Genomic DNA, 288,358 nt, shown 5'->3' on the forward strand with positions numbered 1-288,358 from the left:
CAGTATCGCCAGCATTAGTCGCTAATAAAATGTCATTACAAATTTTCAGAAGTTGCAGTTTGCAGTTTCTGTGCTGTGAAGGGGTTTAAAACCAGACTGGAACATTTCAGAGATGCCTTGGGTGTCTAAGAAAGATTGTAGCTGAGCAAGTACAACTTTTTCCAAGACTTTGGAAAGGGATGGAAGTTTGGAAATGGGTCTGAAATTAGACAGGACAGTTGTGTCTAAATGTGGCTTTTTAATCAGAGGTTGTACTGTAGCATGTTTAAATATGGTTGGTACAACACCTGTCATAAGACTGCTATTAATGATATTTAGGATAAGAGGTCCAGTAGTATCAAAAATGTCTTTGAAAAGCTTGGGGGGGACAAAGTCTGATGGATAGGATGGAAATTTCATCTTATTAATTGTATCTTTGAGGAGAAAGAGAGAGACTGGTTCAAAATGACTAAGGGTAGCTGGGCAGTGAGGGGCAGTAGGAGGGTCATAGGAGGGTGCTGAGATAGAAGCTCTAATAGTGGTAATCTTGTCAACAAAGAAATGTAAGAATTTCTCACAAGTATCTGAGGAAATATCAAGGCTGTTAGAGTGAGGGGTGTTCAGAACAGAGTTAATAGTCCTGAAGAGCACACGTGGATTGTTGACATTTTTATCAATTATATCAGAAAAGAACTTTGTTTTTTCTTGTTTTACTGTTTTCTGGTAAGCAGATAGTTTGTTTTTTAGTATATCATAGGATATCTGAAGTCTTTCATTTTTCCACTTTCTTTCTGCTCTTCTACATTCTTGCCTGGCTGCGCGTGTAACGTCATTCAGCCATGGTTCAGTTTTTGACTTGGATCGTATGATTTTGAAAGGGGCGATGTTATCTAAGATCAATCTTGAAGTGGAATATAAGAGTGATGTTAGTTCTTCTGTGCTATTATGTGGTAAGCTTTGATGGGAATTAACAGCAAGTTTGAAAGCCGCTGAAAAATCAGTGGCAGTGGAGGGTTTTAGCGTGCGACAACAGTAAGTTGAAGTGCGCGGTTTGGTACATGGTAGAGAAAAATCAAACAAAATGGGCATATGATCAGAGAACAAAGCATGACGTATATCGACGTTACAGACAGGAATACCATATGACAGTACCAGATCTAGTGTATGGCCCTGTAAATGGGTAGGGCTCGTCACAGATTGTGTCAAATTAAACGAATGAATAACATTTAAAAAATCTTTCACCATCGGCTTAGTCTGACAGCAGACATGAATATTAAAGTCTCCGACAATGAGGACCCTGTCGTAGCCTATTTTGGCAATGTTTCAGCCAGGAAATTAGTGAAATCATTAATGAAGTCCTTGTTGTATTTAGGAGGTCTGTAGATTACTGCAAATAACACTGGATGAGCCCGGTTAAACACAAACATATTCAGTTCGAAACTGGAATAAAGTGTCGATAATTGCCTGCAGTTGAAACTATTTTTGAAAATTGTTGCTACTCCTCCTCCTCTTCCAGTTGTTCTCGGGGAGTTGAAGTAAGTACAGTTTGTTGGCAATAACTCAGAGAAAGGGCTGGACTCACCAACATTTAGCCAGGTCTCCGTAATACAGAGGAGATCTAGGTTGTGGGTGGTAAAAAAGTATTTTAGAATAAATGTCTTATTGGCTAGGGATCTGGCATTGACAAGAGCTACTTTGATGAGAGTCTTGGCTGTGTTGTCGACTTTGGTGGATGTTGAGTTGTCAGCCGGAGGAGTAACCAGCGCATGGATGCAGCTCTGATGTTCTTCTGTTCTGGTGGATGGCACCAAGACACTGTTGCGTTGCGGTGTGCAGGACCTAACCAGACACGATCCAGGAGGTCGTTGTAGATTCTCCACAGCGCTGCCCTCAAGAGCCCTCTGGGTGCGGGAGCGACCGGAGCCTCGATGGATGTAGCGTTTTCTGCGTGAAATCCCCGCTGCACGGCAGAGATGGAGAGTTTCGTCGCTGAGAGCGGCAGTTGCAGAGGTGATCTGCATAAGTTCAAATGCTGAGTACCGCAAGGCCCCCATGGCCAGTCAGTCACTCCGCTACACAACTTGGTGTACAGTCGTGAGACAGTGAAGTCGCGCAGGTACCAGCCAAGTAACATGCCTCAAAAAGGTTCAGCAGCAGCGTTGGCTTATCATCATGTTCAGACGCAAACAGGCCTGACCTGGCTAGCACAAAGCCTCAATCTCCGGACAATCAACTAGGGATGGCGAAAACCACAAATTTTCTTGACCGACCACCGAGGCTCATTAGCCGGTTGAAACCGGTTAACCGATTCGTTTAAAATAAATTGAAATAACAGCCACGCAATTTCCCAACTCTCATCTCTCTGTCCCACGCTCATACACACAGGCACAGCCCCGGCGCCACCCTTTCACTCACGTCACTTTTTAAAATCCTACAGCGCCAAACATGAGTCCTGCAAACCAACGAGCTTGTAAGGGGAGGACAAATGGTTCCTTTGCTTCGAAAATGGTTTGGGTACAAGGTGATCGCGTTGCAAATAAAGGCGTTTGTCTAGCGTTAGAAGCTCATTTGAAGCTGAAATGGCTGCCGCGGCTCACTTATGAAAATGACAGCTCCGAAGAGACGCAGCTTTAGTTTGAGGAAGTGCTAACAATAATAACGAAAGATGATCATTACCTTATCTGTTACCATTGATGACCCTTCCTGAAATGTAGATGTAATGTCTTTCCAAATCTAAGCCCATCTTATGCGGAAAGTTGCCTAGACTGCAACACAATAAAACCAATGGATGAAACAGCGCACTTCCAGATTGCAAAAGACGCACCGGTCACCGCTGTGACCTCGTGCCAAATGTTTTTATTGGTTTATTACGTAGCGTAGCCTACAAGCAGGCGTTATGAAAAATTGAGTGTGAGGGATAATTTGTTAACTTCACGCAAAAAAAGATCTTCTTGGAATGAGATAGGTGTCAATGTGTCTAGCTGATGAATCCAAAAACATTCCCTTCTAAGCAGTACATTCTCTCTGTCGCCGCCTCTTTTTGGCATTGTCACACTTTCCAACCCACAGAATTTCAAGTCGCTAACATCATGTTTAAATTCATAGAAATGACGCGCCACTGGTGACTTCTCATCTCTATTTCTTATTGAACATTTATGTTCACAGATTCTTGTTTTTAATTCTCTCTTGGTTTTCCCAACATAATATAAGTTGCAAGGACACTTCAATAAATACACAACGAAAGTTGTTCTGCATGTGATTCTGCCCTTCACTTTGAATGTACGCCCCGTCCTGGGATGAACAATAGACTTGAGTTTTTGCATGTTGTGACACTGTATGCAATTGTGACAAGGAAAATGGCCATTAGGTATAGAAGATAGAAAATGTGATGGTCGTGTCTTGGGTAGATCAGTTTTTACAAGAGAGTCTCTGAGATTCGATGATCTCCTATAGAAAAATCTCGGGTGTGTCTGAAACCCAGAGGAAACTTGTGGGTCGCTCTTAAGAATATGCCAATGCCTTTCAATAGCTTGTTTGACAGACGGGGATATTGGGCTATAAGTAGAGACCATGGCCACTCCTGTTGACATTGACTGCGTTTACATGCACTTTAGTATCCCGGTTACGATCGGGGTTTTGAAGTATCCCGGTTACGTATTTGCACATGTAAACATCATACCCCGATTTCGGAACCCCGGATAAGCCCTTATCCAGGTTACGAGTATTCCGGTTATGCTAGGTGGTGTACTCCTAGAGAAACCGGGATACTGTTCCATGTATACACCTTATGCCGGTTTCTCAGGCAAAACACGTGTTACATTAGTAACCGGGATACGGAGTGCTAATAGAACTTTAGCGTTGGTAACCGGAATACTATTATTCATCATGTAAACAGGGATATTAATGACCGGGTTTCTCTGTGTTCATGTAAACACCATATCCTGAATATGATCAAAATCGGGATAAGCTTCATAACCGGAATACTAAAGTGCATGTAAACGCAGTCATTGGCCTAGTGCTAGGCCTAAGCAATTGAGCCCTAGATACCTGGCAAACCTTGTCCTATTGTTGTTTTAACGTAGTTTCCTTATATCCTCTGGTTTTGAACCTTTCGCAAAGAGCCTAGGCGTGCGACTCAAAGGCGTCGTCTGTACTACAAATACGTTTAACCCGCAACAATTGGCTGTAAGGCAAAGATCGTTTTAATGCGGGCAAGTGATGACTATTGTATTGCAAGAAGGTGTTCCTATCTGTGTCTTTCCTATAAACTTGTGTATGTACGGTATTGAACAAACCATCCTTCTTAACAAGAACATCCAGAAATGCAATTTCATTCAAGTCATAACACATGGTAAATTTGATGGTTGGTAACCTTGTATTCATAAAATTGTGGAACTCCTTAAGTACAGCCTCTGTGCCGCTCGAAACAAAAAATACATCATCAATATACCTCCAATAATATTTAATAAACTTGTAGTAAGGATTATTAGCATACACAAAGTCCACTTCGAATTTGCCCATAAAGAGGTTGGCGTAGTTGGGCGCCACAGGGTGACCCATCGCTGAACCTCTCAGTTGCAGGTAATACTGATCTTGGAATTTGAAATAGTTTTTTGTGAGGACTAAATTAGTTAACGTAATCAGAAACTCTGTAGAAGGATTCAGTTCTTTTCGCATATCAAGATAATGTCTCATAGCCTCCAAGCCCTCCTGGTGGGGAATAGAGGGATACAAACTGGAGACGTCCATGGAACACAAAAAATCAGCGTCATTCAATTGACAGTCACTCAGCTTATTTAGAAAGTCTGTAGTGTCTTTGAGATGCGATGGTAGGTCATACACAAGATAGTGGGGTACGAATTGTCATGAAGTAATGGTCCCGTAGGATTTTTTTGCTAAAATTGATTTTTTTGTTTTATTTGCTTTATTTGGGGTCCTACTGTTGAAAAATGACGGGGTGCAAATTTTCTGACCCCGTTTTGCCCTTCCTCTGGGGGGCGCTTTCTCACCTTGGCCAGGATACTGACTGCAATCATACATCTACTAATAATGATCACATTTTCACAATCTTGGTGTCAATTTAGGGGTTATTGAGGATGCTGAGTCCATTTATGACAGTTTCATTGTGATCAGAAGTTGTTATGACTCATTTTTACATAACATTGCAGTAATAAAGGCAAATCCAATGGGGCAAAGTCGCCAAACAGTAAGTGAGCTCATATCTTGGGAACGCTTTGATGTATGTCAACGAAACTTGGTCACATGACAACTGACCCCCTCCCAAGGGTACACAACAAATTTGGTGTAATTTGGCCACTGGAGGGCGCTATAATTAGCGAACCTGCGTTTAGGGGTTACAGTATATCATGATGACGTTGGTTAGCAAAGAATTCCAATGGCTAGTCATACTCTTCATACTCATATTGATGATCATTGCAAATTTTACCCACTCATTATAAACAATTGCCCATTTTGGATTTTCCTGAAAGAGAAACTAGATCATCAGCAGTCACAACTTTGTTTGGCCCCCTCATTGCTGCTTACCAATTTTTGTCAAAGATAACTATTTCAACACAAGATATGTCTTTTAATTCTGTCTGATGACACAAAGCTGAGAATCACATTGCTAAGATACAGACAGAAGATACAAGAAGACAAAATTATCAAATGATGCCATTTGTAATGGATCCCTTTTAACCCTATGAGCCCTATTGACCAATTGTGTCAAAAAACACTCCCATTCTTCTCTGTTACATTGCTCTGCCATTATTAGTTGCAGCGAGATGAAGCCTTTATTGCACGAAAGAGCAGAACTGGGGCTTTCCAACGAGACTAAACACTTGTCATTAAATTAAATCAAAGTATATCATATTTATAGTCTATACTGCTCTCTGTGTTCACCCGCACATCCATTACTCTCGCTTTAATTACTCATGAACCCGGGATCGCACAGACATGCACGCATATCAGATGAAAGAGGAGAAACAGAGCTTTCCATTGATACCAAATACATCGATCCTTCTGTGTTATAAAAATAGACAAAGTGACAAACAAATAATAATGTCATATAGCTTAGGCTACCATTACTCTCGTTTGATTTACTCTTGAACCAAAGATCAGAAAGCTATGGCACACATGTCAGATGAAAGAGGAGACACAAAGCTATCCACAGACATACAACCTTCTAGGTCAGGGCTCTTCAATTAGCGGCCCGCGGGCCGGATCCGGCCCCCGAGATACTTTGTAGTGGCCCTTGAAGTGTTGGCTGATGTTATATAAGCAAATCCTTATATTCGGTAGAGACGTAAATAGCTGATGGAAAACACAATAATGGAGGTACAGCGATAGGCTAACCTGCGAGTAGCGCCTATAAATAATGTTCTGCCTGGTGCGTTGCCGTTGTAGGCTACTGTGTTACTGGGTAGCCTATTATGCAAAGACGTTACTTGTGCCTTGCTTCGTTTTTACGCAGCGTCACCAACATGTTGACGTGCGCCAAATCCAAGTTGTTTTCCTCAAAGCATGAAGCATTTTTGGTGCATGAAATCTCACCGGTAGTGTGCCTCTCCAGTCCAAGCATATCCTCGCGAAAACATTCGCCACTCGTAATGTAGCTATTGAGGCAAATAGGAGTCGGTTTAAAAGTTTAACTTTGGTGGCATCAGTTCTGTTTCATGCGCTGACTCGCTCGGAAGTCCTGCAGCCACTGCACCTCAGCCAAGTGCACGTAATGTTTAGAACGAGTTGAACATAAGTTCCATTTTAGCTCAGTTTCAAGGTAAATTGCCACTACGTTGGAGTATATAAGCTACTAACATTTTAACGGGTTTGACCACGCAAATAGTTTCAGTGTGAATCTGTGAAACTAATACCAAAGATCCTTAAGGCGTAGCAAGATACGTCGTCGTAGTTCATGTCTATGGGCGCAAAACGGGGATCACTTCCTCTGCGTAAAGAGGCGCGTCATTGCGTGTCAGACATATTCATGGGTTTTATCAGGTCCCTTTCCACAGGTGTACAAAATCAAGCACTCGATTATCAATGCTTGATGATGTTCCAAAATAATCTTGCTGCTCTTTCAAGCCCTCTACATTTATTAGTTCTAATATGGAAGTAACACACACAAAGCATACATTTCAAGGAATTGAATAAAAACATCAATGGAATAATGGAAATATGTCGCTGCTCTCATTAATACCCCAGCGCCATCTGATCGTCGTTAGCACAAATCAGGATTTGGTTCAGCTGGCTGGCTAATGTGTTGTCAAGGTAGAGCGTACGTAGCAACCGGCCAATAAGCAGAATAAACAAGAGGGGCACACCTGATATAAAGTCGATTTTCTCCAGACGGGAATGCTCAAAAATGCTAAAAAGGTACCTGAAGTGGTCAGAAGGGGTTGAGGGTCATGAAACCGTGCCCAAAATTCACATTCCTAACTCTAGAGAATGGAGATTTTAGCATATAGTTGAAATTCTGATCTATGTCCATAGACTTCAATGGAACAGTTGCTGCCTCTGCTCTGCATAAAGGGGGATTTTGACCCCCCCTGATGCGATTCGGGTTCCAGGAAGTGGCTTCTCATGAAGTATCTTGCTCCGCCCTTAATTATCTTTGCTAATACACATCCATGGCCTTGATGTCAAGTCCACTGTAAGTAACTTTGATTTGTGAACACGTTCATCCAATTTAAATGGTGGGAACGTTAAATGTACACATATGTTGAGAAGAGTTAAATATGCGACCGATTACGCACATTTATTTCTTTTGAGCACCGTTTGAAACCTGTTTGTACCTATTGGAAATTGTATGGACTTAGCAGTTACTGTGCAAAGCTCAGATTCCATTGCTGTTAATGTTAGCAGATTTCATATTAGCCATATTAGCAATGCAGATCCAGTCTCACCTTCCCAATGCCTACCACTGTAATAGTCTGGGCCTGTGGCAGAAATATTCCCAAAACACAAATACATCAAAATAACCACCAAAAAAACTAGATTACTATTTTACAAAATGCAACATATTAGCAATATAGATCCAGTGTCACCTTCCCAATGTTGACCTACCACTGTGGTAGTCTGGGCCTGTTGCAGAAATATTCCCAAAACACAAATAGAACAAATAACCACCAAAAACGTTATTATGCTTTTACAAAATGCAACATATTAGCAATATAGATCCAGTGTCACCTCCTCAATGTTGGCCAACCACTGTGGTAGGCTGGGCCTGTGGCAGAAATATTCCCAAAACACAAATAACCAACAAAAAAAAGATATTATGCATTTACAAAATACAACATTTGAACACCCATATTGGTGCTGTTGTAGTTTATTGTATCATTTGTACGTAATTACTCATATTTCAAGCGGTATTTCTCCGGCCCCTCAGTTGTGATACTTTTCATGAACTGGCCCCTATTACAAACTAATTGAATAGCCCTGTTCTAGGTCATGAAAGAGACGAAGTGACAGCAAAATAATAACTTAATTTAGCTCCACTTACCCCATGTTTTTGTGTGGTTTTTGTGGCATAATAGCTTATGTTCATAATCCGACATTGTCATGTGTTTCTCTATGGCAATGCACGTTCATAATCCAGTTTTGAGATCCTAGCAAATTCCTGTATGGTATCCAATTCAAGACTCATATTGCATCCACATTTGTTTGACAAATAAACACTTTTTTGCCTTTACTTTGTTCATTGCGATGCAGTAAAAAGTTATTGTAGAGAATCATCATGTGTGGCACGCAAACAAGTCAGGTTAGATCAGCTCGTGTCACAAATATGAAGCACAAAAAGTGTCAAAAAATCATTTCTCATCACTAAATCAAAATTGCCATTTATTTCTGTAAGGCACACACCACATATTTCTGTAAATTGCTCAGCTCCAAAGTATCCCTCCACCATGGTTCTTGTATTATGTAGCATGTGTGAATGGCACTTACAATGACCAGGATAAATGCTTCTAACTAAAGGTAGTGGAAATGCCCTTAAAACAGCCTAGGGCTCATAGGGTTTCTCCTATCCTTTGGATTTGAAAAAACAGCTTATTTAGAGAGCTAGAATTGTACATGTGATTTTTCCTCTCTCATCTCTCGGTTTAGATTTTCTTGCTCCAAATTTCAAATTGAAATCGAGACTTTCATATAACACACACTCTTCAGTTTACTGATAGTGAAACATTTCTGGGGTATTTTGTGTCATACTGCTTGTCACATTTAAGTTGTTTACAAGAAAAAGATAATTTTCTCATTTCGTCCGATATTGATTTTCATACATTTTTACATAACGATTTTGAGCCATCCATTACAAATGGCATCATTTGATAATTTTGTCTTCTTGTATCTTTTGTCTGTATCTTAGCAATGTGATTCTCAGCTTTGTGTCATTAGACAGAATTAAAAGACAAGATATCTTGTGTTGAAATAGTTATCTTTGACAAAAATTGGCAAGCAGCAATGAGGGGGCCAAACAAAGTTGTGACTGCTGATGATCTAGTTTCTCTTTCAGGAAAATCCAAAATGGGCAATTGTTTATAATGAGTGGGTAAAATTTGCAATGATCATCAATATGAGTATGAAGAGTATGACTAGCCATTGGATTTTTTTTGCTAACCCAACATCATCATGATATACAACCTCTAAACGCAGGTTCGCTAATTATAGCGCCCCCCAGTGGCCAAATTACACCAAATTTGTTGTGTACCCTTGGGAGGGGGTCAGTTGTCATGTGACCAAGTTTCGTTGACATACATCAAAGCGTTCCCAAGATATGAGCTCACTTACTGTTTGGCGACTTTTCCCCATTGGATTTGCCTTTATTACTGCAATGTTATGACAAAATGAGTCATAACAACTTCTGATCACAATGAAACTGTCATAAATGGACTCAGCATCCTCAATAGCCCCTAAAATGACACCAAGATTGTGAAAATGTGATCATTATTAGTAGATGTATGATTGCAGTCAGTATCCTGGCCAAGGTGAGAAAGCGCCCCCCAGAGGAAGGGCAAAACGGGGTCAGAAAATTTGCACCCCGTCATTTTTCAACAGTAGGACCCCAAATAAAGCAAATAAAACTTTACAAAATTAAATAAAATTACAATTCGTACCCCACTAAGATCTTTGATGTGCGCATCAACATACTGGGAGAGTGTTTCCGTGAGCGAGCCTATGCCCGCCACGATAGGTCTTCCTGGGGGATTTTTTGAATCCTTATGAATTTTAGGGAGGGTATATATCACCGGTCTTATGGGATTCTCAACCAACAGAAATTTTTATTCCCCTTCATTAAAGGGATAATCCGGAGTGAAATGCACTTTAGATCAATTTTTCGGACTATTGGGAGTACATACGTTGAGTTGACACCAAAATCATGTCATTCGGATGTATTTTGAGAAAGTTCGAGTTCACCGTTTTTAGCCAAAACTCGTTAGCCTGGAAGTGACCGGGGCAGGTCCTTTCGCCGCTACAAAACGCTATTTTTATACCTCTTCTACTGTTCCAAACAACACTACACTTACGTGGTAGTGAGTAGAGGGTTCCTAAAGCCAAACCGAAGTATCCTCACGTCTTTATGTGGTCGGATAGACAGTCCAGAATGAATTTAATCGAGTCAGTACCTTTCCGGAAATGTTAGTAAAGTGTTGTTGAAGCGTTGCGCAGCTGCCGCAGCGACATTTCCGGAAGATACTGACTCGATTAAATTCATTCTGGACTCTCTATCCGACCACATAAAGACGTGGGGATACTTCGGTTTGGCTTTAGGGACCCTCTACTCACTACCACGTAAGTGTAGTGTTGTTTGGAACAGTAGAAGAGGTATAAAAATAGCGTTTTGTAGTGGCGAAAGGACCTGCCCCGGTCACTTACAGGCTAACGAGTTTTGGCTAAAAACGGTGAACTCGAACTTTCTCAAAATACATCCGAATGACATGATTTTGGTGTCAACTCAACGTATGTACTCCCAATAGTCCGAAAAATTGATCTAAAGTGCATTTCACTCCGGATTATCCCTTTAATGTCACAATCATGTAAGGCCTTTTTCAACACGGACCTGTCAGTCCTGAAAGTCACAGTGGGGTCAGAATGTAGGGGGCAGTAGACCTCTTTATCACTTAATTGTCTTTCTAATTCAAGTATATAGGCTGACTTGTCCTGTACAACGACAGCTCCGCCCTTATCCGACTGGCGGATGACAATCTCCTCCTCTTTTTCTCAGACTCAAGCAAATTCGAGGGCAAAAATACTTCATTACTCTGGGCACAAACATCCATTACGTCTCTTTCTACAAGTCGGCAGAATGTCTCTACAGAAGAATTATTCACAAAAGGGGTGAAGATGCCCTCTGGTAGAATGCCTTGAGTCTAATTCCGCTAAAGAATTTAAATAGTTCCACTCTAGTTGTAAAAGCGTCAACTCTTTTGGTGGGAACAAATGAAAGGCCTTTTGATAATACACTGGCATGTGCATCACTTAACTGGTGACTGGATATGTTGATCACATTGGAGGTGTCTGGGACTGCGCGTTGATAGGGCCGTCTCCTGCCCCTCCGCGTTTTCCTCCTCCTCCTCTTTGCCGTCGTGGTGGTAGTGTGAGAGAGCGGGCTTGCGTTGACGTAAAAAATACTCCTGATGAGTTAATTCCCTGTCCGAGCTCTGGCCATCCGATGACGCACTGGTGGAGCTGACATTGGGTTGGCGCCGGGGTCTTCTCATCATTCCACTGAACAACCAAGGGTACACTCGGTCATCTCTGTAGTCCAGGCGTCCCTTCTGTACTTGACCATCTTTTTTTGTTCTAATTCCTTCTTGTACTTTTCAATCTTGTCGTTGCAGTCCGTCATGATTTCTTTCATTTTATCTGGAGATAGTTTTTCAATCATCTCCCGTTCTAAAGTCTCAATCTCTTTGCGTGTTTTAGACAGTTTCTCATTCTCGTTTTCAATCACTAAAACCATCAAGTCCAGTGAACACTTATTCAATAATAGCGCACCATTTCTTGCAGAATTCAGGATCCTCCCTAAATTTCCAAAATTGGGCGGAAATCTTGGGAGTTGTAGGCTACTAGAATCGCAGCGCGCTCCCGTCATCTCAATCGTTTAGTGTAAGGTGCCAATCTTAGCGGTTTTAAGTCCGTCGGAGGTAGTCTTTTTCTAGTTTTGCCATTACGACACTATCAAACACGTTTGATATTATCGGAAGTCTTTTCAGTCGTGGCTCATGCAAATAGTGATGTGAACATTAAAAACCAATAGTAACCTTGCGCGAACACGAAACAGGAAGGGGTGAAATAGGCGACAGCTGTAGCCTATATGATTATTTGTTATTTCATTTCTTATAATTTATTAGTCGGCTGTTCTACGTGACAGAACAACTCTATATCTGTTAGTGATGTCACACATCAAACAATGCTGCAGAAACGCGAAAAACTTACTTTGATATGAGTAGGCTGTCATGTGAGTTCCTGTTAATGATGACGTGTAGCCTATTGCACGATGGAAATAATTTGAAGGAATCTAGCAGCAGTCTTGTAAATAGTGACCCACAGTCTTTGCAAAATCCTAATCTGAGACTGGCCTGTGACTAGACTGTGACTAGAAACTCAATGAATTGTCTTTAGATGTGAGAGGGTCTGAGACATCAGTCTTTCAAAAATCTTTTCCAAATCTTTGCAAAGTCTGTCAATGTAAAGTAGGCTTTATTGAGCCTGTCCTCTAGCTAAAGGGAGCATAAGGAACAACAACAACACAAACAACAACAATAATAATATGCAGCAGGAAATGATAGGGTGGTGGGCCAGGGTGCCTCCCTTTAGTGAGTCCATCCTGTGGCTAAGGTAAGGGAAAGGGTGAGGTTTGATAAGGAAGACAAGGAGGAACAATATACATACAAGTACATACACATGGCCTATATAAGGCTATATAAATACAAATATACAATCAAATTATCTTAAAGAGGGTGGGGGTGTGGGCCAGGGTGCACAACTTCCAAGTTCAAGTTTTTTTTTTTTATTGTCACATATACTTTGCAGTGTAGTGAAATTCTTGTGCCACCGTTGCAATAAGGAGGGGTAAATAAACAGTAGGTAGTGTGTGGGGGGGGGGGGGGCATAAAGCATAAAGTATAAATAAGCCTCATGGGTATGGGACATGTCCATTCAATATTCTGACAGCTTGCGGAAAGAAATTATCTTTGATTTGTGTGGTATGATCTGGGGATACTTAGGCCACAGGTGCGCCATGCACTAGATCCGTTACAGTTTGCATACCAGGAGAAAGTGGGCGTCGACGATGCAATCTCCTACCTCCTACACAGGACACACTCTCACCTGGACAAGGGGAAAAGTGCTGTGAGAATCATGTTCTTTGACTTCTCTAGTGCTTTTAACACCATACAACCCCCCAGATTGAGTGACAAGCTCCTGCAGATGGGTGTGGATGCTCATCTAGTATCCTGGATTGCAGACTACCTGACAGAGCGGCCACAGTTTGTCAGACTGAAGGACTGCCTCTCCAACACTGTAATCAGCAGCACAGGTGCTCCACAGGGAACGGTGCTCTCTCCAGTCCTGTTCACCCTTTACACGTCTGACTTCTGCTACAACACGGAGTCATGTCACATGCAGAAGTTTTCAGACGATACTGCAATTGTGGGATGTATCAGGGATGGGCAGGAGGAGGAATACAGGAGCCTGGTGGAGGACTTTGTGCAATGGTGCAGACTCAACCACCTACAACTCAACACGACCAAGACCAAGGAGATGGTGGTAGATTTCAGGAGGTCTAAGCCTGCTCTGCTGCCAGTCACCATTGAGGAGGTCAATGTGGAGGTGGTGAACACATACAAGTACCTGGGCGTACATCTGGACGATAAACTGGACTGGTCAGTCAACACTGAAGCAATATACAAGAAAGGGCAGAGCAGGCTGTACTTCCTGAGGAGGCTGCGCTCCTTCAATGTCTGCAGCAAGCTCCTCTGGATGTTTTACCAGTCTGTTGTTGCCAGCGTCCTCTTCTATGCTGTGGCATGCTGGGGAGGAAGCACTAGGAAGAGGGATGCTGGGCGACTAGACAGGCTGGTAAGGAAGGCTGGCTCTGTTGTGGGAACTGATCTGGAGTGCATCACTTCAGTATCAGACAAAAGGACCCTGAACAAGCTACACAGCATCCTGGACAATGACTGTCATCCACTCTACAGCACTATCATACAGCAGAAGAGCTTGATCAGCTGGAGACTACGCTCCATGACATGCACAACAGGCAGACTGAGAAAGTCATTTGTACCCAGGGCCATACAACTGTACAATGCTTCACTGAAGGGAAAAGGAGAGTTGGACTTCTATGCATAGTATATCTGCACCTCCACCCTCTTATACACTTACATGGCATGGCTTACATGTCTACCCTCATGTCTAACTCTTATATTATTACTATGTTAAAGGTACATTATGTAGGATTTTAAGTGTTTTAGTACCTCAAGTCAACGTCTTCATTCATAAATAGACCCTCTTTGGTGTAAAATAACATATGCCAATGATCTGACTCGTCCTGCTGGCCGAAGAATTACTTCCCGGCATTTACATTGAAAGGGACGTTCACAGGAAGTCTTCCATGTCTTTCCGGTGTATAGAAAAATATGAACTGCCGAGAGGGACATAAAACACTACCGCTACCGCTAAACACTACCGCTAGGGAAAAACGCGTTTTTGCATTTCGCGTGCACAGAGAAGCAGCGTGAAGACGGTTAATACTTAACCTACAGACAAGCACTGCACTTAGTGACATAGTTCATGCCTTTAGAGCAATACAAGCATTAGCCTATACTGTCATGTCAAGTTGTTAGCTGCTGCTATGCTAATATTACGATAGTAAGCTAATGTAAAAACAATATAAGCATGACAACGTAAGTCACTATGTTGCTCGAGGAGTAATTACTCATACATGATCATACAAATTATTCAAAGAACTTTAGAATAGCTTACATCATCACTGGAAAGAAAACTCGATGAAGTGGTAGAAGACATCTTGAATGAATCTCGACCCATTCAACTTCCCGTAGTTCTAGCCATCTTGCAACGCACATTTAAAAATGCGTGGCGCTAGAGCGTGCATGCAAAATCAAATTTAACCACTAGATGGGAGCAAAAACTACATAGTGTACGTTTAAGTTTATTTTAATTGTCCATATATTTATATTAGTACTGTTATTATTATTACTATGCTTACATTTTGTACGGTACATATTTATTACTGGTCACTAGAATTTAATCTTGCACTGTTGCACTGTTGGACTTATTTGCACTACCAACTTGACACACACCTCAGACTGGATCACAGTACCAATCCTCAGTACATTCATGCATACCTTATCTATAGTATTCTACTGCTCCTTTAGCCATGTTGATTGTTGATTTGCTTTTTAATTTTCCTGTTTACATTGTTTACATTGTACTGTATGTTGTGTGTGGTGTCTTAAGCTGCTGGGACCTTGAATTTCCCCTTGGGGATCAATAAAGTATCTATCTATCTATCTATCTATCATGAGTGGTGATGCTCTGGTAGCCCTTGCCAGAGGGAATGAGCTGGATGGCTCCATTCCATTATATCTATACTTTTGTCCGGCACCTGGACTATTTCTGTGGATGTGCGCACCCCAACCAAACGGAATGAGCTGGATGGCTGACATCTATGATGATGGACGTAGCCCTCCTCTGACAGCGTGTGGAGTACATCGTTTGAAGCTGAGGGAGGTCAGCCCCAATGATCTTGGATGCAGTCCTGGCAGTCCTTGACAACACTTTCAGGTCATGAGCAGACAGGTTCAGTGTGCCTCTCCAGTGTCAGGAGAACCAGTGTCCAGATAACAGGATTTGCGGAACCCGGCGGCGTAGATGGTCATCCCTGAAGCCTCACAGTGGTCAAAGAAAACATTATAGGTTATAGTCTTCTTGAAGCTCAAACAAACATAAAGCAGTCTTTTGCCTCATCGTCCCCATTAGTTTCCTGCGCAACACCTGCTGTCTGTCTTCTTCATTCATGGACAAAACGGCTGGGCATGTTGACCTACACGGTCGGTTCCACTTACAGATGTAGTAATCTGTGAAACAGAAACATAACCACACATCAACAACTCTACTCTGCAGAATAGAAATAGAATATATACTTTTTTGATACCGTGAGGGAAATTCGTTTCTCTGCATTTAACCCATGGAGGTATTATAAGAACTGGAGAAAGTGAACAAGTCCCGCCCCCATTCATTTCAATGGGAATGCTAGGCTAGTGAAAAGTGCCAAAATTGAACGATTTTTTCAGGCTTCAACATGGCGTTTCAAGGGGCTTGTTTCCGGTGCCGTTTTACTTAGCCAATTAAGTGCCAGGTTACCGATTGACGTAAGATACAGAAGGAGAGCTCGTGCCCACACTAAGCTCGTGCATGAGCTGAGAGTGGAACAACCACCAATCAGCATGAGTAAAACGCAGGTAAAACGGCACCGGACATGATGTATTTCTGGAAAATGGCGACGAGGAAGTGCTTTGCTAATCGGCGAAGCTAATCAGTCAAATCCTGACCCCCTGATTTAACCCAATTTAACCGAATTAGTGAACACACACAGCACACACACACAGTGAGGTGAATCACACACTAACCCAGAGCAGTGAGCTGCCTGCCCAATATACTGGTGTAAAACAATGTTAAAGTGTTTAAAATCCTACCTCCATGACGTACAGCATGTTGCATGTGGTTATTGATATGGCCCTTGAATTTATATTCATGGCCTGTGGAAAATTTGCAGCACGGGCATCTGTAGATCCCCTCTGGATATTTCTCGTTGGCAGGACAGGAAATGTGTTGGTTGCTGAAAACATTGACACATCATAAATGTTATTTAACATGATAGTAAAGGGGCTTATGCATGGACCTCACCTACAAGTTTTACTGCGCATGCCATTTCTGTGCCACTGGCGTAATAAAAGTATTACTTTGAACATTAGCAGTATCTCTTGCAATGACTAAAACTATGCAGAGAGAATTATAGGCTAATTTATGAAAGTGAAATGATAAAAGTACTACAGTACTTAGCTAACGTTAACGTTATGTAGATAGTCCAACACTGGAAACTGAAGCTTTGCAAGTTGAACACTCGTGCACTCGACAGTCAAGCTCACACTAATCTTGCAAATGTTTTAAAAAGGGAAATTTACGTGTAGTTTTGTACAGCGGGACAAATACAGCATGAACTCAATTTTACGAGATACATCTTTGCGGTTGGAAAAAGCTATCGCCTGCTAAAGTTAATTTGACAAGATAACACCGCTTTTATCTACCGTATCTATCTAACTTACATTATACAACATGCAAGTAACATCAAATGTCATAGATATTTTAACCAGGTCAACGAAGTAATGTCGTTATGAGCATAAAAGTATGTATTTTTCACTCACCGCTGTAACATTAGTCTCCCGTCAGTATAAAAGCTGCTGTTCACGTTTGGGCATGTGACGTAAATCAACATGGCCGACTTGGATGTGGGCGGGGTTGGATATCCAACTTGCTTGTCCTGCAGTCTGCAGCGACAAGCTACTCCGTGATCATCCTCTTGCATAGCCCGAAGTATGGCAGTTTGGGAGGCAGTAGTTGGTGTCTCCGTTGCCACGGCACCTGCAGGCTGCGAGACTCCGCTCTCTCTCCCCCCCTCAATTCCCCAATACATGGGTGAAGCTTCGCCGTAAATCTCAATAATGAGCTTGGTTGTCCTCTTTAGTTTTGGAGCTGGTCCTCCACCCGTTGCTGGGTACTTCCTCTTGAATATTTATTTTTTTTCCCCTCCTGTACCATGTTTTTTAAATCTTTTTTCCACGTCTTGTAGCGATCTCGTTGCTGACGGATTAATAGCATTCATCCTTTCTGTGATTTTCTGCCAGGCTTGATGTTTCTTTTGGTTCCCATTGTAATCGCTAAATTTGGACATTAAAACTGATTTTACGCTATTGTATTCCTCAAGGAGGCAAATGTTTTCGACCAGAGAAAACTGGCTGGAGCGCGCCCGCTGTCGGCCATTTTCTTAAGTAAGTTCGCTTAACGTCTTATTTTACCCATAATGCAATGCGACTTAGAGTGACTAACCAAAGTGGTTCACGTGGTTCGTGGTAGTCTCAGTAGTTCCTTTGGTCCCTGGTTTACTACGGGACTGACAGCAGCGATCGCATTTCTACTCACGGTAAATACTCAATGAAAATTACTATAAACTGCATTGCCACTTACATATATTACTCACTGAAAATGCATTATTATGCACACGACAATAAGTCATGTAGAAAAGTCTTATGATAACACCTGAGATATTCCTTCATTCCCCCATTGAGAGGAACTACTGAACGACCATGACATACCGGATGTGCCGCCATTTTTTGTACAGGGGAGTGAATGGTTGTGTCGCAACTTTGAGATATCGATGGCTTTGGCTAGACTGTCTTACTGTTAGTCACTGTCTTAAGTCAGTGTCTATGTGCAACCGGCCGCAGATGGCAGAAACATTTGTTTTCTTTGCTACAGCAACCTGTCAGATCGGTTAGTAATGTGGCCCAGTCTGAACAGATAATTTGTATGGTAGGAGCAGGCTTCACTCAGTCTCTTGGTTTGTTTTTGAGCTTGAGCACACTGAGGAAGGCGCTAAGCCGAAACGCGTCTGTGCAATAATATAAAAAAAAACACGTTTAAATGCAAAGTGCGACCTTTTTTCCTTTTCCCAGTCTGAACAGAGCCATATCCGATTTGGACACTTGCTCTAAACAGCGTGGACAGTCAGCCTGTAGCTCCTGATAATGTAATAAATCCCCGATAATGTAATAACCCCGATAATGTAAAAAACAAGTGGCACTTGAGTTCATTGAAAATGTAATACAACCTGATAATGTAATAACTTCCCGATAATGTAATAAAGTGCATTTCCCAATAATGTAATTCAATTTTACCAATAATGTAATAACGTATTGCATTAACGGGAGGTTATTACATTATCAGGTTAGCCTTCTTTCGCAGGTCCTGATAATGTAATAACTCCCCAATATTGTAATAAATTAACAGCAGACCACCCATAACTGGGGCTCAAGTGGTGATACTGTGTAGGCAACTCTAGCTGGAGAGCTATAGCGCCACCAACAGGTCAAATTTGAACAGGCATGAATGTTTATTAACTTTTGACCTGTTCATCCATTTTAAACAAACAATGTATCACTGGAACCCTTGGGCCAAGCCGAATTCAATGTATATTTTATGTCTTTTTCAGCCATATTGGATTTTCTGCCATCTTTGATTTTATCAAAAACCTTTAAAAGGCTTCTCTTGACACAAATGTTGTCTAATCTTTCCAAAATGTTACCCAGATTATCTTTATACCATGACACACGAATGCATTCAACATCTTGAAATTCAAAGGCTTTTAACTGTGACGGCCTATAAAACTTGCCGTAGATGTCGCAAAACAGGAAGTAAGCCTATTTCTCAGCAACCCTTTAACATATCTCAACCAAATTTGGTATATAGACTCATGACATCATCCTGGGGACCTGTGACCACTAGGGGGCTACATATTCTGTCAAATCTTTATGCAACTTGGCATATGATCGCAGGCACACACTCACACACACACACACATGCTCGCGCACACACACACGCAGGCACACACTCGCACACACACACGCACATGCACACACACACACACACACACACACACACACTCAGGCACACATACAGATACACCCACAGAGAGAGAGAGAGAGAGAAAGAGAGAACACACACAGAATACACACAGATAAAACAGAACACACACACACACACACAGAGAAACAGAGAGAGATAGAAAGAAAGAGAACACACACAGAATACACACAGAACATGCACATACACACACGGTCACACAGAAACGCATCCACGCACACACACACACACACACACAGGCTATTGTATATATCACACACACACTCACTTCTCAGCTCCGGTGGTCTCACAAAGTGCTGCATCTCACAAAACGTACTCAAAGATGTGTGTGTGTGTGTGTGTGTGTGTGTGTGTGTATGTGCCTGTGCTTGTCTGTGTTTGTTTGTGTTTGTGTGTGTGTGTATGTGCCTGTGCTTGTCTGTGTTTGTTTGTGTGAGTGTGTGTGTGTGTGTGTGTGTGTGTGTGTGTGTGTGTGTGTGTGTTCCTGCATGTTTGTGTTTGTGTGTGTGTATGACCGTAGCATCCAGCACCCAGAGCAACCCTTCGCTTAATACCACCATCTATGGGCTGATGGGTATACAGTCCTGAATGTACACATAAATCCATTTATGTTATAGTCCCCCATGGATGAAGTTCCGCAAAACTTGGCATACTCCCAGAGGATGTCAGGTTAATCGTACACTTGAAATTTGGTGCAGTTCATAACATCTCATCTGAAGATAGGGGCAATTAAAGCAATATTACATTGCATTTTCAATTTTTACCATGGGGGTGCAAATCACAAATCACTTATGGTTATAAGCTAAGTTGATGCAGGCTCTTGAGACCAACATACCATAAACATTTTGTCATCCTCGGTGCCACGGTTCAGGTAGTTATGTATGCGCGGGGGTGGAGTGACCCTTGGGGACAAAACAAAATATTTCCGTAAAAGTCTACGGGGGCTACATGCCCACCAAGTTTCATGTGCCCCGGTGTTACGGTATCCCGGGAGTTGTTGACCAAAAATATGACGGGGGAAAAAAAAAAAAACTTTGACAACGACTATATGACCGCTTCGCTAGCTATGCTAGCGGCGGTCATAATAAACATGTTAAAGGGTTGCTGAGAAATTGGCTTACTTCCTGTTTCGTGATCTCTACGTCTTGTTTGATTGGCTGTCACGGCCAAACGCCCTTGAATTTCAAGATGTTGAATGCATTTGTGTGTTATGGTCTGAAGATCATCTGAACAATGTTTCGAGAAGATTACAAAATTGTGTGACAAGAGAAACCTTTTAAAGGTTATGGATCAAATCAAAGATGCAGAAAATTCAATATGACCCAAGGGTTCCAGTGATACATTGTTTGTTAAAAATGAATGGACAGGTCAAAAGTTAATGAACATTCATGCATGTCCAACTCAGACCTGTTGCCGGCGCTAGAGCTCTTGAGCTTGCGTTGCTTACACAGTATCACCACTTGAATCCGAGAAATGGGTGGTCTGCTGTTAAATTATTACAATATTGGGGGATTATTACATTATCAGGACCTGCGAAATGAAGGCTAACCTGATAATGTAATAACCTCCCGTTAATGCAATACGTTATTACATTATTGGTAAAAAGTGTATTACATTATTGGGAAATGCATGTGTATTACATTATCGGGAAGTTATTTCATTATCAGGGTAATTACATTATCGGGGATTTATTACATTATCAGGTTCTACAAGCCCTAAAAATGATATGAGAAGGAATCAGATTTGAATCAGATTCTTCTGCAATCTGAAGGCAGCCTACAGGGGGGTAGGCCTACACACATATTGTATAAATCTCCACCGATTTCTTATCTGTGAGAGAACCCACACATGACGAAAAAAATCTTTCTCGGCTGCCGCTCAGAACACCCCACACACTACAGGATTTTCAGTCGCAAATATTGAACATGTTTAATATTTACGATGATCAGCGCTGAACATTTTCCATCGCGTCATAAAGGCTATTGTCAGGAGAAGTTTGACTTTTAACACACCACACACAAGAGAATCTCACAAGATAATCTGAGCTGAAGATAATCGGCCGTTGTCTGTCTTCGGTCGGAAGGGGGGAAATCGGGGCAAAATCTTTATGTGTGAAGAGTAGACCCTGCTTTCATGACGTCAGGACTTTGCCCTAATTGGCTTTTACATCCCTGATGTGCAGATGCCTCTTCATATCCACAAGGGCCTGTGCCTCATGTTTCGTCATGTGGTCACGTCTAGACTACGGAAAGTAGAGAGTGTCCAACTTCATAGCAGCGTTTGTATCCGTGCCCCTGCCGTCATCGGCAGATCTCACTGCTGCAAGAGGTCAGTTGGGGTTGAACTGGAATGCGCCTATTGCTCGTGGCCAGAGTATCTTGCGGACACTAGGCGCATTCGACTTCATGAAGATCTGCACGGATCTGACTTGATGTGATGCATGCTGGGTTGAATATGATGTATACTGAGACAGACGAAATGCAAACAGGTTAGAAATGTTGTCCGACTTGTTGCAGACGGGGTAGAATTTACCACCGCGACAACATGTCACATGCAACTCCATCCAACTTTTGCTGTTGGTTTTTACTCGACTGCACGTGCTGAAACCCACCCCTGTGACCTCAGTTCAAAGACGTGATAGGGCCGTTTGGAAGGAATCTCCCCATGACGCGTATGATAGGTGTCTCATTCTGCCTCCTTACATTGGAATGTGCTAAAATGAACAGAAATCAAAGGGTTACCTTCTTATTTGTGAAATAAGCCTGGAAGAGCGGTAGGCTAGCCTACTGAAAACGTTTGGATATTCTGCTGTTATGCTGTTGGTTAAATAGGCCTTAGACACACATACGGAAAACACTTCATATTGAATTAATATGCTACAATGCAGGCCTGTTAACTGTATGACAACAGTGGTTCATTTAAACTACATCATATCAATTTATTCCGGCAGTTAGTCAACACACAATTTACATACTATTTTCTGCAGAGTACTACAATCTCTGACTGTGGAGTTCTCTACAGGTTGCCTGCTGATCTTTAGTGGAGAGTAACTGCAACTCTGCTGCCTCCTGTAATCCATTATCAGTTCAGTTCCTTGGTTTTGCTGATATTCAGTGTCAAACTGAATCAGGCCCATAACAACTTGTCATCTGCAAACTTGATAATAGAAGTGTGACTACTGTTGGTTTTGCAGTCATGCGTGTAGATGTTGTACAGCAAGGGGCTCAAAACGCAACCTTGATGGTTAATGTGTCCGATGTCAGACCACCCACTCTGACCACTTGTGAACGGTTAGTGTGAAAGTCAAATATCCAGTGACAAACCGAGGAGTTCAGCCCCAGGGCCTTCATCTTTGTGATTAAGGTGAGGAGTACTATGGTATTGAAAAAAGCTATGTTAAAAGTAAATGTGAATGACCTAAACCCAATAGCACGTCTGTAGTGTTGGAAATGCAATGTCTAAAACACCTACAAACAATTCTGAATGTCTACTTGACATTTTTCAGTGAAAGAAAGTCTTTTTGATTGATTTAGTCCAAGATTTAGTTAAAAGTCATTAGAGCACATACAGCATGTTCACATGAAACAGTGCACATGTTATAATAACACTGCATTGCAGCCCCACGGAAACAGGAAAATCACAGAAATTATGAGCATCATGTGCAATTTTATTGAACTTCAGAAAATCGAAACTGGCACTTCAGTATACTAACACTATGTCACTATCATAACCCTGGAGTGTTCAAGAAACATGGAATGCAGCTTGCTACATATATTTTCAGCTACTTTAAATCAATGTTTTAAATCAATGTAGTCACCTCTTATTTTCCTTATCAGTTTAAATGTACCTCCATCAGTTTTTAAAGCAGCCTTTAAATGCTGCTGACTTGCACCATTACAGATTGTTATGTGTTGCTCAGGAATTCTGAAAGTGGAAAGATGAAACAATGTAGAACACTGAAAACTGGTCCTGATACCAAGAAGATCACTGTATTATCTTTGTAATATTTTTGAGAATTGGGTAATAAGTAGGAGTGAAAGTGAGAATAAAATAGGAATCTCCAGTAAATAAAACTAAAGGCAGTATTACATAGATGTTTTTGGTCTCCACCTCCCTAGTCATTTGTACTCAGTGCTTGGCTTTATCAAAAAGGGGACGGAGCTGGTCCTGGGTGGTGGCTTCCCTCTGTTGAATCAGGTCAGTATGGCCCTGGGTAACACCCCAACTGTCTGGAGTTGACAAGGATGGGCATTTAGGTCTCCCGGAGGCAGGTTTAAGGTTTTCCCAGTAGTCACGACGGGCCCTGAAATAAATAGAGGCAACATGAACACTGACTGAAAATGTACTGAATTTTATGGTAGCTCTGTATATTATTTGAACTATTTCATGTAATTACTCAGCCAAAACTCTATGTGGAAGGGATAGATACTGTCCAGGGGTGCATTTCTACAAGTTAGCTGCATTGTTCCTAAACAACAGAACTTTCACTCCAACAACAACCTTGTAACACCTGTGACAAGAAAGCATTGTTTGGTCGAAAGTCCAGTGTTAATGATGTCAAGCTATAGTTGATGGTATTTATTTTTTTACTAGAGCTAGCATACATTAAAATTATTGAGAATGCATAACCAATTTAAAATGAAAATGTTTGTCAAGATGAATGAATGTAAATTTTTGAAACATCATGATAAGTGAAATACTCCATTGCAGGGTGTTCAGGTATTAACATAGAGGGTCAATATAGTCAAACTAATCCGATTGAAACCTTAACAATCGCAACATTATCATGAACATTGCTTCAGCGACTACTCTGGACCTGTTGATCCAGCCACCAAACGTTCTGTCCATGTTTACGATTGATCATTGGAACTATCCTTTCTAGAAACACCAAAACCAAGAAAGACGGTTCTAACTCCAAAGATTACAATGGAGGTTAGCCAAGGGCCCTTTCTAGAAACGCACCCCAGAGTAGCATTAAACTTACCTGGCTCTAACCCATGGCTTAGTGTGCATCTCTAAGCCACTAGCCCACATGCCATGTTTTTCAGAGGCAGCAGGTAGGACGCCCCTCTCGGGTGCCAGCTCCTCAGCCAAGGCACGAATGTGATATGGCTCAAATCCACAGCAGCCTCCAATGTACCGGATGCCTGCTTTGTAAGCCACCCTGGCATATTGCTGCATGTCCCACCGAGTCAGAATCCTCGGTTCTAGGGCTGAGAGAGATCAAAGTAGATCATGAGAAACAGGTGAAATAAGTGAAGGAAGGTATGAACGTATATAGTTGGTAATTAAACACATTTCATTACTCAGGATTCTTGCTTAAGTTAACACTTTGGGAAGTATTAGGGTGGGTAGTTCCAATCCTTGATTATGATTGGCTGAATTGTGCTATGGCATTGTAAAGCCCAGCATAACCCTAAATGTAAACCGCATTTCATTCTATATTACTGTGCCACCACAAATTGATACAAAAGTTATGGTCGCTGTGTCTTGACATTGATTGGCAACCATTCTGATGTAAGTAAGTATATGGAGGAATGATTATCTATGAATATAACATTACATTTCTCTATTTGCGTGTCTCCCCTTTGTTGTTCTAAAATCAGTGTAACCTACAACTTCTCAAGGTTTATTGCTTAATTATAACTACAGGTCATAAATTATTATGATCATTGTTATAGAGTCTCATGCTTGAGACACACAATGATTTCTAATAGCATTATATCAATATAATAGCAATGGCCTAATAGAAACTGTTGCCATGAACAGGAAACAGGACTACATGGTGACACTTATACTAAAATGTATTTATCACTCATTAGTATTTGTAAATAGTATATATATATTCTAATCTAATATCATTCTAATGTTGTAACATCTAATGTACAGTTATGAGGGCAAACATATAAGAACTATATGGCTAATAGGCAAACTCATCACTTAGCCATATCATTATAGCAAAATTGAACAATGTTATCATACATCACAGATTTTCCCCATATCATGTTAATTCTTACCAAAGGGAAATTCAGGCAAATCAATGAAGCCTTGACAGTTGCAGTCAGGGGTGTGGTAAGCCAATGGCTGCACCATGTAGTGACTCGTAAGCCCTGCCTTCTCAATGCCCTCCTTCATCATCTCCACTGTCTTCACGCAGGTCATGGGATCAAAGTGACAGTTGATTCCAATAATATCAGCACCTTCAAAAAAGTAAAAAAGTGAACTTTTTCAAGCAGAATAGATTATAATTGTCACTAATTTCTTTGTTTATGTTAGTTTTAATGAACAGAGGAAACACAAATCACCCAACAATTCAGAGAATGTCCATTTTTAATCTGTTTAACGGAAACGGAACGGATGGAAACACATGCAGATGTGCATATTCTTGAAGATTCTTTTCATGACTGTGCATTAGGGTGGTCCTTATATAAGTGCCTTAACCTCTTAAACTGTTCCTTTTAACTTCAGAATTAGAAATATGCAAAAGGTTTGACAAAAAAATTATATTCAGAGGTAGCTCAATCATGTGGAAGATTGCCTATGTTAAGCTATGCAGCGTTATTGTGATAAGCAATAATGTTAAACGTTTCTGCAAATTAATTACATTGTATTGATTGTATTGAACCGGCAACCCTTCAGTTACAAGCTCTAAGTCCTAACCAGTGGGCCACAGCTGCTTCACACATATTTGGACACATACAGTATGTGTGGCATATATTTGGGGTTCCGTGGATACAATTGTTTGAATGTTTTAATGAGGACCAGAAATGTGCTCTAAACCCACAATAACCAAGGTGATCATCAATAGAAATATGTATTGATTCCACCAGGAAAGGTAAAACTGCTAAACCGGGTCATGGATAGGTTAATTTGGATTTAGTTTCTACAATAAGTAAACTGAGATGTATCTAAAATATGTTTAAAGCTATTGAGCTACCAGTAACTACTGTATTATGCTACTGCCATAAAAATTGGCATGCTGTATTTTCTCATATAAAGGAACAACTTGAAGGTTTAAGACTTCTAAAAATAAGGACCACCGTACTGCGCACAGAATATGTGAATGGGCTTAATGCAGGGCTGTACACTGCGAGCAGGTCGTCGCAAATACGAGTAAAAATATATTAGTGCGAGTATAAAAATGTAAATGCTCGCACACATGCAAGTACTGATTTTAACCCTTGCATTCACATTTTGCTCCTAAAATGAATCCACACCAAGTGGATCAAAGTATAGTACAATTTTCGCGAGAGTTGACAACTCTTGAACACCTGGCTGGACACTCACGGTTTCAGCATCAACCTCACGCTCTCACACACGCAAGAAATGTCACTCCAAATCCATTCTTCTTTTTCTTCAATCTGTTCGTTGCAGTTGGTGACTATGTAACGATTACCGGTGAAACGGTAAACCATGATAAAAATGTTGACTGTAACATTTACCGTGTTCATTTCAAATATTATTATTATCACGGTTGATAGGCTAAACACGGTGTGGAACCCATGCGTCAAATTCCTCCCAGCTTCACCCTAGCCTGCATTTGACATAGGCCTGGTAGACTTCTATGAAACAAAAATGGTATCCTACCGATTCTGTTGTCTAAATGATGTATTTAACCACGATTCGGTGTAGGCTACATCTGCTTTAAAAAGGCGGAACATTTTCATCATATAGCCACTGCGTCTTTTTATGTAGGCTACGTTCACATTAAATCCATTCCACTAACGTTATCAGGAGAATACCGTAACGTTTTATTTTGAGCACTGGTTGTCACTCATTGGATATAACAGATATAGGCTGCCAAACTCCAAGACAAGTCATGGTAGAATAAGTTAAGCACCCAGCCAGTTAAACATGACCAAGGAAAAAGTGAACGGACAACTCACAATGCCATGCCACGGTAGGCTACCTAAATCATAGAAGTTAACATTGCTGGACACTCATCTTTTCTATTACACCGGAAATATTTGTCTTTACCGTTGTTAGTTTTTTTAAACATTAATGTTATTTAATGAAAACATGTATCCTTGAACTATGCGTGACTATTTTCCTGAAACCGAATGAAACCTAATTATGTTCATGTAGACTATGGTAGGCACTTCTTAAAGTGCGGTACTTCTTAAAGTGACAGGCACTCAATTAGACCTACACACCACCCCTGTATTATCATTAAAGTGTAGCCTAATCAATATGAAGATTTCAAATTACTTTGAATTTTAAGCTATAAGTAATTATGCAGATCCTATAATGCTATGAATTGTATTGAACAAAATGTATACAAATTGTGAATTCAAAATATGAAATAGAAACCAGACAAGCCATTTTCTGTGTGTGTGGAGGGTTTGAGCAGAGACTAGGATTGCCACTGCTGTGAATGAGCTGTATCCTGCTTAAGGCAATAAGGTTTTCAAGGAAATTTATAGTGCTCCTACATTTTTTTCTGTGCTCCTAATGTTTTTCATTTAGGAGCACCTATAGCCTGGCAAGCTAAACTACACAGAAATGTATAGTCTGGGGTCGGACCATTCACAGAGTTGAAGCCTGTGGGTGGGATGAACAGTTGTCTTTCAAACTGCCTCTGCACGTAATAGGCCAGCATTTGTGACCAATCGTAGCTGGTCGGCAAAACGGCAAATACATCCTTCTTTAAAACAAATGACTTAAGTGCTTCTTTCTGCTCAAACTTCAAAGAAAACCCCAAGTCTAACTCTTCCCAAGCCGATTCAAACGAGCGCGCTTCGTTAACCTCATCCATCTTTTGTTTTTGGCGACATTTGTTTTTGACTGTCACACTCAAAGTGTGAACTTATCAAGAAAGAGGCAAATAAATGTTACACAGCTCTGCAACAGGTATAGGACAATGATAGACTTAGCAACGTTAACGTTAACTTGGAAAATCAAGGAGAAACAGCGAATCAACAGTGAACAAAAACTAGCAGGTAGAACGTTTAAAATCTAATTGTCGGAGTCGGCGCTGTTGTTTTTGAAAGACAAGTTAGAGGCGCCAAGACCCGCCTTACGTTGCTTCTGATTTGTTTATATTGCGTGATGTCTTCTGGTTGGTGAGATTTAGGCACAAAGGACTGATGGATTGGTTATTGCTGTCAGTCAATCAGAGCTCGAACTACGGCAAGGCAATGACCAAAGTTTATCATCATGAAAAAAAGTATATATAGTGCACTGAATGGGGAAATATTTTGCGTGACAAATGACTTGGCAGCCCTGGTTGTGCGATACGGTCAAACCCAACTCGTCGAACGTCCAGCCCCCTGGCGTCTTATCAAGGTGAGCTAATAAGGCGGGCTCAAGGACTCTGTACACAGATAGAGCGTTCTGATTGGCTAGGCTGAACTCGAGCCTGGCGCAGGCTTGTCCTCAACGGTGCGACCCTAGACCATCCCACTAGGCAAAAATATTTTTGGCCGCTAGGGTGCGTCTAGATTTCTAGGCTAGAGCACCTATGCTCCTAGTGAAAAAGCTAAGCGTACAGCCCTGGCTTAATGGAAACCCTGACCAGTCTACTGGTCTTTAAATGCTTTACATTTATAGTCTGAATGTTCAAGTAGGCTCAAAGATGATAGTTTTTAGTGGTAGAAGTCAACGTCCAAGATCACTGTAACCATGAAAGGCCCATTTCTGTGAATGTTACATCTGGATGCATGATTGGATGCATGTTATGCATTAAGTACAGTATATTGTATTTTATATTATTTAGTTATTTTCATTAAGCTATTGATTGACTTGACATTGTTCTTTATTATTGCCATTCTCCTTAATGTAGTATTACCAAGTTTTAAATTGTTCACTGTTTTTTCATATTAAACTACGTTATTCCTTTAACTAAGACGAGTTGATACATACCTCTCACGTTTCAATGCTTGCACTCACTGGCATATGTGACCCTGTAAAGCGTAACCAGTCGTTTCGGTAAAATTAATTAAATTAAGTTATTGTGCTCACGTGAACGGCCATAAACTAAGCTTTCCAACGATATGTATATCGAGGGTATTACACAAACTATCGCTAAGATAACAGCATCCAAAGTTGACATGGTTCTCCTGTCACGATATGCCAGAAGAGGAGAAATCACCTTTTTAAGCAGCGCGTGCACAACTGGAATGACAGCAAATGTGTTGAATCTTCGCCGGGTTTAACAGTCAAAACGTATGTTTTTCCGTGAAATGCGTTCACGATATGAAACTGTAGACTGTATACAGTCGAATGAGGCGAAAACGTGAAATTCAACATTTTAACCCGGAAGTTTGTTATTGTTGATTTTCTCAAAATAACGTTGTGCGCAAAACGACTGATTTTGCTATGAATGGTCACATATATTTTAAAAATTATTTTCTACCATTTCCATAATGTGATCGACATATTTTTTGATATTTTATCCGTTAGAAACATAAACTCATTCTTTGTTTTTGTTGTGTGTTTTTCCCTTCTCCAGTTCTCCGTAATGTTAACATTGCTATTAACTCATTCAGACTATGGACTCAGTGGCTGGTTCAGTCAGTTGACTGCTAGCTGGGAGACTCATCAATCTAAACTTAAATGGCTGATGTAGCCGGTTGACTGTCAGCTAGCCTGACAACAATAGTGCAGGAGAAGGACAATGACGTGCTTGTGCATAACTGATGTTGAACTATGTTAAAGAGTTTGAACATGCCTTGCTGATGTCAGTCCTTCGATACACTGCCCTGCAACGTTGGCAGTTGTCCTCTATAGAACAGTGAAAATGTGCTCCACCTCTGCAAGGCGGTGGATATATTACAAGAAATGCTACATCCTTCGAGGATCCGGCTCCACTGTCATCAAGTGGACACAAACCACGCCTCTCGGTCCATTACCTGGATTTTCTTTTACTGTTTCTCAATTCTTCTGTCTGTGCTAGGTTTGGGTACGCTGGCGAGTCACGACACTCAACAAGACTTTTAACAAGATGTAAAGCTTGTCTTTATTTGAAACACACACACATTATGTAATTATGAATAATTACTCTATTATAGGCCTACATTCTATATACTGACATTTCTGATATTCATAACAGCAATCTTTATGCAGATTATGGCCTAGGCCTACTATTCATATTATAACTCCACCTCTTAAATTCAGCTGTCTGGTTGAAGCCTCAAAATATTGTAAACAAAGTAGCAGGCTAAGTTTATCATACTCTACTGGTTGGACTGTTCAGTTTCTGTTCAGGTAAGCTAATACTTTTTCTCCTTGGGACAGGCCCCTTTAAGTCTTGGAGTTGAAAAACATTGGTATTGAGATGGTCAGTCAACTTGAATGCAAGAGTTTTAATCAAATGTCTGCAGCATAGCCTACTAATGATGCTAAACGGATCTAACAGTAATTTAGCTAGTCGTCTTCTGTGCGTCATTGCGTTCACGATTGTGAATGTTTTATCTACATTAAATGTGCATGTCGGGCGGGTGTCCATTGAGCGCGCACGAGAGCGGCCCAAGGAGAGTTAGTTTACTTCTACTGTTTGGAAAAGTTGCACGCATAGTCTTCAAAGGTTGCGGAAGAACTTTATGCTTCACCCAAGCAGCGTCATGCTCATCAGTGCGACCACGCTTCCAGGGATGATATCGTTGGAGACAGATGCGGTGTGCACGGAAGGGAGGGGCTGTGTGTGTGCGTGTGTTTGTGTGTATGAGAGACAGATGCGTGATTGACAGAGAGGGAGAGCAGGGAAAGGAAATTCAGTTTAACGAATGCTGCGTGTTTTTCAATAGCGTTAAAAAAAATAAATAAATAAAAAAGAGGAACGAAACGCAATATGTGGCGGACGGTGCTGAATCTGTGGCGCACCGCCACAAATTAGTCTATGTGTGGCAAACACTGTTGTTTGTAAACTCAGGACATTGCTGTAAAAGGGCTTATTGCTCAGTCAATTTCCCCTAAATAAACAACGATTGATGATGATGATGAAGTCACTTCATCTTTGTAGTTTTAATTGTGTAAAGTGTCAATCTGAATCAACATTTGACCCATGCTTTTCAGCTGTGGTAAATAACTTCAGCATAAATTAATTTATTCATGAAAATGACGTACCTGCCCTAACCAGTTGGACAGCACATTCTGCTGGGCTGACTCCATGCATGTCTCCCTTTGGCCCAATGCACAGATTGGCAGCAACAGGTTTTCCAGTGGCTTTCAGTACCTGAACTGCCCACACAGCCTCCTCAACATGCTCAAAATACTATGGAAAGGTAAAAAAGAGAATGATAGAGCAATGCCTTTCTCAATGCAAAAACGAGTCAAAACCTTTGTCATACTCATTTAATGGCAATTTAAACTTACCTCTGCAATCAGGAAGTCCACATCTTTCTTGACGAAGACCTCAAGCTGCTTCTTGAAAATGGCCTTCACCTCATCCTCACTCTTGCAACTTAGGTATGAGGGAGTCTGAGACACACCACCTGCCACTAAAGCATCACCCTCATTGGCTACCTCTCTGGCCAAGTCACAGGCTGCTTCATTAATCTGCTGACCCTGAAATACATGAGATAAACATTTTAAATGCTGAAGTAGTCAGAGGTCTGTCAGTTACTTATGACAAGATCTACTGTGTGAAAATTGAAAGACAAAAAAACAAAAAAAAGACATTTGTCCAACTTCTTTGATCTAATCTTGCTGTAAGCAGCATTTTGAGCAGCATGCCACACCTTTGAGGTGGATGGATTATATGGGCAAAGGAGAAGTGCTCTTTAACACAGATTTAGACAGATTTGTGAACTAGAAAACGTCTTAGGTCTTTGAGTTCAGCTGATGATAAATGGGGGCAAAAACAAAAGCGATGGATTTATAATTTTATTCAGTGTGGATACCTTCAAGTAAAGTCTTACCATATAAATATATCTTGACTCTAGAGGGAGCTCTACAGTCGCCAAAAAGATCTAAACCTGCATAATGTACCTTTACTACTCAAGTTAAGTACATACTTGAAAATCATACTTAAGTACAGTAATCAAGTAAATTTACTCAGTTACTGTCTGGCTCTGAAAATAGGTAAAGTACTAACTGCACAAATAGTCAATCAGGAGCTGTCTGTAACAGAAGATGTAATAGAAAGTTCTAAGGGGGTGTCATTTAAAATTGAGGCAATCACAGTTGGTATACGTTCATGGCATGTCTGAGTCATGTGACCCGGTGTGTATAGTTTCAATAGGAGCAGTCTGTGGGTAGATAGGATTTGAATGCTCTAATGTTCTTCAGAATGGTATCAAAGTGCCGGTGACACTGTCAGGGCCTCTATGGTGAGATCTAGATGGTCATTGTATACTCCACTGTACTAGGGACATAGGGCCCCCACATAAGTAATCCCTTTAAGTCCTGCATAGGACTGATTTTGATGCTTCTGATTTTGATGCTCCATTTGATGCTTCATAATTCTTGTATATGGTGTTTACTCTGCTCTCACCAGTTTTGGAATCAGAAACAATTCTACCAATGTCTCATTTCAAGTTGTCCTGATCCAAAACAACAGATACATGCTTTTGTCTTTTCATTTCTGGAAAAGACTTAGCCTATTTGAATTTCTTTAAATGAATACGACAAGAGGCACAGATAGTAGAAGTCCACTCAATTAAGTACTTTAATTTGCACATTTTCTTTACTATGACTTTATTAAGCTGCATTTGCCTAGAGTGTGTATATTCATAATTGAATAGGCATATCAACAAAACTATATATCAGGCTGAATTTATGATAGTCTATGTTAGCCTACAACATAAGGATCCACAGGATGCATGCATCTCAAACTCCTGCACTTCAAAGGAATAAAAAAAAGTTTGTAAAAAAAAAAAAAGCAATATAATGTAATAGAATGAAGTTATCATGACCTCTGCTGCTGCCTCTGTTGTGACATCATATTGTTCAAAGACAATGACTGGTATTGAACAGACACATTTTTATGGGATGTGTATCTTAAAAAGAATTCAGCTGTCCAGGTTATCTCAGCTTTTATAATTTCTGATGAATGTCACAACACTATGCCAAAGTATTTTGAAGATAGCCATGTCTTTTTGGTCATTGTCATTCCTCACCTCTAACTAACTGGTAATCCAGAGATGGACTATGCTTTCAGTTACCTCTTCAGTTATGAAAATGGCTGGAGAATAGTTCAGCAATACAATAAATTCATTTTAATTCACTTACTGTAAAGCTTAACTTGTTCCCCCTGTTCTCCAGTTTGTCATCACTAGCATAGAATGTAAATGTCTGCATGACATTTGATCCCGCCCTCAGGAATTCTCTGTGCAGCTGTCGCACTATAATGCGAGAAAAGTGTATGAGAATTCTTTGAAATTCAAAGACATATTACAAGTGCAACAGTTGTTTGACTTCGTTCACAGCAACCCTGTGTCTAGTATAGAAATGAAACAGTTATTTTAGTGAACGAATATAGTTTTCATGTACGTGCGGCCCATACCAGCTTCTGGATGCTCCGCAGCAGCTTCTGGAGTCCACGGCCCTGCCTTCACATAGCCTCTTTTCTCCAGGGCAAAGACGAAACCACCATCTCCAATTACGACCTCCCCTCCACTGAGTCGTTCCAGAATTCCCTTTAAAAAAAATGAACGTCCCTTTATTAAAATGCATGTGCCAAAAAAGAAAATATGGCCACATTGTGCACCAAAGCATCATCAATCATTTCTTGACATTTTGCGGTTCTCATCATTCTCGGTCATTGACAGAAAGTTTGACCTTCTATTTAATTTCATGATGTCATAGCCTACACAATAGCCTACCTTATCTTTACGTTTCAATCATTTAAGCGTAAGATCACATGGTTTAACCTACCTTTTTCTCGCCGACTGGTGCCATTTTCGATGAAGTTCTTTTTTGAAGCCTCTCAAATCTCGAGGTGGAGAGACCAGGCTAAGAAGATGCGTGGAGTTTTATACTCTGGTTTAGGGGTGTGGTGTAGTATTCCTGATGTCACTGCACTCCGATATCATGGTTAGTCCTCTCAAGACTGATTATGGTCTTCCTTGAATTGCTTGAGGCTATTTTCTTAAGTAGCAATACACATTGACTCACAAAATAAAGTATGGAACATGCATGTAATTAAATTTGCAAACACTAACGTTGATGCTTGTGGCTCATTGTGAATCGTCTCGACCGTAATTTGTCATAAAGGCCTTAGGTTATAGCTACTCTGCAAATGCCAGAATGTAGCCTAATGGTTTGAAAGAACTGTGTTAGGCCCATGTCACCGTTTAAATGGCTTTAGGTCTATGAAATGAGATCTTCCCTACAGTTGAACCGCATGCAAGACCATGCAACCACGCATGCAAGACCAAACCATTATTAATTGTCTCTTTCTTGCATGCATGTTCCGATCTGGAGATTTGTCTTGCACATTCGTCTTTTGTCCATCCTGCAAGTTATTCTACATGACAACATACTCTTCATTTTAATTGCAAGCCTACAGTAGGCCTATAAATGAGGTATAACCTATTGTGGCCTATTCTTCTAGGCTATTTATTTTGTTGTGGTAAAAGTCCATCTGCTGAATAAAAAATAAAAACTTCAGCAATCGGTGACAAAGATCTACATCGAGGCAGGCGAATAGGCGATGTAGGTCAGTATCTTTAAATAGTTAACTGCAGAGTTTGCAACGAGGAGACTTTCATCGTGACGTTAGGCTACCTTTAGTTCATCAGGGTTACAAGAGGGCGTGCCTCCACATCTGGTGGAGCTCAACAGTTTATTTATTAGGATACTGCGCTTTTGCAAACTGTTGCCTGTGCAGGCTGAATTTCTAAAAGTAGATTTTACCTCCGATTTTGCGCCCCTTGAATAGGCTAGGCGGATACAGTATTTCAGTATGTACAGAATTCTTAGACGAACAGATTTGACAAAATTTCCATTTCTATGCCAACTTCAGCTGCGGACTATCAGCAGAACACCGAAAACATATGGAGAAGATGGGTGAGTTTATAAAGTATAGTTGTATGTAAAATAACTTCGCCTGATAGGCTACTTTTTTTCTGTCGTATCAAGTAGCTCATTGGTGGGTGTGTGAAACAAGATATATTTCTGTGAACTGTTTAATAAAAACTGGCTTAACCTTACAACTTGCTGTAATTTATGAAACGAGCCTATTTAAGATAGGCTACTATTATAACATGAGTTCCAGATCAGAGCTTATTAGGCTATTAGTGAGCAGCTTACAGAGCTGCAATTTAATGTTGCGTGTTTTTTTTAACGCCTAATATGACATCGCTATCGTCTTAAAAAGGAAAAATCAGGGCTGTCCAATTTATCAAACCTAGGGCAGAAAACAGTATAGTTTTGAACAAAACAACCTTTTTGTGTTCAAATAGGCTAGTCCTTCAGTTTTGTATTTGAATCACTTAAGGTAAGCGTGTGCCTAAAGGCCTGCCTACTGGGGGGAAACTTTGTCACAGTTAGCCTATTAAACCACGAAACATGATATTAAACAAACAATGTATTTATTTATTTTACTTTATTTAGCAAACTTTGAATTTATCTAAAATTAACTCAATTAGCTCCATTTGATCAAATAATTTCAATGAAATTGATGAAGTTAAGTTTGATGAAGTAGCTTAGCCTATTTATGTAATTTCAATGTCACTGTAGGCTACAGGTGGCAAGGAAAGTAAGCTGGGAATTCAGATGTAGGCTAGTAGCCTAGCCTATTTAATCAGGTCCCTTTCCACAGGTGGGGTTAATCAAGCTCCATGCAGTCTGCATTATAGGATGCTTGATTTTCTACCTGTGGAAAGGGACCTGGTGAAACCATGAATAGACCCCTTCACGGTTCATGTCGCAGGAAAATGTGTGTGCATGTTGGGATCAGAAAACTTTCCATCCCATTGAATTGTGTGTGTGTGTGTGTGTGTGTGTGTGTGTGTGTGTGTATCGACTGAAACGTCAAGGAAATGTCAAGAAAAATGCCTAGCCTATCTATAGGCTACCATTTTTTTGTGTGTTAACACTGGGCTTGTCAACCAGATAGCCATGTTGTGCTAATGAATCTCTGGCACTTGCTAACATGTCTAACCATTCTGCTATCAGCTCAGGATCAACCAAACAATTGCCATTAGGTAGGCTACATGGGCCTACCTTGACAGTTCAACATGCAGGTATATTAGCTGCTTCATTTTTCTGACCCCAGGTCATGCACACACCCTACCTATGCTCTGAAAGTTTACAAATATTGAAGGGGTCTATTGCAACAGTGTTAAAGGACAACTTTGAATAAGTTATGCCAGTACTGATTAGTACTGGCATAACCACTGATATTTTGTGTTGCTAAGTGACACATCTGGCATCACATTTTTGTTTGTTTTATGTAATGTTATGTAATGTTATGTTATTTTTTTGTGTTTGTCTAGTTAAATGTATTCACTCTTTATTTACATTCATTTTGATATAGTTTTGTGTTATTCTTAGTCTCGTTTCCTGCTTACAAGTCGGCTGATGCTGTGCCGTTAAGTTAGCGTTTATTTAAGTCCATTGCGAGACCTTGTCAAGGCTAGCTTTTGGCCTCTGACATCCCTTATCAAAAAGTCCTATTGGATTCCAAACAGATTGGTCAGAAAAGGAAAAAGGCCACACATTGCATATAAACGCGTTTTGGCTTAGCGCCTTCCTCAATGTGCTCAAAGATTCCAATCAGATTTTGGAACCAATAGGATCCTATAGGATTGGGATCCTATAGGTTTGACAATCCTACAGGATTTTAGTTCCAAAATCTGATTGGAATCCTATAGGACCTTTTGATTCTCCTCCGTCAACTGCGCTGCACTTCACCGTCTGGTCTGGTAAGGACAGCAGTGGACCCAACTGCTACTGACCTGGGAGCTGCCATGCTCTGCTGCCTGGAGTCTGGATTGAGTAATGTCGGAAACAAACAACAAACTGTCACTGTCAAAGTCCACCGAGTTGCTGATCTGCAGGATCATCCATGACTTCAGACTGTGATCCTAGTGCTCTCCAGACGACCAGGTTAACTTTAAATCCTCCGGGTTGGTCTGATGTAGACACAGCTGTGTGCCGTCATCATTGCCCTGGGACTGTCTTACTGGTTCAGTACGTAGGTGTTTCACATTGATCTAACATGATTCTGAAACACCCCCCCCCCCCATATACGCTTACCTTACTTGATTCAATCAACAAAAAACATTGATTACTCAATCGGAATGGCTACTTAAACACAATAAGGACAATAAGGATGTTTCAATCAGAACTAGACCGTTTCATGCAATTGTAACGTAACATATTTTGTTACCAACAGTATTGGCAAAAGTTTTTACATGAGTTTTCTTAAAGAGGATTATGTTTAGAGACCAGTAGAATGCTGAGTTGTATCTTAGGCCTATGTTATGCTTGAGATTAATGTTTTGTTTCCAACAAGAATAGGTATTGAGCATGAACAAAGTGTCAGTGGTTCCATAGCACAGGATTCTAACTGTGACACAACATATTCCTTTAAGTTATTTAAGCAATAAGCCCCGAGAGGCTGTGGGTTATACTGTATAATCGAACAGCTAAGGGGCGTTGTTAGGCACGATGGTTTAATGCTCAATGGATGCATATCTTGGATCTATGGAATAAGTGGCCTTTAAAAATAACCTGCCTCTACAGGAATTTAACATAGGGGTGCAAATACTTATGACCCCTTTATTTTAAGGAAGAACATTTATTTATTTACAATATCCTCATTTTTTTACTTAATACATTAAGATCAATCTGAAAGATGATTTTATATTACTTTTTTTAAGTCAACTTAGCATGGGTCCAAATACTTATGAACCTCACTGTATGTTGGGCAGAGGGTTGAAATAAGCATGGTACGGTATGCTTATAGTGGACACTATTGTACACACAAAGATGCACCTCCATTCACATCCCTGTCTGTAGACTATCGATCATAATCTCCTTCGCAATCAGAATAGGTGAATAACAGATCCAAGACTTCATCATAATCATGATCCATCAAAGTTAACTTTTTTTTCCAACATTTGGTGTATTTCTGTTTTCTGTTGTGCAAACTATGGCCTGCATCGCTTCCACGGCATTACAAACAAATGCACATCTTCCTTGTGTTTCTCGCGCGTAGGCCTGATACAAGTAGAACTAGGCTACTTCGTGAAGACTTTGTGCTGCAAATGTGGGCTTGAATTGAAGCTCTGGATGTCTGGCAACTAGTACAAATGAGATTTGGCCGTACTTAGATCTATCGTCTGTTTTTTAGTGTTGATGTTTGTCGTAAATGCATGTAAAGCACAGCTGAAGATGAACTACAGCACCCTCCAAATTATTGGCACCTCTGCTAGTTGACTAAAAACCAGTTTAACAAATATTCTGTTGGTGATTTATTGTAATTTTTCAATTAAACAAAATGAGAAAAATCCAACATCGAAAGGAAGCATACAAGGATACAAAGCAAGGGATTTAAGACCGTCCAACTTTACAAATCCTCCCCAGGGCCCATATTCACAAAGATTTTTATCTTAGCACTAAGACTAAAAGTTATTCACAAAGCCTTTCAGACCTATTTTTAGTAAGGAGAAACGACAACTCCTAAACTAATAGTGAGTCTTCGTTGCTATGGTTGACGTCATAGACCTCTGAAGTTCGCCTACAAAAAGGAAAGCTACAAAGCTGCCATCTTTGCCCATATAAGGAGATCCGGGAGTTAATTGAAGCTAACTGCCTATGGCAAATTGCATTGTAAGTTAGCTCTGGGGTAGCAAAGATGAAAGTGTGCCATCTTCACCTACCGAAGATCACATTATCCACTAGACAGCAGTGGACAAAACTGTGCATTTCCAATGTCATCATCCCCGCGAGAGTTTAACAGGATTGAATTGAAAATAATTTAAATAATTGAATTGAATAATTGAAAATCCCCATGTTATTTTCCCATTGAAAAAAACTCAAGATACCGGATCACCTTACTTGGGCAAAGATGGTAGCTTTTTTGTAGGCGAACTTCAGAGGTATATTACTCATGCACGAGCTTGATTAAAGTGACCACCTTGATTGGCTGATGATGTAACACGGGAATGATGGCAAAAACCTCCCCTACGATGACGAGTTGAGTGACAGGTGTTAGGTCTTAGCTGGTGAGAATGCGTGCGCTATGTTTTGAAAAAGGTGTTAGGTCTTAGCTGGTGAGAATGTGTGCGCTATGTTTTGAAAACATTGTTTAATTGAAAAGTGTATCAATTGACCCGCAATTGACTGCAATAAGGATTTTGTTCTTTCTCCTAACCTTATTTGCAGGAACAAAGATGGCAGTGTTTTGCGAAAAAGGTTGAAGGAGACTGCTGACACAGTCATCATAGGAGGAGGTTGTGTGGGGGTTAGCCTGGCCTATCACTTGGCCAAAGCGGGTCAGAAAGACGTGGTGCTTCTTGAGAAGACGGAGCTAACCGCTGGGTCAACCTGGCATGCTGTAGGTCATAATGGGTGTCCAGACATCCAATTTAATTGGAATTTAATCAAACTGTTTGTTTATCCATTGCAGTGTATAGTAATGATAAAACATAATAAGAATAAAAGCAGATAATCCTATAGGGCTGTGTTTAGCATTAATAGACATATCAGGACCTCTTTTGTTAATGAATGATCATGACCTAGAGCCAAGTTGTCAAGAAGACTGGAACCTGAGCCGGAACAAAGTTAGAAGTGGGGGTTGCATGTCAAACAGATGTTCACATTCTGAGTGCCTGCTGACCCATCCCTTTTTCAACTCCTCACTTGGTTCTTGTCATTGTGTAATAAGAATTCATACATGCATAGTAAACTAAGGTTGGACCCTCACAAAATATAATGTGATGTTTTATTCAATTCAGTTTTGCATATATTGTGTCACAAACAACTGAAATAGTCTCAACATGCTTTACGTATAGAGCCCAGATCCTGGGGTATTGGACTTTTATCAAAATTTTCAATCAGAATAGTTCAATCAGAATGACAAAAACAACTGTCCATGTAAACATGGCTATTGGTTGCAAAATCTGATCGGAATATAATTGGAATCTTATAAGAGTTTTTGATAGGGTAAAATAAATTAAAATATTTGAATATGGCGGAGAATGTGTACATTTTTAGAGCAGTGAAGTGAAGCAAAGATCAAAAAACAAAGATCTGAGATTATGACAAAAAGAACATGGAAGAGATGTCAGATGTTGTGACACTATTCTCTCTTGAAACCCCAAGACAAATGTATCATACTATCCTAGTACTGCAGTTAAGGCTGTCATGACCTTTTGAATCTACATAGGAGATGCTATGATGAAACGTCTACCTAGCAGATACCCCTGAATAAATTAAATACAACTATATAAATATAATGTAGAACTTCAAATGATTGTTCTACAGGCTGGACTGACCACGTACTATCATCCAGGCATTAATCTGAAGAAAGTACATTATGACAGCATAAAGCTGTATGAAAAGCTGGAGGCAGAGACTGGGCAGGTAGGTGGGCACTGTGCTCTCGGAACTTCCATGGGTTTGTGATTTAAATAACTTTCTGCAACACTTATTTCATTCGCCTGCCTTCATCTAAAGTAGCAGTAGAGTAAAGCGACCATTTGTCAGGTTGTGATACTACTGCTGCACCATCACAATGCCCGTATTTATCTCATACCACAACATCAAAAACCCAATAAGTCTGAGTGCCTTCAAAAATAAAAATCTGTGCATGATATACTGTACATTTAAATATGAGTATATTTGAGCTTTTGTCTCCTGTCATTTTGGGGTCTGTAGGCTGTGGGGTTCCATCAGCCAGGCAGCATCAGGATTGCTTCCAGTCCAGTGCGGGTGGATGAGATAAGATACCAAATGACCCGCACACACTGGCACCCCACTCCACAGTACCTTATTGGACCTGAGAAGATCCAAGAACTTTTCCCTTTGCTCAATATGGACAAGGTTAGAGAGAGAGAGCCGATATTTAATTTTGTGCATGAGAGTATATGTAATGTGACGGAACTCGATAAGATAAAGAATTTTGCTGATCCTAAGAATGATCATGTACACCACACACATTACCATACAAACAATTGCCCAAATTATCACATAAGACAAAGGAATAAATACAATCATTTTAAACTGTGGATAAAACATGTCTGAATGATATCTCATAGTCTCCTTTTTAAAGAATCTAGATATGTAATTTTCAGTCGCTAACAACTGACTTCCAATAGTTTACTCAATGTGCAAAATATTTGATATTTTCACTCAGAACATGTTAAACTACCTAAAAAACTAAACTAAGGTATAACAATGGATATGCAGTATGTAGTTTGTAATACCTTGAATCCCATACATTTATCTCCCAGGTATTGGCAGGGCTGTACACCACTGGGGATGGACACATTGATCCTTACTCTCTGACAATGGCCCTTGCTGCTGGTGCCCGTATGTATGGTGCCCAAATCTACAATCCAGCCCCTGTTACTGGCCTCACTCCTTTGGACGATGGGAAGTGGGATGTCAAGACCCCTCATGGAACCATAAGGGCTAACCGAATTGTCAATGCCTCAGGTTTGTGCAAAACACCATTTTGTTCAAAGATCTAATAACTAGATATAATTAATAAATAATATAATCACAATACAATCAAATTATGGTTATGCTTCAAGGCATTTCGCATAATAGGCCTACACAGCCCCGACCGTCGGGAAAACCCACCAGCATGCAGTAACTCAACACAACTGTGTGCATCTAGGGTAACATACGTTGCAGAATCCTGAATTAAGTCAGATAGTCAGTCATAAGCACTAGCCTCTAACCTAGCTTCTTAAGGCTGGGACACACCAACACAATTATCAGCAGTTGGACGTCATCTAACAGTCAGGCGAGGTCGGGGACTCGAGTCTGTTTGATGTGTCCCGTGCCGGCCTCAGTCAGAGGAGCCACCGGTGTTCCTTTTTTCGCCAATTTGACATGTTGAATCAGCCATCGGCCTCAATGACCAATCTGATTAGTGGAGTGCTAGCCCTGCTAAACATCTCAGGGTTGCGTTGCCCAAAAGCACAGTTGCTAACCTGTTAGGAACTTAGTTGGTTGGCAATGGGAAATTGCATTGCAACTAACAAAGTTGCTAACTTAGTTAACGGTTATGGTTTTGGGAAACGCGCCCCAGATTAGTATGACCATTGCTAGGTAGCTACCCTGGAGTTCTCATGAGAGCACAATATGAATTGTGTCCGCAAGATACTCTGGCCACGAGCAATGATGCAAGTTATGTTTACCGCAACCATTTGTGGTAACCAATCAAATCGACATATCTGAAATAGGCGGGCCTGGGTCGAGCTAAACTGACGACAGCGATACAACTTTCGTTTTTGGTCGTACGTGTTATCCAATTGCGTCAAAGTCCAGAATCAGTCAGATTGGTTGTGTTATCCAATTGCGTGCCGTGATATTTTCAAATGCATGCTTGGTGTCCTACATTTAGTGATGTAAGTTATGAACACATTTTGATAAACTATCCTAACATATTTACATATATCCATACATACATATATACATCCACACAGTTGCTGAACATACGTTATTTCAGGTTAGTTTGCGACAATATACAAGTTTACCCAAAATCCTTGCTACCTAGCTAGCGAACATCACTAATAGTTCCTATTCACTTTTTGTTTACTGTACTAACGTTAGCTAGCGAGCTAGCTCGGTTTATGGGCAAAAATGAATTATTTATTCCGTGCCAGAGAGAGTGTTTCATTGACATCACACATAAGCAATGACAATAAAATAGTATGCAATATACAATATACATGATAAATAAGTCCGTAACTGATGCCATTTTGTTCCACTGGCGAATCCTTCTATGATTAATCTTGGAAACCAGACTCGGCTCTTAAAGGGATAGTTCGGGTTTTAAGACACAAAGTTATATGGGTTCCCTGTCAGCAATGTTGTGCATCAGCACTGACTTACCCCCCGACGGCGTCCTGTGAGCCGAGATCCAGCCGGTTTTTGATCGTTTTTGATGCTGAAGAAAGTAGTCCGGCAAGTTGCTGGGGTCACGAAAGTAAAGTGTTTTTCTTCTCAAAACCATATGCATTCAAAAGAGTGATATATTTGCACCACAAAAACGTTGTCCAGGAAAAATTCAAACCTCGTTATCACTTGGCACTATTTTTCTCGATTCCTATCACTGCGCGCTACTGACAGCTGGACAACGTTTTTGTGGTGCAAATATATCACTCTTTTGAAAGCATATGGTTTTGAGAAGAAAAACACTTTACTTTCGTGACCCCAGCAACTTGCCGGACTACTTTCTTCAGCATCAAAAACGATCAAAAACCGGCTGGATCTCGGCTCACAGGACGCTGTCGGGGGGTAAGTCAGTGCTGATGCACAACGTTGCTGACAGGGAACCCATATAACTTTGTGTCTTAAAACCCGAACTATCCCTTTAAGCCTGCTGTTATCACATCTCATGCACACACTGAACATCGTCACTTTGGTGTGTTCAGAGGCACTTTTTTGACCAACCCGGGGAGATGGGAGAGCTGACTGATCAGTCCGACTGCTTTTCTGCCGACGGTTGGCCATCAGCTTGGTGTTTCCTGACCTTTAAACTTTCTCTATATGCATAAAAGGCCCATTTCTCTCAAATATTGTTCACAAATCTGTCTAAATCTGTGTTAGTGAGCACTTCTCCTTTGCCGATATAATCCATCCACCTCACAGGTGAAGCATATCTGCTGTGTGTGTATGTGGGTATTGGGGGGGGGTCTGAAAATCAGTTTGGCCACCATTTGCCTCAAGCAGTGCAACACATCTCCTTCGCATAGAGTTGATCAGGTTGGTGATTGTGACCTGTGGAATGTTGGTCCACTCTTCTTCAATGGCAAAGTTGCTGGATATTAGCAGGACCTGGAACACGCCTGACCTGGACATATATGCCGATCCAGAGCATCCCAAACATGCTCAATGGGTGACATGTCCAGTCTGGAGTATGCTGGCCATGCAAGAACTGGGATGTTTGGGGCTTCCAGGAATTGTGCACAGATCCTTGCAATATGGGCTGTGTATTATCATGCTGCAACATGAGGTGATGGTCCTGGATGAATGGCACAACAAAGTGCCTCAGGATCTGGTCACGGTATCTCTGTGCATTCAAAATCCATCAATAAAATGCACCTGTGTTTGTTGTCCATAACACATTCCGGCCCATACTATAACCCTACCGCCACCATGGGCCAATCGATCCACAACATTGACATCAGAAAACTGCTCACCCACACAACACCATACACGCTGGGGCATCTGCCCTTTACAGTGAAAACTGGGATTCATCCATTAAGAGGCCACCTCTGCAAAGTGCCAGACCCCATGGAATATGAGCATTTGTCCACTCAAGTTGGTTATGACGACGACCTGCAGTCAGGTCGAAACCCTGATGAGCATGCAGATGAAATTCTTTGGTTATGCAAAGCAAGATACGTCGTCGTAGTTCATGTCTATGGGCGGAAAACGGGGATCACTTCCTCTGCATAAAGGGGGTGTGTCATGCGTGTCATGTCCATAGACTTCAATGGAACAGCTCTGCATAAAGGGGGATTTTGCCCCCCCTCCCTCTTGCGATTCGGGTTCCAGGAGGTGGCTTCTCATGAAGTATCTTGTTCCGCCCTTAATGATCTTTGTGCAAACTGATTGTTGCAGCAGCTGTCCAGGTGGCCGGTAATCAGGCGATCTTGGAGGTGAAGATGCTGGATGTGGAGGTCCTGGGCTGGTGTGGTCACATGTGGTATGCAGTTGTAAGGCCGGTTTGGATGTACTGCCAAATTCTCTGAAACGCCTTTGGAGACAGCTTATGGGAGAGAAATGAACATTCAATTCACACAGCTCTGGTAGACATTCCTGCAGTCAGCATGCCAATTGCACACTCCTTCGATACTTGCAACATCTGGCATTCTGCTGTGTGATGGAACAGCACATTTTAGAGTGGCCTTTCATTGTGACCAGCCTAAGGCACATCTGTGCAATCACAATATAGCTGCAAGCAGCAATGTGGGGGCCAAGCAAAGATGTGGAAGAGTGGGCATGTGGGCGTATGCATGTGTATGTGTGTGAGTGTGTTGCTTTGACAATGCAAAAGTAAGGTTGCCACCTGTCCCGGTTTCACCTGATTGTCCCGTTTTTTAACTCATTCACTGCCATTGACGTCTTTAAACGTCAATTTAAACACTTACGTTGACTGCCATTGAATTGCATTTTTCTAAAGGGGAGGGCTCATGGGTGGGCTTGGGAACGATCTGGCAGAGTTTCAGGCTTGTAAACAGATTGTGCTCGCGATCCGAACCGCTAGATGGCAGCAGTGCCATTTGGATGATTAGTATCTGCCTGTAGAACCACATGCAGAGACATACAACAAACACTACCAGCGCGGCAGCGGCAGCTATTGTTAGGCTATGTATTATGCTTATATGTATATGCTTAACAAAGTTTTGTGCGTTATATATATATATATATATAGATTCCTGCATGCTGCATTACCGTGACCCTTAGCCTACCTTGTGGATGATTTTTTCTCATTGGAATACAGCAGGACAGGATGCCTTTTATCTAACAAACGCAAAAGCTGAGATTGTTGGAAGGACTAGGCTACTCAACAAATCGTTATCGTTTTGGATTGTCGGATTTTTATACTGATTGTTTGGACTTATGGACAATGAACTTTGAGGGGTGGTTGTTAGTGCTTTACAAAGCTTTGTGTTGATAAGTGTCGGTCCTCCTGTCCTTCAGCTCACTGCGCGATGCAGTTGCGCATAGTGGCCACGAACTCATGAACTGTTTACGACACAATACAGTGTGATATTTGTGTTTTTCGTTTCTTAGATTTAATGCATGTTTGACATGTAAACAGGCCTTCTGTCCGTTAACTTAAGGCCTTCTTTTGCATGGGTTGCTCGCATCCGCCCGTAACCTTATAGGCTATTATGTGCGTAGTGCTCTTGATTATAATAAGAGGCAAATTGTTACAGGACAACTTAAACTGACTTCCCCAATGCTTCCCCGCAGCACATTACATTTTAAAAGCATATAATATAGGATGAACAAAGTCTATGGACTTGCTATATTAAATCCAGTAGCCTAATAATTAGGCTATGTGCCACGTCCGATTTCGCAAGTGATGTAGTAGGCTACATTTAAAAATCGACAGCCGTCTGTGAGACTATCCATTTCATGAAGAGCAATTGTCTTGTGCGATCATTCCCCCTCCCCCACACTCGTCTAACCAGTTCACTAGACATTATAGCCTACCTATATGCGGCATTGAGGACGACTGCCTCCCTCCCCCCTCTCTCTCGACAGACAGACACTTGAGCCTGACACTAGGGCTCGGGATCATGACATCAAAACTTCGCTTCAGCTTCACTCCATAGTTTACTATGGATTACTATGGATTTACTCCCGCCTATTAGTGTGTTCCTGTTACTTAGTTTTTGCCTTCTTGGTCGTATGTTGCTGTGTAGTGGGGTGTAACAGTGCAACCAACGATCGCAAGAGGAAAAGAATAAATCACTACTATATTTCTGCTTCTTGTCTTGTGCATCTGAATGAATGGATATTATGTTCGGTGCGCTACCAAATGGCGGCGATATTCCTAGAATGCAAGACGTGTGCCCGAGCCCTATTATGTAAATGTAAATGTTTGTGTGTGTGCGCTGAACCACGAATTCACATATTAACTTTTCTTTTCAGCAGACATCACAAACATAAAAAAAATCACAAAACGTTCGCGAATCTTTCATTTTTTTAATAAAACAATGCCTTTCGTTTTGATGGGTTCCAGAGAGGTTCGTGGAATGGTTCAGAGATAGGCACAGACTACCATAGGCTGCTGGGCGTCAAGCTACACTACCGTTCAAAAGTTTGGGGTCACCCAGAAAATGTTGTGTTTTCCATGAAAAGTCACACTTATTTACCACCATGAGTTGTAAAATGAATAGAAAATATAGTCAAGACATTGACAAGGTTAGAAATAATGATTTTTATTTGAAATAATATTTTTTTTCCTTCAAACTTTGCTTTCGTCAAAGAATCCTCCATTTGCAGCAATTACAGCATTGCAGACCTTGGGCATTCTAGCTGTTCATTTGTTGAGGTAATCAGGAGAAATTTCACCCCATGCTTCTAGAAGCCCCTCCCACAAGTTGGATTGGCTGGATGGACACTTCTTGCGTACCATACGGTCAAGCTGCTCCCACAACAGCTCAATGGGGTTTAGATCTGGTGACTGCGCTGGCCACTCCATTACAGATAGAATACCAGCTGCCTGCTTCTTCTCTAAATAGTTCTTGCACAACTTGGAGGTGTGCTTTGGGTCATTGTCCTGTTGTAGGATGAAATTGGCTCCAATCAAGCGCTGTCCACAGGGTATGGCATGGCGTTGCAAAATGGAGTGATAGCCTTCCTTATTCAGAATCCCTTTAACCCTGAACAAATCTCCCACCTTACCAGCACCAAAGCAACCCCAGACCATCACGTTACCCCCACCATGCTTGACAGATGGCGTCAGGCACTCTTCCAGCATCTTTTCAGTTGTTCTGCGTCTCACAAATGTTCTTCTGTGTGATCCAAACACCTCAAACTTCGATTCGTCCGTCCATAACACTTTTTTCCAATCTTCCTCTGTCCAATGTCTGTGTTCTTTTGCCCATATTAATCTTTTTCTTTTATTGGCCAGTCTTAGATATGGCTTTTTCTTTGCCACTCTGCCCTGAAGGCCAGCATCCCGGAGTCGCCTCTTCACTGTAGATGTTGACACTGGCGTTTTGCGGGTACTATTTAATGAAGCTGCCAGTTGAGGACCTGTGAGGCGTCTATTTCTCAAACTAGAGACTCTAATGTACTTATCTTCTTGCCGAGTTGTGCAGCGGGGCCTCCCACTTCTCTTTCTACTCTGGTTAGAGCCTGTTTGTGCTGTTCTCTGAAGGGAGTAGTACACACCGTTGTAGGAAATCTTCAGTTTCTTGGCAATTTCTCGCATGGAATAGCCTTCATTTCTAAGAACAAGAATAGACTGCCGAGTTTCACATGAAAGTTCTCTTTTTCTGGCCATTTTGAGCGTTTAATCATCCCCACAAATGTGATGCTCCATACTCAACTAGCTCAAAGGAAGGTCAGTTTTATAGCTTCTCTAACCAACTAAACTGTTTTCAGCTGTGCTAACATAATTGCACAAGGGTTTTCTAATCATCCATTAGCCTTCTGACCCAATGAGCAAACACATTGTACCATTAGAACACTGGAGTGATAGTTGCTGGAAATGGGCCTCTATACACCTATACATCTATATGTAGATATTGCACCAAAAAACAGACATTTGCAGCTAGAATAGTCATTTACATTAGCAATGTATAGATTAGTTTAAACTTAGATTAGTTTAAAGCACTGTTTAAAAAAAACAGTGTTTTTCTTTCAAAAATAAGGAAATTTCTGGGTGACCCCAAACTTTTGAGCGGTAGTGTATATGACAGCATTTTATCATGTGGTGAATTAATAACTAACGTCAGTGTAACATGTCAGAACTTTTGATTGGCGTTTCAAGTGGATGGAGCGAATAAAGCATGGTGGTAATTACATTCGGACTGTGGTGCATCTGGTTGAAGCATGTGTATCGTACGCCAGCGACCGGGGTTCGAAACTTACTCGAAGAACCTCTCCGGAACCTATCAAGATAAATTCATAGTTTTATTAAAAGCAATGAAAGATTTTCTGTTTTGCGATTCTTTTTATGTTTGCGATGTCTGCTGAAAAGAAAAGTTAATATGTGAATTCGTGGTTCAGCGCACACTCACACACATTTTTACATTGACATAGCGTCGGGCTCAAGTGTCGTCCTCAGTGCCGCAGGTAGGCTATAGCCTAATGTAGTGAACTGGTTAGACGAGTGTGGGGGAGGGGGAATGATCGCACAAGACAATTGCTCTTCATGAAATGGATCTCACAGACGGCTGTCGATTTTTAAATGTAGCCTACTACACCACTTGCGAAATCGGACATGACACATAGCCTAATTATTAGGCTACTGGATTTAATATAGCAAATCCATAGACTTTGTTCATCCTATATATACAATAAGTATATAAAATCCGACAATCCAAAACGATAACGAGATCTCCCAGAAACGAAAAACAAGTTTGTTGAGTAGCCTAGTCCTTCCAACAACCTCAGCTTTTGCGTTGGATAGATAAAAGGCATCCTGTCCTGTTGTATTCCAATGAGAAAAAAACATCCACAAGGGTCACGGTAATGCAGCATGCATGAATCTCTCCCACCCCCCCCCCCCTTCTCTCTCTCTCTCTCTCACTCTCTCTTTCTATATATATATAGAGCTGGCTTAACAAAGTTTTGTGCGTTATATATAACGCACAAAACTTTGTTAAGCCAGCTCCACACATAACAATAGCTCCCGCGCGCTCTCCCCGGTCTCCATTTAAACTAAGGGCAAACCCATTCATTCGTGCCCAAAAAATATTGTCAGTAAGGATAGGTCATATTACCAAATGGCGAACCTCGAAAATTATTTTGGATATAGAGCCGTGTCCATTACGCACTACAGTTATTTTTTAGGCTATTGTTTTATTTGAGTGTTTTTGTCTACCATGGCAAACATAGTTGAAACGTTCGCTCTAAACTTATGTATTTCCAATCGGCTTTCACAATCAGCTACAGCTGCGCTGATGATCACCATGAAAACTTGCAATGTCTATACAGGACTGCTTTCACTTCCCCGAGTCGCGAACGCAACATGCACAACAATATACCGATATTTAGCAAACACATGTATTTCCAGCTCTCAAAACCGATGAGGTCCAGATCTCAGTGGCCTCATAGCTGCCTACAGCCATGCATAGTAAGCCTAATAATAGCCTTGCCAAATAAGTCATCAGTCACACACCCCTAATCGCGGGGTTGACCTATTCCTTTCACACTGAGCCCCGATGAAAACAACCTCCTTGGCGGAGATAATAATTAGGCCTATCAAATTAAAAACACACTACGACAGGTATACTTGTGTGATCACGCAACACAAGAGAGCATTTAGCGATGGGACAGTTGTGAATGAGTGCTTAACACCCTGGAGTCTGTTAATCAACTCGTTTTCAAATATATAGCCTATCCTATATGTTTTAAGAGAATATGGCAATGATAATGGCACTTTCTAAAAACAATAAATTCTTAGGATTTGTCCTCTCACCTGCAGCAGGCCCATTCAAAAGCCCATCCACCTAATTTGCATTTGAAAGAGCCAATCACTAAAGTGACACATTTAGTCTGGAAAAAGTAGCAGGCTAGCCTACTTTATGAGTTTTTTTGACCCCTCTAATAAATTGCCTATAGGCCTACTACGATAATGGAGGAAGGGCTGCCTCACTGTTCCCCCTAAGAGTTTTTTCATAAGATAAAATGTTTACTCTATTTAAGTTTAGGATTTGGTAGACAAGACAACCTCGGAAAAGTTCTTCAGATAAACAATGTTTTATTGAATTAAAGGAAAGAAAATGTATCGCCGGGGTTTCGGGGCTTGCGAAGGCATTCGTTGATCTTATCGATGCAGTCCTTGCGGCCACTTCTCCCATAGGAAACTTTCTGTTTAGTGTTGACAACACAAAGGCCTTCACGTTGTGTGGCAGTGCTTGCTTGCCCTTCGATCCATCCCAGTTGGTGGTTTTGCACCAGGCTCTGTAGTGCTCCTTTGGGGTGATGGCTCTGAAGAGCAGGCATCCGTATCTACCAACTTTGCCGCGACTCTGTTGGTGAATCCGACAATGTTGTTCTGGGCCAACAGCTCACGTCTTCGGACCTAATTTCACTCCATGTCTTGCGGACCAGCAGCAGTCTCCACGTTTCGCGGCCCATAGTTTGAGAAACGCTGCATTAAAGTGTCATTAGGTTGTAGGCTATATGTTTAGTGTTTTCTTTGTGTGTTTTTCATTGTAGTGTGTGTGCATTGAGTAGTTCCTTAAAATACGGAACAAAGAGCGTCCCGTAGGCTATCTGTTCAATACGGAAGAAGACTTCCAATACGGAAAAACTATTACTTATATATTTCTTATAACGAAACGCGAAGAAAAAATACAAGGACTGACCATCTCGTTTCTCCGCGTTTCCCCCAATACCATGGCGACAAAGATAAATAAATATGATTTGACATTTAAATGTTTGTAGCGCGCCAGTTTACCCAGTGTGTGTGCATTGAGTAGTTCCTTAAAATACGGAACAAAGAGCGTCCCGTAGGCTATCTGTTCAATACGGAAGAAGACTTTATCTATTACTTAGGCTATATATTTCTTATAATGAAACGCGAAGAAAAAATACAAGGACTGACCATCTCGTTTCTCCGCGTTTCCTCCAATACCATGGCGACAAAGAGAAATAAATATGATTTGACATTTAAATGTTTGTAGCGCGCTAGTTTACCCATCCCCTACATCAAAACAGCTTAGAATCAATCAAAGAATCAGCTGTGTCGGCGTTAGGCTGTAGGCGATTTTCTATAAACATTTTCATTCATTTCAACAATGGTTCATTGAAGCGTCGTTTGAATAATTTTGCCAGTCATCACTTTCATTTTAATGATTAAATGAGATTAAGGAGTCGACTATTGACGGATATGCGGTCTTCATCATTAAATGCAGTTGAAACTTTCTGCCACCTGGTGGTTGTTTGGGTACATTGCCTTAGCCTCGAAAAAAATCGGCTTGACGGCCTGCGGGATCTCTTCGGGAGTCCCGCGGGAGAAGGTGCATTCTCAACCCGTACCCACTGTATTAAAGAGATTTCTGTTAAATACATTTTATTTTCAGTTGTCAAATGTGCTGGTGGGGACAAAATCTGTGATAACAAGTGCTGGGTTCATGTAGCCTACCCAGCGTCGCCGGTTAAAATGAACATGCCTCTGTTTTAAAATAGCGTACACATTTCTAAGTAAAGTATTCCTAGCATATAAATGTAGCCTAAATGTCCATCTTGTCCATCTCTTTCGTTCGCTGAGCTTCACACAAGGATCTGGGACTTCTGGATAAGAGATTTATTTCTGAAGGCGGGGCCTTGTAAAAAAAAATCCTTGCATGTGATTTGATAAACCACTTGACTGTTATCTTGAATGACGTGCTAGGCTACTTCAAGCTCTTGCCAAACCCGGTCGGAAGAAGAGTGAAAACATCCTTGCCACCAATAAATGCCTTCAAAACCATTCTCTGTTCATCGTTTAAAGGATGAATACTCGATAGATCCGACAAAACGGTTGAAATAGCAGAATCAATGGCAGCACAAGACTCCTCGCTGCATGCCGCTATTGTTGTTTGAATCAGACAGTCACTTCGGCGCTACGTCATATCTATGAAATCCCCGCCGGCAATCCAGATTTTTTGCTCCCTTGAAGGAGTTTGCATTGCCCTCGAGCCCACACCCTTGTGTGGAGCTCAGCGATACGCCTCTGGTGGAGCATGGCGTAACTACAAGGGTCTGGCGAGAGTCAGGCTATGGGTTCGCTTCCAGATATAGGCTCACTTCCTGTGTGGCTGCTTCGCCGCCAATTTCAATTGGCTGTTACAGGCAAATACTTCTGCCAATTGTTCCTAAAAGCAATGTGATGATAAGTCATGGTCTGAAGATGGTCTGTGCAAATGTTGGTGAGTATCAGATGAAATTTGTGACCTGTGAAACTTTTTGAAAGTTTTGATCTTGTCCTGTTGGTGGCGCTACAGCGTGAATGGTAAAGTCTTGGACATTGGTGGGTTGGGCTATATCTGTTGACATAATCCACTGAGCAAGTTTCAACTTGAAAATAGCAACAACATCAGCAAATCACTTCCTCTGTTTCATTTCAAATGTATTTGTAATGCAAAAAAAAAGGGTTGGCACCATTATTTTGCAGCTGCTACTCTGAATGCATCCATGATCACCATAGCCAAATGAAAACACAGATGCAAGTACTGCCACATACTGTGACATTGGCTGCCTAGAAGGTGTGTAGATTGCCTAAAACTCTGTTTTTCTTTGTTTTCCTCAGTTCACATTCATACACAAAACGAGTTTTCCTAAATCTCCACTTTTGCCAGAGTTTTTAGAAAGAATCGGATTCAGTGGCAAAATTGCCGTTTCCGTATAAACGAAAGGCACAAACGAAGGGGAAAACCTCTAGGCCAGATAGATTGCGAACGTAACATTCTTAGTGCCATGGGCTATGTCCAGAAGTCAAGCGTGCACGCTGGATAGTACCCTCTTCCCAGTAGCGTCTTAGTTAGCTCGCTCCTCAGTATGCGTCCCTACCTACATTTGGACAGCACTAACTAGTTGGCGTCACCTGACTCGGGGAGAGGGGTGTGTTGACGATTTACATGACGTGTGGAGCTTGACCTGCGCTGCGCAATGGATTATGGGATATCTGAGGCCAAAAAAGATGCATCGATGCACACTTGGAAATCACGCCAAACGAAGTACCCACTAGTGAGAGCGCTTGACTTTCGGACAGTCTATTCTGACGTAACTTCCGGAAAATGCACACTGCCCAGCGTGCACGCTTGACTTCTGGACACAGCCATGGCCAACCCGCAGAAAGCACATGCTGTGATACTTAAATGTACGTCCTATTTACCAATCCTGAAACTCGTTGGGTAATCTGCGCCTTTCTCCGCCCCCTAACACAATTAACGAAGGTGAGCAACTGAACGACACTTCACGACACTTCACCCGGGAGCGCAGTTGAATGAAGTTAACTGATGACCACATTAAAATGAATCGTTTAGCAATCATGAAATAATACAATGCATAGTGTCAACAAGCAGGAAGATACTGAAGAGCAGTAGTTCTACTCAAACTAGGCTACTTGTGCACGAAGGCTATGGAAGATTGATCAAATCTAGCAAGTAGGGAAGTTTAAGCGGATGGCGTGAAAGTGAAAGTAAGATGTTCGAATGGCCAGCGAAAGTTAAGGTTGCTTTTGATATAGTACAAAGACACAAAACTGGTCGACTAATTAGCAATTATGTTGTCTTTGAAAGGTTCTCTTTTTTTGCATTTAACAGCATTTAACAGCTGCTTTTAAAAGGCGGAAATATTTAGGTGCAAAATAGACGTGCGCTTTCATGGGCAGTTTTAGTACAGGAGAATACATAATTAGGCGCATTTTACACCTCTCCCATCTTTTTACACAATACTCCCACTCTCACCTGATATGCATGAGACGGAAAAGCGCAATTTTACATTCTCAGCTCCTACAGCAGGCAGTCTGCGTCTTTACCTCTTTGCGGCCTGATTGTACATACCACGCTATCTTTTTAAACGCACATTGCGAAACAAATGTGCCTGAAGTGGGCGCAAAGTGTTAGTACATCTGCCCGCGTGTATGTGTGAACAGGGCCTAACATATATTTTAAACAGATTTGTGTGCTCATTTTTTTTTAGTTCCAAGGACCCCTTTAGGGGGAGAAAAAATTCTGAGGACCCCCAATTAAGCAAAATCCAAGAAAACACAGGATAGTGGCCCCCAATTAAGCAAAATCTCAGAAAACACGGGATAGTGGTGTGGCTATGGTCCTTGTACTTGTCTAATGCACAAATTTGAAACACAATGGGATGAATTGAACAATATAGGAGATCTCCTCCACTCACCTCTTTCGGTGAACTTTTTCCTCGTTTTAGCTCTTTTTTTTTTTATGTTTTTGGACTTATGGTTGTTCATCTAATGGACAAATGGCGAAAATACAAAACAAAAAACTGAAGAGGTTTTTGTCCTTATTCATGGAATGTGAAAATCTACGCCTCTGTTTTTAGTGCCAAGGGGAAGTAGTGATAAAGACAGAGGTCAAAATAAGAGAAGTGATCGGGTTTTAAAGGTGCATTCAGCGATTAGGCAGGAAGTCATATTTGTTTATGTTTATGTTTGTATTTTAATTTATTAGCAACCGAAAAAGTAAAAAATCACCGCTCATCCGTGTGAGGTGCAGGATTAAGAGTGGCTGGATATTTTAAAGAAGAATCCGCACACTTCAAGTCTGTGCAAAAATAGCTTTACTGTTTGCTAGCTTTCGGTCATTAGACCTTCATCAGGCAAATTGATTAGCAACCAAAACAGCCATACATTATATGATACGACCAATTGAAGGACTAGTTTTTTTTTTTTAATTTTGCACACATACAGAATATCAAATACCCAAATTGAAAATAAATGTTTTCATGAGAGACAGCCACTGTCCAGTCCCTCGTAAAGAAACCTGGCCTTGATCCTTCCAATTTGAAACACTTTCGTCTAATATCTTAATTGCCCTTTATCTCCAAAATTCTGGAAAAGGCGATCTTGATTCAACTTTCTGAAGCGTTAAAGGGCAATAGCATCCTGGAGAAATTTCAGTCAGGTTTTCGTCATATGCAGACTATTGAAACTGCTGTTATCAGGGTATCTGATGATCTATTTTGGTGTTGCTGGATCTTACCACTGCTTTTGGTACAATTGATCATACTATTTTAATCAGCAGACCAAGAGAATGGGTTGACATTTTTTGTTTTATTTCCTCTTCCTCATCTATTACTTGCGGTGTTCCCCAAGGTTCAACTTTAGGACCAATATTGTTTTACAGTACCTGTATTACCTCTAGAGATTATTATTATTATTGGGGGCCAAGCAGCGAAGCTGCGAGGCAACCCCTAGTGATTGTACGTATTCTTATTATTATTATTATTACACATTGCCCATTTCCCAGCCAACCATACACTCCAGAGTTCTGAAATTTGGCACACTCATTCAACTTCAAATTTGCCCGAATCTATTAAATTTACAGACAACAAACCCCAAAACTCCAGCGCCACCAACAGGTCAGGCTGAATTTTTCTAAAAGTTACCCAGGTCTCAAATTTTGTCCATTTCTTACCAAACTTGTCACACATGACCTTCACACAAGGCCACTCAAGACTTATCAGTTTGTTAATTAATATTCAAAAGCGTTTGCCTGTCACAGCCAATCAAAGTTGGCAACGCACCAAAAAACAGCATGTGAACCTATACTCTATGTAACCAAAGAACCATACAGTAAAAAGTTGGGATTTTTTGGTACACTTATTCTCCCTAAGCCAATGACCACATACCTCAATTTTCAGACCCCAGAGCCCAAAACTCCAGCGCCACCAACAGGTCAAAATTCATCAATTTTTCAACAACATTAATGCAAATAACTCTAAAATGCGTAGACCTATCAAGCTGAAACTTGCTCAGTACATTAACGCAATAGGTATAGCCCCACCCACCAATTAACAAGACTTTTCCACAAACGCTGTAGCGCCAAATAGACCAAGGTCAAAACTTTCAAAAAGTTTCACAGGTCAGAGATTTCATCCGATTCTCACCAAACTTGTCACACATGACCTTCAGACAAGGCCACTCAAGACTTATCACTTTGTTAATAAATATTCATAAGCGTTTGCCTGTCACAGCCAATCAAAGTTGGTGACGCACCAAAAAACAGCATGTGAACCTATTCTCTATGTAACCAAAGAACCATACAGTAAAAAGTTGGGATATTTGGTACACTTATTCTCCCTAAGCCAATGACCACATACCTCAATTTTCAGACCCCAGAGCCCAAAACTCCAGCGCCACCAACAGGTCAAAATTCATCAATTTTTCAACAACATTAATGCAAATAACTCTAAAATGCTTAGACCTATCAAGCTGAAACTTGCTCAGTGTATTAACGCAAAAGGTATAGCCCCACCCACCAATTAACAAGACTTTTCAACAAACGCTGTAGCGCCACCAACAGACCAAGATCAGAACTTTCAAAAAGTTTCACAGGTCACAAATTTCATCCGATTCTCACCAAAATTTGCACACACCATCTTCAGACCATGCCTTCTTATTGCATTGCTTTTTGGAACAATTGACAGAAGTGCTCGCCTCTAACAATCCAAATTGGCGGTGAAGCCGCCACACAGTAAGTGAACCTACATCTCAGCAAGGCTTTCACGTATCAAGACTTGGGAACACATCCCAAGGACACACACACACACAAAAAAAAAAAATAGAAACTAATTTGGGCTATTTTCTTAACATCTACTCTCTCTCTGTCCCAAACCCAGACAAAAGCACACACACTCTCCTCTATGGTGGTTGTGGGGGGCGGGGGTTCCATTTGCACACGCCCACTCTTCCATTTCATGTGTTTTGACCACTAGGGGGGCATTATATTCACAGTAACTCAGCTCATTTTTCATTAATGCTTTCATAGGAAGTTAGCTCATTTGTCATTAATGCTTTCATCTCACACTCTGAAACCCAGACACAAGCACATACACCTTCCTCTATGGTGGTCATGGGGGGGGGGGTTAGCTTTCCCACATTTTCCCATGGACTTCCTGGATGACCACTACGTCTGTCCACCTACTGGGTGGTAAGACACCTGGGATTTTCCGCTGCTGTGCCTCAGCCAGAGGCCATGTGAATCTTAGCAATGCCACAGCCTCGAAAGGGATAGAGGGACTTACTCACTGTTAAACATCCTGCTGGTTCATTCTCTATATATAGCCCACTCTCGCCACAGTTTTCTCTGCGACGGTGGGTGAAAATTTGGACGATTTGGAGCTGAGCATTGTGGGTAAATCCCTCCCAAAGAGTTTATTGGGAGCCAAGCAACAACATTAATGCAAATATCTCTGCTATGCTTGAACCTATCAAGCTGAAACTTGCTCAGTGTATTAAGGCAAAAGTCAAGGCCCCACCCACCAATTAACAAGACTTTTCCATGATTGCTGTAGCGCCACCAACAGACCAAGGTCAAAACTTCCAAAAAGTTTCACAGGTCTCAAATTTCATCCGATTCTCACCAAAATTTGCACACATCATCTTCAGACCATGCTTTCTTATTGCCTTGCTTTGTGGAACAATTGACGGAAGTGCTGGCCTCTAACAGCCAATCCAAATTGGCGGCGAAGCCGCCACACAGGAAGTGAACCTATATCTCAGCAAGGCTTTCATGTACCAAGACCAAACTTAGAACATGGGCTCAGAACCCTATTAAGAGAGGCCTCAATAACTTTGGTGCCCTTTGACAACTGTGGGGGCGCTATAGTAACAGGAAGTAGGCTCATATCTCAGCAACGGTTTCAAGTATCAAAACCAAACTTGGTATATGGACTTGGGACCCCACCCTGAGGACGCACAATACATTTGGAGTACTCTGACCACTAGGGGCGCTATAATTAGCAAAACTTTCTCGGATCAACACCAAACTTGGCACGTGGACTTGTGGGCACATCCTGAGGACCTACACTAAATTTGGTGACGTTTGAACACTAGGGGCGCTATAATTAGCAAAACTTTCTCGTATCAACACCAAATTTGGTATGTGGACTTGTGAGCACATCCTGAGGACCTACACTAAATTTGGTGACGTTTGAACACTAGGGGCGCTATAATAAACAACACTTTCACCTATCGAAACAAAACTTGGTAAGTGGACTTAGGAACACATCCCAAGGACACACACACACAAAAAAAAAATTGAAATTAATTTTGGCTATTTTCTTCACATCTACTCTCTCTCTGTCTCAAACCCAGACACAAGCACACACACCCTCCTCTATGGTGGTCGTGGGGGGGTTCCATTTGCACATGCCCACTCTCCCATGTCATGTCTTTTGACCACTAGGGGGGCGCTATAATCACAGGAAGTCAGCTCATTTTTCATTCATGCTTTCATCTCTCTCTCTCTCTAACCCAGACACAAGCACACACAACCTCCTCTATGGTGGTCGTAGGGTGGGGGGTTCCATTTGCACATGCCCACTCTCCCATTTCATGTCTTTTGACCACTAGGGGGGCGCTATAATCACAGGAAGTCAGCTCATTTTTCATTAATGCTTTCATCTCTCTCGCTCTCTAACCCAGACACAAGCACACACACCCTCCTCTATGGTGGTCGTGGGGGGGGGGGGGGGGCGTTCCATTTGCACACGCCCACTCTCCCATGTCATGTCTTTTGACCACTAGGGGGGTGCTATAATCACAGGAAGTCAGCTCATTTTTCAGTAACGCTTTCATCTCTCTCTCTCTCTCAAGCCCAGACAAAAGCACACAAATACTCCTCTATGGTGGTCACAGGGGGAGGGGCAGAGGGGAGTTTGTCTTTCCAAATTTCCAAAGCTTGGCCCCCACATTGCTGCTCGCAGCTTTAATTATTATTACATTGCATGTCAATGCAATGTACTGTTATCCCTGTTCTTCTTATTATCGGGATTATTCTTCTTCCGACCAAAATCAATGATTTATAACACTAAAACCACTGAACCGTTTGACGTCATTCAAACCCTCCTACAAAGGTCTTGTAACAGAGATTTCTCCAATGTATTTTTCAAATTTGTGAACTTTATACTTTTAGAGATATTTACGATAACATTTTTTAAAACTCTCATCGAGTTAACGCTGAGACGCTTTGGCGGTAGAGTTTAGTTGTTATGTCAGTGCTCATTAAGCTGTAACAGCTGTGAAAACATTCTACCATGCCACAGCTGCTGTATCGTCTTGTCTCCTGCCGTAGCCTAGACCTTAGGATTTGCTTATCGTTACAGTAGCCGGTTAGCTCTAGCGTTATCAATAGCTAAAGACAATACAACTGAATGTTAACGTAAGCACTGTATTTAGTTAACGACAATCAACATGCCAGTTGCACCATTTAAGCTGCCTTCTCACCGTCGTTTCTACAAACAGCCACAGCCGTGCAATCATTTAAAGCTTTCGGTATCATTCACAAATTAAAAACCTTTGCTAACAGCTTAGGCTATTGTGCATTCCTATTAGGATAATCATACACTTGGAAACACTTCGAGAACATAGATACTAGCTCATCCTGTATGTTTGTGTAGCCTGTAATATCCTACCATAAGCTTAACGTTACATTTGCTAGATAGTCTACCTGTTGCTGCATCATTGTTGATTGGCATTGTTTGAGATTGTATTCCGTATTCCAGTGGGGTCTAAGCCGATGTATAATTTTTACCTGCATTTATGTAAGCTATCCTACTAGTAGTTTCACTGTAGGTGAACTTCAGTAGCCTACTAAACAAAGTGTTAGTGCTTGCAACTCGTTTGAAGTTGGCAACGTCATTTCAGTCTTTTATTCTAATAAATGAAGAGTTATTTTCCAAAATAGCCTAGGCAAACTATCCACAATTTTAATGCATTTTCATAAATCACTTTTTAAACGTGGGTTTCCAAGTAATTTCAGCGGAACTGTGATTGGGTTGTTATTTATCTATTCTGTGTCATAGGCTGTTGTCTTATTCTTTAACTAATACAATGTTTTTACACAGCAACCTTTTTGCATTTACATGCAATGTTAATTCCTTCCATGGAATTACTTTTTCTAGTTATTATTATTGTTTGGCTTCTTGTTTGTTTGTAAAGCACTTTGTGCTCTGTGCTTGAAAAGGGATAATACTAATTATAATAATAACAATAATAAAAATATAATAATAAATATAACAACAACAACATATACATACATTCACACATAATATATATATATATATATATATGTTATTATTATTATTATTATTATTATTATTACTGGGAGACAGTATGGTAAGTTGTGGAATGCCTAATTAGCAATAATTGTATAAGTTTTTGTTAGTTTTTCTGAGGTGTTTTTTTAGGCCCTGTCTATGTTGACTTCTTTTGTTGATGTTGACATTTTATGAATAGCCCACTGTAGCATTTTTAGTCTATATCAAAAGCGGTTGTTCACTTTGTGTGAATGAGGCTATTTTCTGCATCTTTTTTTATTCCAACTGTGAGCTCTTTGAGGGAGAAACGAAAATGCACACATATCCTGAATTACTTGCACCTGGCTTGTCCTAGTTGCTCCTGCTCCTGACATTAGTGAAATGAGTTGATCTAGGATGACCAGACAACGCTATGTCAAGCCTTGCTTTTTCTCTTATCATGGATTTCTTAATTGTGCCTTTATGAAATACCCCTCTGATCAGCCTGCGTCATCTATCAATGTGATGACAGGCTTATTGTATTCCTCAGCTCAGGTCCACTCTCATCTGTCATCCTTATTGTGCAGTTTACACAGGGGAACATTGATGAAATGGTCAAGTCACAGTCACAGTTCAAACGCAGAGCGCTTGAGCTGGGTTATACTAGATATGGTGGGTTTGTGTTGGCAAACACTATTGCTCCTTCCCCCATGTTTGTTTTAGCTAAGTTAAGCAAGAGCACTGCTTTAAACCACCCTTTGCCTCCCCACTTCTCTCTGTATCAACATTTTGTGGAAAAAAAAGTAGATTTCTAATAGGTGTTTGTGTGTGTGTGTGTGTGTGCGTGCATGTGTGTGTGGTGTGTGTGTGTGTGTGTGTGTGTGTGTGTGTGGAGGGGGGCGGGGGGGCTGAGTGGTTGGCACAAATAAGCCATGTTTTTGTTTTGCATTCACTTTCTAATTTAATACATTTAGTTTGTTTATTTCCATTATAAATACAACATGGTATGTGACATTTTAAATATTTTATTATATGAGTTTTATATATGTTCTTTGATGTTTAACAAAAGTATTTGGTAAATTCCTCATTAACTTTAATGACGATTTAATGATTTAACTCAGATTTCACAATTTTTGTGCAAAACTGATTATCCTTGCTATTAAAGAGCTTTGTGTAATGCCACAAAGTACTTGCCAACATAAAAGGAGACTTTTGAGGAAAGTGCATGATAGTTCGCACTCCTTGGTCTTGGTGTTTTTAGAGTTTACATTCTAATACAGTACATTCTCATAACATTCCCATACAAAGTTGTTAGGTGTTTTTAGGGTTTACATTCTCAAGGCAAACCAGATGGTAAAGTATATTTCTGAACAATGGAGTGGAGAGGAAGTAGTACAGTAGATTCAGTGCAAGTGTCCCACAGAGTAAGAAAAAATCTCCTTTGTTGACGGAGTAGTACTCTAACACTTCTGCTGATCTGGCAAAGTCCATGTGATTGTTTCTGTCATTTCTGTTTCTAAGTGAACAAAGTTTGATATTGATCTTGTAATAGTGTGGTCACTTTCTGACTACTTGATAGCTGAAGTACACTGTTACAGAGTTCCATGGACATTTTCTGTCAGCTATGATTTGACATGGAGAAAGCATAACTTTGCATGAAATAATACCAATGTAAGGCACTATTCTAAAAAGGTCAACAATGGCTGCAACAAGCTTGAACAAACTTCGAATGAGCAGAGAAAGTCCACATCATGAATGCATCCTTCAATGAAAGGCACAATACTCAAGATATCTGACATTTATAAACAAACATGGAACATATTTAAATAGTTGATTGCTGACCATAGGGCAAAATCTAAAAAGTTGTATTACATTCTAGCTTCTGGACCCTATGCTATACAGTAGGTGATTAAGGGTGAAGGAGCTGTAGTGAGAAGTATTCAGAAACAAAATGTTCAGTCATCAAATATATCAGACATTCCATTCCACAGTATAACAGCCTCTTTCTGCAGCTGCTTGCTGTTCCACTCAGTTACTCTAATGGCTCTCTGGGGGAGATGTCCATAGCTTTGCACAACCCTTGGATATTGGGTAAGATTTTGGCTTTCTTCCCCAGATGTGCTTTTAGCCAATCCCAAGGTTCCAACTCTGCAGAATCTAGCCAATGACAGACAAGCAGCCTACATACGCCTCCTGGTCAGACTAGTTAAACGTGTATAAGCCAAATCTATTTCTATGTTTCCCCTTCAAATTGGGAGTAAACAATGTGTTTTTCTGATAGGCACAACACAAGCACATGAGATTTTTCATATAGGGATTTTTACTTGTTTTTGCTTTTGTGTTCAACAGTTATGTTAACACAGATAATACAGTACATGACCTTTTTCCATACATTGTCTGATTACCTCCCATGCCAGTGTCTGTTGTGATGACCAATGCTTTCTCCAAATATTCGTTCTCTGGCCTTAGTTCTCATAACAAGCAGATGTGATTTGGATTTGGCCTTACAGATGTGTTGTTGAAATGTAGAGGGCTGGACTGGTCTGATTTAGGAGTGACAGCAAGTGCTTTCCCTTCTGTGTGGGTCACTTTTACTTGCTGCTTGTTTTGGTCACTTGCAAATGCTCCAAGTTAGAAACTGTGTATCCTGATCTGTGTTTCTTATTCTCTGGTGTAACAGTGAAACACATTCAGAAACATAGCTCTCACAATAAGGGCTTTCATGTAGATATGGTAATGTTAATGGGTCACTCCCTTAGTGATCAGTGAATTACTGCTGACGGATCACTAGGTTTCTGAAATAACACAGATGTGTAAGAAGATCCCCTCCTCTCCCTGCTACATTCTATACAGACCTTCTCTTGGCATGCTATGCTCCTCCTAAAACATCCCTTACATACTATAATTCATTATCTCATTCTCCTTCCTCTCTTGCTGTCTCTCTTAGCACTCTGTTTTTGATTCTAGTCTATGCTATTAGGGTCAACCTCACTTCTTACAGATCTGTTCTTCCCCTCTAGACTTGTGTATCTATCTTCTCCTCTCCAAAAAGCCCATTCTCCCTTTCTCTCTCCCCTTCTTCATCTACACATAGCTCAACGTGTTACTATTTACTCAACTCAGTAGCATAGGCCACAACATCCAGTCTGTAAAAGTGCACACTGCTACACATTATTGCCCCTCAGAGAGTCTTGCATAAGGTCTAAGGTCAGGATTTTGGAATGTGGGTGAAGTCTTCTGTGGGATCCTGTTTACCTTCAAATCTTGCACCCTGATTAGATTCCACATCTGAACCCACGTCACCCTCCTCAAATTTCTCACTGGGCCAACCCTTGCTTTTATTTTCCATTGAATGAATTGAGTTGGGTTCATCTCATCTTTGAGTATGAGATTGTGTACAGAGCATTGACCTAAGTGCCTTAAGGGGGAGGCAACAGACCACGAGCAAAATTACATAACTCTCAGTGATGATAAACCCCATGTAACTTCCAGAAATATACAGATACATTTGGAGACTAGCAGGAGGTGGTTACAACATCAATAATAATAATGAAAAGAATCTGCAAAAGCTTTCCCCTGAATCAACAGTGTATAAATGCGTCCTAAATATGTTTACAAGGGAGACTGGTAAGGTCTGGTAGCTGTTATTCAAAGGCACATTTTGGGTACTTAAGACTGTCTGTAGGACTTGGTCCCTACTGAGTGCACCCACCCCTTGTTTTTTAACCAATCAAAAATGAGCACCATACCTACATGTTAATGGCATGATCAAAACTCAAAAACAAGTTCTTTTTTTATATGTTCAATGGAAGGCAGTAAAAAAGTAATGCACACTCTCTCTCTCTCTCTCCACACACACACACACACACACACACACACACACACACACACACACACACACACACACACACACACACACACACACACACACACACACCATACACACTGACAACACAGCATAACATGGTTCCAAACAGGAGCAGGTGCTGTTGGGATAGATGTGTCTGGTTATGGCAGGTTGTGGCCAGTTGTCCTCAGCATAGAGCAGCTGTGTGCTCTCATAACAGTTTCTGCCCCACTCTTCCCACCAATAGTGCCCTCCACTATTTTGGACCCCCTGGTAAAGTTGTAAAAATAGATAATTAAAAGAGAAATAATAGCCTATTTTGGTGATTTAGAATAGAATATACTTTTTTTTTATCCCGGGAAATTCAGTCTCTGCATTTAACCCAATTTAACCGAATTAGTGAACACACACAGCACACAGTGAAAACACAGTGAGGTGAATCACACACTAACCCAGAGCAGTGAGCTGCCTGCCCAACCAGCGGCGCTCGGGGAGCAGTGAGGGGTTAGGTGCCTTGCTCAAGGACGCTTCAACCTGCCCCACTTATCCCCATCTATCTTAAAACCCATCTAACAAAACATGTGCCATAAGTATTGGCACCCCTGTATTTAATTATTTGTAAAGCATCCATTTGTCAATTAATTCATCTTCTCTTATATGTTATAAGATAATTCTAAGGTAAAAAGGAGCAGTGGTAGCATGCAGTAGCCTGAAACGTTGTGTGCTCAGTTCCCGTCCTTGACCATTGTGCCCTTGGATAAAAGCATCTGCTCAATGAATTAATAGAAATAGAATCTCTCCACATCATCCAGATTCCAAAGTCCTCTCTTCTGCCTTCTCTTCTGCTCACCCAGTAGTTTTCTATAAAGATCAGATCGGGGGACTGAGATGACATTTTTATTATTATTAATCTGGACATCAGGCTTGGGCACAATTCCAAATTTTAGAATTTGCCTCTATTCAATTCATGAGTTGGAATTTGAATTGAATTGGCCCCACCCCACAGGAAGTTGAATTTGAATTTGAATTGGAATGACAGGAAGTGGAATTCAATTCATGGCAATTCAAAACCATTCCACAGTCACATAACAGGAAGAATGTGTTGAATCTCACATACATTCAGTTCAGGGAAAATTATATTTGGAAATGTAATTGATTAGCCTACTGTTTTCAATTATAAGTTGTGTGTTTGTTGAGATCATATCTGACATCTTTTGTGAAACTTAATTGTTAAACACTGCAAAAGTAAAAGGTACTCAAAACAGTGAAATTATCTGTCCATGCAGCAGGATAATTTCATTTGACAAGATGTTGTGAATTAAGATAAATAAAACATCTAGAAATAAGCATGTCTACAGAGGTATTTGGAAACTTAACATAAACTGAAATAGCTGGTTTTAAGATCAGATTACTTATAAATATACTTTTTACATCCCCAAAATAAGTAAAATATGCTTAAAGGGACACTTCACCGATTAGCATTAAGCTTTGTATCTTTAAAAAAAAACAGTCATGTTTTTGAATGGTCGCGCATCATTCCCTCAGTTTGCCTTGAGATGGGAGAAATACGGATGTTAACGTTGGACTTCCTGCTTTCAATGAGGTAAAAATCATCATTTCTCCCATCTCAAGGCAAACTGAGGGAATGGTGCACGACCATGACCTCAGGTGGGATTTGAACCGGGTCCCCGTGAGTACTTGGATGAGTATATGGTTCTAATATGGTAACCTGTTGCACCACAGTGCCACAGTTCATGACAAGTCTAGATTACATACAGTATATTTAAAGTTGTTACAGCCTCAGAATAAGTTGAATATAAATATATTAAGCATAAACTGCTCTTTTTAAGACGATATCTTCAATCTTAAATGTCATCTTAAATTAAGGCAAATTTTCTTGTCACTGAATCTCAAAACAAGCTTTATTTTGATGAGAATTTGAGGGAGAGATGTAAAAGATCTCATTTTAACAGTACTTACCTCATTTTAAGATTCCATGTCTATTTGAGACAAAAAAAAGATATGGCTGTGCTTGATTTAAAGAGGACATACAATGGATGAATTGAGTATTGCACTGTGTTCTCTGATGTTAAAATAGTATATATTCAACTTTGATTTAAAAAAAATAAACTCAATTGCAATTTTACAAGACTAATTATATATATTTAGGCTGGGTATTGAAATGGTCTGTTTGACTAAATGGCGCCCTCTTTGGCAACCCCAATTGAACTTCAATGGCTTTGCGATGTCTGACATCACAAGCAGGCCCTTTTCTAATTTGCCCATTTTTTTTGTGTCTATTTCTAAGTTCAAGATTTTCATATGAAGGAGGGCACAACCATGCCTCACATTCATGATAGCTCTTTGTTTATGCACAACCTCTCATAATTCATGAAAATCCCTTAACTAAGACGAGTTGATGCATACATTTCACGTTTCAATGCATGCATTGATGCGTGCTGGCTCTGGCACGCGACACAACTTTGATAGCACTTAGCTAGCCCAGTTCATTCATCAGGATCCAAACAGAGATGAAGTTAGAGGAGACCAAACACCTCCATGTTTTCCCTATTAAAATACAGTTACATGAGTAGTCACACGACCAAGTATGGTGAGACAAAATAAAACGTGTTGCATTTCTAAGCAGGTAAGAGGGATAACTATATTGTGTGGCGCAGTAATATCCTCACTCTTGCACTTTCAGTTTCACTTTGGAGGGAGGATATTGCGCAGAGTCTAAGTGCTCCCAATGTTATTAATGAAGTGTTTGGTCACTTCTAACTTCATCTCTGTTTGGATCCTAATGAACCGATTGGGCTAGCTAAGTGCTATCGAAGTTGCGCCGCGGGCCAGAGCCAGTGAGAACACGCATTGAAATGTGAGAGGTATGTATCAACTCGACTTAATTAAGCGAATAACATAGTTTAATATGAAAGAGTGTGTTCCTTTAAAACAATATAAATGATCTAACACTAATCTATTTTCTTTTTATCTTGATAAGAATCAAATAATTTGCAGTGTGCTCTTAAATTATGTATATTAATTTATTTGAATTTCCTTGAATTTCAATTCTACTTCCCTTAATTCAAATTGTAATTCTGTATCCTGTTTTTGACCTCAATTCAAATTCAATTCAAACTCAAGAGTGTCTTGGCGGAGGCAGCCAGACATTGATTAAAAATGTCCAGGCATAGTGCCCTCCACATATTGCCACCACTGGTGATGTTGACTAAAAGAGTTATAAAAAATCATCTTTTGGTGATATATTGTACACTCACCATCGAAAAAATTAGGAACAATCCAACTTTGAAGGGAAGCAAATTAATTTTGAGAAACACAAATATCTCATAGAGAAGTACTTTTACTTATTATATATAGCCTATATATTATTGCCATTATAAGTGCCACAATTATTGTCACTGCTGCATGTAATACCTTATAATAATAGTAATAGTAATAATAACTAGAAAATGTAATTCCATGGAAGGAATTACCATTGCATGTAAATGTAAAAAGGTTGCTGTGTAAAACATTGTATTAGTTAAAAAGACAACATACAGTGGGTACGGGTTGAGAATGCACCTTCTCCCGCGGGACTCCCGAAGAGATCCCGCAGTGCGTCAAGCCGATTTTTTTCGAGGCTAAGGCAATGTACCCAAACAACCACCAGGTGGCAGAAAGTTTCAACTGCATTTAATGATGAAGACCGCATATCCGTCAATAGTCGACTCCTTAATCTCACTGAATCATTAAAATGAAGGTGATGACTGGCGAAATTATTCAAACGACACTTCAATGAACCATTGTTGAAATGAATGAAAATGGTTATAGAAATCGCCTACAGCCAGCGTTATAAGAAATATATAAGTAATAGTTAAAGTCTTCTTCCGTATTAAACAGATAGCCTACGGGACGCTCTTTGTTCCGTAGGCTATTTTAAGGAACTACTCAATGCACACACACTGGGTAAACTGGCGCGCTACAAACATTAAAATGTCAAATCATATTTATTTCTCTTTGTCGCCATATTGGGGGAAACGCGGAGAGGCGAGATGGTCAGTCCTCGTATTTGTTCTTCGCGTTTCGTTATAAGAAATATATAAGTAATAGTTAAAGTCTTCTTCTGTATTAAACAGATAGCCTACGGGACGCTCTTTGTTCCGTATTTTAAGGAACTGCTCAATTCACACACACTGGGTAAACTGGCGCGCTACAAACATTAAAATGTCAAATCATATTTATTTCTCTTTGTCGCCATGATATTGGGGGAAACGCGGAGAGGCGAGATGGTCAGTCCTCGTATTTTTTCTTCGCGTTTCGTTATAAGAAATATATAAGTAATAGTTAAAGTCTTCTTCTGTATTAAACAGATAGCCTACGGGACGCTCTTTGTTCCGTATTTTAAGGAACTGCTCAATTCACACACACTGGGTAAACTGGCGCGCTACAAACATTAAAATGTCAAATCATATTTATTTCTTTGTCGCCATGGTAGGCCTATTGGGGGAAACGCAGAGAGGCGAGATGGTCAGTCCTCGTATTTGTTCTTCGCGTTTCGTTATAAGAAATATATAAGTAATAGTTAAAGTCTTCTTCTGTATTGAACAGATAGCCTACGGGACGCTCTTTGTTCCGTATTTTAAGGAACTACTCAATGCACACACACTGGGTAAACTGGCGCGCTACAAACATTAAAATGTCAAATCATATGTATTTCTCTTTGTCGCCATGATATTGGGGGAAACGCGGAGAGGCGAGATGGTCAGTCCTCGTATTTTTTCTTCGCGTTTCGTTATGAGAAATATATAAGTAATAGTTAAAGTCTTCTTCTGTATTGAACAGATAGCCTACGGGACGCTCTTTGTTCCGTATTTTAAGGAACTACTCAATGCACACACACTGGGTAAACTGGCGCGCTACAAACATTAAAATGTCAAATCATATTTATTTCTTTGTCGCCATGGTAGGCCTATTGGGGGAAACGCGGAGAGGCGAGATGGTCAGTCCTCGTATTTTTTCTTCGCGTTTCGTCATAAGAATATATAAGTAATAGTTAAAGTCTTCTTCTGTATTCTCTGCCACATTCGACAACAGCATTCAAGTTCCTTCTCAGCACGATGACGTGACTTTGCTTGCTGTTGGCCCAGATTAGAACAACATGCTCGAATTCACCAACAGAGTCGCGGCAACGTTGGTAGATACCAGTGATGCGCGGGTACGTGTCTGAACGCCCCGCCCCGCCCCGCCGTTTACAACTAACCCGACCGCAACTCGGACCGCAAAAAAAAAATATTGAAATACAGGACCCGACCCGCTTCCCGACCCTCTTATTGTAAAAAGTAGCCTAGTCTAACTTAGTCGTAGCGTCATTGAGCTATGCAAAATTGGTATCTCATATGCATGTAAAACAATAATATAGCCTATATTGCCTAATTATATATAGCCTATAATTGCTCAGAATTTGGGAAACATGCATTTAGTCTACCTTTTTTTTGTTCCGTGTCAGCATTCATCCAAAAATGTGGCTGTTTGACTCAACATTGAACATAATTAGCCTAGGATTTTCCTATACAAATTCTGTTTCAGCCGTTCCTCACATGAATGCCTTGAAGCTCTCCCAAGCATGAAATGCAGGCATAGAATATTATTAAGAAACTCTTTATTAACGTCTTCATCAATGGACCAAAAGTCCATTGCTCCGCGATTATAAATTGCAGCGATATGAAACCTTTATTGCACGACGTGGGGAAGAGCAGACGTGGGGCTTTCCAACGAGCCACTAGGCCTATAAGTTGCGCAAGGACGCACATATTGCATGCTCATACCAATTGTAGGCTATATGCCTTGATGACATTAAATTAAGAAATATTTCCTGATTTGGGAAACTTTTAGTTTATTTTTCTTTCCATAATACCATTCGATCTTGCTGGAAATTATCAGACTTGAGAAACACGCATTGCATCGGCAACTTCGCTGCTCAGTAGACGATTCTGCCACTTTCTGTAGAGGCCAGCAGTTCGAGATAAAAGCTGCAGATCATAGACAGAGAAAGCATATGCTCTGAGAACAGAACACAACTGCATGTCAAGTGTAGCCGAGGGTCTGTCTACGCAGAAACAACAAGTGCATTTCTACATGTTCGTGACAAAATGTGGGGGATAGAATCGCGTTTCAGTGTGAATGCTGCAACTTATGTCTTTTTCTTCTAAAGACAATTATGTACGATATAAATGACAATTTATTTTTTTTTACCGACCCGACCAAACATGACCCGCATATCATTAAAAATATTTTTTCTTGACCCATAACCGCGGGTGACCGCGGGTGACCGCGGTCGCCCGCTCGATTTGGATCAGCCCGCGCATCACTGGTAGATACGGATGCCTGCTCTTCAGAGCCATCACCACAAAGGAGCACTAGAGCCTGGTGCAAAACCACCAACTGGGATGGATCGAAGGGCAAGCAAGCACTGCCACACAACGTCAAGACCTTTGTCAACACTAAGCAGAAAGTTTCCTACGATGGGGAGAAGTGGCCGCAAGGACTGCATCGATAAGATCAACGAATGCCTTCGCAAGCCCCGAAACCCTGGCGATACATTTTCTTTCCTTTAATTCAATAAAACATTGTTTATCTGAAGAACTTTTCCGAGGTTGTCTTGTCTACCAAATCCTAAACTTAAATAGAGTAAACATTTTATCTTATGAAAAAACTCTTAGGGGGAACAGTTAGGCAGCCCTTCCTCCATTATCGTAGTAGGACTATAGGCAATTTATTAGAGGGGTCAAAAAAAACTAATAAAGTAGGCTAGACTAAATGTGTCACTTTAGTGATTGGCTCTTTCAAATGCAAATTAGGTGGATGGGCTTTTGAATGGGCCTGCTGCAGGTGAGAGGACAAATCCTACGAATTTATTGTTTTTAGAAAGTGCCATTATCATTGCCATATTCTCTTAAAACATAGGCTATATATTTGAAAACGAGTTGATTAAAGGCTTCTAATGGTGTCTCTATAATATGATAAAAGCAGAGATTGAGATGTGTGTTTGGAACAGTTTTTCAAATCCCCCGGGGGTATTTAGACTCCAGGGTGTTAAGCACTCATTCACAACTGTCCCATCGCTAAATGCTCTCTTGTGTTGCGTGATCACACAAGTATACCTGTCGTAGTGTGCTTTTAATTTGATATGCCTAATTATTATCTCCGCCAAGGATATAGGATGAACAAAGTCTATGGATTTGCTATCCAGTAGCCTAATAATTAGGCTATGTGCCACGTCCGATTTCGCAAGTGGTGTAGTAGGCTACATTTAAAAACAGACAGCCGCCTGTGAGATCCATTTCATGAAGAGCATTATTGTCTTGTGCGATCATTCCCCCTCCCCCACACTCGTCTAACCAGTTCACTACATTATAGCCTATAGCCTATGCGGCACTGAGGACGACACTTGAGCCCGACACTATGTCAATGTAAAAATGTGTGTGAGTGCGCGCTGAACCACGAATTAACATATTAACTTTTCTTTTCAGCAGACATCGCAAACATAAAAAGAATCTCAAAACAGGAAATCTTTCATTTCTTTTAGTAAATCGATTCATTTTGTTTTGACGGGTTCCGGAGAGGTTCTTCGACTGGGTTTCGAACCCCGGTCGCTGGCGTACGATACCTATGCTTCAACCACATGCGCCACAACTGGATGTGAATTTCGAGAGGCTTTATTCGGCATATGTACTTGAACGTCGCCGTAGCCTACTTGAACGTCGCCGGTTAAAATGAACAAGCCTCCGTTTTAAAATAGCTTAGGCCTACACATTTCTAAGTATTCCTAGCATGTAAATGTTGCCAAAATGTCCATCTTGTCCATCTCTTTCGTCTTCGCCTTGACGTTGACAATAATAGCCTATTCACGGAAATGCGGTCTTGTAACCGTAGCCTAATGAATTCATGAATTGATCTAAGGTTGCCTTTCGAGTAGCCTATTTCAGGTTGAATTGAAGGCTATTTCCTTCTGATAGGCCTATAGGTTTCTAAAACCATTTTCATTCATTTCAACAATGGTTTATTGAAACGTCGTTTGATTAATTTCGCCAGTCATCACTTTCATTTTAAGGATATAGGATGAACAAAGTCTATGGATTTGCTATCCAGTAGCCTAATAATTAGGCTATGTGCCACGTCCGATTTCGCAAGTGGTGTAGTAGGCTACATTTAAAAACAGACAGCCGCCTGTGAGATCCATTTCATGAAGAGCATTATTGTCTTGTGCGATCATTCCCCCTCCCCCACACTCGTCTAACCAGGTCACTACATTATAGCCTATATGCGGCACTGAGGACGACACGACACTTGAGCCCGACACTATGTCAATGTAAAAATGTGTGTGAGTGCGCGCTGAACCACGAATTAACATATTAACTTTTCTTTTCAGCAGACATCGCAAACATAAAAAGAATCTCAAAACAGGAAGTCTTTCGTTTCTTTTAATAAATCGATGCATTTTCTTTTGATGGGTTCCGGAGAGGTTCTTCGACATGGTTTCGAACCCCGGTCGCTGGCATACGATACCTATGCATCAACCACTTGCGCCACAGCTGGATGTGAACTTCAATAGGCTTTATTCGGGAAATGTACTTGAAACGTCGCCGGTTAAAATGAACAAGCCTCCGTTTTAAAATAGCTTACACATTTCTAAGTATTCCTAGCATGTAAATGTTGCCAAAATGTCCATCTTGTCCATCTCTTTCGTCTTCGCCTTGACGTTGACAATAATAGCCTATTCACGGAAATGCGGTCTTGTAACCGTAATGAATTCATGAATTAATCTAAGGTTGCCTTTCGAGTAGCCTATTTCAGGTTGAATTGAAGGAAATAGTCCTTCTGATAGGCCTATAGGTTTCTAAAACCATTTTCATTCATTTCAACAATGGTTTATTGAAACGTCGTTTGATTAATTTCGCCAATCACTTTCATTTTAATGATTAAATGAGACGGATATGCGGAGCATTTCTCTCCCTCTCCGTTGACCAAAACGTTGCTCTGGCATCTCTGCTGGACTGACTGAGTTATAGGCTACGTCGAGTGAGAGAGCTGTGAGGTAGGCTGTAAACATTCGAAAACTCGGGCGGTCTATGTTGCCCCCTTGCGGTTGCAGTTTTCCCGATGCTTCGGGAGTCCCGATGTGCGGGAATGAAAGGAGCATTCTCAACCCGTACCATCTGTATGACGCAATAAGAATAGATGAATAACAATAACCCAATTACAGTTCCACTGAAATTAGCCTACTTGGAAACCCACATTTAAAAAGTGATTCATGAAAATGCATTAAAATTGTGGATAGTATTTTGGAAAATAAATCTTCATTCATTAAAATAATAGACTGAAATAAAGTTGCCAACTTCAAACGAGTTGCAAGCGCTGACACTTTGTTTAGTAGGCCTACTGAAGTTCACCAACGTATGATGTATGCAGCAACAGGCTGAGGAAATGATATAGCAAAAATACTGTTAGCTAGCTTGCTAACAACAAACATGATGGCAGTGATGAGAATGATAACAATGTAGCTTGTAGCCTACTGTACAAACGACTAGGGATGCACCGATCCGATATTTGGATCGGATATCGGCCCCGATATGAACAAAATAGCTGGATCGGGGATCGGAAAAAATGGGCCGATCCATGGCCCGATCTGAATTTAATATAGGGAGGGAAAGTAATCTCATCGCCATCTGGTGGTTGCGTTCCTAGAGGCTAGCGGGAGTGGAAGGGATTTTCTTTCAGAAAAAATATATCTCGGTCCACGATGGGAAGTTAGTTAAATGCCTTCAATATGCTATGCATTTAGGTCAGCTCTATTGCTTCTAGTGGTCATACTTTATTTTTTAGGATCAGTTTAATTGTTTTGAGTTTGTTTGTAACATGGTGATAACGAACTACAGTAGCTAGCTACAGTAGCATTTGACGTCACCAGTTTGGGCACTTCATCTCCAACTGATCAAAACGGCAATTTGCTTACTGGCTTATCATATTTTTGTAATAACAGAGAGCGATGTAAACCGCGTGGTAATTACCTTTATGTTGGGATAACTTGTGTTGTGCTCCTACTCACACAAGAGCTGGCAGTAGTGTAATTGTCTACTAACTAACCAACTAGCTAACAGGCTAATAAACAAACCATGCTAGGTGAGGAACGTCGTTGAAGGGTGTCACGTCACTTGAAGTTGTAGTCCATTTATGAAATGAAACGAGCAATTACGTTTTTTTTTAATAAGGCGAAATAGGGTCTGATATTTTCACAGTTAGTAGATTATTACAGTATGCTGACTGAAAAATATTTTTGGTGGATAAGATCGCTGGTATAGCTGCGTAGTATTTTTTTGAAAAGTCGGTCTATGGGACTTAACATTGGAGCTGCTCTTCGATAGGAACACAACCGCTTGGGGCGCTGGTTTTCACTTTCCCTCCCTATCCACCTCTTTCCTTAACCCGGAAATATGTATCGTTGCGATGGTTACGATACTGTTTTCAACTTCCGTTCATTCTGTTAACATGTGCGTTCTCCATAGCAAACTAGGTTATGCCTCAACTTAGATTTCGTTCGAAATGTTGACAATTCTGCCCTCAGCATGTATATACTGCATCACATATAACCGATATAAAATAGAAAAGTTGACTTTTATATGCGTTATGATATGTTAAGCACCGTAAACCGTCACGTTAAAACAGATACAATGCAGCTTCGCCGGAAATAGAAAACCGTCTCGGTGTCATGGCGACCCCCATTGTTGGCTGCGGAATATCGTGGATAGTCTCAAAAAAAGGCTGAGCCATGACGCGCAACCAGCCATTTAGCGCCACTGTAGCAGCAGCTCACTGCTGTGGGTTAGAGTGTGCCTCACCTCACTGTGTGCTCTGAGTGTCTAAATTCATGGATGGGATAAATACAGATATCAAATTTATGTCATAGGATCAAAAGAATATCTATACTAACCACCATTTGTCATAGATTAATTACGATCATGCGTCTTGTTGCATTTAGGCAACACGTTTAATGTGTAACAGTCAACACAAAATAGGCTACTCAAACTAAACACATTGTCATTTTCATCTCATCTGTATAAACTGTTCTTGGTATAAAGACATGCAAATGTTAAAATTGGCTGTTAAAAACTTCTCATTTATTAGATAAAACGTACAACTTCTACCGTTGCGTTTACCACCATTCAAACTCCGTCTGAACTAATTAGTTTTATCGTGGGGAAACTGGGGACCGTACCACTATGAGTAAATAGAGGGGTTTCGCGGGTGACACGATTTTGGCAGGGGTGTTTCAATAGCTGTGTTTCCATTACAAATATGCGCAAATACTTTGTCGATATTGTCTTAATGTCGAATATCACAATTTTCGCAATTGCGGTGTTTCCATTACATTCGGCTAACTATATTAAAATCTCGTATATTCTCGCGTGCTGTAAGTCATTAGGAGACATGGTGGTTATCAACATTACCCAGATTTAGACATAGAGATTTAGCCTACACTAAATGCATTCAAATTGCCACCACGGCACGCTGATTATCAGTCATTAGGCTATAAGCCATCAGCGGAGGAGGCCTACGTTTTGGTGGGGCAGAAACATAAAATTAAAAATTACATATTTCACAGGAGTTTGTTGTAGTAGGCCTATGCTTAAATCATGTCACAGCCATGTCAGTGGAATATTTCGTAGATCAGCCCAGTTGATTAGTTTCTAAAACTAGAATCTAGATTTCTTTCAGCACCGTTCTCATCACGTTAAACCAGCAAAGCATAGCAACATTGTTGCTATGGGTAAACAAAACTAGTTGAGCGGTTGCGTAGCCTATGCAGCGTTTTTGAGAAAGTGTTGTCGGCAAGTTCACAGCTGTGGATTCAACATTTTAGAATGACACGAGCCACTTTTAATGAAAAAAATATTATTTTTTTACATTATTCTCCCGGTGCCACTTCCTGTAGGCAGTCTTCTTCGTCGGTTTCGTTCCTCCTAACATCCGGTTGTTGGATCACGTGACTCGTCAGATGCGAAAAAAGTGTTTCCATTGCAGTTTTGCGAAATATACAAATTTCGATACGCTCGAAATACCACCTCACCCGAGCGCAAAAACTTTTTATCGAAACATGTGAGTTTTTTCGAAATGTGTGTGTTTCCATTAAGCACATTTCTTTTCGCAACTCTTAATTTGCGCAATTTAATGGTCAATGGAAACGCAGCTAATGTATGTCACTAATATGGGATTTTTATCTGCAAAATAGTTTTTTGCTAGATTTTTTATTTAGTCTTAACTGTGAACTTGAATTTGAATGCTGTTCCAAGTTGATGCTGGTGTAAAACTGTTTATTTTTAATACTAGTAATATAATCAATAATGATAATAATAATAATAATAATAATAATAATAATAATAATAATAATAATACACTGCATTTATATCTAAGTGTTATTTTGTTAGATTTTTTTTAGGAAAGTAATGTTTAGTTAGGGAAAGAATGTTTAAGTGAAGCCTGATGCCTTTAGTCTTTTCCACATGGTGAGGTATACAGTTTATTAATTAACAATGGTATCGGATCGGTATCGGATATCGACCGATACGATGGTATCGGTATCGGTATCGGAACTGAAAAAGTCGGATCGGTGCATCCCTACAAACGACTGTGAGAAGAAGGCTTAAACCTAATGGTAGCCTACAACTGGCATGTCTATCAGGTTGGACGCTGAGTTAAGACTGGCGTGGCTAGAAGCTAACATTACATTTGTTAAGTTAGCTAATAGTGCTTACGTTAGGGTTTGATTGTCTAACTATGGTCCCAATATAGTATAAATAGGTTACACACACATTTCTTAAGTGGTCTGAAGATTTGATCATTTAAATACAGTTGATGAGCATTGTCAATCTACTAGTCCACAATTAGGCTACAACAATCAGGTATCGAATTAATAATAGGCAGCCCTAAGATCTAGACCTAAGGTCTTTCACATAAGATATGATATAGCTAGCTAGCCTATAGCTAACTGGGTAACACTGGCTATCCAATACTAACCTGAGGTAATTTTTTTTTAAATATTGAGTTCATATATTATGTCTTAATCACTTAACCAAGGGGTGAGTTACTAGCCTGACGACGTAATACTCAATTCTTATCAGAATATGAGTCTGAAACTGCTCCATTCAGCTGCGATTATGGGGCGTGATTCAACTGATACAGGGCGGGGGGGATAGCTCTGCACTCATTGGATAGCCCAAACCAAACATAACAAGTTACTGGCTGTCAGTATCTGCAAAATCTAAGACAACAAAATATGTAGCAGGGTAGGCTATATGGAAAACATCCTCCTTCGTTTTTAAAAATAATTCCTTCAAACTGTATGCAATGAACAGCTGGGGAAGTGTGTCGTTACGTTAACCCAACGAGCATACAGGCATTTTTAAACAAACGGGAACAACATCACCCAAACATGCTGTTTTAACTGAAAGTGAAAGTGAAACTGAAGTTTTCCCACATATCCACGTTGGTCTAAGTGTTCAGAAATAGTTGTGTGAATCCGTGATAAAACCTCCGTTTCAATAGCTAAGATAAACGAAAGGCCAAACTGCATGAACAAATTATGCATTCATAGCCATAGCGTTTCTGTTGCAATCAAAATCAACCTAAGCCAACACGGTCTCACACCCAACTCGTCGAACGAGGACGCATGCAGCCGTGAACCTCACTGCTGTTCATCTGTCAATCATCACGTAAAGCCCGCCCTGACAATGTGATTGGTCCGAACAGCTTTGTATCTCGAATAGTAGCAGCTGAACGGAGCAGTGCCAGACCGAAGTTCCCTGCAGAAAAACAATGTAGGCGGGGCTAAACTTCGGTCTGGCATCCGGGCTAGTGAGTTACGGGCTATTACTGTTAAATTGTGTTTTAAAAATAAGTCCTTCAAACACTGTTTTCTGCGAGGATCTGATTTTTTACTGCCCAATCTATTCATCATTATTCTAGTGTTCAGCGACTTGAAACCAGATTGTTTTATAATGAAAACTGAAAAGCACTTACCATGAATTTTGTTGATCTTGAATTCTCAATATGTTATCGCATGGTTTTTATTTCAGTTAGCCTATTAGCTGGTTTGATGAATGCCGACAGGGTATAGTAAATCTACTGACAAATGTTGCTAAATGCTAAATCAGAGGTCTTGTCACAGGCAAGTGAAATTTAGTAAGTTAATCATTTTTTATTCTATTGCTGCTTAGGTTTCTGGGCACGTGAGTTGGGTGAGATGATTGGTTTTGAACACCCTACCATACCTGTCCATCACCAGTATGTAGTCACAGCAACAGTGCCTGAGGTTAAGGCTCTGAAAACAGAATTACCAGTTATCCGAGACTTGGAAGGGTCATACTACCTGCGCCAAGAGAGGGATGGGCTACTTTTTGGCCCTTATGAGCAAGAGGAAAAGATGAAGTTACAAGACTCCTGGGTGAGGGATGGAGTACCACCAGGTAAGTCTATTTTAGTTAACTTTCTTTGAACTCAGTGCTCCTGAAGATTTTTATTGCAGAATTTCATAATTTCCACTATTTGATTGAAAATTGAATAATATGATTGTTACTATTACCTACTATCATTTCACACTACATTTTTTTTTTTATCTTTTACAATTAAGAACCACCTCTCAGGGGGTGCACCTCACTGGCTCCTAAATATTTGTCATAAATATTGTGGGTCATCTGCTTGAAAAACAAAAAAACTGTAGCATCAATGCTGTGGTCATAATGAGGTGGGTAAAACTGTTGACACAGGTTCGTACCAGTAATGCTAACTGTATTATTGGTGACTACAGGTTTTGGCAAGGAGCTGTTTGAGTCAGACCTGGACAGAATCATGGAGCATGTCGAGATGGCCATGGAGATGGTCCCAGTCCTTAAGAATGCTGACATCATAAATATTGTGTCTGGTCCCATCACGTACACACCAGACCTATCGCCCATGGTTGGACCACACCAAGGCGTTCGCAACTATTGGGCAGCTATTGGATTTGGGTAAGTCTACATTTAAAGGAATAGTTCGGAATTTTGGACATAGGACCTCATTTCCAACTTTACCGAGGTGATATAGGTCGGTGGAGACCGTTTTTATCGTGTTTAACCCCTTCCTTCAGTTGCAGCGTCCCCCTTTGCTAACGCTGTTTCTTAGCTAAAGCATTTCTACGGTAACATCAGTCTGACATCAACAACAGTCTTACTCACTCCACCGCACACCCGAGACAAGTCAATTAAAACGTCAGACTATCGATATAGGTGTCCCTGTTGATAGAATAATTTTAGAAATAAAACTAACCTTGCAACTCAATGATTTATTACATTTTGAGGGACTAGTTTCTCAAAATCAATCCGCCACTGCCATACAGGGAACAAAGTAGGCTATTGCAATGCGATGCAAGGTTAGTTTTATTTCTAACATTGTTCTATCAACACAGGCATGTGCATTGATAGTCTGACGTTTTCGTTTATTTGTTTCGGGTGTTCTGTGGAGTGTTTTCAGTGGCAGGCTAGATGTTACCGTTGACTTGCGTTATCTCGGCACCTAGGTTAGCACGAGATGAACGCTGCAACTCAAGGAAGGGCAGAAATTCACTGAAAATGGTCTTCACCGACCTATATCACCCCGACTAAGTTGGAAATAAGGTCCTATGTCCAAAATTCCGAACTATTCCTTTAAGTTGAAATACAGTAGATGCAATAATTTAAGGTGCTCTAAGCGATGTCACATGTTTTTTAGGCTAAAACATTTTTGTCACATACATCTCCTTACTATCTGCTAGCTGTCTCTCCCCTAAGCACACTGTTAAAACAAGGTCTCACAGGCAAGATAGCACAGGCTCCACAAACGGCAACAAAACAAACTGGTGCAACCTACACTACAAAACACAAGTGTTCCAGCCAATAACCAATGATATGTGCATTTAGGAGAGTTTCAATTGCACAGGAGGGATTCGTGACCTAGCTCTCTGTTTTGCTTAAATGTCAATGTGACGTTGCCCAACATCATTTAGAGCACCTTTCATTTATACTCCTGGAATTAGAGACATATTCTGTAAATTAACCAAATAAATGAACAGCATAGGCATACAGTTATTCGACCAATACATACTTTTCTTACTGGAACTAATATAAAAAGCTAATTTGAAATTAATTAATGAATGTTTTGTCAGATATGGAGTCATTCATGCAGGAGGAATTGGGAAGTTCCTGAGTGATTGGATTGTGGCTGGAGAACCTCCATATGACCTTATTGAGTGTGATCCTAACCGCTATGGAAAATGGACTACTGTGTCATATTTGTGTGACAAAGCCCGGGAATCCTATGGCTTCAACAACGTAGGTGAGTTCTGAGCAATGCTACTGCCATTGTATCCTGGACACAGTATCATGAGTAATAGCGCACGATTGGAAATTGTGCCACAATTTCAGAGGCCCCGAGTATGGCAGTGATGTCATAAAGGCTTTTCTCCCACTCAGCTGTATTATATGTCTGAATCCCAAAGTGAGCCCTGAGGACTAGGGACTAAAGACTCACAGACTTAATTGATCTCTCGTGCTAAGTGGGTGAGTGTGTGAGGCCACATGGGGTCAGATAGGTATAAATGGGATTTAGACGGCACTTCTCGAGATTAGATGTACCTTGCCGATGTTTAATAACAAAGATGTTGTTGACACTTGCACCATGCACATGTGTCGTGCTGTTGTTTACCTTTGTAATTTATGGATTTCCATATGGTCTCCGCAGTAACTTTGAACTGTGGGTAATTCATGTTTTTTCTCTCTCTATCTTTGTCTGATGCACAGCGCAGTAAGAGTAGTCTGCTTTCAGTTGTTCACTGTTCTCTCTACTAGCCAACGTGTCACAGAAATGACACCAAAGTAACTCAGAATAAAATATTATGTGACAAAATGTTTGCTTGAGAGGCTTTTGAGATTATGACAGAATGAAACTAGGAGGAGGAACATCTGAACTATCTAGGAGATGCACAGAGAATCTGATAAATTAATGATTAGATACAGGTAATGGATAAACCATTGAGACAAGAAAGCCTGTCTCACCTCCTCTATAAGACAAACGACTACCTTTGTCTTCCCTCTTTCGTCTGTGTCTTTCTACATGTAGGGAATTATGGGTAACACTTTACATTACAGATCGGTAATAAGTGGGTAATGTTATGGTAATATGTATGCAATTTAGTGGTAATAATATTTTTAAACCACATATTACAAATAATTAATGTGTAATTTCTAGACAATTACTGTGCAATTACCATACAACAACAATGCAAATAACTTGGGTTTAAGGGTAAAATAAAATGGTAATAACTGCTGTAAATATGTACTTACTGAAGCAATAAATATTTAGGATTTACTTATTGTGACATAATATGTGACCTGTTATCTGTTGTTATGATGAAATAAATTAGGTAATTTCACAATAACTATATGGTCAGGGCTGTAAAATACTGTTTTGTCTTTTCGAAAGGTTTTCTGTACGGTGGGGAGTTGTTGAAATCCTTTCGAAAAGACAATACAGTATTTTACAGCCCTGATACCATATAGTTATTGTGAAATTACCTTATTTATTTCATCATAATAACAGATAACAGGTCACATTTTACTATCAAACTAACTACCACAAAAACCTTGACCATTGTGTAATTGTGCCATAACACTTAAAAGTTACTATGTAATTTAGTCCTTCATAGCGCCATCATGTTGGTATAATTACAGAAATATTATGTCACAATAAATAAATCCTAAATATTTATTGCTTTGGTAAATATTTACAGCAGTTATTACTATTTTATTTTACCCAAGTTATTTGCATTGTTGTTGTATGCTAATTACACAGTAATGATCTAGAAATGACACATTCATTATTTGTAATATGTGGTTTACAAATATTATTACCATGAAATTGCATATATATTACCATAACATTACCCACTTATTACTGATCTGTAATGTAAAGTGTTACCGAATTATGTTACTTGATACATGTTTTTACTTGATTGCATTGACTTTATATATTAAAAACAGGTATGTACAGCATTGACATGTTTTTGTCAACCATTGCCATCCCCCTCTCTCTCTCTCAGTGGGTTACCCTAAAGAAGAGCGTTTTGCTGGTCGACCAACAGAGAGAGTGAGTGGAGTTTATGACTTGTTGAAGGACCAGGCCTCCATGGGATTTCATGCTGGTTGGGAACAGCCCCACTATTTCTACAAACCTGGAGACCAAAAAGGATACCAGTGAGTAAAACACACCATACCTATTGTGAAGCATGGTGGGGACAACATTATGTTGCGGTGATGTTTCTCTTCAGTGGGGACTGGCCAATTGGTCAGGATAGAAGTACACCCAAATTCTTGAGGAAAACCTGCGTCCCTCTGCTAGACAGCTGAAGATGGGCAGGTCATTCACTTTCCAAAAAGACAATGGCCCTCATTTATCAACCGAGCGTAGAAACCAGCTTACATCTGAGCGCAGAAATCATCTTACGACAGGGCTCACGTGTGATTCATCAAACTTTCGTATCACTCCAATTCCAGTGTAAGAATAAACGTGTGTTGATAAATGTGGCGGCTGGAAACAAGCGTGATTTAAATATCAGTATATGCTCGTTTTAATGGCCTCACCCCTAGAATTTACGACATGAAGGTGCATTATACATCCAAAAGAGATCATTAGTGATCTCGAGCCACAGTGACGTCCAGCTGAACCTTGTTAGTTTTGACAGCTAGAAGCTGTCATCAAGGAAGGCGGGAAACTATGTCATTTAAGCTCAACATACTATGAATACATTCATTACAAAACCATAAGACAATTTGCCCTTTGAAAATAATTTAAGATAGAGTGTATAATTAATGAATGTTGCGTTTGGAAAAGAGAAATTAATCATCTCCCATATGACTATCCTAAGACATCAAATGTGTCAATATAATATGCTACATTAAAGGTATACTATGCAATGTTTTTCAGTTAATCAATTCGTTCCATACTGTTATATATGATTAAATGAGTCATTACCGGTCGAACAGTGTTTTTTTCGGCCGCCCCAGTGGTCTGTAGCGGTAGAACCACGCTTGCAACTTCAGGAGACCTCGGGCACGCACCCATGCTCTACTCCAGGAAGTGTCATGTAAAGTCTCATGAAAAGGCACGACAGACTGACGGATTGAGGAGTTTTGTAAAATATACATGCTAAAGCTGTAGGGGAAGCTCTGCATAGAAATATGCAAGCATAAAACGAGCGAAAACAAAAAGTGAAAGCGAAACCGGCGATGAAATTGCCAATCCTGCATAGTATACCTTTAAAGCAAATAGGCTGCACATGTACAGGAAAGGTGTTATGTCCAAGATAGTCCATGAATTCAACTCTTTCTAATCCACTGCGGATATACTGCTGCACGGTGCTATGCCACTTGAAAAACTTGTGTACGCGAGTTCAGACTAGACGTGAGATTTGAGCATATAGCACTGATCACGTTCACATTGATATGCCATACTTTGCGTGGAAACAAGCGTACGCCTGTTGTACGTCTGTTTTTGGTTGTACGCACGTTTCATAAAGGGCCAATGATCCTAAACAAACTGCAAAAAGAACAAAGCAGTGGCTTATTTTAAATGGGTTTTGGGACAAAAAAGTAACTATTTCAGAGGGGTATGTATGATGACTTTCTATAGGCACTGTATCTCTTTCTTTCTCTCTCCTCAAAAATATGTATGCATAATAAGGCAAGAACATAGAAGAAGCATACGTCAAAATTACCAAAAAAACCCAGTAGCTGTGCATTTTAACACTTTTAAACATAACTTGTCGTCTCTCAAATACATTGCCATTGAGCACGTATCTCCACCCCCAGACGTGGAGGCGACATTGATAACCTTCTCCTTAGAAGGGAAGCATTCTACATATATATGCTTAATACTCTGTTTCTCAAAGGTCTTAACATGAATTTTGATTTGAGGCCTCTACTATAACTTCTCACATCATGGTTGATTTTGTATTTGATGTGGTTTTCATTTAAATATTTCTGATTGACCATTATTATTATTTTGTTGATGACCATTATTATTATTTTGCTGATGACCATTATTATTATTATTATTGTTATTATTATTACTATTATTATATTTTTTGATTGATTTTTCTTTTGACCATGTTGTCCCTTTCATTACCTGATGTGATTACTGTGGTCTTCTTCACCTTGCATGCCAGCGCGTCTAGACGCATGCTATGCCACTTGTCACCTTACGGGTGCGCCCAACTTTTCCAACCAGGTAGCCTACCTGTAGGTCATGTGATAAATGTCATCTAGACCATTGTTCTCATTGCCTGAGGAAGATCCCACTGGAGGATCAAAACGTTGCCTTTTATGTATTAAAATAAAAAGTGTATTTTGGAGCTTATACCCAGTGTGCGGACCAATCAATCACATTGTCTACCACTTTTGTCCGGCACCTGGATTATTGTTTCTGTGGATGTGTGCACCCCAACCAAACGCATAATGTAAATGGCAAACTTTTAATTTTTTTGCCAAATCTTGAGAATGTTCTTTAAGGAGAGAGTGGAACTCCATTTTCACAAATGTTGAATCAGAGCATATAATACAACAAAATTGTGTTTTTATCTCATGGTTTACAGCCCCAGTTTCCGCAGAACCAAATGGTTTGGGCCAGTGGGACGTGAGTGTAAGCTGGTGATGGAGAAGGTCGGAGTGATTGATCTGTCACCTTTTGCGAAGTTCATAGTGAAAGGAAAGGATTCATTGAAACTACTTGATTATCTTTTTGCCAACACCATGCCCAAGGTAAAAAAAAACGTTGTCTTGGCGATCTGAAATGTAGTCAGAGGCATGTCTAGTCAATATTCTAATTATATGACCAGCACCTGTGTGTGTATAAACACACACATTTATGATTCACAGTGATTTCATGCTTACTTATTTCAGGTGGGCATGACAAATATTAGCCACATGCTGACTCCTCGGGGGAGAGTCTATGCTGAGGTCACTATTACTCAACTGTCACCAGGGGAATTTCTTCTGCTCACTGGATCAGGGTCTGAGCTGCATGACCTAAGGTAGGCGGTAGAGGATAATGGTTGAATAACCTTTCCTTTTTACGGTTCATTCATTTCCAAGTACCTGTAGTGCTGTAGCTGTACCTGAATTTTTTAGTAACTATATAGTAGTCACAAGCAGGTTGAGATTTTTTATGACCGCACTTACTGTACCTGTTAGTAGAGCCAATCTGCATGGTCTGTCTGACCTTTCAAAATATGCTTGAAACACCTATTTGACACAGAAAATGCATGTTTTAATTATAACGTGGTTGCCTATGGAGATGCCATGTTCCCTGGTCATTCAACAGATTATGTAGTAATGCAGCAGTTGTGGGGGGACATCAGGGGCATATTTTCTTTTCTTCACATTCTACATGGCAACATGTGGCCATATAATCCTCTACTCAACATGTCATAATTTTAGTCCCAAGGAGTAAACATTGATGGAAATGTGCATCTGTACTGCAAGTTGTGTTGCATTGAAGCATCTGATAAAGAATAGATAGCATAAATAGATAGTGCTTTTTCTTGATGTTGAGCCAGTGTTTGATGTGCATGCAATGGTAAAGCTGCTAAGCATATCTAGGCTATCTAAAGCATATCTTAGTAACACTATGTTAGCTGTCAACTTAACAAAACACTAGAGATGAAAGTATACTGTAGTCAATTGCTGAACACAATAGATGCTAGCATATGCCAGCCGTGGTCAAGATACCAAGCCCAATCAAAGCTCACCAATTACTCTCAACCAACAGCGTTATCATACTATTTGGGTCATTCCGTGTGAAATTTGGCAGGTCATCCTCTCTGAAAAAATCTGAAAACAATTCACAGGTGTTTGTAGATGTTCTAAATGGAACGTGATACAAAGCTATTCAGATCTTTTCCAGGTGTCTTCAAGACTTATGTGTGCTGACAGGCTTTAGAGCCTGTATGGACGCTAAAATGTCCAGGTTTACACCAACCACCATCAAAGTGTGGTGTTATATAGCCTGACCATTAGGCTAACTAAACCCATGTAGAAAGACTATACCCTAATGTGTCCGGCGTATCGTATGACTTTGATAATGTATGTGTGTGTGCACGCACATGTTTCAGTCAATCGTAACAGTCTGCATAATCTTTTCGGCCAACATTATGGTGTATGAAAATATTGTTGCAATACCTTGTCATATCTGCCTCATTTTAATGATTAGGACAATGTTGAGGAGAAAGTCATCAGTCTCATTAACCTATGGCTATGAGTTTTATTTTCAAATGTTTTCATGCATGTCTGGATAAGGGATGAATAATGTTTAGGGGACAGACTATGCACGTGTGCTTTAGGTATAGTGCAAGCCCTAATCTCTGACTGAAAGTGCACAGAAGTTGTGCATTTACATAACAATATTCGGCTGTAGATGGTAATATTAACTCCTTGGTTCAGGTTTTGTAAAAATATAAGATGAATTTCCACAGTAGTGGACAATAAAGACTTCTAATCTAATCTAATCTAATCTAAGTCGCACCCGACTATAAGTCGCCATCCAAACTATGAAAAAAGTGTGACTTAAAGTCCGGAAAATACGGTATATTTTATTTAACAATGAATGACTTCCCATTGGTTAACATGTTATGTTCTTCTTCAGATGACTGAGGTAATATTCATTACCATAAATTCTCTAACTTTCTATCTAGGTGGATTGAAGAAAAGGTAGCAGATGGTGGTTATGATGTGGACATCTCTAACGTAACAGACAGTGTGGGGGTCCTAGGAGTGGCAGGACCCTGTGCCAGAAAAGTCCTTCAAAAGCTAACCGATGAAGACATGAGCGATGCTGGTTTTAAGTTTTTACACTGCAAATCAATGCAGCTTGCTGGGACTACCCTCAGAGCCATTCGGATATCCTACACAGGTAGGGTAGGAGTGATGGATATTCACACATCCACATCCCCCTGAACACTCACATTTGAATTTAGTGGTTCATCTACTTTCGTTCTGGTAATAGTTATTATCTGGAAATAATTTCATGCCAACAAAATGTCAGATTGGCTTTACATAAAATGAAAAAAATCTATTTACTCTTAAGACATAATAGCTCATAAATTACACATCAAGCAAAGCCATCCACATCCATCTTCACCGGAAGAATCGCTAGAATTGCTTATATGCTACAAACTTCCTGGAAGGCTTTTCAGGCAGCACAAACTTTTCTGGTTGACCATCGCCTGTGTTGTTTTAGTGTACCTGTGAACACGGACTTGGTTGGGTGATACACCTACACTGCAAAAACTGCTTATCTACTCAAATTTAAACTTGTTAGATGATCTTTACACAAGTCAAAATGATCTTTCGAGAGAACACTAGGTAAGTCTCTTCATATTTAAAATAATACCAAATAGATTTTTCATTCTAAATATGATTAATAACACTTGGTTAAATTTTAATTATTGCAGTGTAGTGAATTAGCATGTTAAAAGGCTGAAGGATTTACAAGTGTGTGTCCAAGTTGAATACAAAGTTGCACTGTTGGACACTGTTTAGTTTCGGAGTGAACACAAAAGGAACAGAGTATAACAGAAGATGCCATTGCTGATGTTCCACTGGAACGTGCTGGCTGAAATAGCCTTCTGTGGCATATAGTCCATGGTAGCTAAATATTTGTGAATTTTGATGAAGCTAAATATTTGTGAAGGACACCTAAACTTAGGGTGCTGGACCAAATCAAAATTCACAGCAATAACAACAAAGAGTGGCGACTGGTCGCATGTCAGTCATCATTATGTAAAGCAAGCCCGCCCACCGACTCTATAAACGATGTGGTTGGTTCGGTGATTGCTGCCAAATCCCAGCTCCCAAGTCAAACGGAGAGTTGCTAGACTACTCCTGCAGCAAATTAGATTTGCTGTTGCTTGGGGCGTCTAGGTTTCTAAGCTAGGAGAAAGCTAGATTTATCAGAATTAAACAAATGAAGTAGGGATACACTGATCCGACTTTTTCAGTCTCGATACTGATACCGATGCCTGGGCTCTGTGTATCGGACGATATCCAATACCGATCCAATACCATCGTTGAATTAATAAACTGTATACCTCACCATGTGGAAAAGACATCTTATTGTGTATTATTGAACTACAGAAACGCTACCCGATCTGGTAAAGTTTCATAGTGCAGTTATAGCCGATAGAGGGCCGCAAAGTGAAAGCAGAAGTGCCATTCACCCTGTTATGAAATGATAAGGTACAAAAAACTCTTTAGTGTTGCTTTAAAAGAGTCGGGGGACTCACAATTGGAAAACGTTTCCAACACTAGCATGGTGATGGGCATAGACTTTGAAATCATTGGTTAGGCTGAACCAATCACAGGGATTTCTAACGCTACTTACTACTTCGCCTAAACTTTACAAACTGACAATAAACCGCATCTTAATTTCACCTCAATTTAATTTAAATTTAATTTCACTTACAGAGCACCAAAACATTACACGTCTCACTAGGGTCAGTTATAGTACAGTAAGGTCTTACACATGCTATTTCCATTTACCACAGCCACTATTATTTTGAGACTATAGTGTCATTCCCTCTCGTCTTGATTGGCCTGCCCTTTCTGGTGTCTGATGGAATTGTTACTGTGCGTTCAGACCATGGAGGTATTTTATATATAACTGGAGAGAGTGACTAAGTCCCGCCCTCCATTCAAATGGATGGCGGAGGCTAGACTAGTAAATCCGGCCAATTTATAGTCAACGCCATATTGAACACTGGAGCTCTGATCCAGCGCCAGTCGGCTCTGACCATGCGCAAAGTTCCAAAGCTGGAAATGACGCATGGACCTACATTGATTCCTATTGGACATTCTGTAAAAAGAGAGTCATCCTCCAGTTCAGAGGGTGGCGATAATGCACATACAGTACCTTGCTTGCCACGTAACAACAAGCAGAAAAAGTTGCTCGGAAACGCACAGCTGAGTCCAGTGGAGTGTCGCAAGGAGTAATGATTGGTCGCCGGAAGTAATTGACTTTGAATGGGGATGAGCGACTACAGCGACCAAAACGACCACAGCGACCAGCGCGACCGGAGCGACCAAAAAGTTAAAAACAGTTTAACTTTATGCAAATTAGCTATGATTCGCTTCGGCTGCAAAACGCTGACAACCAATCGGAATGCAGGCATGCTTAGCTTGTGTGGATGTCATAAACGAAATTGAACGTTCGAATCTATCATGTCATGAGCGACTTGGGCGACAGAATTTTTTAGCAGCTGCATTTTACCGGCTTCAAAAGCGACTTTGGGCCCCAGCCGTGGCGCAACTGGCTGGGGCACCTGCACCGCACGCCGGCGACCCGGGTTCGATTCCCGCCCCGATGTCCTTTCCGGATCCCACCCCGACTTTCTCACCCATTCGCTTCCTGTCTCTCTCTACTGTCCTGTCAAAATTAAAGGCACAAAAGCCCAAAAAATATACTTAAAAAAAAAAAAAAAGCGACTTTGCAGCTTTGGTCGTTCTTGGTCTGAACGCAGTTAGTGAATTATGGTGCTCCAGACTAGTATCTCCCTGAAAGGAGATCTTGGTGGGCGTGGCCAGGCTAAAGATCAATGGGCATGCAGTACACATGTTAAGTGGTCTAGTCAAGACATCCTTTCCATCCTCCCATCCTATGCAGTTTGGACAGGCAGAAGTAGTTTACAGATCATGATTTATTACAGTTTACAACAGATTTATTGAGTTGTTTACAGATACTAACGTTCAAGTGAGTAGCAATGTAGTTACTGATACAATATTGATTTATTTGACATTTACTGAGATGCACTCACGTCTGTTGTATTTTGCAGTTTATACAGTGTGTTCATGTTTGTTCCAGGGGAGCTTGGTTGGGAGCTATACATAGATATGCAGAACATGGCATCTGTTTACAAAGCCATCATGGATGCTGGAAAAGAAGATGGCATTGACAATTTTGGGACCTATGCCATGAACTCCCTCAGGCTGGAGAAGGGCTTCAGAGGCTGGGGAGCTGAGGTTAGTATTGGAAAAACTACAGATCATATTTAATACCTCTCACCCCTTAAATCTATGAAGTTCTACATGTGAACACACACATGAAATAGAAATTTAAAAACAGTCTTGTATGTGTAACTAATATATATGTGTATTTTGCATTATATTTTCTGTTTTATATATTTGTATATTATATTGTATTGATTTTTCATAATTGTCTTTTATCTTTATCTTTTTTATGTTCTTCACTTTTTAAACTATTCTTTGACTATTTTATGCTTTTATTTACTGTTTGCTTTTGTTTATGTAGAGTGACCTCTGTGTATGAAATGCACTATATAAATAAACTTGACCTGACTTCATTTGACATTTGCTTCACTGAAAATGAAGACTACCCACAATGAATTTCTGAGAATAAAAAGGTTGAATGAATGAATGACATGACATGACCAACTCTTATTTTCTGTTTTAATATTTTGGTTTTATACAGATGAACTGTGACACCAATCCATTTGATGCTGGTTTGGATTACTTCATCAAGCTCAACAAGGTATTCACACTTCAGTACCCTCCAGAATTATTGGCACGGTGCACCTTTGCTAAAGTTGACTAAAGACCGGTATAAAACAATATACGAGTAATATATATATATATTTTAAATTGTTAAAAGTATTTCTTTCTTTCTTTTTTTTTTTTGCTTTTTCTCAAAATAAGTTTGCTTTCCTTCAAGGTTGGGTTTTACCTATATTTTTCATTGTGAGATTAAATCACCAACAGATTATTTTTTATACCGGTTTTTAGTCAGTTTAAGCAGAGTTGCCAATTATTCTGGAGGGTACTGTAACTACACACTATATGAGTTAAGGGCCGTTCACATCATGGACAATTAACTGTAAAGATATCTACTATAACAATAAAAACATCCACAATGACCAACGATAAAAAAAACCTCTCTCCCAGTGTTGATGAAATGATGGATTTTGACTGGCTGTAAGCTGACATGAACACACTCAAACATACACATTATGCTCTTTATCTTCCAGTCTGCAGATTTCATTGGCAAGCAGGCCCTTCAGACAATCAAGGCCCAGGGCCTCCAAAGAAAATTAGCTTATCTTACTGTGGACACAGACGACATTGACCCAGAGGGCAATGAAACCATTTGGCACAATGGAAAGGTGAGTAATATGTGAATATTTCAGCCCTTACAACATTACATACATTGTACATTTATACATCACAATAAAATTAGACGTCACTTAGTTATTAAAAGTAGCCTCGCTCCATTGAGAAGTCTCTATGCCCGACCCAGGGGTTTTAGGCCATTTTCAGATGTCACCTTAGTGCACTTTTGTTAACAACCAAAAGGCTGTCACTGGAGAAGTAAGATGTTAGATTTCTGTTTGTACAAGATATTGACAGCAAACTTTTAAAAGATTGAAGAGAAACTATGCGGGTTTGGGGATTTCTTTGCTGTTTTCTCGTTTTACGCTCACATGTTTCTCTGCAGAGCTTCCCCATAAGCTTTACCGTGTACATTTTACAACACTCCCCAACCGGTCAGTCTGCCTTTTCATGAGCATGATCGTGAGGCTGTGAGACTTTCTGTTTGTCAGTGCACTGGCCCGCCGGCCCAAAGTTACAAGGGTGGCATTTCTGCTCTCAGACACTAGGTGTAAGCGATACGTCCACCATTCAACCCGAAAAAAGACATAAAACCATTCCAATGATGCCTAAGCTGTTCAGTTAAAGGAATTATCCAGGGTAAAATTTGAGGGGGAAATGAGATTTTTGTTAAGTATTTAAGTATTTTAAATACTCTAAATACAACCCCTCAAAGTATTTTGTTACAAAGTACATTTGATTTTTTCCAATCTTGCAAAATACAAATTACAAAATACACTAAAGTAATTAAATACGTATTTAAAATACATATGATTGAAATACTGCCCATGTCTGGTCAACACTATACCCTTAACATACTAAGAGTAAAGGATGTTTTATGTCAGTTATTAGCTGTTAGCTAATTAGCTGGTTTCATTCTCATTGAGCTCAATGCAATTCAAACCAGCTAATTAGCCAACAGCTAATAACTGACATAAAGCATGCTTTACTCTCAGTATGTTAAGGGTATAGTGTTGACATGGGGTTATTTGAATTCCAAAGGCCAAGGGGACTTTGTCAGGGTGCATAGTGTCCTGGATCCATGAAATAACTGGTCTTTAAAAATAAAAATAAAAATCCCCTATGGGAATTTAACATGGGCGTTCCAATACTTATGACCCCCTGTATTTTAAGGAATACATTTATTTATTTACAATACATTATTCATTCACAAAGAAAATGAATGTCCTTAAAGGTTGAATAGTTACTCATTGTTTCATTTAAGGCATTAAGATAAATTTCCAAAAGATGATTTTATATTTAACTAAGCATGTGTTCCAATACTTTTGGAGGGCACTGTATGTACTACCAATCATCCGTAAATTGATCTAAAGTGCATTTTACTCCGGATAATTTGTTGACAAGAAGGATGTTTTTGTCGTTCTCCCTAAAGAATTCACAAATTTCATTGATCTGATTGGTTACAGTAGATTTAGGTCTCTATTTTGTGTGCAGGGGCATTTTCGGTTGAAACACGCCCCATAATCAATAGAATATTTTGTTGTTCTAAGTTGTGTTTTGGTCTGGTGCAGGTTGTTGGGAACACAACATCTGGCTGCTACAGCTACACTGCCCAGCAAAGCCTTGCTTTTGGGTATCTACCTATTGCCCTGGCAAATGTGGGACAGAAGGTGGAGGTTGAATTGCTGAACAGGAAGTACCCAGCTATGGTTATACAGGAGCCCCTGGTTCTGACAGAACCCACCAGAACTCGCCTGCAGAAGAAAACCAAAAGCAGAGTGTAGGACCACCCTTGACCCCTCAAAGCCATAATTATGTTAATCTTCATGTGTTCTGTATGGATAAACTGCAAATTAATGACAATGGTATGTCAAATATGTTGGCATGGTGTCTTTATTTTGTGAGAATAAAGCTGCTATATTGCATAAATAAAAAATACAAAAAATCTCAGAAATGGACACTGCTGATAGCTTTGCTCTTCATATTTTACAAAAAAAGTAGTTGTTGTATACTTCTGCACTAAGTAACTAAATTACCGGCGGGCAATACATTGTCCCGCTTATTATACGGCTACTTGGCAAAACGAGGAAAGAAACTTGCCACAATGGGCCTTTAAAATGTTTTTGCTACTGTTTTGTGGCTTCTGCTGACCGGGTTATTCACTGTCTCCCCTAGAGTTAGATAAGTGAGTAAAAACATTTTTGTCTCCTTGCATGCATTGTCGTAGTCCAACAGCGCCCCTGTTAGGTTAGCTAGGCCTTGCCTGGGCTTCACCCTCAATATAGTCCCAAATCAATACCTGCCAAGGAAATCACCATAGTCTTAAAGGGATATTCCACCATTTGGGGAATTGCACTCATTTTCCACCTCCCCTCGAGTTAAACAATTGATTTTTTTTTACCTTGCTCTGGCTCATCCAGCCGTTCTCTGAGTCTGGCGATACCACTTTTAGCTCCAGCCTAGCATAGATCATTGAATCTGATTAGACCATTTGCCTTTCGCCTGCTATCCCCCAAATGGTGGAATATCCCTTTAAGCTGCATTGCCATTTGTACTTGTTGTGAAGATGGAGGCCACACAAAGTAAGTATATATATTGTTTTATTTGTTGGCTCACTTTTACTCACAACATGCTATCCGGCAACAAAGGATTCCATACACTATGCTGCGCTAACCTAGCGGGGGATTTCTCGAATGGAATCACTATTTGAACATAACAGTATTGTGTTTAATTTAAAACCAGATTGTTTTATGTAATTGCAATGTAATATGGTTTATAAATCAGCCAGCCCTGACATTTTTTTACAGTGTAGGTAGTAAGCATGCAATTGCTGTGTACAATAATTTCATGATAATCTCTAGTTAAGAGATATGTGTTCTTGTATGTTAATGAAATTATTTGTTAATTGTACACTTTGTTATCTTATATACATTAAATAACATATCATATTAGTAGAACACCCATGTTTTGAATGTTCAGGTGGACAAACTTTAACTGTGACAATGCTCCATCCTGCAAAGCTGATCTGTCAACTGCTATTCAACAAAGTTGGAATCTGATTGATGAAGAATATCTACGTAAGTGAAGTCTTTGCGTCAGATGTCATAAAAGTCAGAGGAGGCACACAATAAAGTACTAATTATTGATGTTTTAGGTTTGTGATTCCACAATGTTTTTCCTCAAGATTGAATGATTCCATATCTGGAAAAATATAGAATGAAAAATAAAATAACTGAATTAACATCTAAGAGTCGTGATTCAATTTTGCAAGAGGTTGTATATGAAAGAGATAAATAAGAAGGAACCTTACTCTAAATCCCCATCCAAGAACAATACCTGCGTGTTATTCAAACATTTTTTAAAACATTGTTATTCGTTTGTGCTACGCTTGTGCCGGTTTGTGCCATAAAAATTATCGTTTGTGCTGTTAAGGGTTTTAGGTCATTCAACTTTACATTTTCTGGCCAGTGACGTAACTCGGCCCCCCATACCTGTCCAAATTTCCCCAAAATAGTTCTAGAATTGACATTGTTCTGATTTCCGCCATTGCTTTGCATTATGTTAAAGACCTTATACATAAACCTTCTCCCTTGTCAGACCATAAACTTGTTAAATTGATATTGGAGGATGCCAAAGTATCTAATCAAAGAGGCTACTGGAAATGTAACAATACTCTCCTGAGAGATAGGCCTACACTGTTTAATTCTCAAATTTGTTAGTTAGTTGGAGATCTGTTGGATGATTCTTCTTACACAGTCATTAAATGTCAGTGGGAATTCTTTAAATACAAAGTCAGACTTGCTGCTATAAAAAGGAGTAAAGACTTAAAGAAAAACAAAGCTCAAACTGAGTTGAACCTCATCGTAACCAGCCATTTAGCGCTGCTGTAGCAGCAGCTCACTGCTGCGGGTTAGAGTGTGCCTCACCTCACTGTGTGCTCTGAGTGTTTAAATTCACGGATGGGATAAATACAGATACCAAATTTATGTCATAGGATCAAAAGAATAGCTATACTAACCACCATTTGTCATAGGTCAATTACGATCTTCATGTGTTTTCTTTTAACACATTTTATTGATTTTGTCAATACAAACACAGTTCTGAACCACAAGTTCAAATCGAATCCTGATTGTACAACAGTGTATGATAAGTGATATAATCATAAGTATAGCATTAGTCTAACCACCCACCCCCCTAACCTCCCACCCCACCCTCAACCAACCCACTCATCCCACCCTCAACCCTATCCAGTCACACCCTACAGTTTTACCAAAGTAATAGACATGTCAAATGTTGTAATAAAGTATGTTACTATACAATGTACAGTAGTAAGTACACAAAAATGACAAACAAACACAGTACAAAACAAAACAAAGACAAAAACAAAACAATAAAAATAAAAAAAAATTTAAAAAAAAAAAAAAAAAGGGGGGGGGGGTGTCATCATCTAGTCTGTTTCCTGTAAGGGGATCTGTAAGCCCTCATAGTACGCCAAAAAAGATCTCCAAGTTCTCTCAAAACTCTGTATGGAGCCCCTCAGTGTGTATCTAATTTTCTCTAGTTTCAGGAAAAACATAATGTCTCTTATCCACCTAGTAAATGTGGGTGGTGTTTGTTCCTTCCACTTAAGTAAAATCAGACGTCTAGCAAGTAGAGAAGTGAATGCTATGACAGCATAGGCCCTGCCTTTAAGAGATTTTGTTTCTTCTGTAAAGCCAAATATGGCACATATTGGGTTTGGGGGGATGTCTATACCAAACATTCTGGAATAGGCCTGAAATATGTCTGTCCAGAATGTCCTGAGATGTGGGCAGGACCAGAACATATGTATGTGGTCTGCAGGCAGACCTTTACAGCGGGGACATGCAGGATCAACATTAGGGAAAATCTTAGCCAGTTTAGCCTTGGTCCAGTGTACTCTTAGGAGGATTTTGAGTTGAATTAGGCTGTGTTTGGCGCAAGGAGAGGAGGTGTGTACTAAGTCAAGTGCAGCTTCCCATTGATCCTCTCTCATTGCTTCCCCAAAGTCATCCTCCCAAAGTTGTTTTATTCCTTGCAGTGAAGGGGGAGAGATGTTACAAATATCATTGTAAAGAATTGAAATTAAACCTTTCTGGTGTGGAGAAAAAGAAAGAAAATGATCTACTGTATTATCTGTTGGGAGATTTGGGAAGGAGGCAATGTTTTTCTGTACAAAATGTCTTATTTGGAGATACCTAAAGAAGTGATATTTGGGCAGGTCAAACTTCTCAGAAAGTTGAATAAATGATCCAAAGCTGCCCTCAATAAAGAGATTGAGGATAGATGTAATCAGGGCTGTACGCTAAGCTTTTTCACTAGGAGCACAGGTGCTCCTAAATGAAAAAGTTTAGGAGCACAGAAAAAAATTTAGGAGCACTATGAAATTTCCTTGAAAACCTTCTTGCCTTAAGCAGGATACAGATCATTCACAGCAGTGGCAATCATAGTCTCTGCTCAAACCCTACACACACATAAAATGGCTTGTCTTGTTTCTATTTCATATTTTGAATTCAGAATTTGTATACATGTTGTTATCAATTTATAGCATTTTAGGATCTGCATAATTACTTATAGCTTAAAATATTCAGTAAACTGAATACTTCATATTGATTACACTGTAATGATATTACAGGGGTGGTGTGTAGGTCTAATTGAGTGCCTGTCACTTTAAGATGTACGTGAACATAATTAGGTTTCATTCGGTTTTAGGAAAAGAGTCAAGCATAGTTCAAGGATACATCATGTTTTCATTAAATAACTTAAATGTTCAAAAAACGAACAAAGGTAAAGACAAATATTTCTGGTGTAATAGAAAAGATGAGTGTCCACTGTCAGTAACGTTAACTTCTATGATTTAGGTAGCCTACCATGGCATGGCATCGTGAGTTGTCACTTTTTCCTTGGTCATGTTTAATTGGCTGGGTGCTTAACTTACTCTACCATGACTCGTCTTGGAGTTTGGTAGGCTATATCTGTTATATCCAATGAGTGACAACCAGAGCTCAAAATAAACGTTACGGTATTCTCCTGATAACGTTAGTGGAATGGAATTAATGTGAATGTAACCTCCATACAAAGACGCAGAGTGGCTGATGCGCACATTTGCAATGAAAATGTTCCGCCTTTTTAAAGCAGGTGTAGCCTACACCAAATCGTGTTTAATCCATCATTTAGACAACAGAATCAGTCGGATTTCTCTCATAGAAGTCAACCAGGCCTATGTCAAATGCAGGCTGGGGTGAAGCTAACACGGTTTCCACACCGTGTTTATCAACCGTGATAATAATAATATTTGAAATGAACACGGTAATTGTAGGCTATATAGTTAACATTCTTATCATGGTTTGCCGTTTCAACGGTAGGCTAATCGCTACAAAGTCTCCAACTGATAACAAACAGATTGAAGAAAAAGAAGAATGGTTTTGGAGTGACATTTCTTGCGTGTGTGAGAGACAGCGAGGTTGATGCTGAAAGCGTGAGTTTCCAGCCAGGAGCGTTAGAGTTGTCAACTATGACATTTGTACTACAATTTGTACAATTGTACTAGCCTATACTTTGATCCACTTGGTGTGGATTTTTAGGAGCAAAATGCGAATAAAAGGGTTGAATTCAGTACTCGCACCTGTGCTCCCATTTCATATTTTCAATTAGCACTAATATATATTTCCTCGCATTTGCGACGAGGTGCTCGCAGTGTACAGCCCTGGATGTAATGCCTTTTTCCCGCCATATTCTAAAGGCTGAGTCTAGGGTAGATGGTGGAAAGTTATAATTGTTCATGATAGGGGAATGTATTGACATTTTTGACAAGTTAAAGTGTCTTTTAAACTGTGACCAAATTCTAATTGAATGAAGAACAATGGGATTTGGGGAGAATTGGCTTTGTGGAGTGGGAGGGGAAGGGTCACATAATAAAGAGCCTAAGTGAACCGCGCTGTGTGTGCACTCCAGGTGTACCCAGGGTTCACTCCTGTCAGGATGGTATTCCTCTGTCCAAAACAACATTTTCTGAATATTACAAGCCCAGTAATAATAAATAAAGTTGGGAAGTGCCAGGCCAGCAAGCCCTTTGGGTCTTTCAAGAGATTGCCTTTTGATCCTTTGTGGTTTACCATTCCAAATAAAAGATGTTATGCTTTGGTCCAAAGTTCTGAAAAACTTTTTCCTTATTAAAATGGGAATGTTTTGGAAAAAATAAAGACATTTTGGTAATACAATCATTTTAATAAGATTAACACGACCAATTATGGTGAGAGGTAAATTTGACCATCTCCCCATATCCTGTTTACATCTATCAAAAAGAACACCAAAGTTCTTAACAAACAGAGAAGAAAAGATGGGTGTGATCTCCACTCCAAGGTATTTAAATCCTTTTTTAACTATTTTGAATGGGAAATGAGTTGGGGGAATTTGTGCAGCAGCCTGATTGAGGGGAAACATCTCACTTTTCTGGAGGTTAATTTTGTAACCAGACAGCTTCCCAAACTGATTTAAAATATCAACAATATGGGGGACTGAAGCTACAGGGTTGGTTGTATAGAGAAGTAAATCATCGGCATAGAGGGATAATTTATGGGTAAGTCCATGTCGCACTATGCCCGAAAACTCCTCAGATTGTCTAAGGGCGATGGCTAGTGGTTCTATGGCAATTGCAAAAAGGAGAGGGGATAGGGGGCAACCCTGACGGGTACCTCTGCCAAGGGGGAAGTATTCAGACTGCTGGCCATTGGTGACCACCGCAGCCAAAGGCTGAACATACAGAAGTCGGATCCAAGATACAAACGCATCATCAAATCCAAATTGTTTCAGCACAGAGAAAAGATAGTGCCACTCGGTCAAAAGCTTTTTCAGCATCAAGTGAAATCACCATTTCAGGGACAGAAGTTGAAGGGGAATACACAATGTTCATGATTGCTGCTAGAATGTCTAATCTTCATGCGTTTTGTTGCATTTAGGCAACACGTTTAATGTGTCAGTTTACACAAAATAGGCTACTCAAACTAAAACCATTGTCATTTTCATCTGTATAAACTGTTCTTGGTATCAAGACATGCAAATGTTCAAATTGGCTGTTAAAAACGTCTCATTTATTAGATAAAATGTACAACTTCAAGTGCCGTTTCCTACCATTCAAACTCCGTGCAAATTAATTAGTTTATCGTGTGGAAACTGCGGAACCGTACCACTATGAGTAAATAGGGGTTTCGCGGGTGACAGCATTTTGGCAGGGGTGTTTCAATGTATGTCACTAATATGGGATTTTTACCTGCAAAATTGTTTTGATGGGAGAAAATTATGCATTTGTTGAGTTTCATGTCAGCTAGATAGATTTGTTATTTAGTAATAACTGTGAACTTGAATTTGAATGCTGTTCCAAGTTGCTGCTGGTGCACAACTGTTTATTTTTAATACTAGTAAAATAATCAATAAGGATTATGATGATGATGATGATGATGATGATGATGATGATAATAATAATACAATACCTTTATATCTAAGTGTTATTTTGTTAGATTTTTTCTTGGGAAAATAATGTTTAGTTAGGGAAAAAATGTTTAAGTCAAGCCTGCCTTTAGTCTTTTCCACATGGTGAGGTATACAGTTTATTAATTAACAATGATATCGGATCGGTATCGGATATCGACCGATACGCAGAGCCCAGGCATCGGTATCAGTATCAAGACTAAAAAAGTCGGATCGGTGCATCCCTACTCGAGGGCTATCCAAACTCGTTCCAGTGATCAAAAAATTATAAACCAATCAGGAGCACCGAAGCGAGGGTTTGATTCAAACAACAATGGCGGCACGCAGCGAGGAGTCTTGTGCTGACATTGATTCTGCTATTTCAATCGTTTTGTTGAATCTATCTGTTATATCTCTACTTTACTTATGAATTAAGGAGATATTACAGAATTTAATCTTAATAATATTGACCACACGTAGACACCGTTGTTACCAGAGACACTTATATATGAGCTTTAAAAAGACTTTGTTGTTACTCACTGAGCGCGAATCTTTAATGAACTTCCTTCCTCTGCTCTACCCATAATACCTTGAACGTTCTACAGGGTGCGTTACACATGGACATGACATCCCCCCTTTTCTTAGAATTAAACTCTTTCAGTTACAGAAAATAAAACTCAAGATTATAATTTCACATTTCAGAAATTCTTAAATCATACTTTCTGAGCATCAAGATCTGTATCATAACATCTCCACAAATGAACATGTGTTAGGTTATCAAAATCACTTCATAGCTTAGTGAACATAGTATTGCTCTCATTTAAGAAACCTTCAATATCATGAACTGTAATATTTTATCATTTAAGAAACCTTCAATATCATGAACTGTAATATTTTATCATTTAAGAAACCTTCAATATCATGAACTGTAATATTTTTTTTTCTGTTGTTAGAAATCAAACACATTCTGTTTCTTGCATATTGTAACACAGGTTATACATCATGAACAATGTGACAACTCTCTCTCTTTTTTTTTTTTTTGTTTTTTACATCATTTGAGAATAAAATCAGACAACCCCTTGGGCATGTGTTTGATCCTTTGCGGCCTGGATGACATGTGTGTTTGTATCTGTGTGTCAACATCCTTTTTGGTTTGTGGACTCTGTGTGTCTGTGTCAGTGGTGTGTGTGTATTCCTCTAACGCCTCGCTGGTTCCGGCGTCCTCGGCTTCCTGTATCTCCCCCTTTTCTTGAAATGTCCCTTGTTTAAGTCCATTCCCTTCATACTTCTTGACAAAAGTGGTATTTCTTGCATACCTTGCTCCTGCTGGTGATTCCACAACCACCTTGTTTCCTGTCTTGCTGATGATTTTGTGTGGTGTTGCATTGAGGTGCTGTGTGCTCTCCATGTGGTGGAGAATTTGTCAGTTTTGTCTTGTCTCAGTAGCACTGTGTCACCAACACTGACCTCGGATAGCTGTGCACCTCTGCGAGTGTCTGCATACAGCTTGCTCTTAGTCTTTTGCTCTGTGTCACGATCACATACTTCCTGATCAGTATGCACTTCAATCAGTTCAGGCAGCTTACCTCTTACTTTCCGATTGAAAAGCAGTTCAGCAGGGCTTTTACCTGTTGTTGGATGGATGATGCTCCTGTAGACTGTCACATACTTTCTCAGCTCTTTCTTCCAGTCCAGTCCGTCTGATTGTGCGATCCTGATCCTTTTCATGAGTGACGCGTTCTGACGCTCAACCTCTCCATTGGCCTGTGCATATCTTGGAGTGGTTTTCAAGTGTGTTATGCCATTTTCTTCACAGAACAGTCTGAATTGTTCGGATCTGAACTGTGGACCATTGTCTGACTTACATGTGACTGGCAATCCGTGTCTGCTGAAGATTGACTCCAGACTGTCGATAACTTTCTCTGCTGTGGTGGTGGTCATAACATCATACTCATAATATCGACTAAAGTAGTCTACTACCACCAGAATTGAATGATTGGACGGGAGAGGTCCCAGTAGGTCAACTGCGACGTCCCGCCAGGGTCCATCAGGTAGCGGCGTAGACCTCAGTGGTTCAGGTGGGTCAGGTCTAGCAACTATTTGGCATCCGTGGCAGGCTTTGCAATGTCTTTCAGCTGCTCTGTCCACACCCGGCCACCACACTTTAGGGCTAGTGCAAGAGCACGTGTTCGCAAGGCTTGGGGTAGCACTATACGCGTGCCTCTCAGAACAAGATATCCTACTTTGCAAAGCTCATTTGCAACAACAGCATATGGCTTGCATTTCTCAAAATGTCCAGTGTCTATGGCATTGCGCACCTCTTGGAGCTCTAGATCAGTGGCAGATGCTTCCTCAACTTCTCGAGTCGTGAGTGCCTTTGGAGTTGCGTTCACTGCCACAAATCCCACATACTCCTCAGCGCCGTGCGCATGTTTTATCTGTTCCCCTGTGTTTGGTAGGAGCCTTGATAGTGAGTCAGCGATATTGCTTTTTCCTGCTATGTGTATTACTTTGAACTGGTACGGCTGTAAGCGAAGAACCCACCGCTCTATTCGTGCGCATGGCTTTGAGCGGGGACCGTATATTACTTCCAGTGGCTTATGATCTGTGACTAGGTCAAACTGGCGCCCGTACAGGTATGGATGTAGTCTCTCACAGGCCCATACTAGACCTAGTGCCTCTCTCTCTGTCTGAGAGTATCTCCGTTCACAATCAGTTAGACTACGGCTTACATAGCACACAGGGACCTTAATTCCCTTCTGGTTCTGCACTAAGACTGCGCCTAGCCCAACAGGGCTTGCATCGGCTATTACCTGGGTTGGTGCTTCTTTGTCGAAGTAAGCAAGGGTGGTTGCTTTTGCAAGTGCTGCTTTGAGGGCGCTGAAAGCTTGCTTTTGCTCTGGTCCAAAGTCGAACGACATGTCTTTTCTGGTCAGACGCCTCAGTGGCTCTGACAAGGTTGCAAACTGTGGGATAAACCGGCTGCTGTATCCAACGAGCCCAAGGAAGCTACGCACCTCTGTGGCGGTCTCCGGCTCCCGTGCTTCGGTCACAGCTCGCACCCTCTCTTCTGTTGGACCAATGCCCTTTTCCGATAGCAGAATGCCCATGAAAATCAGTCTATCCATGTTGAATTGGCACTTTTGCTGATTCAGTGTTAATCCTGTGTCCCTGAGTCTTTCCATGACTGCATGCAGCCTTCTGTTGTGAGTCTCTTGGTCAGGTGCATGTATGATCACGTCATCAGATATGTTCTCTACTCCTTCAATACCAGCTAATGCATTGGCTATCTCGTGCTGATATTGTTCGCTAGCTGATGACACACCAAACAAGAGTCTTTTATACCTGTACACTCCGTTGTGCACGGCAAATGTAGTGATGTCACGTGAATCAGGAGTTAGTTCAAGTTGATGGTAGCCCCATTTCAAATCTAACTTGCTGAATACAATTGAGCCGTTCATGCCTTGAAGTAGCTCGTCCACTGTGGGGATTGGAAAGCGTTCCCTCACTATGGCTTCATTGGCCCGCCTCATATCCAAACAAAGTCGTACATCATTCCCTGGTTTTGGGACAATCACAACCGGATTCACCCACGGAGTGGGTCCGTCCACTGGCTCGATGATGTTCAAGTCCACCAATTCTTTGATTCTGGACTCTACCGCCCCCCTAAGGTGGAATGGAATGCGCCTGAGCGGCTGGGCTACTGGTTTCACATCTGGATTAATGTGTAGACTGACCTGTCTTGTTTTCAGTTTTCCGACTCCACTGAACACTTCGGGGTACTGCTGCTGTAGTGTTTGTTTAATGTCTGTAATAGCAGCAATGTTGGCACCTATTCTTAGGACCCCCAGTTTCATTGCTGTCTCTTTCCCCAGAAGCGGTTCACCACTTCCCCTGATTACAATGAACTCTGCTTGTTCTTTCTTTTCCCCTATGGACACCTCACAGGTGAATGCCCCCTTGACTGTTAATGGCTGACTAGAAGAGTATGAGAAAAGTTTCCTCTCCGTCTTAGGAACATAGGAGTGGCACTTAATATTTTCTGTTTTCAAGTTCTCCCATGCATTCTCTCCCATAACACTACTTGTTGCCCCAGAGTCTATCAACATTTTAATATTCACTCCCCCGACACAAAAGTTAAGTCTCTCTGGCATGTGGCTGTTTTCAATGGCAAATGCAAAGTCCTCACGAACATCAACATTGTTCACGTTTTGTTTCGGTTTCCCGCTTTTAGTGCGGCATACTTTTGCGAAGTGATCTTTCCCTTGGCACTTGTGACACGTTTGTCCTCGTGCAGGGCATTTTGGATCACGGCCCATATGATCAGTATTCCCACATCTATAGCATTTTCCATCATTTTTATTGTCTCTGTTCGGTTTACCTTTTGCGTTTCCATATCCATGCTTTCCCCTTTTTTCTTTAAATGCAATCCGGTTAACAGTGTCAGTGGAATGTTTAGCTGACGCACCCGCCATGTCCGCCATTTGTTCGTCGATGCACTCACAACGGGCAGCTATTTCCAGTGTAGATGCTAGCGTCAATCCACGACCCTCTTCTAAAAGTTTCCTTCTCACATAGTCTGACGTTCCTTTGCTCAATATTGCATCCCTTATCTGATTGTCAGAATCACCCCCGTAACCACAGTCTCTCACAGCTTGTCTCAGACGTGTAGCAAATTGCTGCACTTTCTCACCTGGCTTCTGGTGCAGTTTTTGAAATGCGTGTCTTGCCAGCGCTGTGTTGACCTTGGGTACGAAGTATGCGTTCAAAGCATCCACCGCCTTGTCATATTGGGTCGCCTCACCCGTGTCCGGAAGAGTTGAGAAAATGTCCTGTACGTCTGGTCCAGCTAGATGAAGTAGCAGTGCACGTCTCCTTTGCTTCGTAGCATCAGTTGAATCCTCGGTTATAATGAGCCCCTTGCCGTCAGCATATAGCTCGAACGACGTTAGCCATCGCTTCCATCTGGAGCCTAGCGTGGCTGGCTCGGTGTAGCATGCAAAATGCTGAATTCCGGATTTCTCCATACTAACTAGCTAAACTGTAGTTTTAACTAACTAACGGAAATTAATCCTCGTCGCCAATGTTATATCTCTACTTTACTTATGAATTAAGGAGATATTACAGAACTTAATCTTAATAATATTGACCACACGTAGACACCGTTGTTACCAGAGACACTTATATATGAGCTTTAAAAAGACTTTGTTGTTACTCACTGAGCGCGAATCTTTAATGAACTTCCTTCCTCTGCTCTACCCATAATACCTTGAACGTTCTACAGGGTGCGTTACACATGGACATGACACTATCGAGTATTCATTCTTTAAAACAGGGGTGTCAAACTCATTTTCACCGAGGGCCACATCAGCACAATGGTTGCCCTCAAAGGGCCAGATATAACTATAAGATTTGTAGCACCAGCCACAAAATCTTTAGCATCGGTATAAAACTTCCCTAAAATCGAGAAGAGCAAAAGGTACCCAGCTAACAATTTCTGGTTAGGAGAACGTTTTTAGAACGTTTTTTTCCTGGTTAGGAAAACGTTGCCTGAAAGTTGCGAAAGTTGCCACAAGGTTCCCCAGGAAAGTTTTCTTGACGAAAATACAACGTTTTTTTCTGGTTGTTTATTTTGGTTAGCAGAACGTTCTCCAACCCTTTAGGGAACTTTACTATATTTGGTTGCATTAACGTTCCCCTAACCTCCCAGCAACAAAGTGTAAAGGGGGGAAAAAATATGTAGAATTATCGTGACATCGAGGCATGGCTCCGCTGCACACTTGCCGTCTGCGGCGACAGCCTATCTGCAACTTGGGAGAGCGAACGTCTCTGATGACCAAGGCAATGACAATATACCACACGCATATTAATTCACTTACCATTAGCTGCTTGCTGAACTGCGACGAATACGGTTCGTTACCATTACATGTGTCAGCTAAGTACTTAAATGCGGTTAGGTCTAATACTTTCTTGTCTACGGTGTCTTTTCCTATAATAAACGATTAGTCAGATCAAAACATAAGCAGAGCAGGCGCTAGCCTAACACACTGTTTCAACATTCAAAACTGGCTGTTTTTATTGCATCGTATGCCATTAAAAGTCCTCGGTTCAGAATTATGATGGATTTTGGTTTATTTTGTTTTGAATTGGGACTGGGAATTGTGGGATAGGCTGAGTGAACAGCACAGTAACAGGCTATAACTTGGACTACGTGTTAATATAAAACAATTCTCCCCCGGGAACATTGTGCTGTTTAAGATGCAGTCTCAACGTTTGAGAAAGAATTCATTGGAGTCCTCATCATCATATTTTCATAACAAATAAAGCTTTAAAAACATGAATGCATTTAAGGTGCCACTCTAATCGATTATGGATTAATCCAACACTATTCGTCAGATTAGTTAGCATGAAATCGCTGTGTGCCTGCCTGGGACTATGGCTAGCTAGCTCTTCCACCCGGTTTACCCTGTACAGTGTTTTTTAAAAGCCTGTTGGAACAAGTGCATGGAGAACGATGTGAAGAATGTGATCGATACCATACAGCCAGTAGCCTACGTGAGTAACTTTATCTCTGTGTTATCCAAATGTCTTAAAGTTAGCGAGGTTGAGTCTGCTAAAACACCAACACCCCAGAACTCACGGACCCGAGATGGAAGTTTCTCAACCTAGCTTCATCTCGCGCTGGCCCCTTTAGCTGACGGGCTGGCTCTGGTCGGCCGAATATCAATCCAACAGAGGGGGGAAGAATAGAATAGGGCTATCGATTTTGCAACAAATTATTCCGACTTTGCAGTGTGGCTGCTGGCCGTGTTCAATTGGAAACTCATAGAAACTCGGGGCGATTTTCATCAACAATAATCAACCCCACGCACATAACCAGAGAATACCGATATGGTTATACAAATAAGATACCAAAAAACAACTAAGTAGCAACTTTGTGTGAAAAGAGAAATGCAACCAGAATATAACGTTTTTTTCTTTAGTTGTAATAACGTTCGGGAAACTTTGATAACCTGGAGCTAACGTTCTCTCCAGGGTATTAGAAGGTTACTGATAAACTAACCACAGGAGAACCAGCGGCTAACGTTATTTGCTTGCTGGGATTCAACCAGAATATAACGTTTTTTTCTTTAGTTGTAAAAACGTTAGGGGAACGTTATTTGTTTTGACAACCTGGAGATAACGTTCTCTAAACGTTATTAGTAGGTTGCTGAAAAACGAACCATAGGGGAACCAAAAGCTAACGTTAGTGAAAGTTAGCAGAACGTTTGTTTGCTGGGTATCAGCATGACGTGTTCTTTTTATTATTGTTATGTTTTGTAAAAACAAAACAAAAACCTCTGTCAGTTCCATACAGTTTGACTTTTCAATGAGGGTCACTGGTCAGTCAGGAAGAGGTCATGCCATGGATTTTTTTTTTTTAGATTTGAGTATATTCAACTTAACTGTCATTGCACAAGCGAAATACCAGTAACGAAATGCAGTTTTACATCTAGCCAGTGATGCAAACAAACTGACATGTCAAAAAGTGCATCCGAATGAAATGCGTCACTACACCGTTCTATACACGTAGGCCTACAGTAGAAGCGAACGGTCCCGCTGGACTTTTTCTTTGAAGTTGAAAGGTGTTGTGTGGATTCTACGTTGCTCGTTTTGAACGGAAATGAAAATGCAAAGGAACAGGGCGATTACAACAAACTTCTAGCCTACCTATGTGTGACGGGTAGATCAAATGCACTACATGTCCCAAGATCCTTGTCCATGCTCCGCCTTCACCTGAAAGAAAATGGCGTAAATACAAACTTCAGATCCACTATGACATCCATAAAGACATGCTCCGCACATATAACTTTGAAATGTGCAAAGCAAGACAGTCTTTCTTTTCTAACATCATCAGTAGGAGTTCAAATAACACTCGTGTTTTATTTTCCACTGTCGAAAAGTTAACAAATCCTCCCTCACAATTAGTGCCCGAACTTCTCTCAACTAATAAATGCAATGAGTTTTCATGTTTTTTTAAAGGTAAAATTGACAAAATCAGACTCAATATATCTGCTAAATTACTCATTCAACACCCGGAACTTCCAGCTACAAATAGAGGGAAACTTAACTTGATGTCAGAGTTCAATTTGATAGACTACGAAACACTTGAAAAAACAGTACAGATTCTCAGCTCCTCCACGTGTGTCTTAGACACCCTGCCTACACATTTCTTCAAAACTGTTTTTCACCTTATAGCCTCAGATGTCCTTCACATTGTAAATACATCACTGCTGTCTGGCACTTTTCCTAAGTCACTAAAAACAGCTGTTGTAAAGCCACTGCTCAAGAAGAATAACCTGGATGCCTCCATTTTAAACAATTACAGGCCCATATCCAATCTACCTTTTATTGGCAAAATTATTGAAAAAGTAGTCTTTAATCAACTAACCACCTTCCTAACATCAAATGGGTATTTTGATTACTTTCAGTCTGGTTTTCGGGCAAATCACAGCACTGAAACAGCTCTCATTAAGGTTTTCAATGACATACATCTCAACACAGATTCTGGTAAAACATCAGTCCTAGTGCTACTGGACCTTAGCGCAGCATTTGACACTGTTGATCACAATATTTTACTACACAGACTAGAACACTGGGTTGGATTTACAGGCATAGTTCTAAACTGGCTCAAATCATATCTACAAGAAAGGAGCTTCTTTGTTGCCATCGGCAACTGTACCTCAACACCAACATCCCTGACCTGTGGTGTTCCCCAGGGGTCGATCTTGGGGCCACTATTATTCAACCTCTATATGCTCCCACTTGGACAAATCATCCAAAATAATTTGATTTCATATCATAGCTATGCAGATGACACACAAATTTACTTAGCTCTGTCACCAAAAGACTATGGTCCCCTTGAATCTCTATGTCAGTGTATAGAACAAATCAACACTTGGATGGCTCAAAATTTTCTTCAGCTGAACAAAGAAAAAACTGAAGCAATTATATTTGGTAAAAAGGAGGAAAGGATTAAGGTTGCCACTCTCCTTGAAACAAAAGGATTGAAAGCAAAGGATACTGTTAAAAATCTCGGTGTATTAATCGACAGTGATCTAAATTTTAACAGTCACATGAAAATGATAACTAAATCAGCTTTTTATCACCTCAAAAATATTGCCAAACTGAGAGGGCTAATGTCAAAACATGACTTAGAAAAACTCATTCATGCATTTATCTCTAGCAGGGTTGATTACTGCAATGGGCTTTTCACAGGCCTTCCTAAAAAGACTATCAAACAGCTTCAGATGATTCAAAATGCAGCAGCTAGGGTTCTCACAAAAACAAAAAGAACTGAGCACATTACTCCAATTCTTAAATCTCTGCACTGGCTTCCAGTATGTCACAGAGTTGACTTTAAAACACTACTAATTGTTTATAAATCAGTAAATGGAGCAGGACCTAAATACCTATCAGACATGTTTCAGCAGTACACACCTTCTCGTCCTCTGAGGTCTCAGGAGAAAAACCTCTTAGTAAAGCCTGCTGTTAGAACTAAACATGGCGAAGCAGCTTTTAGCTGCTATGCGGCTCAGCTTTGGAACCAACTTTCTGATGACATTAAAAAGGCCCCAACTGCAGCCTGTTTTAAATCTAGACTTAAGACCAAATTGTTCTCAGATGCTTTCTGCTAACTGTCTCTTAATTACTCCATCTGGAGTCTTTTATGTTAATTATTCCTTATTGATTTGATCTTGATTTATGCTTTGTTTTTATTTTCTATTATGATCTTTTTATTATTATTATTATTATTATTTTTATTACTATTACTCTTTGCCCATCTATGCTTTTATCTGCTATAATTACTGTTTGGTTTTTGTTTATGTAAAGCACATTGAATGACCTCTGTGTATGAAATGTGCTATATAAATAAACTTGACTTGACTTGAAACTTGACTTCACCTGGCTGCGAGGCTGACCGGACATAGTGCGCTTGGGGTTGTTTTAAATTAATGAACCCGCGAAGACCACCTGTGCTGCCGTGTTGTCATGTCTGTGGAATTGTTTGGTGGCGCGGCTTCCTCGTGGCTGTCTCTTTGAGAGCTCCTGCTGTGCTGTTCGTTAGGTTACAGCGAACAAGTCATTGGTATGTGTTATTTCTATCAGAGCGCTCAATATTTGCTCTTTATAGCATTCTGTTCATTATTAGTATTTAGGAATTTGTTGTCGCTTATCTCTGAGGCTACCGATTTAGCAGTGTAGCACCTTATTCCACTTTGTATTGTGTTTACAGCTCAACCGGGCATTGTGCGTGGGTTTTTCAGTAGCGCGCTTCATTGTGGTTTTGCCGGTAGCGCACCTCATCATTGCAGCCTGTCTTATGGTGGGGATCGCTAATTTCCTGAACCTGGTAGGCATTCACTTTGAATGTGTTTCTGTGAATGTATTTCTTTGCCTAAGTCACATAAGATGTTCATTGTAATTATTGAATGGTTTTATGGCCTGTGCTTGACTTGGGTTTATTCTGATTTTGGGGTTATCATGCCGTTTTCTATATAAAATGCACTTCTCTTACTGGTGGCATAAGAGATTTTTAGAAGATGCTTCTTGCACAGGCTCTTAGTGGAAATGTGTTTAATCTATGTATGTTCATGTAGTGCTTTGCTGGTTTATTTCAGGAGAGTTGCTGTTTCTCGCCCTCGTATACCAGCATAGAGTGGTTAATCACTGTTTTCCCCTCGCAATTAAAGTACATTCGTAACAGGTGCCCACAATTTGTTATTTTGTTTAGTTTGAAATTTGTATGTTTTGTTTGTTATTTTCTTGGTATAGCTCTATGGTAGCCGCGCTGCTCCCTCTGTTGCGGGCTGAGTTACTTGCCCGTGACACCCAGACCTGAACCCCTTAGCAACTTCCCCCAGCCCTTAGGCTAATCATAGTGTGTGAGTGTGCAATTGTCAGTTGTCCATTTCGGGGTGTATTGCACTATTGATTGTATTGAAGAGTTTATGAATGCCCATGTTGGGGTGTATCACACTATGTTGGTTTTTGTGTGTATTTAAAAGGTTGGGTTGTGTGTGAATTGCTTTGATATATGCCCTCCCCTCCCCCCTGGTGCTCAGTCTGGGTGTTACGCCCTTGTGTATGGCCTAATACTCGCAACCATTTCTTAGTAGCCATCTAGAGAGCTTTCCCCCCTCCCCCTTCTCCCCTTTTGGGTGGTGTTCCTCTAGCCTGCCACTAGGGTGGGAAATGCCCTTTTGTTATTTCGTTTGGACTAGAATGTTTATGGTGGGTGCCTGTTGCCATGTAACTTGCCATGTAATAAAAGAGAAAAAAAACCTGGAACCTTGAAACCACAGTGTTGGTAAATAAAATCTATTTGTGTATTTTTGTAAACTCAGCCTCTGTCTAGTCATTACGTTGTCTACCTTATGCGGGATATTATTCACAAATTGACTACAAGGTTACATATGCTTGCCTGATCTGAATGCACCTTTTCTCGGTCGGAATAGGCTTACTTTCGCTTTTGGCCAATATCATTTGAAGCTGGATTTTTTTGGATAGGACTACACACAATTATGTATGCTTTTTAAACGTAGACGTAAACGTATCACGTAGTTTACAACTACCAATTGAAATCAAAGTAACTTAGGCCTACATCGATTCCACTCTCAAAGAACCGCACGCACTTCAAAGAATCATGCGTTTCACAGGCAGGCTAAACCGAGCGCGTAATTTAGGCGCTCCGTTCGCTAAAATATAGAATACTGGTCTATTTAGTTTTCACACGTTCGCGTTGCTATCACATCTGATGTAGCCAGTTACACTGATCATAGATAGAGGAAGGTGGTTGATGTTGCCTCCCTGTCAGTCTCACGTGCGTGCATTGTATTGCAGTGTATTGCTGTATCAAACCTTTAAAGCTCTCGCGGGCCACATACTGTATCAGACCTTGTAAGCTCTCGCGGGCCATAAGAAATGACGTAGCGGGCCGCATTTGGCCCGCAGGCCTTGAGTTTGACACCTGTGCTTGAAAACATGGAGTTTTGTAGGCCTACTGTTCTCACTCACTTTGGGCTTGTTATAGGCTGTCTGGCACAATCAGTAGGGAAATTCTTGCCGCTTCACAAATCGGCTTCCTGACTGATCCGCAAGACGGTTGGTCACAGACACCATGCACTTAGGCTATGGATAAACTGTGTCGTGCAGGCCAGGTTCAACAATATTAAACGTAGGCTACACTACTATGAAACTATAGGCAATTGTAAAACGACATAAGTTTAATTTAGAATGGTTTATGGACGGCATGCTATTTAAAGGTGAATAAACGCATCAGAGATGCGTAAACGCTATTCTGCACTTCAGCTGGTGAAAGCGTTAGCGTCTTGCCCCCACTACGTCTGGTTAGAATATACTGGAGGGAAATATCGAAAACAACTGCCGCTATGCAACCACTCACCAACGTCAGCTGTTCACATGATTACCCATCTCCTCATTGGTTGATGAATACGGATGTAAACTTCAACAAAATGCGGAAAGTCTACGCGTGAAGTAACTTCATAACGACGGCAAAGATTGATTTTGTGTTCAGATAACAAGAGCTACCCTTAACTGAAACGTATGAGGACTGTACCGTTAAGTAGGCTACTAAGTAGACCAGTTGCTAGTCAGCGTTTTGGTGTTACGATACTAAAATGGGAATAGCCTTCACCGTATTGGGCATTTTTACCTTGTTTTACTTGCAGGTTTTAGATGCTAAACCACCACATATAGTCTTCATTTTAGCCGATGATTTAGGGTGGAATGATGTAGGTTTTCATGGATCCGAAATCAAAACTCCGAACTTGGATAGACTGTCAAAAAGTGGAGTCCAATTGGAGAACTATTACGTTCAACCGATATGCACACCTTCCAGGAACCAGCTGATGACCGGGAAATACCAGGTAGGCTACACAGATGCTGCGTCGTGTAACGTAGGCTATTTGTGAGGATGCTGACCGGTGTTTTTGATGTGCGTAATACGTTTTTGAAGTGATTTGTTATAGGTGTGTCTGATTAGCTCCATATAGGTGAACTATTCTGCATTGGTTTGGAGTCATAGGTCACATGGCGTGTGTGTGTGTGTGTGTGTGTGTGTGTGTGTGTGTGTGTGTGTGTGTGTTTCAAACACTCATACAAAGGTCTTGTAACAGAGATTTGTCCAATGTAAGGACAAGGTGTAGCAGACTGCCTCAACTAGTCTGAAAGGCCCCCGGACCTCCGAGTGTTAGTGATATCGCTATCTTGATATTGTACTCTAGATCCACACTGGTATGCAGCACCAGATCATATGGCCTTGCCAACCCTACTGTGTGCCATTGGAGGAAAAACTTCTACCTGAGGTTCTGAAGGAAGCAGGCTATGCTACACATATGGTGGGGAAGTGGCACCTTGGCATGTACCGCAGAGAATGCACGCCCACTCATCGTGGGTTTGATTCCTATTTTGGTAGGTTTTTTTTGGTGAGTTAAATGAATGATTGAATAATGCACATTTATAAAATTGTTACACTGAAGTATTTGTTTTTTTTTTATGACTGCTGCATAATTACAGTGGATGCAAAACAAGGCACTGTGTTGTTATTCTGTGGTTTCCTGTTACAGTGCATGCAAAGCAATGTGCAATGGTAGCTGTTTATTATTAGAGTGTGTTGAATGTAATATCACATATGTTTTGCTAAAAATGTGCTCTGGCTTAAATAACAGCCTGGTCGGAAGCAGTGATGGGCAGTAACGCGTTACTGTAATCCGATTACTTTTTTCAAGTAACGAGTAAAGTATGGGATTACAATCGCAAAATCAGTAATTGGATTACCTTTACTTGCCTGCAAGCAGGCTGCGTTACTGCGTTACTAAACTGTGATTTTAATTGCTGTGAGACTGTCTGGTGAGTGGTGACAAATCAGTATAGCCTAACGTGCAACGCATTGCGAGAGATAACAACAGCCGAGACAGTGCGGGAGAGAGCATATGACCATGCTGCATTTCATAGCCTACATGAGTTGGGGTTTTCCTAAATGTTTCCCATAGTTCGGGACTTGGACTTCTTTTGCTTATCATTACTTCACTTTTATTCTTCTTTTTACTTTCATTTAATTCGATGACTTATGCTTTCCCCTATAGCTTTCCCTCTGGACTGATGCTTCAACTCAAATGTCTTTTCAAATTCGAAATTGAGGTCGTTTACGTTCGAACTTGTTTTTGGTGGACATAGGCTAAGGGTTAAGTTTGTAGGCTACGTCGGAGTCTTTGCGAGACAATGAGTAAAATGTCCGTAAATATTAGGTAGAGCCTGTATCATGTTCTCTGTAGGCTAGCTGCTCTCAGACATAACCCCTGCAGTAGCCTATGTGGTTTGCCAAACGGAGGTCCGACCCTCGGTTAATTTTACAGAATCCATGTGTGTTTGAGTGAGGGGCTGCGCAGAATGCGGCCGCTGTCACAGGGCTCTCTGTTTCTGTTTTACCACGGACAGTGCGCCCGTTCCGAATATTGTTGCAACAATGCAGCATGTTTTCTGTCAGGTTTGGAGTTTGACATGCAGGTTAAAACTGCGCAACATTTAATTGGAATCAGCAGTGACGCACGTTGTTCATTTCACATAATCTGAACGAATTCACGTTCTTTATTTGCAAATGTGTTGCGTGCAGTAGTTCATAGTTCACAGAACTTGTTTATGCACAAGCACAACACTGCATTTAATTCTATTTTATATGATGGAATATGCAGAAAGAATAGAATTAGGCTGAAAGGTGTAGGCCTATTGCTTTATAGCATATTCAGGTTGTGTAGCCAGCTAGTGTGTTTTTGAAAAGTAACTAAGTAAAGTAATTAGTAAAGTAACTAATTACTTTTTGAAAAAGTAAACAGTAACTAATTACTTTTCCCAAGTAACTTGACCAACACTGGTCGGAAGTGATATTTGAAATGAGTCTAAAAAGTTATACCATGTTTTTTGTGAATTGAATTGCTTGAAGAACAGAAGAAAGGCTGATCCTATTCTTTTGAAAAAGTATGCAGATCAGATGAGATTGTTGGAAGTTTTGCTTTCGGGGTCACCCTACAGCTGGGAAACACTATTGTTTTCTACTACTGTTGTAAAATCTGGCACGGTTGCACAGAGTTAGACATAATAGGCTATATATAGTCGGCAGGCCAAGACCCTGAAAAAAACCTTTGATGGCATTTTTTGTTAAAAGTTGGCAACCATGCTAGAAGTTATTAGAGGGCTCTGAGGTTCCAGAATTCAGTGGTTGCCAAAGTCATATTCATAATTTAAGGTCAAATTTGAAGGTCAAAAACAATAGATTTTATGGTTCGTCGTTTTGGGGGACTCTATTTTCATGGCATTCTTTATAAAAAGTTGGCAACCATGCTAGAAGTTATTAGTAGAGTCTGAGGTTCCAGAATCCAGCGGTTGACAAAATCATATTTATAATTTAAGGTCAAATTTTAAGGTCAAAAGGTCAAAAACAATAGATTTCATGGTTTGTCTTTTTGGGGGGCTCTATTTTCTTGGCATTCTTTTTAAAAAGATGGCAAACATGCTAGAAGTTATTAATGGGGTCTGAGGTTTCAGAATCCTGTTCCAAGAAGTTATCTGATAACGTGTGTTTGTAGAACCAAGTCTGCAGTTGTGATGCTGATAGATGTCTTAACAATGCAGGGATGGAACATGATCTGGACGACACAGCCTATTTGTAATACAGCAACAATACGTGCAAGATGGCAAACATTACAAAAAAATTCAGACAGTCTGCAATGACATTTGATTTTTTTGCCTTGAAATAAAGGAGCAATCTCTTGACATACATCCTTGTTATTCATTAGCAATATACTCTAGAAAACATGTTGTGTTTTTTGTACCGTAAAGGAGTGATGGCCATATATATTCTAAATGTCCAAATTAGTTATAGATATTTGAAATTTCCATCCTTCATGTACCAAATATCTAATATTCATTTTATATTTTATGAACGTACATGTAGAGAAAACCTGAAATTTGACCTCGATTGACCTTTTGACCTCAATATTTGACCTTTAAGGTCAAGTTCCATGTTGGCAACTGAGTAATTCTCAAACCTTAATCCATGCTGATAACCTCTGGCATAGCTGCCAACTTTGAATAAAAAATGCCACAAAAAGTTTTTTTAGGGTCTTGGCCTACTGATATTCATGACCGATAGCGTAATCTAGGGTGGTCATTTTTAGTGTCTAGCCTATGATAAAAAAATGATGGTCATCAGATATCGTAGGCTATGATATGCATGTCCATGCACAAGCAAAATGTTTGAAGAGCCTACATAGCCTGTAACTTCGCTGCTCCGGGGACTAGCAATCTCATCGGAGAGGTGGCAAGCATATGCCCAGTGAACAGAACACGTTTACATGTCTAGCATCATGGGTCTGGTGAATATATCGAATGCAGATGGATACAAGCTAATGCTTTTTCTGGTCTAGACTAGAAGCATGTTTCAAAGATTTAGCCTAATGTAAAAATCTCAAAAATGTTGTGTGCACCCAACTAATGTGTGGTAACTTGGTAAATAACAAGGACCACAAAGCTGGTGTATAAGTGGTAGCTTTTATATTCAAAGTAATAGAAACGAACAGCAGTGTTACAGGGTTCAGGAAGACCACATTCTACTGGCAAGGAAGGTACAGGTGGTACGGGTTGAGAATGCTCTTTTCTTTGCTGCACATCAGGAATCTCGAAGGTTCAGCATTTGTAATTAAAACTGCAACCGCAGGGGGGGGCAACATAAGACCGCCCTAATAACATGCAGGTTCGGCTCATGCCGGAAAAACACGATAAAACCCGAACACACCGCGCTGGTGACAAGCGGAGAAAAGAGACATGACGCTCAGCATCTCAGATGGCAGTTGCAGAGTTTTCGAATGTTTCATTCCGACATATCCCCACTCGGCAGTATTTAACTTTGTTTTCAAACAATGTGCCATTCCGACATGAGGTCATTAATAGGCTATTAATGTCATAACTAACATATCCCCACTCGGCAGTATTTAACTTTGTTTTCAAACAACGTGCCATTCCGACATGAGGTCATTAATAGGCTATTAATGTCATAACTATTAGGCTGCAGAGAGAGGCGTGCTCAAACTCCAAGATATCTCCTTCTTCGGGTGCGAGTTAAATATCGTATTCCAATGTGCAAAAGAACCGCACTCACTAGTTTGTTATCTTTTTATTCTTTATTGTAGCACCATGCCTAAAAAACAAACACGTTTCGGCGTCAAGCCGTCCTTAGTGTGAGTACTAGGCATGGCTGTAGGCAGCTATGAGGCCACTGAGATCTGGACCTCATCAGTTTTGAGAGCTGGAAATACATGTGTTTACTAAATATCGGTAGCCTATTGTTGTGTATGTTGCGTACACGACTCGGGGAAGTGAAAGCAGTTCTGTATAGACATTGCAAGTTTTCATGGTGATCATCGGCGCAGCTGTAGCTGATTGTGAAAGCCGATTGAAAATACATAAGTTTAGAGCGAACGTTTCAACTATGTTTGCCATGGTGGACAAAAACACTAAAATAAAACAATAGCCTAAATAACTGTAGTGCATAATGGACACGGCTCTATCCTAAATAATTTTCGAGGTTCGCCATTTGGTAATATGACCTATCCTTACTGACAATAATTTAGATTGAGCACAACTAAAGTTGCACGAAGGCAAAATACAGTCCTAAGCCTATTATATATAGCCTGGCCAATTAATAGCCTATATTGTAGATGGGTCATTCCGTGTCAAATCAGACAAAATCCAGGAAAATGGTTGCAGCACCGACTCGGATTTTCTTCAAAGTTTGTCTACACAATGTTTAGGTTCCATAACTAAAATCTGTAAAATATTTTTGTTCAATTCTATTGTTTTCATTGTCTTTTTGCCCTTGACTTTTTACACTCTCTAAATGACCTTATCTTGGAGGCCATGTTAAGGTACTCATATCTTAAAAAGTATCATTCCTAGCCTGACTAAACTTTATAGAAAGGGAAGACAAGCATGTTCTCAGTAAGATTCAATGTAAGATTCAATGATTAAATGTTTGTACCACAGTCTCATTGGTTGTACAGAAGTCCATAGTTTCTGAAAAAACATGCAAAAAAAGTGATATTGAGGGTCTCAAAACTTTTTTATTGGGACACACCTGCCATCAATGAGTCTTTTCTATAGAAATATAATCCTTTGTTAAAGTTGTCCCAAAATGTGAAGTCTCCAAATCAAATGAATTTGACAATAATAAGGATAAAACAAGGTATGTTTGTATTTTTGTGTCATTTTCATGCAGCTGAAAAGCTATGTGGGGTAGGTAGTAGGATCATGAAAATCTATGTGGAAATAGAAAAGTATATGGACATGTAGTGTATAAAGTTGTAATATTGCATCTAAGCCCCGTTCACAGAATAAATGCATGTAGTTACAGGTGTTTTGGTAACACCAGAATAAACATTTACAATAAAAAAAGTGAAGTTTGGCACCCCCCTCTGGCGAAACAGTAGCATTTTGCTACTTTTGCAAGGCATTAAAGGGATAATCCGGAGTGAAATGCACTTTAGATCAATTTTTCGGACTATTGGGAGTACATACGTTGAGTTGACACCAAAATCATGTAATTCGGATGTATTTTGAGAAAGTTCGAGTTCACCGTTTTTAGCCAAAACTCGTTAGCCTGGAAGTGACCGTGGCAAGTCCTTTTGCCGCTACAAAACGCTATTTTTATACCTCTTCTTGGTATTAAATATTTCCTCCATATGAATGGTTGCCATGCAACATCGAGACGCAGCCACTTTAACTTTTGTGCAAGTTGTGGTAGTGCATTAACGAAATGCGGTCAAGGTGTATGTTTGTGTTGGATTTTATAACAGCATCGAACGCGATTCAGCCAATCATCATCAAGGACCGGAACTATCCGTGTTAGAAAATAATATTCACACATCATGTACATTATTTTCACAATTTCCCAGCATAAAAGTTGGGAAGGCTTAGCCTTCCCAAGCCTCCATTACGCGCCCATGCCTCACGCACGAGCAAGTCGGTCTCTTCTGGATTAGACGCCCAGGTAACTCCGCCATGATAATACCAACAGACCATTGAACAATGCGCCAGGCTTTTAAAGGGAATGAGAGTGTGAAATCTAATTGGTTTATTGCACGCTACGCCCAAAAGACACCCACGACTAATTAACTCAATTAAGACAACCCCTTTTCACTTTGCGCCGAGCGCAATGTTCACTTTTCACGCAGTCATTATAGCCTTTTGCGCTAGGGCCCCCAAAGAAACTTGCGCGAGTGACTTGCGACAATGCCCATTTGATCCTGATAATAGAGCCCATTGGTTCTATCTGTGCTCTTAACACAGGTGATATCACTAATTAGCTGCTCTGCCTGGCTGAAGAGTTGTACTAATTAGAATCAGCTGGTTGGTTGGACTTTTCCACCTCTGCACACACTGCCCCTTAAAGGGATAATCCGGAGTGAAATGCACTTTAGATAAATTTTTCGGACTATTGGGAGTACATACGTTGAGTTGACACCAAAATCATCATTCGGATGTATTTTGAGAAAGTTCGAGCTCACCGTTTTTAGCCAAAACTCGTTAGCCTGGAAATTTATTCGGATAGAGAGTCCAGAATAAATTTAATCGAGTCAGTACCTTTCCGGAAATGTCGCTGCTGCAGCTGGCAACGTTTGTTCAACACTTTATTAACATTTCCGGAAAGGTACGGACTCGATTAAATTCATTCTGGACTCTCTATCCGACCACATAAAGACGTGGGGATACTTCGGTTTGGCTTTAGGGATCCTCTACTCACTACCACGTAAGTGTAGTGTTGTTTGGAACAGTAGTATAAAAATAGAGTTTTGTAGCGGCGAAAGGACATGCCCGCGTCACTTCCAGGCTAACGAGTTTTGGCTAAAAACGGTGAGCTCGAACTTTCTCAAAATACATCCGAATGACATGATATTGGTGTCAACTCAACGTATGTACCCCCAATAGTCCGAAAAATTGATCTAAAGTGCATTTCACTCCGGATTATCCCTTTAAGCCACATACATACAACACACTGCCTTGTCCTGTCCTGTTCACCTTCCTCTGTCCACAGCTGTTGTAAATTAACTCTGTCCACAACTGTAAATTAAAGTTTGTTTCACATTTTATCTTATGTCTTGCTTTTGCATGCACTGGTAATTTCCTCGAAATTACGTTTTCTAGTTACCATTAGAATCAACTTATCTTGGCTGTTAGCCTGGTCAGGAGCAGGCTAGCTCCACAAAATAAATCACCATGGTAACTGTCTAGACTACCAAGCTCAGAGTAGCCATGACATGAAGGGAGACCACACCGTTTGAACAGTTAAATCAAATAATTTATTAAAGCATAAAATGATACGATTAAAGCATGATCTAAATCAAGACAAATGTCAAGTCAGTAAATGAGAAGCAACAAAAGGTAACTCAAATGTGTTTTGGAGATTAGTGAAGTAGACTATGTGTTAAGCAAAAGGCAAAAGGAGTATAATGGTGCTGCCACCATCACCAGAGCCAAGCAAAGCAGAGCAATGCAGCGCAGAGCAAAGCAGAGACAGACCAGTAGGTCAGAGATGTTTTTGAACAGTCCCGCCAATCAGCTGTTGTCTAGCCCAGGTAGACCAACAAACAGACAGCTCCCCCTTCAGACCTAGGGGAGAGAGACTGCCCAAACTTACACTGTCATAAGGTGGAGTGAGCGCACCCAGCACGGCAAAGCCGGGCATGACATAACTTATACCATAACATATCCTGCTTCCCCCTATCCCGCTTTTGTGCAACTGGATCACGGATAAATTGAGCCAGGATAACCAAGATATCCCGGGTTAATCCCTTATCCTAGTTTTGTGCAATAGGCCCCTGGACAGGCTCTATGACGCCCAGTGCCTGTAACACTCCAGCTCTTCCTCTTTTGCTTTTCATGGCATAGGGTACCACTCTGGGCTTAAAGAAACGTGGTGTTGCGTCTGGATCAACATGGAGCTTCACAGTCACTCCTTTAAGTGTGCCCAGTTCTTCTCTGAACACGTCACTGTATTTCTGCAAAATGTCCTCTGTCGTGTGAGCATACTTGATTTCATGCCAATTCAGCTTAATTTTTCGAAGCCAGTCGCCACCCAACAGACTGGGCCCACCACCCTTGGCTATAACAAGTCTGTCTTCAGCCTTTTTGACTTCCTGCTGAAATGTTCACATGTAACACTCCCAAATGAGGTATGGCCTGCCCTGTGTATGTCCTTAATCTGAGAGTCGAAGGCTTAATAGGAGGTGGCTTGTGTCCCCACGTCCTCCTGTAGGTCTCCTCACTGATGACCGATGCCGTAGCCCCAGAATCAATTTCAAACTTAATGTCCATTCCTTCAACAGTCACTGTTGCATAATAGGGCATAGGCGGTTCCTCGTTTGTGTCCACAGCAAACATGTTAAAAGCACAGGCTACATCTCCTTCATCTTCTTCGACGTGATGTGTGGGCGCTTGAGCCTGCTGGGCTTTCCCTTTTTCATTCTTAGCACTCCTGCACATTTTCGCTAAGTTTCCTTTTTTTATTGCAGGCATGACAGACAGTGTCTTTAAATTTGCAGTCGTTTGCATAGTGCGCCCCTCCACACCTAAAACACTCCACTTTCTTTGCTGGTTTGACCGAATCTCTCTTTACGTGGTGCACCGCCATCGGCTGCGATCCTGCCTGACCCTTTTGAATGTCTTTGGCATTATTTGCAGCCATCTCGATCCCTTGTGAAATTTCTAGGGCTTTCTTAAAAGTCAGTGGTGGAGTTTCCCCTAGCAAGCGGCGCTGAATAGCATCATTTTTAATTCCTCATACTAATCTGTCACGGAGCATGTCATCCAGGACTGGCCCAAAATCACAATGTTCAGACAGCTACCGCAATTCTGCAACAAAGTTAGCTACAGACTGGCCTGACTGTGAAATTTGAAGCGTTGGACTATTACCGATGGCTTTGGGTTGTGGTGGTTCCCGACAAGCTGGACCAAGTCATCGTATGGAATTTCCCCCGGTTTCCTCGGTGTGGCCAAATTCCTTATCATCTTATAAGTCTTTGCCCCACACACACTCAGGAGAATGGAGCGCTTTCTAGCCTCCTCTGTAATTCCATTAGCAGCGAAAAAGTGTCCCAACCTTTCCTCATACTCTGTCCAGTCCTCGTCTCCTTCCACAAATTCACTGATAGTCCCAAACGTATGCGAATGCGAGGCTCTTCTCCTTGCCCTTGCCGCCGACCGTCAGCCACTCTGCGTCTCTCCTCCACACGATCCTCTTCACTGCTTCCACTCATGAAACTAGCCGCCTAATGTTGATTAGCTAGCACTGTAATTTAGCTAACACTAAAGAGAAAACGAATGTAAACAACACTTCCAGCTCACCTCGTCGCCAAAAATATGTGGTAACTTGGTAAATAACAAGGACCACAAAGATGGAAAAATAAACAACAATATATATTCCTGCGTATATATATATATATATATATATATATGTGTTCTGTCTTTGCCCGGTGCGCTAATGAGGTTGTATTTAGTTTAATTTATTGACCATCTGACTCCATTATGGTATAAGCATTAGCTTCGCTGCCGATGACTGAAATATCAGTCTACAATAAGTACCAAGTATTTCTAAACTTATCTCTCTACAAGGCCGATTTGTTTAATATATCTACAGTTCATTGACTATTGGCACCTCTGTGTTTTCTCTACCAGTTCAGTGACCACTATTCGTTTGGCTAATCAGGCCGGCCGGCATTAGCATGCAGAGGCCCACAAAGCTTGGTGCAAAACTGAATTAGCGCAGTGACTCCTAATAGTATAACTGGCCCCCACAAGATACGCAGTTTAACTGAGAATTCACTTGCTAAGATATCTGATTAAACAAATGCCTTGATTAGGACTCTAATCTCAAGAAAATAATATTACCGATTACCAATTAACATCACATTTATTTGTAATCTTTCTAATACAATCAACCAAGGTATAAAGGTAATCAATAAAGGTATAAAAGTACAGACAATAATAAAGTAATAAAGAGTTAAAACAATCAACCTAAAGTAAAGTTCAAGATATCATACCTGATGTAGAAATGACTAAAGAAGTGGAGCCCTATCTAATCAGAGAGATTCCGATTCTAAATCCAACTTGGAGGGCTGCTAACCAGGCTCTCCTAGCTTGGGCTACACACTGGTGGAGTTCTTGGTAAGCAAGATCTGAAGGGTCACCTTTGTTCTTTCTTAAATATCCATCTAGACCCAGGAGGCATGTCAGCGTGGTTCCACCTTAGAAATTAACATATAGACTGTGTGGCTACAGAAAACCTTGGCCCTCCACGTGGTATATCTTTATCATTACAAAAGGAGAATGGGAGGTTTCCCATCCAAACACTGGCAATTTTCGCAATCATCAGAAAACATATTTACACTTATTTTACAATTGTACCACTGAGACCCTCTTACTTCTCGCATTGAGACATTAAAAATGATACCAAACATAGATACATTATCATTTGTCATGAAACAGATACATTTCAGTATTTTTACCCTATTCACCTGTAGTATACATTGGATAAAGCCAGTTTCAATTTTTTTTCTTTTCATTTTGTTGACATAATGAAAAGTATTTTAGAGAGGGAATTATTTTCGCCATGTTTTTTGGAATAAAATGTCATGTAAATCAGGCTAAGAATAATATATCAACAAACCCCTCTGCAAAAATCTTCTAAACATGGTTAGGTATAAGACTGAAAAGTTTGGTGTATGTAGATGCTTGTGAAGTGGAGATTTTGTTCTCGGAGTGAGAGAGGAAACTCATCCATATCCGCCTTATATTCAACAGAAGAGCTGGTTTAAAATTCAAGTAAAGGCTGGCTTACATTGCACGATTTTGGTCTGTTTTAACAGTCGGCGACTAAATTTCCAAAATCGGAAATCTTGGGAGTTGTACTGAAATCGCAGCGCGCTCACGTCATCTAAATCGTTTAGTGTAAGGTGCCAATCTTAGCGGTTTTAAGTCCGTCGGAGGCAGTCTTTTTCTAGTTTTGCCGTTACGACAATATCAAACATGTTTGATATTATCGGAAGTCTTTTCAGTCGTGGCTCATGCAAATAGTGACGTGAACATTAAAAACCAATAGTAACCTTGCTCGAACATGAAACAGGAAGGGGCAAAATAGGCGACAGCTGTAGCCTTTATGATTATTTGTTATTTCATTTCTCATAATTTATTAGTCGGCTGTTCTACGTGACAGAACAACTCTATATCTGTTAGTGATGTCACACATCAAACAATGCTGCAGAAACGCGAAAAAAAAATACTTTGATATGAGTAGACTATCATGTGATTTCCTGTGAATGATGACGTGTAGCCTATTGCACCATGGAAATAATTTGAGGGAATCTAGCAGCAGTCTTGTAAATAGTGACCCACAGTCTTTGCAAAATCCTAATCTGAGACTGGCCTGTGACTAAAAACTCAATGAATTGTCTTTAGATGTGAGAGGGTCTGAGACTGTAGTTTTTCAAAAATATTTTCCAAATCTTTGCAAAGTCTGGCAATGTAAGGTAGGCTTAACATGCGCTATTTAACCCCTCGAGACCGACTGTATTGCAGTCTGCTGACACAGCTAGGCGACGCTCCCAACCCATTCATTCGTTTTGGGCACGAATGAATGGGTTTGCCCTTAGTTTAAATGGAGACGCGGGGAGAGCGCGTGGCAGCTATTGCTATGTATGGAGCTGGGTTAACAAAGTTGTCTAGGCTACTGTATTCACCCACAATAGGCTATCCACTTTTTCGAAAAGAATGAAAGAAGACCGTAGACTAAAGATATGGACTGCGAGAGTAGCCTAGCCTACAGCAGCTTTCAGACACTCAAGGTGAGGAGGTGCTCCATATCAGTGTGCTGCATTATTGTGACGGGCTTTGTTTCAGGAAACATTCTTCAACACTCTGTGAAAGACCTCCGATGCGCACTGATAGCTATAGTTATGGCGCCGTAACTCAGGAGGATATAATTGAGCCTAAGAAATAGAATGTCCCGCATAGGGCATATACCCTCGTCAGCAACTTGCTCTAGGTGTCTACGCATAAAACGAAGCACCAATCAGTCTGCCTATTTGCATGGCTAAGCCGATGCCCGAGGCACCCCCATTGAAAACCTGTTGGTAGCATCGGCTAACTAGCGGCAGATTTCTGAGTGCAGGGGGCAGGTCGAGATCAGCTCTGAGACAAACGCTCACACTCGGCATCATATTTCAACACACATGTTCAATATGCACTTAGTTTATTAGTGCATCTTATGATTATGGTTTGTACTATATAGTGTTGTTTTGTTTTCATTAGGCCATTGATTAAATGTATCTTTTTTTTTTATATTGCTTAAAATGCCAGTTATATTCTGCTTGGCCCCCAATATAGTAAAGCTGGTAACTCGATGGGTGCCTTCACAGCTTTGCTGCTTGGTTCCCAATAAGAAGCCAATGAATAACAGTGCAGTGCATTGCTATTGTAATTCTATATAAAATGGAGCTTCCCGCCTCTGATGTACCCATTAAACACAATTCATTTCTACTCATTTAATTGAATATGTAGGATCACATGATCACATGTATTGCTACATACATGAACAAAATGACAGCCTGGTCAAAAGGATGTGATATGAAGGATATTTAAAGCAGGTCTGAAAATCTATAAGCAAAAAAAAATTCAGACATTCAGGTTATTGTAGGCCTTCACATTCCATTTAAAGGTATTGCTCAACACACAACACATCCTTTTAACCATTGACTTCGAAGTTGGTTTAGATAAACGTTAGCCAAATAAATAGATACAAATAAAAAAGAATAATAAAAAGTCTTGCTCTGCCTGTGACTTTTACAAAGGTGTGCTGCCAGTGTAGCCTGTAAAAAGACAATAGGCTTCTCTTCTCCACAAACGTTGTGCTATAAGTAATAGCTGGTGACTAGCTGATGATTACTTTAACTTGTTAAAACATTTCCCACAGGTTACCTAACAGGCGGAGAAAACTACTTTACTCATCAACGCTGCTACCCTATTTCGAAGTTGAATTTGACACGCTGTGCCCTGGACCTGCGTGAAGGCGAGGAGGTTGCTGCAGAGTACAATGGGACTTATTCTACTGAGCTTTTCACACATAAAGCCTCTGATCTTATTGGCAGACATGATCAAAACAAGGTATTGAACAGATGTCAACTTTGTTTTACTACTGTCTTTGAATGTACATTTCACAATATCATAACTAAAGCTCTTGCATCAGCACAGATTGCTGAATGGCACAGCCACTGTTTTAGACATTGGCCACGTTTCCCAGATTCGTTAAAGCTGGGCATGTGCGATTTTTTCAATCGCGGTATTCAGCTGCTGCTCATACTGTACGAGTGAAGGGGCAGCTCGCAGGGGCAGCTCACGATTCCTGTTCTCACACTACACGATCCGATGTTCGGATGCAATCTGACTGCTCATACTGTACGTCCATATCCAACTCGTCGGACTCTGCCATGCGGCCCCGTGCTGTCTACTTGCTTTCAGTGTTGCCAGGTCACGTGAGGAGGAATAAGCATGCATGTTGTTTAATGCAACATGCATGCATGTTGCATAAATGTTTTAACAAGTTAAAGGGATAATCCGGAGTGAAATGCACTTTAGATCAATTTTTCGGACTATTGGGAGTACATACGTTGAGTTGACACCAAAATCATGTCATTCGGATGTATTTTGAGAAAGTTCGAGCTCACCGTTTTTAGCCAAAACTCGTTAGCCTGTAAGTGACCGGGGCAGGTCCTTTCGCCACTACAAAACGCTATTTTTATACCTCTTCTACTGTTCCAAACAACACTACACTTACGTGGTAGTGAGTAGAGGGTCCCTAAAGCCAAACCGAAGTATCCCCACGTCTTTATGTGGTCGGATAGAGAGTCTAGAATGAATTTAATCGAGTCAGTACCTTTCCGGAAATGTTAGTAAAGTGTTGTGGAAGCGTTGCGCAGCTGCCGCAGCGACATTTCCGGAAGGTACTGACTCGATTAAATTCATTCTGGACTCTCTATCCGACCACATAAAGACGTGGGGATACTTCGGTTTGGCTTTAGGGACCCTCTACTCACTACCACGTAAGTGTAGTGTTGTTTGGAACAGTAGAAGAGGTATAAAAATAGCGTTTTGTAGTGGCGAAAGGACCTGCCCCGGTCACTTACAGGCTAACGAGTTTTGGCTAAAAACGGTGAACTCGAACTTTCTCAAAATACATCCGAATGACATGATTTTGGTGTCAACTCAACGTATGTACTCCCAATAGTCCGAAAAATTGATCTAAAGTGCATTTCACTCCGGATTATCCCTTTAAAGTAATCATCAGCTAGTCACCAGCTATTACTTATAGCACAACGTTTGTGGAGAAGCCTATTGTCTTTTTACAGGTTACACTGGCAGCACACCTTTGTAAAAGTCACAGGCAGAGCAAGACTGAACTTTTTATATTTATTTATTTTCAATTTTTTTTTAATTTGTATTTATTTATTTGGCTAACGTTTATCTAAACCAACTTCGAAGTCAATGGTTAAAAGGATGTGTTGTGTTGTCTGAAAATAAGCCATAATAAAGACACGACCCCAAAAAGTTAGCATCCCCTCCCCGAACCCCTGTTACATTTCTGGGGTGGTCACAGAGGAGCCTACAGTTACAGTGTAGAGTTGACACAGCTGCATAGGTTCAAAATGCCCTCTGTGTAGGCTACGTGTAGGAGCTGTGTGCAACCAGCAACTTCACACAGCCAAAATTCGGCCCGATACCCAAAATAGTCGCACGACTCAAAAATCGTGGCAAAATGGGCCAAAAATCCCAGCTTAAGAAGCTCTGAGGTGCTAAGAACTTCTTAGGAGCATTCTTAGAACGTTCTTAGAACGCTCCTAAGAAGTTCTTTGCACTTAAGAGCTTCTTAACCTGAATCAGAGCCATATAAAGAGAGAGTTGCGACAACTCCATTGACGCTAATGTTCCATATTTTCTCAACAATAGTTCCCGGAAGTTAGGATCGAACACTCGTTAACAGACAGTAAAAGACGGTTATTTTAAGATTCTAACGAACAGTCAAAATCGCTTCCGGGAACTATTTGAATATGATTTGAACTACTTGAAGTTACACGAACCACGTCACAAACCGAATTTTCTGTACCCGGGTTGTCGCAACTCTCTCTTTATATGGCTCTGACCTGAATTATTTTCCAAGTTCCTTCTAGAATTCAATGCAAGCAATCTATAGTTTCAGTATTCTGTATACAGTCTGTAGGGGAAATCTCGTAGGGTAATTGTCTCATCATAATGCGGAACTCTCAGTTCACCGAACATTCTAATCACATATTTGTGACCGTACCCCTCAACAGGTTAAAGTGAACCCCGACTAGAACGACTAGTTGGCCTTATACGATTAACATGAGCGACAGCTATAAAAGGGTGGTACCAAAACAATCCAAATGTTTCGGGTTTTTGTTAAAAACGCAGAAAATCCGTTCACTAGTAGGTCGCCATTGTTATTGACATCTCATTGCATTCTGGGTAATGACGTGTTTTGGTTGTACCAGCTGTGCCCTACCGGCGTAGGCGTGAGCGCCCTGTAGGCTTAAATCAAGAGAATAATGCAGAAGATAGGCCTACGCAATCGTTACATGATGAAAATGAAGATGTGAGAGTTGACGAAGCAAGAGTGGGGCAAAATCTATGGTGTCTGTGCGGCAACTGCTTGCCAATGCCAAGCGAGAACGAGAGCGTTTGCTGTAAAGAGCTAGACTTTTTATCAACAGCTGTCCAGGGTAGGCTAATTATAGATCAGACATCATAGTATCGCTATTTCATAATAATAATAATTTAATACTCATATTGCCGCCGTTTGTTTTATGAGAATACAGTAAAACGCTATAACAACATGCTTTGTACAGATTTTTTTATTTTTACAGATACTCCATGTATCACAGATACTCCGTGTATCACGGCACATGAAAGCTTTAATGCAGTTTGCCTCAACCGAGATGTTTTATGGGCTGCCCTTGTCAGCCTCCATGACTGGCAGAGTGCTGGTCTACCAAATCGAAATCAGGTCACTAATAGGCAAGTCAAACGTGAGCTTGTTTACCTGAGTATGGTACATAACAGCTTACTTACGTGGAGGTAGCACACCCCTTGATGATCATAATGCTAGCCGCCAGTCTTGTCAACTTTGCTAACGTAGTCTATGTTAAACACTTGAAACATAATGTCTTCAAAAGTATGTTGAAGGTGGTTACATCCATTTCCCTTCCAATAACTTCACACATAACATTTCCGTTCGCACTTGCATGCTGCTTTTCTTCGTCTCATTTTTAATCTTTCCCTTCGCAAAGTTCGACTGCTTCCTTTCTTATCGAACTGATACGGCTCTGCTATTTCTTATCCTTAGGGGTATTCCACGAACGGAGGTTTAACAAACACAGAGTTAACGCTGAACTCTAGGTTGATTGACCCTGAGCCGACTAAAACAGAGTTGTCGGTTCCACCGCGCCGGTTATGAATTAGTTTAATCAACACGGGGTTGGTTAACACTGGGTTGTGCGCGTACACGCCAAACCTATAAAGACGTGATGTATGGAGCATGGAAATCCTGATCAAAAGGGCAAAACAGGCTAGCTGCCGCTAGGGGCGTCTAGATTTCTAGGCGAGAAACGGGCCGCATGTTTCTCAGAACTCGAACGCAGGCTGTAATAAATTAGAAGAAAAAGTTTTAAAAAGTAACACCAAACCAACTGCCATTCAGAGAAACCCTGGTAGCGGATCGCTGACTGCGTGAATGCATACAGAAGCACGTTCCTAAATATTTGAACTATGAATCTATTCATATCTCAGTTAAGTTTTCTTAGCATTCCTACCACCTGTTATTTTATAAAGATGTAGGCTAGCCTACTCCGATGGGCCCAAGCGATCATCTGATCAAGTAAAGATAAAATATTACGATTCATGGTAGTAATTATATTATTTTTCCACATACATTTCTACATCTCTTTGCGCGGAATGGCTATATTGTGTAGGACGGCGCATGCAACAATTACGCAAGCCCGTTCGGACACACTCCGTAGGCATTGCAATTTGGACTTCAATATCCCAAATGCGCTTTCAATCGCGGGTTCTGTTGTGTGCCAGGTTAAATGTTGCATGTGGTCCAGGAGCGGGATTAGGATACAGGGTGATGAGCGTCGGGAGGCATGGATACCCTCGATCCCCAAGGAGCTACCCATCGAATTGCGCTGCGACCAAATACAAACTTTGAGCTATCTTGCACAAACACATCAATTATATAAGGTCTATGATATGTTCATAATGCAACGCAGTCTGTTGAAATGTATAGCTCAAATTACAATTTTGCCTCCACATAAGTATAGGCTAATCATGTGCGAAGCATCATATCATCTAATGATAAAATCGACAATATCTTGAAGATATTGGAAATGGCCAATATAGGCTGCGTATACCTACCTAAACATTTATAGGCTACTGTGATATCCTTTCCTGTTCACATAATCGGCCTCATATATGGCTGGGGCACTTGGGCCATCAATGCACCCAATGACATAATATTGTAACCGAATGGTATCATCGTGATATGAAAAGTCAACAGCAAGGATAATTTCTGTGCCACTTGGGGACACTTAATGCATTAGTGACCTCACCTGTGAGACGAGTTGGTGTAACTCCATTTTAATGACCCTCGTGAGTTGTGGCCAGGAAAGAGGATGAAGTCGCGCACTAACCGCTCCAGCGCAAGACAGACTTTACGCACTGATTGGCAGACCGTAGCTTTCCCTATGCTCAGCATCTCAAATACTGTACAGAAAAAAAATACACTTCGCAAATAAATGGAGAGCTATGTAAATAGTTTGCAGTGAACTGAGGCAGGTTCACGATTGGTAACGTAGGGCTGGAGAAGGCTATTTAAATATATTAAAGTTTAACGTGAAAAACGATATCGCTTCAGCCAAAATTCATCAAAATGTCGAGCCGTGGTTTTATCAATCTCTCTCGGTGAATTGCACAAATTATTTGCGCTCCGATGTCAATAGGCCTCTCGGCATGCCATTGCGAACACGACAAAGCTGCGGAAACGCGGGTTTAAATAGGCTACCCTGAGCAAAACCGGGTTATCTTTCAAACTTAACCTGTGCAAAACCTGCTCCGACCAGGTTAGGTTCAGAGCATATGTTTCTATAGTAACTAACATACCGTGTTCATTTTGGAACGGAAAACCTAGAGTTACCGCAAACCCTGGGTTAACTTACCCGGTTTTGTGATAAAACCGGCTTTGTGGAATACCCCACTGGACTGCCACCTACTGGATAGAAAAGGCAACAACCTAGAAACTAGAAATTCAATTCCAAGGAATTACCAGTGCACTAAAATGCAAAAATATATAGAAAGATAATGTAGATATGGTTACCAAGGTGTAGCTAGGGTAAACATGGTGGTTGCATAGTTTAAAGCAAAGATCATAGAGCGCTATGTGCAAGATAGATCACTGGCCGGATAATACGTTGGATAAGTTGAAGTACGTTCTAACCATTGTTCTAGCTCCATGGGCGCCATTTTAGTAAGCTCAGGTGTCGTCACAGACGCTGGCCACAGGGGGAATCCTATGGCGCTGACCCTACAATATTAACAATATTTATTCTGTAAAGCTATTTGTTCAAATTACGAGAAACCTGTCAGACAACACCATGTCTAGACTCGTTAAATATATTGTATAAATACGATATATAATATTTCTGAGGGTATAAATTAGGCTAGGCTGCAACATCTGTCTACCATTCAGCATACGTTCAACTTGCAAACTACTGGCACTACTACTGCTTGTTGTCTATGGGGACTATTTTCAGATGCTGTGTACGATATCACTGCGCCTATGGTACGTTTGCAAGTTGCCTTGATTATTACGCCAGATGAGAGTGTAGTTCCATGTCAAATCAGCCTAGAAAAATGCCAGGTTTCATTTTCAGTTGGTCTTATTGCACTTTCTAACTTGAGAGGAGACACGTTTTAAATGGGAAAATTACCAGAAATCTTAGTCACTTTTAAACATGAAGCTAGCAGGCGAGAAGCTAATGGTCTAATCCGATTCAATGATCTATGCTAGGCTGAAGCTAAAAGTTGTATCGCCAGACTCACCGAATGGCTGGATGAACAGGAACAAGGTAATATCAATTGTTTTGCTCGAGGGGAGGTGGAAAATGAGCGTATTTCCAAAAATGGCGGAATATCCCTTTAAGCTATGGCTTCTTGCAAACGACCATGGCTACAGGCACCAAGCTAACAGTAGGTTACTTCACACTGCACAACAAGCTTTCACACTGGAGGCGGCGTGTTTAACGATATGAGCTGCTTCATGTTAATAAAGAAGATAGTCTGTAGCCTACCTGTCGTTGTTCAACTCTCCTGAGAATTTGGAGATTACTGGAAAGAAACAGCCTCACAGAATCCAAATCTCTGAAATCGCCATCTAGTGAAAGTAACGTTATGGAACAGCTGACAGCTTGGGTGAAGGAAACTAAACTGTTTATGGGCGAAAATTGTTTATGGGCGAAGCTGCGTCCATGGGGAAAAGAGCAGCAGCAAACAATCTGGACTTTCATAGCGTTTAGAATAAGGGTAGAAAAAAAGAGAAAAAAGATGATAATATGACGTTGCTAAGTTAGTTTGCCTGCTAGCTAGCTTAACAGTATCTCCCAATGGAAATTGATGTGATTTATTTACCACCGCAATAACTAGGCTAGATTATCGGACTAAATAAATGCCTAAATATATCCTTATTCATTGGAATGTTGAAAAATAATAAATCATGCCTTTCACACGGCCAGATCTTGAAGCTCATTACCGAGTAGGCTAAAAAAAAAAAAAAAAAAAACAGCTGGCAACGGCAAAAACAGCTGTTTAGGTGGATTATATGATTGGAACTGTGTCTGAAATGTTGCGCTGAGCCTACTATAATGGCACCCTGTCGAACTCGGAGCGTACTTCATTCGTTTGACGTAACTGATCCATCTTGCCCCGCTCTAGAATCTTTGGTTTAAAGAGAGTTGATGGTGTGAAGGTAGACAGTTTAAAGCTTAAACATTCCAGTTCTAACTTAACTAATGATTTCTAAAAGGTATGTTGAAATGTAAACTATAACCAGGTTGATTGGTTTACTTAGGTAATGATTTCTAACAGTTATGGTAAAAATGCTAACCATGCTAACAATGTTAACCAGGTTGATTAGCTAACCTAGCTAATGATTTCTATCAGTTATGTTAAAAATGCTAACTAGCTAACTTAGCTAATCATTTCTAGCAGTTATGTTAAAAATGCTAACTATGCTAACAATGCTAACCAGGTTGATTAGCTAACTTAGCTTATCATTTCTAGCAGTTATGTTAAAAATGCTAACCTTGCTAACAATGCTAACTACAGTCAACTCCAAAAGTATTGGAACACATGCTTAAAGTTTAATATAAAATCATCTTTTGAAAATTGATCTTAATGCCTTAAATGAAACAATGAGGAAATATTCAACCTTTAATGACATCAATTTTCTTTGTGAATGAATAATGTATTGTAAATGAATAAATGTTTAAAATTATTGAACAAATTGTTTTTAATCAAAATTCTGCATTTTTAACTTCAACTTGCTGCCTTGACTTTTATCAATCAGGTAAACGAATATCATAACACCGAAACAGCTCTTATAAAGGTAGTAAATCATATTCGGTTAAACACTGAAATCTCAGGGTTATCTTTGACAGTGATCTAACTTTCAAGAGCCATATGAAGTCAATTACAAAATCTGCATTTTATCATTTAAAAAATATTTATTTTATTTCACAAGGTGACCAAGAAAAACTCATTCACGCATTCATTTCTAGCAGTAGACTATTGCAATGGTCTTTTTACGGGTCTCCCCAAAAAAACAGTTAAGACTCAGGTCATTCAAAATGCAGCTGCAACGTTGTTGACTAGAACCAAGAAAATAGATCACATTACTCCAGTTTTAAAATCACTACACTGGCTTCCTGTGACCCAAAGAATTGATTTTAAAGCCCTTTTACTGGTTTTTAAATCACTTAAAGGAGAATTCCGGTGTGAAATTGAGCTGAACTGTACCGAAACATGTTAAGGTGTACTCACACGTGTTGTAAGACGCACTTTCGCTCACCCCCAGCATTCCGAACTCCTCCATTTTCAGCCTAGCTTGCAGTAGGCTTGAATCTATTAGATTGGGCAACACGTAGCCTATGCAGCTAAATCGCTAGTTGTAAACCATTAAAAAGGTTCAAAGTAACTCCACACTGCATTGGTAGACTTCTGAGGGTCCTGACATTCAAAACGAGATACTTAGAACTTTGGAAGTGCACAGGAAGTTTATTTAAAAAGACTGTTTATTCAAGCAGTACCTTTATAGAATCTCTCCGCTGGGCGCCATCTTGTGGTGAAGTCGCGATAAGTCGACTGACAAGCACAAACGAACAGGAAAGGCAGGGGGACATATTGCAAACATTTTGAGCTTTGTTACTCATCATGCTCATGTAGACAGTATAACTATATATTTCCTATGGAATTACTTCAGCAATATGTTCCCCTGTCCTTCCTGTTCGTTCGTGCTCGTCAGTCGGCTTATCGCGACTTGATTCCAGTGCGATCAAGTATGAAAATGGAAAAAAAAAACATGAAATCAAAGTAGATCATATCTGAGTTCACCCTCGCATCCATTACTCTCGCTTGAATCCTCGAGCTAAGCAGAGCTAAGCAGAGCTAAGGATGGAATCACACCGGATTTCTCCTTTAGCATGACACCGTATACATAGGGGTTAAAGAAACACTTCACCGTTTTTCCATATTAAACTATGTTTTTCCCTTAACTAAGTCGAGTTGATACATATTGCTCACGTTTCTATACGTGCACTCACTGGCTCTGGTGTGTGGCGCTACCTTGATAGCACATAGCTAGCCCAGTTCATTCATTAGGGTCCAAACAGAGATGAAGTTAGAAACGACCAAACACCTCCATGTTTTTACACGAATAGTCACACGACCAAGTATGGTGAGACAAAATAAAACGTGGTGCATCTCTAAGCAGGTAAGAGGGATAACTATATTGTGTGGCGCAGTAGCAGGGCGTTCACACTGTCTACGTCCGTCAACGGATCTCATTCACTTTGCATGGGGCGGACTCGAAAGGAATTGTGTGTCCGTCCGTTCCTTCAGCTCCGCAGCCTCCGTCAAAAAAGTTGAGAAATGTTCAACTTTTCAGGCAGCGACGGATCCGTCAGCCAATCAGATAGCGTGTATGCAAATATACATACGGCAGACAGGCATTCTGAGATCCGTAGACGGACGTAGACAGTGTGAACGCCCTGTAATGTCCTCACTCCAAAGTGAAACTGAAAGTGCAAGAGTGAGGATATTACTGCGCCGAGTCTAAGTGCTCCCAAGTGTTATTCCGCCACACAATATAGTTGTCACTCTTACCTGCTTAGAAATCCACCATGTTTTATTTTGTCTCACCATACTTGGTCGTGTGACCACTCTTGTAACTGTATTTTAATAGGGAAAACATGGAGGTGTTTGCTTCTAACTTCATCTCTGTTTGGATCCTAATGAATGAACTGGGCTAGCTAAGTGCTATCAAAGTAGCGCCGCGCGCCATGGCCAGTGAGTGCACGCATTGAAACGTGAGAGTCATGTATCAACTCGTCTTAATTAAGGGAATAACGTAGTTTAATATGAAAAAACGGTGAAGTGTTCCTTTATTAAGTGCCAAATGAATTGTGTAATAAATGTGAACAAAGACATATTCAGCATTACAAAGACTTAATTATGAGTTATTTGTACACTATTAGCACTTGTGGTTTAGTGTCTACTTCCATTTTAATAGACCATCCTTGATAAGTATTATTATGGGTGAAAAACTGTTCTTGTGGTACTACCACCTTACAAGTCCCATACTGAACGAAAGCATATTTAGGTAATTTGAGGGAGATAGGAATTGTTGCATTGGGTGTCCTGAAGATCCCGTCATACATTCCTGCTGTTATTCATAGACAATATCATGTTCATGGACAATAAATGGATATTTTTGTATTGAATTGCTGTCTCCAGCCACCTCCTTTCCTCGACACCACCTTAATCCAGTGACGAACCTCTCTCAACTAACTAACTAATCACATGAGGAGACACTCCCCCGATACTACTAGTCATAGGCCTACATGTTTATTTGTTACAGTGTCATTTTGACCACTGAACTACCTGGTTATCACTCGTATTAGTCACACATGATTTTGTTATAGTGTCATTTTGACTTCTGGACTACCTGCTTTCTGCAAAACGCAATCAAAGGAATTACAATGGTTGGCCATGAAGACCCTTGCTAAATTTGGAGACAGGCAGTCGTATAGTCTTTGATTTCTAGCCACTTGCAGTTTTAATCAAATACGAGGCTACTTACAGGAAACACAGAGCGACAAGCGTTCTAATGTGTTCTATTATGTTTACGAGTGCTAAAGCATGGCTGTCATTCTGTAATGAATTTTAGGACAAAGGAGGCCTAATTGAAGATGCTTGTATGATGCATGCATTTGTTGTTACCACTGGTATTTATAGTATTAATAAACACCTATTAAAAAGGACAAAACAGTGCTCCAAGAAGTGGGGGGATGGTGTTCCCCTGCGTCTAACACCCACACCTCTGATTATTTCTGTGGACAAAGTGGTTCCAGAGTACTCGCTCTGCCGTATGGCTCTTTAGGTGGCACAGGTTTTCCAGAGGTTTCCAAATGGCCAGTAAGGTTACAGTACCTGTTTGCTTGTGCGATGATACCATGTTGTGTGCTGTTCATCATCGCCCATAGACATTTCAGCTGATTAGATTTAACCAATTATATTTTGTAGCTAAAAATGTGTTGTAAAGATCTTCGATGCTCTGACCAATGTTTTTGGGATGGATCACTAATTACTGATCACTGAAATCAGAATTTGCTGATACCAGTTACCACAGATTACTCTTTGAACGTGAATTCTTAGAAAGTAAACTCTAGATTGTATAAACCCGTTTGCAAACCATGACTACAGGCATACAGATACAGTCATTTTTTTTGTACTATTATTTTTAATCCTGTATCTAGAGATAAAATAACCTTATATCATTTTATGAAATATCTACAGCCCCTCTTCCTATATTTAGCCCTCCAAGCAGTGCATAGCCCTCTGCAGGTCCCTGAGCGGTACACGGCCCCTTACAGTTTCATCAAGGACCCACAACGCAGGATGTATGCAGGGATGGTGTCAGCGATGGATGAAGCTGTAGGAAATGTGACCATGGCACTGATGGCTCATAACCTGTGGAATAACACTGTACTCATCTTCTCCTCAGGTACATTGTTGCCTAAACCTTGTCTTTGGAATGTAGACTATTTGCATAAATATGTATGTATGTATACAGAGTGGAGAACACGTGTTTGATACTATGCTAAAGTTGACTAAAAAGAGGAATATAAAATCATCATTTGACAATTGATCTTAATGCCTTAAAGGGGACATATTATACAAAACTCACTTTTTGCGGGCCTTTGTGTTCATATTTGGGCCTCTACTGTTCTTATACAGTAAACTCTCCAAGCGCGACAAAAACCCCATCCATCCGTTTTCAGTAGGTCAGTAGAAAGACTACGGTGTCAAGAATATTATGCTGCTGTGAGCCATTTGGATGGCTCCCTTATTCTCACGTCATACTAAGGGAATTTGCATAGACCAACCCTCGCACCTGTCGAGTCCCCACCCACTAAATTAGTTGAAGATCCGCCATCTTTTATTGAGCATCGAGCGCAATGGCTACGAAATCACACATGAAGTGTTGTGTGTTCCTCCAGCTGCTGCAGACGTCGTGTGACCAATTATTTATGATGTACGGTGAGTGCTATGCTAGTGTATCAGTGTGCTATGGCATAGGTGATATGGTAGGACAGTTGCTAGCATAAGTAATGAGTGCCATCATGGCACAGTTGGTAACTGCAGGGCTTAATAGATGCTACTGAATATTACCTGTGTAATTTCCTGGCAGCATACTCTCAGCCTCAGTTGGCATTGCCCCACAATTTCCACAAGTGCAACTATGATATTAAAGGGTAACTGCACCCTAAAATATGTTTTTTGAGCTGTTGATTGATTGAAAATACTCATAAGTGGTGAACTACAGATGGTACGGGTTGAGAATGCTCCTTTCTTTGCCGCACAATCCCGAAGGTTCGGGACTTTGTAATTAAAACTGCAACCGCAAGGGGGCAACATAAGACTGCCCTAATAACATGAAGGTTCGGCTCATGCCGGACAACACGGAAAAACCTGACGACACCGCGCTGGTGACAAGCGGAGAAAAGAGACATGACGCTCGGCATGTCAGATTGCAGTTGCAGAGTTTTCGAATGTTTTACAGCCTACCCCACAGCTCTCTCACGCGACGTAGCCTATAACTCAGTCAGTCCAGCAGAGATGCCAGAGCAACGTTTTGGTCAATGGAGAGGGTGAGAAATGCACCGCATATCCGTCTCTCATTTAATCATTAAAATTAGGGTGATGACTGGCGAAATTAATCAAACGACGTTTCAATAAACCATTATTGAAATTAATGAAAATGGTTTTAGAAAATCGCCTATAGGCCTATCAGAAGGAAATAGCCTTCAATTCAACCTGAGAGACTCGATAGGCAACATTAGATTAATTCATTAATTCATTACGGTTGCAAGACCGCATTTCCGTGAATAGGCTATTATTGTCAAGGCGAAGATGAAAGAGATGGACAAGATGGACATTTAGGCTACATTTACATGCTAGGAATACTTAGAAATGTGTATAGGCTATTTTAAAACGGAGGCATGTTCATTTTAACCGGCGACACTGGGTAGCCTACATGTACCCAGCACTTGTTATCACAGATTTTGTCCCCACCACTTTTGACAACTGAAAATAAAATGTATTTAACAGAAATCTCTTTAATACATGCCTATGCTTATCACTTTACTTATAACCGTAGGCTACATGCATGGAGAAGATCGCTCATTTTGTAACATTGTAACAATGGATGGTCAGATATGCGATAGGGCAGGGAGGGTGATTCATTGTAACCATTGACTAGTAGGCCTAGCTCCGCAAAATAAGTTTCTAGCAACTTATGTATCGAATGGATGTTCATGTTGATTCAGAGATAGGCATAGACTACCGTAGGCTGCTGTGCGTCAAGCTATATGACAGCATTTTATCATGTGGTGAATTAATAATTAACGTCAGTTTAACATGTCAGAACTTTTGATCGGCGTTTCAAGTGCATGCCGCGAATAAATAAACTCGACTGACTGAATCCCGTATATTTGTTGGCAAGTGTTAATATGTAGGCTAAGCAAAATGATGATCAGATTCGAGCTGTGGCGCAACTGGTTGAAGCATCTATACCATCTATACCGTATGCCAGCGACCGGGGTTCAAAACCCACTCTATGAACCTCTCCGGAACCCATCAAGACAAAAGGCATCGTTTTATTAAAAAATAAAAGATTTTCTCAGTTTTGCAATTTTTTTTATGTTTGCAATGTCTGCTGAAAAGAAAAGTTAAAATGGGAATTCGTGGTTCAGCGCACACTCACACACATTTTTACATTTACATAGTGTCAGGCTCAAGTGTGTCGAGAGAGAAGGGGGGAGGGAGGCAGTCGTCCTCAATGCCGCATATAGGTAGGCTATAATGTAGTGGACTGGTTAGACGAGTGTGGGGGAGGGGGAATGACCGCACAAGACAATTGCTCTTCATGAAATGGATAGTCTCACAGACGGCTGTCGATTTTTAAATGTAGCCTACTACACCACTTGCGAAATCGGACGTGGCACATATAATTATTAGGCTGGATTTAATATAGCAAGTCCATAGACTTTGTTCATCCTATATATACAATAAGTATAAAATCCTACACTTGAATTTTAAACCAGCTCTCTTACCAGTAGCCTATATCCTACAGCCATACTTTAATAATCAGATGTTATGCTCATTTTTGTAGGCTACACCCAGACATGGGCAGTATTTCAATTATATGTATTTTAAATACGTATTTAATTACTTTAGTGTATTTTGTAATTTGTATTTTGCAGGATTGAAAAAAATCAAATGTACTTTGTAACAAAATACTTTGAGGGGTTGTATTTAGAGTATTTAGAATACTTAAATACTTAACAAAAATCTCATAATTTCCCCCCTCAAATTAGCCAAAAATTCATTACACAGTTAAATATAGCCTCTTACCTAGTATAACCATGACAATATGCTATGCTTATCATAGTCTGGGAGCCAAAGGTCAGAATCTATAGGACATGAACCCCATGACATGAGGATGTAGGTAAGGTATCAACCAAGGTGTCCTGATCTGCAGAAATAATGGAGGAGACTGAGGCAAAAACCTCCCCAATGCAAAACAGTCTCGAGTTTTCACCTCCCAGTTAATTAATTCTGTATATTGAGACACCTTACAGGATGTTACTTTATTTGTCCCCCGTGTTGCCAGTCATGTATGAAGGCAAAAGGCATGCATTTATAGCACAAAAAGGGAAATGCATTTCAATTTAAAAAGGCTAACCTGTTCAATCTGTTGTACTACTTTCATTGAATGCTTTGTCAGAGTTGATTCCACTGTTGCAAAGCCTGCTTGTTGTCAGTTCAATCATCGTTTATATTGATATACTGTAGGATGCTGATTATTTTTTTTTTACTAGATCTACTTCATGGGTAGCCTGGCTCCGCCTTCCTACGTACTTCCAGACTATCCATTTCATGAAGAGCAATTGTCTTGTGCGATCATTCCCCCTCCCCCACACTCGTCTAACCAGTTCACTAGACATTATAGCCTACCTATATGCGGCATTGAGGACGACTGCCTCCCTCCCCCCTCTCTCTCGACAAACACTTGAGCCTGACACTAGGGCTAGGGATCATGACATCAAAACTTTGCGGGCACAGCCATATTGGCAGCTTCACTCCTTAGTTTACTATGGATTACTATGGATTTACTCCCGCCTAAGTGTGTTCCTGTTACTTAGTTTTTGCCTTCTTGGTCGTATGTTGCTGTGTAGTGGGGTGTAACAGTGCAACCCACGATCGCAAGAGGAAAAGAATAGATCGCTACTATATTTCTGCTTCTTGTCTTGTGCATCTGAATGAATGGATATTACGTTCGGTGCGCTACCAAATGGCAGCGATATTCCTAGAATGCAAGACGCGTGCTCGAGCCCTATTATGTAAATGTAAAAATGTGTGTGTGTGTGTGTGTGTGTGTGCGCTGAACTATGAATTCACATATTAACTTTTCTTTTCAGCAGACATCACAAACATAAAAAAAATCGCAAAACTTTCATTTTTTTAATAATACAATGCCTTCCGTCTTGATGGGTTCAGGAGAGGTTCGTGGAGTGGGTTTTGAACCCCGGTCGCTGGCATGCAGTACAGATGCATCAACCTGTTGCGCCACAGTTCAAACGCTGTTGCTATTGCACTTAGCATACATTTTAACACTTGCCAACAAATATAAGGGATTCAGTCAGTCGAGTTCATTTACTCGCGGCATGCAGTTGAAATGTCAATCATGTTTAAGTATCTGCAGCATCATACACACATGTGTAGCCTAAATGTGTTTTCATGAGGTTTCATTACATTATAATATTTATATTCAAGTTCATAGATTTGATATTTATAGTGTAAATGTAGTTCAAAACAGTCCTGTGAGAAATTCATAGTTAAGTTAAAATTGATGGAGAAGGTCAGACTATTTCATTCAGAGAGACCATTAGCTAGCTTATTAAAATACTGGGCCCTGTAACTCGAAAAATCAAACTTAACTTTACGTTACGCATGACTTACGAACTCGTAAATCATAACGATCCGGGTGTAACTGAAACTTGTCACAAGTCACACGTGAGATGCACGCAACTTAAACTGTAACTCGGAAGAGCAACCACTGTAAATGTTGTAGTAACGAGGGAATCAGTGTCCGTTTCCCCCCTGACAACTTGAAAATGCTGTTCGTCCAAGCTGCTCTTACAGCTGAGGAATGGAAGCTCTTACAGCTGCCTAATGAAATAACTGTCACTTTGGTAGAGGATTTAAAAAAACATTTTATTCTCAAGCTGACGAACACAAAGATACATTCTAGAAAGAAGATTCGGGACGTGAAAACAGAAACCGTAAACAGCTGGGTGAGGAGCACACAAGACGCGACTATAAATGGCAGGAAACGAATGCTCAATTGCTAAAATAAGAGGCGAAGAGAATGCAAGTGGGCAAGCATGAATGCAAGCGACAGTAGCCTTGGTTATCTTAGGTTGTTCAGACACTTACGACAGCGTTACGTGTGGTATGAAGCAGTCGTAACTTTTGTCTTAAGTTATGTTACACGTAGACTTGCGAATCATTTGAGTTACATGCATATCTTTTTACGATAGGCTTAAGATATGCGTAAGGTCTAAGAGCAGCTAACGTGTGCTTCGAGTTACAGGGCCCTGGTGTCCTAAACTTTTTGACCCTGCCTCTTAAAAGAATCGGAATCGAGAATCGGTAGGAACCGGAATCGAAACAACGAATCAGAATCGGAACCGGAATCGTTCAAATACAAACGATACCCAACCCTATGAATCAATAATTAGGCTAACAAACAAAACAAAGACTACAATATATTGAGAGTACCAGCAGAGAATAATTAAGACTTCATTTTACTTACACATATATCTTATTTGTCCAAAATAGCCCATACAGTATCCATAGACACCTGCTCTATTTCCCTACTCCTCAGATCCCGTGCAGATATGTCCTTTGGCAATCCATGATTTCACGTAGGGAATGGGATTGAACCGGGTAGCTTAAGCAGTGGGCCGACAAGGCCAATAAAGAGTTGTGAGGAGATGGTAGAGGGGAAAAGATATGCTCTATTTGCTGCGCAAATCAAGTTAATCTGTGAAAAACCCCGCTCACTCTGCACTTGAGATGGGGACAGTGTTGACCGCGGCCAAAAGGTCCGAATGAACTTTTATTTAATGAATGAATTAATTAATTATTGTTTGCTTAATTTCATTGTGATATGGTCATGGAGGTGGTGGATCAAATTTAATAGCTGCCGGATCCAATGTCGGAGGTTCCGGATCTCAAATTAAGCCTTGAATAGCTGCCGGATCCAACGTCAAAGGTTCCGGATCTTGTTCCGGCTTGTTCCGGCTCAAATTAAGCACTGAATGCAGTTGAAATGCGGGTTGATACTTTCTGCCACCTGGTGGTTGTTTGGGTACATTGCCTTAGCCTCGAAAAAAATCGGCTTGACGGCCTACGGGATCTCTTTGGGAGTCCCGCGGCAAAAGGTGCATTCTCAACCCGTACCCGTATGTATCAACTCGTCTTAAGCCTACCTTACATTGCCAGACTTTGCAAAGATTTGGAAAAGATTTTTGAAAGACTACAGTCTCAGACCCTCTCACATCTAAAGACAATTCATTGAGTTTTTAGTCACAGTCTAGTCACAGGCCAGTCTCAGATTAGGATTCTGCAAAGACTGTGGGTCACTATTTACAAGACTGCTGCAAGATTCCTTCAAATTATTTCCATCATGCACTAGGCTACACGTCATCATCAACAGGAACTCACATGATAGCCTACTCATATCAATTAATTTTTTCGCGTTTCTGCAGCATTGTTTGATGTGTGACATCACTAACAGATATAGAGTTGTTCTGTCACGTAGAATAGCCGACTAATAAATTATAAGAAATGAAATAACAAATAATCATATAGGCTACAGCTGTCGCCTATTTTGCCCCTTCCTGTTTCGTGTTCGAGGTCACTATTGGTTTTAAATGTTCACGTCACTATTTGCATGAGCCACGACTTCGACAACATGTTTGATATTGTCGTAACGGCAAAACTAGAAAAAGACTGACTCCGACGGACTTAAAACCGCTAAGATTGGCACCTTACACTAAACGATTTAGATGACGGGAGCGCACCGAGATTCTATCAGGCTACAACTCCCAAGATTTCCGCCCGATTTTGGAAGTTTAATCGCCGACTGTTAAAACAGACCAAAATCGTGCAATGTAAGCCAGCCTTTAGTTAATGGAATAACGTAGTTTGATATGAAAAAAACGGTGAAGTGTTCCTTTAGACTTAAGCTACTATTCAAACGAACATTTAAATTATATTGTTCTTAAACAACTAGTAGGAAAACTAGTAGGCTAACAGCTAGCGAGAGATTGAAATGAATGACGTACCTGTTGACACCTACCTCATTTAACACCACCGCTATGCATTCACCGAAGGCCGAGATTGCTCACGAAACTGAAACTCAGACCTCGCCCAGCAACAAAACGAAACTATTTCCTGATTGGTTGAGAAATCCTATTTTCTGACTGAACAGCAGCTTTCTGAGCTGAATGAGCACACAGACAGCAACGTTGTATGACACGTTTATAGCCCTTCGAAATTTCTGTGCGGGCAAGTTAATATTTCTCGAAGTGAGAATTATCGAAAAATAATGCACATTCCAAATAGCGCATCACAATAGGAAATTTGACCGAGCAGTGGCAGCATGTTTTATATTCATGTTTTTGATATTGATATTACCTTCCTAGCTATGAATATGTGTGCATTTTTTGACAGATAATGGAGGACAGACTTTGGCGGGAGGCAGCAACTGGCCTCTGCGTGGAAGAAAATGGTCTTTGTGGGAAGGGGGAGTGCGGGCTGTTGGCTTTGTTAGTAGTCCTTTGCTGGAGAAACCTGGCACCGTTAGCCGTGAGCTCATCCATATCTCTGATTGGTTGCCTACACTGGTGAACTTGGCTGGTGGATCGACGTATGGGATAAAAAGCCTAGATGGGTTTGATGTTTGGAAAACAATCAGGTGAGTAAGCATGTTCACATTCTACACCTACTAGAACTACAGTGGGGAGAACAAGTATGGGTCATTCCGTGTCAAATCAGACAAAATCCTGGAAAATGGTTGCAGCACCGACTCCGATTTTCTTCAAAGTTTGTCTACACAATGTTTAGGTTCCATAACTAAAACCTGTAAAATATTTTTGTTCAATTCTGTTGTTTACACAAGCTTTTTGCCCTTCATTTTTTACATTGTCTGAAAGGCCTTATCTTGGAGCCCATGTTTGGACATTTATATCTTAAAAAGTATTGTACCTAGCCTGACCAAACTTTTCAGAATGGAAGACAAGCATGTTCTCAGTAACATTCAATGATTGAAAGTTTGTATCACAGTCTAATTGATTGTATAGAAGAAACATGCAAAGAAAAGTGATATTGAGGGTCTCAAAACTTTTTTATTGGGACACACCTGCCATCAATGAGTCTTTCCTATAGAAATATAATCCTTTGTTAATGTTGTCCCAAAATGTGAAGTCTCCAAAACAAATGAATTTGACAATAATAAGGATAAAACAAGGCATGTTTGTATTTTTGCGTCATTTTCATGCAGCTGAAAAGCTCTGTGGGTAGGTAGTAGGATCATGAAAATCTGTGTGGAAATAGAAAAGTATATGGACATGTAGTGTGTAAAGTTCTAATATTGTACCAAGCCCCGTTCACAGAATAAATGCATGTAGTTACAGGTGTTTTTCAAGCTGTAAAAATTAAAGAATTTCAAGGTCTAAAAAGATATGAAGACAGATGATTTGCACAGAAATATTTCACAGGCCTTGGTTTTAGGACCCATTGATGATATACACAAAATTTCCCTGATGAAGGCGTAAGCCGAAACGTTGGAATAAAAATCTTGAAGCTCCGACAGTGTGTTCCAATGTCTGCACTCCTGCACTTGCACTTCTTTTCATACACTATGAACACGATTTTTTAACGAACTAGTGTAGTTCCAAACGGAACACTCTTCCTCGCACTTACCGGAAATGACGGCGGCACTGTCGAAAAATATCGATCGCCTGCCAAAATCGCGATTAGAAACAAAACAAAATGGACACCGGCATTTTCCTCCTGTTGGCTTTTATCAGCCCTTTCCTCCAGATGACATGGAAACTGCGCTGTCAACGTCGTCACCAACGATATGCCCTGCTGTTGGCTGAATGTGCCCCGGTATGTATATAATATATGTATAATGAACTGTTTAAATCTTTGTGTTTTGTCTGTGACCCATTGGCACCCCCTTTAGTCTGTAACCTAGCACAGTCTTGTTTAGCAGCATTACTTTACATTGAGTGAAATCTATCTAGATAAATATAAAGAAAAAAAGAACACAATATATAATGAATACTAGATTACTGTGATTACAAATACCATTAGCCTACTATGATTATAAATGCCATTTGATTGTAACTTGATGTAGGACAGGGGGTAGCCAAACTAAGGCCAGGGGCCAAATTCGGCCCTTTGCTCCATTTCCCACCATCAGGTCAAAAAACAAATTCACATGTGGAGTTTTATTACATTAATATAATATAATATGATATCAATCACACATCATAGTTTATAAATAGCATCAAACACTCTAGTGTTATACAGCATGCAGGTTTTCATATCTGAAATGCACTCCTTCACTTGAAACTGGTTATTGGCCCTTGGTACTTATGAATAATCACACACATTTTAGGACACTCCCCTCCTGTAGCTTCCCAATCCAAACCCTACACAGTACTGCCATCTTAATGTGACAGTGCAAGTGCTGGCACTGTATTTTGATGGTGTGACCAACATGAGGCCTGACTTTCGCCTTTCCAGAGCATCTTTCCATGCCCTGATGGGAGCCATAGGGAGGGACCAGGACCATGGATGGGGGGCCATCATCGAGGCCCTAGTTTTCCTCTTTTGGCTGGCGAGTGGCACCTCTTACCGGGTGGTGTCCAGGGCATTCAACATGCCCCGGACCTCAGTGCACCGGGCAGTCATCCGCACCAGTGGGAAGATCATGGCCCTCTTCTCCACCGTCATCCACCACCCAACAGCAGAAGAGCTTGTGGTCATCGGAGCAGGATTTGCTCGCCTGGCAGGGTCAGCAGTCTTCAGTCGGGTGGCTGGCAGCATCGACGGCTGCCACATCAGAGTGAAGCCCCCCTCCCAAGATGCAGCCTGTTACATCAACAGGAAGCTATTCTATTCTATACAGCTTCAGGCCGTTTGTGATCACACAGCAAAATACATAGACGTCTGTGTGGGGTTTACAGGCTCTGTGCATGATGCACGCGTGCTAAGAAACAGCCCGCTGTACTACGAGAGGCAATACCCTCCACCGGGATACTGCCTCATAGGGGATGGTGGCTACCCCTGTCTCACATAACCCATTGCCCTCATGACACCTTACAGACAACCCCTCCGCAAACCAAATGCAGGTGGCATTCAACAGCCGGCTGTCTAAGGCCAGGTCGTCATCGAGAGGAGTTTTGGCATTATGAAAACCAGGTGGAGGATCATCTCTTTGAAGGCCCTGGAGGTGGACATCCTCTTCGTCCCAGAGGTCATCACCTGCTGCACCATCCTCCATAACCTATGCCTCAGCAACGGCGACCTGCTGGAGCCAGAGGATGTGGATGGAGTGGCCGAGGACGAGGAAGAGGCAGCAGCAGGGGAGGAACCAGGGCCAAGAGGGGCAGCACCTCCAGGAGCCATCTGTGGTGCGGAGGAGGGGCAAAGAATGGCAACACAAATGTATGCGCCTGACCATGACTACGTGTGAATTAATTAAATTACAGTCACTATAACCACCTTTTGTGGAGTATTTTCTTTGGGCATTGGTTAATTATAACAATAGAAATAAATTGAAGAAATTACTTACCAACAACATTTAATGATTAATGATGATTTAATGATTCAATATGAAAGTATATAAAACATACTTAAAATAATATTTAAAACAATATTTATAAACAATATTTAAAATATTAGAAATGTATTAATATTAAAATATTAGAACTTAAACCATAGTAAAACAATGTTAAAACAATATTTACAGTTTATTTGTTAACCTCTCCAGGATGGCCAAGAACCTCTCCTCCCTGATGGCAGCCTCCTTCCATCCCTCTCCCTTAACTCGCGTGCCAACCTCTGCTCCCTCTCAACAGCCTCGCTATGGCGTCTCTCTTCCCTCTTAAACAACTCTTCGAAGCGTCTCTTCTCCCTTTCTTCTCTTTCAGCTGCTCTCCTCTGTGCCTCCTCTCTCCTGTCTTCCCTCTTTCTCGCTTCCGCTACTTCTCTCCGGCGTGCCTCCTCTCTCCTGTCTTCCCTCTCTCTCCTCCTCCTCCTGCATCCTCCTGAACTCCTCCTCGTCTCTGGCCTGCATCTCTCGTATAGTCTCCACAGCATCCACCCGCTTCCGTTTTTGGGGTGGATGATGTGGAGACAGTTCCTGCCTCCTGTTCTTGCTGGAGAGGTACGGAGAGGGGTGTGACCACCACCGCATCATGGGAGGATAAGGCAATGAGGACACGGGCCGTAACTGAGGGCCTGGCCCCCAGTGCCTCATCCATCGATGCGGCAGTGGCCTCACCCCCCTCCGTACTGACCCCAGTTGGGGGAGACTTCAGAAGCTGTGTACAAAGTATAGACAGGTAGTACAGACAAGAAGAAAACAGGGACAATGGGAAACCACTACAGCATCAGCAAAGCACTCAAGAGAGCAGACCTCTGCCAAAGTGATATGGGTCATTTACCCTATACACATTCCAGACAGTGTGACAGATCACACCAGATCACAACCAAAATGTAATCATTTGTTCCTTGTCCTAATTACCCATGTTGTCAGAAAGTTTAATCTATATCAGTGCAGTGCTTTTTGAGTTTTTGAGTTTGATGTTGCTAATGCTACCAAACAAACAAATACAAGAAAAACATAACCTACTTGACAGAAGTAATTGCTATCGACCATTCTATGTGATAATGGTGTTATAATAATAATAATAATGATAATAAAAATAATAATAATAATAATAATAAAACGAACCATCAAGATAGATGGGCACACTAAACCAACCTTGTATTTCTGTTTCAAATTCTCCCACTTTTTCTTGAGAAACAGGCCAGCCACCTTCCCCTGCAGCCCATTCTCTTCGATGAAGACTGCCAATGGAGAGGTCTTTTAAACATGTACAGGTTTGCCAAATTAATTTAAGTTAATTTGCAGCAACAATTTGTTTGATTCAACAGACAGGCTTACTCGTAACCAGTGACGGAGGAGTTTCGCCTCCCCGTGAAGAGGGCTTGATTTGCTGTCCGCCACAGGATCAGCTTCCTCGTATCCTCGTCTGTCACTAAAAAAAATAATCGACATTGAAACGATGGAAACACACACACCTGTGCGAGTACATTTCGGAGTACATTTCGGTGAAAAGATCGGGGTTTTTTTTCCGCAGGCTACCACTAACTAGTATCACTCGTAAACCGTGTAGGCTAACGTTAAGTTTAACATTTACCACAGCGGTTGTATGACTTACAACGTGATCAAATTACTCGATAAAAAACAACAGTCACCTGACTGATCAAACTTCAAAGCTTGGAAATATAATCACACACTTGCAAACCTATTAGTACAACTACATTCAGCGAAACGTTAACGTTACTTCATCACAGGTCACTAATATCATAGCTAACACTCGTTAGCCCTTTTCATTAGCGGTTGCATGTATCTTACAACACAGTCAGTCACATTAACGTCAAAGGTTAACAAACATGCATTAATCTACCTGCTTAGAGGACATGGTATGACAATGGGAAAATATCCAACAATTACTAGTAAATGTTTAATTAATCATCGCTGGTCGTTGTGCTAACCTATGCTGCTAACCGATACCATACACGGCAGTAGCAGTATCGGTCGTTGCACACAAATAAAAGTAACAATATGCCAGCTGTGATCCATATTGCATTACTGTGGTAATTGTGGTTTGCAAATAAACTAGAGCAAAAACTTACATCTGTACGGTGCAGAAATAGCAGAAATAGCCATCTCCATCTCTGCCGTTACACGGCTATCACTCGCCTCAGACGCCATTATCGATGTTTTTGAAAAGTGGTGGTGGCTCCTCCTCTTCCGTTATGTTGCAAAAAAGCGTCCACATTGTCCATGGAGTGCGAGAAGTGTCCATCACACCACACTTCAAATTTTGACTGTTAGAAGTGCACCATCCGGGTACTTGTGGCGCACTTCGTTTTGCTACTTTTGCTACTGGAACAGCACTACACCCTCAACCGAAGTGTTTGAAGTGCAGAAGTGCGGACATTGGAACACACTGCGAGTGTCTGAGACGGTGCAAAACAACCTTATCTGATTTGACACGGAATGACCCGTATTTGAACCCATGCTAAAGTTGACTAAAAAGAGGAATATAAAATCATCTTTTGGAAATTGATCTTAATGCCTTAATTATATTAAAGGTGACATAGAATGGAAATCATTCTTTTCTTGGTTTTCATGAATTATGAGAGGTTGTGCATACACAAAGAGCTATCATGAACATGAAGCATGTTTGTGCCCGCCTTCATATGAAAATCTTGAACTCAGAAATAGACACTAAAAAATGGGCGATTCAGGAAAACTGCTTGCTTGTGATGTCAGACATCGCAAAGCCATTGAAGTTCAATTGGGGTTGCCAAAGAGGGCGCCATTTAGTCAAACGGACCATTTCAATACCCAGCCTAAATACAGTGTGTAGCACTTAAGGGAAGAAAGTATTTAACACATAGGGTTAACATAGGGGCAGGCATATTTTTTATTTGTAAAGGCCAGCTATTTCATGGATCCAGGATATTATGCATCCTGATAAAGTTCCCTTGGCCTTTGGAATTAAAATAGCCCCACATCATCACATACCCTTCACCATAGCTAGAGATTGGCATGGTGCTTTTTCCAGTAGGCCTATTAGCCTGTTTGATTTGCATTGAGCTCAATCAGCATCAAACAGGCTAATAACAGGCATCAAACAGGCTAATTAGCATTTTTACCATAACTGTTAGAAATCATTAGCTAAGTAAACCAATCAACCTGGTCATCATTGTTTGCATAGTTAACATTTTAACATACCTGTTAGAAACTCCCTTTAAACTATGCAACCACCTTATTTACCCTAGCTACACCTTAGTAACCATATCTACATTATCTATCTATACATTTTTGCATTATCATGCACTGGTAATTCCTTGGAATTGCATTTCTAGTTTTTTCCGATCCCCGATCCAGCTATTTAGTTCATATCAGGGCCGATATCCGATCCAAATATCGGATCGGTGCATCCCTACTGGACACTCATCTTTTCTATTACACTAGAAATCATTATCTTTTTACCTTTTACCTTTGTTAGTTTTTTTTTTAACATTCATGTTATGAAACCTAATTATGTTCAAATACGGTACTTCTTAAAGTGACAGGCACTCAATTAGACCTACACATCACCCCTGTAATATCATTAAAGACAAGTGTAATCAATATGAAGTATTCAAATTACTGAATATTTTGAGCTATATAATTATGCAGATCCTAAAATGCTATACATTGTTAACAAAATGTATACAAATTCTGAATTCAAAATATGAAATAGGAACAAGACAAGCCATTTTCTGTGTGTGTGGAGGGTTTGAGCAGAGACTAGGATAGGCACTGCTGTGAATGATCTGTATCCTGCTTAAGGCAATAAGGTTTTCAAGGAAATTTCATAGTGCTCCTAAATTGTTTTCTGTGCTCCTACATTTTTTCATTTAGGAGCATCTGTGCACAGCTGTTATGTATGGGGCCGGCTCAACATAGTTTCAAGCGTTAAAAAATTCCTGCATGCTGCATTACCGTGACCCTTACCTTGTGGATGATTTTTTCTCATTGGAATACAGCAAGGACAGAATGCCTTTTTTCTAACAAACGCGAAAGCTGAGATTGTTGGAATGACTACTCACAAACTGTGAGATAAACATTGTTTTTCGTTTCTGGGAGATCTCGTTATCGTTTTGGACTGTCGGATTCTTATGCTTATTGTTTGGACTTATGGACACTGAACTTTGGGGGGTGGTTGTTAGTGCTTTACGAAGCTTTGTGTTAATAACTAATGCGCGGCCCCTCAGCTCACCGCGTGATGCAGTTGCGCACTAGGTGGCCACAAACTCATTAACTGTTTACGACACAATACAGTGTGGTATTTGTGTTTTTCGTTTGTTAGATTAATGCATGTTTGTATGTAAACAGGCCTTCTGCCCTTTAACTTGAGGCCTTATTTTTTTGTATGCGGTTGCTCACATCCGCCCTTAACCTTATATTTTGTGCGTAGTGGCAGTAGGCCTATACTCCTGATTATAAGAGGCAAATTACAGGACAACCGAAACGGACTTCCCCAATGCTTCCCTGCAGCACATTACATTTTAAAAGCATATAGGCCTAATATAGAATGAACAAAGTCTAAAGACCTGCTATATTAAATCCAGCCTAATATGGCTATGTGCCACGTCCGATTTCGCAAGTGATGTAGGCTACATTTAAAAATCGACAGCCGTCTGTACGACTAAGGCCAAAACGTATGTATAGCCTATTCATCCACAATAGGCTATCCACTTTTTCGAAAAGAATGAAAGAAGGCAGTAGACTAAAGACTGCAAGAGTAGCCAACAGCAGCTTCAGACACTCAAGGTGAGGAAGTGCTCCATATCAGTGTGCTGCATTATTGTGACTGGCTTCGTTTCAGGAAACATTCTTCAACACTCTGTGAAAGACCTCCGATGCGCACTGATAGCTATGGGCCGTAACTCAGGAGGATATAATTGAGCCTAAGAAATCAACAACGTCTGTACGTTTTTTTTTTTCGGGGGAGGGGCATTAGGCTACGTTTATCTCAAGGTGTTGTTGCCATTAAATTGAGTTGGGGAAAAAAATCGGATTTGTAGACTGTCGGAATGGGGGTACTAAAATGTGTCGGATTAGTAGCATGTCTAAATAGCAGCATGTCGAAATAGAGGCATGTCTAAATGGAAGCATGTCGTAGTGGTGGCATGTCTGAGTGGCATGTAACCTGCCCACTGACTTCAACACGTAGCCTATGCAGGCCAGGCCTATTCTCCTTTCGTAGCTCCTCTGAGTCGATGTCAAGTCATGTCTCATTGTCAACATGGTACATGGGTACATGAAACAGAACATAATGGGTCATTATGTCTAATGCTTTTGAAAACGTAAGTCTTTCTTCATCATAAAACGTGTCGGACGTCACATTTTTGTATACATTTGTATTCATTTACATAATTAGGACAGCGTCTTTCAATGATCTGAGCACTTCCGAATGCGTGTCTGTCCCCAGCACATTTCAAACCAAATTGACGCCCATGCCTACATGGTACCTGCGCAACAGCACCCCTCAGAGAGAATACTTCTTATATTTATGTGACCACCTAAGAGTCCTTTGGGTTTGCTACGTGAGTCCAAGATTAATCTAGAGTTGTTCTGTTATGTTTAAATAGATATAAGATCTACTTTCGTTTTATTGAGAGAACTACTTTTCTGTTCTGCGTATGACTACATTGATATAGTGCCATCAAGCACATTGATACTATTTTTATAGAGTAGTAGTATACACGCAACTGAATGTGATGTACAGAAGTGAAGTTCAACCAAGTAAAGAAGTATCGTTTCTTTACTCTGGTGTATTGATTGTTCGTTGTGAAGTGAAGAACACAACATGTTCACAGTTTTAAAAACGTTCCATTTACGATGCTTAATAAGGCTGTATAAGAGTGCACCAGGTGTTTTGAGATTTCTGTGGCAGTTAATGAAAGTAGTTTGGAAAAAGCAGTGTATTCCTAAGGCTTGGCGTAGGGCTGGGGGAATATTTATTCCTAAAGAAAAGGATGCAGTGGAGATTAATCAATTTAGACCAATTAGCTTACTGAATGTTGAAGGGAAGGTTTTCTTTAGTGTTGTGGCACGGAGGCTGACAAGTTATCTTGAAAGGAATAAGCTAATTGATACCTCGGTGCAAAAGGCTGGAATCCCTGGCTTCTCCGGGTGCTTAGAGCATACCAGCATGATTTGGCACCAAATTCAGTTAGCGAAGCGTGAGAGGAGAGACCTGCATGTTGTGTTCTTGGATTTGGCTAATGCTTTTGGATCAGTACCGCATAGTCTGTTGTGGGAGGCCTTTGACTACTTTAGAATTCCAGGTAGCATTAAAAGCCTAGTGAAAGCATACATTTGGATATTCAACTATGTTTTACTACTTCGGAGTACACCACAGGGTGGCAGCAGCTTGAGATGGGGATTATGGCGGGATGTACCATCTCCCCACTTGCTTTTACAATGGCAATGGAGGTCATTATTAGGGCATCAAAATGGGTAGTGGGTGGGGAGAGATTGCAGGGAGGGCTACGCCTCCCCCCAGTTAGAGCTTTCATGGACGACATGACAACTATGACGTCTACCGTCCCATGCACCAACAGGTTATTGGATAAGCTAAATAGCAATCTGCAGTGGGCTAGAATGAAGGTGAAGCCTAGTAAGTCTAGGAGTCTCTCAATTGTCAAAGGGAAGGTAGTAGATAAGAAGTTTGTTATTGATAAGGAGGTGATGCCCACAGTTATGGATAAGCCAGTGAAGAGTTTGGGAAGATGGTATGATGCAAGCCTTAATGATAAGGTACAGGTTGAAGAATTAAGACAGGTCACTAGGCAAGGTAGTACAAAAATTGACAAGTCAGGACTACCAGGTAAGCTTAAGTTGTGGTGTTTGCAGTTTGGGTTATTGCCCCGGCTAATGTGGCCATTGACAGTCTATGAAGTTCCTCTGTCAAAGGTTGAAAGGTTAGAAAAAATGATCAATTCCTTTGTGAGAAAATGGCTTGGAGTGCCTCGCTGCTTAAGCAGTGTAGCCTTGTACGGGAAGGGCATTGTAGAGTTGCCAATATCTAGTCTGACAGAAGAATTTTAAGTGTGCTAAGGCTAGATTGGAAATGACTCTTACTCAGTCTAAGGACCCAGTGGTGAGGAAAGCAGGGAGGAAGTGGAACCCAGAGCAGGCAGTTAAGCAAGCTCAATCAGCATTGAGGCATAGAGACATAATGGGTCATGTGCAGCATGGGCGGGGGGGTCTAGGTTTAGACATAAGTAAACCTTTGTGGAGCAAGGCTTCTGCAGGAGAAAGGAGGAAAATGGTTGTGGAGGAAATGCATAGGCAGGAGGAGACTGTTAGATGTACCAAGGCAGTATCACAGGCAAGACAAGGGCAGTGGGTAAACTGGGAAGGGGTGGAAAAAAAGCAGATTACATTTTTAGCTTAATTTGCTTAACTAATCAGCTTCGGAGTCATTGAAATGGTTATTTGACTTATTTTGGGTTGAATGACGGCTGTCTCGCTTTCCCCTAACGCCTCTGAGCGGAAAAACCACGCATGCAAATTTTGTGGCACTTATAAAGAGAAAGTCTCCAGCCTAGCGATCATGCTCATGAAAAGGCAGACTGACCGATTGAGGAGTGTTGTTAAAATACACACACTAAAGCTGTAGGGGAAGCGTAAAACGCGAAACCGGTGATGAAATTGCCAAACCTGCATTGTTTCCCTTTAGATAGCCAACTGCGAATAAAATGGAGCTCAGAAAAGTTTGGAAAGAAAAGAGGGAAGAGGTTTTACATTTCATCAAAGTGTGGCATGGCCACAACATTGCTACATTTGTGTTTCTTCGTTGCTGCAGTAACAAAGACATGGTTAGTGGCATTTTAAGCACTACGTATTGGTACATTTCCATTATATTATGGGGTAAAACCCTGGTGTTGGGGGGGAAAACCTCAGGCTTCTTGTTTCCATACTTGAGATTGGGCAGGGGAGTGGGAACGTTTTTGAATGGAATACAAGCAATTAAACCGGAGAATTTTTTTTAAAAAACTTGGGGGGTATGGATTTGGAGGGTTAAGATTTATTTGGGATGGTTATTTATTTAAATTATATTACGTAATTTGTATGTGTAAATATTATTCTACACAGTTAATTTCTTATTTTTTTGGCCTTTTCCCCATCCATTTTATAAATGATAATTGACCGACTTAACTTCTCTGAGTATGTACTGTAGCCTCAATTACAAAATCATGTCTCTCTATCCTTTACAACATTAGAAGATCAGACCTTATCTAACACAAGATTCCACACAGCTTCTTGTACAGGCCATGGTTATCTCCAAGCTGGACTATTGTAATTCACGGTTAGCTGGCCTACCTGCTTGTGTATTGTCAAGGACCGCTTGGCTCACAGCAGACCCGACATAAATGGGGAGACCACACCGTAGTGTTCAATGTATAAATGATATTTATTAACATAAGAAAAGTCAGTATATGATGTTTAAGCAAAAGTGTAATGCGATATGTTGTCTAGGGGTAACAATAAATATAACTAAACAAAAGCTAAGCGCAGTGAAGACGTAGGGAGTTCCCCGCAAAGGGCTATTCGGTCGGAGACAGCTTCCCCCATGTTCTCCCCAACGGACCACACCACCGAATGGCAAGCAGAGCAGAGAGCAGCAGCAAGCAGCAAGCAGAGAGAGAGAGCAGCCATCGAAACCCCGGCCTTATAGTCCAGGCCATTAAGTCCTAGGGCGCCACCCATGCACTCAGCACCCTGCAGGACAAAGAGATAGGCAACACGTAGAATAAAGGGGCGGAGCCCCAACAAGTCAGTTGTAACAGTCCTAAGACACAGGGTCTTAACAGTATTAAGATTGCTACAATTGATTCAGAATGCTGCAGCACACCTAATCACCTAAAGATGACACATGTATCTCTCTATTCTCATCTCTTGTTTTTTCCTGCGAACCGGAGTGGGCGTGTCATTGGGCCATTCAGAGAGGAGAAGGCTAAAAGCATGAGTTTTCCGTCCATATCAACTGTTGCCATGAGTAAACAAAGCAATCCAACTAGCATTGCACTAGGGATGTCACGATTAGAGATTTTGGTGGTACGATACCATGAGAAAATTAATGTTCTAATATTTCCAGTTTGTGCATTCTTACAACATTTGTTTTGGAGGTAGGCCTAGATAATGGAAACATGGAATAGGCTAGATAGGCTGCTCCCAACACACACACACACACACACACACACACACACACACACACACTATGACATTATGGCTAAATGTCATGGTTTTATTTCACACTAGATTATATATTTTCTTAATGATTTCTAGTATTTTATGACGTGCGTAATACTAGTAGGTAAGAATATTTAGTAATTTGAATACTTCATATTGACTTTTAATCTATTACACTTAGGCATATCATTAATGTGATGTGTAGGTCTAATTGAGTGCCTGTCACTTTAAGAAATACATGAAAGTCTAATCGTTTTAGGCTAGCGCGCATAGTAGGCTTACATAAGTGGATGCAATTCATTGTGTTTTCTGTGTCATCATTAGATAAAATAATTGTTCCAAAAAATAACAAAATCTTTCTGGGATCATAGAAGAGATAAGTGTCACGCAACCTTCCCTTATGATTTTGCTGCGCACTGTCTTTGTGAGCACTACTCAAATGACATGACGTGAGCTAGCGAGATACTGTAGTTAGCAAGTAACTCCAGACGTAAAAGTTTGCCAATTGGTTGTGTTGCCTATTTCTGAAATGTCATTCAATCAAAACAGTAGGCCTAAATGAACTAAATCTCAGATCCTAGTTAGGTTAAACTTGACAGTTAAGTGCGCAAATCAACTCAATGTTGGCCTACTAGTAATATTTGTTGCTGGTTAGCCTCAGCATCACATTAACTAGCATGTATCGCTGTTTTGGCATGTCAGCTGATTTGTGTGTGTGAGGAAAGACGCAGGCTAGTAGCCTGACGAGCCAGACACACATCAAGATGTAGGGTCTGGACACTCACCGTAGACAGGGCTTAATCGGAGGTGTGGGATAAACAGTTGTCTTTCAAATTCCCTCCCCGCAATAGGATAACGCTAAACGAATCATCTTCTTGTTTTCAAGTAGCAGGATGCATAACCTTCCCTCTCCACACAATAGAATGGGCTAAACGAATCATCTTCTTGTTCAAATAACAGGATGCGTTACCGTCGCAATTTCTGGTCGCATGTGTGTCACCATTATGTTAAGCCCACCCACCGACTCTATACACGCTGTGATTGGCCCGCTGGTTTTTGAGTTCTCAGCTCCCTGGCTCTATGGATCGTGCCTAGACTGCCCCGCCAGCCAAATTACATTTGCTGCCGCTAGGGGCGTCTAGATTTCTAGGCTAGCAGGCTAGGGGAGGCGAGGCACGCCTTGTTGCTAACACGCGCCTTACTGTGAAACAACAAGGTCATTCCTAAAAGTATCGATCATAAAATTAGTGATATAATAATAATAATAATAATAATAATACATTTTATTGATATAGCGCCTTTCAAGACACCCAAGGTCGCTTCACAAATGAATTGAAAACACAAAATAGCCAGGTGCCAGACAGAGCGGCGTATTCGCACAGCGTTCCTGTATAGACATCAGACATTAGACAATCACAAACATAGCGCATTTCACGTGCACAGAGACAGTGCCGAACGGAGTTGCGTAGTCGCCAGCGTACCCGTGGCAACAAAGAACAAACAAACAAATTTACAAAATAACAAGACACAAGACAAAAGATGCCGGTCGGAGCGGCGTAATCGCCTGCGCACCCGTGACACCAAAACATACAAAGACAGACACCAAACAACAATTAACATATAATAAAATAACATAGATTAACAAAAACACTTGTAACACTAGGCAAAACACAAATCAAATAAATAATAAAAGCAAACAAAATCAGAAAAGTCCACGCCAACTTATTAGTCCAATTGACTGCATCAGTAGACGGCCGATAAAAGTCCCAGGGCAATAGATGATGCACAGTCCCGTAGCTGATCAAACCAACCCGGCGGAATTCAGTCGCTAGGCAGGCCGTCTGGAGAGCACCAGAAGCAGAGGCACAAGCAGCAGAAGCACCGAGCAGCCTGAAGTCGAGAGCGAACCTGCAGGTTAGCAACATTTTGTCCCTGGCCTCCAACGTTAGCGCTGCTCGATTCAGACAGAGTGACTCAGTCCAGGCAGCAGCTCGGCAGTCGCGGCAACATCGCCCGCAGTTGGTATCGATGGTGTCGATATGTTTGATTGCAGGGTATTGTTGTGCACCGTTTTTTTGAGGAGGCTGACAGAAAGCATTGTTTACATCGTCTTGTTCTTGTTCTTCTGTCAAGACAAGCAGCACTCTGTTTAGAGCACCATTGGTGTAACTTTATTTTGGTTCCGTGCGGGTTGTGCTAATCTGTGTATGGTACCAGATGTACGTTTTTCTGAATGTTAACGTAAAGGCGGTTTGGGAGAGCCTTCACAATTTATTAACCGTGAAATTTCACACCGTGGTTAATAGTAAAACCGGTTTATCGTGACATCCCTACAGATGGTATGGGTTGAGAATGCTCCTTTCTTTCCCGCACATCGGGAGTCCCGAAGCATCGGGACTTTGTAATTAAAACTGCAACCGCAAGGGGGCAACATAGACCGCCCTAATAATATGAAGGTTCGGCTCATGGAAAAACCTGAGGACGCCGCGCTGGTGACAAGCGGAGAAAAGAGACATGACGCTCGGCATGTTAGATTGCAGTTGCAGAGTTGCGAATGTTTTACAGCCTACCTCACAGCTCTCTCACTCGACGTATAACTCAGTCAGTCCAGCAGAGATGCCAGAGCAACGTTTTGGTCAATGGAGAAGGAGAGAAATGCTCCGCATATCCGTCTCATTTAATCATTAAAATGAAAGTGATGACTGGAGAAATTAATCAAACGACGTTTCAATAAACCATTGTTGAAATGAATGAAAATGGTTTTAGAAAATCGCCTATAGACCTATCAGAAGGAAATAAAAATACTCGAAAGGCAACCTTAGATTAATTCATGAATTCATTACGGTTACAAGAACGCATTTCCGAGAATAGGCTATTATTGTTAATGTCAAGGCGAAGACGAAAGAGATGGACAAGATGGACATTTTGGCTACATTTACATGCTAGGAATACTTAGAAATGTGTATAGGCTATTTTAAAACGGAGGCATGTTCATTTTAACCGGCGACGCTGGGTAGCCTACATGTGCCCAGCACTTGTTATCACAGATTTTGTCCCCACCACTTTTGACGACTGAAAATAAAATGTATTTAACAGAAATCTCTTTAATACATGCCTATGCTTGTCACTTTACTTATAACCGTAGGCTACATGCATGGAGAAGATCGCGCATTTTGTAACATTGTAACAATGGATGGTCAGATATGCGATAGGGCAGTGAGGGTGATTCATTGTAACCATCGACTAGCAGGCCTAGCGCCGCAAAATAAGTTTCAAGCATCACGGTGATTACAGTCGAGCTGTGGCGCAACTGGTTGAAGCATATGCACCACACGCCAGCGATCGGGGTTCAAAGCCCACTCGAAGCACCTCTCCGGAACTCACCAAGAGAGAAGGCATCGTCTTATTGAAAAATTAAAGATTTTCTGTTTTGAGATTTTTTTTTATGTTTGCGATGTCTGCTGAAAAGAAAAGTTAACGTGTGAATTCGTGGTTCAGCGCACACTCACACACATTTTTACATTGACATAGTGTCGGGCACAAGTGTCTGTCGAGAGAGAAGAGGGGAGGCAGTCGTCATCAGTGCCGCATATAGGTAGGCTATAATGTAGTGAACTGGTTAGACGAGGGTGGGGGAGGGGGAATGATCGCACAAGACAATTGCTCTTCATGAAATGGATCTCACAGACGGCTGTCGATTTTTAAATGTAGCCTACTACACCACTTGCGAAATCGGACGTGGCTCATAGCTTAATTATTAGGCTACTGGATTTAATATAGCAAATCCATGGACTTTGTTCATTCTATATATACAATAAGTATAAAATCCGACAATCCAAAACGATAACGAGATCTCCCAGAGACGAAAAACACGTTTGTTGAGTAGCCAAGTCCTTCCAACGAATTCAGCTTTTGCGTTTGATAGATAAAAGGCATCCTGTCCTGCTGTATTCCAATGAGAATAGAGCAGGACTCTCTCTCTCTCTCTCTCTCTCTCTCTCTCTCTCTCTCTCTCTCTCTCTCTCTCTCTCTCTCTCTCTCTCTCTCTCTCTCTCTCTATCTATCTATCTATCTATCTATCTATCTATCTATATATATATATATACAGTACCCTCCAGAATTATTGGCACCCTTGGTAAAAGTTGACTAAAAATAGGTCTAAAAAATAATCTTTAGGTGATTTATTGTACTCCCACAATGAAAACAATGAGGAAAAATACACCCTGCAAGGGAAGCAAATTTATTCTGAGAAAAAGGAAAATCTCATAAAGAAATAAATGTTTTTAATAAAAACACGTCACTCACAATTATTGGCACCCCTACTTGTAATACCTTCTTAAACCTCCCTTTGTCAATAAAACAGCATGTAATATTCTTCTCTGACACCCCATAACGATTGAGAATACAAAGTAAGGGATTTAAGACCATTCATCTTTACAAAACCTCCCCAGATCGTCCAGATTGCTAGGTCCAAACTTGTGCATTCTTCTCGTTGACTCATCCCACTGTTTTTCTATGGAGTTTAGATCAGGGGACTGCTATGGCAATGTCTGAAGCTTGATTTTGTGTTCAGTAAACCATATTTGTTTTGATCTGTGCATTTGTTTTGGTTCATTGACCTGATGAATGATCCAATCATGACCAACTTTTAGGGCCTTGGCAGAGATTGTTTGATTTCCTTTGAAAATGTTCAGGTTTTTCTTGGTGTTCATGATGCCATGCACCTTAATTAGGTTCCCAAGGCCTTTGGGAATTAAAACAGCCCCACAATAGCACAGCCCCTCCACCATAATTCTGATTAGGCATGGGGTTCTTTTTAGTATAGTCATTCTTCTATGTATGCCAAAGACACCTTAAGTGTTTTTAGCAAAAGAGCATAATTTTATTTTCATCTGACAATAGACCACACTCCCAGACATGTCATGGTACCATTCAGTAATTCCTGCCATTTACATTGTTCATTAAATGACTCTACTGGCTTTAACCTGACATGCTGTATAAATAATCTATTAGCAGTGAGGTCACTTTTGAAGATTTTTGGGGGGGACTTGGTGACCCCAAGATGATAGCTTTGTCTGTAACTCTCAACAGTGGTTCTTATGGATTTTTTTGCCTATCATACCATCCTCCATACTGTGCGTGGGAGCAAAATAGCCATGGGTCTTTGTCCAAGCATGTTTGCCACATTTCCAGATGATTAGAACCTTTTATTCATCATTTTAACTGGAAATATAGGCATTTTCAACAAAATACCTAGTTTCCATAGACATTCTCTGACTTACAAATGTCAACACAATTTCTTTTTATTTCAATTTAGTGTATTCTCTTGTCTCTCCAATGTTGAAAAATGACTAGAGGATTTAGCCTCTGAGTGACTTCATTTTCATACCATAGTGAAAAAGAACGTCATGAACTACTTCTGAAAGTTGACAGACACTCTAATTTACTTTAAAACGTTGCATTTACATAGGAAAATGCTCCTGTTAAATGTTGTACGTAATATGTTTCAGGGGTGCCAATAATTGTGAGCAAGCTGTTTTTGTTAAAAATATTTATTTCTTTATGAGATTTTCCTTTTTCTCAGAATAAATTTGCTTGCCTTGCAGGGTATATTTTTCCACGTTGTTTTCATTGTGGGAGTACAATAAATCACCTAAAGATTATTTTTATACCTATTTTTAGTCAACTTTTACCAAGGGTGCCAATAATTCTGGAGGGTACTGTATCACGCACAAAACTTTGTTAAGCCAGCTCCATACATAACAATAGCTGCCGCGCGCTCTCCCCGGCCTCCTTTTAAACTAAGGGCAAACCCATTCATTCGTGCCCAAAAAATTATTGTCAGTAAGGATAGGTCATATTACCAAATGGCGAACCTCGAAAATTATTTAGGATATAGAGCCGTGTCCATTACGCACTACAGTTATTTTTTAGGCTATTGTTTTATTTGAGTGTTTTTGTCTACCATGGCAAACGTTCGCTCTAAACTTATGTATTTCCAATCGGCTTTCACAATCAGCTACAGCTGCGCTGATGATCACCATGAAAACTTGCAATGTCTATACAGAACTGCTTTCACTTCCCCGAGTCGCGAACGCAACATGCACAACAATAACGATATTTAGCAAACACATGTATTTCCAGCTCTCAAAACCGATGAGGTCCAGATTGGCCGAGCTGCCTACAGCCATGCATAGTAAGCCTAATGATAGCCTTGCCAAATAAGTCATCAGTCACACCCCCCTAATCGCGGGGTTGACCTGTTCCTTTCACACTGAGCCCCGATGAAAACAACCTCCTTGGAGGAGATAATAATTAGGCCTATCAAATTAAAAGCACACTACGACAGGTATACTTGTGTGATCACACAACACAAGAGAGCATTTAGCGATGGGACAGTTGTGAATGAGTGCTTAACCACCTGGAGTCTAAATACCCCCCGGGGGATTTGAAAAACTGTTCCAAACACACATCTCAATCTCTGCTTTTATCATATTGTAGACAGAGATGTATAGTAATGAAGTAGAACTACTTAAGTACTCTACTTAAGTACTGAAATGCAGTATCTGTACTTTACTGGAGTATTATTTTTTTCTCCTACTTCTACTTTTACTTCACTACATATTTTCGATGAGTATAGTACTTTTACTCCGATACATTTTTGATGTGCTCCATCGTTACTCGTTACTGGTGTGTCGGTCACGAACAAATCCGTTCCGGATTGCTCACGAAGTCCTAGTCACACTGATGCGTGTCACTTGTTGACAGCACGATCTTAGCTTTCCAATGGTATTAAATAGTTGCTGTAATTAAAGAGTCACTTCACCCCATAACTCCACCCACTTCACATTTCTGAAAACGGCTTTGAAAATGGGCGAGACGTTCTGAAATTTGGAGAGAGAGTGCAGCACTGCTGCAACCAATCAACCATGGTGATTTCGTGTCAATCTGGGAATGAGTGCTGCAGACATGGCTTATCACAGGTAGGCTAATCAGGGCAGCAGGTGTTGGGGCGTTTCAGTCCTAATTTGTAACGACCCGGTGACGTAGTGTCGGACTAGAAGTGCAGGACAACGTCAGCATTCCAATAGTATTTTGGACCAACATGCCATGGCATGTTTTCAAACGGTAGTATGCGCGAGAGAGCAATACGAAATGTTACTTTTGTCGAGAAACACGATTTTTGTCAATATTAACCCTGGTAATAGTACAGTTCACCACTTATAAGTATTTTCAATCAATCAACAGCTCAAAAAACCTATTTTAGGGTGCAGTGACCCTTTAAGGGTTCGCGAGAAAATTCAAGGTGAAGTTAGGCTACATGAGAAGCATTCATTTGTACAATAAGTCATTCTAGAGTAATCCCGTTTTGCAACATTTCTTCTTGGTCTCCGATCAGTCTGTGTAGCACCCCACAATAACTAGCCTACTTGAATATTGTGTTCTTCCACTTATTTGGTTTTAGAACATTTATTTAAACTACATAAATTACATAGAAAACATAAGCATGACCTCCGCATATTCCGATGCATTATACCTATTCTAGACTAGCCTGATAACCTACCACGACTGAGGCCTAATTACTCTCACGTTCTTTTAAAGTGACAGGCACTCAATTAGACAGTTGACATTAAAGATAAATTTAAGTCAATATGACAATCGTGTAAAATGTGAGTCAAAGTAAAAAATCAATACCAAATACTCAACATACTATGTATTTTAACTATTGTGCAGATCATAAATATGCCTAATGTAAACTTCATATGAATTTCAAAATGTTTGAAATACAAACATATAATATGAAGCCACCTTTACACTGGGGAAGTATGCCTTGTAATGGCTGGTCTCCACTGGTGTGGTGGGGCTCCCATATCAAATCAGTATCAAAATTCTTAACTTATGTTAAAACAATAGTGACACTATAGTCTTATCATGTATTTTTCATGCTATGGCTACTGACTGATGCATTAGATAGATAGATAGATAGATAGATAGATGACTACAGACGATCAATGATTCTGTGTATACCTAATATTGTACCAAAAGTGAGTTGTATCGGTCATAGCACCCCTACAAATGACATTGGGAAACCCATACAGTTATATTTATTCACCTTGATTAACTACTACCACATGTTTATAGCCTAGTCTAGGGCCTAGGCTATGGCCCCCGTATGTCTGCCAAGGGGCCTGCACTGAATGATTGTGCTGATACCTTTTGCACCCATCTCGTTCACAAATCAGCTAATTACACAATACTTCTACTTTTACTTTCAGTACTTGAGTAGTATTTTAAGAAATAAACTACTTGCAATACTTAAGTACAAAACATGTTTAATACTTTAGTACTTCCACTTAAGTACGTTTTTTAAAGAGCACTTCTACTTCTACTCAAGTCACTTTTTTGATAGAGCACTTCTACTTCTACTCAAGTCTGGATCTCTAGTACTTTATACATCACTGATTATAGAAACACCATTAGAAACCTTTATTCCACTGCTCGGTTGAGTTCCCCATTGTCCTGTGTTCTATAAGGGTGTGCATTAACTTTAGATATACACACGGCTATGAAGTAGTTCCATTGTTTTTGACCGTATCACACTTGAATATTAATTCGCCAAACTCGTTGTGAAGTTTAAATGCACTGTCACGTTACATAGAAGCTGTAAAATACAGACGTTCAGATCATAGTAACGTTTAGCATATAGGTGTCATTTAGCTAGTTAGGTGGCAGTAGGCTAAGAAAAATAGCAATCTTTCAAAGTTAACTTTCATCAGAATCCTGGGATGTGCCAGCTTGACAACGGGAGATTAGAACTAACGACTGGCTTTTGGCCATAGCAACCATCCATTTAGAACTAGTAACCGCAGTTTGAGAAATTAGTTGAAATGTGTCTGGGAAAAGTAGTTCTACAAACAATACCGTTCTAGCTATTAAAACAATTAAATTAGCACCGGAAACGAACACAACGCAAGTGGCAACAGTGGAATAAGCGGGATAATGGACTTCACGCCGTGCGGTTATTCAAAGTTAATGCACTTTTCTAGACGGAACGTCCCTGCGCTTCGCGTCGGGCCGTATCACAGTCTAGAACGTGCGTTAACTTTGAATAACCGCACGGCGTGTCGTCCATTATCCCGTACTTAATCAACTCGTTTTCAAATATATAGCCAATGTTTTAACTAAGAGAATATGGCAATGATAATGGAACTTTCTAAAAACAATAAATTCTGAGCTATGGACAAGCAGTTATGCTCGAAAATTATCATAATAACAGACACACCTAATTTTATGGCTCTATGTTTAAACACATCAAATTAGCAAGCATTTCCTCCCGATAGCAGCAACGTTTGCTTTCTTTTTTTGTCGGTCCGCGGTTGCTTGGTCAATTGCGCAGCAAATTATCAGATGAAGTACCGGACCTAATTTCACTCCATGTCTCGCGGACCAGCAGCAGTCTCCACGTTTCGTGGTCCATAGTTTGAGAAACGCTGCATTAAAGTGTCATTAGGTTGTAGGCTATATATTTAGTGTTTTCTTTGTGTGTTTTTTTTTCATTGTAGTGTGTGTGCATTGAGTAGTTCCTTAAAATACGGAACAAAGAGCGTCCCGTATCTGTTCAATACGGAAGAAGACTTTAACTATTACTTATATATTTCTTATAACGAAACGCGAAGAAAAAATACGAGGACTGACCATCTCGTTTCTCCGCGTTTCCCCCAATACCATGGCGACAAAGAGAAATAAATATGATTTGACATTTAAGCTGATTGTTGACAAATTTGCCACACAATTCGGGAGAAGCAGCGGACAGGAGCGCCACCACAAGCAAGCACTTATGGCCCAAATTAACATGGCAACGTTGCCTATGACTAAAGTGTCTATGTAGACTAGTCCTACTAATATTACATTTGATTGGTAGCATGTTTGTAGCGCGCCAGTTTACCCATCCCCTACATCAAAACAGCTTAGAATCAATCAAAGAATCAGCTGTGTCGGCGTAGGCTGTAGGCGATTTTCTATAACCATTTTCATTCATTTCAACAATGGTTCATTGAAACGTCGTTTGAATAATTTCGCCAGTCATCACCTTCATTGTAATGATTAAATGAGATTAAGGAGTCGACTATTGACGGATATGCGTTTTTTTATCATTCTCCCGTTTATGCATCTCATTAACTTTTGCTTTTGCATGCACCACCCATTGTTGATGACGCATCTTTTGTTCGGTTCAGAACTGGTGTAAATGCGGGCTGGTTTACATGATAGCACCACGGTTCAAAGAATTCTGAACGGCACCAGTTCAACACCAGGTTCGTTTTCGGTGGAAAAAGGCCTTTGGTGGTTGTCAATGAGTGCATTTACCGTAAATATTGTAATAGAGCGGCAAAAATTTAATTTCTCACCTCAAGAAACTCACGTTTTTAGACTAGGAAAGGTAAGTTTTTCGGCGAAGTAAGTAACATAAATTGCCATTTTTCTCAAACGCCTGTTGTGACAAGCGACTGGTTTTGCCGTGGAGAGTCACATATGCACATAACAGTACTATAGAAACTAACCTTTGCAAAACAATTAGGCTTACTGCCTCTTACAATGTAAGAACTTACATTACTCACTCACATGTCCGCTGTGTTCTCTTTATCATAGCAAAGAGATGGCTTCTCCCAGACTTGAGATACTTCATAACATGGATCCACTCTATGTAGACATTGCACCATGTAAGTATTGCACTTGGATTGCTTTAGCCTTCCTGTTTGCTTGTTTGTTTGTTTGTCTGTTTATTTGTGTGTTTGTTTGTTCGATTAGACTTTCCACAAGTGATCGTTGTATGTTTTATACATTTATGTTGTTTAGAACAAAAATAGCTTGACCCCTAATTAGGCCTGTTCGATTTTGCCCAAAAATAAAATCCCAATGTCCTCAAAATCCGATTATTACGATTATTTTGTGAAATGACAAAAGGCAAAGGAATTATTAATACTTAATATGCTGGTTTTTTATTGAACATTTTGCAAATAATTTTCCCATTGGGATTTAAGTGCAAAAAATGTAAGTACAAAAAATCCCTCAATGGACTAATATTTTAAAAATATATAGCCGCAAGCGATGGCGGGCCCGAGCACCTGCGGTGCGGACCTGTGACATTTCGGAATATAACAATGCAACATGTGCGTGTTGGTGGGCATGTGCATGAGCAACACATATGCCCACCAAATTTGGTTAATTTTCGTGAATGTATGCGTCAACCACAACAGACAACAAGTTAGGTGGAGCTATAGAGTCCCTAAGCCACACTCTAGGCCAGAGGTCTGTCTCTGACTAGCGATAGCAATAACACACAAGCGCACCAAATTTGGTTCATTTCCGTGAATGTATACGTAAACCACAACAGACAATGCACTGGGTGGCGCACTGGCACTGGGTGGAGCACTGGCCTGGCCACACCCTAGGCCAGTGCTCTGTCTCTGACTAGCGATAGCAATAACACACATGCCCATCAAATTCGGTTCATTTTTGTGAATGTATGTGTCAACCACAACAGACAATGTGCTAGGTGGCGCTATAGAGAATGGGAACGGAAGTCAGCGGCGCAATGCAAACTTACTTACGCCAAAATATTAGATTGGTATACCTAATACAACATGGTACCCCCCTTCTGATTTTTGGCACATTTGTGCCCTCATCTAAATCTGCAGCAAAGTTCAGATGTCATTCAATGCAAATCAAACAGGCTAATAGGCCAACTGGAAAAAGCACCATGCCAATCTCTAGCGATGGTGAAGGGTATGTGATGATGGGGCTATTTTAATTCCAAAGGCCAAGGGAACTTTATCAGGATGCATAATATCCTGGATCAATGAAATAGCTGGCCTTTAAAAATAAAAACAAATAAAAAATCCTTCTGCTCCTATGGGAATTTAACATAGGGGTCAAATACTTATGCCCCCTGTATTTAAGGAAGAACATTTATCTATTTATGATACATTCTTCAATCACAAAGAAAATAAGTGTCCTTAGCGGTTTGATTTTTACTCATTTTTTAAATTAAGGCATTACAATCAATTTTCAAAAGATGATTTTATATTCCTCTTTTTAGTCAACTTTAGCATGGATGTGAATACTTACTATACCCACTGTAAATGGAAAAAAAAATGTTTAAAAGTATAACACCGTGTCCTAACTACAAGCGACGCGACCGAATGCGTGCGACAAAATCAGTTCCATCCCTGTATTTTCAATTGGAATGTCCTGACTGAATGCGGTGCGACCGAACGCGACAAGTTGCTTTGCTACGCGACTTCTTCAACCCTGTTTTGTCGCGCTGTCCATTTCTATTTTAGTCGCGTTGCGTCGCCTTGACATTAACTTCTTCATGACGTAACAAAGGTACATTAAAGAATGTTAACGGATACAATGTGGACACAAACTATCCGACAGTCGCGCAGTCGCTTACAATTAGGACACGGTGTAAGACATAAACATCTGATACTTAGGAATAAGACAAGGATTATAAAATCATGAAATAATAGCCCAAAAAACAACGCTAATTGTTGTAATTTACCAATATTTTTAAAATATAATTTAAATAACTGTAGCCATAATACCATCTTGAAATTTCACAGTCTGAAAGCCCATTTCATACTCTTTCTGGAGATATGTTCAATTCATTGGTAGATTGAAACACAGCCAGTATCAACACATACGGCCTACGAATGAATGTGTGGAATCTATAGGTAGCAATCATTATTCACAGAAAATTTGAAGTCTTGAGGCAGGGAGCTGAGAACCCCCAGCACCAGCGGTCCAATCACAGCGTATAGATCGGTGGGTGGGCTTAACATAATGGTGACTGACATGCGACCAGAAGTTGCGACGGTAACGCATCCTGTTATTTGAAAACAAGAAGATGATTCGTTTAGCGTTATCCTATTGCGTGGAGAGGGAAGGTTACGCATCCTGCTACTTGAAAACAAGAAGATGATTCGTTTAGCGTTATCCTATTGCGGGGAGGGAATTTGAAAGACAACTGTTTATCCCACCCCTCCGATTGAGCCCTGTCTACGGTGAGTGTCCAGACCCTACATCTTGATGTGGGTCTGGCTCGTCAGGCTATGTATTAGGTATACCAATCTAATATTTTGGCTAAGTTAGTTTAAATGGTTGCTCTTTAGGTGGTACCATTTTGAAGAAAATCTGAGATGGTCAAGCAGAAGGCATTTGTTGAATTGAGGTGGAATGACCCAAATATGATTTTATATTCCTCTTTATAGTCAACTTTAGCATGTGTTTCAATACTGATGGAGGGCACTGTAGGAATCCTGAGATCATGATTCTATGTGGCTCATCTGAAAATGAATATTTCATGTGCATTTGTTCAGGTTCAAGTGATCCTGGGCTGACCTTACCTCCAGAAGTTGCTCCTAGGCCTGTGCCTATCATCTCCAGAATCAACCAGTCTGATGGTTTTGATGTTCGCATCCATGCTGCCATCCGCTATAAAGAGTGGAAGCTACTGACCGGTTACCCAGGTAAAATCACAAAAGCATATGGGTCCAAGACTCTGGTCTGGGACTAAATAGTTTCATTTTGGACCAATGTTTGAGTGAGAGGGAACATTTCATTTGGTGATATTTGATCATTTGGCTTTTTGGTGCCAAAATGGCATGTGCTGAAAGTAGAAGGCCTACTTTTTGTTCTTGTGTGGCTCCTGCTCTTTCCTTGCCTGTATTTTCATCATCAGCAATGTACACATGTACTGGTGTACTAAAGATGAATCAGTATACAGTGGGTACCACTTTCATTTGGCCGGTTTCACAAGTGATTCTCAGGTGACATCTCGCGTGAATCTGCAATGACCCAAATAACCACCAGGTGACACTTGTGAGCAGGGTTAGGAACGTCGGCATTTAGGCAACTGTATGAATTGTGAAAAGTGAATTAAATCCCAAAGCAAGCTGAAAATATTTTCTTCTTTTAACTCATTCACTGCCATTGACGTCTTTAAACGTCAATTTAGACACATACGTTCACTGCCATTAGACGTCAATTGCATTTTTCAATGGGGAGGGCTCATGGGTGAGCTTGGGAACGATCTGGCAGAGTTTCAGGATTGTAAACAGACTGTACTAGCGATCCAAACCGCTAGATGACAGCAGTGCCATTTGGATGATTATCTGCCTGCAGAGTGCACATGTAGACATACAACAAGCTAACGCATGTAGATTGACCACAGTGGATCTAGTTTGCACGCAGTGCAGGGAATAAATATGCTTACTTCTTACATCAAGGATGGAAAACATGTGAACGGTATGATCCATTTACATTGGATATTGCTGTATAGACTACCCAGCTAACAATTTCTGGTTAGGAGAACGTTTTTAGAACGTTTTTTTCCTGGTTAGGGGAACGTTGCCTGAAAGTTGCGAAAGTTGCCACAAGGTTCCCCAGGAAAGTTTTCTTGACGAAAATACAACGTTTTTTTCTGGTAATTTATTTTGGTTAGCAGAACGTTCTCCTATCCTTTAGGGAACGTTACAATAGTTGGTTGCATTAACGTTCCCCGAACCTCCCACCAACAAAGTGTAAAGGGGAAAAAAATATGTGGATTTATCGTAACATCCAGACACAGCTCCGCTGTAGGCTACACTCGCCGTCTGCGACGATAGACTATCTCTGACCTGGGAGAGCGAACGTCTCTGATGATTAAGGCAATGACAATTCACTACACGTATAGGCTATTTTTTCACTTACCGTTAGCTGCTTGCTGAACTGCGACGAATACGTCCCGTTAACTACTAATTGTGTCAGCTAAATATTTAAATGCGGTTAGGTCTAATACTTTCTTGTCTACGGTGTCTTTTTCTTATAATAAACGAGTCAGATCAAAACATCAGCAGAGCAGGCGCTAGCCTAACACATTGTTTCAAAATTCAAAACGGGCTGCTTTTATTGCATCGTATTCCATTAAAAGTCCTCGGTTCAGAATTATGATGGATTTTGGTTTAATTTGTTTTAAATTGGGACTGGGAATTGTGGGATAGGCTGAGTGAACAACACAGTAAACATAGGCTATAACTTGGACTATGTGTTAATATAAAACAATTCTCCCCCGGGAACATTGTGCTGTTTAAGATGCAGTCTCAACGTTTGAGAAAGAATTCGTTAGAGTCCTCGTCATCATATTTTCATAACAAATAAAGCTTTAAAAACATGAATGCATTTCAGGTGCCACTCTAATCGATAATGGATTAATCCAACACTATTCGTCAGATTTGCAGTTAGCATGAAATCGTTGTGCCTGCCTGGGACTATGGCTAGCTAGCTCTTCCACCCGGTTACTTAATGGAACAAGTGCATGGAGAACGATGTGAAGAATGTGATCGATACCATACAGCCAGTAGCCTACGTGAGTAACTTTATCTGTGTTATCCAAATGTCTCAAGGTTAGCGAGGTTGAGTCTGCTTACAAACCAACACGCAGCTGGCTGTTTTTTTCACGGACCCGAGATGATGGAAGTAGCCTAGGCTAGCTTTTCTCAACCTCTTCTCGCGCTGGCCCCTTCTTAGCTAGACGGGCTGGCTCTGTTCTGCCTATATCAATCCAACAGAGGGGGGAAGAATAGAATAGGTCTATATGTCGATTTTGCAACAAATTATTCCGACTAAGTTGCAGTGTGGCTGCTGGCCGTGTTCAATTGGAAACTCATAGAAACTCTGGGACGATTTTCATCAACAATAATCAACCCCACGCACATAACCAGAAAATACCGATATGGTTATACAAATAAGATACCAAAAAACAACTAAGTAGCAACGTTGTGTGAAAAGAGAAATGCAACCAGAATATAAGGTTTTATTTTTAGTTGTAATAACGCTTGGGGAAATTCTCTCCAGGGTATTAGAAGGTTACTGATAAACTAACCACAGGAGAACCAACGGCTAACGTTATTTGCTTGCTGGGGTTCAACCAAAATATAACGTTTCTTTTTTTAGTTGTAAAAACGTTAGGGGAACGTTATTTGTTTTGACAACCTGGAGATAACGTTCTCTAAACGTTATTAGTAGGTTGCTGAAAAACTAACCATAGGGGAACCAAAAGCTAACGTTACTTAAAGTTAGCGGAACGTCATTTGCTTGCTGGGTAACAACAACTTTGCTAGTGCTAGCTTGCTAAGTCTACCGTCCTGTTCAGAGTCTATAGCGACCATCAGAGTCCCTAGCAACCTTGACGAGACTGACGAGATAACAGTGCAATTGTGGTTGACATACTACTGAAACGCTAACGTTAAAAAGTTGATTTTCACAAAAAGATCGTTTTATCCATTTTTTGGTCAGAAACAGGTGTTTTTAGCCAAACTAACCCATGTTCTACTGACGATTACTAAAGAACGAAAAACGATAGAAACAAACCGTTTTTTCCTGATGAAAGAAGAGAGTCTACTCTTTCATTTGGTACCTTCAGTGTTTACATAGTCATAAAGCTCACCGTTCGGTAGATCTTGAAAAAACAGTCAAAATGCTGTAAAACGTCTGGCAGTATGGAGTAGAGTTCTCAACGGGCCTGAAAATTACAGCCTGACCCGACCCGGCCCGTGCTTTCAAAGCCCGAGCCCGATGTAACCCGACACATAAATATGAATTATCTATCCAAACCCCGCCCCTTGGCCCGACGCCGGCGGTCGAGTTTTCATCATCATTTAGGCATTTTGTAAATCCCATTGGTTTCTGTAGTAAGACTCATTGCTCGTTGATATTACTCCGCCACCGTCTAGTGGTCTGGAGTGTGTAATCTTCAGATTCAAATACAGAGCGGAAGTTTATACACGGTTGTAGGGTGATCTGAAAAAGTAGTTCCAGGATTTACAAAATGCCTAATATAACACAACAGAAGTTGAATTTCGCTGCGAAACTTGCTACAGAATATCGTTGAGGACCAGTAACCATTCGGTGAGTTGCACATTTTTTAAAACGAACGTTTAGGGGTGTTTTAAGGACAGAATAGTTTATGCACATAGGGAGCAATGTTAATGCCATGCAGAGAAGATTCTAAAGCTGCCAAATTGCAGACACAGGCTCAATCGTCGAAATGTTGGTGTCAAACAATCGTTTGCATGCTAGGCAATACAAAAAACGGGCTTAACACTAGAAGCGCCGCGCCGTTCTGACCCACTTATACCTAGAAGCGCCGCGCCCCGGTCATTTGACCGCTTTGACGACCTACTAGAAGCGCCGTGCTGTTGTGAACTACTTAAAGCGCGGCGAGGCGGTCAAATGACCGCTGAGTCCTTAGACTGGGAGGCTTTTACTTACACATAATGATCGCTAGATGGCGCTTCGTGCACGAATGAAATCGTTTGGTCATAAATTCAGTTTGCACTAAACCATGTGTCATTCGTGTCAGACCGTGTTGTTGATAATCTGTGGTTGTTTGTTTCATTATGACATACAGCACGTTTGAGTTATCTGTTCATGTATTTGTGTTGATTTGTGTTGTTCGAGGTAAAAACTTTGGAAGAGTTCTTGAACAAACCTTAAGCAAACTTGACTTTCAACTAAAATGCTCTAAAAGTGAATGTGGCTAGTTCTAATTCACTCCCCAAATTCACTTCTATTCATTTAATAGGTAGCCTATATGTTCGCGCCGCCGAAAATGATCGGACCTGGTCACCTGGAACAAATAGCCTAACAGTCTGGTTTCAATTACACAGTAGCCAGGACTTCATGCCGCATTTTACAGGCTACCGTGGCTACTTTCTAAAACAACTTTCATTCATTTAGGGAGAAGCATCTTATAGGGTCTAGGCTAGCTACCTCGGAGGGAGGGAGATAGAGACAGCTATGCTGAGCAGGCATAGGCGTGAGAAGTAGCATAATTTAAAATAATGAGTGAATGATATTCTCCGTTTTGCGAATGTGTAGGCTATGTTTGCGATGTCTGCTGAAAAAAAGCTATAGGCCTATTCTTTCTAAGCTAACTTCTATGTGAATTCGAGATTCAGCATTGAGGCACACATTTTCACGTACATGATAAGCAAGGCTGTAGCTCACTGGTTAGAGCTTCTGCCTGAGGTCTCAAGGGGTGTTGGTTCAATTCCCAACCTATTCATGACGGAAGTCTTTTTGAACAAGGCATCAATAATGTAGGCTATATTCTATTCTTTTCTATTCACATAACTACACGCACGCTGGCGAATTCGAACATTCTGAAACGCGCATATGCAATGAAACATTGCGCATTCTTCCACGAGTTGCCTAAACAGTCAGCCTACAGACTAGTAGGCTTATGCAGGGACAGATAGATGGGGTGGGGGTGGGGAAGCAGTTAATTGTCCTCATTAGCCTCGGTGATGTCTGTAGCCTAGCCTAGACGAGTGTATGGGGGAGGGGGGATGATCGGTTTCAAATAGTCTGCAATGGAGAGTGATATAGACCCCGAAGCCATTTGCTTTGAGAACGGCTGGCTGATGAAGTTGTTGGCTGGCTAGCTGGCTCAGCCAAAACCTTAATGCAGCCGCCACAGTTTTCATGACTGATAATGGCTTTAGTTGCCACTTCATGTCTACAGATGTGTATATTGTATTAGATATCAACACACAATGTTATTGTATTGTTTTGGACAACGTTCTGCACGTTTCACTTCAATGTAGACTGCATGCGTTCATTGCGTTGTGAACGCGCAGCAATCTCTGGAAAGGAAACGGTGGAAGTCGCAGCAGTAGCCTAATAGCCTATCACGTTCAATGCTGTAAATCCGTCTGTTCCAGAATATTTGGTTCATATCATCAATCTTTGGTTTTGGTGTTTGTGCAACCGGGCCCTGACGATTTAACAAAAGTCTGAGTAACGTAGGAATTAGGAACGTATGTAGGCCTAAGGTGAGATCAAAGTCAGGCTACTTTGTTTCCTTCTTTTCCCCATGTCATTTTCATTGGTCGTCAACTCACTTTGAGTCCTGTGTATCGTAGCAACGAGCACAATACTGATGTGGTGTGTCCAGTGGGAAAATCTCATGCAAGCCTAATTTCTAAGCTATCGTTTATTTTTTTCGGCAGAAAATGATTGGCTGGCGAAATTATTTTTCGTTAATGGTAGGCCTAAACATATTGTGATTCATCCGTTTATTTCAGATAGGTTGTTATTAAAAACCATTAACAAAAAATAATTGTTCATCGACGTTGAAAAACGGTCAGTAAATTGAATCGATATAAGATTCTGTGTTTCGCTCCTGCTAAGATGTGAACACGGGTCGCCGGCGTCGCAGACAGGAGTGTTAACGCTGCGCCACTTGACATTGTACGAAACTTGTGTTAAGATAGGTATTTGACTTGACGTAACTCAGTCAGTCCAGCAAATATGTAAGGAAATGCTTATACATTAGTCTGAGCTTTAAAAGATAGCCTACAAATAGAAGATAAGATATACAACTATGAATGTACGTAGGCATACGCGCCCTACGTATATAAATAGGCTACGACGAAAATATGTTTTACACCTGTAGGCCTGTCGCAACGTTTTCAAAACAAACTCGCATTTTACCACTGTTAATCGCCTCCATAGACTATGCCATGTAAATGAAAAATAGTTATTAAAATAAAGCACATATATAATACATATTGCACATATATAAACTATATGTTTTATGGTAAAATATTATTCTCATGCCCGACTGACAGGAAATCCTTGCGACATCTGCTGTGAGAAAAGAGAATAGCAGCCTGGACAAAAATGGCCGAACGCGAGACAACATAGTGTTGTCACATAAGTGAGCGCAAAATAGCTCTAAACTAGCTTGTACCGGTGTGCTTTTGATCATGTTAAAATTCTGGGTGACAAAACACGCGTATTTAGGAAAAGTCGTGAACGTAGGGTCCTGGAATTTAATCGAGTGAAAAGATGACCGCAGCCCGGCAGTTCTAGGTATATCTAGGTCAAACCCACACGGCGCTTCTAGGAATACGCGTCAGCGGTCAAATGACCGGCGCTTGGCGCTTCTAGTGTTAAAGTGTAAAATACCGAAATATTCCTTTAATGGTAAACAGTATTGTGATTCATCCGTTTATTTCAGATAGTTTGTTATTAAAAACCGTTAACAAAAAATAATTGTTCGTAGACGTTGAAAACCGGCCAATGAATCAGTCCATATGAACTACAAGTATCAGCGTCTCCGGGTTGTGAACTCGGATCTCCGGCGTAGCAGGCGAGGGTGTTACTGCTGCGCTACCCGACGTTTTGAACATGGGGAATTGGAAATAGGATAGGTTTTTGACGCGACATAACTCAGTCAGTCCAGCAAACATGTAAGAAAATGCTTATTAGTCTGAGCTTTAAGATAGCCTACAATTAGAAGATAAGATATACTACTATGAATGTGCGTAGGCATACGCGCCCTACGTACATAAATAGGCTACGATGAATTTCAGCTGAAAATATTTTTACACATAGACCAAACGTCGCAACGTTTTCAAAACAAACTTGCATTTTACCACTGTAAATCGCCTCCATAGACTATGCCATGTAAATGAAAAATAGTTATTAAAATAAATCACATGGATAATACATATTGCACATATAAACTATATGTTTTATGGTAAGATATTATTCTCATGCCCGACTGACAGGAAACCCTTGCGACATCTGCTGTGAGAAAAGAGAATAGCAGCCTGTACAAACATGGCCGAACACGAGACAATAGTGTTGTCACATAAGTGAGCGCAAAATAGCTCTAAACTAGCTTGTACCGGTGTGCTTTTGATCATGTAAAAATTCTGGGTTACAAAACACGCGTATTTAGGAAAAGTCGTGAACGTAGGGTCCTGGAATTTAATCGAGTGAAAAGGTTTTTTTTTTTGTAATCACTGCGGTCAAATGACTGCAGCCCGGCAGTTCTAGGTATATCTAGGTCAAACCTACACGGCGCTTCTAGTAATACACTAATCCAGCGCGAACTTTATGGGCGCTGCCATCTAGAATATCGCCATTACTGCGTGCCTGCGAGTGTGACGAGTGACACTTGCCTGTGCTTTTCAATGAAAGCATCCTGTCAAAGAATGTCTAACAAGAGATCCCGCTCATGAAAGAAAATGTCAGGTGAAAGGGAACATTGGATCAATGATGTCAGACTGTGCCAAAACTTACCAATGAAGGTAATTTATTAACAACATAAGGTATTAAGACGTGTATTAATGACAGCTAACCTCTGCAACAGCCGCCTATGAAACCAACCGGCTAATTTCTTAGCAGCCAGTCACGCAGTAATGGCGGTTTTGTGTTACTTCCGTGTTTCGCTGGATTAGTGTATACACGTCAGCGGTCAAATGACCGGCGCTTGGCGCTTCTAGTCTTAAGATAAGATCGGTTGCACAAACACCCTTAAGTATTTTCCTTAACATTTTCCCTTAAGTATTTAAGGTTTTCTACTTATCTTATAAGAAATCCCTTAAACCGTTGCACAAACAACCTTAGCAGCCTAAGTAAGGGGAAAAACCTAAGGGACCTCTGACCCTACCTTAAGCATATTATTATCTGAGTTAATGCTGATAATTTAAGTTAATTAACCACTTTTGATAATTGAAAATAAAACTTTCGCTAATATCATTACTCTTATATCAAATAGGCCGACCAGAATTCGTTATGTAGCCTAGTTTATTTAGGCCTAGCGATGGTAACTCAATTCGCCCTAACTGAAGCCTACGATGAGCTTTGGTTTGGTGCCCCAGTCAACACGTAGCTGCTAACAAAATTTTTTTTGTTTTGGTGCAGATGACAGCAAAAATCATAGCGCACACACAGCGCAGGATAATACCTAACTAGCTAGCTAGTGTTGTTCAGTTCATGTCTATCAGGATTTACTTGATGAATGGATAAATGTCACCGAAACATTAGGCTATTGTGTTTGGTGGATTGCTGGCTAATAGCATAACTTACTAGCAAGCTAGTTACAACAAGTGTGCTGAACCAGAGACACTTGGCTGAACTAGGCTACCTTATTTATTGCTAACGTTAGCTATGGATAGATAGGTAGATACATCGATAACTTCGTGAAAGTATAATGTCACTGCTCTAAGGTGCGCCGTGTTTGGCCGTCACCTGTCAAACTGGTCAAAGTTAGTTAAACTAGTTACACTTAGACTTGTAATGTGTTATTCGCTATCCCATTTTATAGACAAATGCACACAGCTTGATATTATTTTGGACAGTCCCGCATTTCACCCTCAGAAAAGCAAGCGCAAATTAGCAAACAAACAATCTCCGTGGAAACTGTAGAATTTTCGTGCCAGAAAACCGCTTTCAATGCAGTAAATCACTTAACGGAGTTCCTTACCTAGGGATACCTTTTAAGAAATGTTGTGCAACGGCCTTAAATAAATTCCTTACCTAAGGAGAAATTAAGCCTTAAGGTTGATACTTAAGGAACAAAACTTAAGATGCTTTGTGCAACCGGCCCCAGGCCTTCGGCGGAGGGTCCTGTGCGCCCGGTCATAAGTGGCTTCGCCTTCAGAGATAGCACTTCTTGTAGAAAGCTAGCGACAAAGTTGCGTGGGGTGGATGATGTCCTCACATTTACTGACTAATTTCTCCACCTCAGAATTCAACCGTGTCGGACTGGGATGAGGCTGATCTCTCTAGGTCTTTAATAGTTTTTTCGTGCAAGGTTGTGATCCCTTCAAGTGCTGTAATAGAAGTCTGAAGCTCTTTTTTGGTTGTAGCCAGCTCGCCTCTTAGTTCAGTGCAAACAGTTTGAATTCGCGCATCTATGGACGTGCATATATCACCCTTAATCTGGGCAATTTCACTTCGTAAGGTAGCAATAGTCATTCATATCATCGGTTGGCTGGGCTGTGTCACTCAAATCCGAGGGCTGAGCAGGGCCTAGTTCTTGTTCGTCGTTTTTCTTATTTCTTCCTTTTTTTGACATTGCTGTCTATGTCGGTCTCAGTGTTCCTCTTGTGTGTGTTTCTTTCCGTCGTTCCGAGGATCTTTAGAGCGGATTTACATAAGTTTTGTGTTGTAGTAAAGACAAATATGTCAGAGCTATCGCAATCACGTCTCACTCCTCCATTACTCAACCGGAAGTCCTCCACTTATCTAAATATGCTTACTTCTTACATCAAGGATGGAAAACACGTGAACGGTATGATCCATTTACATTGGATATTGCTACATAGACTAACAACAACTTTGCTAGTGCTAGCTTGCTAAGGGTGCGTTCGTAAATTGCACTCCGAGTGCTCCGAGCACACTCTGAAACTTTTTAACCGTTCGTAAATTCAGAGTGTGGATGGAATTATCGTTCGTTTATTCAGAGCGTCACACTCTCGGAGCGTCCTGAGTGTACTCCAGCTGAAAGGACGGAGTAGCAGAGCTTGACGTCACACCAGTCAGCTACCAACGAGAATAGTTACCTACGTAACGTTAACAGGTTAGCATTTTAGTGCTAGTGCTAGAAGAACGTTTCTAAGTTGACATTACAAGCGTTGCTTATCAAGATAATGTAGACGATTTAAATAACTGCTTCATCATACTTACTTCATCATCACTGTCAAGACAGCTCTTGCATCAGTGGAATTGAGTTTTGAATAATACATAAACCCTGTTTCAAAAGTGCCGTAGTGGCGTCCATATAGTAAACGTAAACACAAATAATCGTTCGTAAATTCACTGGGAGTTAGAATGCTCGCCTTTTTCGAACTTCAGAGTGTCAGATTGAATTTACGAACGCACCCTAAGTCTACCATACTGTTCAGAGTCTATAGCGACCATCAGAGTCCCTAGCAACCTTGAAGAGACTGACGAGATAACAGTGCAATCGTGGTTAGCATGTAGGCCAGTCAATCTAGCTCAAAAAAGGGCCAAAAATGAAACTAATTGCAATAGTAATGGTTCATACTTTCTATAGATCCGTAAACCTGCATCACACATTAAAAATCTACCCATTTATATTTAGTGGAACTTTTTTTTCAAGGTCAAAGGTAGCAATTTCCAATGCATTTTGCCATAGGGAACCTAAGTGACCGCCCCTTCCGGTCGGTCCACTGGACCTAAGATCGGAAAAAAAATTAATGAGAGTCTATCAAGGGTGCAGCGAACGTTCTGACAGTGTAGACAGTATGGCGGCCGCCATGCTAAGAAGAAGACCATGGCTAGCTGGCCATTCCATTGAATCCTATGGGGCGTAAGCGCCACTTTGACATCAAATTACGTTAGAGCTGAAGCGTTTTAAGCCTTTATATGAACATTTTCTATTGTCGGGGTACATACTACATTGTGAAATTGACATAATAATCTCGTAACTGTCTTATCGGCTGAGTAATTAACGTTTTTCCGAAGTCAATGCTAAAGTGTTAAAGGCGCATGTGTCCAGCGAGAGTAAAGCGTCGCCATAGGTCAGACTCGGTCAGACTACGTGCCTACGTCACATGTACGACACCTGAGCCTGCGCAGGAGACAAGAAGACCTAAAAAAACCTGTTGAGATTTGCTTCCACGGTTTCTGCTACCGTCTACGTGATAGCTCTGTCCATATCTTTTACTGTCTATGGAGTCTATGAGAAATATAAATCATTTTCTGGTCCTGATCGTCTTGTGCCATGAATTACACATATGATGTTTGTCAATTTTAAAGACAAATTTTCATGTAAAGACATTTGCAGTTCATTTCGTAACTAGTGAATTACAACATTGTGAAATATCTTAATTCCAACGACTACAACACATCAGTCGCGTTAGTGACGTTAACCCACTTCACAGGCAGTCAGCCACAGCCACCGGCACCAGCAACAGCAGTCTGAACTTCCCCCCTTGCCGGTGAAAATACCATGAGTGAGAGCATTAAACACTCCAAATAAGTTGTATTCGTCCATAGACTGTTCATAAACTACAGTAAAGTGCATTTGCAGAGTTCCAATAAAGACGACAAGCAGAAAAGGCTGACAGAACGGGTTATCGTGCTGCCCGCGATGACTAGGCCATACTTTACAAAGGTGTTCAAGAGTAGCCTACGAACTCCTCACAGGCAGCTTTCCCCACTTCCCACTGCCGTCCCATAATTTCACACTCAACCAAAAATAATAAATACAACCTACTACAGCAGTGAACAGAGAGCTTCTCACTGCACAGAGTTGCATGAAGAAAATATGACATTAATTCACGGAAATTTAAGTTTTTGGAATAGGCCATGGTGGCATCTGAACTCAGAGTTGGATGCTGTTCATCATAATATAATATAACCTATTATACTTTAACATAGGCTATGTATGCCACTGACAAAAGCATAATATCCAGGGTCGTAAGTTTGCCTCCCGTTGCCTGGTGCGTTAACCCTTATGTTGTCCTTGGGGTCAATTTGACCCCAAGCAGTGTTTAACATCATAAAATATATGGTTCACTTTTTTTGTTTTGCTTCAAGTTTCATGACTTTTCCTTATTTGAAGGGTACAACAGAGTAAACATGAAATTTGCACAAAAATATGTTTCCAATGTCCTGTAAAAAAAATAGTTACGTTGGTGGTATTGGGGTCAATTTGACCCCATTTTTATGAAACATGATGAAAATGAATATTTGACAAATTATGGATATTATTATTGTAATAGTATGAGAACATGTAGCTATTATCATTATTTCATATACAAGTACATATTACATATAAGTTATTTTGGCAGGTCTGAAAAAGTCCAAAAAGTCAGCCTTTGGGCTGTTGACACTGGATTGGCCATATTGCCAGTCAGGGTTCCAGGGTTCATAAAGGGGTGTGGGGGGGGGGGGGGGGGGGTGGGATTGTTTTGTAGGGCTTTTGATAGTGGTTATTACACTCTTGTTAAGTACCTACCACAAAAAAAAATTGGGTAAAAAAAATAATTTTAATCATTTTTGAGAGTTTTTTGTAGCTGGGGTCAAATTGACCCCAAGGACAACGAACGTCGTAAGATTTTAGGACAACATGAGGGTTAACTGAAGTAGGCTAGCCCAATGTGGAACTTTGTGAAAAAACTTTCTGTGACCTTATAAAGGTAAGATAATAACTGGTTGGCTATTAGGCTACAAGCCTAGTGTTTGCTGTTTGTTGATCATCGCCATGCAAGCTGCTCAAGTGCTCATAGCAGGAGTGCGATTTTATTCCATGCTCTACTACAGGCTGTAAGATGTTATGTCCTTCGTTTCACAACAGAGACGTAGCCCACTGTAGGCTACTGTAGCCGCATGCGTGTGAAATGGTTGCGTGCATGTACATGCTATAGCCGTTTTATAGCGTGCTGGCATTACATTTTGTCTGGCAACATTGTAAATGAGGCCTATAGCCTACCCAAGTTGCAGAGGAGGAAAGGTCCAACTTCAGAAAGTAAAACTGAACAATATCCTAGTTGCGCGCCTGCGTGCATAATCTCTCCTGCTCAAACAAAATACACGTGGATATAGCTCTGCATTAAGTTAGTTTTGATAACGTGTTGACTACAGTAACTTTACGTAATATAGCCTAGAACATTGTAAATAGCCTGGTGGCATGCAGCTAATGGGATACTGAGCATAGGCCAATTTGGTATGAATACACACACATATGGAACATTTTCTCTTGTTGATGATGAGTAGCCTCATGGTACGCACAGTCCAGATGTAGGCTACACCTACAGGTGTGTGTGTGAGTCTGTGTATGTTTGTGTGTGTGTGTGTGTGTGTGTGTGTGTGTGTGTGTCGTGTGTACTGATGAGCCCAACCAACGTTGTGGTCGACTGCACAATTACAATAGCACTACACAGATGGGAACGATGGCCGTATAAACTTTAATTTCCCCAGCACCTCTCAAGACAATGCACGTCCCATGAATTATCAAAGGCTATCAATCTGCTTCAAATCTTGATGATTTTACGAGTTCTCCATGCTTACTGAAATTCGCTGAGTGACGTGAGCACGAAATAGAATGCGAAATATTAAAATAATCGCATCGGACTCGGTGTGTACACTTTGAGTGCGAAAATTTTGCACACAAATTTTTCGCATTTTCGCACCGCAAATTCGTGTCGTATCTGGTCTGTACGGGCCTTTAAGCATACAGCCTCTCAGAAGACTACATATCCTGTTAAACTGTTTCCTCTGTCCACAACTGTTTCAAAATAAAAGTCCTCACTGCAATAATACACTATTAAATCATTTAACCATTGTAACTAATCAACTATGCCTCCAGTCAACTACATGAAACCTCCATGTACCTAGCAACCAACATAGCAACCATTAAAATTAAGCGTTTATGACCGTGTCCATAGCAACCAACATGATTATACTGCAGTAACTTCTTGTTTCCTGATATTGGCCACCATGGATACCCTAGCAACAAATGTTTCAAAATAAAAGTCCTCACTAGCAAGTTAGCATGATTAGCATAGTTAGCATTTTTAGCATAACTGCTAGAAATCATCAACTAAGTTAGCTAATCAACCTGGTTAGCATTGTTAGCAAATTTAGCATTGTTAACATAGTTAGCAATACTGTTAGAAATCATCAGCTAAGTTAGCTAATCAACCTGGTTAGCATTGTTAGTAAAGTTAGCATTGTTACCATAGTTAGCATTGTTAACATAGTTAGCATTTTTAGCATAACTGCTAGAAATCATTAGCTAAGTTAGCTAATCAACTTGGTTATCATTGTTAGCATAGTTAACATTTTTACCATAACTGCAAGAAATCAGTAGCTAAGTTAAACAATCAACCTGGTTATCATTGCTACCATTGTTAACATTTTAACATGAATAGAAATCATTAGTTAAGTTAGAACTGTAATGTTTCAGCTTTAAACTGTCTACCTTCACACTATCAACTTTCTTTAAACTATGCAATAACCATCTTTACCCTAGCTACACCTTAGTAGCCATATCTACATTATCTATACATGTTTGCATTTTCATGCACTGGTAATTCCTTGGAATTCCATTTCTAGTTACATTGCATGTAAATGCAATGTACTGTTATCCCTGTTCTTCTTATTATTATTATGGGGATTATTCTTCTTCCGACCAAAATCAACGGTTTTTGACGCTAAAACCACTTAACCGTTTGACGTCATTCAAGCACTCATACAAAGGTCTTGTAACGGAGATTTGACGAATGTATTTTTCACAGTTGTGAACTTAATACTTTTTAAGATATTTACGATAAAAGAATTAAAAACTCTCATAGAGTTAACATTGAGAAGCTTTGGCGGCAACGAAGCCTCTGTTACGTCAGTGCTCAGCTGTCCGTAATCAAGGATCCACCACTGCGCTAAACCAGGCTGAACCTGAATGTTATGTCTACTCATTAAGCTGTACTGTAACCCAGGACGTTGTCGTCTTGTCTCCTGTTAGGCTAGCTGCTACTCCTTACATTTGTTTATATCATTACAGTAACCGGTTTGCTCTCGGTAACGTTATCAACAGCTGAAGACAATCTAACCTAACGTCAACGTAAATTAACACTGTATTTAGCTAACGACAACCAAAGCTAGGTTTAACGTCGGGTAGGCTGCAAGGCCAACAGGGCTTACACAAGGGCTTTTAGCCATCTCACAGAGCAGCCTATACGACACCGATCTTCACCCAGCGTTTTAAGTGAAGTCCAACCTGATAGACATTTAGGTTCAAGCCTACTCACAGTCGTTTCTAGCACAAACTGCATTGCTATAACATGTTCACGTTTGTTTGTTAGCAAGCTAGCTGCTAGTCGTTTCAGCTATAGGGACTTGCCAGCCAGGCAATCATTTAAAGCTTTCGGTATCATTCACAAATTAAAAACCTTTGTTAACAGCTTATTGTGCATTCCTATTAGGACAATCACACACCTGGAGACACTTCGAAGAACATACTAGCTCGTCATCCTGTAATATAGCCTACATAACATATCCTACTGTAAGCTAACGTTACATTTGCTAGATATCCTACCTGTTGCTGCATCATCGTTGATTGGCGTTGTTTGAGATTGTAGGTATTCCAATTCCTATTCTGTATTCCAATGGTGTCTATAGCCTATGGCCTAGGCCTACTTTTAACCTGCATTAGTGTAGATATGAAGGCTATAGCTATCCTACCAGTCGTTTCAATGTAGGCTACTAAAGTGTCAGCTCTTGCAACTCGTTTGAAGTTGGGAACTTCATGTCAGTCTTTTAAATTCTAATAAATGAAGAGTTATTTTCCATAATAGCCTATCCACAATTTTGATGCATTTTCATATATCACTTTTTAAATGTGACTTTTCAGTGGAATTGTAATTGGGTTATAGTTATTTATCTATTCTTCTGTGTAGCCTAGTTGTCTTTTTAACTAGGCCTAATACAATGTTTTACACAGTCAGCAACCTTTTTGCATTACATGCAATGGTAATTCCTTCCATGGAATTACATTTTCTAGTTATGAGTTGATCTTCCACCCTAGAAAATTTGGGGAGGCTAGGGAACATATTTGTCAAGATATTAATGCCCAGACATGGCATGTGTTTTTCAAGCTGTAAAAATGAAAGAATTTCAAGGTCTAACAAAGATATGAAGACAGATGATTTGCACAGAAATATTTCACAGGCCTTGGTTTTAGGACCCATTGATGATATACACAAAGTTTGAACAAAATCTGAGACGGTGCAGCAACAATCTTATCTGATTTGACACGGAATGACCCATATGCAATAATTTGCATATATTTCTAGAATACTACATCTGAACAATAGGTACAGGCAGCTTCAAAATAATTGCTGCATTTTGCTTGTATATTGGATACCAAAAGCCTATGCAAAGGGAATATTAGATATCACTTCATATCACCTCAAAAATGAGGAAATCAAGTCAAGTCAAAATCAATGCGTTTCAATGGAAGTACATTATAGAACAAATGATTGTTAATGATATGGTATGATGGAAGTATCTCAATGCATGACAAGTCACATAAGGAAGATATTGACAACATATCAAGTGAGTTGGCATGCATTGAGATACTTCCATCATACCATATCATGACAATCAATCGTTTTTTCCTGGTGAAAGAAGAGATTCGACTCTTTCATTTGGTAGCTTGTGTGTTTACATAGAAACTCACTGTTCGGTGGATCTTAGAAAAACAGTCAAAATGCTGTAAAACGTTTGGCAGTATGCAGCGCTCTGCACTGAAAATGGCTGGCAGCCAATGAGTTAATATAGCCTACTGATACGCTGCTCCAAACGACGCGCAGTCTCACGATAAAACGTGTTATGTTTTTGAAGGTGTCTTTGTTATCTCATGAAGAGGCATCAGACTCTTTCGTTTAGTGTTTTGCTTTCATTAATGGTTTAGCTTATGAGGTCACGAGGCCAGTCAGTGGCTACCCCACTTTATGGGAAAAAAAAGTCTCATAAATGTCCCAGCGACCTTCCAAATTTCAGAACGTCTTGCCCAGGGGGTCAGGATATGACTGATTAGCTTCACCGATTAGCAAGGCACTTCCTCGTCGCCATTTTCCAGAAATTTACATCATGTCCGGTGCCGTTTTCCTCATGCTGATTGGTGGCTGTTCCACTCTCAGCTCATGCACAAGCTTACCCCGCGTTCACACTGTCTACGTCCGTCGACGGATCTCGGAGGTTGTGTCTGCCATATGTGTATTTGTATACACACAATCTGATTGGCTGACGGATCCGTCGCTGCCTGAAAAGTTGAACATTTCTCAACTTTCTTGACGGAGGCAACGGAGCTGAAGGAACGGACGGACCCACAATGCATTTCGAGTCCGCCCCATGCAAAGTGAATGAGATCCGTTGACGGACGTAGACAGTGTGAACGAACACAGGGTTAGTGTGGGCATGAGCTCTCCTTCTGTACCTTACGTCAATCAGTAACCTGGCACTTATTTGGCTAAGTAAAACGGCACCGGAAACAAGCCCCTTGAAACGCCATGTTGAAGCCTGAAAAAATCGTTCCATTTTGCCAATTTTCACTAGCCTAGCATTCCCATTGAGTGAATGGGGGCGGGACTTGTTCACTTTCTCCAGTTCTTATAATACCTCCATGGTCTCGCCCATTTTGAAAGCCTTTTTCAGAAATGTGAAGTGGGTGGAGTTATGGGGTGAAGTTACACTTTAATATGTTTGTAAGTCATCATCCAGGAACCATTTCTGCTTACTTTTCTAGAAGGCAAAGATGAATAACATATTTTAGTGGTGTCTGCATACATTTGAAACATGTACTCTACCAGCACAGAAATTGAAGTATGAGAAGCTCTAAATGAATGAAACTTTTGTGGTGTAGAAATCGCAATTAATGAAGTAGAGTGTGTGGCCCTTTCCGAAACGGATCCCTACTCACTTCGACTCGGTTAGCGAGTGAACTTCCTTTTCAAGTCCACTCGTGGGTGCGGAGAACACTCGCATTGAAGGGTTAAAACAGCGCTACATTTCGGATGCACTTGAAGGGAGAAGGAAATTGACGTCATATTAGTTTTCATAGAAATTATGAAGGCAATATATATTAAATCGCCAATTAAGATGTTCTGAATACCCCTGTGTATTAGGATATACATCCCTCTTCTCTCCTTTCATTACTATGAGTGAGGAGTTGCATTATGCTTTATTTAACATCAAATTATAAAAGTGCTGTAAATGCGATCTGCACATGTGTTTAAATATTACAGCCTACTTTTGTACGATCTTGCACATTTTACTGAGTATCAAACTATACATGAGTTGTTACAATGTAGCTTAAATCACGCGTTTGTCTGTAAATGCTGTCATACAGACCAAAAAACAACTGGCAGGGAGATACGCGAGCAACACTTGAAAACGGTTGCACCTGCGTTTCAAGACAGCATCCATGCTGACTTGCTCCTGGAGGTGTGGTAGCCCCTCTCCCTAGGCACTTCACTCGACTCAAAATTTGTTTCGGATGATACTTAATGTGGCGGACCCTCGCGTGAACGCGCAAACAAAGTGGAAGTGTGTAGGACTAGGGTTTAGGGGCAGGTTTCGGAAAGGGCCTGTATCTCGTTGAAACGGCGTGTCATTTATTCATTCCTACTAAAAAGTAACTGACTGAAACATGGCGCTGCACAAGGTCACAACAAACCAGCGACATGTCTTTAAAGAGACAGCGTCGCTAAAACATACTACAGTATGAAACACAGACGGCGTCCGTAAAACACAGAAAGAGATAACGTTATGATGAAACACAGTAACGGAAACAAGGCAACGGTATGGTGAATTGTGTCCATAGTGTCCACTACAGTGGTAAAATAGACATTATGATCAATTCTAGTTCAATCAAGATGTACTCTGTTTACTATTAATGCTAGTCATTAGCATATTCCTATGCTATGAGGCAAATTACACTTACAGTGGAGTAAAGGCACAGTTGCAAAACAACACAAAATAGCAGTATTTCTGCTTTATCCCACTCATGGCAGATTCCAGCAAGAGCCACATTGTTATTATGAATGCTTGATTCCTTTTTCCAAGATGAAAATATTTCTCTTCTCCTGCACCCATACATCATTTATATTTCTGCTTGTAACGTGTCCCTCTTGCAGGCTGTCCCCTTTGGTTTCCTAAACCAGGATCAGTGTCTAGTTCCCATGCCTCTCCTCGGTCCCCCTCCACCAAAGCAGGAGTGTGGTTATATAATGTGGAGCAAGACCCTGAGGAGCGGGATGAGGTGTCCATACTCAACCCTAAGGTGGTAGACTTCCTCCTCCGTCGACTTCAGCATCATCAGAGGAGTGCCAAACCTATTGTTTTTCCAGAGGATGATCCTAAATGTGACCCTGGACCTGAAGGCGCCTGGGGACCCTGGGCATAAGTGTGTCGCAACAAGGGCAATGTAAATTACCAATGTCATGACCTGTAGGCTATGTTAATATTGGAGGTGTCTGGGAGAGAGAGATTTTTAGCTGTTTGCCATTTTTATGTTGCATTGAACTTGATTTCTCAAATGTGTCAAATCTTTGCTAATCTCTGTGCTGAATAAAAGTTATAAAAGTCTATTTTGACATCTGTAGTATCTAGACTTGTGTAGCTAGAAATGTGTGAGCTTTGCCTGGTCTGATATTTCACCATATCTTCCTATATGTTGTGACCAGAGTGTATTTCACAAAAGCAGAATTAAGACATCCAAGATGAGCGATGAAGCAAGGTTTGACATAGTGTTATCTGATCATCCCTGCTCAATTCGTTTCACTAACGCCAATTCAGGATGAATAGGAGCGACTATGTCATGCCAGGTGAAAGTTAGTAATTCAGGATACGTGCGTGTTCTCGTTTCTCCCCCAAATAACTCACGGTCAGTGATGTATAAAGTACTAGAGATCCAGACTTGAGTAGAAGTAGAAGTGCTCTATCAAAAAAGTGACTTGAGTAGAAGTAGAAGTGCTCTTTAAAAAACGTACTTAAGTGGAAGTACTAAAGTATTAAACATGTTTTGTACTTAAGTATTGCAAGTAGTTTATTTCTTAAAATACTACTCAAGTACTGAAAGTAAAAGTAGAAGTATTGTGTAATTAGCTGATTTGTGAACGAGATGGGTGCAAAAGGTATCAGCACAATCATTCAGTGCAGGCCCCTTGGCAGACATACGGGGGCCATAGCCTAGGCCCTAGACTAGGCTATAAACATGTGGTAGTAGTTAATCAAGGTGAATAAATATAACTGTATGGGTTTCCCAATGTCATTTGTAGGGGTGCTATGACCGATACAACTCACTTTTGGTACAATATTAGGTATACACAGAATCATTGATCGTCTGTAGTCATCTATCTATCTATCTATCTATCTATCTAATGCATCAGTCAGTAGCCATAGCATGAAAAATACATGATAAGACTATAGTGTCACTATTGTTTTAACATAAGTTAAGAATTTTGATACTGATTTGATATGGGAGCCCCACCACACCAGTGGAGACCAGCCATTACAAGGCATACTTCCCCAGTGTAAAGGTGGCTTCATATTATATGTTTGTATTTCAAACATTTTGAAATTCATATGAAGTTTACATTAGGCATATTTATGATCTGCACAATAGTTAAAATACATAGTATGTTGAGTATTTGGTATTGATTTTTTACTTTGACTCACATTTTACACGATTGTCATATTGACTTAAATTTATCTTTAATGTCAACTGTCTAATTGAGTGCCTGTCACTTTAAAAGAACGTGAGAGTAATTAGGCCTCAGTCGTGGTAGGTTATCAGGCTAGTCTAGAATAGGTATAATGCATCGGAATATGCGGAGGTCATGCTTATGTTTTCTATGTAATTTATGTAGTTTAAATAAATGTTCTAAAACCAAATAAGTGGAAGAACACAATATTCAAGTAGGCTAGTTATTGTGGGGTGCTACACAGACTGATCGGAGACCAAGAAGAAATGTTGCAAAACGGGATTACTCTAGAATGACTTATTGTACAAATGAATGCTTCTCATGTAGCCTAACTTCACCTTGGATTTTCTCGCGAACCCTTAATTACAGCAACTATTTAATACCATTGGAAAGCTAAGATCGTGCTGTCAACAAGTGACACGCATCAGTGTGACTAGGACTTCGTGAGCAATCCGGAACGGATTTGTTCGTGACCGACACACCAGTAACGAGTAACGATGGAGCACATCAAAAATGTATCGGAGTAAAAGTACTATACTCATCGAAAATATGTAGTGAAGTAAAAGTAGAAGTAGGAGAAAAAAATAATACTCCAGTAAAGTACAGATACTGCATTTCAGTACTTAAGTAGAGTACTTAAGTAGTTCTACTTCGTTACTATACATCTCTGCTCACGGTAGGAATAGAAAAAATGCGGAAAATAGCGTCATTCACATAAAGTGAACAACCACTTCTAGGCCTGTATTCACAAAGAATTTTAGGGCTAAAAGTAGCTCCTAACTGGCGAATTTAGGAGAAACTCCTAAAAATAATGGGCGTGTCACTCCTAACTTTAGGACTCCTATTTTTTTTCACTAGAAGTTATTCACAAAGCATTTTAAGCCTAAAAGTAGCTCCTAAGTCTAGGACAGCTTAAAAGAACACGAGAGGACTCCTAACTCACTGAGACCTATTCACAAACCGCTTTTAGTGGCATTTCACGTTGCGATGTGTTGAAATGAACGTGCGGTTACAGGAGCTGACATGCAAGGGAATAATTGTGCGTTGCAACTAAGGATGCAAATGCAATAGTTTGCAGACAGAGGCACGCTCAAACTCCAAGATATCTCCTTACTTCTTCGGGTGCGAGTTAAATATTGTATTCCAATGTGCAAAAGAACTGCACTCACTAGTTCATTATCTTTTTATTCTTGTCATTGCAGTCATTGCACTTTTAAAAGGACTTCTTGTTCTCTTTCCTAACTTATGCTTGTCTGTCCAGCACCCAGTTTTTTATCGCTTTTTGGATGTGCGTGTGGTATTCTTTTGCATACTTTAATAAGGACAGTTTTATTGTAATTTCAGCCATATTCAACAGCAGTAGGCCAATTCAGTGAAACAAAAACTTCACCATGGGCTCAAGTGGTGCCACATTTAGATGGCACAGACAATAAGCATAAGAGTTTAAGGTGGGGAGTTTGCAAACTTGAAGAAGGCTGCAGTTTTGAAACAGGATTTGTTTTGTAAGCCCACACCCCATCCCCATGCACAACAATGCACAGGGAAAGGTTAAACGTTTGAAAAGCTATGGGAAAAAAATGTTGAAAAATGACTTCCGTTGTAAAACAATTTGTAAATACTTGTAGACATACCCAGAGTATACCAAAAACAACACTGACTGTTACTCTAGTCCCTTTCCCACAAGACTTCTAGAAGTTACCCGAACATATTTACCCGGGTAGAGGCACGACACGGAGGTTTCCCACATGAGCTTTATGTCCGAGTGAGATACGGGTAATTCTGTTCACACTAGACCCGAGTAGGAGCCGCGAGGGGTGGGGCAATGTCAGCACTTGCAGGGGGAGGGAGATGACGCTAAATAAATGCGTTGTTGTGCTGTGTTGCCTCGATGATGCGAACTTACATCAGATCCAAAACATCATGAAACAACAGAAGTAGTTAGCTCGCTAGTCAGCGGGAGCTAGCATAGAGGAAAAAATAGCTAACGCCAGGACCACAGGCTATAAACAAAGCTCTACTTCAACCCTCTCTGGTATAAACATCCAACATAACAAATGAATAGAAAATAATGACACACCTGGAAAATATAAACAGCACACAGAGGTCTGAGGCTCCTTCCCAACTCCTACAAAAAGCAACAATGCTAAATAACAGCGACGTTAACTATTAGCTGTTAATTGCTAACCACTAACAGCTAGTTGCAAGCTAATCGACAACACTTCAAGCTATTCACGTTTGCAAGGATAATCCTGCCTGTCCCGCATCAAACACAACAACGTGATTGCAGTTTAAATTTTTATTGTACGTACACAACAAAATGTCACTGTTTTCTGTACTCCGGTGTTCTCGTCTGTGTTCATACAGAGCCCGTCTACGGATTAGAACATGTCCACGGTGTTCCGTACACTCTGCCCCCTCGGGTTCGGCGTTTTGTTACATTTACCAGGTAAAACCTTCCCCGGTGCCATTTTGAGAAATCTTCGGTAGGAAGTGTATGTTGACATACTTATTTAGCTCTAGCGGTCGTTCTGCTGCTCAAAAAAAAACGTGGAATGACAAATGATACAAAGAAAACAACGCAAGGTTTCCAATGAGACTCACGTTTTTACTGACCTGGACATAGTTCATTATACCCGCTTTCAAAAAGGTTAACTGTACGGAACACTGTGGTGTACGTATTAGCGTTGTTTTCGAAATAGAACGCTGTACGGAACTCCGTGAACTACTAGACATTCTCTGGGTCATACCATACTCGTAGGGCAATGTTTATCGTTACCATGGCAATTTGTACTTTCTGCCTCGCGCTGCAAGCAGGCTGCAAGGGCGCATTTCTATACGTCATCGGTACGCCCCCCATCTCTACCCAGAACTGTGCCGGCTGCGTTCCCACCTGAGCGCACCCGGGTAACATCTAGAAGTACTACTAGGGGGCTAGTAGGGTGAGTTCCGGGTAAGAAAATACCCGAGTTTTGCGTTCCCACATACAGCCACCCGTTTGATATCCGTTTGACATCCGGATGTCTCGCTCATGTGGGAAAGGGACTTCTGTCCGGGACACAGCCCGTGTCACTGTAGCCTACTGTAAAAATGGTGGGTGTCACGCATGGTGTCACGCTTGTGGGATCATTGACAAAACATTTAGCATGACGATTTTATTATTGAAGAGAAGGAAAGTTCTTTGTAATGCAGGGATGCGAGGTTTATCCATAGACAGTAAAAGGGTTTATCTGGAGTATCAGGATAACGTCACAGTAGCCTAAAGAAAGATTCGACACCTGGCAACAGTTTGGGATCTACTGTAGCCTACTTAAAAGGAAGATCATAGGGGGCAGATTTGCATGGATAATAACGCTTTTCTGTGAAGTTAGCATGTATGACAAGCAGCTTATTTGATACAAAAAATGGATATTGAGAAGGCTGTGCAGAGAGGAACGGTTTCTGTCGACGGATGAAAGAGGTCAGTTTGTGTGTAACTAACATTAGCTGCAACAACTTGCCCCTGAATTCCCCACCCCTGAATTGCCAATAGATTAAAACTAGCGGCAGCTTGTGTGAAGTTTACACAGGTCAATACTTATTTTACAATGAGAAACAAACACCATCTCATCATCAAACGTCTATCAACAAAAGAAGCAAACAGCGAGTATGTTATTAATTATAAGGCTAATAACGAGGTAAAGTTTTACTTTTTTGGATGGGTAATGATTATTTCTGTTACATAGCGGGAGTAGGTGTAGCAGACCAACTGAATGCAAATATGTATGCACCCAAGTGTGAGAGCTTCCTTGTCTCGGCACGCAACTTCATTAAGAAAGCGCTTGCCACCGCAAAGATGCACAAAGTATGACTATATATATATCTTTATTAGTGTGCTTGCTGAAAGCAGCACACTATTGTTCTTCCTATTATTATCAAATTTATTTATCTTGCAGAACATTTTTGTCTCCCTATCTTGTCCTAGGGATTTGGAGCTAGAGACGCCGTTCCGCTTCTCACGCGTGCGTCCTGATGCGAGGATGGTGGCTTGTATAAAGCTTTTCGATACGCCTTGTCGTTCTCCCGTTATTCCAGTTTTTCCGGTCGATTTTTCCCCATAGGAATGAATGGAAAAGCGACTTTTGAGCGCTGATGCCCACACATTTTTCCACCTGTAGCCCAAACCGTAAGACATAAAGTCATGAAATTTGGTATGCTGATAGAGGAGACTACCCTGATTGACACCACCAGGTTTCATGCTCGCCACTCTCACGCTCTAGCGCCACCAACTGGTCAAAGATGGAAAACACGTTCATGCCCGTAACTTTTGATCCGTATGGCCGATTTTGATAAAACGTATACCATTGGAATCCTCTGACTCAGCCGATTCCAACGCACCATATGACGTCATTTTTCGCCATGATGGATTTTCCGCCATTTTGAATTTTGTCCAAAGTCAAAGTAAAGCTACCCTGGCCGCATAGTTGATCCGATCGTCATGAAACTTGGCACGCGTGATCTACAGACCAAGGCGGATCAACCGCCTTGATTTTGCCTTCATACGTCCAAGCGTTCGCCTGTGATAACCAATTAAATTCAGCGAGCGAAGCCGCCAAACAGGAAGTGGGCCTATCTTGGAAATGCTGTGACGTATGACAGCCATATTTGGTGGGATGACTTGAGACCCCATCCAAAGCACCCTCAATAAATTTGGTGTTATTTGGTCTGTCGATGGCTCTATAATTAGCAAAAACGTGTGTGTTGGTGAATGTATACTATTATTCGGAATAGCTCATCTTAAATTGCTTAGGTCATGCAGAAATGACATTTCAGAGTGATTTAAGATACAATGTTGATATTTAAAAAAAAAATCAAATCAAGGCCATTCTTGTAAAAGATTTTGGTGTAATTATCACAGTACTATGGAGTAATGACATGTTTTGTCATACTTTCCTTGTGGTATGACAGACGCCTACTGTTCAGTCTCTCATTGGATGACAGTGATTTTCCGCAACGGTACAATGTGGGTGTGGTGCTAAGATGGTCCGCATCGGGGTGTCTCATCCTGAGACTGGTTATATCTGAGCAATGCCGTGACCCCGAGGGGCAAGTACGGACTTATAAGCTGTTAATTACTGTCTGTGTTCATTTGGTATATATACTCGACAATCACACAATGTTTCATACTGACGGTGTGTTTTGGATGATTTGTATTGACCTGAGCATTCTGGGTAAACTTCACAGTCGGCGAAATACCGGAAGTAGAGCGTTCGCCCTGTCTGCAGTGTGCGTGAGGCAACGAGGATTTTAAGTTTCGTTTTCTGTTGTGATGATGAGCAGACGGCTGTGCACAAAAAAAAAGATAATTAATTTACCCTTAGACAATTCCTGCAGTTATCCTGAGTAATCCAGCCCTTGACATTCAGAGATGCGATCATTGACAAAAAGTAAGTTTGATGTTTACATCGTTAATTCACACTGGTATGCAAGAGGTTTGCTAATACACTTAAACTTGCTCTTGACATGATTTCCATGAAGTAATATACTGTAAGTGTTCTCTGAAATTATAATACTTCATGTGTTTAGCTTAAGAATCTACTGTTTAGCGTTTCTACTGTAAGGACGTATGCTGCATTCCAGACGTCATCCAAACGAGTGGGAGGTGGGACCTACCCTACCTGAAAGGTTCTACCTCCCACTTCAAAGCGTTCCAAGCATTTTGGAGTGGGAGGTTTAGAAAACATGGGTGACCGCCGTAACGTTAGCATACCGTCGTAATGTTAGCATATTCGGCTAGGCTAACTGTATAACGTTATAACGTTACTTTCACAATACGTTGTATTCTTTGTTGACACAATTTTAAGTCATAATATGAAGAACAAGTTAATTACTGTGTCTAAAACAACCCTACCCTGAAGTTTATAGCGTATTCCTTGAAGTTACCTCTCACGGGGCATGTCTCCATGGGCGCCGCCATAATCCTCCCACTTCATTTTTTTGAGGTCGGGGCAGGTTGAGCTCCTACAAGTAGGAGCTCCCACTTCGACAGGCGTTCCAGTGCATCTTTCGTAGTTGGAGGTAGGATAAATCCCACATCCCACTAGTTTAAATGCTGTCTGGAATGCACCAGTAGACTAGTCTTGCATCTCTGTACTCTTCTTTTGTTGAGGTGCTGTTGCCTAGTTACGCCCTCTCGTGCAGCCTCATGTTAGTTCATTAGAGACGTTAGATCTAGTAGTATTACACCACAGTGTTGGTGAAGTTCATGACGTTAGTTTTGAGTGAGTTTACTGCCAATTACCTTAAGTTGAAGTTGTGTGCGTGTATGACAACAAAAGTAAGTGAACGTAACCTTCGGTCATGTGTATTGGGAGTGGGATGCATCTTTCACGTTGATATGCAAGGACTTAGCATGCTAAGCGGAGCATTGGCATTGAATGAAGGAAGCCTGTGTTACTTGTGTGAGAAGTTGTGCTCATAGAATGAGAGATAGCGATAAAGTTTATTTAGTGACCATATTAATGACAGTTTATTTGGTTCTTTACAGACCACTATACATTATACGTTTATTCATGCTGTTGTATGGTGGAAGAAAACTCAATAAAGAAACTAAGGAGAAACTACTGCTTCACAACCAGTGTTCTAACCAAAGATTCTAGCGCTCTATGATCTTTGGTTCTAACTGACGCCACCCAAGCAACACAATCAATCAATCCATACAGTCCTTTAGCCCCATAGACAGTAAAAGATAGCCCTCATTAACAATCTCCGACTGGAGGAAGTTTGTACCTGTGCGAGTTAACCCTATTACACAGTACCGTTTACGCCGCTAGATGGCGTAATTGACCACATAATAACTGTAGTCACGAACAAAAAGGTTTCTTTTCTTTCTTGAAGGGGTTAGCGTTGCCGTTGCTGTATGTGTGTCCTGGCTTACAATTCAGTTTAATGAGCTTAGTATTCAATGCATTTCTGTATGCTGCAGATATATTATCTATATAAATAGCCATCTACCTATATTTCTCTGTATGTATGGAATCCTGAATGTCTCTGCTGGAACAATACAAAGTTAAACCCCATCTCTTCTCCGTCCTATATTCTAACCGATATACCATCCAGTATAGTGCCACTACCCTACCCGAATCAGTGCAAACCTATAACCTCCCCAATAATAATAGTAATAATAATTAGGTAAAAATAATAGTTTCTGCTTTAGGGAGAAATCTCAGAATTCCCCTCCAGCTAAGGAAAGTGGGAGCTATGTTTTTAGACTCAGTAGGCAAGCTTATGTGTGGAGACTTAAACTGTGAAGTTTGGCCCACTTATTGTATAGCAGTTAACAATTCTAGGTTCAATTAATTACATCCAACACAAAGTGTTATAGAAAGTATTACTGTGTGTTTCATTTAACTATTGTTCATGGTAAACATTTAATTAATTTAGGCTATGGGTGGTATAGGTGAAGTATTACCACACAGTTACTATTTAAAGCTACGTAATCCTTAATTGAGATTTCATTGAAAGTGATAGGTTGAACTTTTAAAAAGGGGTTTAAAAACTATTTTTGTACTTTCATTTTATTATGTCATACTGAACTGAATTCTAAGAGTTAAAAACAAAGGATACAATAAATGTTTTGTGATTGTTGCATTATGCATAGTATTTCATTTAGGATAAGCTATATCAAAGCAGGTAGAAGTAACTGTAGTCACTTGACATTTCTGAGGATTTACATATTTCCACCAGGGCAGTGGTAAAGACATTCTTCAGTGGAGGCACCACAGTTAATCACGCTATCAACATCTTCTTACCTTTTCTTCTGTTATTACTATTCTTTAACTTTATGGTAGACAGCGAGTCCAGCAAATTGAGAACCTAGGATCCTGTTTATGTTTATGAATGTGACTCCAGTATATGTTGAGACATACGGGTGGAAAAATAGGTTACATTTATATAATGCAAATGATTAAGTTAACAATATCATTGAATATGTTGTACAAACAAGAAGAGCGAAATGGTAAACTTTTAAGAAATCATTATCCACATCATAGTTTGACGCTGTGTGGGGTTATGGACTTGAGTTGACAGTTTTGCATGGAATTGCCCATACAGTATACATATATATATATATATATATATATATATATATATATATATATATATATATATATATATAAATATATTAAGATTTGACACATTGCAGTTTTTTAATGCAGGGATTATTTATAAATCAAAGAATTATGGGTAGATGTAGGTGAACTGTGCAACATGCAGTTTGTGGACAAGTGTGTGTGTGTGTGCCTTGTTGCCGGTGTACAGTATTTCTGAATATGAATGCTGTCTGGACAGGAAATGGCATAGCTTTTATCACATGCAACCAATCCAAAATCGATTTCATATTCAGAAACGTTAACCAGTAACAGCCTGGTTGCTTTGACATATCAACACCAAATTTCATCCTATTACACCATTTGAACAGGTGATTCGTCCTGTTTATTCTACCATCAATTTGAGGCTATAACACATTGCAACTTACTCAACAGTGAGTAAACAGCAGATGTTCCCGCAATACTCCTAACATTACTCGTATTTGTTCCAGAAACATGCCTAGTTCCTTAGGCTCCATCCTTCTTTCAGTGGTTACGTGTTTCATGCTGGCTACTCGTGAACAACTCATACATAATTCAACACAAGGTCTACAGACCTTAGAGGTGTACATTTCATTTCCATACATCAAAGCGTTCGCCCATGGCAGCCGATGAAATTCGATGGCGAAGCCTCCAAACAGGAAGTGAGGTCAAATCTCGGAAACGCTTTGAGGTGTCAAGACCATATTTGGTGGGATGATTTTGGACACCATCCAAAGTAACCTCAGTAGATTTGGTGCAATTTGGCCACTAGGGGGCGTCGCAATTAGCAAAAATGCATTTTGTCTCATACGGTATCTCTTTATGTCTTTGGGATGACATCCACATTTTTACATTGGAGGTGCTCTGGGACATACCACTGATGAACCTAGGGTCATTCCACCTCAATTCAACGGATTTTAGAGAAAATTTCTGCTTGACCATCTCAGATTTGCTTCAAACTTTTACCATCTAAAGAGTAACCATTTAAACTAACTCAGCCAAAATATTAGATCGGTATACCTAATACATCCAGAGAAAAACATTTTTGAACATGGTACCCCCCTTCTGATTTTTGGCACATTGGCGCCCTCATCTAAATCTGCAGCAAAGTTCAGATGTCATTATCTCAAAAAGTGTTCAAGCTAAAGACTTCAAATTTTCTGTGAATAATGATTGCTACCTATAGATTTCACATATTCATTCCTAAGTCGTATGTGTTGACTCTGACTGTGTTTCAATCTTGTGAAATCAGAAGAAAAATTGCAGATCTCTTTCACACCCCCACATTGGGTGCCCCATTACACAATTTGTAAGCAAAATGTTTGGCAAATGGTTATGTCTCTCTACAGAAGTGTTTAAGCTGTCTTTGAAAAAGTAATGAAGAGGTGTCTATGTTGCTTTTTTGTTGGAAGTATTGTAATACAAAACTGAAAAACAATCAATTTGGATAATATTGTATCTCCCCATTACAGAGGTATGACAAGCTATACCAATGAATTGAACACATCTCCAGAAAGAGTATGGAATGGGCTTTCAGACTGTGAAATTTCAAGATGGTATTATGGCTATGGTTATTGAAATGTTATTTTTGAAATATTGGTCTACTATAACAACACATTGCTGATATCCATGAACAGTGACATCTAGTGGCATTATATAGTGACAGCAGCAATTTATTTCGGAAATACAGGAAATATTTTATTAGTTCATCACTCAGCAAGTAAATGAAAATATAAATGTTTAACAGTATGAGACATAAACATCTGATACTTAGGAATAAGACAAGGATTATGAAATCATTAAATAATAGCACAAAAAAGCAACGCTAATTGTTGTAATAGACCAATATTTAAAAAAACGTTTTTTAATAACTGCAGCCATAATACCATCTTGAAATTTCACAGTCTGAAAGCCCATTCCATACTCTTTCTGGAGATGTGTTCAATTCATTGGTATAGCGTGTCATACCTCTGTAATGGGGAGATACAATATCATCCAAATTGATTATTTTTCAGTTTTGTGTTACAATACTTCCAACAAAAAAGCAATATAGACACCTCTTAATTACTTTTTCAAAGACAGCTTAAACACTTCTGTAGAGAGATATAACCATTTGTCAAACATTTTGTTTACAAATTGTGTAATGGAGCAAACAATGTGGGGGTTGAAAAAAAATTTGCCATTTTTCTTCAGATTTCACAAGATTGAAACACAGTCAGTATCAATACATACGGCCTACGAATGACTATGTGGAATCTATAGGTAGCAATCATTATTCACAGAAAATTTGAAGTCTTTAGCTTGAACACTTTTTGAGATATTGACATCTGAACGTTGCTGCAGATTTAGATGAGGGCGCCAATGTGCCAAAAATCAGAAGGGGGGTACCATGTTCAAAAACGTTTTTCTCTGGATGTATTCAATCTAATATTTTGGCTAAGTCAGTTTAAATGGTTACTCTTCAGGTGGTAAAATTTTGAAGCAAATCTGAGATGGTCAAGCAGAAGGCATTTGTTGAATTGAGGTGGAATGACCCCCTAGGCAACCCTTCACGTCAGTGTAAGAATTCGGCAATCGAGGGCAACGCCGCCAAACTCGAAGCAGCTTCGCGTCTTGGCCAAACTTTGGCGCTTTGACCTGAGGACGAGCGGTCGTGTCTCCTGCCGGGCGCTGTCGCGGCGCGTCTGAGCAAGCACACTTCGCACTTCCCACCGGGAAATGCATTCTAGTTTTGTCTTAAAACCGAATTAGTTAAAAACACCTTCGAAAAATGTCCCATCCACTTCCAATCAACTACTACAGTAGGCTTAGCTATTCATAAAACGTCTGTCAAAAAAAGAGAAGCAAACAACGTAATTATTAAGGCCACCATAATTTAAATTATGGCAGACATTCTGTTGTGTTTTGCGAGTAAGTGGAAGTAGCAAATAGTAAATGGAATACAGCTCTTAAAAAAACGCATGAAGGTCTGAATTGAATTACGGCTAGCTGAACCAATCAGATCATGAAATTACCATTAGAATTGACTTAGCTTGGCTGTTAGCCTGGTTGGGATAATAATTTAAATTCCCATGGTAACTTAAGTGCCATCTCTTTTGTGAAACCAAGTCAAGGGTAGATTCATCCAGGATAACCCAAAAATCATGGCTTAATCCCTTATCTAGGTTTTGTGAAATACCCCTCAGGACATGTTCCATTAGGCCATTTCATCCATCATGTCCGCAATGGATTCTGATAAGAATTGCATATTGAGCAACCAGCAACCATATTTTGATCAATCTTTTTAACAGTTTCTGGAACCAGAAATGTTCCCTGTCCTTGTGTACAGGTATAATTCATTCATTTATTTATTTATTCAGGGAAAATTGACTGAGCATGAAAACTCTTTTGCAGCAATGCCCTGAGTATAAAAGCAAGCAATAAAATAATAAAAAAACATAAAATAAGAACCATAAGCAAGTACAAATTAACCCCAAGAGGAACAGCCTTACTTACAAAATAAACATGAATAAATAAATAAATAAGTAATAAAACATATAAAAAAACATGTCAGTTAAAACAAGCACACTGCTGTACAGGACTCATATCATGTAATAAAACCTTGAAATTCTCTGTGGATACAAGTCTGTTGAGTCTCAACACCTCCTGCAAGTGGTTCCATTTGATTGGTGCAAAAGACTGAAAAGCTAATTTGCCAATCTCAGTTCTCACTCGAGGAGTTTCTAGTGTAATAAAACTTTGTGACCTTGTACTATGTCTGCCATGTCTAATTTTTAAAAGTGAAGTAAGGTAAGAAGGTAATTTACCTTGCAATGCCTTGTAAATAAATAGGAGGCAATGTCTTTCCCTCCTCTCATACAGAGAAGACCATCCTATATTCTCGTACAGTTTACAGTGATGAGTTTTAAAAGCATCACCTGTGACAAAACGTATAGCACTATGGTAAACTTTGTCAAGAGCTTTCAAGGTGGAAGGCGCTGTATGCATATAGAGAATATCGCCATAGTCTAGGACTGACAGAATGGTTGATTGAACAACAGTCTTTCTGCTCTCAAGGGAAAGGCAAGACCTAATCCTATATAGGGCACCTAGCTTAGCTTTAACCTTCTTGGTGAGCTCAAGCACATGTGTCTTAAAAGATAGCTTATTATCAAGCCAAAATCCAAGATATTTGTATTGGGCAACTTGTTCAATTTGTGTACCATTTAGGGAACATACAGTAAAAGCGTTAAGATCACATAGTTTTGATCTTGTAAAGAGCATAAATTTAGTTTTTGATTCGTTCAGAACCAGTCTAAGATTATTAAAACAGTTCTGAACATAGACAAAGGCAGACTGAAGGTAGGAAACAGCGCTTTCCATGGATTCTGCACATGCATAGAGAATAGTGTCATCAGCATAAAAATGAGTTTTACAATGTTCAAATGAACCACATATGTCATTTATATAGAGAGAAAACAACAAAGGGCCTAAAATTGAGCCTTGAGGAACACCATTTCTAAGACTTAATGCCTCAGAGGTCAAACCAGTTACATTTATACACTGTGATCTGTCGGAAAGATAATTATGGAACCAACTAGTGGATGCTTCATCCAGACCCAAAAGTGAAAGTTTTTCAAGAAGGCGGACATGATTGACAGTGTCAAATGCTTTTGATAGGTCAATAAACAAGGCTGCACAGTGCTTCTTGGAATCTATGGCTGTAGCTATATCATTCACAACCATAGTAGCAGCTGTAATGGTGCTGTGTCCAGTTCTGAACCCAGATTGAAAGGGACTTAAAATATCATTCGAAGAGAGAAAGGAACTAATCTGTTCATTTACAAAGGACTCTAACATCTTAGCTAAGCAAGGTAGCTTAGAGATGGGTCTATAGTTGTTTAAGTCATTGATATCTCCTCCTTTATGCAGAGGTGTCACTAATGCTGATTTCCAAACTTTTGGAATAGAGCCAGTGAGAAGTGATATATTAAAAATATGAGTTAAAGGTTCAGCAATGGAAGGGGCTGCTAGTTTTAAGAGATGAGGGTCTAACTGATCTGCACCCACTGAGCTCTTCATGCACTTGAAGCTGCACAATGCAGAGAAAACTTCAGCCTTACTTAATGGTCTAAAAGTAAAGGCAGAGTTGTTATTTAAAGGTGTAACACTCTCTTCTTGGACTAGGCCACACTGATCTTGTGATACAATCACACCACTAACCTGGTCAAACAGTGTGCCACACTTAATGAAGTGATTATTAAAAGCATTACATATCTCTTTTTTCTCCTGTATAATTTTCGAGTCCACTATAAGCTGCTGAGGGAAAGTAGGTGGAGCAACACCCTTGAGCGACTTCATCACTTTCCAGAACTTTGCTGGATTGCCACCACATTCAGACAGATTATTTAGATAATAGTTGGATTTGGCCCTCTTTATTAAGTAGGTACAAGTATTTCTTAAATGTCTAAAAGTCTGCCAATCTCCATCATTACCAGAGGATCTCGCAACTGCCCAAGCTTTATTTCTTTGAGAAACAATCACACTGATATCATGAGTGAACCAGGGGTTGCTTCTATTTTTTACCCTGAGTGTCTTAAAAGGTGCATGTTTATCTGCAAGTGTGTTAAGGATGGACTTGAAACGCTCAAATGCTAAGTCACCATCTGGTATATAGATAATTGAATTAAAATGACTATAATACAGGTCTTGTAAGAATGCCTGTTCATCAAATTTTCTAAAAGACCTCTTACAGATGTAAAGCGGCTCTGATCGTTTCAACTTGCCATTTCTAACACACCCCACTGGACAATGATCACTCCAATCCATAGGGAACACATAGATGTTTAAGTACAGATGCGGCCTATTAGTGAGAATGAGATCAAGTAGAGATGAGCGGCTGGGGAATTTCATGTTAGGACGCGTAGGTTCTGCGACCATTTGGGACAGATTTAATTCCGCACACATGTCTTTTAAATCAGCAGCCACCGGAGACAACCAGTCTAGGTTAAAGTCCCCTAGAATAATAGCTTCAGAATTTGAGCCTACCAGAGTTGATAACTGTTCTGATAGATTAAGTAAGGCATCAGGACTTGCAGAGGGGGGGCGATAAACACCCACCACGACTATGAAACAGCCACCTAATTGAACCCTGATGGCTAATAAGTCAAACTGACCTGGGACAGAAGTTGAGGTAATAAAAGAGCATTTTAAAGTGTTTCTAGTATAAATTGCTACACCACCACCACGCTTAACTCTGTCAACTCTAAAAATATTGTAACCATCAAGGTTGATGTCAGTATCAGAAACATTGTTATTTAACCATGACTCTGAGATAACAATAATATCAGGGTCAGAGTCTTTTGCCCATAGTCTTAGCACGTCCATCTTTGGAAGTAGACTCCTAGCGTTGATGTGCACAAAACCAGGCCCTTTACGATCCTTAAAACCACTTAAGTCCGATAAGACACAAGAATCCTCGGAGGACCTATTACCTGGATTCATTGTAGGAATAAGATTCATAGAGGTGTTTTGTCCAACAGCCGATTGAAAAGTGTCAGTCTGGTCCTCTGGATTGTGTGGGGTAGTGGGTGAGGGGACAAGGGGAGGGGCAGGCTGCCCAGAGAGTCAAAGTGGAGCAAAAGCAATGTAATTCAAAAGATTGAAAGTTAGCTGTCTAATTCCGTCCTTATTAGGGTGGATGCCATCTTTGTCATACAAGTCAAAGCGAGTCCAAAAATAGTCAAAGTTGCCAATAAAATTAAAACCAGCAGCTATACTGAAATTGTTGAGCCAACTGTGAAGACTGAACAGTCGACTAAAACATTCAGAGCCATATGCAGGAGAGGGTATGGGGCCAGATAAAATGCAACGCTTGCCAAGGGACTCAACTTTAAAACACAGATCTTCAAATTCCCTATGAAGTCTAGCAGACTGCCTCTCCATGACGTTATTGGCCCCAACGTGTATGATAATCATAGTGACAGAAGGATGGATTTCAAGAATTTTTGGCAACAAGGAGATGACGTCACTGATCTTACCATCATTTGCACAGTATGTAATACAGGCAGGAAGTTTTACCTGCCTGATTATGGAGTCACCAAACAGAAGAATTTGTGGAGCTGCAGTGTCATTGTATGTGTAAGCTGTAAGGTTTGAAGGGAGTTGGTAAGTGGCTGAGGAGGGATGTACCTCCACGGCACTAGGGGGTGCCTCAGGTGTGTCCTCTGAGGTGAACACGGAGTCTAGGAGTTGAGAAGAGGACCCCAGGTGGATGACGTCATCAGAGGTCGCGGAGGTGGATGGAGGAACAGCAAGCGCGTCGGGACGTTCTCGTGGTGGAATTTGGGCATCGGCTGTAGCAGGGGCTGATGCACAGCAGGCAGATGCACTGGACGGAGAAAGACAGCGACGCCGTTTTCCATGCAATTCAGAGGATGGAGGAGAGGTGCACCGTTTCCGAGACCTTTGACGAGTCGCCGGGTGAGACACTGAAGGGCCGGGCACCAGATTCCCAGGCGGAGATGTTATGGAGAGTTGACCAGCGGCCTCCCCAGGCGACCCTCCGGCAACGCAGATAGCCTGCACCGACGACCCGGGGCCTGCGTCCAGATCGGAAGGCACCGGCAGGCCACAGGATGTGTCTGCCCCTTGATGGAGGCGGTCAGAGGCCTCCGGTGCCGGCTCCGTAGCTAACGTTGATAGCCCTGGGGCTGCCGACTCAGTGTCTGAGAGCAGTTCGAGTGGCGTGAAGAAGTTGGACAACGGGATGGGAGAACCGTCACCAACAAACAGAGGGAGTGAACACCTCCGAGGGTCCTTCCTGCCCACTAGTTCCCAGGCAATGTGTGGGTCTGGTAACGAAGTAACGGTAGGAATGGAGGAGGTACAGAGAGCTGGATCAGTGACCTCGGGTTGGGCGCTTGGACGAAGGGAAGTGGATGGAGTGGAGTTCTGCCCTTAGGCTGGAGATGTTTGCATTTGAAGGAGGTGGTGAGGAGGCAGAGGGTAAGTGGTCTTCTGTAATCATGCTGATAGTTAGACCGAAAAACCTAGCTTACTGGCTAAAAACGAACCACGCTAGATCATGAGCTCCATTAGCGAACAGCTCTCACTACCGCGTCTCTCTCAGACCCCCATATTTATGTAAACCCTGTTTGAAAAGTTGGAATGCTGTAAAATGTAGGCTAAATAAATAGCCCTACAGGATGTAATAATCTGCACGTAAACCCGTATTTAGATGTAAAAAGGACATAGACAACATATCTAAACAAATGCTGAAACTGACATATTTGACTTTTTCATGAATATACAACCCCAATTTCATAAACATTAAATGTAAATAAAAACAGAATGGCCCTCATTTATGAAAATGAAATGTGCATAGAAACCATCATAAATTTGAGTGCAGAAATAATCTTACAACGGGGCTCACATGTGATTCATGAAATGCTCTCCAATTCCAGCGTACGAATAAATACGAATAAATATTGTTGATAAATCAGACGGCTGAAATCAATCGTAATTTAAATATCACACCCACATAGATTGGCAAAAGTATTGGGTCACTTACCTTGACTCACATATGAACTTGAATGATATCCCATTCTTAATCCATAGGGTTTCATTTAATGTTGGTCCACCCTGTGCAGCTAGAACAGCTTCAGTATTCAAGGAAGGCTTCCACAAGCTTTAGAAGTGTGTTTGTGGGAATTTTTTACTTCTGCCAGAACCGCATTTGTGAGGTCACACACCGATGTTGGACAAAGACACTGGCTCTCAGTGTCTGCACTAATTCATCCTAATGGTGTTCTACACTGTGTTCCAAATTATTATGCAAATCACATTTTTCTCTGATTTTCCTAAATATTGATGCAAAAGCCAGTCAGTCTAAGTCATTAACTGTTAGAGAATAATTGAAACTTTATTGAACAAACCTCCCAATGATAGCAGTATTTTTTTTTTTTTTTTAAATAGAAAACCCAAAATGCACTGTTCCAAATTATTATGCACAATTATGCATATTATGTTTCAAGATTTGGTTGTAAAGAGGTTGTAAAGCACTAACATGGCAATTTGTTGAATTTGCAGCATTGCAGAGGTGATACAAATTAAATCAAAAGTTATTTCAATCAAAAACATCTCAACAGGACAAGTTCCATGTTATCATAGGACCCCTTAATTGGTATCACTTTCACAATTCATACACACACGCACACACACACACACACACACCTGACTGCCCTCCTACCCCACCTTAACTTAAAGGAGCATTTCACCCATTTACATTAAGCTATCTATTGTTAGAAACCCAGTCATATTTTCGAATGGTCGTGCATCATTCCCTCATTTTCCCCTGAGATGGGAGAAAAAAGCCGAAAATGTATTTTTGGGTCATGTGGATAAAATCCAACAACTCCCAGAATCCCTTGCCTTTCACTGCCTTACCAGCACCCACCAGGAAGTAGACAAGTACACAGAAGGACTCATTAATGTAACATTTTGGCATTAATAACGATTCTAAAATTAAAACGATCATTGTTTTATGTTGTACTCAATCTTGTGGCCATATATCAATGTTGCTGGTCTTCAAAAGGAATTAGCGAAAAAATCGCGAAAAAAGCCAAAACGTTAATTAAGATATTTCCATGTCAATTGTCCCGCAAATTGACAGCATATGCTAGAATACCCGACTTTTAACAAGTATTAGTATCGCTAATACTATTTGTGCAATAACTTGTGAATAACATTAGGATAACTGACCTTGTGAGAGCTAGTCCATTCTAGCTTGAGCTAGCCCAGGCAAAGGCTAATCGACAGCCAATGATCCTAATCGACGTCCAGGCTTGCTGCAGGCCTTGATGGAGGCCTTGATGTTCTGTGCTGTATTACAGCTCGTACAGGTCATCTCGTGCATCAAATTCACATACCAGATCTTCAGAATTCCCATTTGCCATATCAGTTTCAACATCAGCATTCAATGAATTAGTATTTAATATTAAATCGTAGTTACTTATCAGCTTTCTCCACAGACCGGGAGCCTATAGCTTCCAAAAAAGATGGCGGCTATATATTTTAGTTTCTGCAAGTGAAGTCCCACCGCTAGCGCCCCCTCTTGGAAAAATGAGGAAAGTGTTTGTAGTTTCATCTACTCGACAAAGATATAGGACTTCCTGCTTTCAATGATGTAAAATGACGATTTTTACATCATTGAAAGCAGGAAGTCCAACATTGAAAACCGTATTTCTCCCGTCTCAAGGCAAACTGAGGGAATGTTGCACGGCCATTCAAAAACATGACTGGTTTTCTAAAGATACAAAGCTTAATGCTAATCTGTGAAGTGTCCCTTTAACTCCCCCAATTCACTGCATCACAGAAAGCATCATAAGACACTGCCCCATACACACAGCACAATGCCCCCCCAACACCACACACACTGCCCTACCAGCATCTTATTAAGCCACATACATACAACACCCTGCCCACCACCCTCTGAATCATCAGTATGCCACTGCCCCACACACAGCACGTGCACACACACACACACACACACACACACACACCTGACTGCCCTCCTACCCCACCTTAAAGGGATAGTTCGGGTTTTAAGACACAAAGTTATATGGGTTCCCTGTCAGCAACGTTGTGCATCAGCACTGACTTACCCCGCAACAGCGTCCTGTGAGCCGAGATCCAGCCGGTTTTTGATGCTGAAGAAAGTAGTCCGGCAAGTTTCTGGGGTCACGAAAGTAAAGTGTTTTTCTTCTCAAAACCATATGCGTTCAAAAGAGTGATATACAGTGCCTATAGAAAGTTATCATACCCTTTTGAAATAGTTCCTTTTTTTGTCTTACAGCCTGAAATCAAAACCCATTTTAAAAAAAAATCTTTTCCAGTTTTATTTACAAATGTAGCTGTGCAACATCAAAATAATGAAACAAAAGTCAACAGTTCTGAAAATTAATAAAAAATTAAAAACTAGAATAACAGGGTTGGGAAAGTCATCATACCCCTGACTTAATACTTTGTAAAGCTTCCTTTTGCTTTCATTACAGCCATCAATCTGTTTGGATATGTCTCTATTATAGCTTTGCACACCTAGACAGGGGAATATTTGCCCAATTTTCCGTGCAGAATTGTTAAAATTTAGTCAAATTCTGTAGGGAATGGCGATGGACTGCTCTCTTCAAGTCAATCCACATATTTTCTATAGGATTTAAGTCAGGGCTCTGACTTTGCCACTCAAGGATATTCACCATCCTATCCTTAAGCCACTGCTTTGTTCTTTTGGCAGTATGTTTAGGATTTTTGTCGTGTTGGAAGGCGAATGACCTCCCCATCCTCAGCTGTTTAGGAGAGGGACGCAGGTTTTCCTCAAGAATTTTGGTGTACTTGGCAGCATCCGTTTTCCCTTCTATCCTGACCAATTGCCCAGTCCCCGCTGAAGAGAAACATCCCCAAAACATAATGTTGCCCCCACCATGCTTCAAAGTAGGTATGGTGTGTTTTGGGTGTGTTTGGGTGTGTATACTGTGTTTGGTTAGCGCCTGGAGCTCAGTCCAAAAACTTCAATCTTAGTCTCCAAAAAGTTCGATCTTAGTCTCATCTGACCATATAAGCTTTTTCCACATGGTAGCAGAATATTCCAGATGTGTTTTTGCACTGAACTCCAAGCGCAATGTTTGGCGAAAACCAACACAGTACACCACCCAAAACACACCATACCTAGTGTGAAGCATGGTGGGGGCAACATTATGTTGTGGGGATGTTTCTTTTCAGCGGGAACTGGGCAATTGGTCAGGATAGAAGGGAAAATGGATGCTGCCAAGTACACCCACATTCTTAAGGAAAACCTGCGTCCCTCTCCTAGACAGCTGAGGATGGGGAGGTCATTCGCCTTCCAACACGACAATAATCCTAAACATACTGCCAAAAGAACAAAGCAGTGGCTTAAGGATAGGATGGTGAATATCCTTGAGTGGCAAAGTCAGAGCCCTGACTTAAATCCTATAGAAAATATGTGGATTGACTTGAAGAGAGCAGTCCATCGCCATTCCCTATAGAATTTGACTAAATTTTAACATTTCTGTACGGAAAATATTCCCCTATCTAGGTGTGCAAAGCTATAATAGAGACATATCCAAACAGATTGATGGCTGTAATGAAAGCAAAAGGAAGCTTTACAAAGTATTAAGTCAGGGGTATGATGACTTTTCCAACCCTGTTATTCTAGTTTTTCATTTTTTATTAATTTTCAGAACTGTTTACTTTTTTTTCATTATTTTGATGTTGTACAGCTAAATTTGTTAATAAAACTGGAAAAGATTTTTTTTTAAATGGGTTTTGATTTCAGGCTGTAAGACAAAAAAAGTAACTATTTCAAAAGGGTATGATAACTTTCTATAGGCACTGTATTTGCACCACAAAAACGTTGTCCAGGAAAAATTCAAACCTCGTTATCACTTACTTATTTTTCGCGATTCCTATCACTGCGCGCTACTGACAGCTGGACAACGTTTTTGTGGTGCAAATATATCACTCTGTTGAACGCATATGGTTTTGAGAAGAAAAACACTTTACTTTCGTGACCCCAGAAACTTGCCGGACTACTTTCTTCAGCATCAAAAACGATCAAAAACCGGCTGGATCTCGGCTCACAGGACGCTGTCGGGGGGTAAGTCAGTGCTGATGCACAACGTTGCTGACAGGGAACCCATATAACTTTGTGTCTTAAAACCCGAACTATCCCTTTAACTTAACTCCCCCAATTCACTGCATCACAGAAAGCATCATAAGACACTGCCCCACACACACACCCCCTGATAGAGAGCATGAGCATGCTAACATGGATTTGTGTGAGGAGAAAAACAATTCTGAAATATTTGATAATTTGAAAAAAATATGAAAAATGATGGTTAAGAATGAAATGTGTTGACATTTTATCAGACCCCGCCACAAATTTGGCCCCCCCCCAATGTTGACATCATGGCTACGGCCTTGCCTCCAACCCCTACATATATACAGTACACCACTATGGGTGTCCCTTGGTGCGCCCCAACCCTACTAATGCTTATTTATAGGCCTGACAATAAACTTTGAACTTTTGATATTAGTATTTCTTTCTTTTACTTGTTGGTTGTATGTTTTGTCTTATTTTAAATGATTAATCACCATAAAGGACACCAACTCCCACATGGCGTGCCCCAGGGATCTGTGCTCGGCTCCCATCTTTTCACTACATGCTGTCCCTTGACTGGATTATCCGTCAACATGGATTCCACTAGATTCCACTAGAGGTGGCACGGCTCATGAAAAAATCGGAACCGTTCAGTCTCATTTCGAGGTATGTGTGCACTGTGCATTAGGCTACGGTTTTGACAGTTCATGGCATGCGTATACGCTCATGCACATATGTGACGCCAGACAGCCCCCCCCCCCGCGTGAAAAAAGAGGTGTGGAGTGCTGCAGCGCAAGTGGGAGAGATAACGGAGGCAGCCTAAAGTTGGAGGATGCACCAGCTTCGCAGAAGTCTGGCGTGTGCAAACATTTTTGGATGTAAATGTGGTAGATATACTGTACTGCAGATCAGGGTGCGGCACAGTTTGTCTCGTCCAAATTAGAAGTTTGAACGCAGTTGTAGGCCTACTCAAATTCAGGCTATAGTAAGGACAGAAGTAGCCTGTGCCAACTGAGATGCTGTGGATTTCATATTCTATGCAGGGCCCAAAATACGACACAAAAGGTAAATTGTAGTGCCCCCTAGAGTTGTGGTGAGGTAATTAAAATAAAAATATTTGAGATCCCTGCATGGCTAGGAACCTATACCCACTAAATTTGGTTCCTGTAGGTTTTACGGTTTACTTGTTTAAATGTTTGCTACATAGGACAGAAAAAGAAAATAGTAGTCTAGCTATAAAGCCAGCAAGCTTCTCTGCTTGGACCTCTGCACAGGCGCATATTATTCAGTGCCTATTTTTCTTCACGATAATAACTTGTTTTTCGCTGACTTAAATATATATGGCTTTATAATTATGAAGTTTCTGCGCAGCTTGCAAATGATTCGATGAGGTATAATGATCGAAGGCACACATCACTTCCTATCCTGCCATTTTGCTGCTGAAGCTGAAAGAAACCTGAAGCCTTGGAACAGTGAAGGGGTAACGTTACGGTTAACGTTTAGGCTGTGTATTGTCAGCCGAAAGCTCGGTCTTAAGAGGTTTAAGCTTACGTAAGAATGTCGGATTTTGACAGCAACCCATTTGCGGATCCTGATTTCAGCAACCCATTTCAGGTGAGTTGTAGAAAATAGAGTCACGGTCGATAAGTTAGCTGCTATCCTATGCTAGCTCCCTATTAGCTTGCTGAGTGGTCTATAGCTTGATTCAGGTACAATTTAGGCTAGTAAGTTAACTAGTAGGCCTCTTGAGTTATTCAGTGTTCATGTGTGGATGTCTGGAGTTAGTTGTTAACGCAATATTAGCGATATTATGTTTTGCTTTAGCTGAGGGGGGAAATTGGCATTGGAAGGAGTTCGCTGTCAGGTGTCTGAACATTTAGCTAGCAGCTAGCGTAAGCTAATATCCGCCAACATGAAGTTAGCTAAACGTCACTGTTTTGAAATGTAATGTTAGCTAACTACGCTAACGTTATATTTGCGTTTGCATGCATCTGTTTCCTTGATGCAGTGTTATTCAGATATCGCAACTTAATTTAAGTTAGATCAACTAAGTTCGGTAGGAATGAAAGGAAAATAAAGCTGGTCATAGTTTGCAACGTATAGTTAATGTTAAGTTTGTCAGAGCAAATTTGTGCTGTCAACTCAAAATATTAGCTACATGGATGACAAGTTAATTCCGAGTTCATATTGAAATTAGACGGAATAATGTGTCATTCGTTGGCCTTAAATCTAAATGTTGACATGTCACGTCATGTTTCTTTGGCTTAGCATCTATCTAGCTTGGTTAGACAGGTCGGAAGACACCACTTGAGCTGCAACCTCGTTTCCGGTGTTGCTGGTCCAATTTGTTTGACGGTGTTGTGTGCCTTCTGGTTTCTCCACCTACTGGTTTCCTGTGCTCATAGTCTACCACAGCAGCAGAAGTTGTCATACATTCACAGACACGTTTTTGAAGTCGCTTTTCGTGTACTGCACTACATTCATACTCATGTACTACGAGCACTCGGATAAAAAAACATGTAAAGTATTGCAGACTAGCAATAACATGGATTCGGTCCTGCAGCGAAACTGATGCCCTTCACCTGTCCCTACTCACTGAGCTAACTTATCTCTTCTCGTTCAGCCATGCGAGTTTCTATCCTACCACCAATTAGGCAACACCCAGACAGCATGTTCTGATTTAGGCAATCTGAAACAAGTGGTTGCCCTTTATAATTCTGGCTACATTGGGCTGCAACGGTCGTCAGTGCACAGTGGGCACTATTTTATCTTTGTGGTTAATGTCTTGGGTGCTGACGTTATTATAGTAAATTGGTATGGTAAATAGTAAGAATGCACCATCCCGAGATATGTTCAAGGATTGAATGAAGCGAGTTTGCAAAAATATGTATTACTACAACATTAAAATGTTTAATATTTAAATATTTAAATGCATCGATCTCGTGCTATCACTCTCCTTTCATATACTGTGAATTTATTTATTATTTATTTAATGACTTTTTAACCAGATATAAAGCTTGTCTTTATTTGAAACACACACACACACACACACACACACACACACACACACACACACACACACACACACACATATGTATATAATAATTTACTTGCAAGCTTGTGCAAATGCTGCCAATCATCTAACAGTTGTAACTCCATAGCCTTATAAGGTATTGTTATAATATATTGCCAATGCTAGATTTAAAAGGGAATGTGACGCCGATTTAGAGATAATGCTGATATTTTGTCAGCAAAATGTTCTGATTTTCAAGAGCCATCCTCGAAATCTGTGCTGAATGGCATCTGACTTCACATTTGCCTATGCCTTGAACATTTCATAGGAAGGTTTCCCCCCATATCTCCCATTAGTGCTGTGCGATACTACGGTATATATCGTTGTACGACAGAAAAATGTCTCGTACGATACAGTCCTCTACCGGAATATCGTAATTTTAACGTGGCTGTGACTGCTCAGATGATTTAATTGCAGGTGTGTTGCCGCTTCTCGCAGACAACAACCTTAATTTACTGACTCGGGATGGGTGGCCAGGCAAATGAATGCAGGCAGCTAATAGTAAACAAATTAAACTTTTTTGACGTTGGCATAAAGACTAGTGTTGCACGGTGCACCGATACCACAAAAGTATTGCAATACCCTGAAATTAAAAATGTCACAACACCTAATGTTAGCCTACTTTACAATACTTTTAAGAATTACTGTGTTCTTCTGAAGAAGCGGTGCGCGCAAGGCAGGTCTCCCCTAAAAGCTAGCCTGTGGCTTTACGTCTTTTCCCCCTCACACACTCGTATGCGCAGCAGTGCTATTAACAGCGAGACAATGGCCCAATCCCAATGTCCGGACTCACGAACTCACAGACTTTGGTGCGCGTTCTCGCGAAATTTTTAAGGGTTTAGGGCTGTCCCAATGTCGAATTACAACGGGCGGGAGGGTTTGAGTACAGACTTACCGAGCCCTTTCCGTGAGTCTGCATCGGTGCAGACTTTAACCTAAGGGAATTACCCACAGTTCAAACTGTTGTGACGTTTACCGCGGAGATCATAGAAAAATCCGGAAATGAAGGTAAACAACAGCACGCACGACACACGTGCATGGTGCAAATGTTAGCAACGTCTTTGTTAGTAAACATTGCCAAGGTACATGTGATCTCGTGAAGTGCTGTCCCAATCCCAAATACCTATCTGAGCCTATGTGGCCTCACACACTCACTCACTTAGCACCTGAGATCAATTAAGTCTGTGAGTCTTTAGTTCTTAGTCTTTAGGGCTGACATTGGGATTGGGCCATTGCTGCTAGTTTAAGTGATGCTATTGTAACACACAATTATAGGCTAATATCAAGTTGATTTGCTCACTTGCATCTCAAATGTGTGTTGCTAACCTATCTAGGCTATGGCATTTCAATTTCAATTTCAATTTCAATTTAATGTCGCTTATAGAGCGCCAATACATTACACATGTCTCATGGCGCTTTACAGAGTGTTAGACATTTAGATCATTTAGGCTTACTATTTGGTTTAACGTCATTATTTTCTCTCATGTATTTCTTAGTGACAAGCACTCAATTACACCTACACAATTACAATTACAACCATTATTTCTTAAATTATAAGAAAAATTTGCATTCATGTGTGGATGTAAATATATAATTTTAAGTAGAAATACTATGTCGGGATATATATCGTTATCGTGGTATAGAATTGCCTAGCACTATCTCCCATAATTTATTTTAGAAAAAAATGGCCTTAGTCTCTAATGGGTTAAGTGAATACTACTTGTTGATTTTAGAAAAGGTAACAGATGTTTTGTACTCGGAATAAATTATTTGGCTTTTGCTACAAAACTGCCATCCTCTGGGGCACCGGCCATACAACATGCTCTTTACTAAAACAGGAAAGAGAATAGCCAACATTATTGTTTTCTACCATGTTAATGGTAGCTATGTTGACCAGTTAATGGGAGGGATACCATATAAGATTATCATCATCAATAAAGTCTACTGTTATCACTTTTATTTACAGGATCCCTCAGTGACACAAGTAACACAAAACGCTCCCCCTGGGTTGGAGGAATATAACCCCTTCACAGATACAAAGCCGGTAAGTCTTGCTGGACCTCACTCACACACAGTCCCAGTTTCCAGGGCCCGTATTCACACAGAATTTTAAGGCTAAAAGTAGCTCCTAACTGGCGAATTTAGGAGAAACTCCTAAAAATAATGGGCGTGTCACTCCTAACTTAAGGACTCCTAATTTTTTTCACTAAAAGTTATTCACAAAGAATTTTAAACCTAAAAGGAGCTCCTAAGTCTAGGACAGCTAAAAATAACTCCAGAGGACTTCTAACTCACTAAGACCTATTCACAACCCGCTTTTAGTGGCATTTCACGTTGCGATGTTTTGAAATGAACGTGTGGTTACAGGAGCTGTCATGCAAGGGAATGATTGTGCATTGCAACTAAGAATGCAAATGCAATAATGCCACCAACAATTAAAACCACCATTGCATGTAAACTAAATGTAACGTCTCACTGTGCCTAATTAAATTAAATCGTTTCTCCTCTTTGCAAATGTAGGCTACAGTACGTGTTTCATACAGATTAATTTAAAACATGTGGCAAAGATGCTGCTCCAGTCCGTAGTGTTTAATTATGCCTAGGCTATTTGCTTTACTCTTTATTCATTTAAGCCAGGGATGGGCAACTTTCATGACTAAGAGGGACACATTTTTTTATCATCACCATCAGAGGGCCAAATGTGGCCGCGCACTTCCGCACATCTGATGCTGATGCAAAATAATTCTGAATAAGAACACATATGTCAATTTTCATGCTCAAATGCATTTTTTACATAGACTCCCTAACAACAAATACAAATATTTTACAGCCAGTGATAAGTATTATTTTCAGTGCAAAGGGCTCACATAAATCACCATTCAATGATGGCACAATATTGAAAAACAATGGCCCATCATGAAGTGCAATTACAAGCCTCATATTCAATGCATTTATGCTCCCACATGTGGCCCGCGGGCCGCCAGTTGCCCATCCCTGATTTAAGCTATGCCTATTTATTCATCATCTTCCATCCTTCACAGCCCCATGCATTCTCACCAGCTAAGACCTAACACCTGTCACTCAACTCGTCATCGTAGGGGAGGTTTTTGCCATCATTCCCGCGTTATAATCATCAGCCAATCAAGGTCAAGGCCGTAACCAGGATTTTTAAAATACCGAGGTCAGGGCCATCGCTAGAAATTTTGGGCATCCCGAAATGCCAGGGGGGTTCTTCCGACCCCTCTGATCATGTTGCCAACGACATAGAACTATATATTTGTTCATTGTATAACATGTTTTGTTCATAACTTGAACCAACACACTTTTCCACAATATTCTTTTTGTAGAGCCTCAAGAGCCTTTTCCCAAACTGACTTTGGTTATTTAAACTGGACCCTACTCCTTCTGTGATTAAGAATGCTCTGCATCTCCTCATCAGTGTAGGGAATGCTGCATATAAACTGCAGGGTCATAGCTAGGGTTGCCAACTATGTGAAAATAACATAAGGAACATTCAATGTGAAATGGAGCGCGGGGCGTGGAGCTTAGCTTCTTTAAGTTGAGGCCTGGTTATGGCAGACTTTGGGGTCATAGGGCCCACCTACACGTACCTACACCCCACCCCCCATCAAATCATCATTATGATGATCATTACAATGATTATTATGCTATATAGTTAGACATGCACTTTCACTTCAAAGCAGTCAATGTTTGAAGTGCCAAAATTGTTCACAAAAAGTTTGTGAAAACTATGCATATGCACATGTTAGCGTGGCATATGCACATCAGAGGCCTGCTTTACTAATGTAAGATATACGTACAATAGTGCATTGCTTTTCCATGGTTGCATGGGAGAATGGAGAAAAAATGGATATGGTTTATAATGAAATTTCATTTGAATGCCTGAATGTAAGGATTCAGGAAACACAATAGCAACTTTTGTCTATGGTAAACGGCCGTGCAGATAGGCGAAATCTGGAGATCTTTAAATGAAAGACTAGATCTGACCATGATCAAATTTGACTAAACGATACTCAATCCTTGAATTTCCCCTTGGGGATCAATAAAGTACCTATCTATGCTAATCAATGTATTGTACATCCTCTGCTCTGTTTTTATGGGAGTTGCGAGAATCCACGTTGTTCTATTAAATGTCGTTAAATAATTATAGCCTTCCAACAGGTTGACGCAGAGCTTTGCCACCAACGTAGTTTCAGTTTCTGTCACGCAAACGCGTACACGCATGCATTCAATGAACGTTCACACTTAATTGTATGGCTCTATGTTTAATCACATCAATTTTGTGTGTGTTTTTCATTGTAACGTGCGTGCATTGAGGAGTTTCTTAAAATACAGAACAAAGAGCGTTCCGTATCAGTTCAATACGGAAGAAGACTTAAGGTGTAACACTTATAAAACGAAACTTGAAGAAAAAAATACCGAGGACATGACCTCGGTGTCCTCAATGGTAGTTACGGCCATGATCAAGGTGGTCACTTTAATCAAGCTCGTGCATGAGTAATGACGTCAACCATAGCAACGAAGACTCACTATTAGTTTAGGAGTTGTCGTTTCTCCTTTCTAAAAGTAGCTCTGAAAGGCTTTGTGAATAACTTTTAGGAGAAAAGTGATATCGATGAGCATGAGCCTGTAGGTGAGCAGTAGGTGATGTCGGGTGGCAAACTTTATTAAAATACGGGAGAATTGTAAGTATTTTTCGCGGATTGAAGGTAGAATTCAATTAAGAAACAGTTTTTGATTTTGAATGGGCCACTTAAAGGGATATTCCGCCATTTTTGGAAATACGCTCATTTTCCACCTCCCCTCGAGCAAAACAATCGATATTTGTTCGTGTCTCCTCTCAAGTTAGAAAGTGTAAGAAGACCAACTGAAAATGAAGCCTGGCGTTTTTCTAGGCTGATTTGACATATGAACTACACTCTCATCTGGCGTAATAATCAAGGCAACTTGCAAACTACTGGCACTACTACTGCTTGTTGTCTATGGGGACTATTTTCAGATGCTGCGTACAATATCACTGCGCCTATGGTACGTTAGCAAGTTGCCTTGATTATTACGCCTGATGAGAGTGTAGTTCCATGTCAAATCAGCCTAGAAAAACGCCAGGTTTCATTTTCAGTTGGTCTTACTGCACTTTCTAACTTGAGAGGAGACACGTTCTAAATGGGAAAATTACCAGAAATCTTAGTCACTTTTAAACATGAAGCTAGCAGGCGAGAAGCTAATGGTCTAATCCGATTCAATGATCTATGCTAGGCTGAAGCTAAAAGTTGTATCGCCAGACTCACAGAATGGCTGGATGAACGGGAACAAGGTAAATATCGATTGTTTTGCTCGAGGGGAGGTGGAAAATGAGCGTATTTCCAAAAATGGCGGAATATCCCTTTAAGTTGGCGTTACGCTCCAGTGGCATACTTTTTTTGATCTGATTGTTTCCTACTCTGATTGATGGCATCTGATGCAACAAAGACGCCAGGAGTTTCAAACAAACTAAAAAGATCTGAGCCCCCGAACAAACGCCTTAACTCGGAATTAGACAGCAGTCTGGATAATTCTTTTTCTTTACGCCCGATATGGAAGGAATCTTGAGCGATATAAATGAGAAATTAAAGAAACTTGAGAAAGAAAGTTGGACTCAATGTCGGACGATATCAAAGATTTAGAGACTGTGATTGCAAATGGGATATCCCTGGAGCATACACGCAAGGATCTTGAGTCTGTGAAAGAAAAGGTTAAGAGGGTGCAGAGGTCTGTCAGAGATGTTACCAGGGAAAACCTCAAGCTGAAGGAGAAAATGCTGGAGATGACCGCGCGCTCAATGCGAGACAACTTGATATTCAGCGGTATCCCCGAGAAGAAGGATGAGAATGTTAGAGACGTCTTCAAGGCTTTTTTTACAAACGAGCTGGGTATCAAGGAGGAGATTGTTCAGCGGATTACTTTCCACAGAGTGCATAGACTCGGACCAGCAAGACCCAAGAAAAGTTCCTATTCGAACGTTGCGGCGGAGGAGCAGGCCAAACCAAGAGCCATCATCGCCTGCTTCGAGCAGTACACGTACAGAGAGATGGTCTTCGGACTGGGACCAAAGCTTAAGGGGAAAAACTTTGGCATTAACCAGCAGTACCCTGTGGAGATTATGGACAGACGTAAAGCACTACTTCCCATATTTAAAGAAGAGAAAAAGGACAAAAAAGAAAAGGGCAGGGTAAGACTTGTTGCTGATAAACTCTATATCGACGGCGAATTATACAAAGACATAACAATCACAACATGGCTCTATTTACTGGAGATGAGTGAAGATGATAATTAATAGCCTATAGAGGTGAATCAAAATGAATTTGAATTGATCTCCCTAGAATAAGTTTTGTTGTTGTTGCCACTGACATAGCCCTTTGTGGTCTTTTAATGTAATTTAGGTATGTTCCTTTTATTTGTTTTGTCTTTTCTTTTGTTTTGTTTTTTGTTTGTTTTTGCATTCATAACATTTTGCTTTCAGAATAAGGCCACTAAGATTAATAAACTCCCATTGGCAGGAAAGTTATTTGAGTTAAAGTATTATGAGTCTTGAATCCCTGCGTATTGCCAGCTATAATTGTAATGGACTGGCTAATGACATAAAAAGAAGTGAAATATTTACTTGGTAAGCTGAAAAAAAGGATTTGGATATAATTTGTTTACAAGAATGGCATTCTACTCTGGATGTTAAAGAAAAATGGAGGCGAGAATGGGAGGGGTCCATTTTCTTTAATCATGGAGCAAGAAACCAAAAGGAGTTTTGATATTGTTTAGAGAGCATCTTGAAACTTGTGTGCATAAAATAGAACAGGATATGGATGGTCGTATAATAATTTTAGATGTGGAAATTGAAAGTAGACGTTTCTGTTTGGTTAATATTTATGCTCCAAATGATAACGATCCAACTTTTTTTGATATTGTTTATAATATGATTCGAAATGATGACATTCCTGTAATTAAAGCTGGAGACTATAATATTGCCCTCCAGCCCTCCAAAAACAGGGCCGGAGAGGGCAGGGACTGTCATGGACAGAAAATACATGCTCTTACTTACGTCTATGATGTCTACAATGGATCTTTTTGATATTTGGAGATTAAAAAATCCAGACTTAATTAGATATACTTGGAGGCGGAATGCTTCTGCAAGTAGAATAGATTTTTTCTTGATTTCTTTCTCTCTTATAGCAAAAGCTACTCAAGTAACAATTGCTGAAAGATTTAGATCTGATCATCATCTTATTATATTGGAATTTAAGTTTGCTGACATTGACAGGGGTAAAGGCTATTGGAAATGTAATCAATCGTTGTTGGAAGATGGACATTTCATTGTTAAAACTAAGCAATTTATCTCAGATTTCTTTCTTTTTAACACTGGTTCAGCAAATCCACACATTGTATGGGATGCATACAAATGTGCTTTTCGAGGCCATGCTATAAAATTCTCCTCATGGAAGCATAAACAAACCTGTAACAGAGAAAGAATTCTATTAAACGAGGTGCTAAACATCTACACAAAAAACATAAGAATCTATCAGAATAAAATCAAAGGAATTATATACAGATCGTACGGGTTGAGAATGCTCCTTTCTTTGCCGCACACCGGGAATCCCGAAGGTTTGGGACTTTGTAATTAAAACTGCAACCGCAGGGGGCCAACATAAGACCGCCCTAATAACATGCAGGTTCGTCTCATGCTGGAAAAACACTCTGGTCAATGGAGAGGGAGGGAAATGCTTATTAGGCCTACCTTCTTTCAATGAAACAGCAGTGTCTGCTCAACTTATCACGGATATGCTGCATAGGATAAGTCACAAAAACGAACGCAATGTTTAGGACAATTAGCTAAACGGGGATGCCTTTGCTAGCCAAAAAGTAGGCTAGTTATTTTTATTAGGCCTACGTCAACTTTCTAAAGCATGCAGTTTAAGAAGGCTGGTGCGTGTTACATCTAAATAAAAAGTGCATGTTATATTTAACCCCGCGCTCTGCTGCGCTGTGAAATCGGCTACAGCATTGCCGGGACATTCTAAAACTCTTAACATGAAAAGCTTAACGTGAAAATTAAGATAACGTCCATAATGATTGGAATTTGGATTCGATATTTTGAGAGTTGTATATGCTTATGAGAAGTAATAGCCTATAAGAGAGAAATTTGGTGATCATTGGTCGTTGTTTTCCAAACTTATTCCACGTTAAGCCTTTTTGTATGAAAAGAAGAGGAATGCCGGTGCAACGCAGATGTCTTCTTTTGTAGGCTATTTAAAAGGTGCAAAACATTAACTAACGTTTCGACATTACAAACGTCTTCATCAGAGTCGTAAATATGATGACCATAAATTGTTCATCATAGTTGTATAAGTACCAGATTGTCGCACAACAGAAGCGCGGAGAACTTTCCTTTGTAGGCCTATGCTTATGCAGGCATGAAAACTCCTCACCTTTCGGCGAAATTCGCCGTTTTGAATAAAAAATAGGTGACTTACACGATTCGTGCAGATCCGATGAGAAAATATTTAGGAGGGGGGGGGGGGTGTCAAGGTGAATTGAATTTATAACTGAGTCATGCGCAGACGCTAACGCATCTCGAGGTGTTTCCAGAGCTGCATTTAAAACGTGTCTAATCAGCAAGGGATGCGTGAATGTAGCCCCTGCCCTATGCGTTTAATAAACATTAGTGGAAGCTAATTGTTGACATAGACGCAACGCGAACAGAACGCGCAAGCCAAGTATAGCCTAGCCTCCCTGCTGTGAGCGCAGATAGATGCGTCTGAGATGTCAGGTGGAATAGTGATCCTGGCGAGGAGAGATGCCGAGGGATTTCACAGGTGGGCTAGTTGAAACTTTCAACTTCTATTAGAATAAGACGCTGAGACTAGTGTAGCAACGTAGCAGGATGAAAGGAGCTGAAAGTTAGCGAAATTAGACAAACATGTAGACATAACGAGTTATTTTGATGAAGAATACGTGCAGTTTGAACCATCTAGATCGGCAATAGGTGAAGCAAATAGGCAGACTTTATCAGTATATCATATAGCCTATCAAAGGCTAGTGTGACAGTTGAATTAAATGCTCATATTGTCCAGAGACGTAGTTGATTGACATGATAATGCTGTCTTTAAGAAACGTGGGCCCTGTTACTCGAAGCACACTGCGCATAGACCAGTGGTTCCCAAACTTTTCTGGCTTACGGCACCCCTAAACCAGTATCTCTCTCCATCCACGGCACCCCTATTTTTTTTTTTTTTACTTTTTACTCAACCTCCTTTGTGCCATATTTGTACTTCATGCCATTTTCTTTAACCTTGTGATATGTTGGATAGGCCAAAACTGCTTTTATTATAGGCATTACTAAGATAAGGTGAAGTTAATATCTTTTTTTGTTTTATTCAAATGAACTACTTTCATTCAACTCATGTAATTGAACTTTTGAATAAATGGTGAACAGGATGTGAAGAGACAACTTGATAACCACCTGACCTCGGGGTGCAGTCTGAACCCATTTCACTGCAGAGGGCAGTGAATAACCGTGTTTGAAGGGGACGTTATTTAACGTAATTAACTATTTTTACGACTTGATTCAATACATCCGTCATGTCTGGAGGCATCGTTTTTGCAGTAAGAGCCTCCCGATGCAACATGCAATGCGTCGCTACCATGGCAGGATTCTGTTGCATAGCTTTCGTTACAAAGCCTTGACCCGACCCGTCATTGAGGCCGCCCCGTCAGTGGCAGTGCACACACTTACGCACATATCCCAGCTAAGATTATTGTTCCTCAAGTATTCATCTGTCACCCTGAATATCTCATCTCCGGCAGCATGGTTGGTCAGTTCTTTGCAAAATAAAAAGTTATCTGTAAATTTGTCCTCATCGACATCTCACGTTAGCGAGCAGCTGGCAAAGGCCACTAGCATAAGTGGACTCGTATTTGAAGCGCAAACTTCCCCAAATAGCCGTAGCCAATGTTAGCCCACGTCTCCCTGCAGACCAGGCATACTGGTGTGGGACACGTTTCCTCGCCACCCCAAGTGAACACATACTGGAGGTAGGAGTCGTTATATTGCCTCACTTTTCTCTTTACTGATTTCGTCTGGTCAGATTCCGACGTCTGTCCCTGTGGAGGTGCATGGCGCTCTCTTTAAAAACGTATCCATTGCGCTTATACCTGCACTCCGCCATACGGAATAACTAACGAAGTCACCGAACAAACAATAAGTAGCCTACATACAGCACAGTACGATACAGTAAACTTTAGCCTATTGTTTGTGCTGCAAATACGTTTTTGCAATAAAATGAAATTTTAAATGGATATTATGCTTTTTAAAATGTCATTAAATTATCAAGCCTTAGACAATTCCGCGGCACCCCTGAGCATGGGTCACGGCACCCCAGGGTGCCGCGGCACCCACTTTGAAAACCCCTGGTCTAAGGCTTGATAATTTAATGACATTTTAAAAAGCATAATATCCATTTAAAATTTCATTTTATTGCAAAAACGTATTTGCAGCACAAACAATAGGCTAAAGTTTACTGTATCGTACTGTGCTGTATGTAGGCTACTTATTGTTTGTTCGGTGACTTCGTTAGTTATTCCGTATGGCGGAGTGCAGGTATAAGCGCAATGGATACGTTTTTAAAGAGAGCGCCATGCACCTCCACAGGGACAGACGTCGGAATCTGACCAGACGAAATCAGTAAAGAGAAAAGTGAGGCAATATAACGACTCCTACCTCCAGTATGTGTTCACTTGGGGTGGCGAGGAAACGTGTCCCACACCAGTATGCCTGGTCTGCAGGGAGACGTGGGCTAACATTGGCTACGGCTATTGGGGAAGTTTGCGCTTCAAATACGAGTCCACTTATGCTAGTGGCCTTTGCCAGCTGCTCGCTAACGTGAGATGTCGATGAGGACAAATTTACAGATAACTTTTTATTTTGCAAAGAACTGACCAACCATGCTGCCGGAGATGAGATATTCAGGGTGACAGATGAATACTTGAGGAACAATAATCTTAGCTGGGATATGTGCGTAAGTGTGTGCACTGCCACTGACGGGGCGGCCTCAATGACGGGTCGGGTCAAGGCTTTGTAACGAAAGCTATGCAACAGAATCCTGCCATGGTAGCGACGCATTGCATGTTGCATCGGGAGGCTCTTACTGCAAAAACGATGCCTCCAGACATGACGGATGTATTGAATCAAGTCGTAAAAATAGTTAATTACGTTAAATAACGTCCCCTTCAAACACGGTTATTCACTGCCCTCTGCAGTGAAATGGGTTCAGACTGCACCCCGAGGTCAGGTGGTTATCAAGTTGTCTCTTCACATCCTGTTCACCATTTATTCAAAAGTTCAATTAAATGAGTTGAATGAAAGTAGTTCATTTGAATAAAACAAAAAAAGATATTAACTTCACCTTATCTTAGTAATGCCTATAATAAAAGCAGTTTTGGCCTATCCAACATATCACAAGGTTAAAGAAAATGGCATGAAGTACAAATATGGCACAAAGGAGGTTGAGTAAAAAGTAAAAAAAAAAAAAATAGGGGTGCCGTGGATGGAGAGAGATACTGGTTTAGGGGTGCCGTAAGCCAGAAAAGTTTGGGAACCACTGCCTTAGACAATTCCGCGGCACCCCTGAGCATGCGTCACGGCACCCCAGGGTGCCGCGGCACCCACTTTGAAAACCCCTGGCATAGACGTTACGCAAAGCCTACGCAAAAGATATACAACTCAAATGGTTCGCAAATGATGCGTAACGTAGCCAAAAAAAGTTGCGACTGCTTCAGACCACACGTAACGCACGTAACCGTTTGAGTTATGTGTGTGACTTGCGACAAGTTTCAGTTACACCCGGATCATTACGAGTTCGTAAGCCATGCGTAACGTAAATTTACATTTGATTTTCGAGTTGCAGGACCCTGATCAGAAGCCTAGTCTGTGCCTACAGGTAGCCTACAGGTTAACCTGTAATATGAAGACCGTTCACATAACTTTATTGGTTGGTTAAACACACTACAGTAGCACAATATAAACCACAATCTGTAGTAGCCTAGGCTGCATGTTAAAACGTTTAAAAACAATTAAAAAAAATTAAAGCCTATCTACCCTACAGTATTTTATATAATAATATTAGTTTGAAATAGTGAGTGTCTCAAGCAAGTTTATTGATTACCTGGTTTGGTCCAACAAATATTCAGCCTTATTCTGTTTAAGTGTCCATTAGGCCTATGAGATCATCAGAAATGTGTAATAACTTCAAGCACAGAGAGAGAGAAAGAGAAAGAAAGAAAGTGGGTCCCTCACACTTTTTTTTTGTTTTTGGAAGGTTTTTTTTCTTTTTTTCCTTTTCGGGGGGGGGGGGGGGGGGGGGGGTGGGGGTGGGGGTGGGGTCGAAGAGTCTTCTCACCTTTTTCACCCCTGACCCGTTTTCATGCCTGCTTATGTCAGATAACGTCCATGGTGTTTGGGTCCGAGTTTTTTTTTTTTTAAAGATATTTTTTTGGGCTTTTTATGCCTTTAATCAGACAGGATAGTGTAGAGTGACAGGAAACGAGTGGGAGAGAGAGTAGGGTGGGATCCGGAAAGGACCACGGGGCGGGAATCGAACCCGGGTCGCCGGCGTGCGGTGCAGGTGCCCCAGCCAGTCGCGCCACGACTGGGGCCAGGGGTCCGAGTTTTTGATAGTTTAATGTGCTTATCAGAAGTAATATGAGAGAGAAATTTGGTGATCAATGATCGTTGTTTAGTTGAATTAAACCACGTTAAGCTTTTTCCTTTCAATGGGGCAGAAACGCTTCATGACATATAACGTCCATAATAATTTGAGTTTCGATATATTTAGCCTATAGTTTAAAGTGATTATGATGAGCAATATGAGAGAGAATTTGGTGGACATCGTTGTTTAGATACATTAAACCAAAGCCTTTTTCTCGCCATAGGCACCAATGAAGAAGACAGCGTAAATGTGAGATATCTTCTATACTTGTTGGATTACGGTTTAGTTTTTTTGACAGGTTTAAGTGTCCATGACAATATATGGTCATGACTCATGAGAAATTTGGTGATGATTGACCGTTGTTTTCCGCCCTTAAGCCACGTTAAGCGTTTTAGAATGTCCCGCATAGGGCATGACTTGACGTTTCATAGCTCAATCTAGCTCACGTTCAGAATGATAAATTCGAAATGTTGCGTGGGAATGAGCATATGCTGTTGTGTGGTCGTGTCTTAAACGAGGGCCTTTTTACCCGTGTTGATTTTTTAGCGTGTGGCTTAAAGCCTAGATGAAGATGTTGAAATTGGTGCGTCGTAATAAAAAGTTTGGGAATCGCATGCCTTAGGCTTTCACTATATCCTTTCACCCTGAGCAGTGGCATAGTGACATTTACTTTTGTACCACTTCATCCCAGTTATTTTTGTACCAACTTTCAGTCTCCATTGGATTCGGACAAAGACGCTTAAAGACGGTATAGGCCTATAGACGGCCGATGTCGACGCAGCACTTTAGGCCTACAGTACATAACACTATCCATTGTATCAGCTTCATGAAGAGCAATTGTCTTATGCGATCATTCCCCCTCCCCCACACTCGTCTAACCAGTTCTTCACCTGTGCGCATTGAGGACGACTGCCTCCGTGTCACTGAGCCTGCTCTAATTATGTAAATGTGAAAATGTGTGTGAATGCTGAAAAATATAGGCTAGCTCTTTTCAGCAGATATCGCAAACATAAAAAAGATTCGCAAAACTAAAACATCTTTAATTTTTTTAATATATATACTTTAAGAGCAAATTTGTCATTTCTTTGGTGGGTTGAGGAATGGATGATGGAGTGGGAAGCGAACCCGGGTCGTTGGCATGCAGTGCAGCGCCGAAATCACTTGCGCCACAGTTGGATCCTTTATCTTCGTAACGCCTATGCCTAGTTACTAGGTTATGCTTTAGTTTGCAGAGTAATCCTCATGAAAATGTAGGCTATATGCCTACTTTCGCGGGGGGCAGAGACATTTTTCAAAGTTAATACCTAGGCCCTCTACGAAATAGTACACTGTAAAAAAATTCCCTGTAAAATCACGGTATGTTACTGGCAGCTGTGGTTACCTGTAATCTACTGTTTTTTTACGGTAATTTTCCAACTACAGTATAATACTGTTTAATGTATCACAGTACACTGCAATATTTACACAGTAGTAGTACCGTAAAGTTACAGTACTCTACAAAATGTACACAGTACTAGTACTGTTAAAATAACACTACTCTACAGCATTTTCACAGTACTTGTATCGCTTAATTTTTATATACACTACTGATAATAAGAGCAGCCCAAACAAGATGTCATTTAAAAGCTTTTTTATTAAATACAGTAAACAATATTAACATTTTAATTCATACAACTCACTTTCAATTCATACAACATCTGCGCACCTATGATACATGAAAATGAACACCAGGCAGTGTAACTGGTGTGTGTGTGTGTGTGTGTGTGGACAGGATGAGAAAGCTTAGACACCCAAACCAGACTGGAGCCACTTGTGAATAACCTGTAACACAGATACATAAAATGTAGGCTAGGGTTTTATTACAGCAGACAAAGGCATTTATGTATGTTGATATTTACCTTCACTACATCCTGAACTGGTAACACCAGTTACAGAAGCATATGGCTATTTTTTATTATTAATGTGTGGACCAAAAGTCAAATAAATAAAATGTAAAACTGTATAGCTTACTTTACTTGGGTGGCAGGACAGAATGAGAAAGCGTAGACACCCAAACCAGACTGGAGCCACTTGTGAATAACCTGTAACACAGATAAATGTACATTTCAGAGAGCTTTTGAGGTAGAAGGTGGGTTTTATTACAGCAGACAAAGGCATTTATGCATGTTGACATTAACCTTCACTACATCCTGAACTGGTAACACCAGCTACAGAGGCATGTGGTTATTTTTTATTATTAATGTTTAGACCAAAAGTGAAATAAATCAAATGTAAAACTGTATAGCTTACTTTACTTGGGTGGCAGGACAGGGTGAGAAAGCGTAGACCCCCAAACCAGACTGGAGCCACTTGTGAATAACCTGCAACGCAGATACATAAATGTACATTTCATTAGAGAGCTTTTGAGGTAGAAGGTGGGTTTTATGACAGCAGACAAAGGCATTTATGCATGTTGACATTTACCTTCACTACATCCTGAACTGGTAACACCAGTTACAGAGGCATATGGTTATTTTTATTATTAATGTTTAGACCACCAGTTACAGAGGCATATGGTTATTTTTTATTATCAATGTTTAGACCAAAAGTCAAATAAATCAAATGTAAAACTGTATACAGGGTTTCCCGCAGCGCTTTCCTGCTAAGGCGGCCGCCTTAACAACACAGGGCTGCCGCCTTAACTAGCGTCTTCAAGAAATAAATAAATAAATAACTATATTATGTATAGTGATATTCGCCGTATTACTCTGTCATGTTTTCTCCATGTCATTCCAAACCGTAGCCGCTAGTCTCCCTTCTCTGTAGAACGCATAAAGAAAAGAAACTTTTTCAAATCGAGTTGGCCTATGCGCACAGGCGACGCGCTCATTCAGCAGGAGTATTTGATATCAGGTCGGTGCCACTGCCACGCATATCTCAGTGACTGCGAACACAAATAGCCTAAACCTTGCTAGATTTGACGACTCTCACAGGAATGGTTCTCCGTTGAATCTACCAAATGTGTGGGATGAGCGGCATAACACTTTTGAGCGCTTTATCTTTTTTTTTAATCACTCGTCTACTATGAATGCATAGCCCACTGCATCTTGTAATTTGTTGTGACAAACACTTGTGCCATCTAGCCTACAGCTAACAACAACTTGTGACGGCTGTTCATTCACGTGTTGTACAATACTGAAATTGTCTGAGGTTTACACAGGCTAGTTTAAACTTTAAACATAGCCTCTTGTCTCCATGCCAGTTTCATTCATCCCGACCGGGCGGGACGCACGTTTCCGTTTTGTAGAAATAATTCCTGAATGTTTTTGTTCAGAGCTGAACATGCAACTGTATTTGACAGATGACAGATTTGGTTGCTAGTGACAAAATATTAGCGTTCAATGCGGTACGATCTCGCTAATTATGTTTTTAAAAGCATTAAAAACGTTCCGGCTCTCTTAGGCTATATGAGCAACAGGCACAAATACAGCTCCAATCAAAGAATTGCAGCTTTAGGCTACTAAATCACAATTCACTAACTTTACCATACTTTACCATACAGTCGCAATGTTACATGTTCATACAGTTTCATCTTTATTTCATGATATATTCTAAAATATCCACCATTACAAATATTCTTGGTTTTAATAGAATATTATAATATTGACTGGCTTTAAAATATATCCTATGGTGCTATGCTGAGCAGTGCAAAGGTTTTGAAAGATACAAAAGGCCCTGCATTGGAGTTATAAACTTACACTTTTAAGGTATAATATTGTCTAAATTGTGTTAATGATGTTTAATTGGTTGCTGATTCAATTAAATCTGATACAATGAATGTGAAATCCAGGTATATTGCTGTCATTAGTGTCAAAATTCAACATTTTCAACATGCTGACAGCCTACTAATTTTTTACTTCAGCTGACCTCCTTGTCTTTAAGTAAATCAGAAAAGAAGTTATTTAGATAAGTGTGTGCTAGACTGCTCCTGTAGCCAACAATCCCCTCTCTACCCTTTGGGAATTGAACTGTTATATGATCCTTGGTGATGTAAATTATGAAAACCCCTTTATTTGGTTGGTCTTGATGTGGCCTTGACTCCTTTAAGACTCGGTCTCGACTCAGACTTGCTTCCTGAAAGACTCGGTCGTTGTCACTCGGTCTCGGCTGCAGTTCAACCAACGGTCTCGACCCCCCCCCCCCCCCCCCCTCATCGTAGGGCAGTGGCGGCGATGCGGTGGGGACGCTACGGCGACGCCCCCTTCCCCTGGACAGACACCACCTTAACTAACAAATTTTCTGGGGGAAACCCTGGTATAGCTTACTTTACTTGGGTGGCAGGACAGGATGAGAAAGCGTAGACCCCCAAACCAGACTGGAGCCACTTGTGAATAACCTGTAACGCAGATACATAAATGTACATTTCATTAGAGAGCTTTTGAGGTAGTAGGTGGGTTTTATTACAGCAGACAAAGGCATTTATGCATGTTGACATTTACCTCCACTTCGTCCTGAACTAGTAACACCAGTTACAGAGGCATATGGTTATTTTTATTTTTATTATTAATGTTTAGACCAAAAGTCAAATAAATCAAATGTAAAACTGTATAGCTTACTTTACTTGGGTGGCAGGACAGGATGAGAAAGTGTAGACCCCCAAACCAGACTGGAGCCACTTGTGAATAACCTGTAACGCAGATACATGTACATTTCATTAGAGAGCTTTTGAGGTAGAAGATGGGTTTTATTACAGCAGACAAAGGCATTTATGCATGTTGACATTCACCTCCACTCCTGAACTAACACCAGTTACAGAGGCATATGGTTATTTTTATTTTTATTATTAATGTGTGGACCAAAAGACAAATAAATCAAATGTAAAACTGTAGCAGCTATAGCTTACTTGGGTGGCAGGACAGGATGAGAAAGCGTAGACCCCCAAACCAGACTGGAGCCACTTGTGAACCTGTAACGCAGATACATAATGTAAATTTCATTAGAGAGCTTTTGAGGTAGAAGGTGGGTTTTATTACAGCAGAAAAAGGCATTTATGCATGTTGACATTTACCTCCACTTCGTCCTGAACTGGTAACTTTAACGCTATCGTTAGTTAACAAGCTAACGCTAGCTAACAAGTTAACGCAAACCAACTTTTGTTGTTCACAGGCTAACGCTAGCTAACAAGCTAACGCAAGCCAACTTTTGTTGTTCACAGGCAAACACATTACGTTGGCGTTAAACCAAATTAAACTTTGCTCATTTTAAACTCTGAGTTTAGCTTTAATTAAAAAGGTAACAAAGCCCAAGTTGGACAGGATTTAGCCCTTTTTAAAGTGAGCTAAATTAGCTTGCGCAAGCTAGACGTAGCTGGCGTGTAAATATGAGCAATATCTGCCGGCCAGCAAATCTTCGGATAATATCAGCAAATAAAGCTAGATAAGTAGGTAACTTGTGTTATGGAAGTACGTTTTCACTGAGTAGACTAGGTAACTGCATAAATAAAGCATATAGGAGCATACTTACAGTGAGCCTTCAGCAGCACTTCAACTAGAAAACTGAAGAAGCCGTGAGAATTTCCAGAAGCCGAACGTTCCTCTTCTACGGCTGATGCTGCTTTCCTACAGTAGTTACTGTTTATGCTCAACAACACACAGTCTTACAGTAATACAGTATTTCCACAGTAGTTGACTGTGTTGTGGAAAAACAGTAGCATGCTGTTGCAAAATTGCTGTTAATTAGCAGCAATTTTTTACAGTGTAGCCTACAAAGCTTAAATATTTTAATCTCCGTGGCTATTCGAAATTGCGCTGTGAGCAGCGGAGGACAGTGAAACTAAATATTGGTAGTTTATCCGGTTTATCCTTACCGGTGCATGGCTTTGAATATGCCTATATTATAGTAACAGTTGCCAACAAATATAAGGGATTCATCCAGTCGAGTTTATTTGATATTCACGGCATGCACTTGAAACGCCGATCAAAAGTTCTGACATGTTAAACTGACGTTAGTCATTAATTCACCACATGATAAAATGCTGTTGTATAGTTTGGCGCACAGTAGCCTACGGTAGTCTATGCCTATCTCTGAAACAACATGAACATGCATACCGAAATCTATAGCCTATACATTGCTAGACATTTATTTTGCGGACCTAGGCCTAGACTACTAGTCGATAGTTAGGCTACAATGCATCACCCTCACGGCCCTATCGCATATCTGACCATCCATTGTTACAATGTTACAAAATGCGCGATCTTCTCCGTGCATGTAGCCTACGGTTATAAGTAAAGTGACAAGCGTAGGCATGTATTAAAGAGATTTCTGTTAAAGACATTTTATTTTCTGTTGTCAAAAGTGGTGGGGACAAAATCTGTGATAAAAAGTGCTGGGTACATGTACCCAGCGTCGCCGGTTAAAATGAACGCATGCCTGCATTTTAAAATAGCCATTAACATTATTAAGTAGCCTATTCCTGGCATATAAATGTAGCCTAATGTCCATCTTGGCCATCTCTTTCGTCTTCGCCTTGACAACAATAGCCTATTCACGGAAATGTGGTCTTGTAACCGTAATGAATTAATGAATTAATTTAAGGTTGCCTATCGAGTCTTTCCGGTTGAATTGAAGGCTATTTCCTTCTGATAGGCCTATAGGCGATTTTCTTAAACCATTTTCAATCATTTAAACAATGGTTTATTGAAACGTCGATTGATTAATTTCGCCAGTCATCACCTTCATTTTAATGATTAAATGAGACGGATATGCGGTCTTCGTCATTAAATGCAGTTGAAATACGGGTTGAAACTTTCTGCCACCTGGTGGTTGTTTGGGTGCATTGCCCTAGCCTCGAAAAAAATCGGCTCGACAGCCTACAGGATCTCTTCGGGAGTCCTGCAGGAAAAGGTGCATTCTCAACCCGTACCCACTGTAAGCACTGGTTGTGAAGTTAAACAGTGACATACAACATCAGCTAAACATACAAGGGAACCGTGATTAAGTAATACATGTTTAAGTGACATAGTATATTTCGTTTGAGATAGATGTCGATCTAAGCAGAAAATAAAGTAGAGAGCAAAATGAAAAGATAAGTTAAAACATAGGCTACTTACCAAAATTGCCGACGATGGCAGCCACCCTGGTCCATGCGTCGTGCTTCTTATTTTTATGCTTATAATTTTTTAATGTGGTGTCGTAAAGGAGAGGCTCATTGGAAATCGCGATGATTAGCTGCTCATCAGACATGCTGCCTCTGCTAGTGGGAACCAAAATTCTGGTGTGCCGTGGTTTTTGCGCGGCCGCCCTCTGGAGAACACTCTGTTGACGTCAACTGTCAATCATCTCTATTCTACATTCTGATTTGGTACTTGCTTCACTCGCATCGCCGAAAGTTAAAATTATTTTAACTCCGTACCCGCCCACATCACATCGCTAGTCCTCGCATCGCCTGTCCTGGCCACATTCCGCTAGAGGTCCTACGTCCAAAATTCCGTACTATTCCTTTAACTGTTTGTACAATCCACAGCCTTCTTTTAACTTGTATCATGTTTTGCCACAAAAAGTGGAAAAAATATTGTAGATATTATTGGTATTGATAATGTTGTTGTATTATTACTATTATTATTATCATTGTTGTGCTCAATATAGGTTTTTAAACTTTGCTTGAAAGTATTTTTTTCAAATGATTTAGTGTTTATGACTGTAAGTCACTTTGGATAAAGCTTTGCAACTAACCTTACATTAGGACTTTATTTTGTTCAGCTCTAAAACCACCACATATTTACCATTATTTAAAAATGATCAAATGCCTTATGTTTTAAGGGTCCACCCGGCTCCATCCCCAAAGCAGTGCCTCCCTCCACGAACACACAGCCAGCCATTATGAAACCTACAGAGGAGCCACCTGCCTACTCTGAGTACTCTCAGCCACAGCAGACACAGGTAATTTGTTTTACAAAAATCAGAACCACGGTTACTTTAAAACGATGCAGTTATGATGTGATGGCAAGCTGCCTTACAGTTGCCTGCTGTGATGAAAACATGTTGATGTTGATGAACATTGGTTTGCCCACTCGGGGGGGGCGTTACAACCATCACCACATTAATTAAGCTGCTCTGACGGAAGGTACCCTAATGTTTTGCACGGAAGTGCAAGTGTAAGTTGCAAGTATTGGAACATGCTAAAGTTGACTATGAATTAGCTGGTTTCATTCTCATTGAGCTCAATGCAATTCAAACCAGTTAATTAGCTAACAGCTAATAACTGAAATAAAACCATGCCAATCTCTTGGTATGATGAAGAGTATGTGATGATGTGGGGTTATTTTAATTCCAAAGGCCAAGGGGACTTTATCAGGGTGCATAGTGTCCTGGATCCATGAAATAACTGGCCTTTAAAAATAATGGCCCTATGGGAATTTAAAATAGGCGTTCCAATACTTATGACCCCTGTATTTTAAGGAAAACATTTATTTATTTACAATACATTATTCATTCACAAAGAAAATTGATGTCCTTAAAGGTTGAATATTTCCTAATTTTTTTCATTAAGATCAATTTCCAAAACATACATTTATATTGTCAACTTTAGCGTGTGTTCCAATACTTTAGTAGGGCACTGTATTTGCTGTTAAAATGCCTACTAGCGCTGGGAATCGAAATACTTGAACACCGCCATGTAACCTTTTTTTTTTTTTTTTAAATCCTTTAAGGGGGAAGACATAACATTTATTGACGCATTTGGGAACACATTGGATGAAAGTTGACTCCATAGATTAGGCTACTTGCACATGCCATTGTCCATGATCTGGCAGTTCCAATGCAAGCCATTTTAACATTTAAAGATATGGCAAGCCATCTGCAATGGATATATTTGAAAGCAGAGGAAAGATTGATTGAGTTACTTACCATTGCGTACACACATCCGTGGTTTGCTGTTTTAACATTTGAAGTAGGAATGTCCCTATACCATTTTTATTCAAACCGATACCATTTTACACTATTTCTACATTCTTTTCTGCTCTGATTGACAAATTGTGTGCTAGCAAATTGGATGTATCTACTGAAACAGAAACTCAACGGAGTGTGTTTTGTATGCTAGGCTAATTCCCAACTGGTGCGAAGTACATAGCTACACACCAGCGACAACAATAACTAGGCTACATTCAACTAAGTGTATGTCACATGCATAGTTTAGGTGAGATATAGTTTAAATGGAAGTATATGTTTCAAGACTGAAACGAGCTGAAATAAGGGGACACTGTAATTAAGTAGTATCGGTGGGTGTTAAAGGGGAAAGTGCAAGTATATGCCCAGTATCAGGCTGATCCCCGATGCCGGCATCGGTATTGGGCCATCACTAATTTAAAGTTATGACAAGCCATATGCAATTAGAATTATGCCTAGAAGCAATGAAATTACATATTGTTAATGGTGTTTAATCCTGGGAAACGGGATTCACGGGAAATGTAATCAAGACTATTTCCCGATAACCGGGAAAGGTTATGACGGGAAACGGGAAATAAAATTAAATAAAAAAAAACGCAGGGAGTCCGCTTCTATTGTTGTCATACTGTAACGTTAATTCATCAAACCTGCTGCTAACTTACACCCGCTCAACGAACGGATGCAACAGTTGTTTGAAGCTCTTAGTAGGCTACATGGAGTCTGAGAGAACGTGATTTCTATCCAAAAACTCTTGAGCGCATCGAAACTCTCTGCTTCTTGAAAGCACACTTCCACAAGAAAACGAAGGTCAGGGTGAGAAATGAATTGTAAACTAAAAGAAATATGTAGCCTAAGTTGTCACGAGTTCAATGCAATGCTGATATTGCAGTATTTAGGCATTTGTTTTGTATTAAGTTTTACATAGGCCAATCTCCCTGTCTTTTTGCAGTGCACAGTTGTACATTTCGGTGGATCCTTTTCTTTATTATAGTTGGACTGGTATGTGTTTAAAAGAGAAATACTACGCCTGCCCTGCCCTAATGAAGAACTAGCCTATTTTGTTAACTTTGAGTGATTTGTTCGCGTTTGCAGCCGTTTTCTCAATAGCCACCGAATGGATTCCGTTTAGAATAGTTTAAGAATCATTCAATGGTTTACTTTAGCAGATGTCGTTAGTTTGTATGATTGAATGCTGTAAAATATTGGTTTTATATAAGGGCTGCGTAGATTTTCAGAAGACAAGTCACAGACAATCCAACTGGCATTTCAGATTTAGCTATGCTGCAGATGTAACGCACGCAGCTCACTTGATCACGCAGTAGAATTGATCATTGCAGACTTTGTTGATGAACTTAAACTGTGTTCTTTTGCCCTAATAATGCTACAAATAATATAGAAAATATCGAATTGGGAACGCATATTTGAATGATAGCAATGCAAAAAACGTATAAATGGGTCGTCATTTCCCGGGATCTGATTCATCTCATTTTTGGGAAAAATATTAAACCCTAATTGATCATAAACTAAATGTATAGCTCAATTTAAAATTTCATATTCAAAGATGTTTTACTATCGAAAAAAGCAGTTCATGCTTTTGACTATTGGTTTGGGTATTTTATTGTAAGAACAAAGTACCGATTCAGGCACCGTTCTTGTTTTAAAAGTATTTAGCACCGGTATCGGATAAAACCCAAACGATATCCAAACCTACTCACCAAGTCTATTCACATTTATTTATATAGCACACACACACATCAATGCAATTGACCCAAGGTGCTCACAGAAATAAAATAGATACTGTAATGGCAACAAAAATAAGCGACAAGTCAATAAAGATACCAAAAATAATAGTAATGATAATAATAAACTGATTATGATTGTAGATAAAAGAATATATGGTTACTAACGCTGCTACTACTATAGGCCTAGAGCAAAATGTACAAAGTAAAGATGGCAATATCAATATAATGCTGAAAAGAAATACAAATATTAAAGAGCAAAGAAAAAAGTATAAGTATATATACTTTTTCGATCCTGTGAGGGAAATTCGGTCTGCATTTATTCTAATTTGTGAATTAGTGAACACACACAGCACACACTGAATGTGAAGCACACACTAACCCAGAGCAGTGAGGGGTTAGGTGCATTGCTGAAGGGCACTTCAGCCGTGGACTGGTTGGGGATCGAACCAGCAACCCTCCGGTTACAAGCTCGAAGCCCTAACCAGTAGGCCACGGCTGTCCGAAGATCGGTCTTAAATTTTGAGATAACCCACCCATTTGAAATTTCTATAGGGAGATTATTCGAGAGTCGAAGGGCAGCAACAGAAAAATCCCTATCACTTTTTGTTTTTACGGTTGCATTGGGGACTGAATAAGATGTTGCGAGGAAGACCTCAGTGGCCTAGAAGGACAGTAGGGACTTAAAAGATCACAGGTACTGTGGTGCCATTCCATTTAGGGCTTTGAAAACAAAAAGCTTTCAAACTTTCGTCTGTAACTGGTGCCTTATACTGTAGCTTTGCATTAGGTATTTATGTGTACATCTCACTTTACCTGGGTACATGGATAAGATTTAATGGCCTTAAATGTCTTTTTGTGAATGTATTAGGACCAGGCGCGAGCTCAGGCTGATCTACTCAGAAGACAGGAGGAGCTTGAAAGAAAGGCTGCCGAGCTGGATCGCCGGGAGAGAGAGATGCAGTCTCTTAGTGCCTCAGGAGGTGAGCGCATGATTCCAAGCACCTACATACATATTACCACCATACATATTATTTTTACTGACTAGATTGCAAGTTCAGTCTAATAACTCTTCCATGCTCCAACTGATTTTGTCAATGAAAACTTCCTCATGAACGTCACATCATAGTATAGGCCAGGCATCACCAAATGGCGGACCGCGGTCCGGGTCCGGACCCAGTGACGGTTCTGTCCGGACCCGTTAAAATTGTCGGCCTAATATTATTAAACAGTAGCCAAGCCAATCAACTTGATTGTTTACCTTTCAGCAACAGAGAATAGGCCTAGCGGGTGAGAGAGAGAGGAGATGAGAGAAAACGGTTTGCTCAAAAATGAGACAAAATGGTGAAAACTGAACTTTTAAATGAATGGAGGAACCAATACGTTTGTTCTGCTGTGAATAGCCTAGGCCTATATGCTGTGAAACAGTGGCGTTGATTAAAAAAAATGGCAACGTTAGCATCACCAAACATGACCAAACATATGAGACCAAACACGGGTTGTTTGAAGAAAGGTATGCGCAGAAGTCCGCAGTCAGGGCAAGTCAAACTTGAAAAGCACTCGGAGAGCGCAGACCCCCGCCAAGCGTTCAGACAGTGATCACTCCAAAAATGTAATTGTTTCTTCCTTGGTTAACTTCGGACCTTTCCTGACCCATCCATACGTTTGAGTTATCTTGCTAACAAACAGACAAACAAACGCAAACCCCGATTAAAATATAACCTCCTTGGCGGAGGTAATAATTATCCAATTGAAAGCATGACAGGTCTACTCGTGTGATCACGCATGTATTTACAGGCAAATTAGTGTTCCTTAAAGGGACATTGTGTAAGCTTGAGGACATTTCATTGTGAAATTCTCCCATCTAGCGGTTATGGATTATATCGCAGCCTATACGGACTACGGTAGCTTCTCAGGTCAAAAAACATAATGCCCAAAGATCTGCGACGAGACAAAACTGTTGCGGAGGTGTGAATTAAATGCAATTTTCTTTTACTGTCTATGATTAAATGTTGCACATCGTTGCCAGCATTTGCAAGCCGTTGCAAAACATTCATTAGGTTGTTGCAGTATAATGTTAATCTCGTCGTGAATCTACCAAGACAATGGCCCTAGTTCCAGTCTCCTAGTCAAAACAGAACTTTTCTCTATTGTCGTTGCTTGTGTGTGATGCCAATAAAACTCACTTTCGGATACGTAATAAATTATTTCACTTTGCCTGTTAACCGAGCTGGTTAGCACAGTAGCTAGCTAGCACAGTAGGCCTACATAGAAAGTTAATGGGAAGGGCTAGTCAGGCTTGCTAGCTAAGTAGCCAAGGACTGTTGCAAACTAACCTGAAATAACATAAAACCGAAACTTCTCCATTGTCATTGCTTGTGTGTGATACCAATAAGACACACTTTCGGACACTACAAACCATTTCATTTAGCCTGTTAACCGAGCTAGCTCGCTAACGTTTGCACCGTAATGGGAAGTGGTAGCTAGCGGTTTTGTACAAAACCTCACAGCTGTTTACAGCTCCTCGAGTCACGGTAAAATGTCATGTTTGGTACAAACCTAATTAAGAAACACTTATGATGTGGGTGCTTGCGTTTCTTTACGAATCTGCAGTCTTAGTTGGTATAGAAATGACTGTGACACGTAAGAAGGCAATAGTATGGTGCCCGTGAATGTTTTGCAACTAACCTGAAACATCCTCCTCCGTTCAGCAAATTTGTATAACTTTGTAGAACTTCTAGTTCTAGTAAAACTATGGTAGGTTAGTTTATCAACTGTCTGTGGGTCTAGAAAGCCTTTTACGTGGCTATGTAAACTAAACTAAAGGCCATTGCGGAGACAGTGACAGATCACGATCAAAGTTACTTTATTTGTTTATTTGGAAAATACAACTTCAGTGTTGGAATGTTAGATAGACAGGTGGCTTGTTGAAAACGGGTTCATAACATACATCGCTGAATGTAGGAAATGGATAGATCCGAGATATGGTCTCTGCCATAGACATAGCCATGGTCTCTGCCTTCAGAAGTCAAAGACGGAGCTGTAGTATTTCGCAATCGCATATGTCCGTAGCGCCCACCCGTATTCCAAGATGGCGCACGCAAATGGAGAGCCGGGTCTGAGCTATGGATATTCAAATGAGGACTTCTGAGCCAATAAGAATGCTTCGAATTGGTGGTAGTGGTAATTACACATGAATGAGGCCACATTTATGAATGGGAAATGTTGATTTTGGTAACAAACCATTGGAAATCTTACACAATGTCCCTTTATAGATTGCGTGGATTTTGGTGCAACTCAAGAAAGCATTTAGCGATGGGATAGTTGTAAATGAGTGCTTAATGCGGCTGCAGAAACTTTACAGATCCCATTGTTAGCTTCAACAACAACTAGAAAATCTGAACTATTAGCAGAGGATGTACTGGCACATGCAGCTTGATGCAGCTGTTCAGAACGCATGCAAAGGTCTTTGGTTTATTTTTTTCCTACAGATAGGCCTACACTTTTATTTCAATAAAAAGATTCGGTAACACTTTATATTAAGACACACATATTCACCATTAATTAGCTGCTTACTAACATGTATATTAGTAGCATACTATCTATTTGTTAGTCATTATAAGTCACTACCCTTACTAGACCCTTAATTAAGAATTTCCCCTATGCAAGCTCCTAATTACCCCTTATTCATAGTTATTAAATAAGTTGTTGCACATTAATTATGACCTAAATATGCATGGCTCAGTATGGGGCTTGTAAGGTGGTAGTACCACAAGAACAGTTATTCACCCATAATAACACTTATCAAAGATGGTCTATTCAAATGGAACTAGACACTAAACCACCAGTGCTAATAGTGTACAAGTAGCTAATAATTAAGTCTTTGTAATGACAAATATGTTCCCTGTTCTGAAGTTGTGTCTTTTTTCACAGTTAATTCACAAATCATTTGGCACTTATTAACCCCCATGTGTTCCCTAAACTAAAGTTGCCTCCTATGTAAGGGATAATCAACAACGCGCTGTGCGTTTTATAGGAAAATAATGCACGTTCAAAGTGGTAATAAGGTCCCGATGGCGCAGGCTTCGATAAGTGCATTATAAGTGCATGATTTTCCTATAAAGCGCACAGCGCGGAGTTGATTATCCCGCTTATACTACTGCTACTATCACTTTCGTTTATATTGCCGCTGTCTTAGATACAACATTGTTGTTTTTACCGTTACATTCACATTGGAGAATTAATATTCAAGTGTGATAAACCCTAAAAAAGGGAACTTCTTCATAGCCGTGCGTATTATCGAAAAATAATGCACGTTCCAAATAGCGCATCACAATAGGAAATTTGACCAAGCAGTGGTATAATCACACGTATTACCACTTCGAACGTGCATTATTTTCCTTTATCTCCCTCAACAATGGAATTCTCTTCTCTGATTGGCTAATGGGGTGGCCATTAACTTCGTATAACCTGCTACCTTGGAAGTTGTTCCCGTATCACACTTGAATATTAATTCGCCAAACTCGTTGCGAAGTTTAAATGAACTGTCACGTTGCATCCAAGCTGAAATACAGACGTGCAGAACCATAGTAACATTGTAGCATATGACGGAGGTGGATTGTAGCTAGTTGGATGCCATGTAGGCTATAAAAGTAGCCATCTTTCAAAGTTAAAGTTAATCAGAATCCTGGGAAATGCCCGCTTGACAACGGCAGAGATAGAACTAACGACTGGCTTTTGGCCGTAGCAACCAGCCATTTAGAACTAACGACTGGCTTTTGGCCATAGCAACTATCCATTTAGAACTAGTAACGGCAGTTTTGTCCTGCAAGTAGAAAGTTGATATGTGGCGGAAAGTAGTCCCACAGTCAAGACAGTTTTAGCGATGTTAACGGACGCAACGGTGGAATAAAACTATGTTCTAAATATACAGGTTATGAATACAAACGGGAGATAAGCGGGATAACGGCCTTCGAGGTCGACCGGTTCGATGGAAATAATGGCACGGCGGAGGTAACTCTGTCTCCGTGCTTCGCACGTCGCCGGAGTTCTAGACCTCCACCTAGCCATTATTTCCATCGAACCGGTCACCTCGTCGGCCGTTATCCCTTACATAAAACGCATGGCGCGTTGTTGATTATCCCTTACTTATTAACTGTATTACAGCACATAGTAGGCTACACAACAAGCAGATAGCCAAGTTAGCTCAAATAAAAATATCTCTTTCATCAATGAATATTAGATAGCGAGAAAGGCAAACCTGGATACATTTGTATGCTAACTTTCTTGGCTCCTGAATAATCAAAAGGCTCAAACTCAAAACTATTTTTCAAGTGGGAAGGGTCACATGTTAAAGAAGACATCCGGTGTGAATCAATCTATAGCTTTGCTATGAGAAATGAGAAAAAAGAATGAGAAAATTTGATTCAACCAAGATCTATAGTTAACAGGCAGCTGACACAAACTTAACTCAATTTTTTGCCTTTCACTCTGCTCAGGGGGAGTCATTAAAAAGTGTATTGCAGTGGGTAATCAAGTATTTCTGTATCTGTCTTTCTGACAGCTTAGTTGGCATAGCCTCCAACTGAAAACACTTTTGTTTGACCAGTAAGTTGTGTAGTGGATGTGAGGTATTGTCCAATATATTTAAAAGTTTGTGCAGCATCCTTCTCTCCACCACCAACTCCTGGAGCTCTAAGACTGACCCAAACACAAAGCCTGATTCCTGATGATCTTATTCAGTCTTTTAGTTTCCCTGCCTGTAATGCTAATTCCCCCAACAGATGGCACTTGCAACAACACTCTAAAAAAAACTTATGCAACATTTAAATACACACATTGAACGACCTGAGCTTCCTCAAGGAATAGAGTCTGCTTGGCCCCTTCTTGTATGTGCCTCAGTACTGTGCCTCCAATCCAGTTTATTGTCTATATGAACCCCCACATATTTGTAGTTTTCTACAAATTCCTCACTCAGAATTGAAATGGTATTTAGCTCCACCACCATTTCCCTGGTCTTCCCTTGTCATAAGAATTGACTTTAAAGCACTATTGCTTGTTTATAAATCAATAAATGAATAAATAAATTCTGAATCTGCCTAAAAAATTATTCTACCTTGTGTCTTTTATTTTGTCTTTTAAATTATTCTGTATTTTTATCCTTGTGCATTTTGTTTTCTTTTTTTATTATGATCATTACCTTGCCAACTATTGTTTGAGTATTGCCCTTCTATGCTTTTATTTGCTTATTTATGTAAAGCACATCGAATTACCTCTGTGTATGAAATGCACTATATCAATAAACTTGACTTGTACAATATTTATAACAATACCAGTGGTTTTGGTTCAGATTAGATTTTTGAATGTTAAAAGTTGCAATTAGTGAATAAACTCTTTTGAGAGGTGGATAAACTATTTCCAGCACTACTATTTGGACATGTGATCGCGTCAAAATCACTATAATTAAAACACTAAGACAGCTCTACACAACATAAAACTTTGATGTAAGTATCATCTACACATGAACTTTGCATTGAGAACATTGTTTGTGAACACATCGTTTACTAAAGAGAAAGATTGGCAAGATGGTGGTGAGCAGAAAAAAACATGCGAGTTGACACAATCATGTGTCAAGAAAATGACCACAGAAAAGATTGGGCACTTTCTTCCCTTTTTTGCACTGGCCTTTTCTTTCTCTACCCAAGTAGCCACTAACTGCTGCACCACATTGCAGTAAACCAGAGTAAATGTTCGCTGACCAAATGAACTGTACTAGTTGCGCACATTTTGGGGAGAAAACCTGCTTTGAATTGTCAACACAGCTGTGACAACTTCTCTTGCATAATTGGGACTAAATGTCAAGGCTAGTTCAACACTTTAAAAAATCATACAGTACTTAGCTTAGTTTTTGGTGGCCTTGACTAAGGGAAACAAGATGTCAACTCGGGAGATTGTGATGCTAGAAGTCACCTGGAGTGAAACTGACAACTCGCACCACTCTTCCCTATAGAATGTGTTACTTTACTTTTCTTTTGATGAACTGTTCCCTGTTCTTTGACATTGAGTTACAATTTAATGCATAATACTTAAGTTTTAATATATTTTGCCTAATTTTCTCCTTAAGAATTGTTGTTGCTATTGTTATTGTACTTCTCAGCATCAGTGGGAGTAACCATAATACATACAAATACTTGAGTCAACATTAGTTTGTCTTCCTATCCCACACCAGGAAGGAAAAACAACTGGCCGCCCCTCCCTGAGAAGTTTCCTGTGGGTCCCTGCTTCTATCATGATATTTCTGTGGACATTCCTGTGGAGTTCCAGAAGACTGTCAAGATCATGTACTACTTATGGATGTGTGAGTCTTGAGTCAATCAAAAAAGCAAAATAAGCAGCACGAACATCATATAAGTACTTATTATACGGCTCTTCACAATGCAAGTAGCACGCTCCATTGACTTGAATGGTTCCGCTATCAATGGCAACGGAGTTTGTGCTTGTAATTCAGGTCTTTCATATCACTCCGCAATGGAATTTTGTTGAAAGTGAAAGACGGCTAGTAAGACGTTGCCAGGCAACATCTGAAACTGTTAACATCTATCTGTGTGGCAAACTATTTATTTTATTAGCAGAAGCCATGAAACGGTAGCTAAGTCATTGCGAAAGAGACATTGTGTTAAGTTTCTTTTCTCGTTTTGGCAAGTAGCCGTATAATAAGCGGGATAATGTATAGAATGCAGGTAATTATCGGGAAAATAAGTGCCTTCAGGGCGAAACAAGACCGGTTCACCCTGTTGGTACTTATTATGTAAGGGATAATGTATAGAACGCTGGTCATTTTCGGGAAAATAAGTACCTTCAGGGCGAATCAAGACTGGTTCACCCTGTCGGTACTTATTTTCCAGATAATGACCAGCGTTCTATACATTATCCCTTACATATTAAGTAGCTACATTACCATTCTACATGCATGTCAAAGTGCATGCAAAGTAGTGCATGGTAGGGCTTCGTGATTCTTGATAAACTGAGAATCACGATTTTCGTGAGAACACTTCTCTCTCACAATTTTATTTTAGAGATTCAATATTGTGAAATTCTGGGCCATTTCTGATGTTTGATGTTTTACAATTTGGCCAATAACTGGTACCAGTATTTTAATAAATATTGAAGAAAAGAAAGAAAATGCTTGTAAAACAGGTTTATGAATCTGACAACGAGCATAAAAAAAATTCTGTGCAAGATTATATAATAGGTAGGTAGACCTCTTTAAAGGAGAATTCCGGTGATTTTTCATGTAGGTCTGTTTCTCGAGGTCACCGAATACTGAGTTCTACCTAGATTTAGTAGCTGCAGCCAAGCAGCTACAGTGCTACACTTTGGGCCATGAACTTGAGTTTTTTTGATATAAGAACCATGATGGTGGGACGCTCTATGGCTAAGCAATTTACAAAAACGTTTGTACTGATATAACAGAAATACGGTATGATTTTGGCCCTAAATTGGAGACCTTGCAAAAATTTGTTACAATTTCAAAACCGGATTACTCAGGAGCCGCGTATTGTACAGAGACATGCTTTACATCAGGGTGTCTCAAACTCAAATGAGCTGACATTTGTGTGACGAGTAGGCTGCTCCATGGACTAAAGATTTTGCTGGCACAGTAAACTGAATTGTTTGGCTATCTGATGGATGGAATCAGAATCAGAAAGCTTAATGTATTCCAAAATGGGCCATTCAGTTTGACAGTCCCCAGTCTCATGTAAAAAGATAATAAATATAATAAATAAGTATAATCCTAAATAGCAGAAAGTAAGTACATCAACACACTTCAGCAGTAATCAAACACACACATACAACTCACATTCGCATTCATTTCAGCCTCCACAATCCTGCACCTGGGAGCACCCGACAACACCAATGAGCAGACCACCTACTCCTGACTTTTGCCCTCATTTAAGTAAGGGATAACGGCCGACGAGGTGACCGGTTCGATGGAAATAATGGCTAGGTGGAGATCTAGAACTCCGGCGACGTGCGAAGCAATTGAAAATCTGTATTAGAATTTGAAGAAAATGGTGCATCCTAAGGCTCCAACCTGCAAAACTGATCTGGCAACTGGAATCAGAGAAAGTTGGAGCCAGATTGATGAAGAGTACTGTTTGTCACTCATTAAGTCCATGCCTCAGAGACTGTAAGCTGTTACAAAAGCCAGAGGTGGTGCAACAAAGTACTAGCAGGGTTTCCCACAGTGCTTTCCTGCTAAGGCGGCCGCCTTAACAACACAGGGCTGCCGCCTTAACTAGCGTCTTCAATAAATAAATGAATAAATAAATAGATAGGCTAAATATATTCGCCGCGTTGCTGATATTTGTCATGTTTTCTTCCTGTTGTTCCAAACCGTGGCCGCTAGTCTTCCTTCTCTGTAGAACGCATTGAAAAAAAAACGACAACTTTGAGTGGGCCTATGCGGACAAGCGACGCGCTCATTCAGCATGGGTTACACTTTTGAGCGCTATTTATCTTTTTTCATCACTCGTCTAGGCCTACCCTACTATGAATGCATACAGCCCACTGCATCTCGTAATTTGTTGTGACAAACACTTATTGTGCCGTCTAGCCAACAGCTAACAACAACTTGTGACTGCTATTCATTCACGTGTTGTAAAATACTGTGTCTGAAGTTTACACAGGCTAGTTGAAACTGTACTGTAGCCTCTTGTCTCCCATGCCAGTTTCGTTCATCCTGAACTCGGCGGGACGCACCTTTCGGTTTTGTTGAAATAATTCCTGAATGTTTTTGTTCAGAGCTGAACATGCAACTGTAGCCTATTTGACAGATGACAGATTTGGTTGCTAGTGACACAATATTAGCTTTCAATGTTGTACGATCTCGTTGCTAATTACGTTTAATTAAAAGGCATTACAAACGTCTTGGCCTTGGGCTATAATGAGCAACAAGCACGCACAATAGGCTATACAGCTTCAAAGAGTTGCAGCTTTAGTCTACTAAATCACAATTCATTAACTTACCATACAGTCGCAATGTTACATTTTCACAGTTTCATCTTTGATTGTATATTTCATGGTAAATTCTAAAATATAATATAATGTAATATTTATAATATAATATAAATGATTATAATATTGACTGGCTTTAAACTATATCCTATGGTGCTATGCTGTCTGAGCAGTGCAAATGTTTTGACAGATACAATCTTGCAAAAGGCCCTGTATTGGAGTTGTAAACTTACACTTTTAAGGTATATTGTCTTGTTGGATCAGTCAATGAATTGTGTTAATGATGTTTAATTGGTTGTTGATGCAATTAAATCACACTTTGAATGTGAAATCCAGGTATATTGATGTCATTAGTGTCAAAATTCAACATTTTAAACGTTAATGAAATGCTGACATATACTAATTTTTTACTTCAGGTGACCTTGTCTTAAAGTAAATCAGAAAATAATTTATTTAGACAAGTGTTTGCTAGACTGCTCCTATAGCCAACAATCCCCACTTTACCCTTTGGGAATTGAACTGTTATATGATACTTGGGTGATGTAAATGATGAAAATCTCTTTCTTTGGTTGGTCTTGATGCGGCCTTGACTCCTTAAAGACTCGGTCTGGACTCACACTTGCCTCCTAAAAGACTTGGTCGATGTGACTCGGTCTCGGCTGCAGTTAAACCAACGGTCTCGACTCGTCCCCATTGATACGCCCCCCCCCCCCCATCGAGGGGCAGTGGCGGCGATGCAGTGGGGACGCTACGGCGACGCCCCCTTCCCCATGACAGACACCACCTTAACTAACACATTTTCTGGGGGAAACCCTGACTAGTGGTGCGTTGAAGTGTTCTTTTGTCAATTTGTTTTTCATGATTCCCTCATTTTTTCCTTGGAATTGAGTGATTCCATATTTTTTTCCCCTCTGGTTGGTCTAAAACAAGCAACTGTTACTGATTAATTAATTTTTTTCTTGATTTCCTTTAATGTTTCCTAAAGCCAGGAAGTTGCCATTTGAAATGAACTTAGTTTTGTGTCATGTCTGTGATCTGGCTTTTTTCTAAAAAATTAAACAACTGGATGCCAGGGGTTGTAGAATATACTTTATTGATGCCTTGCTCTAAAGAACTTCAGCCATGAGCAGGTCGGGGATCGAACCAGCACCCATTGGGTTTTGGGGCTGAAGCTCTAACCAGTGGGCTACAGCTCTGCCCCAACAAACTGTTTTAAAATGTGTGTCTCAATGCTGAATCACGAATTCACATAGAAGTTAGCTAATTGTAGAAACAATAGGCCTATAGCTTTTTTTCAGCAGACATCGCAAACATAGCCTACACATTTCTAAAACGGAGAACATCTTTCACTCATCATTTTTAATTAGGCTACTTCTCGCGCCTATGCCTGCTCAGCATAGCTGCTCTCTCTATCTCCCTCCCTCCGAGGTTGCTAGACCCTACAACATGGGTCTTCAACCGGGGGTCCGCGAAAATATTTCATCTGAAGCATTTTTTTCTCTTCCAAAAAATAACATTTGTCAAAGTTAACATAATGTTCAATGAAAATCGCTTCATATTCGTTTTTAAACAACACATTGTAGGCTACCCATCAGGGGTCAAAATGTACTTTTTGAAATGTGAATATCTACCAGCCAGAGACAGATGAACTGGTGAAATCCACCAGCCATTCAATAGGAAATACGTATTTTCTGTCTGAAATCTACCAGCCAACTTCAAAATTTACCAGCATTTGGCTGGTGGCTGGTGTTAATTTTGAGCCCTGCTACCCATGAATCATGCATGTGATAATATGTTCCATTGGGTAACATTGTGTTACCCAATGGAACACTTTCCCCCCCGTGTGTTTTAGTTCAATAGCTTCGTTTTCAGCGGCATCTGACCATTAACAAACTTGTTCTTTTCATTCTGGGAGATAAATTACGTTTCGACTGTTTGATTCGTTTGCTTAATGTCGGGACTGATGGACCCTGAACTTTGCGGGGTAACCTATTTGTTCTGTGTGATGTTTTGCTTTGTTTTTTTTTTTTTTTAAATGAGAGTCTGCGGTCTTTGCACGTCAAGGCGTTCTGCGTGAATTCATTAATCCAACGTTCTCCGCAATGTCATACCATCAAAATGAAACGATAACGATAATCTTGTGTTTGTGTTTCCTTGTGTAAGACAAGTTATATTTACACAAGATGAAGAGGCTCTCTGTCTGTATCAGGTTGAGCAAATTAAACTTTGCCTGAATTTAGCTGAATTTATACCACCAGAGAGGGTTAAAGCGGAGCTTCTCACACTTGAATATTAATTCGCCAATGTGAATAACGGTAAACACAGCAACGTTGTATCCAAGACAGCGGCAATATAAACGAAAATGATAGTAGCAGTGGTATAAACGGGATAATCAACTCCGCGCCGTGCTTTTATAGGAAAAAATGCACAGCAATAATGCCTGCGGCGTCGGGACCTTATTAACACTTCGAACGTGCATTATTTTCCTAGAAACGCACGGTGCGTCGTTGATTATCCCTTACATATCCACCTTAGTTGACCCTTGTGACATTCATTCTATTATAGGGCGTGTTTATGCAACACTTATGTAAAGAATTATCAGAAACGAGTTGTATAAATCAGTTACCCCCCTGTTAATAATAAGTTATGTTTAGAATGTGTGCGTTCGTGTGTGTGCGTGCGCGTACGTGCATGCATGCAGGCACTAATGACTGACGGTTCAATGATTTGAGGTGTGCCAGGTGTGGGGGTCCGTGCTCAGTCTCTCTCACAGCCAAGGGGTCCTTGGACTGAAAAAGGTTGAAGACCCCTGCCCTACAAGATGCTTCTCCCTAAATGAATGAAAATTGTTTTAGAAAGTAGCCGCGGTAGCCTGTAAAATGCGGCATGAAATCCTGGCTACTGTGTAATTGAAACCAGACTAGGTTAGGCTCTTTGTTCCAGATCCGATCATTTTCGGCGGCGCGAACATATTACCTTAATAGAATAGAATAGAATAGAATATTAAATTAATAGAAGTGAATTTGGGGACTGAATTAGAACTAGCCACCCATTCTATCTCCAATTCTAGGGAGTTTTTCCTTGCCCTTGTTACTCATGGGCTCTCTTTGAATGTCTAACACTCTGTAAAGCGCCATGAGACATGTGTAATGTTTTGGCGCTCTATAAGCGAAATTAAATTGAAATTGAAAAATTTAATTCATTTTAGAGCTTAGATTATCTGCCCAAACCCGAACTGCGGGCCGGTGATCTCGAGATCCAACAACACCGGTGTTGGGTCGACATTTTTCATCCTTCCCCTCTCGTCGGGTCAGGCTCCTAATCACAGAACGCATGCCTCTGTTTTAAAATAGCCTATAAATAACATTTCTAAGTAGCATACAAAATGTAAAAACGAAATATAAAAAATGAAATACTATTAAAAAGTTGACAGTCAAGTTTGCTTAAGGTTTGTTCAAGAACTCTTCCAGAGTTTTTACCTCAAACAACACAAATCAACACAAATAAATGAACTCGATAAACGTGATGTACATGTCATAATGAAACAACCACAGACTATCAAAAAAACGGTCTGACACGAATGACACATGGCTTAGTGCAAACTGAATTTATGACCAAATGATTTGATTTGTGCACGAAGCGCCATCTAGCTATCATTATGTGTAAGTAACAGCCTCCCAGTCTAAGGACTCAGCGGTCTTTTGACCGCCTCAGCCGCGCTTTAAGTAGTTCACACCAGCACGGCGCTTCTAGTAGGTCGTCAAAGCGGTCAAATGACCGGGGCGCGGCGCTTCTAGGTATAAGTGGGTCAGAACGGCACGGCGCTTCTAGTGTTAACTCAAGGGTAAAATGAGTGTAATTCCCCAAATGGTGGAATATCCCTTGAAGTTCAAACCACAGAATTAAGACACAGTCGTAAATTAAGCCGGACTTGCATACTCATGTACTGTCACATACTGTGCCTATACTGTCGTTCTGTTCATGTGAATATTGTGTTTTCCGTACACGTCCTGTTAATTTTTGAGGACATGCACTGGTGTGTTGTGGAGACACAATTGTAGTTACATTATGTCAAATCCATTGATGCTTGTTAGAAAGTAATGTTTTCTGTGAAAACAAAAATAGAACTTTTGCGGACGATTACTGCCTATCACAGTAATAGTTATGTGATGTTGCCACCCTAATGTGACGTTGCCACCCTAACAAATGAAGGATTTTGTTTGAAAATTAGAACACTGTACTGTAAAATCATGTAAGAATCACTAATGGATTCACTTGTTTGATATAGCTATTGTGAAAAGTACTTAAAGTGCTTAAAGTACTTCATACTGAAATGGTACAATGGCCTTCAACATTCAAGGCAGGTCATAAATAAAACTTACTTTTTTCCTGGGCCCCTGTATATTATATAGAACAACGTGCAAAGTAGTAACGGTCATATCATGTATTAAGGTTGCTTTTATGCTGAAGGGGTTCCTTTCCTAATATTGTGTTGGAGTTATAAAGTTGCGCTGGATTTTTAGGGCCGTAGCAGCGGCTGCACCGTAGGTGCAAGGCCCTATTGTTTTTGCTCAGATTATTATTATTGTTATTATAGTGGAATCCTCATACCGGAAATGTTGTGCCCTTTTTCACCAACTTGGCATGCTCTAAAACTCTTGAAATTTGGCAGCTACCTAGGAGGCAGACCTCTGGCCTAGGGTGTGACCTCTGGCCCAGGGACTCTATAGCGCCACCTAGCGCGTTGGCTGTTGTGGTTGACACATACATTCACGGAAATGAACCAAATTTGGTGGACATGTGTGTTGTATGAATCTGAACAACTTTTACATTTAAACTATATAGTGAATCTTAGAAGAATTTGAGTTATGATTATGATTATGATTTTTTCACATCACGTATTTTGAAACACTCCTCCTAGACGGTTTATCGAAATCATGTCATATAAGCACTAAAATGATCTTGAGGGGTTGCCCGAGAGGAATTGCGACCAGATTTTTGAATTTTTTAAGTATATTGAAATGGCAAAGGTTTGAATTATGGCGTTTTATTAAGAAACAGGAAGTTGGTGTTATAGGCAGACAAAAAGTTATGAATTGGATGTAATTTGGCAGCTACATGTGGAATTGCTTCTGCTAATGAGCTCTGGCCTAATGTGTGGCTTTGGGACTCTATAGCGCCACCTAGCAGCACGTTATCTGTTGTGGTTGACACAAACATTCACGAAAATGAACCAAATTTGGTGGACTTGTGTGTTATTGCTATGGCTAGTCAGAGACAGAGCTTTGGCCTAGGGTGTGGCGTAGGGACTCTATAGCGCCACCTAGTGCGTTGTCTGTTGTGGTTCACACTTACATTCAAGAAAATGAACCAAATTTGGTGGGCATGTGTTTTGTTATAGCTATTCAGAGACAGAGCTCTGGCCGAGGGTGTGGCTTAGGGACTCTATAGCGCCACCTAGTGTGTTACCTGTTGTGGTTGACATATACATTCACGAAAATCAATCAAATTTGATGAGCTTGTTTGTTATTACTGCTGTTGGTCAGAAACAGAGCTCTCGCCTGGGGTGTGGCTTAGGGACTCTATAGCGCCACCTAGCACATTGTCTGTTGTGGTTGATACATTTACGAAAATTAACCACATTTGGTGGGCATTCTGTGTTATTGCTATCGCTAGTCAGGGATAGAGCTCTGGCCTAGGGTGTGGCTTTGGGACTCTATAGCCCCACCTAGCATGTTGTCTATTATGGTTGACACACTATACATTCGCGACAATTAGGTAGGCTTGTGTGTTATTGCTGCCGCTAGTCAGAGACAGAGCTCTGGCCTTGGGTGTGGCTAAGGGACTCTATAGCGCCACCTAGCCTATTGTCTGTTGTGGTTGACACATGCATTGATGAAAATTAACCAAATTTGGTGAGCATGTGTGTTGCTCATGCACATTCCCACCAACAAGTAGGTGTTGCTTTGTTAGATTCCGAAATGTCACGGGTCCGCACCGCAGGTGCTCGGGCCCGCCTTCGCCGCTTGCGGCTATATTTTTGTTTTGTTTTGTTCATTTTTATTTAATCAGACTAGCAAGATTACTATGTAATAAATATTTACGGTGAAAACTGTGATTAGACAAATATGCATATGAATCAATTTTCAGCAAGTAGTCAGTGATGACTTGCAGGGGGTTTGATACTTTTGCAAGCTCCTGTACTTTATTGACATTAGGGAGTTGTCAATTGTTAACTGTCAATGGCTTTGCTTGGGTGAGAACATAGTGGGTGATGATTTAAGAACAGTGAGAATCTTCCTTTATTATTCATGCGTTTCATCAGGTCCATTGTGACAGGTGTGTAAAATCAAGCATCTAGTTTATGAATGCAGACTGCATGATGGCACACCTGTGGCAAGGGACCCGTTAAAACCCATGAATACACTGACTGTCCACAAAGATTGAGCAAGACAGCTACCACCCACCCCCTAGCTATTTCAGATGGCATATGAATAATAGATCTCTTCAAATGCCTATCAGTCATTGCATGCTGTCCGTATTCTGTGAACAAATGAGAGGAATGGCAATTTCCTCCTTGGGTTGTGCTGTGGGCTAGCCATTTGGAAAAAGTAGAACATCTACACCCCATTTATGCCTTGGTATTCTATTATGAAAGAATCAAGCTATGCTAAGTTGTAATGCCTTCATTCATTATTTTAGAAAAAAAAATATTTGAGTATTTTTTTTAAATAATTATTTGCACAATAAGGATTGTGTATGCTTCACCATGTCAGACATGAGTCTCCAAATCTACAAACTTAATAGGGTCAGGTAATTGTTCAAATATACTGCAATTGGCCTCCCTACAGTTTAATTATACGCCATCTGGCCCCCTAGCCTTGCCATTTTTGCATCTGGTCAGCTGTCTTTATAAATCCTCCTGTGTGAAGGGTGGGTGCTGGGGTTCAACCAGGCCCTTTGAATAGCTCCTCACCGAAAGCAGTATGATCATGGGTGTCGAATTGTCTTGGGTGTCTTGATTGTTGGCCAGTGAATATTTTGAATGCTTGCTTTGTATTCATGTTAGGTATTGGTGACACGGGGATGGTGCTATGGATGCCCAAGTTGATGTAGCCTGTGATGCCTAGTGTCACCATCTTATCCACATTGCCCTGGAAAATGTCCTAGTCTGTGCAAGCGAGAACACCTTGTAGTTGTGTTAAGGCATCTTCCAAACATTGGGTGCTGCAGTACATTTTTAGTTGATTTCAATGCCAGTTTGTACTGCGGGAGGAGGAAAATAACCTTGTGGTCAGACGGACCAAATGGGTGGGTGAGCCTGGGCACTGAAGGCGTTGGGAATATTGCCGTAGCATAAGTCCAAGATGTTCTCCTTTCTTGTGGGAACGTCCACATACTGTTGGCACTCTCGGCTTCTAGCCCTGCTGCTGCCTTGTTAGCGTTAGCACTGTGTGGGATGTAAACACAGCTAATGACCTCTGTTTGGAATTCTCTTGGGAGGTAAAAGGTATGCAAGGTCACAGTCAGCATCTCCATGTCTGGGGTGCATATCCTTTCGTCTTTTTAATAGTGAGACAGCCTCCTTACCCATCCTGCTGTCTGCAAGTGATGAAGCCATAGCCAGACCAGTCCAAAAATAAGTTTGCTTTGACTGATTAAAGCTTGCTGTTACACTACAAAAACTGCTTATCAAATAACATCTAACCAAGTGTTATCAATCTCATATCTAATCTAAGATCCAGTTGGTATTATTTCAGTATAAAAAGACTTACCTAGCTATTATTGTAAAATCATTTGACTTCTAAGAAGAGTTTGACTTCTTTTAAGACATCTCATCCTGAAAACAAGCAAGTTTGAGTAAATTTTTGATAAAAAAAAGTCAGTCTTCTTAACCCTCTAACCGCCAGAGCAACATCACTGATTAAAACAGACGGTAGATCCAAGTAGGATGACAAATCTCATTTGTACTCTCCACCACTAGTGGCAGACATCCAGACCTTTGATATAAGCCCAAATTCGATACACAACGTTTTCAGGAAGTACCTGTATTACTCGCGAGAAACACACGAAAAAGATGCGTTTCCTTTTTATAACACTGAAGTGAATCGTGTGATCGCGTTGCACAAATTGAAGCAGAAATACACCAAATGAACCTGGACTAAATATTTTTCCTGGGGCACAGTAAACTGAATTGTTCATTGACGTTGTGCTGTTGTGCTTTTACAATGTGGAAGTAGGCCTAATTGTCGTGACATTACTGATCATGTGAAGCTGTTGCAGTGGTGCTGAAAACCCAGCCGTGGCGCTGCGCCACTGCTGAATGCATTGTAGGGGAAACACTGGTATTATTCCTTTCAATTATCCTTTCAGATGCTGTCTGCATTTCAGTTTCATATTCTCAATCTTCAATCTTCCTTAGAAAGATTGTGATATTTCATCTGAATAGCCAATCAAATTAAACCCCCTCCCTCCATCTGTGGCATTTTGTTTATGTTTACTTCCTGAGTGGCAGCACTGAACAAACAGAGGGCATGAATATTATAAAAAAGTGCATTAGATTAAAACTACAGACTGCACCATTTACTGATATTTGTTTGACATGGAACATTTAGATCTATTGTTTAATTTCCAACCCTTCCTAATCCTGCTCATGTCCTGCCCCTGCAGTTCACACAGCAACTCTGTTCGCGAACATCTTTGGCTGCTTGGCTTGGTTTTGTGTGGACCCATCACGAGGAGTAGACTTCGGCCTTTCCATGCTGTGGTTTATGCTCTTTACACCCTGCTCCTTTGTCTGTTGGTATAGACCCCTTTATGGAGCTTTCAGGTAAGTGTACAACACACATTCATATTGGTATGATCGCCATTGCCTGATCCCCAAAAGTCAGACCTCAGGTTGCCCTTAATGTAAAGAATGTTAAATGAAGGTTTCAATTCAATTCAGACACACAAGCCCAAAAAGTGAGAAATTGAGTTAAAAGGAAGGAAGGAAAAAATGTAGCCTTTTTAAAAAAATCTGTGACTTGCTCTTAGAGTTTTACATCATCTTAACTCATTGGCTGCCAGCGATTTTCAGTGCAGAGCGCTCCATACTGCCAGACGTTTTACAGCATTTTGACTGTTTTTCCAAGATCCACCGAACGGTGAGCTTTATGACTATGTAAACACCGAAGGTACCAAATGAAAGAGTAGACTCTCTTCTTTCACCAGGAAAAAACGGCTTGTTTCTATCGTTTTCCGTTCTTTAGTAATCGTCAGTAGAACATGGGTTAGTTTTGCTAAAAACACCTGTTTTTGACCAAAACATGGAGAAAACGATCTTTTTGTGAAAATCAACTTTTTAACGTTAGCGTTTCAGTAGTATGTCAACCACGATTGCACTGTTATCTCGTCAGTCTCGTCAAGGTTGCTAGGGACTCTGATGGTCGCTAAAGACTCTGAACAGGATGCTAGATTTAGCAAGCTAGCACTAGCAAGGTTGTTGTTAGTCTATATCGCAATATCCAATGTAAATGGATCATACCGTTCACGTATTTTCCATCCTTGATGTAAGAAGTAAGCATATTTATTCCCTGCATTGCGTGCAAACTAGATCCACTGTGGTCGATCTTCAGTGTGTTTGCTAGTTGTCTCTGCATGACTTGTGCACTCTAGGCAGATACTAATGATCCAAATGGCACTGTTGCCATCTAGAGGTTCGGATCGCTAGTGCAGTCTGTTTACAAGCCTGAAACTCTGCCAGATCGTTCCCAAGCCCACCCAGGAGCCCTCCCCATTGAAAACGGCAATTGACGTCCATAGACGTCAATGGCAGTCAACGTATGTGTCTAAATTGACGTTTAAAGACGTCAAAGGCAGTGAATGAGTTAAGGGTCGTTCACACCAATAACGATAGCTATAATGATAACAGCAAAAAAATATCAGTCTAGCTAACATGAATGGCAAAGTCCACACATATGTGACCCTGTAAAGCGGAACCAGTCGTTTCGGTAAAATTTAGTAAATTAAGTTATTGTGCTCACGTGAACGGCCATAAACTAAGCTTTCCAACGATATGTATATCGAGGGTATTACACAAACTATCGCTAAGATAACCGCATCCAAAGTTGACATGCTTCTCCTGTCATGATATGCCAGAAGAGGAGAAATCACCTGTTTAAGCAGCGCGTGCACAACGGGAATGACAGCAAATGTGTTGAATCTTCGCCGGGTTTAACAGTCAAAACGTAGGTTTTTCAGTGAAATGCGTTCACGATATGAAACTGTAGACTGTATACAGCCGAATTATGCGAAAACGTGAAATTCAACATTTTAACCCGGAAGTTTGTTATTGTTGATTTTCGCAAAATAACGATGTGCGCAAAACGACTGATTTCGCTGTGAATGGTCACATATACTATAACAACTATATGACATGAAGAACGATATTATTGGGGATCACTTTCAGAGTGATTTTGAGAACAATAAAAAAAACTGATAGCCAATCAGAACCCATCAAATTGTATCGTTAAGTTCTAGTTAGCATTATGGTTATCATTCCTGGTGTTAACGGGCCTTTACTCACACACTTGGATGTCTCACTTTTTTCAGTTGGTTTGGGGGAGATTGAAATATGTAAAATAGTATAGGCTAAAGAAATCAATTTGAATGCTTAATGCACAGCAAAAACTGTTAATCTAATAAAATTGCCTTAAAGTAAGTAAAAGATAAGTCAAACTATCATTAAATTAAGTCAAAATGATCTTAAAAGAGAGGGAGGTAAGTCTCTTTATGCTAAAAACAATATAAGATTAAAGGAGTCCTAGAATTCAAAACCACATTCACCTTGTTCCTGTTGAATTTAGGCTGCGAGCAGTGTCCAAAGGACAACATCAAAGACTTTACCGCGTCCCCCGCCTGCTTTCGTATGCAAATTGGGAAATAGAAACAGCCGTGTTGAAATGCTCCAATCTGAACAGAGCTAAGATAACACGTAATAGGCGCCCATCCCCCTTTAGATACACCCCCTCTCATTTGCATACCTTCGATTAATAATTCTTGTTAAACTGCTCTTACGATGCTAGTATCTAGATATGTGGTCTATGGCAGAGACGTTGTAATGCTAGCGTTATTACAGCTAACTTTGGAGAGTTACTATACTAAGAAATGTACTGATAAAACTTACCAATCTAACACATTCATTCTGTTGGGGAATCTGCTGCACTTCATCTTCGTCAGAACCTTCTTCTGACTCGGTTTATACATGTACGGCTGTATTCCTTATTTAAATCCATTGTTGATAGCTTTATCAAAGACTTTGGCTTCATTTACCAGCAGTAAACGTAGTTTCACTTTGCTCTAGCTTCCGACCGGTGGATTGAGCCAATCAACTTTCAGGACATATCGGCCAATAGACCAATCAGCGCGCATCTCATTTGAATATTCATGAACTTGCTGAGTGGGCGGGAAAAACAAACTGTTTCATTGCAAGGCTTATTTATGACCTTGTATTAGGCGATCTAGCAGTGCTCCTGGGGCGTTTTCAGCCCCACAAATTTACATATGACATTATTTAGGCTCAAAGATCAATTTGTAATGGTCAAAAAATGCGTTCTATGACTCCTTTAATAACAGTGCAAAACCAAATTATCTAACCAAATCTAACCTAGTGTTTTATATCAAGATAAAACAAATCTAGTTGCTAGTGTAAGGTATTGTGTACAAGCGCTTGGTCAGTCAATGACCTTGGTAAATAATCAATGGAAACATCTTTATTTACATTCACAGCTCTCAAAATTAGATTACTTAAATATGCAGACGATATGCCCTTGGTTGCCCTATTACAGAGAAGAGATACTGACAGAGAGCATTTATATTACAACCACGGGGTAACCCTACAAAAGAGCGTGTTAACCAAAATGAGAGAGAGGGGATACAGCCAATAATGATCAAGGAACAGATAATGGAAATGGTAAATGACTTGCAATATCTTGGCACATATATGATGACAAACCGTAAATGGTACGGACGCTGTAGCCTGCTGTGCCACAGCGCCCCGATTATATCTTTAATAGGTGCTGTCAACGGCTTTATTTGCTATGAAAGCTTAACAACTTTGGAGTGAACCAAAACATCCTGGAAACTGTATAAAGTTTAGTGGAAAGTGTCCTATCTTTTGATACCATACACATTCAATTCAATTCAATTCAATTCAATTTTATTTATATAGCGCCAAAACATTACACATGTCTCATGGCGCTTTACAGAGTGTTAAACCTTCGAAGAGAGCCCATGAGCAACAGGGGCAAGGAAAAACTCCCTAGAATTGGAGATACATATAGGAAGAAACCTCAGACAGATCCACAACTCAAGGGCCCAACCCATCTGCCTAGGGTCAGTTTCAGTAGAATAAAGTCATTTGTAGTATCAGAAGATTCAAACAGTCCAGTATAGGGAATAAATAGTCCATCAGTAATCCATTAGTAATTTTGGAGGGTAATGGGTCGCTGGGATGCGTGGGCCGGGGATCCTGGCAGGGAACCACAGCAGGTAATGGTAGGGCAGTCATAGGGATGATGATGGCAATGGCACTCAGGGGGATGGGACTTCAGGTGTGATGAGGGCCAGGCACAAAGATGGTTGATGACTGGTAATGGTTCACCTCACAGGTGAGGTATAGGGGAAAGGGAAGAGAAATAAAGTGTGTTAGTATTAATATAAGTCATGATGGTTGGTATTAATAAGTATATCAATGGGGATATAAATTATTATACTATAGAGGGAAAAGGCAGAGGGGGAGAGGGAGTTGAATGACAGGACAGAGAGAGAGGGAGGAGGGAGAGTTGAGAGAGACAGAGGGAGAGGGGAGAGAGTTGTACGGCATGACACATGAGAAGTCCATGACAGTGCTATGCTATAGCAGCATAACTAAGGCATGGTGGAGGGTAGTCAGCACCAGCAAAGGTGTGGTCAGTAGCCACCATGGGAGGCATGACTGGAGCACCAGTCACACAGGCCCACAGCAGAGGTGGTCCGTTCCAATGAGACCCTGAAGTGGTTGCAGTTCCACACTGCACCATACCTAACTATAGGAAGCACTAAAGAGATATGTTTTAAGTCAAATCAAATAGCTTATAAAATTCAAGTAAAAGCATAATTTAGCCAAGCAACACAGTTATTATAACGAACTATGTGGCTGGCCTACAACTTAGCCTACAGATGGTACGGGTTGAGAATGCTCCTTTCATTCCCGCACATCGGGACTCCCGAAGCATCGGGAAAACTGCAACCGCAAGGGGGCAACATAGACCGCCCGAGTTTTCGAATGTTTACAGCCTACCTCACAGCTCTCTCACTCGACGTAGCCTATAACTCAGTCAGTCCAGCAGAGATGCCAGAGCAACGTTTTGGTCAACGGAGAGGGAGAGAAATGCTCCGCATATCCGTCTCATTTAATCATTAAAATGAAAGTGATTGGCGAAATTAATCAAACGACGTTTCAATAAACCATTGTTGAAATGAATGAAAATGGTTTTAGAAACCTATAGGCCTATCAGAAGGACTATTTCCTTCAATTCAACCTGAAATAGGCTACTCGAAAGGCAACCTTAGATTAATTCATGAATTCATTACGGTTACAAGACCGCATTTCCGTGAATAGGCTATTATTGTCAACGTCAAGGCGAAGACGAAAGAGATGGACAAGATGGACATTTTGGCAACATTTACATGCTAGGAATACTTAGAAATGTGTAAGCTATTTTAAAACGGAGGCTTGTTCATTTTAACCGGCGAGCTTTGAAGTACATTTCCCTATTGAAGTTCATATCCAGCTGTGGCGCAAGTGGTTGATGCATAGGTATCGTATGCCAGCGACCGGGGTTCGAAACCTAGTCGAAGAACCTCTCCGGAACCTATCATAAGAAAATACATCGATTTATTAAAAGAAACGAAAGACTTCCTGTTTTGAGATTCTTTTTATGTTTGCGATGTCTGCTGAAAAGAAAAGTTAATATGTTAATTCGTGGTTCAGCGCGCACTCACACACATTTTTACATTGACATAGTGTCGGGCTCAAGTGTCGTGTCGTCCTCAGTGCCGCATATAGGCTATAATGTAGTGACCTGGTTAGACGAGTGTGGGGGAGGGGGAATGATCGCACAAGACAATAATGCTCTTCATGAAATGGATCTCACAGGCGGCTGTCTGTTTTTAAATGTAGCCTACTACACCACTTGCGAAATCGGACGTGGCACATAGCCTAATTATTAGGCTACTGGATAGCAAATCCATAGACTTTGTTCATCCTATATCCTTAAAATGAAAGTGATGACTGGCGAAATTAATCAAACGACGTTTCAATAAACCATTGTTGAAATGAATGAAAATGGTTTTAGAAACCTATAGGCCTATCAGAAGGAAATAGCCTTCAATTCAACCTGAAATAGGCTACTCGAAAGGCAACCTTAGATTAATTCATGAATTCATTAGGCTACGGTTACAAGACCGCATTTCCGTGAATAGGCTATTATTGTCAACGTCAAGGCGAAGACGAAAGAGATGGACAAGATGGACATTTTGGCAACATTTAGCCTACATGCTAGGAATACTTAGAAATGTGTAGGCCTAAGCTATTTTAAAACGGAGGCTTGTTCATTTTAACCGGCGACGTTCAAGTAGGCTACGGCGACGTTCAAGTACATATCCCGAATAAAGCCTTTCGAAATTCACATCCAGTTGTGGCGCATGTGGTTGAAGCATAGGTATCGTACGCCAGCGACCGGGGTTCGAAACCCAGTTGAAGAACCTCTCCGGAACCCGTCAAAACAAAATGAATCGATTTATTAAAAGAAATGAAAGATTTCCTGTCTTGAGATTCTTTTTATGTTTGCGATGTCTGCTGAAAAGAAAAGTTAATATGTTAATTCGTGGTTCAGCGCGCACTCACACACATTTTTACATTGACATAGTGTCGGGCTCAAGTGTCGTCCTCAGTGCCGCATAGGCTATAGGCTATAATGTAGTGAACTGGTTAGACGAGTGTGGGGGAGGGGGAATGATCGCACAAGACAATAATGCTCTTCATGAAATGGATCTCACAGGCGGCTGTCTGTTTTTAAATGTAGCCTACTACACCACTTGCGAAATCGGACGTGGCACATAGCCTAATTATTAGGCTACTGGACAGCAAATCCATAGACTTTGTTCATCCTATATCCTTGGCGGAGATAATAATTAGGCATATCAAATTAAAAGCACACTACGACAGGTATACTTGTGTGATCACGCAACACAAGAGAGCATTTAGCGATGGGACAGTTGTGAATGAGTGCTTAACACCCTGGAGTCTAAATACCCCCGGGGGATTTGAAAAACTGTTCCAAACACACATCTCAATCTCTGCTTTTATCATATTATAGAGACACCATTAGAAGCCTTTAATCAACTCGTTTTCAAATATATAGCCTATGTTTTAAGAGAATATGGCAATGATAATGGCACTTTCTAAAAACAATAAATTCGTAGGATTTGTCCTCTCACCTGCAGCAGGCCCATTCAAAAGCCCATCCACTAATTTGCATTTGAAAGAGCCAATCACTAAAGTGACACATTTAGTCTAGCCTACTTTATTAGTTTTTTTTGACCCCTCTAATAAATTGCCTATAGTCCTACTACGATAATGGAGGAAGGGCTGCCTAACTGTTCCCCCTAAGAGTTTTTTCATAAGATAAAATGTTTACTCTATTTAAGTTTAGGATTTGGTAGACAAGACAACCTCGGAAAAGTTCTTCAGATAAACAATGTTTTATTGAATTAAAGGAAAGAAAATGTATCGCCAGGGTTTCGGGGCTTGCGAAGGCATTCGTTGATCTTATCGATGCAGTCCTTGCGGCCACTTCTCCCCATCGTAGGAAACTTTCTGCTTAGTGTTGACAAAGGTCTTGACGTTGTGTGGCAGTGCTTGCTTGCCCTTCGATCCATCCCAGTTGGTGGTTTTGCACCAGGCTCTAGTGCTCCTTTGTGGTGATGGCTCTGAAGAGCAGGCATCCGTATCTACCAGTGATGCGCGGGCTGATCCAAATCGAGCGGGCGCGGTCACCCGCGGTTATGGGTCAAGAAAAAATATTTTTAATGATATGCGGGTCATGTTTGGTCGGGTCGGTAAAAAAAATAAATTGTCATTTATATCGTACATAATTGTCTTTAGAAGAAAAAGACATAAGTTGCAGCATTCCCACTGAAACGCGATTCTATCCCCCACATTTTGTCACGAACATGTAGAAATGCACTTGTTGTTTCTGCGTAGACAGACCCTCGGCTACACTTGACATGCAGTTGTGTTCTGTTCTCAGAGCATATGCTTTCTCTGTCTATGATCTGCAGCTTTTATCTCGAACTGCTGGCCTCTACAGAAAGTGGCAGAATCGTCTACTGAGCAGCGAAGTTGCCGATGCAATGCGTGTTTCTCAAGTCTGATAATTTCCAGCAAGATCGAATGGTATTATGGAAAGAAAAATAAACTAAAAGTTTCCCAAATCAGGAAATATTTCTTAATTTAATGTCATCAAGGCATATAGCCTACAATTGGTATGAGCATGCAATATTTGCGTCCTTGCGCAACTTATAGGCCTAGTGGCTCGTTGGAAAGCCCCACGTCTGCTCTTCCCCACGTCGTGCAATAAAGGTTTCATCTCGCTGCAATTTATAATCGCGGAGCAATGGACTTTTGGTCCATTGATGAAGACGTTAATAAAGAGTTTCTTAATAATATTCTATGCCTGCATTTCATGCTTGGGAGAGCTTCAAGGCATTCATGTGAGGAACGGCTGAAACAGAATTTGTATAGGAAAATCCTAGGCTAATTATGTTCAATGTTGAGTCAAACAGCCACATTTTTGGATGAATGCTGACACGGAACAAAAAAAAGGTAGACTAAATGCATGTTTCCCAAATTCTGAGCAATTATAGGCTATATATAATTAGGCAATATAGGCTATATTATTGTTTTACATGCATATGAGATACCAATTTTGCATAGCTCAATGACGCTACGACTAAGTTAGACTAGGCTACTTTTTACAATAAGCGGGTCGAGCATGTTGTTCTAATCTGGGCCAACAGCAAGCAAAGTCACGTCATCGTGCTGAGAAGGAACTTGAATGCTGTTGTCGAATGTGGCAGAGAATACAGAAGAAGACTTTAACTATTACTTATATATTCTTATGACGAAACGCGAAGAATAAATACGAGGACTGACCATCTCGCCTCTGCGCGTTTCCCCCAATAGGCCTACCATGGCGACAAAGAAATAAATATGATTTGACATTTTAATGTTTGTAGCGCGCCAGTTTACCCAGTGTGTGTGCATTGAGTAGCTCCTTAAAATACGGAACAAAGAGCGTCCCGTAGGCTATCTGTTCAATACAGAAGAAGACTTTAACTATTACTTATATATTTCTTATAACGAAACGCGAAGAAAAAATACGAGGACTGACCATCTCGCCTCTCCGCGTTTCCCCCAATATCATGGCGACAAAGAGAAATACATATGATTTGACATTTTAATGTTTGTAGCGCGCCAGTTTACCCAGTGTGTGTGCATTGAGTAGTTCCTTAAAATACGGAACAAAGAGCGTCCCGTAGGCTATCTGTTTAATACAGAAGAAGACTTTAACTATTACTTATATATTTCTTATAACGAAACGCGAAGAAAAAATACGAGGACTGACCATCTCGCCTCTCCGCGTTTCCCCCAATATCATGGCGACAAAGAGAAATAAATATGATTTGACATTTTAATGTTTGTAGCGCGCCAGTTTACCCAGTGTGTGTGAATTGAGCAGTTCCTTAAAATACGGAACAAAGAGCGTCCCGTAGGCTATCTGTTTAATACAGAAGAAGACTTTAACTATTACTTATATATTTCTTATAACGAAACGCGAAGAACAAATACGAGGACTGACCATCTCGCCTCTCCGCGTTTCCCCCAATATCATGGCGACAAAGAGAAATAAATATGATTTGACATTTTAATGTTTGTAGCGCGCCAGTTTACCCAGTGTGTGTGCATTGAGTAGTTCCTTAAAATAGCCTACGGAACAAAGAGCGTCCCGTAGGCTATCTGTTTAATACGGAAGAAGACTTTAACTATTACTTATATATTTCTTATAACGCTGGCTGTAGGCGATTTCTATAACCATTTTCATTCATTTCAACAATGGTTCATTGAAGTGTCGTTTGAATAATTTCGCCAGTCATCACCTTCATTTTAATGATTCAGTGAGATTAAGGAGTCGACTATTGACGGATATGCGGTCTTCATCATTAAATGCAGTTGAAACTTTCTGCCACCTGGTGGTTGTTTGGGTACATTGCCTTAGCCTCGAAAAAAATCGGCTTGACGCACTGCGGGATCTCTTCGGGAGTCCCGCGGGAGAAGGTGCATTCTCAACCCGTACCCACTGTAAATACACAACTGAAACAAAAGCAAATCACAAACTCTGTAACTCCACATTACGGTTTTATTGATAGGATAGGCTATGTACAACATCTGCAATAAAATTTGAGCCTTTCACCTGCCAACCCTGTAAAGTTCCGTAACTTTCACGCATCCCTGAACTTGAAACCAGAGCCCGTCTCTGTTGAAACTTCCTGTGCAATCGCGAAATATGCTGTCAATCAAAAAAATTCCAGCCACTATGACAGTTCCTTCAATCATCATACAGAAGCTCGGCGTCCAAGCCATCCCATTGTCCCATTCACCCCCAGAGAGGCCGGGCCACCCTGGAAATGACGATTTTGCGGCGTTTATCCTATAAACATCTAGCTTTTCTGCACTGAGACCAGCCCACTCCGTAGTGCCATTGAAGTCCAGTGAAGCCGAGCCTCTATTGGGCTTTTAACCCTCTAAGCGCCACCGTCGACTTAAAGCAATAGTTCGGAATTTTGGACATAGGACCTCATTTCCAACTTAGTCGGGGTGATATAGGTCGGTGAAGACCATTTTCAGTGAATTTCTGCCCTTCCTTAAGTTGCAGCGCTCATCTCGTGCTAACCTGGCGCCGAGATAACGCAAGTCAACGGTAACATCCAGCCTGCCACTGAAAACACTCCACAGAACACCCGAAACAAATCATTTATAACTTCAGACTATCGATGCATATGCCTGTGTTGATAGAACAATGTTAGGAATAAAACTGACCTTGCATCGCATTGCAATAGCCTACTTTGTTCCCTGTATGGCAGTGGCGGATTGATATTGAGAATCTAGTCCCTCAAAATGTAATAAATCATTGAGTTGCACGGTTAGTTTTATTTCTAAAATTATTCTATCAACACGGACATGTATATCGATAGTATGACGTTTTAATTGACTTGTCTCGGGTGTGCGGTGGAGTGAGTAAGACTGTTGTTGATGTCAGACTGATGTTACCGTTGAAATGCCTTAGCTCAGAACCAGCGTTAGCCCGCCCTGCCAATGTGATTGGTCCGAACAGCTTTGTATCTCGAATAGTAGCAGCTGAACGGAGCAGTGCCAGACCGAAGTTCCCTGCAGAAAAAGAATGTAGGCGGGGCTAAACTTCGGTCTGGCATCCAGGCTACTTTAAATCAGTGCGAAATATCAGCTGAGCTAGGTCGCGTGTGAGCCATTGTATCAGAGCGGTAGTGTGAACGTAAACGAGTATTAGCATTAGATAATCTAGATCGTCTAAACACATCAAAAAAGTTTACCAGGAATGGAGTGTTGGGTCTTCTGTTCACTGACAGTGATTCTGAAGGGATATATCTGCCTTCAGAATATGACAGGGATTTGTTTATTCACACGCTTCTCTGCCTAGCAAGCAATGCTGCAGCTGGACAACGTAGAGATAAGTCCTACACCAAGCACAAACGTGGATCTTTTGCCCAATGTCAGTGTTATGAACAGTATTTCACGGGTCTAGGTGTTCATAGGGAAGTTAGAAGACCCTCATCAGACGTGTTATTTGTGTAGAGAACGACAGTATTGGTCGGGGCACTGCCTCTTTATCGTGCTAGCCATTTTGCCCTTTCGTTTTTCCTTGTGCCTCTCCATAATTGCGAGGACAGGTAACGTGATGGAGAATTTGTCTAATACTATTGGGTATGTCGGTATGGAGGTCGAAGTGTCCATAGGAGAACTGTGGGGCAACGTAGCAGCAGTGTGGGTAGTCGCAATGAGGATGAGAACGAAAGCCATACTGATTCAGTCCACTCGGGAGGCGCGCGTGGCAGATCCAGGGTGCCGTCAGACAAAATAGGCAACAGGTGTAGCCAGTATGGGGTGGGTTTTTATGTTATGCCTTGCAATGAGAAGTAGGCATATCCTGAAACAATTAACAGACCCTCATCAAACGTGTTAGTTGTGTGGAGAACGAAAGCTTATGGTCGGGGCAATGTGTTTTTTTTTATCACGCTAGCCATATGCTCCCTCGACAGCGACCGTGTGCCTCTCCATAATCGGAGGACGGTAATGTAGTGGAGCCTTTGTCTAATATCAATAGATGTGTTAGACGAGGTCGAAGTGTCCATAGGAGAGCTTGGGGAAACGTAGCAGCAGTGTAGGGAGTCGCAAGGAGAATGAGAAAGAACAGAGCCATGCTGAATCACTCCACACGGGAGGCGCGCGTGGCAGACCAACAGGCTGTCGTCAGACAAAATAGGCAACAGGTGTAGGCAGTTTTTATGTTATGCCTTGCAATGAGAAGTACCATGAAACACTACAAGAAGTGTCACCTGGATGAATAGGGATTCATTATCTCTATGGCAAAAGGCCTGCTACATAAATTCGCAGCATCATCATCATTCCCATCATCTTGCTATTAGTAGCCTATGATGATTTACTATTTCCCTGACCATTCAGTATGGTACAATGTTTGTTCTTTTTGTGTTTTCATGTCCTGGTGATGTGTATGTCTGTCAGCAAAAATATTAATAATAATAATATTAATATTTGTATGATCATATTTTTTAAAAATCATGAAAATTCAAAAATCTGTATGGCCGCCACCATATAACGTCATTATGACATCATAATATGCGAATCAGTTGGATACATTTTATCCCTACATAAACTTTGGGCCATCCTCAGTATTTCTCTAATTTACAGAAAGTCTCTATCTCTTATCACTTTTAAGTTAAAGCCTTTTGAAATTAATATGTCAAAATTGAACGTTTTTGGAAAAAACCTCTGGCACCTAAAGGGTTAAATAGTGAAAACTTAGTTATAATCACCCCCCTTTGGATATTGGAGCTTACCGACTGTGCATCTTCAGTTGTTTTAACTTGATGTGAAGTCATAATCACAAACACACACACATACAGGTGCGCGCACACACACACACGCACGCACACATACACACACACGCACGCACACATACACACACACATCTATTTATCTACACTTTGCTTTATAGGGGTTTCCAACCTGCAAGTTGCTCTTTAACTGTATGTAATGCCATTTTTTTTTTTTTTTTCAAAACTAGGAATGAACAATGACTAGACAATGACAGTAACTAATAAACACAACATGTCATATTATTTAATGTGTTGTTGCATAAATGTTTCAACATCTGACATTACTGACTGACACGCATACACATACCAACCCTTGTAACATACAGTATAGTCCACTCTTCTATACACACACCTAAACAAAATCTGATCTCTCTGTAACACCTTTTGAGGTACCTTCAACCATGTTTGCTGATTTAACAGATCATCTTGTTCTGTTTCACAGTACTTAAAACAAAATGAAACTCATTACTGTAGGAATCAAACTGACATTGTCACTAGGCTGACCTTGTATCCATCTCTGTTTTTCTCATGCCCAGGAGTGACAGCTCGTTCCGTTTCTTTGTCTTCTTCTTTGTGTACATCTGCCAGTTTGGGGTTCACGTCCTTCAAGCCATTGGTATAGCAGGTTGGGGAGCAAGGTGAGTGTGCACTACGGATCCCACCATATATGACAGATTTCATACATACATGTGAAAGAATAATAATGATGATGATAACGGCTGATTGAACCCAAAGGAGTACACTCCTTAATGTCATTAATCTTATATTTAAGATCAAAAAATCAATTTTTCATTGTTCTTGTTCATGTAAACATCATACCACGATTTCGGAACACCCGATAAGCCCTTATCCCGGTTACGAGTATTCCAGTTATCCTAGGTGGTGTACTCCCAGAGAAACCGGGATACTGTTCCATGTATACACCTTATGCCGGTTTCTCAGGCAAAACACGTATTACATTAGTAACCGGGATACAGAGTGCTAATAGAACTTTATTGTTGGTAACCGGAATACTGATTTGTCATGTAAACAGGGATATTAATAACCGGGTTTCTCTGTGTTCATGTAAACACAATATCCTGAATATGATCAAAATCGGGATAAGCCTCATAACGGGAATACTAAAGTGCATGTAAACGCAGTCATTGACTTATTTTAAGGAGCCTCATTTACTTTACTCAATGCACTAGCAGACAAATTTGCTTGTTTTTAGAATGAGACTTTTTAAAAGAAGTCATACTCTTCTTAATTTAAGTCAAATAATTTTACGAGAAAGTGCTAGGTAAGGTCTTGATATAAGACTAATAACACTGTTAGATTTATATTAGATAATCTGTTTTCGATTGTTTGCTAAAATCAAACTTATTCTCTGATTGGTATGTCAAATATGGAGATAAACTGTACTTTGTTTTGTGAATGTTTTTTAGTTATGCAAATGTCCTGAATCTTTCCTGTGTCTTTAGTTGGAATATTATATTTAAAAACTTGCTGTTGTTCACATGCTGAAATATTTGCATACTGTGAAGATGATAAATGACCTCTCCACTTTTAATGTTCAGTTGTTTTTATTGGCTAATATATGTATGTTATGTTTTTAGTGGCTGGATCTCAGCCCTCACTGGTCTAAACAAAAGCATTCCTGTGGGTATCATCATGATCCTTATTGCTGCTCTCTTCACTGCCTCTGCAGTCATCTCCCTTATCATGTTCAAAAAGGTGAGGCTCACACACCCGAGTCAAGTACAGACATTAAAGCCCAATTCACATCAAAGATTCCTGATGTGACGAGACAGAGTTGCAGCGGTGTGAATTAGAAGTCACACGTAGTTGCAAGCCGTCGCAGAGCATTCAACATGTTTAATCGCAGTTGCAAGGTTTTAGAACGTCGTGGCTCGTCTCGTCTCGTCGGGAATCTTTAGTCTGAACCCTACTTAAGTTGTACACTCAAACAGACTGACAATCTTTCCCTGTATCTCAATTGTGTATCTCTTGTCTTTGACTGTGTACAGGTACATGGCCTGTACCGGACAACTGGGGCCAGCTTTGAAAAGGCTCAGCAAGAGTTTGCTACAGGTGTCATGGCCAACAAGACTGTCCAGACAGCAGCTGCCAATGCTGCATCTAGTGCTGCGTCTAGCGCTGCGCGTGGAGCATACAACTGATTGGCTCACTGAAGAGCGTTCCTGTGTTCTCTGTCCATGCTCTATGATCTGATCCTCTGTCCCACCTCATTGTATTCACAAGCCCTGGCAAGCTTCCTCAAGCGAGTCCCATTCATGAAGCGAATGACTGTAAGCAGCCTTCTGATTGGCTCAGTGCACTCCAGTGACTTTACATGTCCACCCCTCCCCTCACCTCCCCAGGTCCTTTGTCTTTCAACATACATGGGTATGTGAAGGGGTTGTGCATGGTGCTATGAAGAGAACATGAACAGAACCTTTTCTTTCTTGATTGGATACCAATTCCATCTTCCTGACCTTCCTCCACAAGCAATGCCTCTCAACAGCATGCAGGAAGTTTCGTCCATTTTCAACCCTTTTAAGGTTTGACCCCACCTTGCAACCCCTCTCCACCCTCCACACAGATCACATCTTACTTTATTCCATTGGTTGCTATTGCAGTCAGGTGTTTGGCAGGATATAAAGAGAATGTATTTAAGCCCTCCATCCTAAAAAGAACTACCCTCTTCCAAATTGAGCCTCTTCTATTATACCCTATCTTAGCCTACTTTCCCAAAGCCAGGCCCCATAGTGTATGTCAAAACAGAAATGTATATGCCCATCACCAAGATTTGCCCTGAGGCCTAACAGGTGACAAGCCTCCACCTTGTCTGTTTGTCCTTTGTTTCCTTGATTGAGATCAGATGGGTGAGATGGGAGAGAGACTGGAAAGGGAAGAGAAATCCCTTAAAATCATTCCCATTCAGGATACACTCCACACATGCATGACAGAACATGATGAATTTAGGCCTGCTTTCTTACAAATTAAGACCTTTATATTGAAGATTTAAATTGAAAGTGAGCACTTCGAGTCTTATTTGGTAACATTTTGTCTTTCTTCCATAACAGCTTAAATAACTGGATGTAGGCCATTTAAATTATTTTCTTTCATATGCAAAAGACTCAGTTGGTTATTGATGAACAAATTATGATGGCATATACATGATGCCATGTATGTGTGATTGTTTGAGATGTATGACTACAGTATGTCTGGCTGATGCGCATAAATGACAGGAAAGTAATTAAGCATCTGGGTAGTCTCATGTTCAGGCATTCAAAACCTTCTGTCAGTTCTTTTTCGCTCTGCTAGGGTTGCTGCTGTGGAAGGCTTCTATCTGAAATCTAAATTGTAACTTTTTTTAATCAAGCGGATTAGCTTATTATATCGGACCTGTGTGACGGTTCCAGCCTCTTCATCTCATGAGATGAATTGCTCAAATTTAAAGCTTCAGCTAATGACTAAGAACAGCGTGTTTGAGTGCAAGTGTGAGTGGTTGTCCTTTCTGTTAGGAATTTTATTCATTATCAATGGCGTGTGATTCCCTCAGCTAAGCACTGTTGATGAAAGACAGACATTTTTTCACCTGTTGGCATACAAAATTACCTTTTCTCTCTGTCTCTCTCAGACTAGTTCAAACTTCATTATAGTTTGTGTGTGTGCTTGTGTGTTGAATTACAGTGACTTGTTATTTTATAAATAAATTTCCACCAGTTGCACCTGTATGTTTCTACTGTTATTTCTCTCTTTTTTTTGTTTGTGGGTTGTTTTGAAATGCTTTCAAAGAATCATGTGGAGAATTCCAGACAGCTGGCTAATATTATGATGTTAACCCTGTTGCAATGAGTTGTGGCATTGAGTTGTGCATTTCAATAATCAATGGTGAAAGTATGTAGTTGAAACACTGAGAAGACACTGAAAAATCATCTCCCATACTACTTGGTGACTGTGGAGTCTGAAGTTATTTAAAAAACAAAAGAAAAAAACTTTAAGGGATGTTTGTATATTTTGTAAAATGGTCGATTGATCACCTGTTGTCATGAACTACGCTGTATTATATCAATGCACTCTTGTCTCATTCAGTTGCATGTTGAGTAGTTTGAGTTTTGTATATTTATTGTATTAACACAAAATAAAATTTAAAGTACACATCCTGGTGATGGTTGTGTCTCTTTGCAATATTGTTTGAACTGGTCTGAGGTATTCTTTCACCTCTCAATAACTGTAGTGAGTAATAGTACAGGAAGAGTAGAGGTGTTTACATTTCTCTACCCTAGTATTCTTTTTCCATGCATCATGATATGGCCTGCCGCTAAGGGCTCTATATTTAACAGTCTGAAAAGTCAGTGTGTTTATATTAGAAGATTTGTTTCACCCTTAATTTCATTGTTCATTTTCGTACATGATATGATAAGTGGGTAGTTTCATGGTAGTGATGGGTAAAATTTAGCTTGGCTCCTCCCACCTGTTTCTCAGTTCAGTTTTCACTAAGATGAAGTTTGGAAATCCTATTCAGTTGAATATTTGCTCAGACACTTTTTTTGCAGGATTCGTCAGCCACCAGTGGGGATGGCACTGCAGTGAAGATTTAGCAGTTCTAACAACACAAGTAAATATCAAAGAATCCAGGAGCAAGAAGAGTACATTTAGATCAAAGGTAAATACACTGTTTCCTTTCCAGTGGCGTCCTCTGACATTTTTAAAAGGGGTCACTAATCATTAGGCAAGTTTTAGTCAATCTTCATGTCTCCCATTTACCTGATAACATGCATACTTTTATGTGTGTGTGTGTGTGTGTGTGACCGTGACATGGAGAGACAGCAAGAGAGAGAATTATAGGTGTAGCCTAACAAGGATTACAAAGAGACCATGGATAAATGATCTATACATTTGGATTAATTTGTAGGGTTGGGTATCATTTGAGATTTATCCGTTACCGGTGCGAAATTCATACTTTTAAAATGATGCCAGTGCCAAAACGGTGCCTGAACTGGTACAAAATGCCCAAACCAGTGATCGAGAGCCATAGGCGTATCTAGGTCCATTTTGGGGGGGCTTCAGCCCCCCCAAAATATTCCCAAGCCCCCCTATAATTTGGGGTCGGATTTAAAAAAAAAAAAAAAAAATGTGTCAGATATGTGTCATGATATGTATAAACTTAACATGAGCCAGCAAGAAAGCGAGTCAAACTATAAATACAAGTCCGTTTATTGAATGAAAGTATCGTTATAATTCCCATTCCTCAGAACCAGATAGCGCTCTGGCTAGCGCGGTAGGCAGGCGAGCATGGTTAACGTTCCTGTGCTGTGGGCGGAAGAGAGGACAAAAGTCGCAGTGAACGACATAGTGAGATTGTAAGTTGATATCAGTAATTGTTAATTGCTTAACGTTGCCAATGCCTACATTTAGCTATGGGGAAGAAAGGGTGATATTGCAGCCTGGCGATAGACTATTTGTCTATTTCATTTGATTTTGGCAGCTAAATGGAACGTTATGGAAAATGGCAACATCGAACAACCAAACTGCGAGTGAAAACTAAATGGCATCAGCATTAGTTTTTGGCATGGGAACATTTAAACTGTCTTCAATTCATTGGCTAGATGATACGAAGATGTTTCAAGAAGTTAGTGAGGAGCAGGAGAGAGACAAGGGAGCTGATGCTGAGGTGGTCTGCGTGATTGAGGTAAAGGTCTATGAACGAAAGATGATTAAACGTTGCAAATGTCACATAAGCTGAATGGGAACCAGAGGAAACGTTTCAAAACGTTGTGGCCGCTGAACCTGGCTTTTGCAACAGGCTTTTGACTGAGTTCGTTTTATTTTGTATGATGGGTGTGTCAGAATCAGAAATGTCACCCTATCGGCAAAATGTGTGTAGCCTAATTAGACAACAGTGCGGCATTCAACTCAGTTGATTGGCATAATAACAATGAAAAGGCGAAAAGAGAGAAATCTCCACATTTATATGCATGTTATCAAAGTTGGATAAAAACACAAAACAAATAGTGATGATCCATGTGTAGGCTAGGCCTAATGCATCTCAAACTCAACCCAGGCATTCCCAACCTAAGGAGTTGTCTTATTCAAACATCATCTAAAAATGTTGGTTCTGCTAAATGTTCTTCAAACAATGACCAAGCCTTTGTAGGAACGCTGAAAATTTTTCGCCGCGCGCTTTGCACGCGCATTATAAAAGACACTCCTGGGGCTAAGCACCCCTAACCTCTCAATCCTAGATACGCCTCTGTCGAGAGCATGAAATTGCTTTTTTGATTGATAAGACTAATTAGGACCCTAGCACCGACCTGAGAGGTAAGAAGCCCTACTGGAAGGATTATTTTTCTTTTTTTGGGACCTTACTTTGCCTTTTTTTAGGTGGATCCTATGGTTGAAAACGCATGAAATTTGGTCAACAGGTCAGTCGTAGTGCCCACTTCTTTGAGACAAAGGCTGTTTCTCAAAGTCAAGGATGGGTCCTTCAAAGCCACTTTTTCAATGACGTTACGTCATCAAATCTCGTCAAGCACTGATCCAAAGTCAAGGATGCTTTAAAATTCTATCAAGTACCGAGTCCTTCGTACTGAGAATTTTTGAAAATTTTGAAGGATGCATCGATGGATCCTCGTTGTGAAGAAATAACCCACAATCCTTTGCTTATGGACGATTAGAAATTCTCTGACAGTGCGATTAAAAAAAAAGAGGGAGAGGGAGATGGAAAGAAGATGCAAAGAAGCAGTGTGTGTTAATGTAGGCTAAATACGATTTGTATGTAAAAGCAACACGGTTCAAATGAAGCGTGTAGCCAGAACCGTGCACTGTTGACGTGCACTTACACACTCGCTAGGCCGTTCCATTGCATGTGATCTTGACGGCTGGGGGGGGGTACTGGGAAGGTGTGTAGCCTTCTCTCTAGCACCCGACTCGCAAGAAAGCATACCAAGGATGCGCTCTTGACTTTGAGAAACAGCGATAGGCTTGACCCTGGACGTGCCCCAGAGACTCACTAGCAGCTTCTTATGTGACTCACTCCGTGGTTGACATATACTTTGATCACCAAATTTGGTAGGTGTGTGTCTATCTCCCCAAGATGAAAAACTTTCAAATGTACAATGCATTAGCCACGGCCAACAGGAAGTGATATAATTGGGATTTTATGCACACTAGAATATGATAAATTGTGGTGTTGATGATGGGCAAAAACTCACATCAATTGCTACTGTGAATACACATGGATAAAGACTTGGCCCCGGGTATGGCCTAGGAACTCCATAATGCCCCCTTATGTCACTGCTACTTGTTGGCATATACTTTCAGCTACACACACCACATTTGGTGCAGTTCAGGGGTGCGTTTCCCGATAACGATGGATAGACACTCTTACGAGGGTTTTCTACGATTCATCTTAAGATCGATCGTTAGGATTTGCCGACTGTTTCCCGAACATGCTCGTAGCGTGAACGCGCGTGCACTGCTCTTACGATGCTCTTAAGGGAGCTGTCCACGATAAAAGTTCTGAAATATCCCCTAATTTGATGGTGATGTCAGGTGACTGCACGTCATAGCTAAGCCACCGTCTGAACTTCGGATCTATACATTAATTAACATCAATACGAAAATAGAAAACCTTTGACATCTGCATGTAAGCATTCCAATTAGCCTAGGCCATATACCACACGCATACATACTTTTGTATTATTTAACATTAGATTGTTGCCCCGTTTTTATGTTTGTTGGAAGATATGTATATTAGGCTTCGGCTAGCTTACTCCTACATCGTTTATGCGAGTTCTTTGCTAACCTACTTGTGAGAGCACGGTGTGCTGCCTGTGCAATAATGTTTCGTGTCACTTAAGCAGACGTTTGAATAAAGAGGTTGATAAGAAAATGAGGAAATGTGTAGGCTTAAATAACATAGCCTATAGGCTTAGATTTTGACGCACGATCTGATATCACCAAGTAATTAAGAGTCCGGGATCAATGTGCAAGTTGTTTGTCCAGGGTCAATGTCATTTCCAACCAATCAGCGGTCATGTGTGACTGATGATGTCATTTAGAGTGCGACGTGACAATTTCAAACGGAAAACCCGCTCAGAAATGCTCAGAAGAACCAGAACTAGCAAAACGGAGAGGTGCTACTGCAGTATTCCTGACTGTTGCCGTGTAATGACATTTTCAAAGAAACAGGTAAGACTATTTCTCGAAAAAATGTATATCCTATGTGCCATCTCCACCGAATTTCTCTATTTTAATCACTTTTAGTGTATACATTTTTATATCGTAAGCAAATTGTGTGTTCGATATGATTAGTCAGTAGGCTACATGGACGTTACTGTTAGCTAGCATGAAACGGCTAAGAGTATGGGGCTCTTTCCCGTTACAGTATGTTCAAGAATAACACAAAGACGTTAGGTCAGTGCAGCAAAGCCTACGTTCTTTATTTTATCTGAATGATTTGTGCATAAAATTGACAATATGTCAGCAAAGATTTCAAACCGGTTAAAACGGAAAGCGTTATGGATCCAGGATTATTGTTTGTAATCGGTCCAGGACAAACACACATTCACTTGCCTGACTCTGATTAAGTATTAATCCAGGATTGTTGTTAGTAATCGGTCCAGGACAAACACACACTTACTTGCCTCTTATTAAGTATTAATCCAGGATTATTGTTCGTAACCAGTCCAGGACTAACACATAGGCTACTCACTTTTCTCTTGCTATATTAATCCAGGATTATTGTTTGTAATAGGTCCAGGACAAACACACATTCACTTGCCTGCCTCTGATTAAGTATTAATCCAGGATTGTTGTTAGTAATCGGTCCAGGACAAACACACACTCACTTGCCTCTTATTAATTATTAATCCAGGATTATTGTTTGTAACCAGTCCAGGACACATACTTACCTTTCTCTTACTAGGCTATATTAATCCAGGATTATTGTTTGTAATCGGTCCAGGACAAACACACATTCACTTGCCTCTGATTAAGTATTAATCCAGGATTGTTGTTAGTAATCGGTCCAGGACAAACACACTCACTTGCCTCTTATTAAGTATTAATCCAGGATTATTGTTCGTAACCAGTCCAGGACAAACACATACTCACTTTTCTCTTACTAGGCTATATTAATCCAGGATTATTGTTTGTAATCGTTCCAGGACAAACACACACTCACTTGCTTCTTATTAAGTATTAATCCAGGATTATTGTTCGTAACCAGTCCAGGACAAACACATACTCACTTTTCTCTTACTAGGCTATATTAATCCAGGATTATTGTTTGTTATCGTTCCAGGACAAACACACACTCACTTGCCTCTTATTAAGTATTAATCCAGGATTATTGTTTGTAATCGGTCCAGGACAAACACACATTCACGTGCCTCTGATTAAGTATTAATCCAGGATTGTTGTTAGTAATCGGTCCAGGACAAACTCACACTCACTTGCCTCTTACTAAATATTAATCCAGGATTATTGTTGGTAATTGTTTCAGGACAAACATTTTAATGTATTTTTTTTAAGTTGTTTACTCCTCTTGTTAAGTAGTATGACTTATTTTTTCTGAAATTTAGCATTGTTTTTGTTAAGACAAATACAATGTGATTTAGTCCAATTTTATTGTATTTTTTCCCCCCAGAGTTGCCCAGTGTTAAAGATGGCAGGTGAGTGTGACCGGGAGAAACATTCTATTATGCAAATTTCACAACCTATTATGCAGTGCGCTTTTCTGATAATATCCACAAACATATCCATATATGTGTCAACTCTAAAATCTGTCTTTGAGGATTGTGAGATATCTGATGAGGTTCCAACTAATTTTATTTTGAATACTGGTGTCTTACTTGTGCCAATCTGAATTCAAACCTACATAGTGTTTTTGTTTTGATAGTGAAAGTTAAAACAAAATTATGTTTTATGTAATACAGACTACATTCTTCATTGGTTGCTAGATGCTATATCAAACTTCCAATTTGTGTGATACCCGTTTATCATGGCAGGATGAGGGCTGAACATTTAGTTAACCCATATGCTTGTTCAACAGGCAATGTATGTCCTTTTTTATCTGATGTGTAAGGTATTGGGTGCACTTTATTGTCAGTATCATCAAGTTAATGTTACTTTGCCTTTGGTAGTTTTAAATGCTCCAGGTCATTTCTATAATACTATGTTTTTGTTTACACAGAACTCTCCATTTGGTCTCTCAAACACTGGTGAAGATCCTGGAAAGCTCCTCTCGAGCCAGGAATGCTTACTTTAGGAAGGTTTGTTATTATGCATTCTCATATTCATATTTTTAATTTCATAGAGGGTCAGATATTGTTAATTTAAGAACCTTTTATATTCATTCTGCCCTCTGCTAGATAAACATTTTTAAGGAAAAGGTGATGGTTGAGGCCTTTCTTGAGAATGGTAACCACTGGAACCTTTTTGTAAGTAACTATGTAATATACTGTGTCACAACCACCGGGCTCAAGGTAGCCGTGACATTAAGGATGGGGACCACACTGTAGCTAAAGGTTTTAAATATTATATTTATTGAAACATTAAAAAGGGTAAAGTCAGTATATGATAAAGAAAAGTGTAATGCAAAGTGTCTAGGGGTGATCAAACAAAGAGTGTAAAAACGCGACGTCTAGGTGCAAGCTGGCAACGGGTTGCGGCTCTCCCCAGAGGAGCAGCCATCGAGCGCAGAGAGCAGGCCCAAGCGAAGGGCAGAGAGCAGAGCCAAGACCAGAGAGAACGCGTCCATTCATCCTTGTTATATAGCACCACCCATTACTCCAAACACCAATGGGGTCCTTGCTCTGCAAATCAGGGAAACAGATTCAAGGGGCAGAGCCCACACAGGCATTAGACCAGAGGGCGCAACCCCAGGACTGACCAGCAGGGTCTTAACAACTGTATCTATCTATTAAAGCAAGGAACGTCTGTCTGTGTGTCACTCTGTCTGTCTGTCTGTCTGTCTGTCTGTCTGTCTGTCTGTCTGTCTGTGCCACGCATAACTCTCGAACCGCTCATCCGACTGACCTAAAATTTGACACGGGTATTGCTAATGCCATGCGTGAGTGCAGTGCGAAGTTTGGTCGTTGTTGGACAACAAATGACAAAGATATCGTTAAATTAAGCGAAATACAACTCTACCGCAATCCCACAATTCTACCGCTCTCGCACTAGCCACTCCCCCTCACTCTCACTTACTCCAGCATAGAAACAAAAAAGCCCATTTCCCTGACACTCACGTTGCCAATCATGGAAATTACTATGTCTCACGTAAACAACGGACCGTTTCAAGATTGTTCATGTTGGATAAACATGCTGAGTCTGACACACATGCACCCGGCTGTTACAGTCACATGCACCAGGCTGTTACAGTCACGTAACGTTGCATAGCTTAGGCTATTCAACAACCGCGGTTGCCTAGCGCTTCTGTTGCCTGATCAGGCCGACACACACGTCGGTACCATTCTGTTAAAATTTGCATTTAAAACAGCGGCTCTTCACTCTATCTGGACATCGGCTACAGGCTTAACATTCATTCAAACATCACTCCGAGTTCATAGCACTGGCATATGGCCATGGTCATGCGGTTAACTTTAGACTATAATTTCCCAACAACAGCAAAAACGCACGGGTATGTAACATGTGTCTAATATTGCCATTAGCTGCAACTCAAACGCCTTTCCCCTTCACTTTTTTACTTTGCAAAGACAGTAAAAAGCTCTAACTGCACGGGCCTGATTCTACATCATCACCAATCTAACATGATCTACCTGCATCAACGTCATTGGGTAACATGTTTCTTGGAAAACATTGTTTGCACGGGCACTGCCCTAGTATTAGTAATTTATTGATCCATACAATTCATGCCCAACTAATAAGTTTTCTTTTGTATGCAGATATTACTGGGAGAAGAGTTATATATATATATGAACTCCCTTGGGGAATCTAAAGAGAGGATGGCGACCATAGTTCAAAACTGGAGGTACAAAATATGGCTACCCGATTATCACTGTACTACTGCTCTGTGAGGACCAAACAGGGTTAGAGTGCACGAAACAACCCCACTCCCCACCTGTCAATGTAGCCCATTTTTTGCATTCTAGCTATGCTGAATGTGAACTGTAACGTTTACGGTGAAATGTGGGGGTTGCACTACGTGTTGCAGTGATACATTTAAAATCCATTGTTTTCATAGCAGTCTAGTTCCATTGCAATTACAGCTGTAAACGGGCCTTAAAAGTTAGGCCTGACACGGCCCAAGCCCGACAAAATTCGTCCTGAACCCAACAAGTACATTTTGACAGCTTTTTAAAGCCCAAACCCGCTTACAGCCCGGAATTATTCAAATATGCAGACACACAACTCCTCATTTTGTGTCAGGGGTATACATTTTAACATTACTCATTCATTTTTAACACCTAAACACTTTTACCATAACAAGTTAAAACAAAAACTGATGTTGGAGTTTTTCCTTGCCCCTATTGCTCATTGGTGCTCTTTGTTGTTAAGCGCTCTGAGACCTGCCTTTTGTAAAATCCGCTAAACAAATAAAATGTAATTGAATTAAACAATTTTAACACTTAAAAGAACTTATGTTCGTGGCTGGCTCAACCAAAATGTATGATAAACGCCACACTCTATCTTCTGCTTCACCTCATCAGCATCCATCCATCTATTGTGCTGGTGGAAATGCATCACCTGACCGCTCATTTACCCCGAAAGGCATGGCTCAAGCCCGAGTCAGACCCGGGCCCAGGTAAAATTAAGCCTGAATCAGTTGGGCCCAGTCGGGTTCGGGCAAAGATTTCCAGCAATACAGTCCATGGGATAAAGGAAGTGGGGATCACATCTCATTGTTTGGGGGGAGATGTTCGCTGACCCCTGTTTGACCCACTGTCTAATAATGAGTAGTACTTTACTAATTTTGTTTCTATTCTATTCAGTTCATTTGCTGAAGGATGGGGATGTCATGGCCCCTGGACACCGGTATCCATAAAGCATCCCCTGCAGATAGATGGGGAGTCATGTGGCGTTCATGTTGTTATGGTATTCATTATTGCTTTTGCCCTCCATTGTATTGTTGCTACACTGTTACAGTGTATCTACCTAGGTACAGTGGAATAATCGGTGTAACAATATGTTATATAGCATGTTCTAGTGTTGTACTTACCGGTACATTTTGTATTTTTGTGTACCTACATAATGTTGTTACAGTGTAATATTACGTTTTTTTTTTTTTTTTTTTTTTTTAAATACCAGAACATCTTCACTATAATCTGTGTGTTACTAAGTTACTAGGCACTGCAAACTGAAGACATTGACTAGACTGGAACTAAGCAGGGTTTTTTTCCAAAGTAATGCTACTTCCCTTGAGCTTGCCACCCACAAAGTTGCCCAACATCAACGTGTCCTGTGCATTGATTCATTCGTTCCAGCATTAGCGTGCTTTGGGCCTCGGTCCAACCACCCTTCCTTGAAGAATTCAGCACTTTAGCAAAGTATTATAAAAACACCGGTACTTCATATTAGTGTATCAACGGTATGTATGGTATGTACACAAAAATACAACACCAGTACATGCTATAACATATTGTTACACCGGTTATACCACTGTACTTAATTGGGTAGATACACTGTAAAAGTATACCTAGTGTTACCGTCATTTTTTACACCTTCAAAGCTACAAGCTTATTACAAGCTTTTTCATCTACCTGAACATTCATCAAGCTTAAGGTTGAAACTGCAACCTCTTATTAAGAGAAGTCTGACAATTTGTTATTCTTCAGTATGCCCAGGCCATATTGACAGGGGATGCTCTTCAGCAGAGCCGTGTTTTGGATTTTGGACCCATTATGCAATTAAGACAACAGATGTGCAAGGATCTCTTTAATGCAACAGGTATGCAACATACAACTATGCATAGTTGAAGCATACAGTTTCTTAACCTAGTAATGCTGGTAATTTAAAACTAATCATTCGGCAAATAAGCAGATATTTATATTTTCAATTGAGTTTCCATTGCATTGAGCATTATTCTATGTAATTTGTACATTTATTCATTTTAATTGTAGACAGAACACAGACATGCAGTAACTGCCTGAACCCAGTGAGCACTGCAAACAAGGTAAAGTATACCATGTGATAATTTGTTAAAATGTTATTCCTAAATCCATATCTGTTTCAAAAGGCATATGAAACATATATGGACTTAAATGTAGAGTTTTCAGAATGGAGTGTGGTCAAAATATTCCGTTTATCAAATCCACACCCTAGTGTGTATCAGGTATTACAGTGTTAAAGAACGGTAAACAAAATGGTATGGTGTTAGTAGGAAGGTGCTGATGAAATTCTTATGGGGCTCTTCTGTTTCACTTCCTTTTTTTTTTTTTTCTTTTGTGTGTCCCATGCTGGAATGATTATCATCCAATCCTGATATCTGAAGTGAAAGTTAATTTCATCATCATTATTTGTATTAACTATTATCTGCAATTTAAGGTTTGGGGATCACCAAAGAAATGGCAGAAAAAACAAAGTAAGTATTTTGATGTCATTGTATTTTCTAGAATTGCTCTACTCCGCCAGGAAAGTTAATAATGCCAAAATATTAATGTCTAAATATTCGTCTCATATTTGCTGTGTCAGTACAGATTGTTTTGTGCCATCTTGAGTGGCATGCCATTTTCCTAACATTCTTTTTAATATATATATATATATATTTTTTTAACTGTTTTCTCTATAGACAGACCCTCCACAAGATGAAGGAAAATGCCAACTCTACATATGATGTTAAAGAGACCCTATGCAACTTTCTGCAGGAGACGATCGCTCTTTGTTTACATCTGGAAGTCTGAGACGAAGAACCACGCTTGCAATTTATATATTTAAATATAGCCTATACATGTATAAATATACACGCTAAAGCTGTCGGGGAAGCTCTGCAGAGAAAATGCAAGCATAAAACGAGCGAAAACGAACAACGAAACCAGAGATGAAATTGCCAGTCCTGCATAGTTCCTCTTTAACTCATCATTTAGTTTAGAAACACACATTTGGGGCACAAGCCTTGAGCTTTGTCATTGAGTTTTTAATTGAAAAGGTAAACAACTTGCTTTAGATTTTATCATTAAAATCTAATGATAGCTTAGCTTCTTTTACCCTGTTCTTGGGTAACATTTGCTTGTCAAAGAAATAAACATATATACAACAAAACTTCAAAAATTGGTACAGTCCAAGTGTTTGATTAGAATATGCTCATTCTAGTAGTCCTTGTTTTTTTTAGTCTTCACTGAGCCTCTGGATCGCTTTCTCACGGGGTAATCAGGGTTTTTTGGGCTCTGTTGGTGTGTTGTGGCTTTGCAGATCGACCTGGTGTCTACCTTGCGTTTTCTAGATGGATATAATGGCATGATTTTCTTGCCGTTATCATTGATAATGGCGGGGTAGGGGTCCTTGCTTTCTTTGCCCCTGTCTGCCTCTAAAACATGAAAATGTAACCCATCAATCATTTCCTTTATTGGATCAGGAGTTTCTGTCCAGCTACTGATGATTTTTGCAACACTAATTTCTCAACAGTAGTTACACATGGGTACCACTTGCTAAGGTTGGCAATGACACTGCACTGTGTGAAGAAATCGGTGCCAAACTGTCGTTAACACATTCAGTTGTTGCTTCTGTCTGCAAAGAGGGGGGGTGGCTGAATTTGTTCTTCACACGCCCAGCATACTGTAACTCCCTCATTATGCTGAAGTAATCTGCTTTTTCAAGGAGGACATGTATTAGGTCATCTACAGTATACGCAGATTCCTAACGCCTCCAAGAAACTGGTATTTGAGCCTGTAAAACACACAAATAATTATTAATGCGTGAAAACTAAAATATTAACAGATATGTGCAAGTAATAAAATAAGCAAGAGTGAGCAATTAAATAGTTTGTAGCTTACCGTTCAATGACATTGTTCGTATCAGTGTTCAAATGCTCAAAGCAACGTCCGTAATCGGACTACATGTGACCAATCTCTTCCCAGTGTCTTGTGAAATACTGCCACTCAGCTGGGTGTTGTCTGAACATTTTGTTGAACTTCTTGGCTGTGGTCTCAAATTCTGCCTCCTTAAAAGTATCATAGAACACATTTTTTGACCATCAGAAGTTGTTCTTTGAAGTTCAATAATAGCGTATGCACTTTTGTGCGTCTGAAAGTGACCCAGGAGCACTGCTAGAGTGTCTTATACCGGCTCATTTCAAAAAGGGTAGAACGAAACTATTCATATTTGAACATTGTAATAATTGTTTTGAAAATGTGGCACTTGTTTGGACAAATGCTTTATAGCAACTGAAAAAATGTAATGTAAAGATGGACCAATTTTACTTGTTGCAATCTATTGAACACTACACAGTTTGCATTAGTCAGTTTCTCTTACTGGCATAATGCTCACCTAAAACCTCCACCGTCTGCAGACATGGAAAGGTGCACAAAGACTTTGCAGACTAGGTCATTTGTGCAGACAATAGCCTAAATCAGTATCATAACAGATTTGAAATACTTACAGTTTTACAGGTCTTCAGTTTGCAAAAGAAAGAAATTCAATGTTCAAGTTGGAAGGTCCATGCACTCCAAACTCTGTTTTGGATAACCATCTTTGAACAGCCTGTGGATTAGTGAAAGAACAATGTAAGACTCACATTAAATCTTAGAGTGCAAAATGTAAATATTAAAGCTGTATAATAAACCTATGCATCTACCTGCAAGAAGTGATACCAGCACAAAAGGATATAAGATTCAGGGAAAATGCTTGATAAAGCATTAATTTCAGCATAGTCTTTGTCAACCACAAATGCTCTAAAAAAGAAAAAGAACATATAACTTCTCCTTACTTCCTACCAACAGATTTCTAGTTTTGTAATATTTGGCAGTTCTTTAAAGATAAACTCTCAAAGGTCCAAAACTAAGGTTTTAAGTGCCCAAACTTTTTGCAGTGCCATGTGTTCTTTATGGCACAAAAAATAACTATACATCCATGTTTATAGGAAATATTAACCATTAAATACATTTCCATTGTATGTAGACACAACACTTATCATTCCTACATCTTGCACATCAAGGGAGAGCGCTGGATTCCCTGGATTTAGGATTGCAATTAGTTACAACTCACCTGGGAGGGTGCTGGAACGGTATCCTCAGTTGCTCAAGAACCTGCTCTAAGGTGGTCTGTTGTTCATTGCTCGTCCATGACCATCTCTTACAAGGAGTGTAAGCAAGGGGAAGTCATACTGGTTGACACAGTGGGTGGTGTCCACAAACACTATCTGCTTGCCGTACTGCACCAGGTTTGACTGATGTTCTGATGTTGTCAATGTCTCGTGGTGTGGCAAAGAATGTCCTATCACTAATGTCACTGTGTCCTTGAGTCTGTGCCCACTTGTGACTCTCAGACAGAATGATGTCTGGCTTTGCTCCAAGGGCAAGGAGTTGTGCGATCCTCGTCTTGAGTTCTGGGTGCATACAATTTGAGTGTCCATCATTTGGATCAGTGGTAACGTGGTTGTTGTGTTGGTCAAACACACGCTGGACTATAACTGTATGGCCTTGCCAATCATTATTGATTTTAAATGAAACATAGGCCCTACAGCCCACAGACCTGTAGCTTTTAGCCTTTGGTTAGCCAAATCGCAAACAGTTATACTTAAAATAAACCTTCTCCTGGTCCTTCTTGGAGGTACAATTAAACGTGCTTTATTGTCTATC

The 288,358-nt window shown here is 40.5% G+C and overlaps 4 protein-coding genes and 1 long non-coding RNA gene across 6 annotated transcripts; 3 read left to right on the forward strand and 2 right to left on the reverse strand.

The window, feature by feature from the left end:
- Positions 1 to 23,341: 23,341 nt before the first annotated feature.
- On the reverse strand, positions 23,342 to 34,636 carry bhmt (betaine-homocysteine methyltransferase). The gene is made up of 8 exons (XM_062554602.1): positions 34,510 to 34,636; positions 34,139 to 34,271; positions 33,865 to 33,977; positions 32,008 to 32,199; positions 31,759 to 31,906; positions 25,713 to 25,895; positions 24,680 to 24,908; positions 23,342 to 23,998 (listed from the first exon to the last, which is right to left on the reverse strand). Exons 1-8 carry the CDS (start codon positions 34,531 to 34,533, stop codon positions 23,824 to 23,826), a joined length of 1,197 nt encoding a protein of 398 aa, XP_062410586.1. The 5' UTR covers positions 34,534 to 34,636; the 3' UTR covers positions 23,342 to 23,823.
- A 752-nt stretch (positions 34,637 to 35,388) lies between these two features.
- Positions 35,389 to 95,532, forward strand: dmgdh (dimethylglycine dehydrogenase). Its single transcript, XM_062554599.1, has 16 exons — positions 35,389 to 35,643; positions 39,970 to 40,141; positions 41,071 to 41,169; positions 41,464 to 41,628; positions 42,039 to 42,243; positions 79,324 to 79,572; positions 79,914 to 80,112; positions 81,285 to 81,454; positions 83,217 to 83,370; positions 85,767 to 85,932; positions 86,074 to 86,204; positions 87,864 to 88,081; positions 91,028 to 91,185; positions 91,655 to 91,714; positions 92,208 to 92,342; positions 93,861 to 95,532. Exons 1-16 carry the CDS (start codon positions 35,540 to 35,542, stop codon positions 94,071 to 94,073), a joined length of 2,598 nt encoding a protein of 865 aa, XP_062410583.1. The 5' UTR covers positions 35,389 to 35,539; the 3' UTR covers positions 94,074 to 95,532.
- A 17,740-nt stretch (positions 95,533 to 113,272) lies between these two features.
- Positions 113,273 to 190,930, forward strand: arsb (arylsulfatase B). 2 transcript variants are annotated; one of them, XM_062554600.1, is made up of 8 exons: positions 113,273 to 113,702; positions 114,060 to 114,246; positions 126,851 to 127,041; positions 138,076 to 138,283; positions 145,585 to 145,828; positions 168,623 to 168,693; positions 171,355 to 171,504; positions 190,480 to 190,930. In XM_062554600.1, exons 1-8 carry the CDS (start codon positions 113,454 to 113,456, stop codon positions 190,746 to 190,748), a joined length of 1,569 nt encoding a protein of 522 aa, XP_062410584.1. In that variant the 5' UTR covers positions 113,273 to 113,453; the 3' UTR covers positions 190,749 to 190,930. The 2 variants fall into 2 exon arrangements, with proteins under 2 accessions (XP_062410584.1, XP_062410585.1); XM_062554601.1 differs by lacking the exon at positions 126,851 to 127,041 and having other exon boundaries at positions 138,095 to 138,283.
- A 23,273-nt stretch (positions 190,931 to 214,203) lies between these two features.
- On the forward strand, positions 214,204 to 274,333 carry scamp1 (secretory carrier membrane protein 1). The gene is made up of 9 exons (XM_062554603.1): positions 214,204 to 214,422; positions 217,848 to 217,925; positions 236,434 to 236,553; positions 240,169 to 240,280; positions 246,526 to 246,654; positions 257,985 to 258,144; positions 271,148 to 271,249; positions 272,210 to 272,327; positions 272,621 to 274,333. Exons 1-9 carry the CDS (start codon positions 214,366 to 214,368, stop codon positions 272,771 to 272,773), a joined length of 1,029 nt encoding a protein of 342 aa, XP_062410587.1. The 5' UTR covers positions 214,204 to 214,365; the 3' UTR covers positions 272,774 to 274,333.
- An 11,373-nt stretch (positions 274,334 to 285,706) lies between these two features.
- On the reverse strand, positions 285,707 to 288,021 carry LOC134101335 (uncharacterized). Its single transcript, XR_009941369.1, has 5 exons — positions 287,766 to 288,021; positions 287,356 to 287,452; positions 287,161 to 287,261; positions 286,556 to 286,722; positions 285,707 to 286,448 (listed from the first exon to the last, which is right to left on the reverse strand). It is a non-coding gene; the product is annotated as an uncharacterized LOC134101335 (long non-coding RNA).
- Between the last annotated feature and the right edge of the window lie 337 nt (positions 288,022 to 288,358).

This window comes from Sardina pilchardus, chromosome 14 (assembly GCF_963854185.1).
Source record: "Sardina pilchardus chromosome 14, fSarPil1.1, whole genome shotgun sequence".
NCBI classification, from domain to species: Eukaryota; Metazoa; Chordata; class Actinopteri; order Clupeiformes; family Clupeidae; genus Sardina; species Sardina pilchardus.

Bases quoted from the DNA above. Each gene is read 5' to 3' on its own strand.
- dmgdh (XM_062554599.1), top strand. From the start codon at position 35,540: ATGTACAGAATTCTTAGACGAACAGATTTGACAAAATTTCCATTTCTA. The intron at 42,244-79,323 runs GTTTGTGCAAAA...ATTGCTGCTTAG, and splicing joins CCGAATTGTCAATGCCTCAG to GTTTCTGGGCACGTGAGTTG. The intron at 83,371-85,766 runs GTGAGTAAAACA...CATGGTTTACAG, and splicing joins GGAGACCAAAAAGGATACCA to CCCCAGTTTCCGCAGAACCA.
- bhmt (XM_062554602.1), bottom strand. From the start codon at position 34,533: ATGGCACCAGTCGGCGAGAAAAAG. The intron at 24,909-25,712 runs GTAAGAATTAAC...GATCTCTCTCAG, and splicing joins TTTGCCTGAATTTCCCTTTG to CCCTAGAACCGAGGATTCTG. The intron at 23,999-24,679 runs GTAAGTTTAATG...TATTTATTTCAG, and splicing joins AAGCCATGGGTTAGAGCCAG to GGCCCGTCGTGACTACTGGG.
- arsb (XM_062554600.1), top strand. From the start codon at position 113,454: ATGGGAATAGCCTTCACCGTATTGGGCATTTTTACCTTGTTTTACTTG. The intron at 114,247-126,850 runs GTAGGTTTTTTT...CATTTCCCACAG, and splicing joins TGGGTTTGATTCCTATTTTG to GTTACCTAACAGGCGGAGAA. The intron at 171,505-190,479 runs GTAAAATCACAA...TCCCTCTTGCAG, and splicing joins GCTACTGACCGGTTACCCAG to GCTGTCCCCTTTGGTTTCCT.
- scamp1 (XM_062554603.1), top strand. From the start codon at position 214,366: ATGTCGGATTTTGACAGCAACCCATTTGCGGATCCTGATTTCAGCAAC. The intron at 214,423-217,847 runs GTGAGTTGTAGA...TTTTATTTACAG, and splicing joins ATTTCAGCAACCCATTTCAG to GATCCCTCAGTGACACAAGT. The intron at 272,328-272,620 runs GTGAGGCTCACA...GACTGTGTACAG, and splicing joins CCCTTATCATGTTCAAAAAG to GTACATGGCCTGTACCGGAC.